General features: G+C 55.4%; 5 protein-coding genes across 13 annotated transcripts in view; 2 read left to right on the forward strand and 3 right to left on the reverse strand.

The window, feature by feature from the left end:
• The first annotated feature begins 5,941 nt into the window (after nucleotides 1–5,941).
• On the forward strand, nucleotides 5,942–43,472 carry ADAP1 (ArfGAP with dual PH domains 1). Of its 2 annotated transcripts, none has more exons than XM_066273574.1 (11): nucleotides 5,942–6,256; nucleotides 19,836–19,966; nucleotides 25,169–25,260; nucleotides 29,890–29,972; nucleotides 37,218–37,330; nucleotides 38,003–38,149; nucleotides 41,545–41,625; nucleotides 41,842–41,904; nucleotides 42,404–42,475; nucleotides 42,745–42,973; nucleotides 43,055–43,472. In XM_066273574.1, exons 1-11 carry the CDS (start codon nucleotides 6,175–6,177, stop codon nucleotides 43,081–43,083), a joined length of 1,122 nt encoding a protein of 373 aa, XP_066129671.1. In that variant the 5' UTR covers nucleotides 5,942–6,174; the 3' UTR covers nucleotides 43,084–43,472. The 2 variants fall into 2 exon arrangements, with proteins under 2 accessions (XP_066129671.1, XP_066129670.1); XM_066273573.1 differs by having other exon boundaries at nucleotides 5,944–6,256; nucleotides 41,542–41,625.
• Nucleotides 43,473–44,835: 1,363 nt separating this feature from the next.
• On the reverse strand, nucleotides 44,836–74,047 carry GET4 (guided entry of tail-anchored proteins factor 4). Of its 3 annotated transcripts, XM_066273576.1 has the most exons (10): nucleotides 73,109–73,639; nucleotides 70,904–70,971; nucleotides 53,131–53,209; nucleotides 52,853–52,934; nucleotides 52,406–52,555; nucleotides 49,295–49,433; nucleotides 48,100–48,240; nucleotides 46,940–47,015; nucleotides 46,748–46,820; nucleotides 44,836–45,581 (listed from the first exon to the last, which is right to left on the reverse strand). In XM_066273576.1, exons 1-10 carry the CDS (start codon nucleotides 73,142–73,144, stop codon nucleotides 45,496–45,498), a joined length of 930 nt encoding a protein of 309 aa, XP_066129673.1. In that variant the 5' UTR covers nucleotides 73,145–73,639; the 3' UTR covers nucleotides 44,836–45,495. The 3 variants fall into 3 exon arrangements, with proteins under 3 accessions (XP_066129673.1, XP_066129672.1, XP_066129674.1); XM_066273575.1 differs by lacking the exons at nucleotides 70,904–70,971; nucleotides 73,109–73,639 and adding an exon at nucleotides 73,795–74,047; XM_066273577.1 differs by lacking the exon at nucleotides 70,904–70,971 and having other exon boundaries at nucleotides 73,109–73,633.
• Nucleotides 74,048–75,065: 1,018 nt separating this feature from the next.
• Nucleotides 75,066–130,787, reverse strand: SUN1 (Sad1 and UNC84 domain containing 1). 6 transcript variants are annotated; one of them, XM_066273569.1, is made up of 23 exons: nucleotides 130,649–130,787; nucleotides 111,257–111,353; nucleotides 105,127–105,318; nucleotides 102,838–103,007; nucleotides 101,966–101,992; nucleotides 101,682–101,858; nucleotides 97,438–97,635; nucleotides 96,794–96,874; nucleotides 95,986–96,078; nucleotides 94,817–94,915; nucleotides 94,266–94,359; nucleotides 93,675–93,733; nucleotides 93,399–93,544; nucleotides 92,725–92,964; nucleotides 90,884–90,970; nucleotides 89,780–89,823; nucleotides 88,466–88,601; nucleotides 86,822–87,076; nucleotides 86,248–86,332; nucleotides 84,054–84,169; nucleotides 81,565–81,732; nucleotides 77,153–77,245; nucleotides 75,066–76,798 (listed from the first exon to the last, which is right to left on the reverse strand). In XM_066273569.1, exons 2-23 carry the CDS (start codon nucleotides 111,331–111,333, stop codon nucleotides 76,685–76,687), a joined length of 2,751 nt encoding a protein of 916 aa, XP_066129666.1. In that variant the 5' UTR covers nucleotides 111,334–111,353; nucleotides 130,649–130,787; the 3' UTR covers nucleotides 75,066–76,684. The 6 variants fall into 6 exon arrangements, with proteins under 6 accessions (XP_066129666.1, XP_066129665.1, XP_066129664.1 ...); XM_066273568.1 differs by lacking the exon at nucleotides 130,649–130,787 and adding an exon at nucleotides 130,316–130,389; XM_066273567.1 differs by lacking the exon at nucleotides 130,649–130,787 and adding an exon at nucleotides 130,312–130,388.
• Nucleotides 130,788–150,610: 19,823 nt separating this feature from the next.
• DNAAF5 (dynein axonemal assembly factor 5) lies at nucleotides 150,611–183,157 on the reverse strand. The gene is made up of 13 exons (XM_066273578.1): nucleotides 182,525–183,157; nucleotides 180,353–180,537; nucleotides 176,978–177,102; nucleotides 176,458–176,576; nucleotides 169,302–169,534; nucleotides 168,555–168,767; nucleotides 165,414–165,557; nucleotides 164,347–164,515; nucleotides 159,959–160,106; nucleotides 157,059–157,209; nucleotides 156,203–156,359; nucleotides 152,627–152,818; nucleotides 150,611–151,580 (listed from the first exon to the last, which is right to left on the reverse strand). The coding sequence occupies exons 1-13, from the start codon at nucleotides 183,135–183,137 to the stop codon at nucleotides 151,444–151,446; spliced, it is 2,586 nt and encodes an 861-aa protein (XP_066129675.1). The 5' UTR covers nucleotides 183,138–183,157; the 3' UTR covers nucleotides 150,611–151,443.
• A 7,498-nt stretch (nucleotides 183,158–190,655) lies between these two features.
• The window catches only part of PRKAR1B (protein kinase cAMP-dependent type I regulatory subunit beta), a 74,689-nt gene continuing 26,558 nt past the window's right edge, over nucleotides 190,656–238,786 (forward strand). Inside the window, exons 1-7 of the mRNA XM_066273584.1 lie at nucleotides 190,656–190,748; nucleotides 191,679–191,881; nucleotides 207,566–207,729; nucleotides 208,944–209,035; nucleotides 226,773–226,834; nucleotides 227,909–227,955; nucleotides 235,893–236,051. Coding sequence (XP_066129681.1) covers nucleotides 191,698–191,881; nucleotides 207,566–207,729; nucleotides 208,944–209,035; nucleotides 226,773–226,834; nucleotides 227,909–227,955; nucleotides 235,893–236,051 — 708 coding nt within the window. The 5' untranslated portion in view covers nucleotides 190,656–190,748; nucleotides 191,679–191,697. The remainder of the gene's footprint in view (nucleotides 190,749–191,678; nucleotides 191,882–207,565; nucleotides 207,730–208,943; nucleotides 209,036–226,772; nucleotides 226,835–227,908; nucleotides 227,956–235,892; nucleotides 236,052–238,786) is intronic.

The raw sequence follows: 238,786 nt of genomic DNA on the forward strand, positions 1-238,786 counted from the left end.
GCAGCTTCTAAGGGGCCCTGCTGTCCCCTCGTAAGCACGTGCTCATGCACACAGTTCATGGACCCAGTGGTGCTGTGTCCCCTGTTGTGCCTGGGTGTGAGCCCCTGGCCAGGGCTCCTTCCCCTGTGGACGCCCTGGAGAGGGGGCTGTGGGGACGCAGGACAGAAGAGCCCCGCTGTTCGCAAGTCCCACCGGAACCTCAGGCTCTCAGGGTTTGGGCCAGCAGCTCCTGTCCCAGGCTGGCGGTGATACGAGGACCCCTGTCCCTGGGTGGACTGGGGGTGGGCCGGGACACCCCCACGCCTGCTGCCCTCACATCCTGAGCGCGCTGGGCTGGGGGCCGCTGTTGGGATGGGGCTGTTCTGCCCAGAAATCGGGGAGGGGGGGCCGGGCACTCAGAAAACCCCTTTCGGTTCCCGTGTGCGCCTTGACCCCCTGCGCCTGGGGGTCAGAATGTGGTGGTGTGGCGGCCCCTGCTGGACAGCGGTGGCACCGCCGCTCCTGAGGAGGGTTACCCGGAGGGGGGTGTGTGTCACCAGGCACTCGGCCCTTGCACTCCGGGACCTGGGACCTGAAGATGGGACCAGGGCTGTGCATCCCTAAGACAACGGATCCTCCTGACACGCCAGGGGTTCCCCGGCTGAGGCTCGTCAACGCCTGCTGCTCCCTTCCCGTGGGCCAATACCGCGTTCACGTCAGCACGGGTCAGGGGGCCTGCTGCCGGGCGGTCAGGGGTTCACCGCCCACACCTGCAGACCGAGTGCCCCGGGGCAGAGGCTGCAAAGGGCAGAACTGCAGCTGGGGTCCCCAGGAGACTGCAGTGAGTGACGACAAGAGTCTACGGGGGAGTGGGAGGGGCTCACACTGAGCCGGGGCCTCCTAGTGCCTGGGGTCCAGACTTCCTTGCGACACGTGGTGACCGTGGGTCCGGGATTCCCGAGACCACCCTGTGCCGGTCTGCCCTCACTGGCCACAAGCCACCCCAAACTAACCTTATACAACAGCATGTTTCTGTGACCATTCTCAGCCGTGGGATTGGCTGCGCTCAGCCAGGTTCTTGCCAGGAGGGGGCTGAGCCTTCGTCACCTGAGCTGGGAGGATGCCAGCAGCTGGGGCTGACAGAGTGGCGCCAGGCTCCCTCCATGGGAGATCTGCAGTGCAGCAGCCTCAGGAGCGCAGGGCTCTGCACCCGGCCACCACGCTCAGGTTCCCACGGAGACGCAGGGAGACAGAGATGGAGACAGAAATACACACACACACACACACACACCCATACACCCGTACACACATACAGGCACATGTAGAGGGACGGAGACAGATCTGAGAGTGCGTGTACCAGGTCAGAGCTACTCCTGTTAGGACCCAGCCTCGGCAGTCACTTGGCACCTCACAGCCATCCTGCACTGGGCAGAGTGGTCCTAACCCCCCACCAGACTCAAGGTGGGGACACAGACCCCTCCTCCAGTGGGAAAGAGTGCCAGTCTGTTATAGAAGACCAGGTGGGAGAGAAGGACTGGGTGGTGGATGGAGAGAGGGATGGGGGATGGGCACAGGATGAGGGTGGGGGATGGAGAGAGGGATGGGGATGGGCACAGGATGAGGGTGGGGGTGGGAGGAGCGAGGGAGGGGCAGGTGGGTGGAGGAGGGGGGCATAGACAGAAGGACACTCTCTGGGAGATACAAGCCCTGTCCCACTGCGCCTGTCTGGGGCCCATCCTGCCCTGCTGGTTCAGGACTTGGTCACAGCAGGTCCCGCTCAGAGGCACTCACTTTGCCTGTGGAGAGCCTGGTGACTGTGAAAGCTTCCACACCTCCTTCCCTGTGCTCTGTGAGGCTGCAGGGCTTCTCAGCCCCTCTGTCCGAGTGTGTGTGTGTGTGGGTGGGGGGGTTCCTCTCACTGGTCTCTGGCCTCAGGTCTGATCCTGGAGACGTCCCCCTGTGAGATGGGTGACCCAACCCCTACCAGCCTCAGCCTCCCCATCCGCTATGGGACGTGAAACCCGCCTCTTGGGGGGCTGCTGGGGGAATCAAAGGCCCTCTTCACTGAGTGGAGGCTCTGTGGGCTCAGCACAGGGGTTGGGCCATCCTGTCAGGTTCAGAGCACTTGAGAAGCAGGAGAAGACACTCAGTGCTTGATGACACACATGCAGAACCCTGCAGATGAAGGGCTCGTGTGAACAGGACTCGGTGTCCTCTGTGACGGGGTCCTGCCCGTTGTGGGCTGTGTCGGTGCTCCCGTCCTGTGTGTGGCTGCTGACACTCTGGGGTGCAGACGGACCACTTGTGAGTGTCCATCATCCACTGGTGGACTCTGGGTTGTTTCCCCCTTTCAGTTATGATTTGTGCCACTGCGAACCTGAGTATACAGGTATACCTGTTTTCTCTCTTTAAGCATGTGTGAGAGACAGACACAGACAGGAAGGGCGAGAGATGAGAAACATCAACTCATAGTTGCATCACTTTACTGATTGTTTCTCATATGTGCCTTGATGGTGGGGGGCGCCAGCCAAGCCAGTGGCCCCTTGCTCAAGTCAGCAACCTTGGGCTCACGCCAGCAACCATGAGGTCACATCTATGATCCCATGCTCAAGGTAGGGACCTTGGGGTTTCAAACTTGGGGTTTCAGCATCCCAGGTCAACGCTCTATCCACGGCGCCCCCACTGCGCCCCAGGTCGGGCGGTGCACCTGTTTTCAATCCTTTGGGTCAGTGCCTAGGACTGCAGCTGCTGGGTCGTGTGGTTACTCTCTGTTTAACCATTTGGGGGACTGCAAGGCTGTTGGTCACAGAGGTCTGCTGTTCTCCACCCCACCCGTTCCTGGTCCCCCCACATCCGCGCCCATGCTGTCTTCTGTTTCTGAATCCCCGCCGTCCCAGGGCTGTGAGCTGGCATCTCCAAGTGTGCTCTGTGTTCCCCAGTGACCATGGTGTGGGGCGTCTTTTTAGGAGCTTCTTGGCCGTTTGTGTCTTCTGTGGAAAAACGTCCATGTAGATCCTTGTCCTACTGTTTAACTGGGTCACTTACCTTTTTATTATTGACTTGTAAGAGTTCTTTACAAGTGGTTTTTTTGTTTGTTTTCCTGATTTGCACCAATTTGCCTATGAACTTAACACCCCTAGCCCCACGGTCGTTGTTGCAAGGGGACAGGGCCAGGGTAAGAGCGCAAACCCGTGTCCTGTCTGCCTCTGGTCTCGCCATTCTCCCCAGACCACGTACAGGGAACAGCGGAAAATGTGTGGTTTCTACCCTGTCCCCAGGAGGGTGACTCCTGGGGTGCCTGCCATGCTCAGGGCCTCACTGGGGTGACTGCCTCGGCCATCCACATGGGCCCAGCAGCAGCTCCTCACCCCCCCCCCCCCAGCCTGAGAGAGCAGCCCTAGGGCCCTGAAGAGCCTTCCAGACCCAACTTCCTCTCCAGCTACACGCCCAGCTCCCCGGGGAAGGAGCCTTGTGGCCACAGCCCGCCTGCCCAAGAGCGGAAGGGAGTGGGGCCCCTGGAGGGCTCTGGGCCGGGTCCATCTTGCCCAGTGCCACTCCTAGACCTTGTGGTCGCTCAGCTCAAGAGCTCTGACACGTGTGTGTGTGGAGGGGGCTCAAGGGTGGGTCTGCTTCTGGAGGGCAGTGCCTGCACCTCCTCCCACCATGCCAAGGTCGGGGCCAACTTGGCCAGGTGACACCCTCTGCTGGGTGACCTCAGGCTCCATCAAGGGGTGGGATCATGAGACCTGAGTTTCCAACTCAGAGCATCCTGCCAGCCTCCGCCGTGGCCACCGAACCCCTCGCGTCTCTGAAGAGGAGTCCAGGTCATTCTCACGCCAAACAGCTGCTCATGCACAGAGGACTTGGAGGGCCAGACGGTTTCTTGGTGGTCACGTCCATTCTTGTTTGGAAGTCCCAGAAGTCCAGGTGGTGGGGTGTCCCCTTGTCAGGAACAAGGACACAAGGTGTCCAGGGCAGTTTCTCTTGGGTCCTCCTCAGGGAGGGGTTTGGGGCGGGGCACTGCGGGCTGGGAGCTGGGAGGTGTGGGGTCCTCGGCAAGTTGTGACACTTGGGAGGGGCTCCTCTTCTTCCTGCTCTGGGAGATTCTTCCTGCGCAGTCCAGCAGGTAAGCCCAGTAGGACCAGGTGGTCCATCAATCAATGGTGGTCTGCTCAGAAAGGCCTGGGGGGGGGAGACTGTAGTTTTTCAATCTGGCTCTGCTTCAATTTATGCTTTAAATTTTGTGTGTGTGTGTGTGTGTGTGTGTGTGTATTTTTCTGAAGCTGGAAACGGGGAGAGACAGACTCCCGCATGCGCCCGACCGGGATCCACCCGGCACGCACACCAGGGGCGACGCTCTGCCCACCAGGGGTTGATGCTCTGCCGCAACCAGAGCCACTCTAGCGCCTGGGGCAGAGGCCAAGGAGCCATCCCCAGCGCCCAGGCCATCTTTGCTCCAATGGAGCCTTGGCTGCGGGAGGGGAAGAGAGAGACAGAGAGGAAGGGGGGGGGTGGAGAAGCAAATGGGCGCTTCTCCTATGTGCCCTGGCCGGGAATCGAACCCGGGTCCCCCGCACGCCAGGCCGAACTCTACTCCTGAGCCAACCGGCCAGGGCAAAAAAATTTTTTTTAATTTAATTTATTGATTTTACTGAGAGAAGATGGGAGAGAGAGAGAGAGGCAGGAACATCAATCTGTTCCTGGATGTGCCCTGACCAGGGGTCGAACCAGCAACCTTCCGAATGACACTCTAACCAACCAAGCTATCCTGCCAGGGCTGTTCTGGTTTTTCCTTAACAGGATGTATCATTGCATTTATGATTAAATAGAAGGAATTTGGAAAATGCATGGTGTGCAGAGGAGCGAACACCTTTTTAAAATTAATTAATTAATTAATTTACAGAGACAGAGAGAGAGTCAGAGGGCTAGACAGGGACAGACAGACAGGAACGGAGAGATGAGAAGCATCAATCATTAGTTTTTCGTTGCACATTGCGACACCTTAGTTGTTCATTGATTGCTTTCTCATATGTGCCTTGACCATGGGCCTTCAGCAGACCGAGTAACTCCCTGCTGGAGCCAGCGACCTTGGGTCCAAGCTGGTGAGCTTTTTTTTTGCTGAAGCCAGATAAGCCCGTGCTCAAGCTGGCGACCTCGGGGTCTCGAACCTAGGTCCCAATCATTAGTTTTTCGTTGCACATTGCGACACCTTAGTTGTTCATTGATTGCTTTCTCATATGTGCCTTGACCATGGGCCTTCAGCAGACCGAGTAACTCCCTGCTGGAGCCAGCGACCTTGGGTCCAAGCTGGTGAGCTTTTTTTTTGCTGAAGCCAGATAAGCCCGTGCTCAAGCTGGTGACCTCGGGGTCTCGAACCTAGGTCCTTCCGCATCCCAGTCCGAAGCTCTATCCACTGCGCCACCGCCTGGTCAGGCCAAACACCTTTTTTGTTATCTGGCTCTTCCATGCTTGGGGTCCTGGTGCAGGAGGGCTTAGCCCAGTGCACGGTGACTCACCTTGCCCTGTCCCTGCTGTGCATGGAGGGTGGGCTTGAGCGCCCACCGCTGGCCTTGTCACCACGCAGGGCACGGCCTAATCCTAGAGCACGGATGGTGTGACCCCAGGCCCCGCACTGGGCAGCACCCCTTCCCTCACCAAGCGTTCAGCAGCGGTCTGGGTGTGCTGCACTGCTCCGAAAGGGCCCAGAAGGTGTCCGGTGCCGTCCTCAGCCCAAATGACTGCACGATGACCCACCCAAGCCAGCAGTTACTCTGTTCCCTCGAGCTCCCCACCAGTGTGGCTGGTGGCTTTGTGCAGAGCGAGTGGGGCGTTGGGCTCGGACAGGGGTGGGCATCGAGGTGGATCCCTGGGGCATGAGGGCTGGGGGCGCCTGGGCGGGCGCCCGAGGAGGCCGCCTGCCCGCGCCGCTGGGGGCCGCCCGCGGGCCGTGCCGGTCAGAGCGCGCCGTGCGCCCCGGGCCCCGCGCCGGCACACGCTTGGCGGCCGCGGCGGCGACACGAGCGGCGGCGGCGGAGACGGGCCGGGCGGCAGGAATGCGGAACCCGCGCACTGGCTGAGGCGGCCCAGGATGGCGCAGGGGCGGCGGCGGCTGGCGGCCTGCGTGGGGCCCTAGCGCGGCGGCGTAGACGCTCCCGACCGGCCCGGCCCCGGCTCGCGGCGGGCGGCATCGCTGCCATGGCCAGGGAGTGGCAGAGGGCCGTCTTGGAGCTGCTGCAGCGGCCCGGGAACGCGCACTGTGCCGACTGCGGCGACCCGGGTAGGTGCGGGCCGGCCGGGAGCGGGGCCGGGGGATGCTGCCCGGGATGGGTGCGGGCTCGGGGGATACTGCCGGCGTGGGTGGCGGTCTGGGTGGGGGCCGGCCTGGATGCCAGACCCGGACGGGGAGGGCGCTATGGCGCCGGCGTGGCTGGGGGCGCGGGCCGCGCAGCTTGGTCCCCGCTCGGCTGGGGCGCGGCCCCCGAGTGCACCTGCCGGCCCCGCGACGCCCCCGGCCTGTGGCTGTGTCGCCTCCTCCCCTCCTCCCCCTGGGCTCCGTGTCTTGCTGTCACTCGCGGACCACCGCCGCGTTGCGAAATCTCGGGCTCCGCAGAGAAAGAGGAAATCGCGGCCGGCGGCCGGCTGCAGGGAAAGATGGGGAGAGCTGGCCTACGGGCTCCTGTGCGTGGGTGTGGGAGTCCACCTGGCGCCGGGCCACCTGGAGGTGACGTCATGGGCCCTCCTCTGGAGTTACCCTTTGCACAGTGTCCCCAGCAGGGGGAGGAAGCCCCCTCCTACACGTGGAACAGATGGGAAAGGGTGCCCTTCCCCCAGCCGGAGCCTCTGCTCTGGAGCAGGTGGCCAGTGCAGGTGAGGCACCAGCGCAGGCGCGGGAACAGGCCCACCTGCACCCCATCCCCCGGCAGGCAGCTCCCGGACTTTGCTCCTGGGTGGCCTGGGTTACTTGTCCTGGGACTGGCAGGACTCTGCCCTGCCTCTGGGGTGGGGCAGGCACAGCCCCAGAGGGTCAGCTGCTCACACCCCCACACCCCCAGTGTGGAGGGTGGCCCTGCTCAGGGACTGCCCCCAGGCACTCCAGGGGGACAGTGGACACTTCACTGGGGGATCCTAGCCAGAACCCCTCAAACACACCTCACACATGGAGGGGTCCAGGCCCCCAGGGAGGGGAGTGGAAGACCCTGCACTTGTCCCCAGACACCTGGGCAGCCACTGGACAGTCTCCAAATAGGACTCAGTCTCCAGCTGTCCCTTGCTGCCCACCCACTGGGCCAGGAGGGGTCTCTGGCAGGCAGGCAACTGCAGTGTGCCAGGCGAGGCCACGCTAGGAGCTTGAGTGCTCCACAGGGGGCAGCGGCAGGCTTTCCCAGAGACCACGTGGGCTGGGGTGGCCTTTGCTCGGCCTGCTGAGCAGGGCAGTGTAGGACCCGCCGGACGGTGGATGGGACGGCATTGTCATTGCCCTGGGCTGCTCCGGCCAGCGGAGCTCCTCACCCTAGACTCTCCCCCGCCCTCTCCCCGACCTGTATTTCCACTGTTCAGGGCAGCTGATCATGCCAGGGAGGCGTCAGGGAGAAAGGGGTGGTCAGCACGGGCCTCCCTCAGGCTTGGGCTGGTGGAGGGGTCAGGAGAGGGGGCTGGCCCTGTCCGCCTCCCTCCTGGTCACACTGCCCATGAGCGGCCTCCCTCCGGCCACCCCTGGGGCTCCAGCCTGGTGGGAGGGGTCTTCCTTGGTGTGGTGCCACGCCTAGCCCACCCTCTCGGTCCAGGGGCCGCTGCCCTTGGTCAACTCCCACTGAGCCCCGCCCTCCCTGGCCCTGGGCCAACCCTCCAGTTTTCAGAGTTGGTACCTGACGTCCGCATCTTGCCCCATCTGATAGGTGGCCCGTGGAGCAGGCAAGACGTGAGCAGTCCCCATTATACAGCTGGGGAAACTGAGGCCCCGCAGACCTGAACGGCCTCAGGGGACACGCCTCACAGGCAGACCAGGGCTTCTGCTGCCGGCCACAGCGCCCCTGCTCTGCGTGCCCTCTTCCTGCCTTCTCCTCGCTGCCCTGTGGCCCCGGGGTCCCCGTGGGACGCTCGCCCTTACTCTGTGCTTCTCGGGATGAAGCCCTGCTGGTCAGCCTTGTTCAGTGCAGCTGGGGCCTCCTGTCCCTCCTGTCCCTCCTGTCCCTCCTGTCCCTCCTGTCCCCTAGCTCTTTCCAGCCACAACGAGCCAGGCGCTGGGCATCACCAGGTGGGGTCCCCGGGGCATTGGCTCTAGGCAGTAGGACACAGAGCAGGCCTGGAGTGTTTGGGTATAGACATGGGTAGTCCTGGCCAGCGGGCCCTGTGACGGCTGCTGGGAGAGAGACAGTCTGGGGGATCCCTGCAGCCCCCCAGCGTTTGCTTCCAGACCTTCCCCCACGCCCTTGAACCTGGGCCCCTGTCTCACAGCCGCCCAGAGAGGCACTTCTCGTCACAGGCCTGGGAGGGGGTCTCCGTTGGGACAGGGGAAGGTGTGACCACTGCACTGCCTGAGTCACTGACCCGTTGGGACAGTCTTCCCTTCGAGCTCCATATCTTGTGCTAGAAGGACGTGGGGCCTCAGCTCTTTAATTGAGTTGGGCTGTGGGTGATACTTTCATGGTGCTTTGATGCACTTCACCTGGGCTCAACGGCCCGTAGCACGCAGGCCTCCTTATATGAGAGGCCTGGGCTCAGCCAGACCTTTCTCTCTGGCAAGGTGGATGGCTTGGGACACCGTGCGTGACGACCCTGCTGCTCTGGGTGTGTCTGAGCGCGTCCCAGGCGTGTCTGCGTGATGTGGCCTTGCCGGCCTGTCCTTGCTGGCCAGGGACTGAAGCATGTGCCTGCCAGGCCCCGAAGGGGTGAATTCAAGTCAGGAGCTCTGCGCTCAACCCCAGAAATGGAGGTGACTTTTCAAAAGTAGCTGAGAGCTGGGGCAGGAGCCCCTTGGTGGGGGGAGGGGGTCTTTCCAGGAATCGGGCCTCATTTGGGAGCGGGTCCCCTGAGAGGGTGGCTGGTGGGGGGCTGCTGAGGAGTGGGCTGCACTGATAGTAGTCCCCCCACATCTTGACCGAGGCTGCAGTGCACCTGCTCTTGGGGTTTAAAAATACTTCTTCACTGTGGTCACACACACAGTAGGTGCTTGAGTAATGTCGCCATGTCACATTGACGAGAGAAATCGCTTCCCACTGGGGTCACTGTGTTCATGGGTTTTCTCAGGGACGCTAGGCTCCTCCTGCCTCCTGAGCTGTGCGCGTGGGAGGAACTAGGGAGTTTAAACTGCCCGGTCTGAGTGAGGGTGGGGTGTGGTGGCCCTGCCTGGAAGGGTGTCCTGGCTAATGGTCCCACCATGAGCCCGGAACTGCCAGGAACGGCTCCACCCCCCGTGACCCTGACCTGGAATCAGTGGGTTGCAGGACTTGTCTTTATTAATCTTAAGTCTGTGCTTAAGTCACATTTATTTTACCGTTTAACGTTAGGAGTGTTTGGGTCCTTATTTAGAAGTTGTGACTGGAGTATGCCGTAGAAACCGAATTGCTCATGTCAATGAGCTGCGGTGCAGTTTCCCTGAGAGTAGCAGTTTCTAAGAACCTGTTGACAACGTGAAGTGAGGACTAGACCAGCAAAAGTTACATGAGTTACTTTCTTAACCACTTTAAGGGGCAGTGAGCACATTCACCTGCCCACAGGTGCACCACCCGTGCACTTATCCACACACCCGTGAGTCGCTGCACGATCCCATTTCACTACGGAAAGTGCTGGAAGGGCTCTGTAGGGTCCTGCGTGGCGTGGGGTGGGGTGGGGTGGGAGGTCTGGTCTGGTCGCTGTGGCAGAGGCCCTGGGACTTTCTTGTTGACTCCTCTGTTGACTGCTTCCTGTCTCACTCTCTCAGGCCCACTGTGGTGGCCGGAACGTGTGTGTGTGTGTGTGTGTGTGTGTGTGTGTGTGTATTAAAATATACTTAACAGGCCCTGGCCGTTTAGCTCAGTCAGTTAAAAGCATCATCCCTAAATGACAAGGTTGAGGGTTCAATCCCTGGTCGGGGCACACACAGGAAGCAACCAATAAATGCATGACCGAATGGAACAACAAATGACTGCTTCCCTTCCCCCTCCCCTCTCTCTCCCTTCCTCTGTCTCTCTTAAAAAAAAAACCACAAAAAAACAAAAAAACCCTGTGGAATAGCTCGGTTGGTTGTTAGAGCATCATCCCAGAGCACAGAGGTTGCCCATTTGATCCTCCGGTCAGGACCTAGACAGGAACAGATTGATGTTCCTGTCTCTCTCTCCCTGCTTCTCAAAAAAAAAAAAAAAAATCTATCTATCTATCTATATATCTATACTGTACATATTCACACACACACATAATGTAAAATTTGCCCACTTCACTATTTTGACGTGTGCAGTGGTACCGAATACTCACATTGCTGCACAGCCGTTGTCACCATCCACCCCCATCACTCTGTTCCTCTTGCAAACCTGAGGATCTACCCATTAAACACTAGTTCCCCACCCCCAGCCCATGGCACCGCCCACTGTCACCTCCCTATGAATTAACTCATCTATGCGCACCTCATGTAAGTGGGATTTCAGTACGTGTCCTGGGTCTGGCTTATTTCACTGAGCACAATGTCCTCAAGGTTCATCCACGTGGTAGCATATTGTAGAATTTTCTTTTTTTAAAAATATTTGAGGCCCTGGCCGGTTGGCTCAGTCAGTTGGAGCATTGTCCCAAAACACCAAGGTTGTGGGTTTGATCCCCAGTCAGGGCACGTATGGGAAGCAACCTGTGTGAATGCTTCTCTCCCTTCCTCCTTCCTTCCTTCCTTCCTTCCTTCCTTCCTTCCTTCCTTCCTTCCTTCCTTCCTTCCTTCCCTCCTTTCCTTTCCTTTCCTTCCTTCCTTCCTTCCTTCCTTCCTTCCTTCCTTCCCTCCCTCCTTCCTTCCTTCCTTTCCTTTCCTTCCCTCCCTCCCTCCCTCCTTCCTTCCTTCCTTTCCTTTCCTTCCCTCCCTCCTTCCTTCCTCCCTCCCTCCTCCCTCCCTCCCTCCTTCCTTCCTTCCTTCCTTTCCTTTCCTTCCCTCCTTCCTTCCTTCCTTCCTTCCTTCCTTCCTTCCTTCCTTCCTTCCTTTCCTTTCCTTCCCTCCCTCCTTCCTTCCTCCCTCCCTCCTTCCTTCCTTCCTTTCCTTTCCTTCCCTCCCTCCTTCCTTCCTTCCTTCCTTTCCTTTCCTTCCCTCCCTCCTTCCTTCCTTCCTTCCCTCCTTTCCTTCCCTCCTTCCCTCCTTCCCTTCTTCCTTCCTTCCTTCCTTCCTCCCTCCCTCCCTCCCTCCCTCCTTCCTTCCTTCCTCCTTTCCTTTCGCTGTCTCTCTCTTAAAGAGAGATATAATTGACATATAACTTGTATTAGTCCAAGGTGTACAACGTGGTTCAATGTTTATCTATTGTGAAATGGGCACCACAGTAAGTGTAGCTAACATCCATCACCGCCCACAGCTACAATTCCTGTTTCTTGCAATGAGCACGTTGAAGGCCTACCCCCAGCAGCCTTTCAGACACACAGTACGGCCTTCGCTGTGGTCACCAGGCTGTGCACGGCATCCCGGACTTCTCTTACTACGGGAAGTTTTTCCTTTTAACCACCCTCCACCCATTTTGTCGGTGCCCCTCTGACCACCATCCCTCCGTTGTATGAGTTTGGGGGTTTCGGTTTGTTTTTCTTTTTTTTTTTTTTTCATTTTTCCGAAGCTGGAAACAGGGAGGCAGTCAGACAGACTCCCGCGTGCGCCCAACCGGGATCCACCCGGCATGCCCACCAGGGGGCGATGCTCTGTTGCGACCAGAGCCACTCCAGCGCCTGAGGCAGAGGCCACAGAGCCATCCCCAGCGCCCAGGCCATCTTTGCTCCAATGGAGCCTCGGCTGTGGGAGGGGAAGAGAGAGACAGAGAGGAAGGAGAGGGGGAGGGGTGGAGAAGCAGATGGGCGCCTCTCCTGTGTGCCCTGGCCGGGAATCGAACTCGGGACTTCTGCACGCCAGGCCCATGCTCTACCACTGAGCCAACCGGCCAGGGCTTTGGCTTGTTTTTCTTAAGCGCCACACGTGGTGTCCGTCTTTCCCTGGCTTGTTTCACTTAGTGTAACACCCGTTACGTCACATCCACCCACGTCGTCCCCTCCTGCTGAGGAGGCTTCCCCCGTGCCCACACTGCCACATCGTCCCCTCCCCCATGCCCGCACTGCCACACCGTCCCCTCCTCGTCCTCTACCCAGACCCTTGGCCCTGTCGCATCCTGGCTGCCGTAAATGGTGCCGCGTGAACACGGTGGCACACACCGTTTCACTGGTGTTCTCATTTCCTTTGGGTCAGCACGCAGAAGTGGACCTGCGGCGTGTCCTGGTGGTCCCCTTATTCCAGCCAACCGCGCACGCGGCTTCCCTTCCTCCGTGCCCTCCGCGCTGCACCACGGTGGCGTCCGGCCCTTCAGGACGGCCACTGCAGCAGGCGCGAGGGGACGTCTCACTGTGGTTTGGACCCGCATTTCCTGGCCGACTAGTGACATTGAGCATCTTCGCTGCCTGTGGGCATCATCTGTTCTTTTTCTTCTGGTTTTTGAGGTGTGGAGTCGGGTCAAGATTTTTTCTCCTTGATGAGAGCCTCTATCACCCATCATAAACCCCCCTCTTAGAATGGCCTTTGCTGCATTTATTAAATTATTGTATGTTTTTATTTTTGTGTGTTTCAGGCATTAAATATTTTTTTTTCCCTTTGACCCGTTGATTGTTCAATAGTGCGTTAATCCACAAATACCTGGGGATTTTCCCGTTTTTGTCTTATCATTTTTAGTTTTATAGTCAGAAAAGATGCTCGATCTGATTTCGGTCTTATTCAATGTATTAAGATTTGTTTTGTGGCCCTGGCCAGGTAGGTCGGTTGGTTAGAGCGTCGTCCGGAAGCACAGGTTGCTAGTTTGATCCCTGGTCAGGGCGCATACAGGAACAGCTTGGTCTTCTTGTCTCTCTCTCTCTCTCTCTCTCTCTCTCTCAAAAAAAACCCCAAACAGGCCTGACCTGTGGTGGCGCAGTGGATAAAGCGTCGACCTGGAATTGCTGAGGTCGCCGGTTCGAAACCCTGGGCTTGCCTGGTCAAGGCACATATGGGAGTTGATGCTTCCAGCTCCTCCCCCCCCTTCTCTCTCTCTGTCTCTCCTCTCTCTCTCTCTCCCTCTGTCTCTCCCTCTCCTCTCTAAAATGAATAAAAAAATATATCTATTCTGGCAAATATTCTGTGTGTGCTATAGAAAAATGTGTATTATGTTGATTTTGGGTGAGATGTTCTATAAATGTCTGTTAAGTCCACTGGCCTCACATGCCCTTTCAGGCCAACGTTTTCTGACTGATTTGGCCTGGGTGACCTATCCATCGATGAAGTGAGGTATCAAAGGCCCTTACTAGTATATAATCTTCTCCTGTTAGGTCCGTTAATAATGGACTTATATTATTCAGTTAATACAGTGAATTGAATTGCTTCCATGTTGGGTACATAGAGATCTAGAAACATTCCGTTCTCTTGTTTGGTTGACTTCTTTATCGTTATGCAGCAAGTCTCTGGTCTCTTTCACAGTTTGGTCCTGACGTCAGTCTTTGATGAATATTGTGGCAACGCCAGCTTTCTTTCGGTTTCTATTTCCTTCCTTTTATGAGACCGAGTGATACTCCCCTCTGTGGAAAAATCGTACTTTTTTTTTTTTTTTTGTATTTTTCTGAAGCTGGAAACAGGGAGAGACAGTCAGACAGACTCCCGCATACGCCCGACCGGGATCCACCCGGCACGCCCACCATGGGGCGATGCTCTGCCCACCAGGGGACGATGCTCTGCCCATCCTGGGCGTCGCCATGTTGCGACCAGAGCCACTCTAGCGCCTGAGGCAGAGGCCACAGAGCCATCCCCAGCACCCGGGCCATCTTTGCTCCAATGGAGCCTTGGCTGCGGGAGGGGAAGAGAGAGACAGAGAGGAAAGCGCGGCGGAGGGGTGGAGAAGCAAATGGGCGCTTCTCCTGTGTGCCCTGGCCGGGAATCGAACCCGGGTCCTCCGCACGCTAGGCCGACGCTCTACCGCTGAGCCAACCGGCCAGGGCCAAAATCGTACTTTCTTTATCCGTTCACCCGCCGATGGGCACTGGGCTCCTGCTGGCCTAGCCGTGTGCTGGTTGCCCTAGGAGCATGTCATAGCTGCCCACAGGGGCCGGTCAGGGATGGGCAGCGGCTCCTGTGCTAGGAGCTGCCACTGACCACCACTCACTACCACTTCCTCTCCACACTCCCCTGGACGTCCGCCCCCTGCAGGACTTGAGCAGGCTCCAGAGGGCCAGGGAGGGTGCCCAGGGGGGAGATGTTCCCCGTGCCTCCTGTGCCGACCTCCCAGCAGCCTCTCTGAGACGGGCAGTGAGTCCAGGTGGCCAGGGACAGTCTGGAGGCCTGAGATGGGTGGCCGTGAGTGAGAGCCAGGGCCTGGGGCTGGTGCAAACACTCTGCAGAGGTGGCGGCGTGCGGTGCTGCGCGCCCGTAGGAGGCAGGCGCCTGGAGGGCCCAGGAAACCGGGTGCAGAACACCAAGGGCGTATGGTTTCTCTTCTTATTTGACGTGAAATTCACATGGCATAAAATTGACCGTTGAGCCTGACCAGGCGGTGGCGCAGTGGATAGAGCGTCGGACTGGGATGCGGAGGACCCAGGTTCGAGACCCCGAGGTCGCCAGCTTGAGCGCGGGCTCATCTGGTTTGAGCAAAAGTTCACCAGCTTGAGCCCAAGGTCGCTGGCTCGAGCAAGGGGTTACTCGGTCTGCTGTAGCCCCTGGTCAAGGCACATATGAGGAAGCAATCAATGAACAACTAAGGTGTCACAGCGAAAAACTGATGATTGATGCTTCTCATCTCTCCGTTCCTGTCTGTCTCTCTCTCTCTGTCTCTGTAAAGAAAAAAAATTGACCATTGAAAGGGAACAAGTCAGTGGCGTTTGGAACATTCCCAACGTTGTTGTGTGACCCCACTGGGACACAGCCCTAAAATAATTCTTACAGCTGGGAGACCAGATGAGGTACAAGGGAGGACGTCCCGAGGGGGGATGAGCCTGGAGCCTGGATGGGGGGGCTGGTGGGAGGACCCCCAGGAGGAGGCACCAGGTTAGCACCGCAGAGGCCGAGGGACCTGCAGTGGGGGGGACGAGAAGGGACATGGAGGTGTACACGGGGGTTGGCTGAGAGGGAACTTGGGGTCTGAGATGGACTTTGAAACCTGGCCTCACGTGTAAGCTGGGCGAGTGGGGGACTGAATGAAGGTGCAGGAGAGAGCCAGAATGTGCCAGAAGGCCCCTGGATGGGGGGCGGGGGTCAGGGCACAGCTGGGGCCCTGTGCTATCAGTGGATTGGGAGCAGGGTTCCCCCCGCTAAGAGGAAGGCCAACGGGAGAAGAAGGTGCCCACCTCACTCAGCCAGGTGCCAGGAGCATCAAGCCTCCTGAGTGCGGCACCCGCCAGGCCTCTGGAGCTTAGACTCCAGCAGGGAGACAGGACAGAGAGGTGTCACCTGTGCAGCAGGGCGAGGGGACCTGGGCTGCCGCACCGATGGAGCTGTGTGTGGAGGGGCAGCTCCTGGCTCCTGGCGGTGAGCAACTGGGGCGTGGGGGGCACCAGGCCTGCCCTTCCCACCTGGGCTGGCCCAGCACCCGCTGAATGCTGTCACCAGCAGAACTTCACCCTCCCCTGCTGGGCCTCACTTTGGAACGAGCAGAGGTCTCTGGAGCTGGGCCCAGGGCCTGGCCAGCCCACCCTCCCCCTGCTGGGCCTTGGCCGAGGGGACACACGGGCTGGGCCTGGCTCAGGACCATCTGCCTCACCTGTCCAGGTGTGTCAGTCTACCTCCTGGAAGGGGTAAGGTGGCTGAGTCATCTCAGAGCGCCCTGGAGAAGACAGGGCAAGGGCAGGCACTGACGACCAGGGAGCAGGGGGGGCTGGTGGCCTCTGACAGTCTTCCTTGAGCCGCCGGGGGGGGGGTCTCCCCAGCTGAGAGGAAGGTGGGGCCCAGGGACACCTGCAGGAGTGTTCCCGGAGCCTCAGGCCCGACCCCCCCCCCCCCTTACTGCACAGCCCAGGGTGGACTGATGGGCCTCGTGGTCTGTCCTGGGTGAGCTCAGACCCTGAAGAAGGCCGACTGCAGCCCACTGGGCAGGGAATTCCTGAGTCCTGGGTGCCCACAGAGGACCAGAGAGGAGGAGCAGGCTCTGGACAGCTCCTCTGTTGGGCCCGGGCGGAGGGATGCCCTGGAGAGGAGCCTGGGACAAGGGTGTGGGGCTCCTGGCCGGACAAAGGGGTCCCGGTGCTGGGGTGCCCCAGCCAGCGCCGCCCACCACAGGCCCTCCTCCCACTAAGCTTAGGATGTGCAGCTTTGCGTCCATGTGGACACGCCTCCCTTCCCGTCTCTCCTGGCCCCGGCTGGGTGGGGAGGGCTGTGTGGAGGTGGACGTGATGCAGGGACTTTCTGTTGTGCAAAAGGCTTAGTGTCTCCGTTTCCTCATCTGAAACTTCCTTGAGCCCTCGTAGAAGCCGCTGCTCACGCTGGGTTTGCGGGCTGGCACACGCGTGAGCACATCCCCATGCACCAGGTGGGCGCGGGCCTGGGTCCCGCAGCCCTGAGTTGTACCCCGGTGGGTCCTCGTGCCAGCTGCAAGACGCCAGGCAGGCGTGTGACCTCTCCTGGGTCCTCAGGGCCGATTTTCCCAGAGAGAGGATGTTAGTGACAGCCGTGACCACCCATCTGAGCACAGCCCTCCTGGGTTCACTCCTGTGTGTCGCACCCGTTTGTCCCTCGGAAGCAGGGTGGGCACTGGTTCTCTTAAAGGGCCAGACAGTACATGTTTTCGACTGCGTGGAACCCGCGTTCCCTGCTGGGTCCCGCAGGTTGGCCTCTGGGCAGCAGGGCTGAGGACACCCCAGCTCCCCAGTCCGGCTGTGGGAACCGGGCCACCGCCCCGCCCTGCATGATTTTCCAGCTGAAACCTGCTTCTTGGGCCGTGGCCCCACCTCTGCCCTGGCTGCTCCGCCCTCCCCTGGGCAGCCCGTGCCAGTCACTGCGCCGCAGGCTGGCCCGTGGGCGCGGCTGTGGGCGGGGCGCAGAGACCCCTGGGCCCCGGTCCCTGCGCGCCCCTGCGCGCCCCGTGTCTCACCTGGGGTCCTGTGGTCAGAGCCGCTGCCCCACTGGGCTGGTCGGTGTGTGTGTGGCCCGCCCAGCCTCCCTGCTCATTTCCTCACTTCCTGCCGGAGCAGCGTTGTCGCAAAGAGGGAGCCGGCTCCCGGGGCCTGAGCAGGTGGCTGCCAGCCTGGTGCCCCGTGGTGTCCTGGCGTGGGCCGTGCCCAGGGAGCGCCCGGTGGGTGGGACCGTGGGGTGGACGCTGCATTGTCCTCTGCAGCGGTCAAATTGCGTGAGCGGCACCAGAACCAGTAAGACCTTGGCCATAGGCGGGCTCTCCTGTCAGGTTGTTTGAAGTGTCCCTGACACCACAGAGGCTCGAACTAGGGGACGTGGCCTTCTCCCCACCCCAGACCCCATTTCCCTCCCTCTGGGGCCTCTGTCCCACAAGCTCAGGCCCCACCAACCCTGCAGATCCTGGCTTCTGGTCCCTTCCCAGCCCTAGCCACCGCAGCAAGTTGTAGCCTGTCCCGTGGTGTCCCCAGGTGGTCACCCTGCAGGGCTGGAAGGGAGCTAGGAATACAGCTGGCCGGGCAGTCCAGGCGTCTGGTCAGGGCTGCTGGGCGGGGCCGAGACAGTGCATGGTCAACAGGCAAATGACCACAAATGCCCAGAGAGGCAAGTGCTGTGGAGACATGAGGGGCTCCTGACAGGACGCATGGGGGTGTCCCCCGCTGGTCAGGGGTGTGTGGTGACATAGGGCTGGGGCATGCAGGGGGCAAGGACCCGCTAGGTGTTGGGGGAGTAGCTTCTGGGCCGGACGAGGCGTGGTGAGAAGTCCCTGGAACCTTCCAAAGAGCGTTGGTGTGCTGTGCGCCTTCCAAGCATGGCTGAGGCTTCCAGGGCCAGGGGACAGATGTGCCTGCCTGTGGGATGGCCCCTGTTCCTCAGGCCCTCAATCACAGCTCTTCTGAGCTGGGGTCAGGCCCCCCCAGAACCAAGGCTCCAAGGCCACGGGGTCTCAGGGAAGCTGCCACCTTTGGAGGCCCTGGTGGGCACCTCCTCTGTCAACGAGCTCAGTGCAGGGAGGGGGTCGGGGCGGGACCTCCCCTCCCGGTGGCCTCAGAGCACCAGCCTCCGTGTCCCTGTGTGGGGGGACACGGTGTGGGGGGAAGTATCCCCACCCCACCCCAGATCTACCTGGAGCCCCTTCCCACACCGGCCACCCCTCCCACAGACCCCAGTGTGCCTGTCCTCCCGCCCATCCCCCCACTGTGGGTGGCGGGCTCCCTGCTCACAGCCCCCACGGAGAGCCTGGGGCTGGGCACCGGGCCCGCGGATGACGCAGCTGTTTTTCTCTGAAACTTCTCTGTTCCGAGTGTCACTCAGAAGCTGTGTGTCTCGGGCCAGCTGACCGCCTCCCTGGCCTCTCCTTCCTCCGCTCGGCTCGTCCCAGCCTTCAGAGTGGAGACTGGACAATGAGCTATGCGCTGGTGGACAGCAAGCACCAGCTGTACTGCCACTGACCCTTCAAGGAGGTGACCTGTGCCCAGCGTGGTGTGACCCTCCCAGGGCCTGGGGCTGGTGGTCCTTAGCCCAGGAACTAACGGTGCCCCCCACCAAACCCTCCACTTACAGGTGCATCCCCCCCCACTGTGCTGCATGGACATTCAGTGTCTGAGGGGCTCTCACTCCTGGTATCAGGCTGAGTTCTCTGAAGGTCCCTGAGGGAAGTGGCCTGTGGCGGCCTGTGTGTGGTCTGTATGTGGGCACAGCCCTGTGTCACAGAGAAAAGTGTCCAGACTTGGCAGCGTGCAGGTGGCCAACTCCATGACGCCCAGGCTCTTGGACTCCTGGGCCCTCCGGCTGTGGTCACTGCAGGGTGGGGTCAGCGCTGTGCTCTCGGGAGCGTGGCCTGGCCACGCCGGGGGCATGCGGGGGGCATGCAGGGGGCAAGGGCCCGCTGGGTGTTGGGGGAGTAGCCTCTAGGCTGGACGAGGCGTGGTGAGAAGTTTCCTGCGAACCCGCTCAAGCTGGTGGCCTCAGCGGGCGTCTTGATTTAAACCTGCTTGGTCAGAGGGTTCTGTGGGCTCCTGGCAACAAGGCCCACTTCCCTGGTGTCCTCCTCCACAGTGCCCCCTGTGCCATCAGTCAGTGTGAATATTTCAGCCGATGGAAGCCTGGGCCCCTCGCCTCTCCCTGTCTGGACGCGGGGGTTGTCAGCACACTGCTGGGTCTGCGTCATCCACACCCGCGTGTCTGTTCAACCTCTCCAGTAAAGTGGGCACACGGAGTCCCCCGGTGTGCCCGCAGGCACGAGCAAGCCAGGGTCCTCTGCACACCAGACACGTCCGCTCTAATCACGTGCTGTCGTCGCTGGGCGTGTGGTCCATTCTCGGATGTGCCATCATCAGTGTCCCCCACGTGATGGAGTGTCCACTCGGGGGTCTGGGCTGCTCTGGCCCCAGGGCAGCCGGGTGTTGAGTGGGCTGCTGCTCCTCGGGGGGGGGGGCCCTGAGCCCTGCCTGGGGTCCTCAGAGCCAGTGACCCTGGGGATCTCACCAGCCGCCTGTTGCTCAGATGGGGGACCGAGGCCACAGGAGGCCCTCGCGGGCCTGGGCTCCCTCTCACCCAGGCTCTGCCCTCTGCCTTCCAGATCCCGACTGGGCCTCGTACACCCTGGGGGTGTTCATCTGCTTGAGCTGCTCCGGCATCCACCGCAACATCCCCCAGGTCAGCAAGGTCAAGTCCGTTCGCCTGGACACCTGGGAGGAGGCCCAAGTGGAGGTACGGCCAAGGCTGGGGGGCGGACACTCAAGGCCACCCTGGGGACCTCGGCCTGGCCCTTGAAGGTCCCTTCATCCCTGGTTCTCCAGGCTCTAGGGCTCGGCCTGGTGGGGATCTGAGGCCGGGGGTCCCTCCTGTGCAGCTGCACCCCACCCTCACCCTCGTCGCTGGATGCAACTGGGCCGACTCTCCCCACCTCCCTGTGGGGCAGCTGCAGAGAGAGGGCCAAGGGTCCCCTCCACTGGCCGCTCCTGGGCCTCTGATCCCAACACCTCAAATCCCAACTCCTGGGGCTCTGGTGCTCAGCTGTGCAGGGACAGGCCCTGGTCATAGGGCATGTGGGTGCCATGCGGGTGACAGAGCCCGTCCACTCTGACCCATGTCTGCTGAGCTCTCACTGAACCCAGGGGCTGGGGCGGTGGCTGGCCCTGGGAGGACCTTGGGGAGGGCAAGGTGGTGACTCACACTGGGTGGCAGGAGGGCCCCCCAGCCCAGACCAAGTGGGGAGAGGCGTGGGCTGGGGAGACCACCAGGTGGGGTGTAGGAGAGCAGGAGAGGTGGAGCAGGTGGGGTCTGACCCATGGCGGCTGTGGGGAGAGGGGTGGGGGCTGAGGAGCAGAGCCAGTGGCTACTCGAGGTCCCGCTGCAGGACATAGAGTGGTTGTGCAGTGAGAGAAGCTGCTGGCTCGGGTGGGGCCGGCCATGGGCTCGGGGCATCCAGGGTTGGTAGCCCATGTGTGCCCGACCTGGGGGTCACTGGTGCCCTGCTGTCATTGTAACTCAGTGGCACTGGCTTCCCCTGGGAGCTTGTTACAAATGCACAGTTCTGCGTTGAGCAAGGTCACTGCATGGGACACTCGCCAAGTGTGGCTGGAAACATCCTGACCTCACCTGTTGTGCAGAACACGGGAAGGCACGCCCTGGTGCCACCCTGGGCTGGGCTCTGAGGCCCCGGCTAGAAACTACTTGGTGGTGTGGTGCCCTGTCAGGAAGGAGGGGAGAGGGACCCAGACTCCTGCTCTGCTGGGACGCCCCTGGTTCTGTCTGCAGATGCTCAGGAAGGGGTCTGCAGGGAGACGGGGGCAGGGCCGAGGGGCTTCACGTCCCCTGTGTTGTCCTCACAACAAGAGAGCTGGCCCCTCTGGATGGACACGGGTGTCCATCTCCTCCCACCAACCGGGGCCAGTGACCAGCCTGGGAGAGGCGTCACCTGGTGCAGGTGGGGGTTAGGGGAAGCCCAGCTCCTGGACGCGGAAGTGGCACCGTCAGGGGTGACGTGCTACAGCCCCCCTCCCCCTCTCCCAAGTCCACGCAAGGGCTCCCTGCTCCCCTTTGCTGAGGAAGAGGAGAGGCAGTGTCCCTCTGGGGTCTTCTTGTCTTATCTCGAGTGAAGCCCAGCATCTACTGGGACCTTCCGATCATCAGTGTCTCCGTGCCCTGACCCTGGGAGTCACTTCCCTTGTCTTGGGGTTCTCACGCATTCACGCATTTGAGGGAGGAGCTGACGCTTCTCTCCGTTGTCTCTTGACTTGGCTCGTGGGGGTTTTGCAGTGGAAACATTTCACTTTGGTGTTGTCAGGCTGATCAACCTCTTCTTTTGTGGTTTTAGGGTTTATAGCAAACATAGGCCTGCTCGAGCCCAGGATTATTTTTACTCACAACAGCTTTATTGAGGTGTAACTCACACACCATACAGTGCACCTTTCTAAAGCGTAGTGTTCACAGGGCTCTGCAACCACCAGGATCTAATTTCAGAATATTTTCATGTCCCGAAATAAGCCGGGCACCCACAGGCAGCCCCTGCTCCCCACCTGCCCCCATCCCAGCCCCTGGGAGCAGACAGACATCCCTCTGGGTCTGCTGTCCTGGGGGTCACACAGCTCAGCCTCTGTGCTCCCTCCCGCTCTGGGTGTCATGGGGCCGCCAGCCGCAGCCCCTGTGACACCCCATTCGTGGCCAGCCGCTTCCCACTGGGGGACAGGGACGGTGTCGTCCACTCTCCAGTGACGGGCTCTTGGGTCGTCTCTCCCTTCTGCTACCGTGAATAGCGCTGCTGTAACTGATCATGTGCCAGTTTCTGTGGGCATGGCTTTGCCTCTCTCAGACTGGAGAGGAGCTGCCGGGTCTCCTAGGGACGCTGCTGTCACAGTCGAGGGAGAACCTGCCAGACAGCCTGTCCAGAGCGGCCGCACTCTGGCCAGCAGTGCAGAAGCAGCCGGGTTTCCCCACAAGCACTTACCCCGTCTCCGATGGCAGCCACCCCAGGCAGAGAGAGCCCGTGGCTCGTGCCGGTGCTGACGCGTGTGTCCCGCTGGCCGGTGGCGCTGAGCCTCTTCCCACATGCCTCTCGACCACCTGTCTGTCTTCCTGGGGAAAGCGTCCATTCACATCCCTCACCCAGTTCAAAAACGGTTGTTCATCTTTATTGTTGAGTTAGGAGTTCCCGTTATGAAGAGCCCTTCATCACTGCCATCGCTGGTGGTGGTTGTAAACACGCGCTCTCATGTCGGTACTTGTAACATCTTTTTTCAAATAACTTTTAAATGCAAAAACTGCCTTTTTTTGTGTGTGTATTTTTCTGAAGCCGGAAGCGGGGAGAGAGTCAGACAGACTCCCGCATGCGCCCGATCGGGATCCACCCAGCATGCCCACCAGGGGGCGACACTCTGCCCCTCTGGGGAGTCGCTCTGTTGCGACCAGAGCCACTCTAGTACCTGGGGCAGAGGCTGAGGAGCCATCCCCAGCGCCCGGGCCATCTTTGCTCCAGTGGAGCCTCGGCTGCAGGAGGGGAAGAGAGAGACAGAGAGGAAGGAGAGGGGGAGGGGTGGAGAAGCAGATGGGCGCCTCTCCTGTGTGCCCTGGCCGGGAATCGAACCCGGGACTTCTGCACGCCAGGCCAACGCTCTACCACTGAGCCAACTGGCCAGGGCCGCAAAAACTGCCTTTTTAAAGTTTATCATTCTTAAGGAGTTACTTAAGTAATTCCTAAATTGTGGAGGTGAGACAGACAGTGTAGAAGTTACCTTTTTAACGTGCACAACTCCATGACGTCTAGCTCATTCCCGTGTTGTGTGGTCATCCCTTCTGTCCAGCTCCACAGTGCTCCCATTGACCGGGAGACCCCACCCCGCAACCCCTCAGCTTCCTGCCTCTGGGCGCACCTGCTCTGGACGCCCGGCACTGGTGGAGCAGCACAATTGGTGACCTTTGTCTGGCTTCTTGCACGCACCACCATGGTTCTGAGGGTCACCATACCTTCTTGATGGCATCCTTGGAAGCACAGGTGTTTTGTTGTTTTTTTTCTTTTTTAGGTGAGAGGAAGGGAGATAGTGAGGCAGAATCCCACAGGCGCCTGGTTGGTGGATCCAACTCCCACAGGATCCACCCAGCAACCCCATCTGGGGCCGATGCTCCAGTACCAAGCTATTTTTAGCACCTGAGGCTGATGCACTCTAATGGAGCTATCCTCAGTGCCTGGGGCCACACTCAAACCAATCTAAACACTGGCCGCAGGAGAGAAGGGGGAGAGGGAGGAGGAAAGACGCATGTGGCTGCTTCTCCTGTGCGCCCTGACTGGAAATCAAACCCAGAAGGTGCGTGTGCTGGGCCAGTCCTCATATCCACTGAGCCACCAGCCAGGGCCCAAAGCTCTTAATTTTGAAGAAGCTGTGTTTATTTTTCTTTTGTTGCTTGGTGTTCTTTTGTTTCTGTTGGTTTGGTGTCCTATCTAAGAAACCATTTCCTAATCCAGAGTCGCAAAGATTTCCTTATGTTCCTAAAATGACTTACGAAATTATCCCATGATTTCTATTTACCACTGCAGTTGTCTAGATCTGGACATTAAATCTTTAACGCAATTTGATTTCTTCTACGGGAAGATGCACCCAACCCTGCTTTTCTCCGCCAGCTTCCCCGTTTCCTAGCGCCCTCCCGATACCCCACGGATGGACGTCCCCCAGCGATTGGAGAGCCCCCATCACTGCACATCACCTGCTGTCTGATCCGCTCAGCACCGGACCTCAGCCCCTGCCGGGCCTTTTTCTGGGCCTCCTGGTCTGTCCCAGGAGCGTGGCTTCCTTCCCGGCGCCTGCCTTATTCTGCGTTATAACAGGCTTTAACACAGGGGTCCCCAAACTACGGCCCGCGGGCCACATGCGGCCCCCTGAAGCCATTTATCTGGCCCCCGCCGCACTTCTGGAAGGGGCACCTCTTTCACTGGTGGTCAGTGAGAGGAGCACTGTATGTGGCGGCACCGCAAAGCACGGCGTCACTCACGTACAGTACTACTTCCGGTGACGCAGGACGCATGCCTCACAGCTCTGAAAGTGCGTCATATCACTTGATATGGCTAGCAGTGACAAATATGGAACCAGACATTGACCATTTCATTAGCCAAAAGCAGGCCCATAGTTCCCAATGAAATACTGGTCAGTTTGTTGATTTAAATTTACTTGTTCTTTATTTTAAATACTGTATTTGTTCACATTTTTTTTTTTTACTTTAAAATAAGATATGTGCAGTGTGCATAGGGATTTGTTCATAGTTTTTTTTATAGTCCGGCCCTCCAATGGTCTGAGGGACAGTGAACTGGCCCCCTCTGTAAAAAGTTTGGGGACCCCTGCTTTAACATCTGCTAGGAGCAGTCCTCATGTTCAGAATTTCCTAGGGCATTTTTGCTTCTTAAATTTTAAAGTAAACTCTAGAATCATTGCTAGCTTTAAAAAAACCCACAAAAACGATTCCTGGGTTTAGGTGTTTTGTTTCTGAGAACTGTAAGAAGCACACAAGTTATCCCGGGAGACGGCGTGTTCACTCTCCCACCCACAGCACGGACCTCGTCCCGGGTCTCTGTCACCTCCGCAGGGAACGGTATTTCCCGTGGAGACGGAACATTCCTCATTGGGCTGATTCTTAGGTGCTTTGCCTAAGAATCGTGGAGGGGTCTTCCCTCTGTCACCCTGCGAGCGGATTGGTTGGTGTTCTGTGTGGAAAAGCAAGTGGTTTTAGAATTCTGATTTGGTGGCAGCCTTTGGTCGAATGTCTCGTTTGTGGGTTTTTTCCAGTGGTCCGTCTGGAGTCCCACCACATTCACACCTGCTGTTCCTCCTCGCTCCAGATGGTGCCCCCGGGACAGGGAGGGTGGGGGTCTGGGCCCAGCGAGGGCCAAGCCCTTGGGCGTGCTGACTGTTCTCTCTCTCACAGTTCATGGCCTCCCACGGGAACGCTGCTACCAGGGCCACATACGAGTCCCACGTGCCGTCCTTTTATTACCGGCCCACATCCTCCGACTGCCAGTGAGTAACAGAGGGCTTTGTCAGGGCCCCCGGTAAACAGTGCTAGGCCCAGACCCATGAGGACCACGGGGCAGGGAAGGGCGGGAACAGTGTCGCCCAGGGAGCTCACGGGAGCTGGGCCTCTGTCACAGGGGCGGCCCCCTTGGGCATCTCCACCTGGCCTGGTTCTTTTTTTTTTTTTCTGAAGCTGGAAACAGGGAGAGACAGACAGACTCCCGCATGCGCCCAACCGGGATCCACCCGGTACGCCCACCAGGGGCGACGCTCTGCCCACCAGGGGGCGATGCTCTGCCCCTCCGGGGTGTCGCTCTGTTGCGACCAGAGCCACTCTAGTGCCTGGGGCAGAGGCCAAGGAGCCATCCCCAGCGCCCGGGCCATCTTTGCTCCAATGGAGCCTTGGCTGCGGGAGGGGAAGAGAGAGACAGAGAGGAAGGAGGGGGTGGGGGGTGGAGAAGCAAATGGGCGCCTCTCCTATGTGCCCTGGCCGGGAATCGAACCCTGGTCCCCCGCACGCCAGGCCGACACTCCACCGCTGAGCCAACCGGCCAGGGCCTGGCCTGGTTCTTGGCAAGGTGGCCAGTGCCCGGGGGCCAGAGGACTGTCGGTAGCTCCAGCAACTGGGTCCTGGGTCCGAGAAGCAGTTGTTGTGTGCGACTTGGCCTGGCACAGAGAGCTTGTGTCGCTCATGGCCTCTGAGTCTCAGTGCCCCGTGTGCCCGCCCTGCGGGGCCTCGCGGGCTGTGTTCAGCCTGGGCTCCCAGCCTGGCTCTCTGAGCCCGTCCCCACCTGCCCTGGCTGCATGGCCCATCCCCGCCCTGCCCTGGCTGCATGGCCCGTCCCCGCCCTGCCCCTGCCTGTGTCCCCCCAGGGCTCTTTCTGTTTCTACTGAGGACCCCCCTCCTCTGGCCCCTCGGGTCTGGATGGGGAGCACTTAGCACTTTTTCTCTTGGGGCCTGGGGGCTGGGCACTCTCTGAGGGGAGGGTGGCCTCAGAGTCTCTCCGCCCAGCACAGGGTGGGCACACCTGTGGGTCCTGGAGGTCGGGGTAAGTGCAGGGCCCAGGGTCTCAGGCAGGGGGTTGGGGGTCTCAGCTGTCCTGACCCCTCTGTGAGGCCCTGGGAGGCTGTCCCCGTCCTGGAGCCACGGCTACGGCCTGGCCCTCCCCCTCCCCCTCCCCCTCCCCAGCGTGTCTAACCCTCTTAATCAGCAGCCCCCCCCCCCCCGATGCCCAGTCCTCTGTGTCCCCAGGATGGGATGTCATCTCTGCCTGGGAACCCCCTCCCAGCCCCCACCCAGGCCAGTGACACCAGGTTCCGGCCCTGACCTGGGCAGCACCTGCCTCCTGCTCCTGACGGTAAACTAGACGCCTGTGGGCCAGGCTGGTGCTGAGCTGTTTCCATCTCTGCCTTAAATGTGCACGGGGTGGGTTCCGGTGCCATCAGCTGGCTCCTGGCTCCGGGCAGCCGGAGGTGTGCCCAGACACGGGCGACTTACTTCGTTCCCTGCGTGTTTATGTGTCCTGGATGACGTGTCCCCCAGAGGGGCGCTGGGTGGCTATGTTGTCTGTGAGTGCCCGGCCACTACTGGGCAACCTGGGCCCCAGGCCAGCTGGGTGTCGGTATGAATCAGCGAGGCCGGGCAGCTATTTCTGAGACGTGATGTTATCACCCGGCCGCAGGCTGCTCTGTGGTTGGGTCATTTGCCTTCATACCTCACATCTCCTGCCTGTCTGCACCTGTGACAAGGAGCAGGTTGGCCCACAGGCTCGTGTTCTCGCTGGGATGCTTAGCAGGCCCCCGGGCACCCTGGTCCCTGCGGCAGGCCCCTTTGCAGGTGTGTGGTCAGGGCCTCCCTGGGGGGCTGGGCATCCCAAGGCAGTGTGCTGATGCCCAGGCGGGACCTGCCTTCCGGAAGCCTCCACCAGCTGAAGGCTCTTGGGAGCCTGGCTCTGTCCACACGCAGCAGATGCTCAGGTCTGCCCAGGCCTGGTCCTGGGGGGCACAGATGCCAGGAGGGGTGGGGTTTCAGAGAACCCCTTGCCGGGCTGGGATCAACGGGGAGGCCTGACCGGGAGGTGTGGGGGCTGCTGCCCGAGCTCTGGTGCCAGCCGTGCGGTGCTGGAGGTGGAGGTGGGTGTTGGTGCCGTGCCCATGAGACGGCCGGGGGCAGTAGGAGGTGTGGTCTGAACTGCTTTGTGTCCTGCCGGGCACATCCTGGCTTTGCACACTGAACGGGGCTTCTTGCAGGGCAGGTCTACATCCTCCTCCAGGAGGCAGAGGCCCTTTGGCCTCAGTCTCCCCAGCTGTAAAATGGGATGGGTGCCACCTCTCACCAAGGTGCCCCAGGAACAAAGCAAAGGATGTGAGGCCTGTGGCCAAGTGTGGCCCAGAGTGAGTTCTCTGGACATAGTGGTCCCCGCCCACCCATCTGAGGCTCAGAGCCCCCGTGGGCTGCAGTTAGGGAGAAGCATATGAGCTCAGAGCATCCAGTGACCTGGTCATTTTTAGCGGCTGGACAGTGACTCAGCGGCCCAGGCCCGGGCTCTTCCTGTGTTGCTGCCGGTGTCGGGGGTTTCGACACTGACAGTCATCGCTCTCCTCTCGGCCTCACTCTGCGGGCACCCCCTGCCCAGCTTCCTGTGTGCTGGGTGTGGGCAGGGCACTGGCGGAGCTTCCTGGCAGCTGTGGACCTGTGGGCGCCCCTCTCTCCCTGGGTCCCACAAGTTCTAGATCCCAAAGTCTGCCCAGGGCCCCAGCAGAAGAGGGTGCTGTGCTCGCTTCCTGGGGCCTTGGGGACAAAGCATGACTGGCCAGCAGCTTCAACGCCAGAGTCCGTCGTCTCACTGTCCAGAGGCTGGACAGGCGAGAGCAGGTGTGCAGGGTGCCCCCGAGGCCCCGATCCTGGGCGTGGAGGCGCGCCTGGTCTGCGTCCCCACGTGGCCACCTGTGTGCCTGTGTCCAAGCTCCCCTTTCTGTAAGGACATCCGTGTGCCTGTGTCCAAGCTCCCCTCTCTGTAAGGACACCTGTGTGCCTGTGTCCACGCTCCCCTCTCTGTAAGGACACCTGTGTGCCTGTGTCCAAGCTCCCCTTTCTGTAAGGACACCTGTGTGCCTGTGTCCACGCTCCCCTCTCTGTAAGGACACCTGTGTGCCTGTGTCCACGCTCCCCTCTCTGTAAGGACACTTGTGTGCCTGTGTCCAAGCTCCCCTTTCTGTAAGGGCCACCTGTGTGCCTGTGACCACGCTCCCCTTTCTGTAAGGACACCTGTGTGCCTGTGTCCAAGCTCCCCTTTCTGTAAGGACATCTGTGTGCCTGTGTCCACGCTCCCCTTTCTGTAAGGGCCACCTGTGTGCCTGTGTCCACGCTCCCCTTTCTGTAAGGACACCCGCCGGTCAGGGCTGTCCTGGTCCAGGTGCTCACCTTTTTTTTTTTTTTTTTTTGTGACAGAGAGAGAGGGACAGACAGGGACAGACAGGAAGGGAGAGAGATGAGAAGCATCAATTCTTTGTTGCAACACCTTAGTTGTTCATTGGTTGCTTTCTCTTATGTGTCTTGACTGGGGGGCTACAGCAGACCGAGTGACCCTTTGCTCAAGCAAGCGACCATAGGGTCATGTCTATGATCCCACGCTCAAGCTGGTGAACCTGCGCTCAAGCCAGTGACCTCAGGGTTTCGAACCGGGTCCTCTGTGTCCCAGTCTGTCACTCTATCCACTGCACCACCTCCTGGTCAAGTACATTTTAATCAATAATCTGCAGCCGCCCTGTTTCCAGGACCAGGGTTGGGGCCTCAACGCAAGATTTGGGGCAGGGAGTGGACGCAGTTCAACCCATAAGTGCCCCGTGAAGAGGCAGAGATGACATGCCCAGGGGTCACCTCCCAGGAAGCAAAGCCTGATGCTGACCTTGGGGAGGTGTCCTGATGCAGAGGACTCGGAGGCTGACCGAGCGGGGGTGGGGTGGGGGTGGAGAAGGGCATTTGGTAATGGCGGTCAGACACCATTGTGGGGAAGCCCGAGCAGATGAGCTGGGTGGGATCTGTGGGCACCACGGCCACACTTGTCCACAGGGTCATGTCAGCAGGTGTCCACACACTGGGCCGCCCTGCCCTCCAGCTCCACCCAGCTCCTGGCCTGCTCCGGATGGAGGGGACTTGTCTTGGCCACCAGGGCCTGGCCCAGCGGGGTACTGGGGGCTGTGAAGCAGCCGCCCTGGAACACAGGACAGGTGTGGGGAGCCCCGGCCACCATCAGCGGGCTGTGGGCACGCCCTGATGATCATTTACATAAGTAACCAGAGCCTGCAAGTCCAGACAAGACGTGGATTCGTGGTTCGGGGGCTGGGGGTGACTGCCCGTGGGCATGGGCTTGTACTCAGGGTGATGGAATATTCTGGAACTAGGTCATGGCGGCAGCTGCACACCTTGTGAACACACTGTGAGCCACTGAATGGAGGAGCGCTTTAAGGGGGTGAATCTGATGGTGTGTAACTCACATCTCAGTTTTTTAGAAAGGCGGGAGGTACTTGAGATAAAACTGCCCAATTAACCATTTTAAAAACCAAAGCGGGCGTCCCTCAGCCCTGTCCTTCGCGAGCCACGTGTCCAAGGCCCCCTCTGTGCTCTGTCTCCAGCCTCCTGCGGGAGCAGTGGATCCGGGCCAAGTACGAGCGGCAGGAGTTTTCCGACCCCGAGAAGCAAGAGCCCTACTCGGCAGGTAAGGCAGCCACGGCTCCGCATCCCCCGTCTCCACCTCCAGGTCCCCGAGTCTGTCCCTGCGTCCCCTGGGTCTCCACCTCCAGGTCCCCTAGTCTGTCCCTGCGTCCCCTGGGTCCCCACCCCTCTCCCAGAGCAGCACAGCCTAGGAACCTAGGGATGGGCTGATTGGTCTGGATGCATCTTGCCATCCTGGCTTTGACCCTGCAGCCGGCCGGGCCTGCGTGAGGTGCAGCCGGCTCTCCCGCCTGATGCAGGAGGCGCCTCTGCTCCAGGGGGGCTGCAGGGTCCTGGCAGAGAGGGGGCACTGCTCCCAGGGGGGCCTGCAGGGTCCTGGCAGAGAGGGGGCTCTGCTCCCGGGGGGGCTGCAGGGTCCTGGCAGAGAGGGGGCTCTGCTCCCAGGGGGGCTGCAGGGTCCTGGCAGAGAAGGGGGCTCTGCTCCCGGGGGGGCTGCAGGGTCCTGGCAGAGAAGGGGGCTCTGCTCCCGGGGGGGCTGCAGGGTCCTGGCAGAGAGGGGGCTCTGCTCCCGGGGGGGCTGCAGGGTCCTGGCAGAGAGGGGGCTCTGCTCCCGGGGGGGCTGCAGGGTCCTGGCAGAGAGGGGGCTCTGCTCCCGGGGGGGCTGCAGGGTCCTGGCAGAGAGGGGGCTCTGCTCCCGGGGGGGCTGCAGGGTCCTGGCAGAGAGGGGGCTCTGCTCCCGGGGGGGCTGCAGGGTCCTGGCAGAGAGGGGGCTCTGCTCCCGGGGGGGCTGCAGGGTCCTGGCAGAGAGGGGGCTCTGCTCCCGGGGGGGCTGCAGGGTCCTGGCAGAGAGGGGGCTCTGCTCCAGGGGGGGCTGCAGGGTCCTGGCAGAGAGGGGGCTCTGCTCCAGGGGGGCTGCAGGGGCTGCAGGGTCCTGGCAGAGAGGGGGCTCTGCTCCAGGGGGGCTGCAGGGGCTGCAGGGTCCTGGCAGAGAGGGGGCTCTGCTCCCGGGGGGGCTGCAGGGTCCTGGCAGAGAGGGGGCTCTGCTCCCGGGGGGGCTGCAGGGTCCTGGCAGAGAGGGGGCTCTGCGGAGGGGCCGGGCGCCAACAGCTGTCAGCGCCGTGGTTTCTGCTGCCAGGAACGGGTGACTTGTGAGCCCCTGGGAGTCCACAGTGTGAGAGGCTCCATCTGCCCGTCAGGGACCCCTCCACACAGGTTGCCCGAAGGTGCTAGCTGTTCCCACATCCAGTCCGTAGTCACAGGGCCGGGAGCAGCCAGCACTCCTGCGTGGCAGGCCACTCCGGTCCCCTCTCCTCCGATCTCCCACCCAACACACGGCTGCTGTGACTCCATGGTCCCCTCTCCTCCGATCTCCCACCCGACACACGGCTGCTGTGACTCCATGTCTGTCCACCCCACACAGCCATTCCTCCTCTGCTAGCGAGCCCTGGCCTGGGGCTGAGGGCTGGGCTCCTGGGCCTGGTTAGCACCTGGGACCCTCCCAGGCTCCGTCCCGCCTGAACCCCCGCCTGCTGCTCGGGACCCTCGGGCACACTCAGCTGCAGCTCCCTTGTCCCCGGTGCAAGCGTCTGAGCTGCCGATGACGAGGCAGCACGTGACCCCGTGTCAGGTGGCACTGGTGGGCGACACGGCTGCGGCACTGAACTTTGGTGTCCATCTCCACGTCAGGACACTCTGGTTCTAAGTGACAGAAGCCTGACTTGGGCATAAGGAGCGGCGTGGCTGACCCAGTCGGGCGGCTCTCAGGCACAGCTTGGTCCAGGGTCACCTGTGGTGTCAGGCTTGGCTGTGGCGTTTCCACCGCCGGGATCTGCCGCTGGGTTAGGACCAGCCCTCTGGGTGTGTCTGCGCCCCCACAGGCCTGGATCTCACAGCCCTCTTGTGGGTTTGCAGGACAAAGGCCCGTGTGGCTCACAGAAGTGCGAGGTGAAGTCTCGTTTCTGGTTCTGACTGGTCGGGTGGGCGTGGGACCGGTCGCGATGACGTGGCGTGCGCCCTGGGCCGCAGGGGCGGTCCTCACGAGGGAATATGGGGCGTGCATGCAGGCAGCTGACCCTCGGAGCTTGTCCCTCACGGGCGCTGGGAGGGGAGGGAGACTTTTCTGTGTGTCTGGGTGTCAGTTACCGGCACGGGGGGCCAGGTCTGTCCCTCTGCTTCCTGCTGCGGACGGGAGGTGGTGACAGTGAGGGAAGCCAGGACCCCAGACGGGCAGCGGTCACTCAGACCCAGATCCTGCCCAGCACCCTGCTGGGATGGAGGGACAGGCCCCCAGCACCTCCACGTCCCCTCTGCCCAGCCCCACCTCCTCCCCACCAGCCCTCCCCGCCACCAGTGCCTGTGTTCAGCCAGGAGGGGCAGGGGAGAGGCGGCCCCTGGCTGCGCCCCGGCCCGTGGGTCTCCTCCAGGGGCCCTTCCTGCCTCTGAGGAGCACGGGGGTTCCCGTGAGCACTTCCTGCTCTGCCCAGATTCGCCACAACACTTTCTCACCACTGAATGCAGAAGTCCCGGCAGAGGAGAAAGGGGAAACGGCTGGCTCTGGAATCAGGGTGAGGCCCGGCCCGGCCTGCTGCCCAGTGCCCAGGGCTGCCGTATCCCCGTGTGGTGACCTGCACGCTCAGTGCGGGCAGTGCCCCCAGGATGCTGGAGCAGGTGGGTCACCACCCACTGACACCGGCTGGGGCCTCCGACGAAACCAGACCTGCCCCCGGACGTCTGGGGGCTCCCGGTGACCAAAGCTGGACAGTTTGAACAATGAGAGGACGTGGTGGCATTTGTAGCCACAGGATGAAGTAAATGTCCAAGGCCCACACCGATGCAGAGAAGTGAACCAGCGAGGGGCACTGCTGTGGAAGAAACCAGCTGATGGGCCCAGAACACACACGGAGACCTGCGTGGAGCCGGGGTCTCTCGTAGACAAGACCTGCGTGGGCGTTGGCACCCGAGGAGTGGTCCCTAGACACTGACGAGAACAAAGGAGCATGTGCTGACTTCCTGGCCGACCCCCTTCCCAGGTGACAGGCTCGTCACCACCACAGACACGACAACACGTCACCTGGCTTCGGTCGTAAGGACGTCAGCGTCTGAGGGACCCTGGACAGATGCCAGTCCAGCGGACGTCAGCGTCTGAGGGACCCTGGACAGATGCCAGTCCAGCAGCCATCAAGGTCGTGAAACGCAGACTACGTGGAGAATCCGGGCATGCTGGGGACTCTGCTGCTGGCAGCCTGGGGCAAGGGGACCTTGGGGACACCTCTGTGACAAGGGCGGGGGCTTTATTAGCCGAGCTTTGCTGACAGGCCATGGGCGGGACAGGCACGGAGCCCCGTGGTCTCCCTCCTGTCACTGCGCGGGCGCTGACTGGCTGGGCAGGACCTGGTGGGAGGGAGCGAGGGTGTGGTGAAGGCCCTGGTTCCAGGTAGAGCCAGACGGGCAGGTGCCACCCTGGCAGGCCCCCCGTTGCCGCCGTGGCCAAGGTCACAGGCTCCCCGAGGCCCCTGCCAGCTGGTGTGACCCTGGGTGACAGCGGCTCCTGGCTCCCTCCCTGCCCGACCCCGCCTCGAGCCACAGCCTCAATGGCTGCCTTTCACCGGTGGACAATGCCCCCTGTTGTCCAGAGAGCCAGGCGCCCAGGCTGCCCCCAGTCACCGACAGACACAGCACTTCCTGCCGAGGCTGCGGACCCCGCTGCTCCCCACCTCCCTCCAGCCCCTGAACAGCCTGGTGTGCAGAGCAGGCCTGGGCTGCCAGCCCCCACACCCTGTCCTGAACGTCACAGAGCAGAGTCCTGGGGGCTTCCTGAGGGAGTGACAGAGCCTGCCCTCGGCCTCGGTGTCCCTGTGTGGTGGGGTGATGGTGCCCCCGTCTGGGGTTGTTGGCAGCATCGAGTGATGTCTGTGGAGCACACAGTGGGCCCGTGGCATCCCTGGGGATGCTGGTCGGGGGCCGACCAGATGGTGGGTTTGTGCGGCTCCCCCTGGAGGGTGGGCTGACTGCTCCGTCACCCGGGGGCTCGCCCTGGACTCAGCCCACGTGTCCCGTGTCCCGGCAGCGAGCTCCACGTGGGCGTCCAGATTGCTGTTCTCATGTGGGGGCCTGTGTGGGGGTCTTGGGGTTGGGGGCATGTGGATGGGGAGGGAGGATGATGTTGGGGCTCATGTGGCCCCCACGCCTGCTCTGCCAGGCGCCTGGACACCCAGGTGGGGCGTCCGCAGGTGGGGATCCTGTAGAAGCTGGCCAGCCCGTCCACGAGCAGGGGTGTCTTGTCCTCTGTGTGCCCTGTGCTGGTGCTCGGGGGGTCCCTAGGGAGCAATGGTGACCCTAGGGAGCCTCCAGGCCAGCCCCTGGCCTCATCATGAGCGGCCTGCCTCCTGGGGAACAGGATTTGGTCCCCAATACCCTGCTGGCTGCTCTGTGACCTTGCAGAGGTCAGGTAGTGTCTGTGCCCGGGGTTCTCTGTGCCAAAACCCTGCGGACCAACGGTCAGAGCCTGGTCCCTGGCCTGGCAGTGGGTCTGTTCCGTGTCCTCACCTGGGCCCTCTCCTGACGTCATCAGATGGAGCCACCATGTGGAGCCTGGTGTGTGGCTCGTTTGCTCAGCAGGACGCGTCTGAAACACTGCGTCATCCCTGCACTGCAGCTCATCCTGCGCGGTTAGCGCGTCTGGGCCCAGCTGCAGACACTGGCCGGGCCCGTTTCCCTCCGGCCATATCATACAGATGTGTTTCACTTTGCAGAACGCTGCCAGTGTCTTGAAGGGCGGCTTGCCATCCCCTTGTCTGCATAGAAGGTGCCAGGTGAGCTCGCCCACCTCGGGACAGGCAGTGCTGTGGCCTGGCCACTCTGGCAGGTGGGCAGTGGTCTCATCACTACTGATGTGCTGGACCTTCTCCTGTACAAGTCGGGGTCTGAGAAGAGGCCACTGCACAGGGCGTGGCCGTGGGCTGGCTCCCCCCCTTGGACCCAGCACACAGTAGGTGCACTGCAGGGAAGGCTCTGACACACAGTAGGGCCCAGCACAGAGTGGCCACGGGCACACGACAGGTGCTCAGTGAACGCTGAGTGAGCCGCCCGGCCCCTGCCCAGGACCGCCAGCCCTTTGGGAGATCTGTCACCCAGCCGGGCCCAGGCGTGGGCAGATGGCACCGCCAGGCACTCTCCCACTGTCTGCAGCCTGGCGAGGCCCCTCCCGGGGCTCCACCCACAGTTGTGGGGCTGAGCGGGCCCCTCCGGCTGGGCGGTGCCTCTGGGCACAGCACTGCGGCCGTACAAGGGGGGCCTGGGGCGCATGGGGTCCAGGTGCCTCGAGAGCCCGGGGAAGGTGGGCAGCAACCGTGCCTCACGTGCCGGCCCAGGGACTGGAGGCTGAGACGACGCTGACCCCACGCTAAAAGGCCAAAGCACTGTCCATCTGCTGGAGCCATGTCGGGGACCCCGGCCAGCGCCCATTTGAAAATACTCGGTGCTGTCATCGTGCTTGAAATTAGGCCTTCTGGCGGCTCGGTCGGGAAGCCGGCGGCCGGTGAGCCGGACAGGCTCAGGCCAGCCTCTCCCACCCTCCTGTCGTCTCTGGACTGGAGACGTGAGCAGAGCTGGTCAGTGAGTGCAGGGTCACAGGGCCTCCCCCCAGTTGCCGCCGGCCACTCTGCGTGTCCTGGGCTCTGCTGCCACCTGCTGGGTCTCGCGGGAAGGGCAGGCGGGAGAGGGCCCCCAGCCTCTGACTGCTGGTGAGGGGCCCTGGGGCTGGGCTTCCTCTCTGAGCCTCAGTTTCCCCTTCTGTACAATGGGGATGAGAACAGGTGTCTCGGAGATCCTTCTGGGACTGGGTGAGACGACTTGTGTCGGGCTGGGGGGGGGGGGCTTGTCCTGGGCGGTGGTCAGCGGGATCGCAGACACAGTCCTAATGGACACCGTCCAGGCTGTGCAAAGCAGCTGTCCCGCGGGCACTGGACCATTGACCCGCAGACTGCTCCCTGGCTTGTGTGCTTATTCAGTCAGTTAAGAAACACGTCAGGCGGGGCCCTGTTTGGGCGTGGGGACACAGTGGTGGCCCTGCTCATGGACCCTGAGTGACGAGGGCCTGGGCGTTGGGGGGAAGGCAAGCAGGCCGTCTGTCCTGAGAAGCCCAGCTGCCACCTTCCTGGGGGCACTCTCTAGGGTGCAGAAAAAACAGCGCCTTGTCTCCAGGGTCAGGAGGGGCTGCCAGGCAGTGGTGTGGGGTGGTGGTACCAGAAATGCCAGCACTGGCATCAGGGTCTGGGTGGTGCCCCCCGACACTAATAGCACTAGGCGGCCAACACCTGGCTCCCACCCCAGACTGGCCCTCAGGGCACGTGGGCAGCAGGCCCGTTCCCCAGAGCTGCTCTGAAGCCGCTGGCAGTTGCCACAGAGCCCACACGCCCTGCAATTCCCCCATGAACGTGTCCCTTGGAAAACATGGTCACACCAGGCAGAGCAGAGCTGCTCACGGTGTCCTCAGGCCTGGTCAGTGCAACAGCGTCCAGGGAGGAACCTCTGAGCAGGCAGCACAGCCTGTCCCTGCCTCCCTGGCACGGTGGTGAGGGCTGACAGGCACCCTAGGGGGTGCCCACCACAGGGAGCTGTGGTTAGAGTGGCACTCTGCCTTCCGAGGAATAAACTGGTTCCTGCAGTCCTGGCGGTGACATCAAAGTGTGGGCAGGGCAGGCTCCTCCATATATGCCCTCCAGCTCCGGGGCCGGGGCGTTCTTGGTCAAGGTCACATTGCACCAGTTTCTGTGGCCATGTCTCCCGCTGCCTCCCTCTTGCATGGACCACGTGATGACATCTAGGACACTCACCCATCCCGAACCCCTTCCTCACACCTGCAAGTCCTGTGGTGCCAGTTAAGGTGACCCTCCCAGGTGCCGGGCAGTCGGCAGTGGACACTTGGCTCTACTCTTCTGCCTCCCACAGGTGTTCACACAGGTGTGGGCTCATGGAACCGCTCGCAGGCCTGGGACGGGGCACTTGGCTCCCTATATGCCTGTTCCAGCTCCCAACAGGGGGCACTGCCGAGCAGTGTGGCCGGCAGCGGGCAGCCCGGGGTCCCAGCACCTGTGGGCAAGTCTGGCCCAGCCTCTGTGTGCTCTGGGCTTTGGGCAGATGGTCCCTTGGTCCAGTGTGGCTCAGACTTTCCCTGTGGGGGCCGCCGCAGACTGGGCTCAGCGCACTGGTGGCCACCAGCCTTGGTCCATTGTGACCGTCTGACCCCACGCCCCCTCTCCCCTCTGACCCCTGTCCCTGCTCTCCCCAGGATACCGAGAGGGCTTTCTCTGGAAGCGCGGCCGGGACAACGGGCAGTTTCTGAGCCGGAAGTTTGTGTTGACTGAACGAGAGGGAGCCCTCAAGTATTTCAACAGAAACGACGTGAGCTGCCTGGGGTGGGGGTGTCCATCCTGGCCTCCTCTTTGGAGGCCGTGGCAGCTGGACAGCAACACCACCATGTTCTCCGCTTCCCTCATGTAGTTCTCGGGAACCACGCTCCCCTGTTCCTCAGGGACACCCCACTCTGGTCCTAGGTCACCTGGCCTGGCTTGGGTGTGCTGGAGACAGGAGCACGACCCCCCCCCCCCAGGCAGCACTCCCGGGCATCAGAGGGACAAGCACAGGCGGGTGACCCTGGGTCCCCCAGGCCACAAATGGGAGGGGTCCCGAAGGCCCTGCCTCTGGCAGAGCTGCCCCAGACCGGCTCTAGGTCAGAACATCACTGTGGTCACTACAGCAGTTCATGACAGCCTCTGCACCCACCAGCCCCAGTCCCAGGACAGGAGGAGGCTGGCAGGCAGGGTGGGTGCAGATGAGAGAGGGTGTGGCACTGGGCGGGGCAGGGGCCAGTCTGCCCTGGTGGTGACTGCCCAGCATTGTCCCCTGCAAGGGGACACCATGACCACAGACTCAGACTGGGAAGCCCCGGCCTGGAGGGGTGACCTGCAGAAAGCCTGGCCCACGGCCAGCGCCCTCAGAGCCCCCCCCACCCCCCGCCCCCGTAAGCTCAGAGACACCCTGCGCACCTGGTGCTAAACCCAGCCTTGCCCCCAGGCCAGGGAGCCCAAGGCCGTCATGAAGATCGAGCACCTGAACGCCACCTTCCAGCCGGCCAAGATCGGCCACCCGCACGGCCTGCAGGTCACCTATCTGAAGGACAACAGCACACGCAACATCTTCATCTACCACGAGGACGGGAAGGTGGGCGCGCGGGCTGTGGTGGGGGGTGTTTCTCTCCTTACTCTGCCGAGCTGTTTCCTGGGTCGAAGCTGAGCTGAGCCGCCATCCGGAACTTGCCCAGGTGGCCTTGGCGTAGAATCCTAACCGTGCCGCGGGCCCTGGTGTGCCAGGACTTTGTTGAGGACTTTCACATCCGTGTGCGTCGGGGACGTTGGCCTGCGGTTTCTCGTGGTGTGTTTGTCCGGTTTTGGCATCTTGGTGTTGCTGGTCTCACAGGGGAGTTGGGAAGTCGTCCAGCTCTTTAAGGCCTAAGCAGCTTTGTAGTTGTTCCTCAGTGTTGGCTCAGTTTCCCCAGTGAAGAGGCCATGAGGCCCAGGGCTTCTCTTGGTTGGGGTTGGGGGTTTGCTTCACTGATTCAGCGTTTGTACCAGTTACGGGGCTAGTCAGAGTGTTTCTTCTAGGTTTAGTCTTGGTAGGCTGTGTGTTTCCAGGAGCTGGTACTTCATCAGGTGACCTCCTGCACGGTGAGCACAGTGCTTATCGTCCTTTTCACTTCTGTGGTTCGGCGGTAACGTCCCCACTCTCGTTTCTGGTCTCAGTGATTTGAGTCCTCCCTCCCTCCCTCCCTCCCTCCCTCCCTCCTGAGCTATCCAGCTGAAGACTGGTCAGTTTTGTGGGTTGTTTTGAGGAACCAACTCAAGGCATTTTATGTTTTCTCGACTGTTTTATTTATTTCTGCTCTGATCTTCACTATTTCCTTCCTTCTGCTAGCTTTGGGTTTAGGTGGTTCACTTTTTAAGTTCCTTGTAAGCTGGGCTGAGATCTTTCCTGCTGTTCAATCCCAGCGTTTGCAGCGACACTTCCTCATTGGCGCCCGTGCATCCCGGGGTCTGTGCTTTCGGTTTCGGTTTCGCTTGTCCCTAAGCGTTTTCTCCTTCCCCTTGTGATTTCTTCTTGGATCTGTTGATTCATTTCCACGATTTCCTAAATCTACCGGTTTCCTTTGTGCTGACAACGTCATCACTCCTTCCATGGTGGTTGCAGAAGACACTCTGTATCTCCTCCATCTTTTACAATCTCCTGAGACTTCCTCTGGGCCTCCCCCGAGGTCTGTCCTGGGAAAAGTCCCACGTGCACTCGGGCGGAGCGGACCCTGGGCTGCTGCTGCGCGGCGGCTCCGTCACGCCTGTCGGACCTACTTCCTGCGCTGTGTCGGGTCCTCGCTCCCCTGGGTCTCCTGTCCGGTTCTCCCGCCCACTGCGGAGCGTGGGGTACGGAAGTTTCCAGGCACTGTCGCAGAACTGTTTCTCATTTCTCCCTCTGCTCTCTCAGCTCACGCGGGTCTATCATTAGGTACAGAAATGTAATACTAGATTTCATATTAATAATTGAGTGTTTTTGTCTTTGGCGGGGGGGGGGGGCAGAGGGACGGACAAACAGGCTGGAAGGGAGATGAGAAGCATCAGTTCTTCGTAGCTGCACCTTTGTTGTTCATTACTTTTTCATATGTGCCTTGACTGGGGAGCTACAACAGAGCCAGTGACCCCTTGCTCTAGCCAGTGACCTTGGGCTCAAGCTATTGACCATGGGGTCATGTCTTTGATCCCACACTCAAGCCAGATGACCCTGCGCTCAAGCCAGCGACCTCCCGGTTTTGAACCTGGGTCCTCTGCTTCCCAGGCCAACACTCTATCCACTGGGCCACTAACTGGTCAGGCTAATAATTGTTTTCAATGTATCTGTCTCTTACATCATGTGGGAAACAAAAGCTCTAGTTATAAACATTGTTACAATAACAGCAGCTTTTGTAATTGGCCAGTTTACCTTGACTGAGTTCTTACTTCTGTGCTCATGTGCTGCCGTTGCCCGGCCGCTCAGGCAGGACCCCGTGTGACCGTTTTCCTGGAGGGCAGGTCTAGTGCTCAGACTCCCTCAGCTTTTATCTCAGAATGTCTCAATTTCTCCTTTCTTTAGTTCTCTGAGCATCTTTAAGACTGCTTTAAAAGCTTTGTCTTATGTATCTGCCAGGAAGTCTTTTTCAGGGACATATTCTGTTCATTTGTTTCCTTTGAACGGACCCTGCATTCCTGTTTTCTGCACGCCCATCTGAATCTACCGGTGTGGTAACTGAAGTCAGACTTGTCCCCTCCCCAGGCTCTGGGGCTTTGTTACTGTTTTGTGTGTGTTATAGGCTGTTCTGTGCAGAGTGACCTCAGGTGTAAATGTGTCTTCGCAGGTCTTTCCTGAGCCTTTCTCTGATCAGGTGTAGTCACTTGCAAATTTTCCTTGAATGCGCACTCTCCTGGTCTCTGATGTCTGGCTCCCAAAGGGAAAGTGAAACATGGAGGGAGGCGGAGGGGGCACTGGCCTTTGAAATCCTGGGCAGTGACTTCAGCAACAACAGGAGGTGTGGCAGGAGGTGTGGCACTGCCTGCCCCTGCCCACCTCACACCTGCACTGCAGTCTGCCACGTCTGTGTTCACGCTGTCATGACCACGTCAGTGCGCTCAGACCCGTGCAGGACGGCAAACTGCTCCTTTCCTTCCTGGTGCCGTTCTTTTCCCGGAGCCGACAGCTCTGTCCACCCCTCCTGTTACACGTGTGCGTGTCACTCCCCCAAGCTCTCCGCTGAGGCCCTGGGTGGAGTCAGGCACCCCGGTATCAGCCAATTCCAGCCATTGGGGGCCCCTGTCCTGCGCTGCATCTCACGCCACTGGGTTTACTGCCCCACCCACTGGGCCAGGCAAGGTGTGCCGGCAGCGGGTCCTTGAAGGGTGTGGCCAGTGGCCAGGAGGGGCCAGTGGAGAAGGCCAGGCTGGGGGTGACTGAGCAGGAGGTGTTTTGTCTGGGGCCTGGCGATCAGGGAGGAACAGTGACTCCTTGCTGGCTCTGCCAGGTGGTGCTGGCAGGGTGAGCAGATGGGTTCATCCAGGGTTGGGGGACAGGGGGGCAGGGGTCCCTGCAGCAGTGGAGCATAGCAGCCAGGAGGAGGGGCAGGGCCTCTAAGGAGCAGAGGGCAAAGGGGAGGCCGTGGAGTGCACAGACTCAGGATGGCCCGGGGAGGGGCAAGACTGCAGGTCACGAGACAGCCCCCCCTAAGAGGAGAGCCCAAAGGGCCCTGGGGGCTGGCTTGCTGTCCGCTCCACCTGCTACCCACTGCCAACAGCACGGTCTCCACCAGGCCAGGCCCTGCAATGGAGCCTCTGTCCTCCCAGGACACCTCAGGACCACCCCGAGCAGGCCTCACCCTAGCACAGGTGCACCTGGGGGTGGCTGAATTGGGTGCTGCAGCCTGTCCTTGACCTGACTCGGGGGCACCGCTGAGCTGAGGGTCCGAGGGCCACACAGCTCACTGGGCAGGCGCCCAGCCCCGGGGCCACAGCCCACAGCCCACAGCCAGCCTCTGCCCCTAGGAGATGGCGGACTGGTTCAACGCACTCCGCGCTGCCCGCTTCCACTACCTGCAGGTGGCCTTCCCGGGAGCCAGTGATGCAGATGTGAGTGGCTGCTGCTGTTTCCCCCTGGGGAGAGGCTGGGGGGCTAACCAAGGACCCACACGGGCCTCCAGAAGTCCCCACCACTGATACCTAAAGCCTCCTAAGTGATCACAGCAACCCTTTACTCTAGGGCATCTGGCCGGAGCTACGGGGGGAGGGGCAAGGGGCTGGGGCTCGTGGGGGCCGGCCGGGGAGCTGAGCCTGTTTCCTCCCCAGCTGGTGCCGAAACTGACCAGGAACTACCTGAAGGAAGGCTACATGGAGAAAACAGGGCCCAAGGTGCGTCTCCCGGGAGCCCTGGGGTCCCAGGCCCCACTCCGTGATCAGCGCCAGTCACCGGGGCGGGGGCACTCCCAGGCAGGGCCTCAGCTTGCCTGCAGGATGCTAGTCGGTCATCTTGGTGTGTATGGCCCTGGCCTCCAAAATGTTTTGTACGAACAGGCCCCACTGACCCACACAGGCGGACTCAGGACGGGCCCCACCCTTCATCATGTACCTGTGCCTCCGCTGGGCCCTGTCCCAGCCACAGGGGTGACTCACCCAGGTGGCCCCACAGCCCAGACCCACCTGGCCCACAGGGAGGACAGACACAGGCAGGTGGGAGGAGCCGGTCCAGGGCGCAGCAGAGGGAACAGCCTGATCCACAAAAGGCAGGAGGGGCTGAGCATGGCTGGGGGATGAATACGCAGCCCTGTCCCCCTGGTGTCAGCTGTGGTCATACGGGGGCAAGGGGCCAGCCTCAGGCCAACTGGCCAGTCAGTGCCCCTCTGCCTCACAGCAAACAGAAGGCTTCCGGAAGCGCTGGTTCACCATGGATGACCGGAGGCTCATGTACTTCAAGGATCCCCTGGTAAGGATCCAGGTCAGCGGGGCCCCTTGCAGGGTGGACGTGCCCGCTGCTCCCACCACCCTGAGAGAAGTCAGCGGTGGCCAGTTCTGCTGTGAGGGAGGAGGGGAGGGCTCTTGGGTCCTGTGCCCACAGGCCACCCAGCTCTGTGCAAAGCTGGGCCCCCACGGACAGGGGGCTGCCCACAAAATAGCCCTCCTGGCCCCCCACCACAAGTAGGGTGGGTCAAGGGGCTGGGGTCCCCACTCAGCTCAGCCAGTCCCCACCTGCAGGACGCCTTTGCCCGAGGGGAAGTCTTCATTGGCAGCAGGGAGAGCGGCTACACGGTGCTGGACAGGCTCCCACCGTCCACCCAGGGCCACCACTGGCCACATGGCATCACCATTGTCACGCCAGAGCGCAGGTTCCTGCTGGCCTGTGAGACAGAGTCGGAGCAGCGGGAGTGGCTGGAGGCCTTCAGGAAGGTGGTGGACAGGCCCATGCTGCCCCAGGAGTACGCAGGTGAGGGCCGGGCGGGCTGGCCAGGGGGTGGGCCCAACAACCCTGAGTGGTGTGACAAAGTCGAATGCCTGTCCTTTCCAGTGGAAGCCCACTTCAAGCACAAGCCCTAGCGAGGACGGTCCTGAGGCTGAGGAACGTGGACTCCATGTGGCTGGCGAGGCAGTGGGGGCTGGACCATGGGGCCTGCAGACAGAGCACGCCAGCCACCCACCCAGCCCTGGCCCTGAGGGGCAGTCTGGACATGGCTGGGGCCTGTGCTTTAGCCCCCAACCTGTTTCTCTGGAACCTCACTGTGGGCTGCTGACCTGGCCTGACCTCTGACCCCATCATGCTGCTGCCCTACCTCCCCACCCACCCTGATCACCCCTCAGGGCTGGGCCTCCCTGCGCAGGGCAGCCTGGTCCCCTGTTGACTCGCCCTGACCAGCAGGCTAGACTGGGGACAGTGGGTGGCCTGCATGTCCCCTTCTCCTTCCCCATCAACAAGTATTTATTGAGCACCTACTGTGTGTCAGTTGTGGGCTCCTTGGGGCTGGAGGGGGAGACACGGTCCTCGACCTCAAGTGACCTGGGGGTCAAGAGGCCTGCCACCTGTTGTGCCCCCCCCAGCCCAGGCCTCCAGGCTGTCTGACCCCTGTCCTTGGGGCACCTCACCAGTTTAGGGCTCGGTGCTACCAGTGCTCACCCTTTCCCCAGCTGACCTCGCCGTCTCCAAACCCCTGGAGGATGGAGGCAGGGTCCCAGGATGGCTGGGCTGGGGGTGAGGGCAACCCGGGGTGGGGACACTTCGTGCCCCAGACAGGTGCCCCTGCCCAGTGGAGGCTGCCGGTCTGCCCGTCCTCAGAGCCGAAGCCTGGCTGCAGTAGCTTCACCCAACACCGCCGTCCACTCACTGACCAAAAATGAGACGAGTCCCAAAGGCAGGAAGGAGGACTCGCCCCGCCTTTGGGGCCGCCCACAGCCTGGCCCTCCTGGACTAACCTGCTGCCCTTCCCTGAGCCCAGACGTGCGGCACCCGCTCTGCAAGTGCGTGAGTGTTTGAGCCTGTGTGTGCATGTCCCTGCGTGCACACGCGTGTGGTGCCCAGGAGACCGACACCCTTGACATGCTAACAAGATAGGAGGGAACAGCGTGAGGACAAACCAGGTGGGAGGCGTGCCCCCAGGGCTGGACCCCGTGTGGACGGGGCGCTCCCTCCCCTGGTCCTCGGGCGGCCAGCCAGCCATCCTGGTCCTGGACTCCTGCATACTGATCAAGTTTTGCCCACACCCCAAAATGGAGGAAATGCAGGGGCATTTGCAGCCAGTTCACAGGCCCCGTGTGCTGCGTGGTCAGAGCAGGCACTGAGTAAGCACACCCTCCCACAGTGAGGAGGGAGGAGGGTCGCTGGACTAAGGGAAGGTGTGGCCACGCATATGTTGCATGTGTCCTGCCCAGCTGTTCAGCTAGCTTGTTCTGCACTTGTCTAGAACTATCCTGGGCATAATCGCACATAAAACACTGACATCCTGTCCATCCCTCCCAGAACATATCCACCCTGTGAGATGCAATTCATGGTTTCAAACTAGGTAGAAATGGGAGTTGTGGGTTCTGACCCCACACCCCACCTTCCCCAATGCCACCCCTCCCCAGAGAACCCTGGGTGGCCAACAGTGGGGCTCCGGCCTCAGGGTGCAGGTCAGCGCCAGCCCATCCCGCGGCCACGGGCAGAAACTGCACACCTGAACCCACTGGCAAATTTGGCTTCTCCAAATTTAAATGAAACAAGACTCCCCGCACTGGCTCTGCATGGCCACCCACTCGGCCACCATGGCCACAGTGCCTGCCCCAGGAGCTCACTCAGAAAGGACCAGTGCTGCAAAGCCCAGTATAAAGATTTATTTAAACTCGACAATTAACACAGCCTCCTTTAGTTCTATTTACAGTAAATAGAATCGTGTACTTTGTTCCTTCCATGCATGATCATTGTGTATTAATCTACAATTCTTATTTTAATTGTGAAAAAATAAAGTGTGTCCCGCTTCAGTCATCCGGGAACACCTGAGAGCGTCAGTGAGGAAGGACCGCGCGGCTGTTCCTGGGGTTACGTGGTTAACCCTAGGACGTCAGGTCAGAGGATCGTCCCCCGTGAAATAAATATTGCATCACAAGGTGAAGTCCTGCAGCCTCCGAACGTCGCACGACGCCCCCGCGCAGGCCGTGGCGCAGGGATTTGGCATGGAGCGCCGCCCGGCCCTGCGGAACGTCCACTGGGGTCGCCCAACGGCAGCCACCCCCGCCCCGGGTGCCTGTGCCGGCCCTCGGCACCCAAAGGAAACCAGAAACAAAGGACCGGGAGAGGGTGGTGGCACACAGCTTGTGCTTTATTGTGGGTCATTCTGAGGCCGCGGCAGCCCTCGGCCAGTGCGCACAGCAGACGCCGACGCGCGACCACCGCAGTCCGGGACCCGGAGCTTGGTCCAGGGCTGGGCTCAGAACCGCGCCCGCAGGTGAGGGCCTCTTCATGCAGGCCGAGGGGCGGCGTCAGTCGAGCTCAATGGGGCTGCTGTCGTCCTGACTGTCGTCGCCCTCCTGCTCCGAGGAGCCCATGAGGCTGCTCAGAAGGTTCCCTGGAAGCAAACGCACAGTCAGGGGCCACGCCCACCCGCACGCCAGGCCCCGCCTTCCACGCGCTGCGCTCCGCTTGGAGCCCTCAAGTACCCCAGCAGGGTCTCTATGGGGACAGGGCACGAAGAGCCACTCAGGATGCTCGCTGCAGGACCTGAGGGCCGCGAGGCCGAGGCCGAGCCAGTCAGCGGGGACATGGCCAGCAGCCTTGTCCCTACACCACATCACGGAGCCCAAGGCCAGGCAGCGGGAGGATGTGACCACACGTGCGGAACGCACACTCCTCCAGGACCCGGGCAGACGTGTCCTCGTTTCAAGGCCACACGTAAGAACGGGTGCTGTCACCGCCAACACTTTTCCTTTTTACTTCTCTAATTTTTACTCAAAAACTATTATGTCAATATAAACTCAAAGTTTAACAAGTCCCCTTAAACAAACTGCAAGGGACCATGAGCGCAGAGACGTGCCCCATGCTCTCAGGATGTCATGGAGGTAAAGCCTCCCCGAGTCGCACACCAACCGGGAAGGCTGGTGCCCGGGCAGCAAGGCGGTGAGGGTGGTGTGGTGTGGGACCACGCCCGGCAGACGTGACTACTGTAAGCATGCAAGTCCACCTCCCACGCTGCAGCACGCCCTCGGTGGTGGAGGGCGCTGCCCACTGGGACCAGGGTTCAATAGCTACAGCGTATGTGGCACAGACCGGCTTGCCCGTTTAAAGGAAAACGGCTTTCAGTCTCGGAAGAGACAGGGAGGGCTTTCCGTGCAGCCCAAAAGACCAAGTGGGAGCTCCCCGCACTCTGGGACCCGCCTCAGCCTCGGAAAGGACCGGCAGCGAGGCCAGCACGTGAGTGACATGACCCTCCTTGTCTGCGTGGAGACAGAAAGGAGGGTGCCCAGGGCCAGGGAGGAAGATGAAGGTCTTGAGGGGACGTGGAGATACTGGGCAACAACGTGAATGTACTTACAGCCCCTGAACTGCACACGCAGATGGTGAAAATGGCACGTTTCACATCACGTGTATTTTACCACAATAAAAACCAGAAACAGAAGCCTGGTCTCTCTGTGGCCCATGGGGAGGGAGCCTTGTGTAGTGTGGAACGGGGAGAGCTGTGTGTGGGATCACGGGCGCCCCTAAAAGCAGGCCGAGACGGGGAGCATGCAGCCTCACCTAGCAAGCCTCCATAGGAAGACGTCTGCTTGGGGGGCACCCCGAAGAAGAGCTGTCCTATCCTGTCGAGGTACTGATGGAGGAGAAGGCAGCCGTGAGGAGCCCAGGAGACCCCACAAAACACATCCGTGGTCCTTGCCCACCCTCAGTGTGAGCCCCTCCATCAGCAGCCCCGCGTCTGCACGCCCTCACCTCGTTGTACATGGGGTCCCGCCGCAGGGACGGCTGGTACTGCTCACACAGCACCGTGAACACTGTCAGCTTGCCCCTGAAACAAGGCGGAGTGAGCACAGCTCTGCAGCCAGCCAGGCACCAGCACAGGTAGGACAAGACAGCCTCACATGCACACGCCTTTCCCCACTCCCTCACACACCCGCACTCTACCCCATCCACACCCGCACTCAACCCCATCCACACCCTCACACCCACTCAACCCCATCCACACCCTCACACCCACTCAACCCCATCCACATCCACACACCCACTCAACCCCATCCACACCCTCACACACCCACTCAACCCCATCCACATCCACACACCCGCACTCAACCCCACTCACACCCTCACACACCCGCACTCAACCCCATCCACACCCTCACACGCACTCAACCCCATCCACATCCACACCCGCACTCAACCCCACTCACACCCTCACACACCCGCACTCAACCCCATCCACACCCTCACTCAACCCCATCCACACCCTAACACCCACTCAACCCCATCCACATCCACACACCCGCACTCAACCCCATCCACACCCTCACACACCCGCACTCAACCCCATCCACATCCACACACCCACTCAACCCCATCCACATCCACACACCCACACTCAACCCCATCCACAACCCTCACACACCCACACTCAACCCCATCCACATCCAGCAGCACTCAACCCCATCCACATCCAGCAGCACTCAACCCCATCCACACCCTAACACCCACTCAACCCCATCCACATCCACACACCCGCACTCAACCCCATCCACACCCACACCCACTCAACCCCATCCACATCCACACACCCGCACTCAACCCCATCCACATCCACACACCCACTCAACCCCATCCACATCCACACACCCGCACTCAACCCCATCCACACCCTCACACACCCGCACTCGACCCCATCCACATCCACACACCCGCACTCAACCCCATCCACACCCTCACACACCCGCACTCGACCCCATCCACATCCACACACCCGCACTCAACCCCATCCACACCCTCACACACCCGCACTCGACCCCATCCACACTCACATCTTCCCAAACACACATACACACATGTTCTGCCCACATACCTCGCCACCTCTACACACACCCACCGCCCTCACAGAAACTCACCCGTCAACAGCCAGCAGCAGAAACCAGATGAAATTGAGCAGCGGCTGCACGAAGGGCGGGCCGTTCTCGATGGACGGGTGTTTCTGTGTGTACGTCGTGAACACCACAGACGCACTGCTCTTGTTTTTTAAACAGAGAAACCTGGAATCAAGAACACCCTCGTCAATGGGGATACAGCCATGCCAGCAGCCGGCACAGTGCGGAACGGGTACCTTGCCCAGGCCCGTGCCACATGGCACCACAGCCGGGACTCAGACTTGCTGGGCCTTGTGTGCACACCAGCTGCCTGTGAACATGGCAAGTCTGAATCTGAAGAGAACTAAGCTTGGGAGGGTGACAAGGTATGAATGGGGGGAAAGGGGCTGCTCTCTCCACACACTAGTCAGCACCTGTCAGGCACCTGCCTGCAGGACAGTCAGCCCAGGGGGTTGAAGCCCCAGGAAAGGTGCCTCCAAAGAAGACAGGCTGAGGTGCAGCCACGGACACACATGAAGACACGAAGAGGGACGGGGCTCATGACCTCTACACAGAGCCAGGGCCACTGAGCTCAGGAGCCCTAGTGCAGGCAGGTACCCCCTTCCAAAAAGCACACCCTGCCCCAGCGCCTGGCTGTGGGAGGATGAAAACTTGTCCCCATCCCGAGGGGACGGGCTCACACTGGGAAAAGGCAGAGTCCCAGGAGCCGGTGCCGGCTCCCACACAGCTGTCCCTCTGCTGTGCACACCAACACTGTCAAAACACCAGAAAAAAAACAAGGGACGAGAAGGCCGCACAGGACCCGGGTGAGAGAAGCTGGAGACAGAGCCCAGGCACAGAAATGCAGACAGGTGCAGACACCTGGGGAGCAAGGCCAGCCCTCATCACGTCACGTCACGTCACGTCACGTCTCGTCATGTCACAAGGTCCTGCCTGGTGCCTGCTAATCACATGTGTCCCACAAAGAGTGAGCTGCCTGACACAAAAAACAAAAGCATAAAAGAGAAGATGGGGGAGGGACACGACAAACATCTGGGTAACAGAAGGATGCTGAGGTCAAACACAACCGACTTCTCGTACCACCCAGCTGACCCTCTCCCGGGGGCCGTGGGGGTCCAGAGGGACATGGGCTGCAGCAGGGGCCACACTGGGTACATGGCATGTGTCTAGGTCAGGCAGTGGCTTAAGCAGATCCAACCCATGAGCCCAAGATACCTACTGTAGGACCGCCTGGGCCACGAACATGTCCACCTCGCTGCGGAACCCTCTGGAGGTGGAGTACTCCACCAGCATGTTCGCACACCCTTCTCCGTCGGTCGAGTGCAGGAAGTGATACCGAGACTCACAGTAATTCTGTTCTGCAGGGAGAGGGAGACCCATCAGTGCCGGCAGCACAGCCCCGGAGGGCGGGTCCAAGTCGTGTCTCCTACACCCGGCCCTCCCCGCCCATGCTGCACCCACCCCACCCCGGCAACCCCGGCGAACAGCAGTGGTGCCCGTCCCGCACCTCACAACTCCCTCAGGCTCTAAGGTCCAGTGCAGACGGATGCGAGGGCGGGTTGTAGTGACCTGGCCTGGGTGGGCTTCCTGGCCATTCCACATCAACACTTGTATTAGTTGAACCGTAAGATAAGCCCGCTGGGGACCCTCCCGACCTGCGCCAAGCAATTTCATGCAGATCGGGTGAAATGAGATGCTAAACCCACCAATCCCAACATGGGTACCTGGACCTGCAGCAGTCAAGCCCAGCCCGGGGCCGCCCAACAGACCACGCCCGGCAGAAACCTGCTGGACCAAGGATGGCACTCCCAGCAGGTACAGGACCCAAGTCCCCGTGAAGACAACAGAAGACGATGGGTCCATGTGCCACTGGAACAGCAGCGAGATCAACATGTCTCCACGTCATCGCCACACTGGACGCCCCTCTGCTGTGTCCCCAGGAGACCAGATGTCTGCCCTCAAAGTGCAGCCACGTGGGTGCCGATGAGGAACGCAGGTTCAAGCCCTGAACCGGAAGCTGCACCCTCACTGGGTCTGGTGTGCGTGAGCCAGCGGCCCTCAGCCACACCGCCGGGGCTACACGCATGACCACAGAGCTGTAGCACGTTCCAGCGAACACGCTTCCTCGGACGCTGCTGTGTGCTGGCCAGTTTCGCTCAGTGGGCTTGAGTGGTTTGAGTGTCAAGCACATGAGCCAGTCCCGCCCTCCCCCCACTAGTGACGACTCAGACACTAGTGACGACTGAGACTGCCACCGACCTGCTCTGCACCACCGCTCTCACCAGAGCACCCGACCGCACTCAGGACACGTGCAGTGTCTGCAGACACGCCTGGCTGCCATGTGGGGGGCAGAGAGGGGTGCTGCTCGGCAGCAAGGGACCCCGAGGCTCCTGCAGACACCCTGGCTCCTCGCCGGCCACCTCCCGGCCCCAGCCAGGCCCCGAGAACAGGCCAGTTACACCTGCCCTGCCTGGTCCCGGCCGGGCCCAGCTCCCCCGTCCTGGGCATGCTGCCCTCCCTATGACCTCAGCATCAACGCGTGTCCCAGAGCCAGCATGCTGTGCTCCTCTGTGGTCCCCACTCTCTCTCCACCCCAGAACCACCTCTGGTTTCAGGACCTCCATTGGAGACCGGGGGGACCGAGCTCAGAGGCTCCTCCCCAACAGGAGGCTCCCTTCCCCTCTGGCAGAGCCTGTGCAGTGACGGCCACACACACAGAGGACCCAGCACGTCCCTGGTTGGTCTGTCGCCAGCCTGGGCCCTGCAGACAGCGCTCAGCAGCCTTCTCATCAGCTGTGGGCAAGGCGGAAGGTGGGGGGGGGGGCTGACAGAACGCTGCGCTGTCTCATGTCTGGTCTGTGCCTACGTCCTGACTTCCACAGTCGTTACTGTTAGACACACGTGCTTCCCAGCTCCTACTGCACAGCTCTGTGCCTCGAGCAACTCTGGGTCCACCAAGCCCAGGCCGCACACACCGCTTCAGAGATGCAGACGCAGGGCCCACAGACACAGGCCAGGAAAAATGGCACTAAATAAATGCTGGCCAGCAACACAGGTGTGACCTCAGTGTCCCCAACTGGCCCTGGAGGCAACCCACCTCTTCTGAGGTCCAGGCAGGAGCCAGGGCTGGCAGGACAAACAGGACCGAGGGGCTCCAGGGTGTCTACAGTAACGAGACTGTGACAGGACTCTGGGTGGAGGGCGCACTGGTCAAGACCAGACAGACAGGACTAGATGGGCTACAAGTGAGGCTGCACCCCCAGACAACGCCTACAGGACAGGGACCCCAAGCTGGGATCTCAGGATGAGGAGGACCTGCCAGGAGCCCTGGGCCAGGCGCTCAGAGGGCTCAGCAGCTTTTCTCGTCACGTGTCTCTCTCGGGCTGGGGAAGGGACCAGCCACAGCCCCCAACGGCAGCTTCTGTAGCACTCAGCCCATTGCCCTCGTGACAGCCAGCCCTCTGGGGAGGCGCGGAGCCAGGACGCACAGCAGGGGGGATACAGCTCGGGGTGGGGAGGCGTGGAGCCAGGACACACAGCAGGGGGGGACACAGCTCGGGGTGCAGCGGCCCCCCCAGAGGCTGGCCTCTCAGGCACTTCTTGGGCTGGCACGTGGGCCGGTGCTGTTGGCAAACAAGCCGAGGGCAGGGAGGAAGCGCTGGGCCGCTGGCCGGTCGAGCAGACACTGACATCCAGCCCCACACCCGTCCGCAGGGCTGGCTCCAGAGCAGCTGCTGCTAGTGCAGGTCTGCTGCCCTGCACGCCTGCCAGGAGCCGCCCTGGACATCCTGAGGGCGGGAGCACCTGTCCCTGTGCACAGCCAGGGTACGTGGGCCCCAAAGGCTTGTGGGGTGATGGTGGGAAAGGACCCACTGCAGGGGATCACGGCTTTCTAATACCTACTGAAGAGCAGTCACGTGGGCTCCGGGCACATGAGCCCCAGACACTGAGCGAGCAGGGGAGATGGTGCTAAGAGCAGAAGAGCCGCCACATGCTGGTCTGGGGAAGCAGGAGGTTGCCTATGGGACCTGACATCTCTGCAGAGAGAATGGGCCCACCCCAGTGTGCCTCCCCCTCCCCCTCCGTGCCAGCCTGCAGGTGCCGTCACTGTCCCAGCACCACCATCAGCCCTGGCCTCTCTGCCTCAGGGGCCTGTTCTCTGCGAGGTGACGTAGGGAGGAGAGGAGACAGGTGGACGGAGAGATGCTTGCATGTAGCTGACAGGAGCCCTGGGCCCTGGTTTGTGGGCACAGCAGCTCAACGGTTAGATAGAGTGAACAGAAGACACGCCTGCGAGAGCCCTGTGTGCATGTGTGCACCCTGTGCCTACCTCTCCACAGGGTGAGGGCCAGCAGCTGGTGCAGCCGTGGGTGACCCAGTCTCCCAGACCCTCCACTGGACCACTTCAGGGCTCTGGACACAAAGGCCACTCGCTCCGGAGAATTCGGGTCCATCAGACTGAACAGCTTAGCCAGGTTTTCTGAAAACAGCACAAACACAGACCCTCATGCAGAAGAGCACACCAGGCCTCAGTTCTCCTGCAGTGCCCCCCACAGCCCCCTGCTGCCCAGGGCCACCCTGATGTCACCCAGAGGAGCCAGCCTAGTGACGGAGCACAGCCCGAGTGGCAGAGGCAGCAGCCTGCAGCCACGGGGCAGGTCCTGGAGAGAGGCTAGCACGGTGGCCTCCAGGTGCGTGTGTGAAGGGGCTGCCGTGTGCAACACTGGTCTTGCCACGCTCGTGAGAGAGGAGCTCACGCGCAGCAAGGAAGCCTCACCCAGCAGCTCGTCGGCCACCTCCACTTCCGCCTTCTCCAGAGACTCCAGGACCAGCATGGACAAGTCCGCCGCGCTGTTTTGCTACAAAACATGGAAACAAGAATCGCACGGTTAGAAAGAAAGCTCTGTGCTCAGGAGAGAGCAAAACAGCAAAATAACCAACCTGGCCTGGGCGTGCGGGTCCCAGGCCCACAGTGCCAAAGCCCCACACTGGAGTGCCGGAACGTTCCTGTCCACCCTCTGGCCAAGCCGAGGACCCGAGTGATGTGCCACTAACCTGGCCATGGCTGAAGAAGAGCAGTGCCCCCGAGCACATGAGCTCCCGGGCCTCCACGTGCTTGCTCTGTGACATGTACCTGCAGGGGACAGAGCAGAGGGTCAAGGCGCGTCACACGCCACGCCCAGTGGGCACGCGGTGGGAGGCTGGACGCAAACTGCACAGGGAGACTAACAGAGCAAGCTTGCAGCGCCCACCAGGACAAACACAGCTGTGTGCGGAGTCCTGAGGCTGGCCACCACCCTGCGTCACAGCACCCTGTCCCCAGGGCTCTGGGCTGGGACGTCCACAACCACAGCATCGCCGTCTGGCGCCGGCGTCAGTAGGACGCAGTGCAGGTGCGGGGTTTCCGCAGAAGGGACCAGTGGAGGCTGGGTGACGGCCCCCCTCAGTCACAGGCCTCGCTGTGGTGGCTGGCGCTGCGTTAGGGGCAGGGACAGGGGCAGGGACTCGGGAGCCCCAGGAGGGACTTTCACTGGGGACAGCACCCATGCTGACGGCTCTGCTGTCTCAGTGTGTCCTGCACTGTCCATGGAAGGCATAGGCCGGGTGGCACCGTCACCCCCTTAACCTGCATGGGGCCCACTCTCAACGCACTCGTCACAAAGGACAGAACCGGGGACAGCTGGGAGAGGGAGCAGGGCTGCCAGAGCCTGCAGGTGACCAAGCCCAGAGAGGGCAGAGGACAAGGTCTGTCTGCAACCAAGGTCCAGGGAAGCAGAGCCAGCCCGAGAGCAAGGGGAAGGGCAGAAAGTGGCAGCGGAAGGCAGACAGGGAGCCCACGCCAGCCTAGGAGGTGGAGCCAGCACACCTGGTCACTGGCTACATGTCTGCAAGGTTACAGGAAAGAGCAGGACCAGGGGTCATACGGGCCTCACGCCCATCAGGACAGGAACGGCAGGCGTCCCGTTTGCCACAGGAGAGCTCCCAGGTGGCGGGCCCTGCACACAGCAATCCCAGCCCTGCCCACCTCATGTGCACAGCACATCCCACTTCCCATCCAAAGAGAAAGAAACGCTCTGCAAGCAGACACGCCAGGAGCAGAGCCCACCCACCAAGGGCAAGGCCTCTGCCGGCTGGCACAGGGGCTGGGAGGAGACGGCACCCGCCGTGGTCCCCACGCGGCCTGCGTTCCTGCCCTGCCTGCCGATAGTGGTGTCCTCCGTCTCACACACGCGTGCACACATCTGCACACGTCCAAAGCCAGGTCCCTGCACTGCCACAAGAGCACCAGGAAGCACAGAGACAGCTCCCTCTGCAGGGACCCGCAGGACCGCAGTGTGTATCCTGCATGGCAATCTCACCGGTCCTCGCTTACTCATGGCTCAAGCTAAACTCCATCTCGGTAACGAAAATGTCTTAGGAAACAAGTGTCTGAAAGGCAGGTAAACCGAGTTCCTGGGACCGTGGAGCCCGCTTTCAGGGGGAGGTGGGAGTGCAGACAGCAGTACTAGGCATAGGCCTGGCCGCCCTAGCTGTGCTGGTCCAGCCGAAACTGCCTGTAAAAGGACCTCGAGACGCTGGAAAGGCAGGAAAGGGCAACAGGCAGCCACAGAGAAAAAGGAGCCAGTCTGCACTGAGTCTGGGTGCGGGGGATGTTTCTGGTGAGTGGGAAGGCTGAGAGCAGCAAGCCCCCTGCCTCCATGCTGAGGTGCCATCGGCCCAACACCAGGCTCCTGGCAGCAGCGTCACCCGCACGCCCTGTGTCTATGCACGCGGCACTTGATCTGCTCTCAAAAGAGCACCACGTGCAGTGAGAGGGCCCATGTCTCCCAGAAAATCTGTAACTTGTCTTTACCTACAACCCAACAGAGGTGCCCTGCCCAAAGCACAGGACACCTGAGAGACCCACACCCTGGTGCACAGGAAGGAGGGCATACTGGAACATGCAGGGGACAGAGCAGGGACGGCAGCAGCTCCATCCCCGGCTCAGTGGTGCTCACACTACCAGAGGGCCTGGTAGCCACAGCACAGTGACACCAGCAGCCACAGGGGCCTGGGAACAGCAGGCTTGCAAGCCCAGCTCCACCCACCTACCATCCCCTCCCTACAGACTCCTGCGACCAAAGTGCAGCAACCCACACACAGGGACCCCAGAGACGCAGGTAGCCCAAGGAGAACAGAAACTTGCCTATAGCACCATCTACTGGACAACAGAAGAATGACCTCTAAATTATTAAAATCAAACTGGTACCTAAGAAAAGGCATTTACTACTTGAAACGTGCCCACAGAAGTACAATCCAACAAGCAGTGTGAGCCACTACGGTGACACGGGGACGCAGACAGAAAATGACAGGTCTTCAGAAACCAAACTCAAAGGTCACAGAAGACAGTGATCTGAACGACAGAACTCACAAGTCATCATGATGAGACCCAACAGGACACAAGAACACACAGAACGGCAGCTCAGTGAGCCTGGACCAGAGCCTGAAACTACAAGAGAATGAACAGAACCCCCACGGACATAACAGTGAGGAGAACGCCGTGGCGAGCCCTGGACGTGGAGCAGACCACAGGGAAGACTCAGGTGGAAGAGGAGAACTGAGATTTTTAAAATTTATTTTAGAGAGAAGAGAGAGAGAGAGAAAGGCAGTGGGGGAGGAGTGGGAAACATCATCTCATAAAGTGCATGTCATACATGCCTTGACCAGGCCCAGGGTGTGGAACCAGCGACCTTCAGCGTACCAGGTCAATGCTCTATCCACTGCGCCACCACAGGTCAGGCTAAGATGTTTAATTTTATTTTTTAAATTGACCTTTATTTTTTTTTTTAAAAATTATTCAGTTTTAGAGAGGAGAGAGAAAAAGGGGGGAGGAGCAGGAAGCATCAACTCCCATATGTGCCTTGACCTGACAAGTGCAGGGTTTCGAACCAGCGACCTCAGCATTCCAGGTCGACGCTCTATCCACTGCGCCACCACAGACAGGTCAGGCCAGGCTAAGATGTTATAAATGCAGGAACTCTGGGAGGACTATCTGACTCCATTAGACAGGGCAACACCAGATAATGTGTATCCCAGGAGGAGAGAGGGAGGAGGGAACAAAGACCCTATTGAAAGAAATACTGAGAACTTCCCAAACCTGCAGAAGAAACTGGACATTCAAGTGGAGCAGGCTAACAGAACACTTAATTATCTCAATGCAAAAAGGCCTTCTCCATGACACATCCTATTAAAATTGTCAAGAAGTTAATGACAAAAAAAGAGTTCTAACAGCAGCCAGGGGACAAACAATAGTATCTGCACAGGAAAACCTTCAGGTTGTCATCGGGTGTCTCAGCAGAAACCCTACAGGCCAGGAGAGAGTGGAATGATACAAATGATTGAAATACAGAAACAACCAGCCAAGACGGCTATCCAGCAAAATTATCCTTTAGATATGAAGGAGAAATAAAGGTTTTCAAAGACAAAAGGTGAGAGAATTTGCCACCCCAAGACCTGCATTACAAGAAATGTTCAAAGGAGCTCTTCAGGCCCTGGCAGGTTAACCCAGCATGTGGATGTCCTGGGTTCGATCTCTGGGCAGGGCACAAATGAAAAGTGACCATCTGCTTCTCTCCCCCTTCTCTCCCTCTTCTCCCCCTGTAGCCAGTGGCTCGACTGGTTCCAGCATTATCCCTGGGCACTGAGGATAGCTCAGTTGGTCTGAGCATCTCAGCCTCAGGTGCTAAAAATAGCTTGGTTGATTCAAGCATCGGCCCCAGGCAGGGGTTGCCAGGCAGATCCTTGTCAGGGTGCATGCAGGAGTCTGTCTATCTCCCTTCCTCACACTTTAAACAAACAAACAAATAGAAAGGAGCTCTTCTGAATGAAGTAAAAAAAACACAAAACTACAGTATGTCCGTAAAGTCATGGTGCTCTTTTGACCAGTCACAGGAAAGCAACAAAAGACGATAGAAATGTGAAATCTGCACCAAATAAAAGGAAAACCCTCCCAGTGTCTGTAGGATGATGTGGCAGCATGTGCGCATGCGCAGATGATGACGTAACACCGTGTATACAGCGAAGCAGCCCACGGCCATGCCAGTCGAGATGTGGACAGAGGAAAGTTCAGTGTGTTCTGTGGCTCGCTAAATTCGAATCTGTGACCAAGTGCAACGTGAATATCGGTGCGTTTATTACGAAGTGCCATTACATAGGAATAACATTACTCGGTGGGATAAGCAGTTGAAGGAAACCGGCAGTTTGGTGGAGAAACCCCGTTCTAGTAGGCCATCAGTCAGTGACGAGTCTGTAGAGGCTATATGGGATAGCTAGCTAAGGAGCCCTAAAAAATCTGAGCCCACATCGAACTGCACTGAATAGGTATGAAACTGGGAGAGTTTTCCTTTTATTTGGTGCAGATTTGACATCTCTATCGTCTTTTGTTGCTTTTCCCAATTTAATTGGATGCATTTTATTTATTTTTCTTGCCTAATTACTGTGGGTACAACTTCTAGTACAAGTTAATAAGAGTGGAGAGAGTAGGCAGCCTTGTCTTGTTCCTGATCTTAGAGGAAGAGCTTTCAGTTTTCACCATTGAGTGTGATGTTAGCTGTGGGCTTGTTGTATATGGTCTTTATGATGTTGAGGTGTATTTCTTCTGTACCTCCATTTAATGGAGAGTTTTTATCTTAAGTAGATGTTGTGTTTTCTCAGATGCTTTTTGTGTATCTGTTGAAATGATGATGTGGTTTTTATCCTTCATGTGTTACGTGGTGAATCACATTAGTTGATTAGTGAATGTTGAACCATTCTTCCATCCCTGGAATGAGTCCCATTTGATTGTGCTGTTTGATCTTTTTAATGTAGTGTGTTCAATTTGCTAGCGTATTGTTAAGGATTTTTGTATCCATATTCATCAGAGATACAGGCCTGTAATTTTGTGTGTATTTGTTGTCCTGTTATTTTTTGAGGGTTTTTTTTTTTGGTATTTTTCCGAAGTTGGAAACAGGGAGGCAGTCAGACAAGACTCCCCACATGCGCCCGACCGGGATCCACCCAGCATGCCCACCAGGTGGCGATGCTCTGCCCATCTTGGGGCATCGCTCTGCCGCAATCAGAGCCATTCCAGCGCCTGAGGCAGAGGCCACAGAGCCATCCTCAGCACCTGGGCCAACTTTGTTCCAATGGAGCCTTGGCTGCAGGAGGGGAAGAGAGAGACAGAGAGGAAGGAGGGGGGAGGGGCGGAGAAGCAGATGGGCGCATCTCCTGTGTGCCCTGGCCAGGAATCGAACCCAGGACTCCTGCACGCCAGGCCGTGACACTCTACCACTGAGCCAACCGGCCAGGGCCGTTTTTTGATTTCTGTTTCATTTTCCTTACTTAGTGGTTGGTGTATTAAGGTTTTGTTTGCTTATTATTCAGTCTAGGAAGGTTGTATGATTCTAAGGATTTGTCCATTTCTTCTACATTGTCCAATTTGGTGGTATGTGTAACTTTCTATAGCAGTCTGTCCTGATCTTTTGTATTTCATTTCTGATTTTATATATTTGAGTCTTCTCTCTTTTCTCCTTAGTGAGTCTAGCTAAAGAATTGTCAGTTCTGTTTCTTTTCAAAAACCAGCTCTTCATTAATGTTTTCTATTTACTCTCTATTTGTATTATTTCCTTACTTCTACAGACTTTGGACTTATTTGTTCTTCTAGTTCCCTGAGATGTAATCTTAGACCATTTATTTGACATTTCTTCCTTTTTTTTTTTTTTTTTTTTTTGAGCAAGGCAGGGAGAGAGAGGAAGAGACATGGACCTGCTCCAGTACATATCCTGACCCGGGAATCAAACCAGCAGCCTTCATGCTCTGGGATGGCACTCCAGCCAAGCTCTCCAGCCAGGACTTAATTTCTTTTTTATTTTCAGAGAGACAGAGGGGAGGGGGAAGGGAAGCATTCATATGTTGTTTCATTCAGTCATGTGCTCACTGGCTGTTTCCCATGTGTGCCTTGACTGGGGATCGAACCTGCAACCTTGGGTTGTTTCAGGACAATGCTCTTAACCGACTGAGCTAACCGGCCAAGGCCTTCTTTTTCTCAGGATAGGCCGGTGTGCTATAAACTTGCCTCTTACTACTGCTTTTGCTGCATCCCAAAGGTGTTGCGCTGCACACTCTCATTTTCGTTTTTGTCTGTGACTTTTATTTTTTAATTTTTTATTTTTTTGATACAGATAGGGACAGGGACAGACAGACAGGAAGGGAGATGAGAAGCATCAATTCTTTGTTGCGGCACCTTAGTTTGTTCATTGATTGCTTTCTCATATGTGTCTTGATCGGGGGGCTACAGCGGACCAAGTGACCCTTTGCTCAAACCACATGAGCCTGTGCTCAAGCTGATGACCTCAGGGTTTCGAACCTGTATTCTCTGCATCCCAGTCCAACACTCTATCCACTGCACCACTGCCTAGTCAAGCTTCTTTTATTATTTTTTTTATTTATTCATTTTTTTTAAGAGAGGACAGGGAGAGACAGAGAGAGAGAGAGGAGAGAGACAGAGAGAGAAGGGGGGTTGGAGCTGGAAGCATCAACACCCATATGTGCCTTGACCAGGCAAGCCCAGGGTTCGAACCGGCAACCTCAGCATTTCCAGGTTGACACTTTATCCACTGCACCACCACAGGTCAGAAGCTTCTTTTATTTTTTAATTGACCCAATAGTTGTGCCATACTGTGTGATTTTTTTTCTCCAGCTTCTTTCTTGTAGTTGATTGCTAATTTCATCCTGTTGTGGTTGGAAACGGTGTTTGATATTATTTCAGTTTCCTTAAATTTATTGAGATGTGTTTTGTGTACCAGCATGTGGTCTATCTTTGAGCATGTTCCATGTACATTTGAGGAGACTATTCTGTTGCTTTGGGTTGGAGAGTTCTGGAAATACCTATTAAGTCTGTTTGATCTAATGCAGGGGTAGTCAATCTTTTTATACCTACTGGCCACTTTTGTATCTCTGTTAGTAAAATTTTCTAACTGCCCACCAGTTCCATATTACTGGTGATTTATAAAGTACGGAAGTAACTGTACTTTGTAAAATTTATAAAGCAGAGTTACAGCAAGTTAAAGCATACACTAATAATTACTTACCAAGTACTTTATGTCGGATTTTCGCTAAGTTTGGCAGAATAAATCTTTATAAAACAACTTACTATAGCAGAACAGGCAGAGTCCCATGACTGAATGTGGGCACACAGCCCCACCCGGGCCATGAAGCCAAGGCTTGCAGCCATCCTGCGAGCGGGCTCTTCCTGCAGGGGTGGGGCGAAAGCCCAGAATCAGGCAGAGACTACAGATGAGCAAAGGTGCTCAACCCTGCCCTCCAGGGGCAGAGCTAAGGCCGAGGCCACCGAGCCTTGTACACCTGAGCATGTGATTACAGCCGCTCCTGTAAAGGAGAGGCGGAAACCACAGCAACAGCCCCAGTGGGGTGGCACCAGCAACACCCACAACCCAACGCCCTAGGCAGCAGCAGCAGCGGGGGTGGTGGGCCTGCAGAGAGACCACACCTAGGGAACAGAGAGGCCACACCCAGTGGACCCAAGTGGTCAAAACCTTCTTTTACACAGACAAAATGAGAAGGCAGAGAAATGCAACACAAATGAATCAAGAGAAATCCCCAGAAAAAGACCTGAATGAGTCAGATATAACCAAATTACTAGATGCAGAGTTTAAAATAACGATTGTTAGGATGCTCAAAGATCTTAGAACAATAAATGGTCGTTACGAACACCTAAGTAAAGAGATAGCAAATATGAAAAAAGACATTGAAATAATAAAAAAGAATCAGTCAGAAATGACAAATACAATACCAGAAATGAAGAACACAATGGAAGGAATTAAAAGGATGGATGAAGCTGAGAATCAAATCAGCGAGTTAGAGGACAAGATAAATGAAGGCACAGAAGCAGAGCAGAAAAAAGAAAAGAGACTCAAAAAGTCTGAGGAAACTCTAAGAGAGCTTTGTGACAACATGAAGAGAAATAACATCTGCATCATAGGGGTTCCTGAAAAAGAAGAGAAAGAACAAGGGATAGAGACTTTGTTCAAACATATCATAACTAAATTAAGGCAGGAAAACGTCTCACAAGTTCAAGAAGCATAGAAAACTCCATTAAAGAGAAACCCAAAGAAATCTACACCAAGACACATCATAATTAAAATACTAAAGCTAAGTGATAAAGAGAAAATATTAAAAGCTGCTAGAGAAAAGACTATCACCTACAAAGGAACCCCCATAAGGATGACTTCTGACTTCTCAACAGAAACGCTTGAGGCCAGAAGGGAATAGCAAGAAATATTCAAAGTAACGCAGAACAAGAGCCTGCAACCAAGACTACTTTATCCAGCAAGGCTATCATTTAAAATTGAAGGAGAAATAAAAAGCTTTCCAGATAAAAAAAACAACAAAAAACAAAAAACAAAAAACCCTCAAGGAATTCACTACAACCAAACCAATGCTGCAAGAAATGCTAAGGGGCCTGTTGTAAACAGATCAAAGGGCAAAAAGAATATAGCAAAAGAGGAATACAGCTTTAAAGAATAAAATGGCAATAAACAACTACATATCAATAATAACCATAAATGTAAATGGATTAAATGATCCAATCAAAAGACACAGGGTAGCTGCGTGGATAAGAAAACAGGACCCGTACATATGCTGTGTACAAGAGACACACCTTAGAACAAAAGATACACATAGATTGAAGGTAAAAGGATGGAAAAAAAACATTTCACGCAAATGGAAATGAAAAAAAAGCTGGGGTAGCAATACTTATATCAGACAAATTGGACTTTAAAACAAAGGCCACTACATAATAATAAAGGGAGTAATCCAACAGGAAGATATAACTATTATAAATATCTATGCACCTAATATAGGAGCACCTAAATATATAAAGCAGACTTTGATGGATTTAAAGGGTGAGATCAACAGCAATACTATAATAGTAGGGGATTTCAATACCCCACTAACATCACTAGATAGATCCTCAAGAAAGAAAATTAACAAAGAAACAGCAGACTTAAAGGACACACTAGATCAATTCAATTTAACAGATATCTTCAGAACCTTTCACCCTAAAGCAGCAGAATATATAAGGTCTACCGGAAAGTTCTGTCCGTTTCTATCACAACAAGTTTCAACACGTAAGCACGTTTATTTGACACATGTGTGCCTCTCTATTTTTATCACTTAATGTATACATACTGACGTAGCAAATTAACTAAAACAAAGTTGATTTGTTAGTCTTTTGTGTGAAGCGATAGTGTACCCATGGCTACCGATAAAGTTCATTTACGCTACTGTAATTTTTACGAATCTCAACAAGGAAAAAATGCTACAGAAGCATGTCTGTCGCATCCACCATATTCCCTGGACTTAGCACCCTCCGACTATCACTTGCTTTTGTCCTTACAAATTTTTTTGAAGGGCAAAAAATTCAAAAATGAAGAAGATATCAAACAAGCACTGGTTCAATTTTTCACATCAAAAGATAAAACATTTTTCAAAAATGGGATATACAAATTGCCCTCACACTAGCAGGAAATCATTAATAATAATGACAATTATATTATTTAATAAAGTTTATTGATGGTAAGAAAAATTTGTATTTTGTTTTATTCCAAAAACGGGTAGAACTTTCCGGTAGACCTTATATATTCTTTTCAAGTGCCCACGGTACATTCTCTAGGAGAGACCACATGTTAGGGCACAAAAGCAATCTCAACAAATTTAATAAGATTGAAATCATATCAAGCACTTTCTCTGATCACAATGGCATGAAACTAGAAATCAACCACAACATAAAAACTAAAAAATACTTAAACACCTGGAAACTAAATAGCATGTTATTAAATAACGAATGGGTTAACAATGAGATCAAAGAAGAAATTAAAAAATTTCTAGAAATGAATGATAATGAGCATACATCAACTCAAAATTTATGGGACACAGCAAAAGCAGTACTGAGAGGGAAGTTCATAGCATTACATAGGCATACCTTAAGAACCTAGAAAAAGCTCAGATAAACAACTTGACCCTGCATCTAAAATAACTAGAAAAAGAACAGCAAGTAAAGCCCAGAGGTAGTAAAAGGAAGGAAATAATAAAGATCAGAGCGGAAATAAATGACATAGAGGCTAAAGAAACAATACAGAAGATCAATGAAACCAGGAGCTGGTTCTTTGAAAAGGTAAACAACATCGATGAACCTTTAACTAGACTCACCAAGAAAAAAAGAGAGGACTCAAATAAATAAAATTAGAAATGAGAGTGGAGAAATAACAACTGACACAACAGAAATACAAAATATTGTAAGAAAATACTATGAGGAATTGTATGCCAAAAAACTAGACAACCTGGATGAAGTGGATGAATTCCTTGAAACATATAATCTTCCAAAAATTAATCTGGAAGAATCAGAAAACCTAAACAGACCGATTTCAACAAATAGTTATCAAAAAACTCCCAACAAAGAAAAGTCCTGGGCCTGATGGCTTCATAAGTGAATTCTACCGAATATTCAAACAAGAACTCCTGTCCTTCTCAAGCTATTTCAAAAAATTCAAGAGGAAGGAAGACTTCCAAGCTCCTTTTATGAGGTGAGCATAATTCTGATTCCAAAACCAGACAAAGACAACACAAAGAAAGAAAATTATAGGCCAATATCCCTGATGAATTTAGATGCTAAAATCCTCAACAAAATTTTAGCAAACCGAATATATATATGAAAAAAACCACACATCATGATCAAGTGGGATTTATTCTTGGGAGGCAAGGCTGGTACAGTATTTGCAAATCAGTCAATGTGATTCATCACATAAAAGGAAGGACCAAAACCACATGATAATTTCAATAGATGCAGAAAAAGCATTTGATAAAATCCAGCACCCATTCATGATCAAAACTCTCAGCAAAGTGGGAATACAGGGAACATACCTCAACATGATAAAGGCCATCTATGACAAACCCACAGCCAACATCATACTCAATGGACAAAAATTAAAAGCAGTCCCCTTAAGATCAGGAACAAGGCCAGGGTGCCCCCTTTCACCACTTTTATTCAACATAGTTCTGGAAGTCCTAGCCACAGCAATCAGACAAGAAAAAGAAATAAAAGGCATCCAAATTGGAAAAGAAGAAGTAAAACTATCATTATTTGCAGAGGACATGATATTGTATATAGAAAACCCAAAGTCTCAGTCAAAAACTACTGGACCTGATAAATGAATTCAGCAAGGTGGCAGGATATAAAATTAATACTCAGAAATCAGAGGCAATTTTTTTATACACCAACAATGAACTGTCAGAAAGGGAAATTAAGGAAACAATCCCCTTCACCATTGCAACCAAAAAAAATAAAGTACCTAGGAATAAATTTAACTAGGGAGATTAAAGACTTGTACTCGGAAAATTATAAAACATAAAATAAATCAGGGAACTGACCAGTGGATAGAGCGTCGGACTGGGATGCTGAGGACCCAGGTTCGAGACCCCCGAGGTCACCAGCTTGAGCGCAAGCTCATCTGGTTTGAGCAAAAAGCTCGCCAGCTTGGACCCAAGGCCACTGGCTCGAGCAAGGGATTACTCAGTCTGCTGAAGGCCCGTGGTCAAGGCACATATGAGAAAGCAATCAATGAACAACTAAGGTGTCGCAATGAAAAACTGATGATTGATGCTTCTCATATCTTTCTCCGATCCTGTCTGTCTGTCCCTGTCTGTCCCTCTCTCTGACTCTCTCTCTGTCCCTGTAAAAATAAAAATAATATAAAGTTTAAAAGAAATCAAGGAAGATACAAACAAGTGGAAGCATATACCATGCTTATGGTTAGGAAGGATAAACATCATTAAAATGTCTATATTGGCCCTGGCCGGTTGGCTCAGCGGTAGAGCGTCGGCCTAGCGTGCGGAGGACCCGGGTTCGATTCCCGGCCAGGGCACATAGGAGAAGCGCCCGTTTGCTTCTCCACCCCTCCGCCGCGCTTTCCTCTCTGTCTCTCTCTTCCCCTCCCGCAGCCAAGGCTCCATTGGAGCAAAGATGGCCCGGGCGCTGGGCATGGCTCTGCGGCCTCTGCCTCAGGCGCTAGAGTGGCTCTGGTCGCAATATGGCGACGCCCAGGATGGGCAGAGCATCGCCCCCTGGGGGGCAGAGCACCGCCCCTGGTGGGCGTGCCGGGTGGATCCCGGTCGGGCGCATGCGGGAGTCTGTCTGACTGTCTCTCCCTGTTTCCAGCTTCAGAAAAAAGAAAAAAGAAAAAAAAAAAAAAAAAAAAAAAAAAAAGTCTATATTACCCAAAGCAATTTATAAATTCAATGCAGTACCAATTAAAATACCAATGACATACTTCAAAGATAGAACACATATTCCAAAAATTTATACGGAACCAAAAGAGAACACAAATTGCCTCAGCAATTTTGAAAGGAAAGAATAAAGTGGGAGGTATCACACTTCCGAATATCAAGTTATACTACAAGGCCATTGTACTCAAAACAGCCTGGTACTGGCATGAGAACAGGCATATAGATCAATGGAACAGAACAGAGAATCCAGAAATAAACCCACATCTTTATGGACAACTGATATTTAACAAAGGAGGTAAGAGCATACAATGGAGTAAAGACAGCCTCTTCAACAAATGGTGTTGGGAAAATTGGACAGCTACCTGCAAAAAAAATGAAACTAGACCACCAACTTACACCATTCACAAAAATAAACTCAAAATGGATATAAGACTTAAATGTAAGCCGTAAAACCATAAGCATCTTAGAAGAAAACATAGGCAGTAAGCTCTCTGACATCTCTCGCAGCAATATATTTGCTGATTTATCTCCACGGGCAAGTGAAATAAAAGACAGGATAAACAAATGGGACTATATCAAACTAAAAAGCTTTTGCGCAGCTAAAGACAATAAGAACAGAATAAAAAGACAAACTACACAATGGGAGAACATATTTGACAATACGTCTGGTAAGGGGTTAATAACCAAAATTTATAAAGAACTTGTAAAACTCAATACCAAGAAGACAAACAATCCAATCAGAAAATGGGCGAAAGAAATGAATATACACTTCTCCAGAGAGGACATACAGATGGCCAATAGGCAAATGAAAAAATGCTCAACATCACTAATCATTAGAGAAATGCAAATTAAAACCACAATGAGATATCACCTCACACCAGCCAGAATGGCGTTCATCAACAAATCAACACAGAATAAGTGATGGTGAGGATGTGGAGAAAAGGGAACCCTCCTGCACTGCTGGTGGGAATGCAGACTGGTGCAGCCACTGTGGAAAACAGTATGGAGATTCTTCAAAAAATTAAAAATCAAACTGCCTTTTGACCCAGCTATCCCACTTTTAGGAATATACCCCAAGAACACCATAGCACTGTTTCAAAAGAAGAAATGCACCCCCATGTTTATGGCAGCATTGTTCACAATAGCAAAGATCTGGAAACAGCCCAAGTGTCCGTCAGTGGACAAATGGATTAAAAAGCTTTGGTACCAGCTTGGACCCAAGATCGCTGGCTCGAGCAAGGGGTTACTTGGTCTGCTGTAGCCCCACAATCAAGGCACATATGAGAAAGCAATCAATGAACAACTAAGTTGATGCAATGAAAAACTGATGATTGATGCTTTTCATCTCTCTCCTGTCTGTCTGTCCCTGCCTATCCCTCTCTCTAACTCTGTCTCTAAAATAAATAAATAAATAAATAAAAGAATGAAATGCCTAAGAAATAATTTAACAAAGGAGATGAAAGACTTATACAACAAAAATTACTAATGAAAGAAAGAAATTGAAGATGACACCAAGAAATGGGAAGATATTCTGTGCTCATGGATTGGGAAAATTAACATAGTTAAAATGTCTAAATTCCCTAAAGTAATCTATAGATTCAATGTAACCCCTATCAAAATCTCTATGATATTTTTCACAGAAATAGAAAAATATCCTAAAAATTGTATGGAAGCACAAAAGACCCCAAATAGCCAAAGCAATACTGAGAAAAAAGAACAAAGCCAGAGGCATCACACGCCTAATTTCCAACTATACTACAAAGCTACAACAATCAAAACAGTGTGGTACTGGTAGGAAAAAACACACAGAGAACATTAGGACAGAATCAACAGCCCTGAAATAAGCCTGCACAGATAAGGGCAACTAAGTGACCACAAGAAAGCAAAGAATATACAATGGAGAAGAGACAGTCTCTTCTATAAATGGTGCTGGGGAAAACTGGACAGCCTCATGCAAAAGAATGGAACTAGTCTGTTAGCTGACACTATCCACAAAAATTAACTCAAAATGGATTAAAGGCCTGAAGGTGAAATGTGAAACAATAAAACACACAGAAGAAAATGCAGGCGCTAAGCTCCTTGACATCATCAGTCTTAGTGTCATTTTTGTGGACGGCAAAGGAAACAAAAGCAAACGTGTGGGATGTCAATCGAAAAAGCGTTAGCACAGCAAATGAACCAAACAAGAAAACGAAAAGGCAACCAACTGAATGGGAGAGAATAGTCTTAAAATTATATAGCCTATATAAGGGGTTACTACCCAAAAAACATAAAGAACTCATACAACAACTACAGCAACGTAACAATGTAAAAATGGGCACAAGTTCTGAATTTTTTTCAAGAATGATGTCAAGATGACCAAGAAACACATGAAAACATGTTCAACATTGCGGATGAGTAAACTGCAAATCAAAACCACCATGAGCTCTGGACGGATGACTCATTTGATTAGACTAGTGGTTCTCAAAGTGTGTGTCAGGGTGCACTGGTGCGCCCTAGATTTCCAGGTGCGCCCTATGTTATTCCAAAGAAATATGTGCCTGTTGGGGACCAAAAAACCAACAGGGTTTTTGGAGTTTAGATTTTTGGGGGACAGAGGTGCGGGGAATAGGCTGTAAGCTGACAGTCTGCCCAACCCCCACCTCACTTGCCTGATTAGATTGCAAAAGGCTGTTCAGCTGTGGTGCTGGATTGTTTACAGTACCCCCCATGTTCCCCAGAAAGACTGGAGGCAAGTTTCTTCTATCCTTTGTTTCAGTGGTCCCCAACCTTTTTTGGGCCATGGACCAGTTTAATGTCAGAAAATATTTTCATGGACTGGCCTTTAGGGTGGGATGAATAAATGTATCACGTGACCGAGACAAGCGTCAAGAGTGAGTCTTAGACGGATGTAACAGGGAATCTGGTCATTTTTTAAAAATAAAACATCGTTCAGACTTAACTATAAATAAAACGGAAATAATGTAAGTTATTTATTCTTTCTCTGCGGACCAGTACCAAATGGTCCACGGACCGGTACCGGTCCGCGGCCCGGGGTTTGGGGAGCACTGCTTTGGTGTAAAGTTATGATATGTATGGTGAAGGTTTTCTGCACTCAACACAATTAAGAGTAAAAGAGAGGAATTCTTCAATGTATTGATGAGGAAATGAGAGTCTGCCTTTCAAATATATGCCCAAACATTGAAGAAATTGCTAGGACACATCAGGCTCATGTTTCTCATAAACACAAGAATGAAAAAACTTAACACATTTGCACCGGAACCTGCAGAATTTACTAAATCCTACTAAGAATGTAACTATATATATAAAAACACAACTGTTTTTTTTTTTTAATTTTTTAACCCTTTTACAAATTCTAAAAAGCATAACAAAAAATATAAAAATGTTTTTTAATGTCAGAATTTAATTTTGTTGTATTTATTTCGTTTAATTACCATAAAAGCACGCTTGGACTTTATATTATTTCTTTAATGTTTGACTTAATTATTATAACATTTCTCAAAAATTTGTATATAGTGTGCCTATAATTATTTGTAGGATTTTTAAAAAATTTATTTATTTTTTGTATTTTCTGAAGTTGGAAACGAGGCAGTCAGACAGACTCCCGCGTGCGCCTGACTGGGATCCACCCGGCATGCCCACCAGGGGGCGATGCTCTGCCCATCCGGGGCGTCGCTCTGTTGCAACCAGAGCCATTCTAGCGCCTGAGGCAGAGGCCAAGGAGCCATCCTCAGTGCCTGGGCCATCTTTGCTCCAATGGAACCTTGGCTGCGGGAGGGGAAGAGAGAGACAGAGAGGAAGGAGAGGAGGAGGGGTGGAGAAGCAGATGGGCGCTTCTCCTGTGTGCCCTGGCCGGGAATCGAACCCAGGACTCCTCCTGCACACCAGGCCGACGCTCTACCACTGAGCCAAACGGCCAGGGTATTTGTAGGATTTTAAATGCGCCCCAACTTTAAAAAGTTTGAGAACTACAGGGTTAGAGCATCATCCCGATATGCTAAAGCTGTGAGTTCAATCCCTGAGAGGAACAGATCAATGTTTCTGTCTGTCTCTCCCTTTCTCTAAACTCAGTCACTAAATTAAAAAAAAACAAAAACCCACCATGAGATACCACCTCACACCTGTCACAATGGCTATCATCAAGACTAGATGCCTGAGAGGTGGTGGCACAGTGGATAAAGCATCAACCCAGGATGTTAAGGACCCAGGTTCAAAACCCTGAGGTCACCAGCTTGAGCACAGGATCATCAACATGATTTCAAGGTCATTGGATTGAGCCCAGAGGTCAGTGGCTTGAAGCCCAAGGTCACTGGCTTGAGCTTCCTAGTCAAGGCATCAATGAGTTGGAGCTTCTCATCTCTCTCCCTTCCTGTCTCTCTAAAACAAAAATAAAAAAAGGGCCCTGGCCGGCTGGCTCAGTGGTAGAGCGTCGGCCTGGCGTGCAGAGGTCCCAGGTTCAATTCTTGACCAGGGCACACAGGAGAAGCGCCCATCTGCTTCTCCACCCCTCCCCCTCTCCTTCCTCTCTGTCTCTCTCTTCCCCTCCCGCAGCCGAGGCTCCACTTGAGCAAAGATGGCCCGGGCGCTGGGGATGGCTCCTTGGCCTTTACCCCAGGCGCTAGAGTGGCTCTGGTCGCAACAGAGCGACGCCCCGAAGGGGCAGAGCATCGCCACCTGGTGGGCGTGCCGGGTGGATCCCGGTCGGGCACATGCGGGAGTCTGTCTGTCTCTCCCCGTTTCCAGCTTCAGAAAAATACAAAAGAAAAAAAAAAGATAAGAAATTAAGTATTGGCCAGGACATGAAGAAAGGAGCCATGCGCACTGTTGGTGGGAATGGAAATTGGTGCAGACTGGTACAGCCACGACAGATAGAGTATGGAGTGTCTTAAAAAAAAATAAAAAATAGGCCCTGGCTGGGTTGCTGGTGGACAGTGTGTTGTCCAGCAGGCTGAGATCACAGGTTCAATGCCTGGTCAGGGTGCATATGAGAAGCAATCAATGAGTAGTAGATGCTTCTCTATCTCTCCCTTCCCCCTTCCACCCTTTCTTCTTTCTCAAATAAATGGGAAAAAAATGTACAGTTTTTAAGATTTCTTATTCATTGATTTTTAGAGAGAAAAGAGAGAAAGAAAGAGAAGGAAGAAGCAGAAAGCATCAACTTATAGTAGTTGCTTCCCTTACGTACCTTGACTGGGCAAGCCCAGGGTTTTAAACAGGTGACCTCAGTGTTCCAGGTCACCACCACAGGTCAGGCAAATTTTTAAAAAATTAAAATAGAACTACCACATGACCCAGCAATCCCTCTTCTGGGTTTTTAGCTGAAGAATATGCAAACACTAACTCAAAAAGATACATGCACCCCCGTGTTCACTGCAGCCAAGTTTACACCATGTTTACAATAGCCAAGACAGGACTCAGAAGCAGCCAAGTGTCTACCAGCAGATGATGGATAAAGCTGTGGTGCTCGGATACAATGGAGTATTAGCAATAAAAATGAACGAAATCTTACCAGAGGGTCCTTATGTTAAGTGACATAGAGAATGATAAATATCCTATGATTTCACTCATTGGTAAAATCTAAAACGAAGTGAAAAAACAAACTCATAGGTACAGAGAACTAAACGGTGACTGCCCCAGGGTGTGAACAGGTGAAGGGTCACCTGTGCTAATTTAGGAAGCAGGCTAGACTGGGTAGAGAGCTCACTATAGAGTTCACAGATGTGAATTATAATAATGTACACCTAAAGTTCACACAATGTTTTAACCGTTACCTCAATAAATTTAATTTTTTAAAAACTGTGTCAAATGAAGAGTCACATCAAAAGACTCAGCTTAAACGATACCTCTGAAAGCTAGGGTCACCCCAAGTCACCCCAGAACACGGTCTGAACCGAAGAGGCATGGCTGCCCCGCCCCTACCATTCCCTTAGGAAAAGTTCCCATGCCCAGGGTTGCAGAGCATGTATTTTAAGGTTGTCTTCCTAAAATTTTCTTTGATTTATGAGGCAAAAACAGGAGCCACAACCAACCAACCACACCAACCTCAGAAGGCCGGGGAGGCCCCTCGGGGTGATGGTGCAGCAAAGGGCCACTCCGCAGGGCAGTCAAGGAAGCCAAGGTGGTGTGTGTGTGGTGTGTGTGATTTAACTAATCACCCGACAGGCCTGGAAAACCAACTCCATCCACAAAGGTCTGACCACCCACTGCCTCCAGCACCGAGGGTGCCACCCAGCCACACACCAACGGGATGTGCAGCCTCTGGTGGAACCTGCCGGACCAGCGACCACGCCCAATCCCGTGGACAAGCCCCCCGCCCCCCAACGATACCAATCTGCCGACTGCCGGATTCCTTCCCTCAAGCTGCTGCAGAATATAAGTGAATTAAAATAGCACAGTGTGGCCTGACCTGTGGTGGCGCAGTGGATAAAGTGTCAACCTGGAAACGCTGAGGTTGCAGGTTCAAAACCCTGGGCTTGCCTGGTCAAGGCACATATGGGAGTTGATGCTTCCTGCTCCTCCCCACCTTCTCTCTCTTTCTCTCTCTCTCTCCTCTCTATAATGAATAAACAAAAAAATCTTAAAAAAAAAAAAAAAAAAAAAAAATAGCACAGTGTGGTGAACAGAACCAGTGGGTGCATGGGCAAACTATGGTCCATCCACACACACAATGGGCTACCACTTAGCAATACACTCGTGAATGAGTTGATTATTAAGGCAGATGAGGAAACTTTCAGAGGTGATGAGTATTTTCAGTACATTCATGGGTGTGTATTAGTGAAAACTCGTAAGTTGTACATTTTATGTGCATACTTAAGTATAAGCACATGTATATATTTGTAGAAAGAAAGTAAAAATTAGTACAAGTTGGTGAAGCTGAGTTCTCCAAGAGCTACACACTGTAGAGAGCCCCAAACCAGGGCTGTACCCTCAAGGGACAAGGACAGCTCCCGCCCTTTTCGGTGGGGCCTCCTGGGTGGCAATCACAGGCACCAGGTCCCAGGTTGCAGGCTGCTCACTTCTCACGACCCCTGAAGGGGTGTAGGAGCATCTTCAACGACCAGACAGGGCTCAGAGGTTAACAAGATGTCCTGGGTCACAGGTCACAGAGCAGAGGCTGGAATGCAAACCCAGGTCATGGCTGGGCTGGTGAAGAGCCTGTATGCTCACCACCATCCCCCAAACCGGTCAGAAACACACCCTGGGCGAAGGGCTCGCTACTGTGAAGCTGATGACGTTCTTCACCCAAACAGCCTCAAAACAAGGAACACGTGTTTGTTGCAGGAAGACGGATTTTGCTGTAATCACTGGGACAAACGACCATATACAAATCCCCAAGGACAGCGAGCACGGCACAACCTTGAGTGCTCCCAAAGCTCCCCTCGCAGCCTTTCGATGCCAGGCAGGCGGCTGGGAGAGTGTCCTGCCGGCTCGCATCTCGCATCTCGGGCCGTCCTGGAAGGAAAATCCACTCCGCCTGCCGCCACGCAGCCCGGCACCGCTGGGGGCACCTGAGTCGATCACTAAAACCAAAGCAGAAAGTACCCCCAAAGTGCCCAAGACACTGACTCCACTGGCCCTTGAGAGAAAAACGCAAAACCTCAGCCTGTTCGAGTGGGAGCCAGACCGACTGCCCCTACGTGCCGCACACGGTGGCTGTCCTCCAGCGCGGACAGGGGGGGGCTCCCCGAGAACCGAGCACGTCCTCGGCGGTTACCTGTCTGGCTCCCCGCGTTCTTATCAACGGCCCCATTGTTTCCGCCCGGCCCCGCCAGGACCACAGGATGTGTCCCCTCCAGGAGCGCCGCACGCACGTGGAAAAGGCCTACGGGTCACCGCGGTCACTGTGACGGCAGAAAGGCCGGGACCCTGCAACCCGAGGCCGGGACCGCCAGCCGCGCAGAGCTCTCGGAGCCGCTCGCAGAGGCGCGTACCCCGACTCCTCGCAGCCCGGAGCCCTTCCCACGTGCGGCCGGTGCCCACCCCGCAGGCCGCGCCGGGTCAGTGTCCGCCCCGCCCCGCACGTGGCCAGAGGCCAGCGGCCAGCGCACGCGCAGCGCAGGTGAACAGCAGCACCGGGGGGCAAAAATAGCTGCCTCACGCACGATCCCGCGCGGGCGAGCACCGGCGACACCACGGAGAGGAGCGAGCGGGTCCCCAGTGGGAGGAACACCGCGTGGGAGCTCGCACCCCACGGTGCTCGGGGTGGGCGCAGCCGAGCGGCCACCGCGGACCGGGCAAACGAGCCCGGGTGGCGCGGCGGGGGTGGCTGGCTCCGGGGTCCACGGGTGCCGACCGCCCGGCGACAGGCAGCAGCGCGGGCCAATGGGCGGCGGGCGGGCGGGCGGGGCAGGCCAATGGGGGGCGGCGGCGGCGGCGGGCGGGGCGGGGCCCGGCGCCTACCTGAAGAAGAGGGTCCGGTACATCTGGTGCGCCTCGTAGTAGTCGCCCTTCTCGACGCTGGCGCGCAGCTTGCCCTCCACGCGCTGGACGCCGCCGCGGTTCCGGGCGCCGTTCCGGCCGCCCTCCTGCTCGGCCATCGCCGCCGCCATCGGGCCGGCGCTCCGCGCAGGGCTGACGCTGTCGCAGGCGCGGTCGGCAGCGCCTCTCGGCTTCCGTCCCGGCGGCCGCTCGACGTCCTCTACGGTGGCCGCGAGAAGCCGCAAAGCCGGGGGCGGGCACGCCGCCGCGAGGCCACGTGACCGAGGGCGGCCCGCGGGGGGGCACGTGACCGCGGCGAACGCTGCGTCCGGGGATTCCACGTGACGGCGGCGGCGCGCTGTCGCCACAAAGGCGGCCGTACGTGGGGCGGGGCGCTGGACGGCGGCGGCTTCGGCCGGAGCGTGGTTCCCAAGCTGGCCGCAGCGGTTTCAGCGATCGTTGACACAAAGATTTAAAAATAAAGTCTTTTCACCATTTCCGCGGCGTGTGAACAAGTCTTCAGGCCACGACTGGGGCACCGGCGGCGGTTGGCGTGTGTGGGGCCCACGGGTCCGACCATGCCCGCGGAGGTCGCGCTCACTGGCCGGGGGGCGCCGGCATCTTCCCGGGAATTGGAAGAAAGCGAAGTCCTGGGGGTGCGTCGGCTGCGCACGTGGGGCCGGGAGGCACCCCTGTCGCCGGAGTGAGAACAAGGTGCGGCCGGAGGGGGACCGTTGCAAACCGCTCGCAGGCCCACGGCCGCCTGTCCCTCCAGGGCCGCGCGAGACGGAGCCCGCGCCGCCGCCGCCGCCTGCCCCGCGCGGTCCCGGCGAGCGCGGGGCGTGGCGCGTGCGCACGGGGGGCGGCCGAGTGCGCTCCCAGGTGTCGGCGGTCAAGACGGCTCAGCTCCCGCGTCCCCGCACCTGCGCCCGCCCTGGACCTCCCCGAGGAGCACAGCCCGGCGGCTCCTGGCAGCGCCCGTCTGCAGTACGGGAGACCCGGGAGGGAAGCGCTGCTTTGAGGACGTCCGTGTCCTCTCCTGACTTTCTCCTTGTCACGCAACTCTCTCTGCAGCGCAGCCCGTCGTCCAAGTGGACGTCCCTACAGGAGAGGGTCCCGGAGGGTAGGGTCATGGGACCAGGGACACCTGGGCGAGCGCTGAGGACCGGTCCCCGTTCCATCCCCGCACTCGCTCATGAAAACCTGTCTGGTCGTCCCTCCCCCACAGCCACATGGGCAGAGACAGAGCAAGCTGACAAAAGAAATAGGCTGTTTATTATTCATTTGAAATATCACATGCACTTTTAAAAATTAAAACTCTTTATTTAAACATTTCAATAGCATCTTATCAGTTTGGTGGCAGCAAGAGGAGCACTACCAGAGACATATTTGGAAAAGCAGTTACAAAAATACACTGCACAAAGTCCTATCTTGCATCTTTAAAAATAAATATTCAAAATATTTCCACCCCAACTCCCAAATTTAGTTTTATATAGGAAATTTTGATTTATATATTTATCCTGTAATATATGAAACATCTGTGTACATTTTATCCAACTTAACTGCATAGGCATTAGTTCCAATTCTAAGAGTGAAAAAAAGCTGTGTAGTTTGTGTGTATTTGAGGACTGCTGTGCAATATACAGAAAACCAGTCAGCACCGTTATCTTTTTCTGAAAATATGTTTACGGAACACCAAAAAACTGTTTTAACCCAATAAAACTTAAATAATTTTAAAGTAAAATATCTGTAACACCTTAAGAGCTGTGTGGATATCCCATTTATAAAGTCTGCTCAGTTAAATAGTCTCAACATTAAATATTAATTACACCCAGAATGAGTCTCACGGGAATCGAGGAACGGCTGACAGTCTTAAGAAGAGGCAAACCCCAACTGGAACCAGTGGAAAGTGCTGCTGAGAAAAGTCACAAGATGTACGAGTTCCCGACTTTGCTGCACTGGACGGGCTCCTCTGATACCATCAGGGGAATGAACACGTAACCCTCTGAATGATTTGGAGTATGTTAGTGTTTGCTTTTCAGCGAAATCCAAAAGAAAACCTGAAAACACCCACACGATTTCTTGCTTCCTAGTCACACTGTGAAGTGAAACTCCAGGTGACCCCACAGACGAGCCCAGGGGAGCCCTGAGAATTGCATTTCTGCATGTTTGCAGGCAGACGGTCCCCTCCCAGTCAGACCCACTCCAGCCCACAGGAAGTGGGACGCCCCAAGCTCCTGAACAGGTATCACCAAACCGAGGTCTGACTGTGGAAATCTTTCTCACAGCAAACAAAGCAGGAAAACACATTTTCATCATCTCCCACCTGGGACGTAAAGTAGCCACTGGTGCTGAATAAAGGACAAGTCCCACCCTACAGGAAAGGAGTTCAAAACCGAAATTTGGTGACACTGATATTCCCTGAAAGAAATGTGTACTGGATTGAAAAGATAAACTACATATCCGCCCCAAAGTCGTTTAAAAGGGCCAGTGAATATAGCTCAGTGCAGAAGCGTTAAGAACAGGTCAGACCTTTTACCTTCATTTGATTTTCCTGATTTCAAGAAAATATGAATATAAACAACTTTCTGTTTAAAAACAAACCCCTAAAACAAAGTGTCTTTGTGAACCATACATTCAAATGAATTTCTGAGATCATCTGTTGCTAGCGGATCTCTGTAAACCCAAGCACTCAACACGCAGTTTCCTGGGGACCGCAGCATCTGTCGCTCCAATTCCCATGTCCTGCTGCTGGCAGTCACATTTACTGAGCAGGTGACATCATCTGGTTCCCTACGCTCTCCTTCATGAAGGTCCAGTGTCTCAGGCTGTCCCAGTATATACAAAATGTACAACAGCAGTGAGAGTATCTCTAGTTGACAGGTTGTCCGTGAACTCGGAACCGATAGAGGCATGTATATTCAGGATGGCCCCAGTTAGAAAAAATCCGAAGTTCCACTATTTGGAAAGCTCTTTCAGGCTTTTTCTGAAATCGAAGGGGAGAAAAAAACAGTCACACTTACTTCACAAGAACACTCCCAAGCCCAATCATTTTCCCAACGATGATATTTGAGAGGAAGTATCCAAGTTGGAAATGAAGTTTTTCAAATATGCACTAAGTCATCTAGCATGGGACACAGCTCAGGTGAAACCAAGAACTTATGAGGACACATTTGCAGGTGCAAAAGATACACCACAAAGGCTCACTCAGGAAAGAAGCTAGGAGCTCAGACTCGCTTCTCCCGAGGGTGACCCTCACGCACTTCCACTTCCGGCAGGTTTGTGAATGTCAGCAGCCCCTGCTGATGGGGCTGGGGGACCAGGCAGTGCAGGTGCTCACCGGGACAGGGAACATCTGGAGCGACTCCCCCTCTTGGTCGAACACAAACTGTCCCAGCAGCTGCCCTTCTTCTTGATACTCATTTTCTAGTCCCTGAAACCAAAAGCAGATGGTCACTGAATCATGGACGACACTGACTGAACTGCTTCCCATCAGCGTGAGCTGGGGACTCTGTCTCCATGACAGTGGTGATAGGGCTTCTCTAGAAGGCTGTCAGGTGTCGTTCAGGGTTTTCCACACTCACACTGGCCCATGAGGGAGGAGTTCCTCCCACTACTGAGATAAGGGAAACTGGCTGATGAGGAGCAGAGAAGTGACTGTCCCACTGCATGGCCCAGAGCTGTCTGCAACGCTCCAGAGGAGCTGAGATAGGACAAGAGCTAGGCCTCTTGCCCCAAACAGCCAAGCTGTAAATGCAAAGGAAACATTCTTGAAGTTAAAAGTGCTACTCTGGTAAACACATGAGTGATAAGAGGGAAACAGCCTTATTGCTAACGCAGAGATAGTTTTAGGGGTCTGGACAGAAGATTAAACAGCCACAATATTCCCTGAGGCCAAAGCCTAACCCAGAGCAAGTCCCTAACTCAATTCCATGAAGGCCGAGAGAGTGAGGAGGCTGCGGGAGAAGTGTCTGCGGCTGGCAGAGGGTGGCTCAGGAAGCTTAAGGAGAGAAGCCGTCTCCGTAACACACGTGCCGGTGAAGCTGCAGCAGATCGTCCAGAAGGCCTAGCTGAGAGGACCAAGGAAGGCGGCTCCACTACACAGCAGGTTTTCATCGTACACAGAGCAGCCTTATGATGCGCTCTCGGACTTGAGCGGCTCGAGAAGCCAGTCCCTGGCTTCACAGCCTCCGGGACGGCTACTCTTGCTGGGGTTCATGCAGTTGTGACTGTGAGGCGAGGCCAGTGGTCCTTTACCACCCAGCAATCCTAGACCCTTAGGAATGGTGCTCTCTGCTCCACACATGGAGAACAGGCTGGACAGCACACCTGTGGACAACATGGGTCACTCAATAGTCTAACCCCACTGTTGAGGCCTACTAGGTAGGAAAAAGGATTCTCTTCAAACCAGTACTGCTAATTGACAATGCTCTCAGTGACCCAAGAGCGGTGACAGAGATGGACATGAGATGAGGTTGCTTTCATGATGGCCAACACAACAGCCATTCTGCAGCCCACGGGTCAAGGAGTCATTTCAACTTCAAGTCCAATTTTTTTTTTATTTTTTTTACAGGGACAGAGAGAGTAGGAGAGAGGGATAGACAGGAACAGACAGACAGGAACGGAGAGATGAGAAGCATCAATCATTAGTTTTTCGTTGCGCATTGCGACACCTTAGTTGTTCATTGATTGCTTTCTCATATGTGCCTTGACCGTGGGCCTTCAGCAGACCAAGTGACCTCATGCTCGAGCCAGTGACGTCGGGTCCAAGCTAGTGAGCTTTTTGCTCAAACCAGATGAGCCCGCGCTCGAGCTGGCGACCTCGGGTCTCGAACCTGGGTCCTCGGCATCCCAGTCCGACGTTCAATCCACTGCGCCACCGCCTGGTCAGGCTCAAGTCTGATTATTTAAGAATAGATTTCACCCTGGCTGGTTGGCTCAGTGGTAGAGCATCGGCCTGGCGTGCAGAAGTCCCGGGTTCGATTCCCGGCCAGGGCACACAGGAGAAGCGCCCATCTGCTTCTCCACCCCTCCCCCTCTCCTTCCTCTCTGTCTCTCTCTTCCCCTCCCGCAGCCAAGGCTCCATCGGAGCAAAGATGGCCTGGGCGCTGGGGATGGCTCCTTGGCCTCTGCCCCAGGCGCTAGAGAGGCTCTGGTCGCAAGAGCGACGCCCTGGAGGGGCAGAGTATCGCCCCCTGGTGAGCGTCACCCCTGGTGGGCGTGCCGGGTGGATCCCGATCGGGCGCATGCGGGAGTCTGTCTGACTGTCTCTCCCCGTTTCCAGCTTCAGAAAAATACAAAAAAAAATAAAATAAAAGAACAAAAAAAAATAAAATAAAAGAATAGAAAAATACAAAAAAAAAATAAAAGAATAGATTTCTTTTATTTTTTTATTTTTTATTTTTTTGTATTTTTCTGAAGCTAGAAACGGGGAGAGACAGTCAGACAGACTCCCGCATGCGCCCGACCGGGATCCACCCGGCACGCCCACCAGGGGCGACGCTCTGCCCACCAGGGGGCGATGCTCTGCCCCTCCGGGGCGTCGCTCTGCCGCGACCAGAGCCACTCTAGCGCCTGGGGCAGAGGCCAAGGAGCCATCCCCAGCGCCTGGGCCATCTTTGCTCCGATGGAGCCTTGGCTGCGGGAGGGGAAGAGAGAGACAGAGAGGAAGGAGGGGGTGGGGGTGGAGAAGCAGATGGGCGCTTCTCCTGTGTGCCCTGGCCGGGAATCGAACCCGGGTCCCCTGCACGCCAGGCCGACGCTCTACCGCTGAGCCAACTGGCCAGGGCCAAGAATAGATTTCATAAAGCTATAGCTGCCACAGGCAGTGGTCCCTCTGGTGGAGCTGGGCAAAGTGAACTGAGAACCCCTGAAGGAGTCGCCACTTTTGATGCTATTGAGAATGTTCGTGCTTCATGGGAAGAGGTCCACATGTCCACAGGACTGGAGTTTGGAATTTATTTCAACCTTTATGGACGGCTTTGGGGGCTCAAGGCCTCTGTACAGGAAGTAAGGGCAGTGTAGTGGGAACAGTGAGAACCAGAATGAGAAGTGGGGCCTGGCGGTGGGCCTGAGCCGCTGTCCTCTCACGACGGGACTCGTGGGTGAGGAGGGGCTCCTGGTGAATGAGCACGGGACAGCTTCAGGACAAGGAGGCACCCTGGGGAGGGGGCTGCCACAACTGCTGAATGAGCAGCAGAGGGTCTGGAATGTCACAGAAACTGGTGATGAAGCAGGGGCAGGGTTTCCAACGTGGAGAGAAGTTGTGTGGTGGGGAGGATGCTGCAGAGAAGCCCCGCGTGAAAGGAAGAGTAACCAGTGCAGCAAACCTCACTCCTGTCTGAGTGAGAAACTGACCCAGTCACCCCAACCACCCCAATCACTGTCACTGAGGCAAAGACCTTGCACCAGCACAAAGGTTAGGGCTTGTTGAGGGCTCAGATGATGGCTAACAGTTTTTGGCAATAAAGTATTTTTGAATACGAAGTGTGTATTTTTTTAGACATAATGCTGCTGCATACTAATTAGACCACAGTAAGTGTGAACATAATTTTTATGTGCACTGGGAGACCAAAGAGTTCATGTGACTCACTTCACTGCAATACCTGCTCTGCTGCAGTGGTCTGGACCAGAACCACAAAGTCTCTGGTAAGCCTATGACCAACAGGGAGTACAGATGACTGTCTACATGTCTGTTTCAGATAGGAAACGACTTTTCTAGGTATAAACACCATGGAAGAAATTACAGGTAACGAGCAGATATAACTAAAGACAAAATTAAAACTGACACTGGGAAGTCACCCCACAACAGAATAACCCATGATTGGAAAGCTGAATTAGTCCTAAGAAAACTAAGCTTCCCAAAGATAGGTGAGTAAAGACAAAACCAGAATCTATAAAAAAGGAAACACACATGTGAAATACATGGAAAAATAGGTTAAAGGAAGATTCTTTACCTGTCAGGTTAGCAGAGACTAAGGACGCCACTGGAAAGGGAACTACGATGGACAGACGGCCCTGGTAGAAATGCTAACACCACGTGTGGGGCCGTGAGTCGGTGGCCCAAGACACGCTCATGCCCGCTCCACACGCGCAGGGCAGGGAGTGCCCTCCTGTGTGCCCATCTAAGGAAGTGGCGGGAGGGGTGATGCCACCCTTGTGCTGAAACATGGAAGCCGAGTTATGCAATGGGAGCTGGTGCGGCAGGCGCGGGTCAGCTGCACAGGGGGTTTTATGCTGCTATTCAAAGCTGTGTGTAAAGGGTTCACTGCCACGGGGAAACACGTTTTCTTAAGGCAGGAAACAAATTTTATGAAGTGTTGTCTCAACTATACTTTTTAAAAGGCAAAAGAAGAGAAAAAATGCCGCCATATGAATGGTGAGTTCTCTAGGACCTGGGATTCCAGGTCTTCCTCCAGTTTTCTTCATTCTGTTCTGGAAACTCAACATCACACAGTGTGAGAACTGCCTTTGCAGCCAAACAGACGAGAAAGGAAGTAAGTTCTCCAGGTCCTCCACCACTCACACTGGAGCCGCAGCTGACACACTCCTCCAGGCGCCCCCCCCTGGGAAGCATGAGGTGTTTCCCTCAACAAAGAGCCTGCCTGCTTGGAGGACTGACGGGAAGGACGAGGACAGCTGCAGCAGCACCCGCATGCGTGTCACCAGCCTTTGCAGGCACATGGCTGGGAAACACCCCGAATGGGATGGGAGGAGAGGCCCCCAGGGGCCCCCCAGCCTAAGCAAACTCACATAGACAGCGAAGTCCTTGGGCGCACTGGTGATGTTGCCCGTGGGCGACAGCGTCTTTGGGATGTGCTCCAGAGTGAAGCTGCTCGGGTGGATCTCCATCGACAGCCTCACCACCAGGTACCCCTGGGAGCCTTTGAATGCCCAGCAGTTACCAGGATATATGTCAGGCTGGGGAAAAGGCAAAATACTAAAACTTAATAGTTGAACAAGCTCTTAACCACTTAAAAAAAACAGAAAAAAACTGATAATATTGAAATAAAAGGGAAAGAATTTTTGCATGGTAAAAATCACCAAAAGCAAAACCAAAGACAAACTAGGTTAAAAGGGTGTGCAACTTGGCAACTACCTACAACACGCAGGGCATTTCATAGACCTTCAGACAACCAGACTCATGCCAGCGCAAGGTGTCTGCGGTCTCCGAGCATGTGAGCAGGCCCACCTGGCAAAGGAGCAGAGAGTCCCAGGTTTATGTGGCAGTGTCACTATGGCTCCCCTGACAGACTACTGTCGTCCTAGAGGTGGACAGCATGTTGCTGATGCCGGTCAGTGTGCAAACTACGAGCTCGGGAAGACTGGCCCTGGCAGCCTCGACCCTGACCCCACACTACCACTTCCATCCTGAGGTACTTGCAGGAGCAGGAACCGCCGTGGGCTCCGGACGCCGACAGCAAGGCTACTTACTCTTCACTGCCCAGGAGGAGCCCCTGCCCCCACTGCCGGCTGCTCTGTGGTGCTGACCACAACAGGCCTTCTGTGCAGCCAGCTGGGAGGGAAGGGGCAGGAGGGAACGATACAAAGAAAAGCTCTTCATTCTCGGTTTATCCTTTGTGCCCTAAGCTCCAAAGTCACCCCTTTCCCACCCTGTGAGAAGGGACTTGGGCCCTTAAATATTTCCCCTGCCACGCCCTGGCTGGTTGGCTCAGCGGTAGAGCCTCGGCCTAGCGTGCGGAGGACCCGGGTTCGATTCCCGGCCAGGGCACACAGGAGAAGCGTCCATTTGCTTCTCCACCCCTCCGCTGCGCCTTCCTCTCTGTCTCTCTCTTCCCCTCCCACAGCCAAGGCTCCATTGGAGCAAGATGGCCCGGGCGCTGGGGATGGCTCTGTGGCCTCTGCCTCAGGCACTAGAGTGGCTCTGGTCGCAACATTGCGACGCCCAGGATGGGCAGAGCATCGCCCCCTGGTGGGCAGAGCGCCGCCCCATGGTGGGCGTGCCAGGTGGATCCCGGTCGGGCGCATGCGGGAGTCTGTCTGACTGTCTCTCCCTGTTTCCAGCTTCAGAAAAATGCAAAAAAAAAAACAACACAAAAACTTTTCCCTGCCACCCCAAGGACCATGTGCCACCAGCAGAGGCACACGGGCTCCCCGCAGCCCCCTGGGGTGCTCTGTGCCTGGGGCCTCTGTGAAGAACCATGGAGGGTGGACTTCCGGCAGGCTGCACTGGTGTGGCAGCATTCAGCGAGCTGCCCGTGCCCTCTCCTGGGAGGGCTGGATTGGAGGGGGCCGCCCTGCCGAGGCGGAGGGTAAGAGCTCCTCCCCATTTGTTGCTCCTGGCGTCTGGCGCCCACTGCGCGCCCACTGCTCCCCCACTGCAGCCAACAGTCCTCACACTCCTTCCCACTGGGTGACTGGTGCTCTCGTGCTCACACAAACATGCCATGCAGGGGACGGCTGCTTCCTGACCACCGGGGGACGGCGTCTGTGCAGGACTGTGAGTGGCCCTATGGACCATGGGGACTGAGGGAAGCAGACCCCAGCGGGGCACCATGGACAGGGCAGCTGTTAGGACCACAGGGCCCAGAACTGCACGTTTACGGACACTAACTTAATGCTCACCTTATTCATGAATTCTTGTAGACCTGTGGTTTTTAAGTGAAAGGTAGCTACCACGTGAATGAGTCACACAAAAAACTATTTGAATTTTCTTTAAAAACATCACTAATGTAAGGCAGCAGTTGAGTCCTGAGGTCAAGTGAACATATCTGACAATTTAAATTCTTCACTCTTCAGTCCTTTAAATCTGAGACCAGTGCCTGAGGCGGCTGCGAGCCAGAGGCCCCGGGAAAGCGGTGCACCCGAGATCAGCAGGTGCGTGTGTGCGCCACTTGTGGGGTGCTCAGGCCCCCGTTCTGTCTAAGACATGAGTGGGCCCAGCAGTCAGGACATGCCTGCTCACACCTCGACAGGACTGGACAGTCAGCCTCCTGAAGGCGCTGCACGTCCCCTCGGGGCAGAGGGGACGGGCGGGGTGGGGGCTGCTGTCCTGCTGTGTCTGCTGCGTGGAAACGCAGAGCTGCACACGGAGGGTTTGCACACTCCTCTGCAGGCACCTCATACCTTAGTAAAAAGCTAAACCATACATCACGACGCTGGTGGAAACAGGCGCCCTCATTGTGGCCGTCCTGACACACACGCCCTCAGGCCGGGGCCTGGCCGGGGCTCTCACCTGGATCACCACGCGGGGGGACTGGGAGAAGTACCGGGGCTCTCACCTGGATCACCACGCGGGGGGACTGGGAGAAGTACCACAGCGGGATGCCAAACAGGCTGATCAGCGCCGTCTTGGTCTCGTAGGTTTCGGAACAGCGAGTACTCAAGATGCTGCCGCCTTAGAGCGAACGAGGTTAGTTAGCTTCAGCATCAGGTTCTGCTGCTTCGGGATGAATATCACTACCCGCCTTAGGGAGTTACTGGACATGTCTTAAAAATTCTCAAGTTTGTGACTTGTGTAAAGAAGCTTCTACTTCAGGCTCAGCCCAGTCTAACAGCTGTTCCAGACCAGTGTCAGGAGAGTGTGAGGCTCTGGGTGCCAGTCTGTGCCTGCCGACACCAGACCCTGCATCCTGCCTCCTTCCCACCGTCTGCCCTAGCGGGACAGCAGCTCTGCACCAACTTCTGCGCATGTTTTATTTATTTATTTATTTTGTATTTTTCTGAAGTTGGAAACGGGGAGGCAGGCAGTCAGACAGACTCCCGCATGCGCCCAACCGAGATCCACCCGGCACGCCCACCAGGGGGCGACGCTCTGCCCATCTGGGCTGTTGCCCTGTTGCAACCAGAGCCATTCTAGCACCTGAGGCAAAGGCCATGAAGCTGTCCTCAGCGCCCAGGCCAACTTTGCTCCAATGGAGCCTTGGCTGTGGGAGGGGAAGAGAGAGACAGAGAGGAAGAAGAGGGGGAGGGTGGAGAAGCAGATGGGCGCTTTTCCTGTGTGCCCTGGCTGGGAATCGAACCCAGGACTCCTGCACGCTAGGCTGATGCTCTACCACTGAGCCGACCGGCCAGGGCCTGCACATGTTTTTAACTAAAGGATAATGACTCGAATAGGGTGCTGCTGTCACCTAGCAAGTGAGGGTTAGGGTTTAGAGGGCTGAATTAATAGGCCAAAGTGGCAGGACATTAACACCAAGCCAGCTGCTGGCAGTGAGACATGTCTGCTAACGGGGACAGTTTCCACCTGGGAAACAAGGGTCACGGCACCGGGAGGTGACGACTGCTGCACAAACCGTGAGTGCACCAGGAACCACTCAGCTGCAGGGGCCAAGAGGGTCGAGCTCATGTCAGTGAGTTACATTTCAGTGATAACAGACAGGAAGCGCTAATCCACAGGAGACAGGCCACAGGGTGCTGGCTCCACAGCCGGCCAAGACGACCACTAAGAATGAAAACTCCCGAAAAGGAAGCCAAGGTCCCTGAACGTGCCGCACGTCACCACACCCACCTCCCAGCGGGAGGGCGGGACAGACAGGAGAGCAGAATGTGCCGCACGTCACCACACCCACCTCCCAACGGGAGGGCAGGACGGACAGGAGAACAGGTGGTTCTGCTCTCGCCGACCAACAGACTAAATTTCTGAACCTCTGAATTATCACCTTAAAACATCCTATTGTAGCCTGACCTGGCAGTGGCACAGTGGGTAGTGTCAACCCGGGATGTTGAGGACTCAGGTTCAAAACCCTGAGGTCTCTGGCTTGAGTGTGGGATCATGGTCACCGGCTTGAAGACCAAGGCTGCTGGCTTGAGCAAGGGGTCACTGACTCAGCTGGGGCCCCCCAGTCAAGGTATGTATGAGAAGCAATCAAAGAATAAAGTGCCACAACTGCGAGATGATTTTTCTCATCTCTGTTCCTACCCCTCTAAAAAGAAAAGAAGTCCCCACGTTTGATCCAAACGTCACAAAGGTCTACATGTGGCATATACGTGGACCACAAGACTTCACTAAACCACAATTCTGATTTTTCAAATAAATTTGGTCCTAAAATATCTGTTCTAGGGCCTGGAGACAGGCAGTATGCAGCACTTAACAGACCACAATTTTCTTTTTATTTCTTTGAAAAGCCAAATTAGCACGCCCACATCCATCCATTGAGTTTGCTATTTCTCTGATGGGTGTTATGACTGGCCCCCCGGGACTCTGTGGCCCTGTGGGAGGCAAGAATCCAGGATTTCTCAGACGAGCTGACACCCACACGTGCTGTGAGAACTGTCAGCACAGCCCCCGGCCTTTCCAGGGGAGACCCTGACCATACCCTAAAACCAGACATGAGTGGTTCGCCTAGAAGAGGCTCATTTCTGAGAGCTCAACCAAGGTCCTTACTGTGGGACGTGGGGCAGGTAGCAGCTTCTAAGTCTGCACCTATGAACAAGTGACTGTTCTGTTCAGTCATCAGAGGTCCCTCCACTCACCGCCAGACTCCAGAGCAAAGTCCACCATGCCGGTCTTGTCCTGGGAGTACAGCTTCAACGCGTTATTTACGATGACGTGAGCTTGCTGGATGGAGGCATGCGCAGGAGGGGACAGCGAACCCGGGGAGGAGAGACAAGGCTATGTGTTAATGCCGACGTTTTGGTGAGGACATGCTCTCAATTAGCTCTATTTTGGGAATAACAGGCAGCGGGGATGTTTCAGCAAACCCAAACTTCAGCCTGCACCACGGCAGGGCCACCGGAGCCTGTGCACAGGGTGCAAACCACCGCCCAGGCCCCGAGCAGAAAGCCGTCTGGCGCGTGAAGCGGGGACACAGTGCGGAGCAGGGACTGGGACTGGGCGCTGAGTCTGGAAGGTGCGCGGACACCAGGCAGATGGGAGCTCTGGGACAAGAAGGTTAATAAAGTATTCCCAAGAAGCACTACGGCTCCAGGCACGACTGCTTCACTGCACCCTGCCCTGCGCTGAGCGCCCTCCGTGGCACTGCCATGTGCTTCATGCTCGGCTATCCTCCCACTGGGGCGTGACTTCAACGGCCTCGTCTCCACCTACCGCTTCTGTGATCCCAGAAAGCCCCTCCTCGTGCACCGCAGACAGGACGGTCTCGGATGTGGGCCTCTGTTTTGTCACAGAGACCTGGTGGGTGATGTTCTGCAGTATGCGCAGCTCTAGCTGGCGCAGGAGAACCTGCAGGTCGTCCTTGCTGACAAACTGCGAGGACAGCTTCTGCAGCAGCCAGTCCAGGGAGCCGTCCTGCTGACCGTCGGAGAATAGGAGTCGGACTGCCTCTCTGACGTGAACATCGACCTAGCAAAGCCAAGAGGAAATAGAACAAATCACTTCTGCTGCCTGCTCCCACCCCTTCAGATGCCACAGAAGTACCCCCCAGCTCCTCAAACTCCACAATGCAAATGCCACGATTTTCCCTTCACAGTAAATTTAAGGATCCCTCCAGAAATGCTGGAGTGATTAGAGAGAATGGAAGTAAAAGACAGCACAGTATGAGTGGAGCGTGTGCCCAGAGCCAGGAGGGAGGCCTCTGCCAGCCCCAGGTGTGTGAGGCCCCTGGGGAACAGTGCAGAGATGAAGGAGCCCCTTGTCTTCCAGACATAGAGACACTTTAAACATGACCATGACTATGATCTATCTAGACATGTCCACGTCATTCCTACACACACTGCTCTGTACAGGACGGCACCCTGCGAGCAGCTCGGCCTCTAGGCTAATGCACCCATGCAGCACCCTCAGTCAGCCCACAGCACAGGTGCACACCTTTACGACCAACGCCCTGGACACGACACACCAGCATGGCAGTCCGGCAACCCCTGCCCACTGACGTCACGGCACTCGACACTCAGTGTGCCTCTGTACCACTGCCGCCACCTCTAGAGGACGAGTCGGTGCGGCTGCTCGTTTCAGACACTGTGTCTCTGTGACTGGTCAGCCCCCCAGGACTGCCTCCTACAAGGCTGCAGGCATTCACAACCCACTGGCCGCAAGGACCCCGCTTCCCAAGTCAGCACAGGACGCTCCTGTCATCACTCCCACTGAAGGGCTGAAGAACAGTCGTTCATCTGAATTTGCGACCTGAGTAAGATGGAACTCCGGGGTTGTGTGCCAACCTATGCTGGCACTGTGTGTCCCCTGTCACCTCCGGCTCTATGCACAGCGAGGATGTGCTCGTCCCCAACCTACTGACTGACTTAGATGACTTTTGCATGGCAAATGTTTTTTCCATTTTCATGCAGCTGGGAATGTCTAGATTTCCTCTTCTGCAGAAGGACATGTGGGCCTGAAGAAACACTGTGGTATGTTATGACCTGAGACAAAGCTTAAGGGGGCAATAAGCATCTGTTCGGGGCAGTAAGCGGCCGGTCGGGGTAATAAGCATCTGGTTGGAGCAGTAAGTGTCCAGTTGGGGCAATAAGCGTTCACTCAGGGCAGTCAGCATTTGCTTGGGGCAGTAAGTGTTTGCACAATGCTGCGTATGCACAAAGCCAGCCTGGGGTCACATGTAACTGGACAGGGCAGGAATGTACATTTTAATTATTTTATTTTAATGCTATTTTAAATCTTTAAAATCTTTAAATACAGGTAAAATAAAGGTTTTTAAAAAAGAAATTGATAAACATGAGACATCAGCTCAGGCATTCCTTCGCCTTCTAGGACCACACAGAACGTGGACAGGACACTCACTTTTTCGTGGATTGTGCGGACCTCCTCGCAGCTGGTCTTCAGGGGCTGCCACGCCGCCAGCTCCGCCTTCAGGCGGCCCAGCTCGCGCTCCAGCTGCGACACCACGGACCGCAGGTGCTGCTCCTGCTCAGCACCGCTGGCCGGCCACGGAAGGAAGGGGACAGGCTCAGCGAACTCTTGCAGGAGAAGCCAGTGCGGCCAGAGACGCCACGTGTGACTGCTCCCTGTCCTCCCACACAACGCTCCACACTGCCATGCCCCAGTCTGAGAGGCTTTCCCACGCCGTGAGGACACACCCTGCCCAGCATGAACAGCTCTCACGAAACTGTTCAGTACCTGCTCTCTCCCCTCACAATTGTAAGACAATTCAAAGATGAGACACTATTTACTAGTAACCTTCACAAAACTGAATATGAACTTTCTACGCTAATGGAAAAGACTAATGGACTAAAAATGTTGTAACAATTCTATTTTTGCATAGAAAGTGTATACTATAAAATACTGCAGTACCCTAGTAATACTTGTTTATGGGTAGGTGCAGTTGTTGCGACATCAACAATTCATACTCAAGAGCACAGCCCCAGGTCCACATCAAAGCATATCAGACACGTGTCTACAGACACAGGGTTGTGGGGCCTCACCACCCTCTCAGAGGACACACAAGGCCAGACCCCGGCAGCAGCCAGGAGAGAAAGGGGAGGCTCAAGCTCTCAGGCTGAGCCTCAGGATCCCTGAATGACAAAGGGTGACTAGGTCATACTTAGACAAACGGGGGGGGGGGGGGGAGAGGAGACTGTATGGGTAAAATTATGGCATGAAGAGGCAAGCAGCTGTCAGTGTGGAGGAGGGGACGTGACGTGTTAAAGGACTCGGAAGGGGGCATGCAGGAGGAAGCACCAGGCACAGTGGGAGCTGCTGAGGGACCAAGAGAGGCCTGGAGCCCCCGCCCCGGCTGTGACAGGCCGCAGCCTGGGTGTAGATGGCCTATCTCAGAAGACAAGAGTCTGCCCACATGACAGGGCTGAGCTCTGAAGCCCACAGTGCCAGCAGAGCTCCGGTCACAGTCCCCTGACCCACATGAGCCCAGCTCCTCTGCACCCTGAGGACGTCCCTCAACCGCTCCAGGTCAAAGCAAGTGCACGATGGCCCTGGGGCTGCTGCATGGAGAGCAGTGGAGGTAACAGCCCCTCTGTCCTCAGATGGCTCCAGAGGGCCTCCCAGAGAGACCACACTGTCCGTCCCTTCAGAGCTGCCTCTCTCCAGGCACGGCCACCCCCCGGCAAGACAGACACTGGCTTATTTCAGTTCTCCTACCTCTCCGTCCTTAGCTTGGTCTGTTCTAATTCCTTCTGGATGGCCTAAAAAGTATGAGAAATAATCTGTTTACATGGTTGTATGCTGAGTTTTCACAAAGCCATATACTCGATTAATTCTGTGTACACATATTTGGGGGTTTCCCCCATTATCCAAAGTCCAGACCTGCTGGCTGGCAGGAGAGTGTTGTTTCTTTCGAAGGCAAGTTTTAAAACATGGACGGCATACACAGAAAGGCGTATACATCACAGGAACACTTGACACGTGCAACAAGTGGCTCCTAGGCCAACACCAGGGCCTCTGGGCACGCTGACTTCAGTGGCAAGCACAGGGCAAGGCAATGACAAATTCCTGCAGGAAGACCTGCCTGACCAGAGGGTCTGCTCAAAGCACAGGGGCTGCCAGCACCATCCCATGCCAGGGGGCAGGGTACACCTGACCATTGGTCACTTCCTGCAGACTCAGGGCCGGCTGAACGCAAAGGACACCATGAGGTCCCCTATCCTCAGCACCTGAGAACATGTCATCACCAACTAATGAGCTGAAGGTGCCTGGTCTGACAGTCAGTAACATAGCAGCTGTCCCACATCCCCAAAGGACTGTGGCCTGCCTAGGGCCGCAGTCACCAACAGACAGCCCTCTCTGCTGGGCCCTGTGTGTGCCAAGTGCAAACACCCTGGCCTCTGGCCTCTGACTTCAGCAACAACTGGGAATAACTTTCCCATCACAAAACTGATATCCTCTGTCAAAAGATTTGGGTCCTTCTTTTCTGTCGAGAGCCAACGTGACTCTGGTGGAGGCTGAGTGGCATGTGGGAGGCACAGACCCCGGGCCCGCCCTGGCTTCACAGCCCTGTCTGCGGCCAGCAGACACCCACCGGGCGCAGGACCAGGGAGTGGGACACACTAGGAAGCTTCCGAGTGACGGGATGGAACCACCCCAGGGGAGGGCACAGGCAGAGACTTCCTCTGCAGTTCTGTATAGGACAGCAGCGAATAGCCTGAAAGGGGCACTTGAAAGCTTCAGGGTGTGAAAAGCTTGACCCTTGTGGACGTTTTATCGAGGAGAGCACTTTGTTGGGAGCCACAGGAAAGGAAGGAATACCTCAGATTTCTCCGTCAGCTTTTTAAGAATGTCCTCCAAGTAGGAGATGCGCGACTCATGCTCATGCTGGAAGGTCCCAGAGTCAGTCTTGAAGAGGAAAGAGAGAAACAAACATGGAGAAGGATAAGCAACACGTAAGCGAAACCTGGCGAGTAATTTCAACACAACATCCAAAAGCGAGAGCGTGCACTCACAACCTCGCCTGAGTGCCGACACTCTGACAAGGCCCTCGTCCTCACGCCCATGTCAGGGCCGGAGACCCTGCTGGAGCACACAGAGCTTTTATGGCTAATGAGCGCATTAATGAGGTTCTGTGATCACCAGGAAACACTGCAAGGCAAAAGCAAATCAACCACTATCCAGTGATCAAACAGTCACTTGGCACCCACTGCACTTAGTGATTTAAGTAAAACAATCATGGATTGTTTGACACTGCACGTTTATTCCCTCAATTGTTTCATGTTCACATGAACGTGGCACACAGATGTTTACTAGGAATAAACCAACTAGAACGGTTCCCCAGAACACAGGTAACACCCTTCGGAACAGGTGTTCTCAGGTGACTAAAGTCCTGAGTGGCCCGTCACGCTCCTGCTGGGCAGAGAAGGGAGTGGTGAGCAGTGATGAGGGAAGAACGAAGGCTCAGCACAGCTAACAGCTGGAAAATAGGATACACACCCTGGGAGGTCTAGAGAATCGATGCTAATCACATAAACAAAGGGCAGTGACACAATACAAGCAACAGGGCACAGAAAGGAATTGTCCATTCAGAACAACAAAAATCCAGGTCAGAAGACAGGAAAAGTGATCAACATTCTTGTATGGGGAGTTTCACTCAACTTATACCCCTCTCATTCCAAATCACAACCACACGTCTTACAAACATGCACATGAAAAACTGAAAATAGATCAGAGAGCACCCTGGCCACAGGGGTGGAAACAGGAGTCACTCATCAGTTGTCCACCGCCCAGAGCCTGTCCAGTGGAACAGCCCCACAGACCCTGGTACCTGAGAAGACACAGAAGGGCTCAGTTCACCCTTCAGCCGCCTACCCACATGTTGCTACAGCCAGCCGCACAGCCCTAACCGTGGAAAGTGGGTCTGGCAGAAACCACCAGCATGGACCACGCTGCAGGCAAACCAGTTAGGAAAGCATTCCTTCTTCACACGTAGCTCCCACCAGGCGGGAGAAGAAAGTGAATTAAACAAGCAGCAACGACCATGTGGTTGCTCTGGGTCCTTCCAGGTGAAGAACAGAGTGGTGGGAACGTGCCTGGAACTCCCACATGGCCAGGGCGCAAGCAGGGCGAGGCACAACCTCCCAGAGAGCCTGGCCTGGGGGCCGCTCCACCTCAGCGGACCTGGTTCTGGGCAGGGCCAAGGGAGCAGACCTGCAACCCTGTGAACTGGGGGGGAGGTCCTAGTGGCCCCTGGACTACGGTGTGGACAGTGGCATGGGCCCTTCTGAGACACCAGGGGTGGTGCATGTCTTAAAAGATTTCAATCCAAAATATCTGAATGAAACCACTCTGGAACTTAAGAAAACAAACATCAGTTTGGAGAGAAGGGGCAACGGGGCTTTCTTTCCTTGAGAACACAGAACAAATGAGACACGCTGAGGCCCATGGGTCCCTTCAGAACAGCAGCCCAGCCCCACACGCAGCACACACTGGTGGGTCCGACACACAGCACTCCCCGTGGGCGGGCCGGTGGCCAGCGCAGGAAGTGCATTGCCCCTCACCGTGAGCCCCCCCCTGAAAGCATGTCCACACCCACTGCCATGCCCCTCCCACTCTTGGTCCCCCAAGGAAACCAAACATTCAGGACCTCTCAGCCTCACCTGAAAGCTCAGCGGTCCGCCGGCACCAATGTCCTTCAAATGCTGCCCCACCACGCTCTTGATCAGAGACGCCATCCCGGCACGGCCCTCATCCAGCTGGTCCACCCGCACCTGCAGTGTCTGGAGCAGAGCTGACAGTTCTCGCAGCTTCTCGTCACGGCTCTGACACTGTCCAGACAGGAAGGTCATCTGCCTCTCTACCTCGCTCACCCAACGCCAGGAGGAAGCCTCAGCAGCGCCCTGCAAAGCAAGAAGATGTTCCCACAGCTATGAGACACCAACCGGCACCCAGCGACCTCCAGCACAAGGTCAGTCGGAGCCACAACCAGAGCCTCACGGCCCAGCGTCAGCGCTGTTCTCAGAGCGCACACGAGAACGTCCACCGTTAGTGACTGTCCTGCGGGCGGCTTGGGCTGTTCTCGTTTTCTCCCTTATACTTTCTGTAATTCCAAAGTAATGAGTACTGTTATTCTTGAAATTCAAACGAACTGAATAACAACACTACTTTAAAGGTGCGTTATTTGAACTGTTTTAGAGCATTTAGGAGCTTGATGTTTAAAAATATTTTCTAAAACAGGACACCCAACTGAACAATCCTGTGTCCCCCACAGTGTAGGACAAGTTACTCTCAGAGCAGACCTGTGACGCCAGGTAAGAGCTTCCTAACTGGGTACCTCTGGAGGCCGGTTCTGGTGAGACGCATCAGGGGTGAACACGTCCTTGGGGTCACCAACCCTCTGTGCTCGGAGCATGTGTGTCCAGTTGAACACAGGCAGGAGGGAGAAGAAGCTGCCCTGGCCCCGTGAGGAGAGGCCAGCACCTTGAAGGAGAAAAAAACCACCATGAAGTGTGCAAGGGCACACTTGCTGCCTGCCACAAAGTGCACGGACTTCGCTGATTTACGTACACATGTATCAATCATCAAAGGTGCTAAGTCAAATCATACTTACCTAGTAAAAGTAACAGTGGAATGAGCAAGACTAAAAACTTGCAAATATTTCGAAGGCACCTAAGAATTAACAAAACAAAACCAGGTAAGTGGGGAGACGTGGAGGCAGGGCCAGCACCCCACGCCCCTCCCGCTCCGCAGTGGAGGCCCAGTGGGAGGGGCATCACAGCCGCAGGACACGGTGCAGGACATGCACACAAGGCCACACTGGCGGCTACAGGAAGGCACAAAGGCCCTTCCTTGGTCACTAGCCCACTGAGGTAACCTGGTGTCATGGGCACTGCCCCCGAGCAGAGTCAAAGGGTCTGGCTCCTGGCTGTGTGCCCTGCACACGTCCCCTGCCCTCTGCCCTCTGCTGTTTCCTCAGGAATAGTACCAGCCTTTTCTTTCTCACAAGAGTGATTTGAAAAATTAAGTAAGAACATGGAAGCATTTTGTAAATATAAAATGACATAAATGCAGGTCATTAATATATCAAACTACAAAAACTATATAAATATAAGCTAAATCATTATAAAATAATAAATGATACCCTGCAGTTGGCACAAAGTCAGGTCTTTAAAGTACCAAGCTAACATGTCAGTTTTCTTACCTTGTAAGAAGAAACACATTCAGCCAAGAAATCAAAGTGACAAACTGGTACCATCCATTCCCTAGCCACCAGAATGTTCCAGAGGCTGCCTTCCCTAGGAAAGAACACACCAGTCAGTTTCAGGAGATGCTCTGAGGAAAAGCAGACACTCAGACATACTGTTTTGTGAACGCCAAGCAAGAAGCACCAGGAAGCTGACGAACAGACACTGAAAGCAGACAGAACTGCAGTTAGGGAGGAGGTGGTGTGAGATGCTAGTCAGCAGAGCGGGAGTCCACATGCTCCAACCCAGGAACACACACCGGAGCGACACGATGCTCATGAGCGCCCCAGGCAGGCTCAGGCGGGACACGCCACGCATGCACCACGTCCCCGCAGACCGAGCAGCTGGTCTTGCACAGACGTGAACACCAGGAACAAAGAGCCATGCAGGCCCAGCCGGGGCAGAGCCCGGAGACCTGACGTGGGTGCTGCTCTGGTCAGGTCACTGCTCACTGCAGCTGGGTGCGGCCAGAGCACGGAGAGTGCGAACACAAGGGCAGGACGAGCACCTGGAGCCGTCACCGCCAACCAGAGGACGGACAGCACGGCCTGCGACACGGCCCGGCCCGCAGCTCCGATCCTGCGCAGCGCCTGCATCGAGGCGTGACCTGTGACAGACGAGACGCGTGCAGGAGGCACTCAGCACCAGTTCCCACGGCAACCACACAACACCTGCTAGGATGATTTTACCAAAACGCTCTCCCATATCAGGAGGCTGATTCCCTTTGCAAGGAAAACGAAAAACAAACTGTACTACAGTCCGAGCAAAACACTGAAATTAACTCCTGAAAACCCTGCTCTCTGAACAGAGTCCTCCCTCCCCCTGTGGACATCCCCATGAAGCCCAGCGTGGTGGCCGGCAGCTGCCCGCAGGCCAGCAGTTGGTGCCAACAGGATTTATGTGGAGAGATAATGAGGTACTTGACAGCAAATAAAATCCCAGACACCAGAGTGAAACAATGATGACTTGGGACCAAAATGAAAACCAGCCTACAGGCTAACTAACGTCTTCCAGTGAAAAGACATTTGTGACATTTTGGAGTCACAAGTGGTACTCTGGATGAAAGGATACAACACAGTAACCCTGGCAACCACACATCACACACAACAGAAAACTGCTTATCGAGTCAGTTCTGTTCTGTTTTTAAGAGTAATGGCTCACGTTAGCTTTCGTGTGTTGGCTCCTGAAACTATTCAGTAATTCCAACAAGGCTGGTATGCAAAGAAATACAGTTTTGGAGGATGTTTTAAAAATCTATTATTGTATGTTTATTAACAGTTAAGAAAAAATTATTTTAGAAACTCAGCTTTAAAAAAAATGGCTGCCTATAAAAAGGTGCCCCTTTACCAAGAAATGTACAGGTACAAACTGGAAGACAGCTAACTTTTTACGTACATCTCCCTGCTGCAGAGGGCTGAGGTGCAGACAACGCTCACTGAGGACAGGAGGGAACCAGCCTTTTCTAAACCTTTAATTTCACCTCAAATAAGGTTTTTCATACATTTAGTTTATGCTAACTACAGTTACAAAGTTATTAAGAAAGACAAGCTCCACATTTTAAACCAAAGTCAACATGAATCTTGTCAGTTTTGAACCAGCACTCGAATGCCAAGAGTGAACCAGGAGCAACAGGTGAGTGTGGAGCAGCAGATGAGACAACGGACAGTGCGAGACGACCTGCACGGGAAAGGCTGGGCCACAGGGTCCCGGGAGACTGCAAGTGGGCGGCTGTGTGTGTCTCAAGGCGCTCCGTCCCCTGACCGTCATCACCTGTGGGTGGTGGTGACAAGCAGTTAATGCGACACATAACATGCAAACCCTGTTCATCAAAAACTGTGCACAGGCCCTGGCCGGTTGGCTCAGTGGTAGAGCGTCGGCCTGGCGTGCAGAAGTCCTGGGTTCGATTCCCGGCCAGGGCACACAGGAGAAGCACCCATCTGCTTCTCCACCCCTCCCCCTCCTTCCTCTCTGTCTCTCTCTTCCCCTCCCGCAGCCAAGGCTCCATTGGAGCAAAGATGGCCGGGGCGCTGGGAATGGCTCCTTGGCCTCTGCCCCAGGCGCTAGAGTGGCTCTGGTTGCGACAGAGCGACGCCCCCTGGTGGGCAGAGCGTCGCCCCCTGGTGGGCATGCCAGGTGGATCCCGGTCGGGCGCATGCGGGAATCTGTCTGTCTCTCCCCGTTTCCAGCTTCAGAAAAATACAAAAAACAAACAAACAAACAAACAAATAAACAAAAAAAACCTGTGCACAACAATGGCAGTTTGAAAAAATTAGGAAACTCGTTTATGAAAAACAGAAGACACTCAAAGCCTGTGCCCTCTGGTAGCTGCTGGCTTCTGTTACTACGGCTTAAGCAGCAGCCCTCCCAGCCTGCCCACTCAGTGCGGGCCACCGAGCTCATGGGAATGACGCATCCTCCGTACTGGTGGCCTGTGGGCACCAACGCCAAGAGCAGGGTGCCCCGTGTAAGACGAAGCCATACTTACACGACTCCCCATTCACACTGAGGTGACCGTCCTCTCTGGGCCACTCTTTTCCTGTCATCCTCCCACCGTGACCGGAATGAGCTGCAATACACGCAAAACAGGCTTAGAAAGCTCAGCAAGTTCATAGGCTCCTGAGACCCCCAGGGAGCCAGCAAGCCAGAGCACCCGCACGCTGGCCACCTGGGTGAGCACAGCCAGAGGTTCGCACAGGACAGGACAGGAGAGGGCAGGTGACAGGGCTTTGGTTAGGAAGAGATTTTCAAGTCCCACCTGGCTAAATTATACGCCCACGAATACAGGACCAAGATGGGCCTGCCCAGTGTTTAAAACATCATTCTAGATGCCATTCAGATAAACTGCTTTTGCTTTAAAAAAGTAGAATCAGAAGTTGAATACATTAAGTTTTTATTTAAAAAAGTGACTTAGAAGCATTTAAACACTGTTCGACTGTCAGGAAACGGAACACGTAAAGAGCATGTTAACCCTTCGCAGCTCCTTGAGAAAGAGCAAAGCAGGCACGCAGAAGTCCGTGTTAAGACCGTGACAGCAGAGGCGTGGACGCGCCATGCTGGAAAAAGGAGGGCTTTCTCCACCGTGAAAGCATTGTTTGGTGGAAAAAAGAGAAAAAATATATATTTAAATACCTTTTGACTCATGGCTTTTTGACTTATAGCTCTCTGATTCACCATCTTTTGATTCATAGCTTTTCAATTTGTAATTTTCTGATTCATAATTGAGCTTCATTAAAGCCACTCGAAAAAGTTGCACTAAGAATGATGAAAAAGATGACGAAGTGGACGTGGCCAGCCACAAAATCCTATCCACGAAGAAAGACGCACCGCCTATTAAAAAACCGTGGACACAGTTAATTCCCTCCCACAAAGCAGCAATCTCCTCCCGAGTCAGACAGCTGACCCACCCGCTCCAGGCAGAGCCGTGCCTGCTCTGAACAGACACCAGAGACAACACGGGAAGCGCCGTAAGGACAAGTGGCACACGGCCTGGCGTGACACACGTCATCCCGACAAGGCGGAGCTGTCGACACAAAGCTCTCTCACCAGCACATTATCACAAGACACCAATACCATTTACACACACTCTGCAGTAACCACCCCTTACCTGACCAGCCACCCACTTTCCTGCTTTCCTGCCATCTCCTGCCACCTTCTCTGCTAACCTAAACCGTGCGGGTGACATGCTACAAGTCACAGTTGCTGGAAGATTTTATTCTTGGAAGTTTCTTCACTGGCAGTTGAAACAGGCTTGCTTCTACACGGTCAAGTGCCCCGGGATCACCTGGAGACGTGCTCAGTCCCCCTGGTTGGCCCAGGAGGTGCTCTAAAGCTCAGCTTGTGCACCCCCCACCCTACCACCCAGCTCAGCAGAACCTCAGTGACTTCAGGATATATGGCATGAAGCCAGCTGGGATGAGTGACGTCAGAGTTGGAATGACTTTAAAGAAATACAATTAGAGCCTCCTCTTCAAACAGTTTCATCAAGTGGTGAGATACTGGGGACCTGGCACCCCACACAAGAGGGCACAGAGCCATGGGCACCGTCCCAGTCCCGTCACACTGCATCCCACACTGTGCAGAGCGCAACAGCAGAGGCCATGGGAGAGGTGATGCAGGGTCAGTCTCACTGAAAAGTGCCCAAATCCATGTTTCATCCATCAAACTGAAAAACTTTTCACATACAAAAATATGAAGACCTGTCAAGAGTCTATGGCAGGGGTCCCCAAACTTTTTACACAGGGGGCCAGTTCACTGTCCCTCAGACCATTGGAGGGCCGGACTATAAAAAAAAACTATGAACAAATCCCTATGCACACTGCACAGATCTTATTTTAAAGTAAGAAAACAAAACAGGAACAAATACAATAATTAAAATAAAGAACAAGTAAATTTAAATCAACAAACTGACCAGTATTTCAATGGGAACTATGGGCCTGCTTTTGGCTAATGAGATGGTCAATGTGCTCCTCTCACTGACCACCAATGAAAGAGGTGCCCCTTCCGGAAGTGCGGCGGGGGCTGGATAAATGGCCTCAAGGGGCCACATGCAGCCCGCGGGCCGTAGTTTGGGGACCCCTGGTCTATGGGCTGGGGACCCTCACAGCATCGTTGTGGGAGGGTGAATGGGGTGTTTAGGAAGTCAATGGGGAGAACTTACTTAAATTGAAATTGTACATAATCTCTCTTCTTCAGCAGTGGTATTTACTTAAAGGTTGCTGGTTGAAACAGGTTTTAAAAATCTATCTGAATGCTTCGATGGCTTCTTCAGGAGAGCGGCCCCAGTCCAAGGTGCTCTTCCTCTGGCTGACCGTGGACGCAGTGTGGCATCCTCTGCTGCAGCCCTGCAGGTCCTCTGCTGCTGTGTACCAGGGAGCAGAGGCCTCGTCCCTAGCTCTAGCAACAAAGGCTGCTCCCATACGCAAAATGCTGCTCTAAGCCACCGGGACAATTGACCATTTTTCAAAAGCATGACCCACCTAAGTTAATCTACACCTTTCCGGGGGGACATAAGCACTGCCCTACGTAACACAGATGAGTCTGTGTCAGACTCTCACTCCCCGTCACTTCTAGCCAACCCAGGAAGGGCTGAGTGCGGAGGGTGCTGGGTGCCCGCTGACACTGCCATGTGGCCATGACACACTGCTGAAGGGGACCTCACCCTCACGGGAGGGTTTCTCCACTCGTGTGCGCACACACACTCGTCAGCAGCCTGTGCTGTGGGGGACGGTTTGACGTTCCAAGGAAAAGACTGTGAAACCTTTTAAAACCTTTTTGATGTGAAGCAGAAAATCCCATTTTGTTGTTTGTACGGAAAACGAAGCAACAGTTAATATGCAATAACACAAGAATAAACTGTGCTGCCACCCCCAGCCTCATCCTGTAGAGACATATAACTTGTTTTCTCCTCATAGTCAAGAGCAGTCAAGCCAGGAAATTTAGGTGAGGGAGTCCAAAGCTACCCCTAAATGCACACCTGAAGACACAACTGATGGCGTCACTGAGCTCAGGACAAAGAGCGGCTGCTGTCGGTTTCACACGTCTCTGCTCTGATCCGAGCGACATGTCCCTACCGAGCTGAGGAACACGCTCTCACACTGAGGACACTGCTATGCAGGACAATGCTGTGCTCAGCGTAGTGATGGCATGCTTCAACCTGCAGCCTCAACAACCCCCAGCCCTGGCATCGTGTGAGCTCAGAGCCGTCAGGTCTGTGCCCTGGCTCCCTGCCTTGCACGAGCCCAGGGACAGCACTGCAGGCAAGGTGCAAGCTCCACCCCTCCCCGCAAGCTGCACACTCACTCAGCCTGTTTGGCAGCCTGCATGGTGGGGACAGCCATAGCCCCACATGGCTGCCGCGAGGGCCAGGCAGACACTGGGGCAGAGCCCGGAGCAGAGGGAGTGCTCGGCGATGCCAGGCTCCTCATGGCCAACCCAGGCCCGGTGCCAGAAGCACAGTGAACGCACAAACACAGCCCTGCCCTCTGGCTGCTGTCCGGCCCCCCATCCTGGGGCGTGTCCTCCAGCCCTGCCAGGCAGCCAGCACCTGGGCTGAGCACACTAGGAGCCCAGGGCTCAGAAACGAGGTGATGCACGCCTCCCGCGAAGGGTGCCCTCGCTTCTCCGTGCCACACTGACCATGACCACCGGGCAGAAAGTCAGCGACTGCATGGAGTGCCCAAGCCAGCAGGGGCATCTCAGCCACACAGTGAACCAGGAAGGGGCCTACAGCTCTGGGGGCCCAGGACGAAGCTCCACAGGCTGGTCTGCAAGGTCACGGCAGCCACAGCAGCTTCAACAGTCCTCCCTGAGGACCTCTGTGTTCCAGTGACAGCAGCCAGGACCTGACGTCCACCCTGCTTGCCGATGGCCATGGCTACACTCGAGGGTCCATGAAATGAGAGCTGCCACCCCAAAAGAGTCAGTGCTGAGCTGTCCCTGAACCTGACACTGCCTTGGTCACGAGCTCTGGAGACTGGGGAACCTGCAGGCTTACGCCCGTGGGCATGACCAGCTCGGCCACAGTGGTGAAAGCACCACACGGAGCTGCTCCTCCCGTGTGCGTGTGCGTGTGCGTGTGCAAGGGACCGCTCAGCTCCACTAGTTCCTCCAAAGCACCCGTTCACAGAGTCTCAGACACCCTTAGAGACAACACTGACCCACACAGAATCGAAGCTGAAAGAGTATCAGGAGGAACAAAGCTAATTTTTGGTGTGTTGCTTAAACTTTGATAATTTTGAGGTCAAATCTATGACATAAAAGAGTATAGATGCTAAGGCCTGTAACACCAGGTTTATAAAAGGAAGAACTATGGGGATATGAGAAATCTCCATAGAGAGAAATATTTTTCTCTTTTTTCGTGTGTATGTGACAGGGACAGAGAGAGTCAAAGAGAGAGAGCCAGAGAGAGGGACAGATAGGGACAGGTAAGGAGAGAGATGAGAAGCATAAGTTCTTCGTTGCAGCTCCTTAGTTGTTTATTGATTGATTTCTCATATGTGCCTTGACTGGGGGGCTACAGCAGACCGAATGAGCCCTTGCTCAAGCCAGCGACCTTGTGCTCAAGCTGGTGAGCTGTGCTCCAACCAGATGAGCCCACACTCAAACTGACAACCTCAGGGTCTCACACCTGGGTCCTCTGCATCCCAGTACGACGCTCTATTCACTGCGCCACCGGCTGGTCAGGCAATATTTTTCTCTTTTTTTAAAAACATTTACTTATTAATTTATTTCTAAGAGAAAAAAAGGAAGAGATATTCTCATATGTGCCCTGACTGGGGATGACCAGCAACCTTGGTGTGTCGGGACGATGCTCTAACCAACTGAGCACCCGGCCAGGGCTCTTTCTCTGAGTCTTCACCAGGAGAGGGACTCACGTTTCTGACTCCGGTCCCGCGAGTACACCCTGGAGGCAGTGGTGTGGGTAGCGGTGTGAGAGGAGAGCACGTCCTGGTGCTCCGACAGCAGGCTGCAGGCCCTGCAGGTGTAGCCATTGCTCCAGGCTGCGTCAGTGGCCACATCACCATTTCCCTGAATGACAGCTTTATTTCCACCTGCAAGTTTCAAAAAGTAGAGGGAGCCTGTTTACTAGGCTCTGTGGACACCTAACTAGAATTTCTATCATAAAAACCAGGGGGAAGAAAAGGATTGAGATCATTACCTTTAAGATCTCCATCATCGTCAAGACCTAAAACACACACATTTTTGCAGGTGAACTCAAATGATCAAGACAAAACAAAACCCACTCAAGAAAGTAAAGGTTACAATGGTTAATGAATCAGTATGGCGGCACTGGTCAAGATTTATTTTCTAATATGCCCAAATTTGACAAAGAGGTTCCCAGATATACATACACATGCCTCGGTCTGAGGGGAGAGGCTGTCTCTGAGGAACATGCACACACACACGTGCACACACACATGTGCACACACACTGCCTGGGGGAAAGGTGCAGACGCGGGGGGCCTCACAGGACAAGCCCAGTGTCTTAGACACGGCTTCCCTAGCACACGCGCCCTCCACTCGCTGCCCGGGAACTGCTCCTGCTGGCCGAGCAAAACAGCAGCAAACATGAAACCTAACGCTTCCCAAAAGCAGCACACGAAGTCCTGGCACAGATCGGGGTCCACGGTCTTCTCCAGAGAGCCCGCCAGAACACCAAGGGGACTGAGCAGCAGCAGCTCTGTGTCCCCATCAGAGCAGTCGCTCCTGAAGCATCTCATTTCTGACAGGACTGGGGTTGCACTGTAGCTGTTCCCTCTGCCGCTGTGTCTACACTGGGTGCCCACCGTGCAGCTGAGAGCTTCTGGAACCTGAGCCCACTCTGGTGTCTGTTCTCCGCTTACTCCTGGCAGCCCTGCTGTCCACACCCAGCAGACTGTGCCTGATCGGCACACGTGAGGCCGCACCGCGGCAGCTTCCTGCGCTGGCTCTGAGTGAGTCTAGAGAAAACCTCGCCCTCACTGGGCTCCACTGACCATGACCTCCTTCTTCCAAAAGAATCTGAGAAATAACCAAACTGAAGATAACTCACCCCAGAAGTGGTCCACTTTGGTCTGCTCTCGGATCAGAGACTCGTCCAGCACAGGCGGCCGCACACAGGCCGTGCCCTGCAGACCATCACTCTGGCCATCAGTGACCTGCCTCGAGGTGCGATTTACACTCAAAGCCAGTGTGCTGGCGTTTCTGCGCTGTTTTGCTGTTCTAAAAAGAAGAAAATAAGGAGTAAGTTCATAAACTATTTCTTGTAAATACAAAATACTATATTTTACCAACACAAGTTTTGAGAATAAACATAGCATTTTTTTTAAGGTGAGAGTGGGAGTAGATAGTGAGGCAGACTCCTGCAGGTGCCTGGACCAGGATTCACCCGGCAATCCCCATCTTGGGCTGATGCTCAAGCACCACGCTATTTTTAGCACCTGAGGCTGATGCACTTAGACCAGCGGTTCTCAACCTGTGGGTCGCGACCCCGGCGGGGGTCGAACGGCGACCCTCTGTTTTGGTCATTCAACCCCCACCGGGGTCGCAACCCACAGGTTGAGAACCGTTGACTTAGACCAACTTAGCCATCCTCAGAGCCTGGGGCCACAATCAAATCAACTGAGCCACTGGCTGTGGGAGGAGAAGAGAGAGAAAAGAGGGAGAAGAAGCAGGGGGAGAAGCAGATGGTCGCTTCTCCTGTGTATATTGACTGGAGAAATGAACCCAGGACGTCCAAACGCTGAGCTGACACTCTACCCACTGAAACCATTGGCCAGGGTCAAACACAGCATTTTTTTTACAGAGACAGAGAGAGAGAGAGGGATAGACAGGGACAGACAGACAGGAACGGAGAGATGAGAAGCATCAATCATTAGTTTTTCGTTGCGCACTGCGACACCTTAGTTGTTCATTGATTGCTTTCTCATTTGTGCCTTGACCGTGCGCCTTCAGCAGACTGAGTAACCCCTTGCTCGAGCCAGCAACCTTGGGTCCAAGCTGGTGAGCTTTGCTCAAACCAGATGAGCCGCTCAAGCTGGCGACCTCAGGGTCTCGAACCTGGGTCCTCCACATCCCAGTCTGACGCTCTATCCACTGCGCCACCGCCTGGTCAGGCTGTAATGAAACATCTCTTTAACTAGAAAAGGGAGTCCTAAGCTGGGGTCCAAGAGTTCCTTCTAAAAGTACATAAACAAAATAGTTTTCACATTAATTTTGCGCTCTATGACCCAAAAGTAGCTAACACTTAAGATAACGTAAGTATAAAAACTGCATAAGTATTATATAAAAATATACAACAGTATGATTCTAAGTTTAGCCGCTCCCCTCCTTTCTAACACAAGTAACCACCTGGTGCACGTCCGATTTTCTTCGCAGACACCAGCTGCGGGCAGACTGCGCAGGCCAAGGCCACGCTCTAACATGGCTTCCGCACCTCACTGAGCATGAACGATGCAGACGAAGGCCGTGAAAACGAATGCTTCTGGACAAGCACGTTGCCAGGACGGACAGCAGCCACTCCCCCGGAGGGGACAGTGGGGTGAGAACAGGTGGCAGGGACAGAGTGCCGGGCGAGCAGGGGTAGGAAGCTGGGTCAGGTGTCACCCGCACAGCCAGGTGTTCTCAGGTCGCGCACCAGCGGGAACTGCCCGTAGCTCCGGGTGCTCTTTCCTCGTCTCCAGGGGGGAAGAGTACAACCTCATTCTCCAAAGGAACCCGGGGTGACCGTGAGGTGCGTGTGGCACCCAGACACCCCTACGGGAGCAGGGCTGCAGACACCAGGCCAGCCGCGTGTGCCATCAGCACAGCCCTCCTAGCAGCCACTGTCCCCATCCCTGGAGAAAGAGGCCTTCGGGGGAAGCTCGTCGCTCTTCTCTCTCCAGCACGCATGACCTCACCTACCTGTGCTCCTTCTGGGTACAGAAATGGTGACAGGCACAGCAGAGACCACGAGCACAGGGAAGACGTCGTGTCTTGTGTGCATCTCTTAGTGCACACGGTTTACCACACACATCATCTGCCCCGGCCCCACCCCACACAGCCTCTGGCAGCACAGCTGGGGGCAGTCCTGCAGGGAAGGTGAGCCGCGGCCACAGGCCAGGTACCTGCGCCCCTCCAGGCTTGAGAGCTGGCAGACCTGACCTGCAGAGCACCAGCACCAGCAGCCACATATCCCAGAGCCATGTCAGCCCTCACGCACAGCAAGGCCACGACGCCACGTGCAGGTCTGTGTGCGCACTCGTGCCCCAACATTCAAGAGCGTGGTCTTACAGGGCCACACGCGTGAGTGGTCGGCTCTAACTGGTGTCAGCATGTGTGTGAGCACCAAGGAGGGGCTCACCTGGCTGCCCTGTCCTTCAGGGAGGCCGAGCTGCCGGGGCAGGAGTCCGCGTTCCCCGCGGGGCCGCCCTCGGTGCCGTAGGCAGTAGTGGTGGCCAGGCGCAAACTTCGGCGGGACATTCTTGGAGAATCAAACACGGGATCCAGTCTGTGTGCAGTCTCGAAATCCAGCGCATCCGACGAGTAACTTGAACTGGGGAGAAAAACGTGTGAGAGAGAGAAGGCTCACTGCACTTCTTCTGAAGAGACTGAACAAGCAGTGAACAGAATGTGTCACCCAGGGTGAATTTTTAAAACATACATATGTTTTGGGTTTTTTTTTTATTTTTATTTTTTATTTATTCATTTTAGAGAGGAGAGAGAGAGAGAGACAGAGAGAGAGAGAGAGAGAGAGAGAGAGGAGAGAGAGACGGGGGGAGGAGCTGGAAGCATCAACTCCCATATGTGCCTTGACCAGGCAAGCCCAGGGTTTCGAACCGGCGACCTCAGCATTTCCAGGTCGACGCTTTATCCACTGCGCCACCACAGGTCAGGCACCCAGGGTGAATTTTAACAACAGTCATCATAATGTGACACCTTTTCTACAGAGCAAAAGACGCTGGCACCAGATCAGCACCTGTGAGGTCAACCCCCGGGGCGAGGGTCTAAGCCTGGAGCTGACCTAAGACCCGCTCTACGACAGGTGAAACCATGAGGACCCCACCTATGGGCAGTCCTGTCAACCTATGCTTGACAAAGCAGGAGAGGCAGTGGCCACACCATGGCCAGGAGTCCCTTACAGTCATTGGATGAGGCCATGTATGCAGAAAAGGAGGAAGCAAGTGACAGGACCATCAATGCTACTTTGCCTCTGACTCACACAGAGCTGGAGACAAACCTGTGACAAAGAACACACCTCAATCTCCTTCCATAGAATTCCATAACTAGAAGCTGTATCTTTTTGTGTTCTTAGCAAGCTCTTCCAAATTAAGAAGCATTCATTGAGCACCTACTCTGTGCCACCTCGGGGCAGGGACCACACCTCCTGACCTGCCCAGCCAGTTGGGTGGCCCAAGCACCTCAGAGCAACTTTCACTCAGGACACACACCAGGAGGAGGAAGGTGAGCCCCAGGCAGCGTGAGGAGGGGGAGGGAGGGGACACCGCTAAGGCTTTCCTGAGACAGCCAGGGAGACAGAGCAGGCAAGTAGACAGACTTACAGCAGGAGGAGGGGTGTCACAGGTGGCACAGGCTTCCCCCCGGGGACTGGTGCCATGGGACACTGGGAGGCACCCCCTGTGGCAGTGGGAAGCAGCTCCTGCTCAGGAGGCAGCGTGGGAAGGATTTGGGGATCTGAGTGAAGGGAATGGGTTTAAGAACATTTCTGCATTATGTTTGATACTATAAAACTAGTTTCATAATCACATTCCTCCTAAACTCATTAGATCTGACACTAGAACATATTCAATCACAGCAACAGTAAGCCGACACAACCAGACGCATGTGATCACAGGCATGTGACACACCACACACGCCTTTGGAGGCTGCGTGTGCCGACCTCGAGGCTGGACGGGAGGTTGCGCAGAGCCATGCCAAGTGTGCAGCGAGGATGCCAAATCCATGATTTCAATATAAGGTAAAGCATCCTTCGTTTTCTTCCAAAAACATTTTATACAACTATGATTTTAGTTTAAGAAAAGCATGTTGTTTCAAGTTATAATGCATCATGTAGGTATGGCCCAGGCATGCCACCACTAGGCTTAAAGGACAGCCCTTAAGGAACAACTTGACATCAGAAGAGAACAGTGACGTCCAGGTCCGCCCACCTCTGTCCAAGGTCCAAATCAGGTGTGACTGAGCAGTGGAGCATGCACACGCAGGAAGCAGACACAGAACTCTTTTTCTGCTGCCCCCAGCACGCCCTGCAGACTGCAGCTTGGGCACACTGGTACTGCTGCCAGCTCAGAACCTGGGTGCCTTCGCCATCAAAAGGGTGTTCCAGCCCTGGCCGGTTGGCTCAGTGGTAGAGCGTCTGCCTAGCGTGCGGAGGACCCGGGTTCGATTCCCGGTCAGGGCACACAGGAGAAGCGCCCATTTGCTTCTCCACCCCTCCGCCGCGCTTTCCCTCTCTGTCTCTCTCTTCCCCTCCCGCAGCCAAGGCTCCATTGGAGCAAAGATGGCCCGGGCACTGGGGATGGCTCTGTGGCCTCTGCCCCAGGCGCTAGAGTGGCTCTGGTCGCAACATGGCGACACCCAGGATGGACAGAGCATCGCCCCCTGGTGGGCAGAGCATCGCCCCTGGTGGGAGTGCCGGGTGGATCCCGGTCGGGCGCATGCGGGAGTCTGTCTGACTGTCTCTCCCTGTTTCCAGCTTCAGAAAAAAAAAAAGAAAAAAAAAGGATGTTCCAAGCCTTTAGTCTGTCGAGAACACTGGGAAGAAGCCACTAGAGGAATGAGGTAAGAGCAGCTACACAAGGCATGTGCGTGTGTGTGTGTGTGTGTGTATGTGTGTGTGTGTGTGTATGTGTGCGTGTGTGTGTATGTGTGCGTGTGTGTATGTGTGCGTGTGTGTATGTGTGCGTGCGTGTGTGTGTTCGTGTGTGTGAGACAGAGAGAGATAAACAGGACACACCCATATTTCCTAAGCTGCGAGGCTGTCAGAAACAAAAGGTCTACACCTACTCTCACAGGAAGGCCTCCAGGACATACTGCTCAACAAAAAAGTCAAGTACTCTAGGCTCATCCTGTTTATACTAAAACAAACTGGAAAACGAAATCACATGTCCTTACACAGAAAGCACAGAGACCTGGAAGGTTCTGGTCAAACTGCTCACAGAGCTACCCACCTCACCACCCAGAGCTAAACAAGGCCTGGGCTCACAGCAGGGGGGCGGGGAGGGGAAGGGAAGAGAACTTTTGTCACCTGTCTCTCTGGCCCTTCCACCCAGTATCCTCCAGCCTCACAGACTTCCAATCCTGGTGGTCATCACAGCCGCAATGCCCAGCCCCACAGGCCTCCTGTCCCAGAGGCTCGGCCACACCCCCACCAAGTGAAGCCCACACCTCTCTGTTCAGTTCTAGATGCTGCAAGGGACCAGGAGACTGAGATATCCTCCCTCCATCCACACGCCCTCAGGTCCCCACTCCCGCCTGGCAATGTGTGTGGGGCCACCTGGTCCCTGGTGCTCACGGCCATTACTGACGCTGTCCCCTCCTCACTTCCAACATCACCACCTCCCTGTCTCCACCTCTGCTCTCGAGTCCTCAAGGCCCTGCTTCTTTTTCCCATCAGCGAATGTGCAGCAGGTCAGACGGGCTACGAAGGACCACAGTCATGCTGCCATGCCACAGCAGAGGAAACCTTCAAGACCACCCTGCGGGCTCTGCACGGACCTCCCCTTTCTGGACCTCACTGTCAGCACCTCTTCTCACTGTCTTCAATCTCTGTGGACTCCTCACCATCAGTGTCTAGATATACTCCCATCTCTCCCCTGGTAAAAAGAAACATATGTATGTGTATTTACATGTATACACACACGGAGAGAGAACGCCCTTTCTCTTCCCTTACCAGCCAGCTTGTGGAAAGCAGGGTGTACACTCACCCCTCACCCACTTCATCCTCACATGTGCCCAAGCACCGCAGCCCGTGGCGGCTGTCAGTGACTCCCGTGGGCAGAGCTCGGTGCCTGGCACCCAGAGTGGCCTTTTAGCAGTGTCTGGTTGGCTGATTACCCTCCCTCCTCGAAATATGCTCTCCCTTGTACAACCGACAGACACTTCCACACCTGTTTCTTTCCAGGTGAAAACCAATGTCCACCGAGACTGACAAGGCCAGAGCCCGACCCCCAGCCCGGCCTGCATCAGCGAGGTGCACAGCCTGACGGGAGGTCCCTGGGGGTCCTGGGCAGGGCCTCCTGACATGGCAGCGCTCCCCCGGGAGTGGGGCAGGTGGGCAACACTGACTAACCTCCACACTCAAGGGGACACAGTGGCCTGCATGCACCTCTTCTCAGAATGCAGCAGGAAGTGCCATCTGCCCTGCAGTCATGCCAGTACCCAAACGGAAACCTGGCCTGCCCAAATCTCGGTATCTAACCACAGTGCACAGAAGGACCAGATCAGACCGAAGACACATCTCCTAGACAGAATGTGAGGGTCCTGTCTGGGCCCATCTGGGAAGCTGGAGCACGGACTCAGTGTTATATCGAGGAGCTATTAGGAGTCCTTTTAATTCCTAAGAGCTCTTTGTAATAATACTGGTATTTTGGATAACTATTTTTAAAATATCATCTTTTAGAGATTTGCTCCAAAACCATCCACTGGCGAGGTGTGAGAGGTGAGAGCAAGGGCTGATGGCTGTAGCCAGGTGAGAAGCAGAGGGGCGTGTTCCTCCTTCCTGGTCTCCAAACTGTCAGGTAGCTTGACAGTTTCCATAGCAGGAAAACACTAATGAACCAGCACAATGACCGGGAGGCTGGAGGAGCCTCTGCAGTCCGCTGACCCAGCTCAGAGTGCGGATCGGGCTGCACACAGGGCGGTCACAGGAGCAGTCCCTGGCATGCGGGTGATCGGGGTGTGAGCCGGGAGAGGGGTCTGGAGGAGGGGGCAGGGAGGGCGACTTCTCAGAATGCTCCCCCACTCCCCATTCTCCACACTGCGGGTCCTGTCCTTCCCAGAACAGACCTGGTCACACCACTCCTTATTCAAACCCTTCACTGGTTTCCCGCTGCTCCCAACAAAGTCCCAGCAGAGCCTGCAAGACCACAGCTGCCTGCCTGCCTGCCTGCCCACTGCTCACGCCCTCATCTGCCCCCGTCGACACGAAGGAAGCGATCAGTGACTGGAAGCCACAGGCTGCTGTCCCAGTGCAGAGACCCAGACACTCACATCATTTAAAAATTGTATTCAAAGTACGTTGTAAAAGCTAAAAATAGATTAGCAAGAATAATTATTTTCATGATCCTTAGTACACAACAAGCACAGTTTACCTGAGCTGGCCCACTCAGTTTGTTCCAAAGCACTACAGGACTTAACACAGAAGGCTGTTACTATGGAAAGTCTGACACGACCTAGAATTGTGAATAAAACCTCTATCATGAAGTGTGAAATCCGACTAATGCTGTTAAAAAAATTATTCTCTTTAAAATAGCCTCCAATTTTCTTAAAGTTTTAGTTACACTTTTACCCTTTAGAACAGTAGTAGTCAACCTGGTCCCTACCGTCCACTAGTGGACGTTCCAGCTTTCATGGTGGGCAGTAGCAGAGCAACCAAAGTATAAATAAAAAGATAGATTTAACTATAGTAAGTTGTTTTATAAAGATTGATTCTGCCAAACTTAGCAAAATTACAACATAAAGTACTTGGTAAGTAATTATTATTATATGTTTTAACTTGCTGTAACTCTGCTTTATAAATTTTATAATGTAAAGTGACTTCCCTACTTTATAAATCACCATTACTGTGGAACCAGTGGGCGGTTAGAAACTTTTACTACTAACAGAGACACAAAAGTGGGCGGCAGGTATAAAAAGGTGACTACCCCTGCTTGAGAAGATGAGCCATTGAAAAACTACACAGCGTTTCCCTGTGTGCCTTAAACATCTGCCACAGTGCAAAGGTTTCTAAATGCCAATTGAATCCTAACCAATCTAGTACTTAATTTTCCTTTGGCACGAACCCATAAACTTACATTTTCATCTCAGTTATCCTCTGTTTGTCAGCCACTTCTAAGACTCACACTCGAGGCATCCATGCATTGTCAGAACACGCATGAAAACGGAGAACTGAGCTCCGTTCACAATGCCTCCTCTCAAGACCATCGTTCTGGGACAGTTCTGTTAACTAAAACATCCAGCCACCAGTACAAGTCACAAACCCTAGCCATAACCACAGAGATTTATTCTCGAGACCACAGCCCTCTGGGTGGAGTCTAATACAGCAATTCGTTTGCAATGAGTCATGACTGAGTCATCAGAAACGTACAGTTTTCAAAACAACCTCACGACTTGCATTTAAGTTCAGTAATTTCATAAAGCCATAGCATAATATAAAGTTTATACATATTTTCTTTCTAAATATAACGTTTGGTTGCAATCCCATCGTGGTCCTGTCAAGTCAACGGCATTTGAGAAGGGACAAAACATGTGCTCACCTGAGTGCATACGTGTAGCCAGTGTTCTCGGGCACACACTGGGGAGGCGTGTATATATGGAGCCGAGAAAAGTCCATGTTCACGATCTCAAATCATACTGCAGAAGGCGGGAAAAAGCAAGGAGGGGGTTAGGTCAGAGCACATGGAGACAACTGTCTGCGGAACCAGCACATACACACCCAGCCGACCGAAAGTCACCATCAAACTTGAATGAAGCAGAGCCCATAGAGCTGTGCTGTTTTTTATCTTTTAAACAAAGGAGAGAGGTTTTTGCATAGTTACAAGTCCAATGCAGGAACACTTACTATATTTAGTCCCTTAAAATGATATATCTACAACAGCACCTAGGGGAAATCTTAGGTCAACTGACTTATAATTACGAAAACTGACATACTTTCAAAAGAATAGTGGGAGTAACTAAGATCCTTTTCAAAAGAAATTTAATTTCCAAAGATGTCAAAATGGTCTCATTCTTTTGAAATAAGTTCTCTTTGCTGTTAATTAAAATAGAACGAATTCTTATTGCATGGTCAAGAAGCAGTCACATACTTTCCAAGACAGCCGAAGTTTTCAGAAAAAGCTCAGAGCATCATCCCGAAACACCGAGGTTGCGGGTTCAATGCCCGGTTAGGACACACACAGGAAGCAGCCAATGAATGTACAACTCACTGGAACAATAAATGAATGCTTCTCTCTCTCTCCCTTCCTCTGTTTCTCTTTATTTAGGAAAAAAAAGCCGGGTAGCACTGGGCCAGTAGCTCAGTTGGCTGGAGCGTCATGCTGATATGCGAACATTGCAGGCTCAACCCTGGTCAGGGCACAAACAAGAATTAACCAATGACTGCATAAATAAGCCTCTCAAAATTAGAAAGCAGGATGAATAACAAATAAGCTTAAGGTACTGCCTATACTTTAATCTTTCCCCAAAAGAAAACATTATTTTTAAAATTTAAAATAGTGGGCCCTAGCAGGCTGGCTCAGTGGATAGTGTGTCAGCCTGGCGTGTGGCTGTCCTGGGTTCATTCCCTATACAGAGCATACAGGAGGAGCAACCACCTGCTTCTCTCCTCCCCCTTCTCTCTCCCCCTTCCGCAGTCAGTGGCTCAGCTGGTCCAAGCACTGGCCTCTGGCACTGAGGACAGCCTGGCTGATTCAACCATCAGCCCCAGACGGGTTGCCAGGTAGATCCCAGTCGGGGTGCATGCAGGAGTCTGTCTCTCTGCCTCCCCTTCCATCACTTGAAAAAAATTAATTAATAAAATAAAAAAAATACTGTTGAGCACACTGTTTTTCAGGTTGTCATCTAGATTTCTTTGGAATGCCTCAAACTTCCCTCTGGCTTTTTAAAAATTCTCTCTCTCTCTCTCTCCCTCCCTCACCCCCCACACTCTAAATTATTTTAAAATGCATATAAGTAATAATGTGAATCATAATCTGTTGTTGAATAAAGATAAAACTAAAAATAAAGACCATCTTGGACAAAAATTATTTATGTAAAAATGACTGATTTCACCTGACCAGGCGGTGGCACAGTGGATAAAGCGTCAGACTGGGATGTGGAGGACCCAGGTTCGAGACCCCAAGGTCGCCAGCTTGAGCGCAAGCTCATCTGGGTTTTTTTGGGGGGGTTTTTTTGTATTTTTTTTTTCTGAAGCTGGAAACGGGGAGAGACAGTCAGACAGACTCCCACATGCGCCCGACCGGGATCCACCTGGCACGTCCACCAGGGGGCGTCGCTCTGCCGCGACCAGAGCCACTCTAGCGCCTGGGGCAGAGGCCAAGGAGCCATCCCCAGCGCCTGGGCCATCTTTGCTCCAATGGAGCCTTGGCTGCGGGAGGGGAAGAGAGAGACAGAGAGGAAGGAGGGGGGGGGTGGAGAAGCAAATGGGCACTTCTCCTTTGTGCCCTGGCCGGGAATCGAACCTGGGTCCCCCGCACGCCAGGCCGACGCTCTACCGCTGAGCCAACCGGCCAGGGCCAAGCTCATCTGGTTTAAGCAAGGCTCACCAGCTTGGACCCAAGGTCGCTGGCTCAAGCAAGGGGTCACTTGGTCTGCTGTAGCCCCCTGGTCAAGGCACATATGAGAAATCAATCAATGAACAACTAAGGAACTGCAACAAAGAATTGATGTTTCTCATCTCCCTTCCTGTCTGTCCCTATCTGTCCCTCTCTCTGACTCTGTCCCACAAGAAAAAAGAAAAAAGGACTGATTTCTACAAAAATAGAACAATCCTAAAATTTCTATGAAACCACAAAAGACCCCAAATAGCCAAAGTAATCTTGAGAAAGAACAAAGCTGGAGGCATTATGCTTCCTAATTTCAAACTATATAAAAAGCTACAGTAATTAAAACAGTATGGAACTGCCTGACCAGGTAGTGGCACAGTGATAGAGCATCGGATTGTGACGCAGAGGACCCAGGTTCAAAACTCCGAGGTTGCCGGCTTGAGCACGGGCTCGCCAGCTTGAGCACAGGGTCGCTGACTTGAACATGGGATCACAGACATGACCCCATGGTCACTGGCTTGAGCAAGGGGTCACTGGCTCTGCTGTAGCCCCTGGTCAAGGAACATATGAGAACGCAGTCAATAAACAAGTAAGGAGACCAAGGAACCACAACGAAGAATTGATACTTCTCATCTCTCTCCCTTTCTGTCTGTCTGTCCCTATCTGTCCCTCTCTCTGTCTCTGTTTCTGTCACAAAAAAGAAAAAAAACAGTATAGTATTGACATAAAAACAGATTCAGCCTGACCAGGCGGTGGCACAGTGGATAGAGCGTCAGACTGGGAATGCGGAGGACCCAGGTTCGAGACCTCGAGGTCGCCAGCTTGGGCGCGGGCTCATCTAGTTTGAGCAAAACTCACCAGCTTGGACCCAAGGTCGCTGGCTCGAGCAAGGGGTTACTTGGTCTGCTGAAGGCCCATGGTCAAGGCACATATGAGAAAGCAATCAATGAACAACTAAGGTGTCGCAACGAAAAACTGATGATTGATGCTTCTCATCTCTCTCTGTTCCTGTCTGTCTGTTCCTATCTATCGCTCTCTCTGACTCTCTCTCTGTCTCTGTAAAAACAAAACAAAACAGATTCATTAGTGGAATACAGAACCAAGAAATAAAACTCACACACACATGATCAATTAATTTATGACAAAGAAGTCAAGAATACACAAACAGGTGGTGGTGCAATGGATAAAGCATTGACCTAGGATGCTGAGGACCCAGGTTCAAAACTCCTAGGTTACGGCCTTGAGCATGGGATCATAGACATGACCCCATGGTCACTGGCTTGAAGCCCAAGATCACTGGCTTGAGCAACAGGTCACTGGGTCAGCTGGAGTCCCCCAGTCAAGGCATGTACGAAAAGAAATCAATGAACAACTAAAGTGCCACAACTACCAGTTAATGCTTCTCATCTCTCTCTCTTCCTATCTGTCTGTCCCTGTCTCTCTCACTAAAAAATAAAAATGACACAATGGGGAAAGGACACTCTTCAGTAAATGGTTAGAAAAAACTGGACAACTTCATGCAAAAGAATGAAACTAGACCACTATTTACACTGAGCACAAAAATCACCTCAAAATTGTTAAAGACTTGGAACGGTAAAAGAAAGCACAGGGGCCCTGGCCGGTTGGCTCAGTGGTAGAGCATCGGCCTGGCGTGTAGGAGCCCCGGGTTCGATTCCCGGCCAGGGCACACAGGAGAAGCGCCCATCTGCTTCTCCAGCCCTCCCCCTCTCCTTCCTCTCTGTCTCTCTCTTCCCCTCCCGCAGCCAAGGCTCCATTGGAGCAAAGTTGGCCCAGGTGCTGAGGATGGCTCTGTGGCCTCTGCCTCAGGCGCTAGAATGGCTCTGGCTGCAATAGAGTAACACCCCAGATGGGCAGAGCATCGCCCCCTGGTGGGCATGCCGGGTAGATCCCGGTCGGGCGCATGCGGGAGTCTGTCTCTCTGCCTCCCCGCTTCTCCCTTCAGAAAAGAAAAACACAACAACTAAAAAGCTTTCGTACAGCAAAGAAACAGACCAACAGAATGAAAATGCAACCAACCAAATGGGAGAAAACAGCCTGACCAGGTGGTGGCGCAGTGGATAGAGCATCAGACTAGGATGCAGAGGACCCAGAGGACCCGAGGTCACCAGCTTGAACCCAAGGTCACTGGCTCGAGCAAGGGGTTACTCAGTCTGCTGTAGCCCCACGGTCAAGGCACATATGAGAAAGCAATCAATGAACAACTAAGGTGTCGCAACGAAAAACTAATGATTGATGCTTCTCAACTCTCTCCATTCCTGTCTGTCTGTCCCTATCTATCCCTCTCTCTAACTCTCGCTGTCTCTGTAAAAAAAAAACAAAAAACAAAAAACAAATGGGATAAAATGTTTACAAATCATGTATCTGATAAGGGGTTGATAAGCAAAAAAGGTAAAGAACTTGCACAACTCAACAGCAAAACAACCAACACTCCAAATGAAAAATGAGCAGAGGATGTGAATAGACATTTTCCAAAGATACATGGATGGCCAACAAGTACGTCACTAATCATTAGAGAGATGCAAATCAAAACTGCTGCAAGGTATCGTCTCACACCTGTCAGAATGGCGATTATCAAAAAGACAAGAAATGACAAGTGTTGGCAAGGATGTGGAGCAAAGGAGCCCTCATGCATTTCTCGTGGGAATGTAAATTGACACAGCCACTGTGCAGTATGGTGATTCCTCAAATAATCAAAACTAGAGCTGCCATATGATCTAGTGATTCTGGGAATTTACCCACAGGAAACGAGAACACTAACTCAAAAAGATACACGCACCCTCATGTTCACTGCAGGGTTATATACAATAGCCAAGACATGGATGCGTCCAACAACAGATGAGTGGATAAAGAAGCTGGGCTGCAGCTATACAATGGAGTATCACACAGCAATGAAAATGAATGAAACCTGCCCTGGCCAGATAGTTGATTGGTTAGAGCAGTAGTCGTCAACCTGGTCCCTACCGCCCACTAGTGGGCACTCCAGCTTTCATGGTGGCAGGAGCAGAGCAACCAAAGTATAAATAAAAAGATAGATTTAACTATAGTAAGTTGTTTTATAAAGATTCATTCTGCCAAAAAGCGAAAATACGACAAAGTACTTGGTAAGTAATTATTATTATATGCTTTAACTTGCTGTAATTCTTCTTTATAAATTTTATAAAGTAATTTCCCTACTTTATAAATCACCATTACTGTGGAACTGGTGGGCGGTTAGAAAATTTTACTACTAACAGAGATATAAAAGTGGGCAGTAGGTATAAAAAGGTTGACTACCCCTGGGATAGAAGCATCATCCCGAAACACGGAGGTTGCCAGTTTGATCCCCAGGCAGGGCACATACAGGAACAGACTGATGTTCCTGTCTCTCTGTCTCGCTCCCTCCCTTGCTAAAATCTAGATAAATAAAAATGTAAATGCTCGTTTGTTCAAAATCTTAAATCTCTGAAAGTTCTTCACCAATTGCTTTGAAATTTTGACACAATGTTGCATTTGAAGATGCACGTGTTTTTATATACCTACTATTATATAGATGTCACACCCGTGACAGGTAAAAACATGCTTTTGAAAAACAGCACCATCTATTGGACATAAAAGCAACACACACTATACTAAATATTTTACAATTCCATTTCAATGTTATGGGAGAAATATAAATCGCACATGGCTGAAGATATTTTCCGTCGAATACGCGAGGAAAATTCAATATGAACATGGATTTCACAGCAGAAATCTACAATGAAGTGTTGATAATGATTGAAGATTTGTGCTTAGAAATCGTGAACAAAGTTCTCAATCACCTGGGAACGCCATCACCGAATCGATCTGCTGCTGCTTTATTCAATGTAGACTTGCATCGTGAACAAAATTACAACATGGGTAATCTTTTGTCGTATGTGCAATCAAATATTCCTAAGCTAGTGCTTGAGTAAAAAGGCATTTACGATCAAATAATGCAAACTGTTGGTAGTGGGGTTGGAGAAATCTTCTTAGATGTGCCAGGAGGAACTGGTAAAACCTTCCTAATTAGATTGATTCTGGCAGCAATTCGACCCCAAAATGACACAGCCCAGGGGTCGGGAATCTTTTTGGCTGAGAGAGCCATGAATGCCACATATTTTAAAATGTAATCCCATGAGAGCCATACAACGACCTGTGTACGTGAGGCATTATCCAATAAAAATTTGGTGTTGTCCCAGAGGACAGCTGTGATTGGCTCCAGCCATTCGCAACCATGAACATGAGTGGTAGGAAATGAATGGATTGTAATACATGAGAATGTTTTGTTTTTTTGTTTTTGTTTTTGTTTTTGTTTAATTTTTATTTATTTATTTATTTATTACAGAGACAGAGAGTGAGTCAGAGAGAGGGATTGACAGGGACAGACAGACAGGAACAGAGAGAGATGAGAAGCATCAATCATTAGTTTTTCATTGCGTGTTGCAACACCTTAGTTGTTCATTGATTGCTTTCTCACATGTGCCTTGACAGCGGGCCTTCAGCAGACTGAGTAACCCCATGCTGGAGCCAGCGACCTTGGGTTCAAGCTGGTGGGCTTTTTCCTCAAACCAGATGAGCCCGCACTCAAGCTGGCGACCTCGGGGTCTCGAACCCAGGTCCTCTGCATCCCAGTCCGACGCTCTATCCACTGCGCCACCGCCTGGTCAGGCGAGAATGTTTTATATTTTTAACATTATTATTTTTTATTAAAGATTTGTCTGCGAGCCAGATGCAGCCATGAAAAGAGCCACACTGGGCTCAGAAGCCATAGGTTCCCAACCCGACATAGCTTTAGCTCTTGCGTCGTCTGGAATAGCTGCGACATTGCTACCAGGTGGAAGAACTGCTCATTCCGCTTTGAAATTGCCATTGAACATGCAATTACTGAAACTCCCATCCGGCATGGGAAAAGTATTGCAGAAATGCAAACTTATTGTTTGGGATAAATGCACAATGGCGCACAAAAAATCACTCCAGGCTCTTGATGGATCATTGCAAGATTTGTGTGGAAACATCAGACCACTTGGGAATGCATTAATATTGCTTGCAGGAGATTTCAGGCAAACATTACCTGTAATGCCTTGATTGACACCAGCGGATGAAATGCTGGCCTGAAATACTCTACTTTGTGGGGACACGTAAAGACGTTAAAATTAACTACAAATATGCGTGTCCAGCTGCAAAACAATTGATCAGCTGAGATATTCTCACATCAATTGCTGGAAATTGGGAATGGAAAGGTGCTGGTTGATCTGATCTCAGGACGAATTTCATTGCCTCATAACTTCTGCAATTTAGTGACGTTAAAAGAAGAATTGGTTGAAAAAGTATTTCCCAATATTCAAACCAATTATAAGAATCACGATTGGCTGAGTGAATGAGCTATTCTTGCTGCCAACAAAGATGTCTACAAACTTAATATTATTCAGTCTAACATTCAAAGTGAGGCAGTCACATACAAGTCCATCGACACTTGTATGTGACATTGTGGAAGCAGATGAAATGGTTAATTATCCAACAGAATTTTTGAATTCACTTGATCTGCCAGGGATGCCACCGCATGTACTGCAATTGAAAATTGGAGTGCCAATTATCATGTTGCAAAATATCAACCAGCCAAAGCTTTGCAACGGCACGTGGCTTGCAGTAAATAAATTAATGAGCAACAATCTTGACAGGACCTTTCAAAGGTGAAGATGTCCTCATTCCTCGCATTCCTATGATTCAACGGATATGCCATTTCAATTTAAGACATTGCAGTTCCCAATTCGACTGGCGTTTGCCATCACCATCAACAAAGCTCAGGGCCAATCTTCAGAATTGTGCGGTTTAGATCTACACACGGATTGCTTCTCACATGGACAATTATATGTTGCGTGTTCTAGAGTCGGCAAACCAGACAATCTCTGTATCTGCACAGACAACGAAACAACCAAAAATATTGTATACCCACAAGCATTGTGGAATTAAACATATTAAAAACGTGCGCTTTCTCTCTTCTTTCTTTTCCATTTAACCAGACTCAGCCACAGCAACGCGTGGCTGGGTACAGCTAGTCAATAAATAAAATCTTTTTTTGCCTAATCTGAGGTTGTGCAGTAGATAAAGTGTTGGACCTGGAATGCCAAAGTCACCTGTTCAAAACCCTGGGCTTGCTCAGTCAAGGCACATACGAGAGAGAGGCAGCTATGAGTCGATGATGCTTCCCACTCCTCTCAGCCCCTCCTCTATCTCTCTCTCCCCTCTAAAATCAATAAATAAAATCTTACATAAATTAAAAAATTTTAAAAATAGATAAAAATCTTACAATTTGTGACACATGGATAGACCACTAGGGCATTATGCTAAGTGACATAAGTCAGACAGAGAAAGACAAGTACCATATGATCTCTCATAAAAAATAATTAAAAATTTTTTTTAAATAGCCTGACCTGTGATGGCGCAGTGGATAAAGCGTCAACCTGGAAACACTGAGGTTGCCAGTTTGAAACCCTGGGCTTGCCTGGTCAAGGTACATATGGGAGTTGATGCTTCCTGCTCCTCCCCCCTTCTCTCTATCTCTCTCTGTCTCTCTCCTTCTCTCTCTTCTCTCTAAAATGAATTTAAAAAAATTTTTAACAAAAAATATTAGAGACTGACTGGTGGTTGCTAGAGATGAGATGTGGGGGGTGGGAGGAATGGGTGAACTGTTTAGTCTTTTTAGTTTAAATACATTGAATTTTTAAACTGAAACAAAATGAATGACTGACTTCTATAAGCTGAGACAAATGTACTTCAATACATATCACTTTCTTTGAAACAGTCCAAACATTCTTTAAAAAATTAAGTGCCCACAAAAAACATTGTTTATATATAAAAATTTTGCCATGCCTATTAATTTCAACAAATACCACAAAACTGCATTTACAAAACTATTCTAACATTCTTTAGCTCCTCCCCAGGACCTAGCCCACTAACATGCATTCAACACGCATGATTCATTCTTACCTGGCGCTCCATCACACTTCACCTCTCTCTGCACATAACTTCACTGACTCAGGACTGGTTCGGTGGCCCTGCCCCTGTCTACTCTAGGCCACCTTCCGGGCTGATTCAGAGAACGGATCCCAGAAGGTGCGGCCACCCTGCAGCCAGACTGGCTCCTCCCTTACAGCAGGGCAGCAGCCCAGCCCCGAGGCTCAGCCAGGCCAGGTGGGAGTCTTCCTGGGGAACCAGAGCCACACCGAGGAGCAGTCAACCAGGCTTCTGCCTGCACTGCTTAGTAGTAACTCACTAAGCAACCACACATGCTACATGAAGCAACATCAGTGTCCTGTCGTGGGTCATCCTCTGGAGTGGATAACTGACCTATTTTTTAATTTTCTTTTGGTTACTCACTGACTAACAAAACCCAAACTCCTTAACTTTATTCCCAACATGATCTTTCACTTTAATATCTCAGAACACCTGCATCACTGACAATCATTAAACCCCAGTGAACGCCTAACAGCTCCGCCACAACTGCATGTAGTTATGTCCTCAGTGAACTGGGCGTTTCTGCGACTGGTTTACAGGCAAGTGATGGCATTTAGTTTAAAGACCATGACTGACAGAGGCATCAGCACATCCAGAGAACAGGGACAGAGCCCCACCACTGGGCTCCAATGCCAGCTCTGCCCCACCAGCCGCCCGTCGACTCCATCCTAACACTGGGACGCAGGGCGCTGAGAGGGAAGCAGGTCTGGCTGTGACTTAGGGCCTGGCCTGGGGAGGAGGACATACACGAGAGCGTGAACGGTGGCCTTTATTTTTAAAAGTCACATCAGTATGTTCCCGCGTTTCTAGCCACCCAAGAGAGAGACACTGGCTCATTTCTGATGCACAACAAACATCTTCCAAAGCTATCAGGGGGCAGGACCTGCTGTGAGACATTTTCAACCTGGTTCTTCCAGCCAGCGAGACGCAGACGAAGCTGTGCATCCCCACCAGCCAGGTCCAGTGTAGGCCTTACGCCACGGTTTAAAAAGAAATTTAACTTCTTGTCTGAGATAAAATTCTATCAAAGAACCGAGTACCACTACTGGGCCTGAGAGGTAACAGCAGCGACCAGCTAAACAACCCTACGGTGAAAGGGGGAGACACAGCTGGTGACAGACAGGTAAATTTCAGCACGAGCTTACAAGAGGAGCTACAAAGGGAGCAGCAGTGGAGACAGACAGACAGACAGACAGGAGGCTGGGGGAAAGGGAGATGAGAGAGCCCCGATCACCATGGTCACACACAGCAGCTACCACAGCACAGGGGTGTGGTCAGGTGGCCTCGCTTCTTCCCATGCTTGCTGGCTTTGCTCCCACAGTCCCAGGCATTTCAGGCCGTGCTCTCCAGTGAAACGTATCCAGTTCGCAGCGAGGCTTGCTCAGTGCTGTCCTGGCCGCTCTGCTCTGCACAGCCAGGAGAAGCCCTCTCCCAGACCCCTGCTGACAGCCCCGTGGAGGCAGGTGGGTACAGAGGACTCAGGGTTAGATACTGTGATCGCTACTGTTACTAGAATGTATTTTGCTACTTCTCTCCACACAGGGTCCTTCTCCTCCATCAACCCTGCTATCTCTGTTCTCCCTCCATTCTTCCACCTGATCAGATCAGGATATGGATTCAGAATACTTTCACCTTTAGTTCCCTCTTAAAATGTGATTAAATAAAATAAAATTATAGGATAACATAAAGTTTAAAAAAAAGGATCGCATGAAATAATGCATGGAAGGCCAGGCCTGATAAATGACAAACATACCCTTTGAAATCAGCTTTAATTTTGTGGAATAAAGTTATATAGACTATGATTTAAATTAAAATAAACAGGTATCTTTCCTCTGAGTTAGTGACCCCTGAGATAGCAGAGTCACTCACCACCGCCTAAACAAAAGACAGAGTCTGCCGGGCAGCTGGGCCAGCTGGACGCAGAGCCAGCAGGTCAGAAGGCCAGTCCAGCCTGCTCTCAGAAGCCTATCTGAGCTGGTTCTACTGAAAACTAAACATAAATGCAAAGCATTTTCAAAATGCTGGCTGCAGTCTCCCTTTACATAACTGCTAATTAAAGCCCATGTGTAACACTAGAGCCTTCCTATTTGTATCCTGGCCCAAAGGCTCTGGCCTCCACCCGCCTCAGCCTGAGGCTCAGGGGAGATCTGATTGCGTCCAACATCTGAACAGTACTGAAGCAGTAAGTGAAAGTGAACTGAGAACGTTTTCAACAGCATCAGAAAATCCTGGAAAGAATCCAAAGTTAGCATTTTGCAAATCGATGCGAGAAAGGGGGGCCCTGTCCAGACTCCCTGTCCTCCTTTTTCTGATCCCTTCCAGGCCACTCCCCCCTTCCCCCTAAAGTTTTGTCACTGGTATGACCTTGTCACAGGCCACGTTCCAGTGAGTGCCCAGGACTGCAGGGGGAAGAGGGTGAGTGCCACCAAACACCCTGCACCAGCTGCAGAAAGGAGGCGGGCACAGTCCGGCCCATGGCCCAGGGGCAGAGCCCCCGGGCAGGCCTCTCCCAGCCAGGCAGGTGAGCATATGGGGGGCATGGGGGGACCACAGAGAGCCTCCACTGCCCCCATGAGAGGACAGACAGCTTTCAATGTTGAGCTGCCAGATCTAAGAGAGAAAAAGCACCTCCCCGCTCCCCCCCCCCAGGAGATAGCAGGCCAAGAGTGCGGTACAAGCAGAGAAGAAAGCACCACCGTCTAGCTCATCCAGGGTCTCCTTACCTCGCTGTGACTAGCAGGGGACATGCAGGCCAGCAGCACAGGCCAAAGGACAGGTTCCATTTAGGTTGCAAACTGGTTACTAACTTAAGGAATTAACCATCCTTACAAACATGCACATCCTAGCAGGGCTTTAAAACTAGAGTTAACATTCTTCTTAAATTACACCAGTTTCCCCTTGACTATCCTCTAACCTTTGCAGTGCATTCTATAATCTCACATCATGTGGGAGAGAAGAAAACACAAAGCTCAGTTTCTGTTCTTGAATGCTTTTGTAAACACGGGCTTTAGTTCTACTACCACACATATTTTGAATCTTTACTACTTATTTACTTATTTTTAAGATTTTATTTATTGATTTTGGGGGGGGGGTAAGAAGCATTCATATGTGCCCTGACGCCAGGCAAGCAGGGGGCCTCAAACCGGCGACCTCAGCACTCCAGGTGGACACTACATCCACTGTGCCACCACAGGCCAGGCGGATCCTTACTATCTGGAATGTTGTACTGGCTAAAACACATTCCTGAAAGAGCGCAAACACCGCAAGTCACACAGCATTGAGAACAGAGCTACAAGCAAGCGGGAAAACCAAAGAACAGAAGACTGCACGGTTCTGACACACAACCAGCACCCCCTGCTCTCTCGGAAGACTGCACGGTTCTGACACGCAACCAGCACCCCCTGCTCTCTCGGAAGACTGCAGGGTTCTGACACGCAACCAGCACCCCCTGCTCTCTCGGAAGACTGCAGGGTTCTGACACGCAACCAGCACACCCTGCTCTCTCGGAAGACTGCACGGTTCTGACACGCAACCAGCACCCCCTGCTCTCTCGGAAGACTGCAGGGTTCTGACACGCAACCAGCACCCCCTGCTCTCTCGGAAGACTGCAGGGTTCTGACACACAACCAGCACCCCCTGCTCTCTCGGGAAACGCGCTCTGGAGGAGAGCTGGGGGTGTGGGCAGCATGTCCTCTCCTCACTGTGAACCACACACCGTCTCCAGCAGGTAGCTGACTTCACTCAACAGCACAGAAAGCACTTGGGACCTGCTCCACAGGCACTGTCTACACTGCAGACTCTGCAGAGATCAGCATGTTACACGTCAGGGGCAGGGTGGACTGAGACCAAATGCGAGCCCAGCTGAAACAGGGTGACAGACGCAGCTGTCCCATCAGACACCTCAGGTCAACCACCCCACCCCCATTCAAAGGGCATGCTACACCTGAACCCACCATCGGACCTGTGGCTCTTGTTTACCTGCAACCTGTGCAGAGAACAGCAATCCAAGGAGACAGTGACAGATAGGACCCTTCTCCCAGCTCTGGGCACAGCTCCAGGCACACCATCTGCCACAAGTGCCCAGGAGAGGGGAGGGGCGTCTGAGCTGACAGCACAGGGCCCCTCTGCTGGCTGGGCAGTCCCCTCAAGGGCCTTCCAGAGAGAAGGAGGGTGGGGTGGGGACACAACACAGACACATACACACAGACACAGACACACAGACACACACACACAGACAGACACACAGACACACACACACACACACACTTGCTCTCAAAGGGCAGCTGTGCCTGTTCAGGCATTTTATGACTACGTCCATTGTAAAGAAAACTAACTTTTAAAACTAAAATTAAAAGGTGCCCCTTTAAAAATTAGTACTAAATCTTAACATAATTTCTCTGCTCAGAATCTTAATTCTGTTAAAACCAAATAATGTAGAGACTAAAAAAACCCTAGTTACTTCTGCCTATAGATTTTAAAAATCACAAATTGGGTCAGACACAATTATTTCTCAAGGACCATGGTTCACGCAATTACTTCTACAACAAAAACAGGAGTTGGCCCGTATTTTAATTTTCAAGAAGCAAAACAATGTTTATTAAAAAAGAAACTATGACTTATACTAAGTGAGAATTTTAAAAAATGAACTGATTATTTAAAATAGCGAATCAGGAATCAATGTCTATAACTTGAAAACGTCTGAAAAAACTTCATAGGGTGCTATGATGCTGTACGTATACCTGAGTATGTTTTTTAAAAATCCAGAAAAATACTACACTAAATTTAATGGTAAATTACAGAGAATGGGACTTCTCCTTTTCACTTATCCCCTCTGGACTGTTTGAATTTTTTTTAAGAGTATTAGCTGTAGTTAAATAATTTACCCAATAAATATTACTCTCAAAAAGGAGAAAATGTTGGTGTCCAATGAGAGGCAGTGTGGGGCTGCCAGACGCACGGGCTGGGGTCCCACCCGGCTGCTCCTGCAGTATACAGGGCACCTCACCTCCAGCACTGGGGGTGCTATCAGCTGATGCACCTAACCTGCTCCTTGCAGCCCCGCACAGGGTGGAATGCTGTGACAACTATAACAGTAAAATTAATTCAAAATAAATAATAGAATAAAAAGATAGAAGTCAGTTATTTTCAGCAGCAACTCTGTACTGAAAGACAGTTTCTCGCTGAGATGTGACATTTCTTTTTTTGGAAATGATGAAACAGCAGGAAGAAGTGGAGGCTAGATACATTTGTTTACCTAACAAAAGAGCTCTGAGTTTCAGGGAAAATAATTAGTTCTACGTGAAGAGACATGATCACATGCTTATACCTCCCAATGAGAAGTGCTCCAGATCTTTTCAGTAAGAATCCAGTTCCTCTCAGTGATACTCATCACAGTGCTTCAGCAAAAGCCCAGAGTCAACGGTTTATTTTGTGCTTGCCACTGTGAAGGGCCTTTCAGGACACAGACACACACACAACAGTGTCCCCGCACCCTTCAGGCCCGCAGTGCCCTCCTCCAAGGCCTCGCCCTCTTCCCTGCTGCGCCCCTGGCCTCGCCATCTCTTGCGGACGTAGACCCTGGACTCTCCCAGGCCAAGCACTAACCCTGCTGGTCGCAGCACAAGGTCCGCTGCTCTGCACGTTGCTTCCGTTCCTCTTCAGTTGAAAGGACTGTTGAGTTCTCACCACTCTGCTCCCTGTCTGACCACACCCAGAAAACATGCCCAGAGTGCCAAATGGACTCATGAGGAGCAGCGAGGGCCACGCATATCTGGGTTCCCTCAGTCCTTCCAGAGCATTCTAAGCACTTCTCTTGCCTCACCTAAGCAGAGCAGCTGTGTCACCCCCGCTTCATTTCCAAGTATAACTGAGAATTGTAACTAGGCACGGTAGTTACAGGACTGTACTCAGACTATAAATGTAAGCAGTTAACCCACACCATTTCTCTAAAATCCCTGTAAAACCCTGTCCTCCTGAATGCAAAGTGCCAGGCCCAAAGTGGGTACATCTCAGGATAAAAGGGCTTGTAGTCTCAAGTAGTGAGTCAAGAAATCATTCAACTGACGTTTTTCATATTCTAAATGGAGCTCACATCTGCCAATTTATGTTAATTAAAAATCAAACAAAGAAACTAGAATGACTAAGACCAAGCAAGCAGGCCTCGGTCCACTGCCCATCACTGAGCCACTGTTGGTCACTTCCACACACTGAACCTACAGGGTTCCTGGCACAGACAGCAGAAAGCATCTGACCTGGCCCTGGCCAATTGGCTCAGTCGGATGGAGCGTTGTCTTCAAAAAACCAAGGATGGGCCCTGGATGGTTGGGTCAGTGGTCAAGAGTTGCCCCAGCGTGTGAATGTCCTGGGTTTGACTCACAGTCAGGGCACACAGGAGAAGTAGCCATATGCTTCTCTACCCCTTCCCCTCTATCCATCTCTCTCTCTCTTCTCCTCTCACAGCCATGGCTTGATTGGTTCCAGTGCATGGGCTCTGGGTGCTAAAGACGACTCCCTGGAGTCTCTGCCTCAGGTGCTAAAAATAGCTCCGTTGAAAGCATGGCCCCAGATGGGCAGAGCATCGGCCCTGTGGACCCCGGTCACGGTGCCTGTGGGAGTCTGTCTCTGTATCTCCCCTCCTCTCACTTGGGAAAAGAAGAAGAAGAAAAAGAAAAAAAAAAATCCAAGATTGTAGTTTTGATACCTGGTCAGGGAACATACTGGAAGTGACCAATGAATGCACAGCAAAGTGAAACAATAAATGAATACTTCTCTCTCTCTCTCTCTTGCTCTTGTTCTCCCTTCCTCTCTCTGTCTCTCTAAAATCAACAATTTAAAAAAACACATTTCTTTAAAGAAAAAAAGCATCTGTCGTCTGACCTGTGGTGGCGCAGTGGATAAAGCATTGACCTAGAATGCTGAGGTCGCCACTGCGAAAGCTCAGGCTTGCTTGCCCACTGAAGACACAGACAAGAAGGAACTACACTGAGTTGATGCTTCCCGCTCCTCCCATCCTTTTTTCTCTCTCCTCTCTCTAAAATAAATAAGATCTATTTTAAAAAAGTATCTGTCACATAGTCTCCCAAACTAAAATTTGAAGCCAGTGACCATTCACCAAGTGTCCCTGTGTGACTTAATGAAAAATAAAGCACCTAGCTAGTAATTGTGCTTAATGACAAATAGAATTCAAACTGCAAAACTAATGAGTTAGTTCCTTAATAGAGTCAATTATAGTGTACGGTTATAGTAAATAGCATTTGATAAGTATCAATCATCTCCTGTATTTTTCCACTGTCAATCCTAAGTTTATTTTGGCCCAACGGAAATAAACAGTTTCAAACACAGACCCAACAGGTCTGGTCTAGTCTCCTTTATCTGAAAATCAAATCCAGTAAGCAGTCAAAATAGCAGTGAGTTCCAAGTATACAAAATGAGGGGAAGAAGAAAATGAAAGCGTACTTCCAATCAACAAAATACTACTACAGCCCTCCTGCAGGTGGCAGGGGGCACAGCTGCCCCTCCAACACTCACAGTGGCAAATCGGGTCAGACATCACTTGTGCTTGGCCATCACCACTGTCCTGTCCCCACCTGCCCTGTGAGCCCAGGCGTGGGCATCCCCTTCTGTCATGTGTACCAGACCACTTGGCCTGAGTTAGCAGTGCTGATGAAATCAATGTACTGCACTCCCTGGGCCCTCCCTAACCTGAGAGGTTTAGGTAATAAGGGAGGAGCTGTGATGCTAACACATGGCTTCACCCTGTATCCTTCTTCTACCAAAAGTGTTGCCTGGCATTTCCTGCAAGCAAATTCAAACTGGCTGTTTGCAGACTCCGAAGACCATTTGATCATCCTAAGTTCAGGACCAGGGAACAATGGTTATGAGCAGACACTCCATCAAATACAAACATTCTCTGAAAATAGGTCACTAAGGATTTCCAGTTAAAAAACGGTGCATTCAACATAGAGCTAGCTTCCCCTCTCTCCCAAACTTTTTAAAATTAAATTTAATGGGGTTACACTGATCAATAGAGTACGTAGGTTTCAGGTGAACATCTCTATACCATTTGAACTGTTGATTGTGTTGTGTGCCCATCACCCAAAGTCGAATCATTTTCTATCACCGTATATTTGTCCCTCTTTTCTCCCATCCTCCCTCCCATATAGGGCTTCTTCAAAGGCATATATAAATATATATATATATATAAATTAGGGGATATTTCAAAATGAATTTGAAGCGATAAAATACCCCCTAATTTTTGTGAGCAGTGTCCAGTATATACTCTTAAGAGGAGAAAATCAATAGTAAGACACTTGGAAGCTATAAAACAAAAAGTAAGTCAATTAAAACTGACTTAGGTCAGAAAAAAAATTGAATCATAAACCTGCAAAGAGGCATACTGAGAAATAATTCAATTTTCAGCATGGAATCTCCAAAGACGAGATAAGGGCACCTACATACATTTGAACGTGAGGATGCAGGATGGAACCGAGCCACACCAGGAACTGAAGAAGCAGTTAGGCAAAAACCACGTGATCATCTCAACCAGTGCAAGAAAAAACCACTTGTCAAAATCCCACACTTTCATGACAAAAACATTGAACAAACTAAAAATACAAGAGAACTTCCTCCACCTGACAAAGGGCATTTACTAAACCCACAGCTGACCTCATATTTCCAGAGAGAGAGAGAGAGAGAGAGAGAGAGAAAGGGTCGGGAGAGAGACCGAGGGCTCCCCCTAAGTAGGCAACCCAAAGAATGGAAGCACGCGTGTGAAAATCACATATCTGGTAAGGGGCTGGCAGCAAGAAGGTACAAAGAACTCTTAAAACTCAACAAAAAGACAGCCTGTTTAAACAGGGCAGAGGACGTGCATGGACATTTCTGCAAAGAACGTGCACCCACCACGCACAAGCCAAGTCGCTCACCATCATTCGCTGAGAGGCAAGCACAAATGGAAATTGGAAACGAGTCCTACTCCACACGCACTGGGAGAGCCCGTAAAGCAAAACAACGATGAACAAAGTGCTGGTGAGGATGCGCGAGACCGGAGCCCCCGCACGGCGGGTGGGACGCGCACAGTCCACGGCCGCGGTCAGCCCCGAATGACCCGCCACGCAACCGCGCTCCCAGGACGCGCCTGAGGCACACAGGTGCCCAGACAGACTCTTCGTGCGCCGGGCGTCCGCGCGCGGTCCCAGCAGCCCAGGCTGGAGACAGCCAGACCATCCGCCGAGAGGCGGGGACGAGAAGCGGGTGGTCGCACTCCTACAACGGAGCAGCATCCGCCATCAAGAGATGCGAGGCAGACCCACGCGCGGTGTGCACTTCTGCACAAACCCAAACGTGCAGGTGCGCGGGCAGGACGCGCGGCCTGGGCGCCGCGGGGTCTCCTGCGCGCGGGGACAGTGTGCGTCCGGCCGGGCGCTCCCCGCAGCGGACCGAGGGGCCCCCACCTGCACCCCGGGTCGGCGCCCGGGATGGGGCCGCGCTGACCCACGCACGAGGGGAATCGGGCGGCTCCCGCAGCCGTGACACCGGAACGCGCTGCTAAGTTTCCCGGGGCGCAAGGCCAGAAAGGCGCGGGGAGTGGGGAGAGCAACCGGGACCCACGCGGATGACAGCGACGCGGCCTCCCGGACGGCGGTGGCGGGGGACGGACCACGCGGGAGGCCGGACACGGACACGGACTGTGGAGCAGGTTCGCGCGCAGGGCAAGGGCAAGGGTGGCGGGCGCACGGCCGGCGCGGCCACAGCAGGCCGCGGGGCGGAGGGGCGGACAGACCGACGGACGGAGGACCGAGTGGGGCGTCCGGCGGAGCAGCCACGCGCGGGCCGCGACCCCGCGGGCGCTGAGGTGGGGGCGGCGGCCGTTGACGGCCCAGGCGGGGCCCGCAGCGCGGCGCCTCCCCGCAGCCCCGCACAGCCGTGGGCCGCACCCCGGCCCACCCCACCACCTGACCCCCCGACCCGGCCGCACCCGAACCCGGAACGGGCCCGACCCCCGCCCAGGACTTCACCTGCCTCGCGCGGTCGCCTCCGCCGCCGTAGCCGCCGCTGCTCGAGGCCTACTCCGCACCGCCCAGGCCCGGCCCCGGGAGCAAGACCGTTCGGGCGCCAGCCAATTGCGCGCCGCGCCCGGGGCGGAGGGCGGGAGCAATGCTGATATTCATCAATCCCAACCGCGCCACCTGAAGTCCTTAGCCAATGCGGAGGCGGTCTACTTAGAACCCCGGCCAATCACGAGCGGAGACTGACTGGCGGGGCGGGAAAACGTGCGGGGTCAGAGCCAGAGAAACCAGCGGGCCGGAGGGCGGGGCGAGGGGACGGGCAGTGTCCCCCGAGGACCCGACTTACCCGCGGGTATCAGCCAGTCCGCCTCTCGTCCAGTCCCCTGACTATCGTCGCCCTCGTCCCCGCTGCCCGCCCAGGCCCCCTTGCTCCCCGGGAGCCCGCGCCGCGCCGCGCAGAGCCGTACCCGCCCCACCCCAGGTGTGCGCTGCCCGGCGGGGTGCCCCTCCCTGGCAGCCGGCTGGCTCCAGCTGACCTCACCGCCCCAGAGGTATGGCTGACCCACACCTACGCCTCCCTTCCCATTCCTGACTGCGTTGGGAGGTCGATAGGAAAATACTGTTTATCCACACTTTGCAAAGGAGGAAACAGGCTCGCGTAGGTCAGGGAGCTGATCAGGCCGGAGAACAGTACTTTCTTTAAGCCGGAGTCCCGTCCCACCGGCCAGCCAGCTCAGTGGGTTAGAGCGTCCTCCCGAAACGCTACGGGATGCAGTTCCATCCCTGGTCAGGGCACATCAGGGAAGCAACCAAGAATGCACGACTAAGTAGAGCAACAAATGAATCTCTCTCTCTCTGGAATAAGGCAATTAAAAACAAAAACAAAACAAAACAAAAAAAACAGCCTGCCCATCGTGTCGCTGAGGTCCCAGGTTCAAAATCCCTAGGTTGCCCGCTTGAGTGTGGACTCATCTGGCTTGAACACGGCGTGGTGTCCCTGCTTGAGTCCAAAGGTTGCTGGTTTGAGCAAGGGGATCTCATCTCTCTCCCTTCCTGTCTGTGTCTCTCTCAAAAAAAAAAAAATTATATATCCTGAGTCTGTCTGCCTCTGTCCTGGAGAAGGACATCTGCCCCAGAGGACATCTGCACAGCCACTTTAATGAGGACACTTTTATTCACAGCAATGGCAGTGGTTACACAAGGTTCATAACCATACATCTCTGTACTTCCGGGAGCACACAGAACTATCTCCTCCTGGGTATGTTTTACATACGCCTTTGCATAGGCGCCAGGTGTTGAACAGGACGTATAGGACAACTCTCCAGCAGACACCGTATTCAATGGGCAGAAGCTAAAAGTGTGTCCCTTAAATCAGGAGCAAGACAGAGATGTCTGCTTTCACCACTCTTATTCGACATAGTACAGGAAGTCCGAGCCACAGAAATCAGACAAGAAGAAGAATTAAAAGGCATCCAAATTGGAGAGAAAGAAATAAAACTGTCACTATTTGTAGATGACATGATACTGCATATAGAGAACCCTAAAGTGTGATAAGGTGCCAAAGAACTGTAAAACTTAGTATTGGCAATGCCATTTTAAAGAGGAAAGGTCAGGCTTCTTGCCCCTTCCTTTCTGTGGAGAATGGAGGGAGAAGAATGCAGGAGCTTCCTGGCTTGCAAGGACAACTGGGACAGATAAGTCATAATTTAACTACAGAGCAAGGAAGATATAACTTATCTAAGAATCTCTTTTCACTTCTCTTTTCTTAAAAGCCTTTATAAAAGAATATTTATGTACCTTAATTAAGATTTCCTACACTCTGACTCACTCTCCCATCCTAAAGTCATGAGAGTAAGGTATACCTCTAGAGTCCGGAATGTGATTTGGTCTATAAAATCAGCCACAGAATGGTAGGGACTTTCTACATGATTAGGGATTGTGCCCCGTGTAGCTAGCCGGCTAATTAATAAACTCAAAATTCATTTAGACTTGGTGTCTCTATGTAACCCGTGGATTGCAGTACTTTATAACAAAAGATTCTACTAAAAAACTGCTAGATCTAGCCCTGGCCGGTTGGCTCAGCGGTAGAGTGTCGGCCTAGCGTGCGGAGGACCCGGGTTCGATTCCCGGCCAGGGCACACAGGAGAAGCGCCCATTTGCTTCTCCACCCCTCCGCCGCGCTTTCCTCTCTGTCTCTCTCTTCCCCTCCCGCAGCCAAGGCTCCATTGGAGCAAAGATGGCCCGGGCGCTGGGGATGGCTCTGTGGCCTCTGCCCCAGGCGCTAGAGTGGCTCTGGTCACAACATGGCGACGCCCAGGATGGGCAGAGCATCGCCCCCTGGTGGGCAGAGCGTCGCCCCTGGTAGGCGTGCCGGGTGGATCCCGGTTGGGCGCATGCGGGAGTCTGTCTGACTGTCTCTCCCTGTTTCCAGCTTCAGAAAAAAAATGAAAAAAAAAAAAAAAAAAAACAACCTGCTAGATCTAGTACATGAATTCTGCAGAGCAGCAGGATACAAAATTAATATCTAGAAGTCAGTGGCATTTTTGCATACTGATAATGAGATATCAGAAAGAGAAATTAAGCCCTGGCCAGTGGTGCAATGGATAGAGTGTCATCCTGCAGTGCCTGGATCTCAGGGTTGCTTGCTCTATCTCAAGGGTGCAGACTTGACCCCAAGGTCCCCAGTTCAAACCGCAGTTGGCACATTGAGAAGCAACCAATGGCACAACTAAGTGAAACAATGAATTGATGCTTCTTTCTCTCTCCCACTCTCCCTGTCTCCTTTCCTCTCTCTTAAAAAAAAAAAGAAAGAATAAAGAAAACATTCATGTCTTTATCTTTTTCTTACAGAGAGAGAGTCAGAGAGAGGGATAGATAGGGACAGACAGGAACAGAGAGAGATGAGAAGCATCAATCATCAGTTTTTCGTTGCGACACCTTAGTTGTTCATTGATTGCCTTCTCATATGTGCCTTGACCGTGGGCCTTCGGCAGACCAAGTAACCCCTTGCTTGAGCCAGCAACCTTAGGTCCAAGCTGGTGAGCTTTGCTCAAACCAGTTGAGCCCACACTCAAGCTGGTGACCTTGGGGTCTCGAACCTGGGTCCTCCACATCCCAGTCTGACACTCTATCCACTGTGCCACCGCCCGATCAGGACAAAACATTCATGTCTTTAAAAAAATGAGAGAGAAAAAAATTAAGAAAACAATCCTGTTTACTATTGCAACAGCAAAAAAAATAAGGTACCTATGAATAAATTTAGCCAAAGTTTGAACAGGAGGTAAAAGACCTGTACTTGGAAAATTATAAGACACCAAAGAAAGAAATTGAGGAAGATACAAATAAGTGGAAGCATATATCATGTTCATGGATTGGAAGAATCAACAACAGTGCAATGTCCATACTACCTAAAACAACCTATAGATTCAATGCAATTCCTACTAAAATGCCAATGGCATATTTTACAGATCTAGAACAGATACTCCAAAAATATATACTGAACCAAAAAAGACCCCGAATAGCCTCAGCAATCTTGAGAAAGAACAAAGTTGGAGATATCACACTACTGATATCAAACTATACTACAAGGCCATTGTACTCAAAACAGCTTGGTACTGACATAGAACGGGCATATAGATAAATGGAACATAACAGAGAACCCAGAAATAAACCCATGCCTTTATCGTCAATTAATATTTGACAAAGGAGGAAAGAGCATACAATGGAGTAAAGATTGTCTCTTTGATAAATGGTGTTGAGAAAACTGGACAGGTACACACCTGACCAGGCGGTGGCGCAGTGGATAGAGCATCGGACTGGGATGCAGAAGACCCAGGTTCGAGACCCCGAGGTCGCCAGCTTGAGCGTGGGTTCATCTGGTTTGAGCAAGGCTCACCAGCTTGGACCCAAGGTTGCTGGCTCGAGCAAGGGGTCATTCACTCTGCTGTAGCCCCCTGGTCAAGACACATATGAGAAAGCAATCAATGAACAACTAAGGTGTCCCAACGAAAAACTAATGATTGATGCTTCTCATCTCTCTCCATTCCTGTCTGTCCCTATCTATCCCTCTCTCTGACTCTCTCTCTGTCCTGTTAAAAAAAAAAGAAAAGAAAAAAGAAAAAGAGAAAACTGGACAGGTACATGCTAAAACAAAACCACCAACTTACACCATACACAAGAATAGACTCAAAATGGATAAAAGTCACGAAACCAGCCCTGGCCGATTGGCTCAGTGGTAGAGTGTCGGCCTGGCGTGTGGAAGTCCCGGGTTCGATTACCGGCCTGGGCACACAGGAGAGGCGCCCATCTGCTTCTCCACCCCTCCCCTTCTCCTTCCTCTCTGTCTCTCTTCCCCTCCCGCAGCTGAGGCTCCATTGGAGCAAAGATGGCCCGGGCGCTGGGGATGGCTCCTTGGCCTCTGCCTCAGGCGCTAGAGTGGCTCTGGTCGCCACAGAGTGACACCTCAAGATGGGCAGAGCATCGCCCCCTGGTGGGCGTGCTGGGTGGATCCCGGTCAGGCACATGCGGGAGTCTGTCTGACTGCCTCCCCGTTTCCAGCTTCAGAAAAATACAAAAAAAAAAAAAGTCACGAAACCATAAAAATCCTAGAAGAGCCTGACCTGTGGTGGCGCAGTGGATAAAGCATCAACCTGGAAATGCTGAGGTCACCGGTTCGAAACCCTGGGCTTGCCTGGTCAAGGCACATATGGGAGTTGATGCTTCCAGCTCCTCCCCTTTCTCTGTCTCTCTCTCCTCTCTCTCCCTCTCTGTCTCTCTCTCTCCCTCTCTAAAAATGAATAAATAAAATATATATATATATATATATAAAAAATCCTAGAAGAAAACATAGGCAGTAAAGTCTCAACCATCTCTCATAGCCATATCTTTGTTGCTATATTTCCTGGGCAAGCAAAACAAAGAAAAAAGTAAACAAATGGAACTACATCAAACTAAAAAGCTTTTTGCACAGCAAAAGAAACCATCAACAAATGAAAAAAATCCTGAATGGGAGAATATATCTGACAATACATCCGAGAAGGGGCAAATATCCAAAATTTATAAAGAACTCATATATCTCAACAACAGGAAGACAAACAATTCAGTTAAGAAATGGGCAAAGGACCTGAATAGACACTTCTCCAAAGAGGACATACAGATGGCCAAGAGATATGAAAAAATGCTTAATGTCACTAATCATCAGAGAGATGCAAATTAAAACCACAAAGAAATAGCACCTCACACCTGCCTGAATGAAATGGCTTTCTTCAATAAATTAAAAAAAAAACAAACAAGTGTTGGTGAGGGTGTGGAGAAAAGGGAACCCTCCTGCACTGCTGGTGGGAATGCCGACTGGTGCAGCCACTGTGGAAAACAACAGTATGGTGTCTCCTCAAAAAATTAAAAACGAAACTGCTTTTTGATCCAGTGATTCCACTCCTGGGTTAGTCAGTGTGAACTGAGTGCAGTAGGGAAAATTACCCAGAACCTAGTGGCTTACAGAGTTAAATACAGGAGGGGAGAGACAGCTCCAAGGGCAAAGCCAGTTCTCCTTGAAGAAGCAAGCAACACCTAGAGTGTCACAGCGGCCAGGGCATGAAGTACACACAGGAAATGACTAGCTATTAACTGAAAAACATATGTGCTGTGTGATTCCATGTGTGTACACACACGCACACACATGCGAAAACACACACACAGCCTGACCAGGCGGTAGTGCAGCGGATAGAGCCTCGGACTGGGATGCGGCAGACCCAGGTTCAAGACCCTGAGGTCGCCAGCTTGAGCACGGGCTCATCTGGTTTGAGCACAGCTCACCAGCTTGGACCCAAGGTCGCTGGCTTGAACAAGGGGTTACTCCTTCTGCTGTAGCCCTTCAGTCAAGGCACATATGAGAAAGCAATCAATGAACAACTAAGGAGCTGCAACGAAGAATTGATGCTTCTTATCACTCTCCCTTTCTGTCTGTCTGTCCCTCTGACTCTCTCTGTCACACACAAACACACACACACACACACACACACACACGGCAAAGAAAAATCTTGCTAGTGGTTCTCTCCAAGCAGGGACTTCACGGGTTGTTTTTCCTATTTGACATTATCTGTATTTTGCACAACAAACTCAATAGTCTCGGAGACGTTGAAAGTTTAGAAATGCTGAACCACAGAAAGTTGTTGTAATACGCATCTCGATTCCACTCTCTCAAATTGACATATCAATATTTTGCCATGTTTTCTTGTTGAGGTTTTATTTGTAAAGAAACGAAACTACTCCTGGTGAATGAAAACCTAAATGAAAAGGAACACTACCATGTGTAAAGAAGACATTGAAGGGGGCGTTGTCCCAGGGGCAGGGGAGGAGGACGTTTTGAACAAAACCTCAAAGGCACAGTCCTTATGGCGAAACATCAAGGGCTCTGATTACCTCTCAGTGAAAGATGTCTGTTCGATAAAAGATACCATGAACAAGCCAGCAGCCAGGTGACAGAGCAGAAGGTATTTGCGATGTTTAAAGCAGGCCAGGGGCTGCCATTCAGAATAGATGAGACGCTCCTGCAAATAGACCAGAAAAGGACAGGAATGCAACAGACGACTGGGCAAAGGAGGTCAACAGGCAGTGCACAGAAATGAAACTTAAATGCACACCAGGAGTATAAGAGATGCTGACGCTCCTTAGTGACCAGAGAAATGTAAGTTAGAGCAACCCCACCCGTCTCTACCCCTTTAGAGTGGCAGCAATCAGAAGGGAGATCACGCTGAGCGTTGGCCGGCGTGTGGAGGGCACAGGGATACTTGTGCCCCGTGACCTCGCAAACCAGCCCTGAAGCCCATGGGAAGGGGATACGACAGGCCCTTCCCGCCGAGGTGCCCATCCCAACACTGTGAAGTGAACAGGGCTGATGTGTGCCTGAGTGGAGCAGCGAGGACATATAATTCATCTTCCACACCTGGACAACAGCTGGATGGCCCCAGGCAAACTGGGACAGGCGGTGAGCTGGTTAGTTTTACGGGTCAACTGGCCCAGGCCGTATGGTGCCCAGATAGTTGTCCAGACATTATTTTGGGGGGAGTCCTCGAGGGTGTTTCTGGATGAGAGGAATATTGGATGCAGTGTCAGCAGACAGTCCCCTCTCCCCCCCCCCAGTGTGGAAGGGCCTCACCCAGACCACTGAAGCCGCAGGGGAATGGAGGGCCCAGAGGAAAGACCTCTCTTTCCGCCTGACTGTCCTTGACCCAGGACATCCGTCTTCTCCTGCCGCTGAGCTCAGACTCAGATGGGGGAGGACACCAGTCGGCTCTCTTGGGTCTCCCACTCGCGGAGACTTATAGCCTCCAAACTTGTGCAAGCCGATTCCTATTCTATGTTGTTATAAATTATAAACACAAATTATGTTTATAATAAATGTTTGACTTAATGTGATTATATTATTATTTTATAACATATGTAAAACATTTCTTAATAAAACATAACTAAAGATATATCACGCATACAAACAATATACGAATATGCCCTAGAGATATCTATATGTATCATTTAGATAAGTAAGTTGGGTTCCAGTTATTTATATTTCATCTGAAGGAACAGAGCTGTAACCTGGCTTCCAAAGAGTTCATGAAGAGCACAGCAGATTTAAGTCAAGGCAGAGAAGCCACACATTCAAACTTCCTCTACAAAGAGATTCTCTTTCACACTTTAACCCACAGGGGTGGACTAAAATAATGGGTATTAAGAATAAAAGATTATACGTTGTATTCTTTTCCCCAAAGGGTTAATGTGAAGAGGTGGGTTGAGGAGGCAGACAGCTGGAGCTGTGTGACCTAGACCAAAGTCTCAGCCTCTCTGAACCCCAACTGCCACCCTTGTAAAACAGGAATAATAATGTCTGTCTGGCAGGGTCCCTGTGAGAACTGGTGGAGGAGAATGTGTTTTGCAGGGCCTGGCCCTCTGGGAGCACTCCGTGAACAATGTCCTTTGTTATATAATGATGACAATAAGAAATCCAGCCTTCAACTACACGCCCGGAATTTAGGAATTTTCAGAGGGCGGCAGGCTCAGCTCTGGGAGTAGAGACCACAATCCTGGAACAAAGCCCACCGAAGTTTGGGGCTGGGCAGGGGCTCAGGCCCCGTGTGGGCTGGCTGGCTAGGGGCAGGGGAGGCGGGCTAGTGCTGGGCAGAGTCCATAAAGCACCTGTGTAAACCAGCGGCCCAGGCTCCTGAGGTGGGTGGTACCTGGCTAGTCTCTTTTTTGGAACAATGTGGAAATCAACCCTAAATTCAAGCAGATACCGGGGCATGTGAGTAGGCTTTCGTCAGAGCTATTAATAGGTTGTCAGTTTGGAACAACTCAGAACTTTTTTTTTCTTTCATGATCTATTGTTTAAACCGCCAGATCGCTGTGTTGGGGGAAGACTTGGACAGATGGCTGAACCAACTCTGCACCCAGAGCCCACTGCCCGGGTTTCGCTTGAGAAGACGGACCCTGGGCCTGTGCTCCCCTGCCCTGGGGCACACACACCGCCTGGCCGGGCGCTGGGTGACACGCTGCAGTTCCTGGGTTTGTCCCCCAGGTTCCCGTCTTCTCATTGTAGCATAATTTATTTTTTTTTAAGTATTTTTTTTATTTATTTTTTATTTACAAGGACAGAGAGAGAGATAGATAGGGACAGACAGACAGGAATGGAGAGAGATGAGAAGCATCAATCATCAATTTTTCATTGCGACACCTTAGTTGTTCATTGCTTGTTTTCTCACATGTGCCTTGACCGCAGGCCTTCAGCAGACCGAGTAACCCCTTGCTTGAGCCAGCAACCTTGGGTCTAAGCTGGTGAGCATTTTTTATTTTGCTCAAGCCAGATGAGCCCGCGCTCAAGCTGGTGAGCTCGGGGTCTCGAACCTGGGTCCTTGGCATCCCAGTCCAACGCTCTATCTACTGCGCCACCGCCTGGTCAGGCTGCAGCGTAGTTTCATAGCGAGGGAAACTGAGGCAGGAGTCACCAGCAGCCCGGTAGAAGTGGAGACTCGGGGACAGAGGGTGGTGGGTCAGCGCTCCCCGGCTCAAGGCCTCATGCAGACCCGGGAAGCATCCCTCTTGCTGAGCTCCCAGGAGGCAGCAGCCCTGTGTTCAGGGTGAGCTCACACCTCCCACTGGGCGGCAGCTTCAGCCTTTCAGCTGTAAACCGAGAGGGGAAGGAAGACGGCTCAGCAACCCGAACCCAGGCTTTGTGCCTCTAGATCAAGTGTCAGTGAAGACAGCAGGGCAGGGCTGGCACAGCCCCTGGAGGAAAGTTACCCAGAGCCACACCTCAGAGGCTCAGGAGAGGGCCTGACTTCTGCATGGGCTGAGTCTCACCTACCTGGGGGAGGGGCGGGGGAGGGCGGGGTGGGTGGGTGGGGCATCCACAAGGAAACATCGTTTTCTGTACCCGTGGTTGTGCCCTGCGGCCAGGGGCGAGGCTCCTGGGTCCTGCTGGGGCTGCAGACGTGTGTCCGGAGGTAGTGGTACAAGGACCATGACAGAGAGCCAGACGGGCCCACTCTGGACAACGTGACACAACCAGGCGTCTGTGGAGGGTGCTCACTGCTGGCTGTGTTCTCTCTCTGTTGTGGGGCCTCGCAAAGTGGAAGCTTACAGATGGCTGGCACGAGGTGGTGGGACCCAGATGGGCTCGGGCGGAGGGTCCGCCCCCATCTCTCCTGGATTCTGGTGGCTCCTGAGCCTCTTGCTTGTGGCCACACCCTCCACGTGTGTGGCTACTTTGCCTGGTTCCCCGTGTCTGTCTCCCTTTCCCTCTTCCTCCTCCTGTAAGGTCACTTGTCAGTGGATGTAGGGCCCACCCTGCCCCGGGGTGACCTCACCTCGAGATCCTTATCTTGGTCAGATCTGCAAAGACTCTTCTACCAAATGAGATCACACTTAAGGTTCCCAGGGACACACATTTTGAGGGTCATTCTTCAACGTGCTATAGTTGTTTTAGTAAAACTGCTGAGGGACACCCCACACCCTGATTCTTTGCTAAGCAAATTAGTTTTCACTCCAGAAAACATATAACCCTTCCTCTCTCCTCCCAGGCCTCCCTCTACCTTCTCCCTCGGTCCTCTGCTGGGAAGTCCTGCCTGTGCTCTGGCCCTCCCCTCGAGCCCCCACACCTCCCAAAGATCTCCTCCTGCAGTTGCCAGAGAACCTGGCTTACGAAAGCAGCAGTCCCTTAAGCCTTGTCGTGACCTGTCAGAAAGGGTTCTGGCGACACGCTGTCCCTTTCAGCGCTGGGCCTCGTCACTCAGGGTCCCTGCCGCCCTGAGGCTTCTCCTTGGCCCCTTCGAGGTTCTTCCTCTGATGCTGGGGAGTCTGGGGCTGTCCCTGGATGTCTCACTTCTGTCCACACATCACCCCCCCCCTTTCAACACCAGCCGGGGCTGATGATGCCCAAATTCACGTCCCTGGGTGGGAACTATCCCTGAACTGGACGCAGATGTCCTGCCTGCTGCCTCCGCCCGGCCTCTTCTGGGAAGCTCACAGGCAGAGCCAGCCTCACCACCCCAAGTGGCTGTCACCACGGTAGCCAATGTGGTTTCACAGCAATACAGACGCGTTGCAGAAAAATGTTGGGAAATAATAGTATGAAGGGAGGAAACCTGAATACTACTTTAAAACAACGCCAGAGACCCATAAACAACAACCACCCACTTTAGAATACTGTCTGATATATAAAAAAAAAGAAAAAAAAAAGGAGGCCCTGGCCAGATGGCTCAATGGATAAAGCCTTGTACTGGCACACGGAGATCGAGGGTTTGATCCCCGGTTAGGGCACGTAAGAAGAAGTAATCAGTGAGGGCACAACTGAATGGAGCAGCTCAGTGGAACAACAACAACAAAAATGATGCTGATGCCTCTCCCTCTCTCTCTCTCTCTCTCTCTCTCTCTCCTCCCCCCCCCCCTATTCAGTGGGGGGAAATTAAAAAAAAAAAGGAAAACAGAATTCCAGCATACATGTACTTTGTGGCCTTGCCTTTCTTACTGTCTGAATGCGTCTCCCCATCCTGTACCAATATGGCTGGAGATGTCTGCACGTGAAGGAGCCCCAGCTCACCCGTTTCCAGCCTCCATGGTGAACAGACACTCCCCTGAACAGAGCCCTTGTCCCTGACCTCCTGCTTCCCTCACATAAATCCCTGGAGGTGGAACCGCTGGGTCAGAGGGAAGGAACCTTTTGCCAAGATTGCTCCAGACGGTTGAGGAGGACACGCCCGCTCTTGGGGACACTGGGCGGCTAGTGGCTCAGGCTGCCGGGCCAAGACTCTAAGGGTGGTGCCGTTTGATGCCATGAAATTAAACACTTTTATACTTAACTTCAAGGATCATCTTGAAGGATGTCATGGGTCGCTGGCTAAGCGGCTCCTGTGTGTGGTGACCTGGTGTCCCAGGAAACGGGTCTCGTTCAAATAATTGCTGTGAGCCAAAGGTGACAGAACAGAAGCCAAAACGGGCCATAAAAACGAGCCCAGACCATTGCACAAGGACCCCAGTGACTCTAGCAGGGCAGAGGTGGTGCCGCCTAGTGCCACATGGTGGTATTGCCCGGCGCTGTGGGGCCCACCTGCTGCGGTAACAGTTACTAAGTAGATGTGATTGGAGACTGGGTTATAACTGAGCACACAATGTTTACATTGTAACACATAAGAAACTTTAACATGGTTTATGTACTGGGGTGGGGAGGAGTTGGTCTGTGAAGATGATTTTTCATTTGAGAGGGGCCAGGGAACACTAACTAGAAGGAAACGGCCTGGGGGTCCCTGCAGAAAGTCCCAAGCAGCTTGTTTTCCGTCTCTGGCCCCTCTGACATCCCTGGTCCTTCCACCTTTCGGCCCGTCTACTTAAAATAAAGGCCATATGAGTGTTCACCTTTTTCCACCTCGCTCTGGCCAGCTGCCCACCTGAGTCAGCTCGGTGGCCTTCTGGGCTGGGCAGGTTGGTGGTGTGGCCTCTCCTCACAGAGACAGCCCCCAAACCCCCACATGAGCCCTGTGCCCACTTCGTGTGGCTACAGTGCACCTGAGCACCTGGAATTATAGCGTGCCAGCCGGGACATAGCTAAACCTGGCCACCCCAGGAACACTGATAAAACACAACTATCCACGTATGTGCTATCTAGCACTTTAACATAAAACACAATTATCCATGTGTGTGCTATCTAGCACTTTAACATAAAAAAATAAAAATAGCTGTTTCTTTGAACCTGTGGAGTATTCTGTGCTTTACATTTGTTTCAAACACGCTATTGTTTAAACAAAACAAGCATAAGACTAGTTAACAGTGTAATGAGTAGTGATGAATTAGGAGAACCATCCCAGCGGACTGCATTGCAGTCTGATGCCTCAAACCTTTGGATGTTAGAAGGCAAAATAAGCCCTGGCCAGATAGCTCGGTTGGTTAGAGCAGTGGTCCCCAACCCCCGGGCCGCGGACCGGTACCGGTCCGTGGGCCATTTGGTACTGGTCCACAGAGGAAGAATAAATAACTTACATTATTTCCATTTTATTTATATTTAAGTCTGAATGATGTTTTATCTTTAAAAAATGACCAGATTCCCTGTTACATCCATCTGAGACTCACTCTTGATGCTTGTCTCAGTCACGTGATACATTTATCCGTCCCACCCTAAAGGCTGGCCCGTAAAAATATTTTCTGACATTAAACTGGTCCGTGGCCCAAAAAAGGTTGGGGACCACTGGGTTAGAGCATCGCCCAGAGGCACTGAGGTTGCTGGTTTGATCCTGGTCGAGGTACATACAGGTAGATCGATATTCCCGTTCCTCTCTCTTTCCCTTCCTCTCTCACTAAAATCAAGAACTAAAAAAAAAAATTTTAAGCATGTAAAAGTACATGTATATTTTTTTTAAAAAAAGGCGAAACAAGCTTTGAAGCAACACTTGTGTCCCAAAGAACTGTTTGCAAAGATTCAAGAAAGCAGGTATGAGGACTGTCCCACTGAAACTAAAACAGTTTAGAATACCGTCAGTATGTTGCATTAATTGCACCAATAGGGATGCCTTCCTGTTGTGGATAGAACTGTTCCCCTTCCCTTTCTCATAAACACCCCTGTCTGTGTCTGCCCATCCGTCCGCTGCCCCCAGGGGTCCCCAGGGGCTCACACGGGCCTGGCCCATAGCAGGTACTCAGTAGGTCCTACAGAACGGAGGACTCTAGATCCCTTCCTGCACGGACACCTTTGAAAACGTCATGTCAAGAAATATTTTTTAAAAACCTAAGACATACTCTTTTATGGATTCTTGCTATATTGGCCAAGAGTTTGCTTAAAGGCTTTTAATCACTGTAAAAAAAAAATAGAAGACTGGATAAAGAAGATGGGGCACATATACACCATGGTATACTATTCAGCTAGAAGAAATGATGACATCGGATCACTTACAGCAGAATGGTGGAATCTTGATAACATTATGCGGAGTGAAATAAGTGAATCAGAAAAAAACAAGAACTGCAGGATTCTATACATTGGTGGGACATAAAAACGAGACTAAGAGACATGGACAGGAGTAGGGTGGTTATGGAGGGTGGGGGAGGGGAGTAGGGAGAGGGGGAGGGGGAGGGGTACAAAGAAAACTGGATAGAGGGTGATGGAGGACGATCTCTCTTTGGGTGATGGGTATGCAACAGAACTAAATGACAAGATAACCTGGAAATGTTTTCTTTGAATATATGTACCCTGATTTATTGATGTCACCCCATTAAAATAAAAATTTATTAAAAATAAATAAATAAATAAAATAATGGGATAAAAAAACCCCAAAAAACAAAAAAAAACACCTAATACAAAGTTCAACGTTGGCTTCTGTCCCAACAAATGCCAGGATTGTTTCTCAGCCCAGTGCTGACAGGGACACTGCAGGCCCCCCGCACCCCACCTTGCTTCCTCAGTCACACTCCCCCCTGCCAGAGAAGTCTGCCAATAATTACTTACGACGGTTTAGTTAAGCTTTTAGCAGCTCTTTATACATACGGTAAATGGTCACAGAGCAAGTCACGTGACATACAAAGAAACTGCTGAGGCTTGGGACCGGCAGGATGGGCTGTTGAGGGGTCAGGTACAACCTCTGGCTCTGACCATGTCTGTCATGTTCTCTCACTCATGTACTTCAATAAAGTGGCTGCATGTCCCTGGCGTACAGAATTGATGGGTCACTTTGTAATGGCCTCAAGCAGCAGCACCTGGTCAGGTGGACAAGCGATGCTGGTAAAATGTTCAGTGCTAACTCTTCTCCAGCTGAGGTCCTTGTCTTCGGCGGACGTCGTTCAGAATCTCTAGCAGCTCACTGGTCCTGTTATCCGGCAGTGCCTTTAGGGTGACTCACCTTGGAGGGTGCCCAGGAAAGCCATGAGCTCAAAGCCTCTTTGTTTTTTATCTTCAAATTGACAGAATTGTCTGACCAGTGGTGGTGCAGTGGCCAGCGTATAGACCTGGGATGCTGAGGTCCCCAGTTCAAAACCCTGAGGTCACCGGCTAGAGTGCGGGATCATTGACATGATCCCAAGGTCACTGGCTTGAACAAGGGGTCACTGGCTCGGCTTAAGCCCTGGGTCAAGGCACATATAAGAAGCCATCAGTTTACAACTAAGGCAATGCAACTCTGAGTTTATGTTTCTCATCTCTCTCCTCCCTCTCTCTCTCTCTTTCCGTCTCTCTCTCTCAAATCAATCAAACAAAAACCTAACAGAACAATGACCAACACTTAGGAGCACTGCCCGCTGTGGGCCCGGCTCTGTGCTGGCTCTGCACGTGTGATCTGTAGGACTCACAGCAGCTCCGACGAGCGAGGGTGTGAGGCTGCGGACAAGGTGTCCTCTCTGCTCGGAAGTGGCAGGTTAACACTGGAAATCCAGACCTGCTGGGCTCTAGCCACAGCCGGAGGCTCCAGCCACCGTGAGAGCTGCCACCCTCCTAACCAAGGTCTGGAGAAGACAGGAGAGTCTTAACAAATTAACAAACCTATAGATCGCTTTAATCTCATCATTCAGAGGTAAATTTTTTTTTTGTGTGTGTGTATTTTTCTGAAGCTAGAAACGGGGAGAGACAGTCAGACAGACTCCCGCATGCGCCCGACCGGGATCCACCCGGCACGCCCACCAGGGGGCGATGCTCTGCCCACCAGGGGGCGATGCTCTGCCCCTCCGGGGCGTCGCTCTGTCGCGACCAGAGCCACTCCAGCGCCCGGGGCAGAGGCCAAGGAGCCATCCCCAGCGCCCGGGCCAACTTTGCTCCAATGGAGCCTTGGCTGTGGGAGGGGAAGAGAGAGAGACAGAGAGGAAGGAGAGGGGGAGGGGTGGAGAAGCAGATGGGTGCTTCTCCTGTGTGCCCTGGCCGGAATCGAACCCGGGACCTCTGCACGCCAGGCCGATGCTCTACCACTGAGCCAACTGGCCAGGGCTTTTTTTTTTTTTAATTGCTGGATTTTAGAGAGAGAGGAAGGGAGAGAGGGAAAGAGAAACAGAAAAGTCAATCTGTTCCTGGGTGAGCCCTGACTGGGGATCGAACCAGCAGCCTTTGCACTTTGGGACAATGCTCTAAGTAAACCGACCATCCAGCCAGGGGTCAGAGGTCAATTCTGTGAACACTTTCATGCCTGTCGCTTTGCTATGTACACTGTGTATATTTTTGTAAACGTGGATCCTATGTTGGTTATTTATAACCTGTTTTCTCCACTGAACAGCATACACACAGTCTTCCAGCGCAAGGACAGACCCCCCCCCCCTTCCAGGAGTAAGCTCACCATTTCTTCCCTCTCCCCTAAGGCCTGCTGGAATGACGAGTGGAGAAGCACCAGGAGGTAGGTGGGGAGTGGGAAGAGAGGCATCAGGAGATGAGGTTCCAACAACACCGGGAAGGAGGGACGAGGTGGGAGGTGTGGGGAGGAAGCAATCCCAGAATAGGATGGGGTGGGGGTGGAGGGTGGGCAGGGGATTAACTAAAGTGGGGCAGGAACAACTGCTCTCTCCGGAGCCCTGGCCACAGCAGCTGGCAGCTGGCCCCGCTCCCTGTCCAAAGCCAGACATAGCTCTTCTCCAGGGTTAATGGAGCAAACGGCTCGGAAGCACTCCTAGAGTGGGCTTGGGTTTCCGAGTAAGTCCTTCCTCGGCCTGGCTTCTGGGAAGGTCTCCAGCCCCCCCCTTCCTTCCAGGTCTCAGGAAACAAAGCCGACACCTGCCCCAGGAAGCTGCCGCCCACCTCTCCAGGTAGGACAGGGGCCCGTCCAGGAAACCGAGTTCCGGAATAATCTCAGGAGGTTCTGACCACACCACACGATGGGAGCAAGGCTCAGGCCACACCAGCCCTCGCTCACACGTCTCTGCTGGGCGTGCCACACGGCGCCACTGCTTTGGGAAACACATCGGTGGCTTGTCACGCAGCTAAATGCACGCTTACTGTGCAATCCAGCCACTTTCGGGTATCTGCCCAAGCGAAACGGAAACTTATGTGCACACGGAGACTTGTACACGGATGTTACACAAAAACGAACTGGGAAACCCGTGTCCCTCAGCAGGTGCACAGATAATGCTGGGTCATGTCCACCCAGTGGAATATGACTCAGCAGCAGAAAAGGAAGGATCCACTGACAGACGCCAGGAACGTGGGTGGGTCGCACAGATGTCTGCTGAGCTAACAGTCTGGAAAAGACGGTGTGACCTTCAGGGACAGAGAGCGGAGCACTGGCCACCCAGGGCCTTTGGGGAGAAATGGACACATTCTCTATCCTGACTGTGGTGGTGATTATAGAATGCAGGACATTGTCAAAACTCATCACAATAGACACTTAAAATGAGACTATGTCATTGTATTGTAAATGAAATCTCAATAAAGTTCATTCAAAGAGACTTTTAAAAAGTAAATGGTGGAAATAAAACGGTTAATAGAAAGGTCAGAGGGTAAAGCTAAACTATCCTAGGACATAGAAAAAATGACCAAAAAAGAAAAAGAGGGAGGAGAGAAGACCGGTAAGAAATGGGGGACGTGGCCGAGGGCCCGTTTGGGATGCACAATGTCCCAGAATTCCCAGAAGGACAGAGAAAACAGATCCTTAAAAACAAACAGGAAACCATAACAGGTGAAAGGCCCCTCACGCACAGAACAAGGTGAATGAAAAAGAGACCGCCAGCTAGACTTGTCCTTGTGACGTTTCATAATATTAAAGTGAAGATTTAAAAGCACCAGGAGATAAAACATGTGACTCCTATGAAGGAATAACCATCAAACTGTCAACAGGGGGAGGACAACAGAGCTGAGGGGCGACTGAAATCCCGGGGGGGCAGGAGGTGGGTTGTTCTGCAAATTGTTCCCAGTCAGGAGGGAGAACTGAAGGGCCTGGCTGGAGATGCAGACACCCCTTCCTAGACAGCGCGTGATGGGCTTCAGCAAAGGACAAGAGGAGCCGGGAGAGCGGGGACCAGTGGGCCGTGCGGTCCGGCAGGCGGCCGACGGCTCTGAGACAGACAACTCCGGGGACGAGGGGGCATTCCCGGGGCAGGATTCAGCAGGAGAGGCTGAGTCAAAGCGAGAACAGGGGGGAAGACACTCTCTTGTTTCGCCAATAAGGAAAAAATAAAGGCAATGAGAAGCTCAGTCCATGGGGAAAAAAAGCTTGTAACTAAAAGGCCGTGAACAGATAGGAAGCAAAACACACTTGGCGTTATTTTGAGCAATTTGTGGAGTACATCATTTTCTTTAGGGACATGGGGCACAAAGAGGGGATAATGCTGGCTGGTCCATAAATAAAACCCAGCCTTTATCAGGAAATACTGCCAGTGGATCTAGCCCCGGGAATCAGCCCCCCAAGAAGGCATGACAAGGTAAATGTTTTGGCCTGTTCTAACTAGAAACAGTGACCGTGGTGAGGCTGACCTGAGTGGGGAGGCGGGCGAGACAGGGAGGTTTACGTCCTCCACCTCGTCTGATGCCGCACAAGTCCTCGAGGAAAACCTAAAATAGTAACATTGTAGTTAAGTGAAGGGCGGGCGAGAACGCCTCCTCTCACCTCACCTGCGGCAGCCCTCACGACCTGACCCCTGCCACCTGCCCCAGCTCACCCGCCCCCGGCCAGCCTCCTTTCACTCATCTTTATGCTGCCTGACCCGGCATCCTTGCTGTCCTCCAACTAGTCATTATTTGGAGATGGCATGATACTCTTTGTAGGAAACTGTTAAGGCTCCATCAAAAAAAAAAAAAAGTTTATTAGAATAAATGACCTCAGGGAAGTTTGCAGGAGACAGAATCCATGTGAGAAACCTGTGGCGTTTCTACGCACCAATAACAAGCGATCTGAAGGGGAAACTAAGGAAACACTCCCATTTACAGTTGCATCAAAAAGCACAAAATAGCGAGAAATAAATTTAACCAAAGAGATGCAAGACCTGCTCTCTAAAAACTGTTAAAGACACCAAAGACAGAAATGGAAGAAGCCACAAGTAAATGGAAGAATATACCTTTCCTTCCTACCTTCAGCAATGTGCAGATTCAATGCAATCCCCACCAAACGCCAAAGGCATTCTCAGAGCAACGAATCCTAACATGTATATGAAACCACCCAAATAGCCAAAGACATACGGAGAAAAAAACAAAGTTGCAGGTATCATACTTCCTGGTGTCAAACTATACTACAAAGCTACATAATCGTAATCAGACAGCACGGTACTGCCATAAAAACATATAGATCAATGGAATAGAGCAGTGGTGGTCAATCTGGTTGGTCCCTACCACCCACTAGGGGGCGCTCCAACTTTCATGGTGGGTGGGGGCGGAGCAACCAAAGTATAAATAAAAAGATAGATTTAACTATAGTAAGTTGTTTTATAAAGATTTATTCTGCCAAACAGCGAAAATATGACATAAAGTACTTGGTAAGTAATTATTATTATATGCTTTAACGTGCTGTAACTCTGCTTTATAAATTTTATAAAGTTATTTCCCTACTTTATAAATCACCATTACTGTGGAACTGGTGGGCGGTTAGAAAATTTTACTACTAACAGAGATACAAAAGTGGGCGGTAGGTATAAAAAGGTTGCCTACCCCTGGAATAGAGTATAGAGCCAGAAATAAATCCTCGCTTATACGGTCAATTGATCTACAATAAAAGAGGTAAAAAAATGAAATTGGACCCCTTTCTTACACCATATACAAGAACAAATTTAACGTGGGTTAGAGACTTCCATATTGGACCTGAAACTTATAAAACTCCTAGAAGAAAACGCAGGCAGTCAACTCCTGACATCACTCTTAGCGACCTCTTCTTGGGTCTGTCCCCTCAGGCAGGGACCGCAAGAGAAAAAGTACAGAAGCGATAGATACTACATCAAACTTAAGGTTTCTTGCACGCGAAGGAAACCATGAACAAAACAGCATCGAGGAGTTCAGTGTGTTGTCCCATCAGACAAGCCACCATGTATTTTGGCCCCTGTGACCCCTCATAGCTGACCAGGGACAGAGGATGGGGCTTTGGGCTGGGCACAGAGACCTGTGTGCTCAGGGCACGGGCCCCACTTTGGGGCACAGAACCCTCCGGAGGGCCAACCCCTGGGCCCCACCCGTCTGATGCAGGAGGTCAGGGCTGAGGCCTGAAAACTGGCATTTCTAACAGGTGTCCTGGTGATGCTGAGGAGGAAGGGCATTCAGGAACTAATCTCTGGGCGAGACCACAGCTGAGGGCTTCCCGAATCCCTGTAGCCATCAGTGCGTGTGGTCGGGGAGCACATCCTCATGGGGCCTGTTGCAGACTCATCCCAGCTGGTCCCGGGCCTGCTGTGACCCCCTCCCAACACCCGGGTCTCTCCCTCCCACAGTGGGCCCTGGGCAGGCCGGCTGCTGCTCTGCAACCGGCTCGCGGGTCTGTCCCTCCCACGGTGGGCCCTGGGCAGGCTGGCTGCTGCCCTGCAACCGGCTCGAGGGTCTGTCCCTCCCACGGTGGGCCCTGGGCAGGCTGGCTGCTGCCCTGCGACCGGCTCGAGGGTCTGTCCCTCCCACGGTGGGCCCTGGGCAGGCTGGCTGCTGCCCTGCAACCGGCTCGCGGGTCTGTCCCTCCCACGGTGGGCCCTGGGCAGGCTGGCTGCTGCCCTGCGACCGGCTCGCGGGGCACTCCTGCCACCTGGTGTCCAGAGAGGGCATTTACTGCGAGCTGAGGCCTGGGGTTCTCCAGGCTGGCTTCCCCAGAGGTGAAATCCAAGGAAAAATGAGTGATTTCTAAAAATGTCAGTTAATGATCAAAACAGACAGACAGGCATACAAGATAATTACAATAAATATTTTTAATTAAGTTTCAAACACTTAAGCGTAAACGTTAACATTTGATTTCTGCAAAAGGCAGCATTTCCCCCTTGAATTAACATGTATTTGGCTCATGGAAATAAAAACCACTGAACATGAAATCTTTTAGGCACTTGGGCGTAGAAGGTGCTAAAGAATAAAATATAATTTTACTTTACTGCTACTTCCAAGAGAGCAACCAAAATCTGATTAAATATTCTATTTTTAACAGTGTTAGCATTACTGGCCTAAGAAGGACACTTGACTGAATAGAGCCACAACCATTTTACCTTCCAGTAAATTCTAAATGGGAAAAATCTCATTGATAATAGTTCTTAAGACGTCATATTCCTTTCAGCCTGTTTTCTGAGATAGTAAGTTCCAGTAGACAGAATCCAAAGGAAGAATTAAAAATTTTAAAAAATTCCTTTGGCTTTAAAAATAAGTGGTCAAGCACTGCCTTGGGCGCTTGACGCCAGACAGAACCGCTAAGCCCTGAGCCAGCAGCCTGGGCTGGTGTGGCCACCAGGAGGCACAGTGGACATTTGCTGTAGTTGGACTTTCGATGAATGGCATAAACAGGACATGAAAGCACAGCCACTCTGTGAAGGTCATTTCAGAAGCTGCTGGGTCTGAGAAACTGTCCCAGCAGAGAACTGCGCCTCTTTCTTAGGAAATACATTCTTCTCACTGTCAGTCCTCCATCCTCGGCTGCTGATGAAAGGTGCCCTGTGGTGAGGTGTGAAGGCCATGAGCCACATGCAGGTGCGGCCGGGGGTTTCCTGTTCACGCCCACCTCCAGCGGAGGCACGGGCAGCTCCGGCCTGGAGCTCCGGTCACTGAGCGGGCAGCCTGGCCTGCACGTGCTGCAGGAGCTGCTCACAGCGGGTGGGGGAGCGGTGTTTGTGGATGACGGCCTCCGTCTCTCTTGCCAGCAGGTCAGGGAATAGGACGCTGCCTGCTTTGAGGACCTCTGTAAAACAGCAAACACCCTTAGCATGCCAGAGATAAGTATCAAACCAACACAAGTCCACAGAAATCAAAGCAGCACACTGCGGCTGTGCCGACAGACACGTGGACCAACGGAACAGAAGGGAGCCTAGAAATAAACCCACGTCTCTGTGGTCAATTTATGACAAAGGAGGATGACCACACAACAGGGCAAAGACGGTCTATTCAATGAATGGTGTTGGGGCGCTGGCCAGGGGCTCCGTTGGTTAGACCATCCTCCCGATATGCCAAAGTTGCAGGTTCGATCCACAGTCAGGGTGCACACGAGAATCAACCAACGCACAGATGATACATTGTAGAGGGAAAAAAAACAACCGATGAATGCATAAATAAGTCGAACAGCAAATCAATGTTTCTCTCTCTCAAGTCAGTTAAACATATTTTTAAAAAGTGGTGCTGGCTGGGAAAACTGGACAGATACATGCAAAAAACATGAACTTAAGACTACCCTTTCATACCACACACAAGAACAGACTCCAAATGGATTACAGACGTCAATGTTAGACCTGAAACCATGAAACTTCTAGAAGAAAATGTGGGCAGTAGACTCCTACATCACTCTTAGCGATGTCTTTTTGGATATGTCCCATCAGGCGGGGGCAGCAAAAACAAACAAACAAATGGGACTACATCAAATTAAGGATTTTTGCACAGCGAAGAAAACATAAAACAATGACACCCTTCTTGTCAGTATTTTGTTTTGGGAAATCTTTCAAATACATATTATTTATGTTTTAACATGAAACGGGCTTCTTGTTATTTTAAACGAATTAATAAATTTCTCAAAATTTGCTCAATTTTATTTCTAGTATAGTAACTACCACCGGCCTCACACAATACCAACACCCTTCAGGATGCCCAGTGACCCTGAGGACACGGGGATGTCCCGAGGGACCCGGCCTGCCCCCTGCCCCCGTGTGGCTCCCCCGACGCTCAGCCACGGGGAACGGGCAAATGTGCCCGGAACAGGCCCAAAGGCCACTCCGAGTGAGTCGCCAGGACACTCACCCAAGACTGCGTCCTGGACGGTGCTCTCGGGGTCATCCAGGTACACGAGGAGCTCCTTGTACAGGAACTGAATGTGGCTCTGGTAGGAGGACTTCCTGGTGTCCTCTCTGACACACTCCAGCCAGGTGACCAAGGCGGAGGCTGCCGCCAGCCTCACTTCATTGGAGACGTCATCCAGGCGTTTCAGGAGCTCTGGAGGAGGACGGAGGAAGACGAGCAGGCTGAGGGCCGCAGCGCCTGCACGGTGCTCACCCGGGTACTCACCCGGGTCTCTGGGAGCAGCACCCAGAGCTCACATGCCAGGTGCTGCAGGCAGAAGGGTGGGTGCCCTGGACACAGGGCAGGAGTGGCCCGAGGGCCTTTGCATGGGCCTCCTCACCCGCCAGGTGGTCTGGGCCCACTTAGACACCATGGTGCTCAGATTCAAAGCCTGCCACTCACGGGTATCAGGCAGGGAGGCCCCGCCTGGCAAGCAGATCGCACAGGAGGGAAGTCTGCTGACCTTACCCTCCGCAGCTCTGGGGACAGAGCCGAGGGCCCAGGACCTGACAGCCGCTCACTGTGCCCGTGTTGTGTCGCTGAGACTCCAGGACAGGCCGTTCTGCTGAGCAGAGTCAGTCTTCCCCTGCGGATGCTCTGACTAGTCACGGGTCAGACTTCTTATTAGATGCGTGTGTTTCTCACACAATCTACCAGCAACCTTTGGCCTCCATGACTGCTGTCTTTAGAGGCTCAGCAGACGATCAGCACGCAGTACCCGTGCAGGGGAGGTAAGCGAGGGCGGGAGCAGCAGCCCGTGTGGTGAGAGGCCCGTTCTCACTACCTCACAGGCCACGACTCTGTCTCAGCCAGGTTCGCCTACTGCTCATCCAGTGCACCGAGGTTTTTTTTTTTTTTTTGTATTTTTGTATTTTTCTGAAGTTGGAAATGGGGAGGCAGTCAGACAGACTCCCGCATGCGCCCGACCGGGATCCACTCGGCACGCCCACCAGGGGGTGATGCTCTGCCCATCTAGGGCGTTGCTGTTGTGACCAGAGCCATTCTAGTGCCTGAGGCAGAGGCTACAGAGCCATCCTCAGCGCCCGGGCCATCTTTGCTCCAATGGAGCCTTGGCTGCGGGAGGGGAAGAGAGAGACAGAGAGGAAGGAGAGGGGGAGGGGTGGAGAAGCAGATGGGCGCTTCTCCTGTGTGCCCTGGCCGGGAATAGAACCCGGGACTCCTGCACTCCAGGCCGACACTCTACCACTGAGCCAACAAGCCAGGGCCAGTGCACCGAGTTTTGACTTCAGTAACTAGTTCTCATTTCCAGGAATTCTCAAAACCATCTTTTAAAAGTCACTAACTATTTGTGGCACACAGCAAACACTAGGTGATTACACGTCGTTATCTAATGAGGACACCTGGCTTAAGACACAGAGTCAGACACCATGCACCCCCCCACCCCCTGGAACCGTCCTGGAATCAGGTGCCTGGTTCCCACAGGTCCACCTACAGCTTCTCCGGGTTCTCGGCCTCACGCTTGCCCCTCACCTGTTCCCACAGGTTCACCTACGGCTTCTCCGGGTTCTCGGCCTCACGCTTGCCCCTCACCTGTTCCCACAGGTTCACCTACGGCTTCTCCGGGTTCTCGGCCTCACGCTTGCCCCTCACCTGTTCCCACAGGTCCACCTACGGCTTCTCCGGGTTCTCGGCCTCACGCTTGCCCTTCACCTGTTCCCACAGGTTCACCTACGGCTTCTCTGGGTTCTCGGCCTCACGCTTGCCCCTCACTGGTTCCCACAGGTTCACCTACGGCTTCTCCGGGTTCTCGGCCTCACGCTTGCACCTCACTGGTTCCCACAGGTTCACCTACGGCTTCTCCGGGTTCTCGGCCTCACGCTTGCACCTCACTGGTTCCCACAGGTTCACCTACGGCTTCTCCGGGTTCTCGGCCTCACGCTTGCCCCTCACTGGTTCCCACAGGTTCACCTACGGCTTCTCCGGGTTCTCGGCCTCACGCTTGCACCTCACTGGTTCCCACAGGTTCACCTACGGCTTCTCCGGGTTCTCGGCCTCACGCTTGCCCCTCACTGGTTCCCACAGGTCCACCTACAGCTTCTCCGGGTTCTCGGCCTCACGCTTGCCCTTCACTGGTTCCCACAGGTTCACCTACGGCTTCTCCGGGTTCTCGGCCTCACGCTTGCCCTTCACTGGTTCCCACAGGTCCACCTACAGCTTCTCCGGGTTCTCGGCCTCACGCTTGCCCTTCACTGGTTCCCACAGGTTCACCTACGGCTTCTCCGGGTTCTCGGCCTCACGCTTGCCCCTCACTGGTTCCCACAGGTCCACCTACAGCTTCTCCGGGTTCTCGGCCTCACGCTTGCCCTTCACTGGTTCCCACAGGTTCACCTACGGCTTCTCCGGGTTCTCGGCCTCACGCTTGCCCTTCACTGGTTCCCACAGGTCCACCTACAGCTTCTCTGGGTTCTCGGCCTCACGCTTGCCCTTCACTGGTTCCCACAGGTTCACCTACGGCTTCTCTGGGTTCTCGGCCTCACGCTTGCCCCTCACTGGTTCCCACAGGTTCACCTACGGCTTCTCCGGGTTCTCGGCCTCACGCTTGCACCTCACTGGTTCCCACAGGTTCACCTACGGCTTCTCCGGGGTCTCGGCCTCACGCTTGCCCCTCACTGGTTCCCAAAGGTCCACCTACAGCTTCTCCGGGTTCTCGGCCTCACGCTTGCACTTCACCTGTTCCCACAGGTTCACCTACGGCTTCTCCGGGTTCTCGGCCTCACGCTTGCCCCTCACTGGTTCCCACAGGTCCACCTACGGCTTCTCCGGGTTCTCGGCATCACGCTTGCCCCTCACTGGTTCCCACAGGTCCACCTACGGCTTCTCCGGGTTCTCGGCCTCACGCTTGCCCCTCACTGGTTCCCACAGGTTCACCTACGGCTTCTCCGGGTTCTCGGCCTCACGCTTGCCCCTCACTGGTTCCCACTCACCGTCTGAGTCTCAACCTGTCCTTTCCTGGGGGCAGCGTGTGCACCTTCCTGAGATCTCAGACGTGGTTTAGAGAGGTAACTCCGAGGCGGTGCACATGCTCTGTCTGCGCTCGGGGTCGGGCCGGGGGAGACACCAGCCCCCCTGTGATCAGGAACCTGGCTGCAGACCCCTGAGCTCAAGTTCTGCTCGGTGGGGTGGGGTCTGGCTTCTGCATCTGGGGTCTGCCCGGTGTTTTGGCTCCAAGGAGGCAGTGACGTTGGGGGTTCAGGCCACGGGCAGCACACGCATTGCCCTGGCCTGTGTCACCCTGGGGCCTGGCCACTGTTCCCGCTCTGAGGGCCCCTGCCGCCCTAGAGCCACTCCCTGACCACGGTGGGAACCTGCGTGTCCCCCTGCGCTGTTGGGCCTCCGCCCCCAGCTGGTCCAGCTGTCCCGTTCCTGTGTCAGTCAGTGTGATGTTCTAATCTGTCATTGCCAGGTTTGTACTCTCAGAACCAACTGACCATAAATCAAAATAACATTTCCTAATTTCCCTATAGAAGAAACAACTGTCAAACCAACATAGACACATGGGAAAGAGAAACGTCCTACCTGGGTAAATCTTGATGAACATATCAGGGCGAATCGCACCACCAGAAGACACTAACAGCGTGTTCATGATTCGGCATGAAACCAACCGAGCCGTCTGGGAATCCTCCTCCAGGGTGGTCAGAATCTGGGGCACCAGCCTCTCCCGCACGTCCTGGACCTGCAGCCGTCGCAGAAACGGGAGTGACCACAATGGCGCACGCCGGCCCAGAGACAGGTGGCTTTCACACAGATACAATGAGACGGCGACATGGGAGACCCGAAGCTGGATCTTACGCTTTAGATGATTTGAACAATTTTTGCTTCATTTGATCAATGGAAAATCCATTATCCACAGAGTCTTACTGAGACACAAATCCCAATAGCCTGGTCCTTACCAGCGTGACTGTGTCCAAGAAAACGTGGGAGGCATTTAACTGAAACCACAGTGCGCTGTGGGCCAGGTGGAGCCCACACACACAGCGAGTACCTGGTGAGACGTTTTCACAAGCACAGTAAAGCACAACACTGACACTCTTTCTACTGCTGCCTTAATTCCTGTGTCAGCTGGAGACAGGAACGGAAACAGCGCAGAAAGCCCACGGCTGACCCGGTTCAGTTAGGCTCCCCAATGAAAACCTTTGTCTTGTAAAAAGTGACATTCAATATGGGAAGCTGAGAGCCCCCGAGATGAGCACAGCAAACACAACGCTTGTCCACGCTCTGCATCCTACCAGCTCGTGCCACGGGACTCCGCCCACGTCCCCGGGAGGACACTCAGCACTGGTGTGGGCACCTTTGTGCTGTGGCCAAGGAGACCCAGGGGGACCGCGGGGCAGCACCCCCACCTTGCGCGGGCCCAGGACGCCCTGCGCCCCACCTGTGTGGCTGACAGGACCTCGCTGCTGAGGAGTGCCCAGAGGCAGGACACGGCGGCTGTGCGGATGGCTGCGGCCGTCCTCCCTGCGTGCCACTGCAGGTTGGGGACCAGGATGTCCTTGATCATGGTGTCCAGGTGGCTGTGAAACTGCCTGAGGAGGAAGCACAGGAGAGCAGGCGAGAAGGGTCGACAGCTGCTCCCTGGAGGAGGCATTTGTTTTGGGAAGTGGGCTGAGGGGAAAGGACCAGACAGCAGAGACGACGCCAGCAGCAGTGGACACTGAGCATGAGAGCCCTCCGTTCCCGGCAGCAGTGGACAGCTGAGCACGAGCGCCCTTCGTGCCCTGGGGAGATGGCCATCCTGGCCAGCCTGCCATCCCGGGGGCTCCTGCTGGCCTGGCCTGGGAGCAGCTATGGGGCCTGAGCCGAGAGACCTGGGGCCCTGGGACCACCTTGCTGCTGAGGGGCTTCATCTGTCACTCCCCTTGCTCCGAGGAGGAGGCTGAGCTACACCTGAGACGTCACAGGAGCACCAGCGGGCCAGCGGTCACTCCCACGCACGACAGGCCGAGCAGGTCCCAACCACGCTCCCCCACCTCCACGAGGACGCTGCAGGTCTGTGCCAGAGACCGAGTCCCCATCCACTCAGCAGGGGACTTCTCACTGGTGCCCACCCACACTGCCGTGCCACCAAGACGAACGGGCTCTGGAACCCCAGCTGCCACCTGGTAGCTCAGCACTGCAGGGGCCAGCGCCCCACTCAGCACCTCCCAGAGACCAGCCTTGGCACTGCAGGGGCCAGCGCCCCACTCAGCGCCTCCCAGGGACCAGCCTCGGCACTGCAGGGGCCAGCGCCCCACTCAGCGCCTCCCAGGGACCAGCCTCGGCACTGCAGGGGCCAGCGCCCCACTCAGCGCCTCCCAGGGACCAGCCTCGGCACTGCAGGGGCCAGCGCCCCACTCAGCGCCTCCCAGGGACCAGCCTCGGCACTGCAGGGGCCAGCGCCCCACTCAGCACCTCCCAGGGACCAGCCTCAGCACTGCAGGGGCCAGCATCCCACTCAGCCCCTCCCAGGGACCAGCCTCGGCACTGCCCCCGGAGGTCCCCTGCGCTCACAGCCTCTGCTCACAGACCAGAGCGTGATTTGCTGAACGAGTGATTCCTCGACTTGTTTCCCAGCATCACTGTAAAGGGCACTCGGAACGTGGCTCACAGCTCAAACCCTGGCTGAGAACACCTCGCAGGGGCAGGCCGGAGGTAAGGGGCCACGGCCGCCAGCAGGGGGCACCCCAGAGCCAACGCCAAGGCGAGCTGCGGGCCAGCAGAGTGCATGGGGGTCAGGAGGCCATCTAGTCTTCAGTGAGCGTCAGTGTTGCAGCAGAGCTGCTGCTCCCGACGGGTGGTCTGCAGGAGCCCTGACTCGGGCGGGTACCCAACGTGGCTGACGAGCTGTGGCCATGAGCTGCGCCCGCTGTCTGAGCTGCCCTCCGGGGAGATGATGTGATGGGGAGAGAAAGCACCTGACTTTCAAACACTGACGCCCCTGCGCACAGAAGACACAGGTCAGGTGGGAGCTCGCGGGCGGCTCCTGCACGGTTGGTGCCTGGGGAAGAGGTCCAGACGGGGACTGTCTTTGCAGAGCGATCACAGAAACGGGGCCCAAGGGGACACGGCTTGGGACTCTGCTCAGAGAACCCCTTCAGCACAAAGGAGACCATCCACTTGGGAGAAACAGCTCATCCTCGTCCTGAGACCCCGACGTCCTCGCTGCTTCCTCGACGCTCCTGCCGACTTCACCCGAGTCTGGTGGAAACGCCTGATGCCAGGAGCCAGCCCCCCTCAGAGCAGGATCCGCAGGCCGGGTGGAGGGCCGGAACGGCCGACCCAACCAATGGACACTGACCGACGAGGGCCAGCGAGGGATTATTCCCTCTTGACGGTCTCCACCTCTGCGCGCGGACGGCAGGTTTCACAGCCGCTGTTGCTTCCATTCCTCCCCCTGCCCGTGAAAGCAGCTCATGCTCCCCCCACAGCCACCCGACGGTGTCTTCCCAGTACTGGCTTCTTCCATGAGGCTCAGCGCAGTGTCTGCTGGGAGCTCTGTCTAGACTCAGCGGCTGACCTGCAGGGCTCACTGTCCTCGGGGACACGGCGGAGCACAGGCCCCGAGCGGACGGCCTGGCCGGCGTTCCCACGGCCTTGCGAGCTCTCCAGGTGGAGGTCGGCCTCGTGCCGGGACGGCAGCCAGGGCGGCACTCAGCATGTTTTATGGTCCCTCCTCAGCGCCACGTTTTTGCAGACAAGCAGGAAATCAAAGTTCCTGCAATGTGATGTCTGGCTAGAGGCCCAGCAGCAATCAGCGTGAATCCAGAGAAGAGAAGTCGGCACGAGCCAGTCACCTCTGACCCCATCAGCCTCCACAACGAAGCAGGACTCTGCTCTGTGCTGATCGGCTCCCTCGGGGACAGGTCCCCCGACAGCTCCCAGCCCCACCTGGGCAGACCCGGCCGCCCCTCCTCACAGCAGGACGGTGTGTCCACAGGCCGCCCGGCAGCCCACACAGCTGCAACACAACCAAAAGTCCTTTCAAAGGCTTCACCATCAGTGGCAACTCAATCAATGCTTTGTTAGGTTTGAAAGGTACCAAAAGGCTTTTAAAACTGAGAACAGCTAATATATAAACCATTAATAGTTAATGTTCCCTAAAGCTTTTTCGCTCAATGGAATTTTAATGACCACACTAAAGGGACTTTGATTTAGGGCCTCCCTTTGTGGTGCACTCACTGCCCTGACCTTGCTGCTGACCCGCGGGCATGGGCAGCAGGCCCACCCGGGACCCCTGTGTGTGGGGGCACCCCTCCCCGGGACAGCGTGGGGCGAGCTGTGGCAGTGCAGACCTACCCCTGGGAGTCCACGGTGTCCTGTGCCCGCAGCAGCACCCGGGACAGCGTGGAGAAGAGCTTCAGGCGCATCTGCGGGTCTCTGTCCGGCTGCAGGCAGCTCCGCAGGACGGGGACCAGGTGGGGCAGCGCCTCCCCGAGGGCGGGGCCTGGAACACAAGAGCTCCCTGTCTGCCTGTGGGGTGTGGGGGCCCTGGTCCCAGACAGATGAGCCCCTCAGCTGCAGAAAGGGCGCCCCTTCTTGGTCGTGGACTCATGTGATTAGCAAAGAAAAGTAACGAGAACATTTATCAACCCCCAGTCACTCTGTTCAATTTGTACACTTCCTGTTTTCTGACATTTCCCCAAACTCTTAAAAAATTAAAGTCAAGCAACATGTTAAACATCAACCGAAATTAGTTATTTAACATCTTCCCGGGAAGGTGGTGGGCGTCCGCTGACTCCTCGCTGAGAACACACCGTCCCCTGAGCCCGGGGGGGGGGGGGGTCTCAGCCAGGTGCAGGCAGGGGAGGCTGCACACTCACGGAGCTGTGGCTGGTGTCACTCGAGCTTCGTGTCACAGGACCCCCACCCCACACGCAGCAGGCCCTGGGCACAGAGGATGCGCTTTCTAGACTAAGGTCACTGAACCCCAGGTCACGGCGCTCTGCTGATGCGACGAGGACTTCAAGGGCAGCAGGCAAAGCGGCCTGACCCTCGTGCGATAGGCCGTTACCAACCCAGAGACAAACCTGCGAGCCGGGAAAGCAGCTGGGGGCTCAGGGCACCAGCCTGGAGCCGTGCAGCCAGCACAACTGACCGGCCCGCGAGCAGGACACATCCACATGGGGAGGGCCTGTCCGCTTCCTTCACAGAGGGGACACGGCAGGAGGGTCAGTGAGTGGCCACTGCCCGTGGGGAGGCCACCTTGACTCCCACCCGAGCCGGCGCCCCACAAATGGGCAGCACACATCGTTCCCAACACTTAACGTCTGTGTCTATTGAATAAGGGGGAAGAGCAACGCAGAGGCGCTGGTCATGGTACGAGGCCCCCAGCACAAGGAAAGGACAACGGTCCCCCAGGGCCCCACACTCCCAGTGGAAGGGCAGCTCAGCGTCCTGGGAACAACTTCGAGGAGCAGGCCAGCAGCGTGACAGAGAACACATCAATGGACAGTGTCCACGCACAGTCGTCACTGAGAACGAAGACCCTGGGAGACGTCTGAGTTGCCCAGAGCTGCCCCTCCCTTCTCATGACCTGCCTGGCCACCGAGAAGCAGTGGCTTCTGAAGGGGAGATGGCAGCTGACGCCTGGGGTCTGAAAATTACCTTTGTGGGGTCTTTTGTATTTTTTTTTCTGAAGCTGGAAACGGGGAGGCAGTCAGACAGACTCCCCCATGCGCCCGACCAGGATCCACCTGGCACGCCCACCAGGGGGCGATGCTCTGCCCAGCTGGGGTGTCGCTCTGTTGCACCCAGAGCCATTCTAGCGCCTGAGGCAGAGGCCACAGAGCCATCCCCAGCGCCCGGGCCATCTTTGCTCCAATGGAGCCTTGGCTGCGGGAGGGGAAGAGAGAGACAGAGAGGAAGGGGGGGGGTGGAGAAGCAGATGGGCGCTTCTCCTGTGTGCCCTGGCCGGGAATCGAACCCGGGTCCCCTGCATGCCAGGCCGACACTCTACCACTGAGCTAACCGGCCAGGGCACCTTTGTTTTTTAAAAAAGAATTATCTTTTAAAAATGAAGCGTGTCCAGTGAAGTCTTCTCAGACAGGTTAGGGTGAGGGTCTAAAGGGCAGCGTGTGGGTGTGGAAAGGAGCCCACTCACAGGGCACCCCGGGGATGGGACAGCCTGGAGGGAGAGGACTGAGGAGCAAGTGGCCGCCATCCCACAGACCTCACTGACCACAGGGCAGGCCAGAGCGCTGCCTGCCAGTGTTGCCTGCACACCCTCCACTTCCAGGCCCGGGGCCAGGTGCAGCCCGTCCTGCAGCTGGGGCTCTTGACAGTGACCGGACGCCCACCACACGCACTGAGGGTGGGAGAGGAGGGAGACGCAGACTCTTCTCACGACCCAGGCGCCCGAGCACGGCCCAGCGGTGGTCCTCACAGAGCAGACCTTGTGTCGAGGTGCAGTCCCCAGGGGGACACCCGTCCCTGCCCTCCCCACCACCGTCTGTGCTGGCCTCTTCGTCCACGCCCATCTGGTGTCCTACCTCAGGGCCGGTCCCCCCAGGGGACTTTCTGTGGGCCCGATGCCCACGTCGGCCGCTGCCCTGCCTTTCGCGCACACACGAACACACATATTAACAGGCTGGGAAAGGGCATCTCTGGCTTCAACAGAGGAGGCTACATGACACCCACGGTCAAGGTCGCTGCTGAAGACAGAGGGGATGTGCCACCTGCCTACGGCGGGCAGAGGGGTGTACTGGGATGTGCACTGTGCCACTGGTGCTCAGGGAGTTAAGAAAACAAATCCCCAAACCAGGCCTGGCCTGCCAGCCCCTTCTCTGTGCCCTCCGAGCACGGACCCTGCAGGGGTGCGCATGCGGCTTGCTTTCTGCAGCGTGTCGCGGCATGCGTGTTCCTGTGTCGCTCTGGGGCTGACGGCGGCGTCCAGGCTGCCAAGCACTTCTCTACGATATGTCATCACACAGGGAACTAACTTCCTGTTGGGTATTTGGGCCACTGCCAACTTCTGTGACTAAATACGCCCCCCCCCTCCCGCTGAGTATTTCTGGGCACCTGGCTTTCTCCACAATCAGCATTATTTCCCCAGGACAGGTTCTCATGAGTGTGATTGCTGGAAAAGGCCGGAACACACACAGACATGCACACACACGCTGTCGGAACCCACTGGTAACTGCAGAAGCATAAACTCAGGCTCCTCACAACCCACCAGCCCTGTCAGCCAAGGCTTCCGCTCAACCCAAGGGTGCTTTTTACATTTTGACTAAATTCATAGATGAAAAAGGGCATCCTACTTCAGACCTGTGATGAGAGAGCTAGACAGGAAGGGAGAGAGATGAGAACAATCAACCTGTGGTTGCAGCACTTTAGCTGTTCATGAATTGCTTCTCATATATATGTGTCTTGACCGGAGGGCTTGAACCAAGCCAGTGGACTCGGGGTCTCAAACCGGGGACCTCAGTGTCCCAGGTCGATGTTCTATCATCCACTGCGTCCCCACTGGTCAGGCAAACCCACACCTCTTTATTAAAGGCTGCGTTTTCCTCCTCTGCTCACCAGGGGTGGTGACTCTTCAGGCAGCTCAGACACGGTGCCCAGCCCCACGCGGGGCCTGCTGTGAGCCTCCCTGTCTCCTCCTCCACGCTGGCCTCAATCCTCCCTCTCTCCTTTGTAGCCCCTTTCCATCTTTCCAGACTCTACAAAGTTATGTTTCTCTATGTTTTACAATTAAAGTAGTCATCTTTTCACAGAACTTTTCTAAGTAAGGAATTGGAGGAATTTACCTAGCAGAAAGTATTTAAACCCTCTTTCCTGTTAGTAGTACACGCTCCTTACACAACACTTGGAAAATACTAAAGAATAAAGAAAAGAAGAAAGCAAACCTCTTCCACACTCCCAGAGCAGAGGAAAACGGTTCCACCTTTCAGATTTTACACGCACACATGCAGGCACACACACACACACACACACATGCTCACGCACACACACGCATGCACGCACACACAGGGAGTCAGAGCAAACACAGGTGGGGCTACTGAACTGGTAGTTCTAGAACCAGCGCCTGTCACCTAACATATTATACTGTCAATGTTTTCCTGGGCAAGACATAAAATGAGGACCCAAAAACGTTTTTTTCCAAGTGGCTGTCAGTTTTGGCACCACCGTAAGAAATATCTTTTTTAAACTGCAAATAGAAACAGATTCTAGGAGACCACCTCAGGTGCAGCAAACCTGGACCCGCTTTCCTGCTGAGAAAGCACGCTGGTCCCCAGTGTGCACACCTGTGCCGTGAGCGCGGGAGCCGCCTGGTTCCTGCACTCGTTTGGGAAACACTCGAACCCTCAAAAGTGAACACCCTGGGCTGTGCACAGACAGCTGTAAACCTCCGTGCCCCCCTGAAAACCTCGCTGGAACCCACCGTGGAGACTCAGGGGTGACACTTCGCTCCAGGAGAGGCCTGGCGGTGAGGCTGGGGATGACCCGGGAAAGGCGGAGGGTCCCGGCCCCTGCAGCCACCCACCTACCGACCCGCATGGCCAAGTGCACCTGAGGGACAGGCTATAGGGGGGCAGGGGAGCAGGTGCGGGTCTGACCCAGAGCCCCATTCCAGCCTCCAGGATAATGTCCTCAGCATTTCAAAAGTCCAGGTTTTGTTTGTCACCCCTTCTCCAGAGGTGACACTCTGAGTAACTTACTCAGCTCTGTTCACCGTGGAGGCTCACCTGCGTGGGTGACCAGCACACAGAACTGCAGGAGTTCCGGGGAGTGCACGGTCCAGTCCCGCTGCGACTTGGCCAGCCGCTCCAGGAGGGGGCCCACGTGCTCGCGGTACAGGTCCTGGCTGTCACCACCACTGTCCACCGCGGCCAGCATGTCCATGGTCTCCCGGACCTGGGAAGTGTAAGCCACAGGCTGGGACAGTCTTGACTTGGCTCAGAGCCCCCTCAGGCCACAGCCTGCTGGGATGGCCAGGTTAACTGCAGCCACGTCCCCGTGAGGACGGCAGAGCACCCTTGGAAGCAGGGGCCAGGACCTGGGGCTGTGGACACTGGCTGACCACCTGCGTTTCTGCTCACGTGATGGCAAGGTTGGCACACAACCAGTGAACAGACCAGCGTGTTTACTGAGATGCTGGTCCCGGGCCCTGGTCTATGAGCGTGACAGCTGTGCCCCCACATCCCTGCACTACTGCAGAGCAGAGCTGGGGTGTGATGGGCTTCAGGGAGCTCATCCAAACAGGCCGATTGTCTGCAAAGTCCAGCGAAGTCCTCTCTGCCCGGCTCCCAGCCGACAGACGCTGGGGTGGCAGTCACTGCTGCCCTGGACGGAGGGTGAGGGAAGACAGGCGCCACCACGCAGCCCCTGCCCGCTCCTCCTCGGGCTGCAAATGCCAGGAGGGCCTGGGACTCCCCGGGCCGGCTGGGATGGGTCTGTCTGCAGGGTCTGGGAGCGCCAGCTGTAACTAGTGACAAGCTGCCCGCAGGACTCGGCCCTCGGACACAGAGTCCAAAGGGGCCCCAAGGAAGAAGAGGGAGGGCTGGCCTCCCGCCCCGAAGGTCAGCGCCTGGAGTCTCCGTTCTTGCAATCACACAGGAAGACCCCGCCGTTCTCCCTCTGTAGACCTGCGCTCGCCCCACCGCGTGCTGGGTGGGGATGCCCTCCCTACGTGTCTATGCACCGGACGCTGGGCCAAGCTGTCCGCAGGCAGAGACACGGAAATGCACAGGCGCTGTGGCCCGGGCCAGCTTGTCCCTCGTCTCTGTGCCACCGACCCCGCAGCAGAGCTCACCTTGTGGCCCAGGCCCGGGGCGTCCGCAAGTGCCATCACGGTCACCAGCACCTCCATGAGCTGCAGGCCGCACCCTCGGCAGTCCTCATGGCACACGCACACTACGGCCTGCACGCACAGCAGCAGGCGCTCCCCGTAACGGTGCTGCCAAAGGAGGAGGGAGCCCGTCAGTCCTGGCCGCTGCCCTCCTCCCACGCCTGGCCCATCAGATGCTGCACCCGGGTCTCAGATGCTGTGACAACGGAAGAAACTGCGTCTCGGAAGAAACAGCATGGACTGCTCTGTGCACAGCGTCTGCGCAGAGTGGAAGGGACAGAAGGCACAGTGGTCAGCGCTCCCGAAACAAAGCGCAGTCTGTAGGCAGCAACACAGCACAGGGCTGCCCGCCCTGCTCTTCAGCGGAGTGGGGACCGGGGAGTGACCCGATGTTATCAGTTTCTGCCCTTCAGGCCTGTCCCTGAGCAGACATTTCCAAGGCGAGAAGGAGCTCTGTGTGCTGAGCCCCGGGCGGGTGCCGGCAGGACACCTGGGGCTGCCGCCCACCAAGCCCAGACCTGCAGCAGCTCCGTACCCCCTGGACACTTTGTTTCACACAGGAGCTTTCAAATTTCAACCTGTTCTTGAAAGACATTCATGGCCTGTTCTCACAGCTACGGGAAATAACCGTAGGAAACACAAGCTACTTCCTGAGGATGTGTGCACACACGCACTCGCACGCCCTCACAGGTTTACAGGCACACGTGCACACACCCAGGTCAGAGCAGGTGCCTCCGCTCACACCGGAGACGACGAGGTTTTTGTCTGTCCGGAAGCAGCAGACTGCCAAGTCTGGGTTCCGTCACGCTGGCGTCCCAGCCTGGGCAGGCCTGGAACTCGTCTAGGGACGCCCATGCAATGGGACTTTGTGAGACGCTGTCTCTCGTTCTTCAAATGCTCATGAAAACCGCCTGGAAAACCCTGGCAGACAAGGAGCCAAACACGAACCTGAAATCGAGGTTCAGGGATCCAGCTCTCCTGCACTCGACACTAAGGTACGAAATTGTATTTTCTTGGCTGCAGAGCACGTAAGCTACATGTCTAAACACCAGTACAAGTTCTCAACGTACACCCTCTGGCAGCAAATGCCCCTAGCTTGCAAAGTGACCCACAGGGTCAAAATCATTATCAGAACCACTTGTGAGCAAAAACGCAGAAGGTATGTGGACTGACCATTATGTTAGAAACGGCTTTGGAAGAAGCAGAAACAGCTAAAACCTCCTGGAGGAGACGAGACGGCCTCCAGCCTCCCTTTCCGAGACACCATCTGGATTCCCTTTCTCCGTAGCTTACAAACTGCCTCACAGGTTCATTCAAATAGTGCATAATGTGGCTGTGGGCAGTGTCCTTCTCATTGGGAGGTCAGAGAAAGGCTGTGACCGATGACCAGACGAGCCCACCGCCAAGTGCACCAGTGCTGGCCTGTGCCCTCCCCAGGCCCAGCTCTGTGGCTGCAGCACGGTCATGTCCGGTGTTGGCCTGTGCCCTCCCCGGGCCCAGCTCTGTGGCTGCAGCACGGTCACGTCCGGTGCTGGCCTGTGCCCTCCCCACGCCCAGCTCTGTGGCTGCAGCACGGTCACGTCTGGTGCTGGCCTGTGCCCTCCCCACACCCAGCTCTGTGGCTGCAGCACGGTCACGTCCGGTGCTGGCCTGTGCCCTCCCCACGCCCAGCTCTGTGGCTGCAGCACGGTCACGTCCGGTGCTGGCCTGTGCCCTCCCCGGGGCCAGCTCTGTGGCTGCAGCACGGTCACGTCCGGTGCTGGCCTGTGCCCTCCCTGGGCCCAGCTCTGTGGCTGCAGCACGGCCACGTCCGGCGCTGGCCTGTGCCCTCCCCGGGCCCAGCTCTGTGGCTGCAGCACGGTCACGTCCGGCACTGGCCTGTGCCCTCCTGGGGGCCCAGCTCTGTGGCTGCAGCACGGTCACGTCTGGTGCTGGCCTGTGCCCTCCCCACGCCCAGCTCTGTGGCGGCAGCACGGTCATGTCCGGCGCTGGCCTGTGCCCTCCCCGGGCCCAGCTCTGTGGTGGCAGCACGGTCACATCCGGTGCTGGCCTGTGCCCTCCCCGGGGCCAGCTCTGTGGCTGCAGCACGGTCACGTCCGGTGCTGGCCTGTGCCCTCCCTGGGCCCAGCTCTGTGGCTGCAGCACGGCCACGTCCGGCGCTGGCCTGTGCCCTCCCCGGGCCCAGCTCTGTGGCTGCAGCACGGCCACATCTGGCGCTGGCGCTGCCCGGACAGACCACTCGAGGCAGCCTGCTGGCCCCACAGAAAGATCTGGGGCCACGTCCAGCAAGCCCAACAAAAACAGCGTTATTTTTCTTCAGTAGCAAACGATGAAAAATTATTCCGAACTGCTAACCCTAACTGTCCAGGCTGCGTCAGACGGAATGGGTGCTGCTCCGTTTCAAAGGAAACACACCTATCACAGCCACACAGCCGGCCCTGGGCGCCACACCCTCAGGCGGCTCGCCGGAGGCTCATGACTGAAGCCCCCAACATGGACGAAGTCCAGAGTGCTGGGGTGGGGCGTTACTGCAGGGGACACTGTGTGGAGCCACAGAGGAGCCTGCACCCCCTCGCAGGGAGTAGGAGGGGGCTCATTAGAGCTGCCCACCGGGTGACCCTCACTGGGAGCACGTGACCACGGCAGCACTGGCCACATGTGGCTCTTGGATACTTGGAATGTGGCCAGGGTGACTGAGGAATACATTTAAAAATGTAGTTTAAATGGCTGCTGTGCCAGGTGGAGCTGATGAGATAGGAAGCATGTGCGGTCTCAGCAGGACGGGGACACGGCCGCACCCTGGCCACCGTGATCGGTCTGACAGATCCCGGTAGACGCACAGCAGTGACCGACCAGCAAGTCATGCAGATGGTAACTGGCGGCAACATGGCCACCAGAGAGGCAGTGATTTCAATCAGGGTGCTGCAAGAATTTTAAAAACCTGCACGACCTCCTGATGAGTGAGGGGCACTGCCCTCTTCTCTCTGACCATCAAACAGAAATGAGAGCAGCTGGCACAACAGCCGTCTGGTCGGGACAAAGGAACAAGTTTGTGCCACAAGATGAGAAAGGCTGGAAGTCGCTGCCTCCTGTCCCCACACTTACATTCTCAGACCCTTGACGGATGCGAGGCCCGGCCAGCTCCGTGGCAATGGCTTTCAGGTGTGGCTGGAGGGCCTCCCGTGGGCAGCCCCGAATGAGTGAGGCGAGGACCAGGAGGCCAGAGGCGCAGGGCGACTTTTTCAGCATCGGCCAGATCAGCTTCAGAAACACTTCCGGGCTGACGAACGTCCCGATCAGCTCTGCGGACCGCGTGCACTGTGGAGAAAACGCACGGGCTGGGGGCGGCCACCCCGGCACCTCTGCTGCTGACCGCTGTGTGCTCAGGACACGGTGTGAAACAGAGGCCCTTGCTGCTCTGAACCTCCGAGGCTGCTGGCTTTTAGGGCAGCGTGTCTGGCTGGCGGAGGGTTGTCCTGGAGGGCCCCTGATGTGGGACAAACGCACAGGGCCCCCGGTTGTGGAACCCCGGCTGAGGAGGAGGGACAGAGGTGCCCAGCTCGGTGACCTCAGGGCAGCCGGATGTGTGGACGCCCATCCCCAATGCCCGGCGGGGCGACTGCCTCTGCACACCTCCCTCAAGGGCGTCACAGGATGGAGCAGATTGGGAGCAGGGCTGGGCCAGGGTGCGGGGCAGACTCGAGGCCGTCCTGGGGAGAGGGGCACCCTAACCTCAGCGTGGTGCTGGGTCCTCGGCCACCAGGCTGCATAGCTCACAGACCCACAAACCCGAGTGCGAATGGACAGCCGTCTGCCAGAGCGCACTAAGTGTGACCGGACGCAGCCACTCACACTGCTGATCACAGCCGACTCCTCGTCGGCGCAGGCCAGGAGCAGGGTCCGGAGCAGGACCTCGAGGTGCTGCGTGACATGGTCCTCGGCATGCAGCAGCAGCACCGTCAACAGCTGGGCCGCCTTCACGCGGGTCCCCACCACCCAGTCGGTGACGTCGTGGCAGATGGCCGGAAGGATCTTGCAGAGGTTTCTGAAGACGAGCTCCCGACAGCCCAGCCCAGGGCGAGTCTCTAGGGAAAAAAGTCAGAAAGAAACCGTCGTCCTCACAGACTCTCAAGAGTTCGTGTGAAAAGTCCCATACCGTACCCTCCTCCTTACGGTATGCCTAGAGATTTTATCCTGAACTCCTAAAAATTCAAACCAACTCGCAAGACAGCAACAAAGGACAAAGTGTCATAATTCAGACTTTCACAGTGAGGTCGAGGTGTGAGTGACAGGGCAGTCTGCACACCTGGCCAGGTCTGACCTCCAGGCACACCTGCAAAACACTCGCACCAAGAAAACGGCTACACCCGGCTACACCCACTGCCCGTTTCCTGTGCCCCCTGGAAGGCCCTGTGCCTGGCACTCCTACCTTGCCCCAGGCGACCACGCCCCCCCACACAGATGGACTGCTCGTTCCAGAACGCTCCACAGGTGGACTGCCCAGTCCAGAATGCTCCACAGGTGGGACCGTGCCGCATGCACTTCTCCACCTGCTTCTTGCCCGCCCCATCCTGGAACCGCTCCCCTTCCTGTGCCCAGAGTTCTGTCTGTTCTAGAGAGTTCATATAAACGAGTGTCTTTCACTAAGCAAGATGTTTGCAAGACACATCCACGTCCTGGTGTGCACAGAACTTCCTTCGTGGCTAAACTGTTCCCTTGCATGGAGGGACCCCCATGGTGCATCCACACTGGCTGATGGACAGCTGCGTCACTTCCAGTGGGGCTGCCGTGTGTGCCCTGTGGGACCTCCACACGACTGTGAGTCTGAGCAGGGGGGGCTCCGGACTGACTGCACAGGGCGACCCGCAGGCTCTGGCTCCAGTCGATGGCGTTCGACAACGCACTGTGAGCTCTCCCCTCAGCAGTAACAGTGACGGCTGGGACGCGCCCTGGGGCCCAAGGACAGTCACCCTCCCTCCAGGGCGCTCACTGCCCTCGGGTGCCCAGAGAGGCTGTGTCACTGAGTCTTCTCTGCAGACATAACTGCAGGAGCTCACGACTGAGAAGCTCGGAGAGGAAACATCGGCAAACAGACGCTCGCTGGCTCCGCGCTGAGGGAGCACCATGCACACCAGCACTCGGGGGCGAGCGGAATGTCTGTCAAGTTTGTTTGTGACTGAAACAAAGTCAAACATGGCCGTGCAGACGTGTTGGGAGGAAGGACGTGTGAGAGGACAGCACGGGGGAGTGAGGGCAGGGAGGACAAACGAGTCTCAGCAAGGTGCCGCAGCTCAGACGGAGAACAGGGGAGACAGAACAGAAGATGCTCTTTCTGCCGTGACCACTCTTCACCCTCGGGTCTGAGGGTCAAAGTTAAATCCTCGCTCAAGCACAGGTGGGAGGGGCTGTCTTTTCCTCTGTCCCTGTGGGTTCTCACCCCTAAGTCTGCGGCGTGCGCAAAGTGCCCACACGGGGTGCTGAGGAAGGCCCCATGAGCACCTGCACACTGCCGGGTACTCACACGACCATGCTCGGTTGTTAGCATCTGCGGCACTGAGAGCCGGCACGTGTGGGACGGGCGTGGGGCTCCTTGCTTGACCTCTGCTTTGCAGCTGGTTCCTGGCGTGGGGGCCTGAGGATCCTGCTATGTGTTTATGGTGACACTCCAACTTGTATCTTTCTACCTCCCTTTTCCTGCTACCAAGCAATTTCCTTCTGATCTTCCAGTCCTTTTTCTGACGAGCTACTGGGGGCTTTACTGCAGATCTGTGTGGGCACCCAGTAGGTCAGCCAAGCTCCCAGTGCACCCGCACTGTGCCTGCTGCAGTCAGGAGCAAAGGCCTCCCTTGGAGAACCATCCGACGTGTGGGCAGATGTCAGGCCTCAGGTACAACGTGGGCTGAGCACGGTGGCCTCGGGGCTCCTGGGGAGGACGAGGGCCCTTCCTCCTCACTTTGTTTTTTCAGCACGTCTCCCTGTCTCTCAGATCAGGGAGAGGCCAGCAGAAAGTCCAGATAAGCAGGTCAGAATGCACGAACACGGATCCAGCTTACTGTTTGCACAGTTAGACTAAGCGTGATTTAACTGCAGTCAGAAACACAGAGCATCGATTTTTAAATGTGTTTACCCACGTCCGATAGCAGGTCCGCTGGGACTGGACTCACAAACTCTCAGGGTAGGTGGGCCAATGAGGTGGTCAGCGGGGGTCGGGTGGGGGTGTGTGTGCCGTGTACAGAGCAGAGTGACCTGGAAAGGGTTTAGCGGTCGACTTTCCTCCATGCAGGGGCTGAGGGGTCGACTGAAAAGGGGTCCAGGGAACTGACAGGGACCCCTGCTGGGGCCTGGGGCTGGCCCCTCGTGTGCAGGCCCTGACTTGCCCGCTGAGGACCAGCCCCTGCCCCTGTGGCCACGGCGCTCCTGGTAGAAGACTCAGCACGGGGCCTGAGAGCATGAACCAGGCGCCACTATGGCTGCTGGACGGCAGGCGCCTGCCCCACAGCGGGCAGCTGCCGTCTCCCTCACACTTGGGGCTCAGACGCTGCAGGCCCCACGGAGCACGCCTGCCTTCCCTGCCTTCCCGGCACAGTCCCCGCACCGGGACAGTACGCATGGCAGAGCGGACCAGAGTGAGCTCGGTGAACATGAGAACACAGGGCCTCATGCGGGAAGCCGTCCACACCACAGCGGCATTCCCTCAACGGGACTCCTCTCGTTTCTAAAGTGGGTTAAAAAAAAGCAAGCTCTGGGCCCTGGCCGGTTGGCTCAGCGGTAGAGTGTTGGCCTGGCGTGCGGGGGACCCAGGTTTGATTCCCGGCCAGGGCACATAGGAGAAGCGCCCATTTGCTTTTCCACCCCCTCCCCCTCCTTCCTCTCTGTCTCTCTCTTCCCCTCCCGCAGCCAAGGCTCCATTGGAGCAAAGATGGCCCGGGCGCTGGGGATGGCTCCTTAGCCTCTGCCCCAGGCGCTAGAGTGGCTCTGGTCGCAGCAGAGCGACGCCCCGGAGGGGCAGAGCATCGCCCCCTGGTGGGCAGATTATCGCCCCTGGTGGGCGTGCTGGGTGGATCCCGGTCGGGCGCATGCGGGAGTCTGTCTGTCTCTCCCCGTTTCCAGCTTCAGAAAAATACAAAAAAAAAAAAAAAAAAAAAAAGCAAACTCTGTCCTCCGTGTTGAAGGTTTCGGAAGCCAGTCACCACTAGGAAGAGGGGCTTCCTGTCACTCAAGCGTCACCAAGAAAAACGGCTCCAACGGAAGGACCGCCCCAAAGAAGAAGGGCCTCCGGGACCGCAGTGCCCAGGACCTGCTGCAGGTGTGGTCCCGGCCCCCGTCCGGGGAGCTGGTGCTGAGCTTCGGGGAGTGCTGTCAATCTCCCCCGTGCACGGCTCTGCCTCGGTGTCGCAACAGGAAACGTACACCTTGTTTTCTCCAGGGAGGGAGAGCCAGCCCCGGCTGGACCTGGTCCAGGTGCGGCCTGTCTGACAGGCACGGTGCCCGAGCCCAGTGTCTACCAGCAGCGAACGGTCACCTTGTCAAAGCCCGTCTGTTCACCGCTCAGGTCTGCACCTGAGCCACACAATCGGGCTGTCTGTCTCGCAGGCAGAGAGGACACAGCACCCACTCATCCGACAGCTGCGGAGCCGACCCTGCCCCGGGCACAGCTGTTCCAGGTGCTGGGACGCAGGCACAGACAAGCCTGCCCTCAGAGCGAGATGACAAACACACGTCTCACTAGAAGCAGCACAGTGTCGGCTAGAGGAGTCCGGGGGGGAGGTAGGTGGGGGGGAGCAGGGGAGACACGGGGCGGGGGGTAGGTGGGGGGGAGCAGGGGAGACACGGGGCGGGGGGGTAGGTGGGGGGAGCAGGGGAGACACGGGGCGGGGGGGATAGGTGGGGGGAGCAGGGGAGACACGGGGCGGGGGGGTAGGTGGGGGGAGCAGGGGAGACACGGGGCGGGGGGGATAGGTGGGGAGGAGCAGGGGAGACACGGGGCGGGGGGGTAGGTGGGGGGGGCAGGGGAGACACGGGGCAGGGGGGGAATAGGTGGGGGGAGCACGAGAGACACGGGGCGGGGGGAGCCCAGTGCCTGCCGGCTGCCAGGTGAGGAGACACTGGGATAGGAGAGCCACACAACATGGGTCTGATGAAGGCCCGCGTCTGTGACGTGCAAAGAATTCCTGCAACTTCTTAATTGGAGAACAGACCACCCGACAGAGACCGTGGACAGATAATGGAGCAGCGCTGTGCCAAAGCCGTGTGCAAAGCCCAGGGAGCAAGCGGGCCTGCGAGAAGACGCTCAGTGTCACGTGACAGGGGAATGCGGAGTGGAGCCCACACACCAGCGAGGTGACCACCTCATACATCCCGGCCGCGGGGAACTGCAGTGCCCGGGATGGCCCGCAGGTCCCTGCGGTCACACACACAGTGTGGCCAGCACCCGGCCCCCGGACCTCTGCTCAGCATGCATCCCACAGGACGGCCACACAAAGCCTGTGTCCTGTGAAGTCAACACACCCTGGAAATGACCCACGTGCCCTTCAAGAGGTGATGGACACCCAGACTCGAACTCCAAGGATGGAACACAACCCGGAAGCTACAACACCAGGAAACCCAGACAAGAGGGCATCCTGGGAAAGGCAGAGCCACCAGGAGGACATGTGGAGCGGCAGCTGGGGCGGGGGGACCGCACAAGAGGCCACGTGGCTGGCGGAAGGCTCACACAGCTCCACCAGGACAGGGTGGACTCGTGTAAACTGTGTCACAATTAAAAACGCAGCTTGTCCAAAGGGGACACCACAGGACCACGATGAGACAGCTGGCGGGCCCAGGGCACCAAGAGGGCTGGGTGCTCTACCAAGCGATGGCCCGCAGAGACTTGGAGGACAAGTCTGACATAAGTGTTTAGAAAAATCTGAAAACTTAAATTTAAAATTCAGATTTTTAAAGAAAAAGAAACAATTTTAGGGAAAAATTCTAAAAATCTTAATGAAATCTGGTGCTTATGCACTAACTTTGTGATTCAATTCTATGTAAATTTATTCTGCTCCAGGTGACACAGATCTGAGCACAGCCATTCCCCAGCCTCAGTGGGCCCTCCGCTCTCCCTGCCGAGCTCCTCCAGGTCAGACCTCTGCAGTGCGTCTCCCACGCCCTGTCCCTCTGCGGCGTGACCTGCTAAGGACACAGTGCCAGTATCAAGCACTGGCAAGCACACTGCCATGGGGCACGAGGACATGGGAGGGTTTAACAGGAGCCTCAGGCCTGCACCGAGTCAGTGAGGCAGCTGGGGCTCCTGTGTCCTAGTCAGTGATGAAGGGAAGGGGGAAGGGAATGAAAGGGAATGGAAGGGAATGGAAGGGAATGGAAGGGAATGGAAGGGAATGGAAGGGAAGGGAAGGGAAGGGAAGAAGGGAAGGGAGGAAGGGAGGAAGGGAGAAAGGGAGGGAGGAAGGGAGAAAGGGAGGGAGGGAGAAAGGGAGGGAGGGAGAAAGAGAGGGAGGAAGGGAGGAAGGGAGGGAGGGAGGGAGGGAGGGAGAAGGGAGGGAGGGAGAAGGGAGGAAGGGAAGGGAAGGGAGGAAGGGGGGAAGGGAGGAAGGGAGGAAGGAAGGGACGAAGAAGGCAGGGAGGGAGGAGGGAGGAAGGGAGGAAGGGAGAAAGGGAGGGAGGGAGGGAGAAAGGGAGGGAGGGAGAAAGGGAGGGAGGAAGGGAGGAAGGGAGGGAGGGAGGGACGGAGGGAGGGAGGGAGGAAGGGAGAGAGGGTGGGAGGGAGGGAGGAAGGGAGGAAAGGAGGGAGGGAGGGAGGGAGGGAGGGAGAGAGGGTGGGAGGCAGGGAGGGAGAGAGGGAGGGAGGGAGGGAGGAAGGGAGAGAGGGAGAGAGGGTGGGAGGGAGGGAAGGAGGGAGAGAGGGTGGGAGGGAGGGCAGCCGGGGTGGCCCTCCCCGAGCAGGCAGCTTCCCTCACGGGCAGGAGCAGCCCTCACGCCCGAGGTCCACATGACGCTAGGTGTGTGCTCAGGCTTCCCCATAGGGAAGAGCCCTGCTAGAACCTAGGCTTGTCTCCTCCAAACAGGCGACTGCCTCTCACACCAACTGCCGAGGGCGCAGGAGCTGCAGGCGCAACACCGTGCATCTCCTGTCTGAGGAGGGAGGCGCCATACTGGCCCTCACACGGCAGGGTGGGGTGGTCAGAGTTGGCATCAGTCCGCTGTCCTTGCCGGTGTGCTCTCACCATTCTTTCACTTTGAGAAACAGCTGTACAAACTGTGGGACTGGAGGCATCTAGAGCGACCACAGCTGGAGGACACCGGGCCCCACACAGGACACAGAGGGCTGCGGCCAGGCTCAGACTGACCGGCACTGAAGAACGCGGCCCAGAACAGGATGCTGGTGCTGTGAGGAGTGGGGGACGAAGCCTCTGTTCCGAGTGCAGAAATCACCCCAATGTGAGGCCTACATCCTACCTGTGACCTGCGTGTGCTGCTCTATGTCAAGTTGACAGCAGCAGATTTTTTGGTAAATGACGAAATGCCACCTGTTTCCATAAACGTCTCCACCAGCAGCAGCAGGGGCGAGTGCTTCACAGTGGACCATGTCCGCAAGCTTGGGGTCCACCCGGTGGGGTTCCCGTGGGAGCCAGGGGAGCCCCTGCTGTGGACACCAGACCCCCGAGGAGGCCTCTTCCCAGCAGAGCTGGCCCCGGGGAGACACCACAAGCCACCTGGGGGCTCCTGGCTGCCACGTCTCGGCGAGGCCCTTCCTGCTCTGGGCTGTCCCCACGCCGCAGTCCCGGGAAGCTGCACGTGGCCCTTCCTGCTCTGGGCTGTCCCCACGCCGCAGTCCCGGGAAGCTGCACATGGCCCTTCCTGCTCTGGGCTGTCCCCACGCCGCAGTCCCGGGAAGCTGCACGTGGCCCTTCCTGCCCTGGGCTGTCCCTCACCCCGCAGTCCCGGGAGGCTGCACGTGGCCCTTCCTGCTCTGGGCTGTCCCCACGCTGCAGCCCCGGGAAGCTGCACGCACCTGGTGAGGGGTGATGGGCGGGAGGGGGCGTGGCGAAGTCCAGCTTGTCCTTGAGGTCCTCCTCGTTCTCCTTCTGCCACTGCAGGCCGACCTGCTCCCAGAGGCCGGCGGCCTCCTGCCTGCAGACACACAGAGATGCAGTCAGGGAGGGGCCACATCTGGTGCCCAGGGTCTCCCGAGAGCCGAGCAGAGGCTGCTGGGTGTTTGATCAGTCTGCCGACAGAACCGGGCGCTGACGGAGGGCTGGGTGTGAGCCCCGAGGATTAAAGAGGCAACATTATATTTAAAACCCCAAGATTCTCTTTCACGCCATGTGGCCTCAGCTCAGACCAGGGCCCAGGGCGGCTCCCTAACGACCCAGAGCAGTGGACATGACCTGGTCATCAGTGATGGTTCAGGGCAGGCAGGTCCCTGACGACCAGCAAACAAGGGGCCCACGCCCGCAGCCACAGAAGGGGGGACGGGCAGTCGGCCTCCGCCCAGCCGCGGGACAGGGGGCCCGGCAGCCACACCCACTCACACGATGTGCGGCATCTCGTCGTCCAGGCTGCTGAGCAGCAGCGGGATGAGCTTGTGGAAGAAGGAGTAGCGGTCCCGCAGGCCCAGCAGCCAGCCCCCCACCACGCGGGTCACCGCTTGGCGGACCTGCACAAGGAAGACAGAGGGTCACGCTGGGCAGAGACAGCGCTCAGGCCAAGGGTGGGCGTTGTCCTGTGCACCTGCTGGGCGGGGGTTGGAGGCCAGGCCTGGGTCCCAGACCTCTCCAGGCGCGCTCGGCTCGCTGTACACATGGTCGGTGCTCGTGGGGCCACGGTCGGGGCCCCAGCCCACGTCCTCCAGGTTCCGGCCTCATCCTCACTGTGAGATCTAAACCTCACACGGCCAAACAGAGGGGTGTTTGTAAAGCCTTCTGTGGGGGGACCTGCTGGGCGCCGTCTGGCCCTGGGCATTTAAGCCAGCTGCTGGGTCTCCTGGGCAAGCCAGAGGGGCACCCAGTTCTGCTGCTGGCTCTCTGAACAGGTGACATCACAGGGTCCTCCGCGGACCCTCTGGTCGAGGTCCAGCCCTGAGAGCAGTGCCTGAGTATCCCATCCGTGCGGGGCAGCAGGAGGGACCACGGTGGGGCCTCGCCTGTCCCGCGGAGTTCTGGGGGTGCGGGCACCACAGCGCTGTGCCTTTGAGGAAGGGCCGTCTGTCATGTGGGTCACTGCCTCGGTCTGCCAATGGGAGGTGGTACATTCCTAGGCACTTCAGGCAAAGTGGCTCAAGCTGGCCATGGGCCCTCACAGGACAGAGGACTGGGCCCAGCAGCACCCACATGAATTTGGGGTGGCTGCTCGGTGCAGCTCCAGCAGGGCCCAAGACCCAGCAGAGCCACCGCGCCCCACCCCTGCAGCTCTGGGACCTGTGGCCAGAGGCCCGGCCTCTCTGAAGCTCATTTCCCCATCTGGCAGCAGTGACAGGCTTCCGTTTGATGACTTTCTGTCTGGACCCAAGGGCCCTTGTCACTCGGGCAGGGTTCCCGTTGGTCTGGGGTTCACCATGCCAGCCTCCCAGGACTCTAAAGCAGCTGCTATGACAAGGAACATCCTCCTTCCCCCAGGGTCCCCACTGTCACTTAAACTGCTATAGAGAAGAAGATTCCTTCTCTCAACCCACCCACCATCCACCTTCCTGAGCACAACCTGACGTGACGTCCAGTCCACTCCCTATAGTGCCCTGCCTCCCTAAGGGTGGAAACAGGGAAAGGTCCTTATAGTTGGGACAGACATTGTCACCCCATTCAGTCCGTCCGCACACACGCTAACAGCAGAGCTGCGTCTTGACATGCCAGTTGAATGTCATGGGTGTAAAATACATAGTATGGCAATAAGCTCATGAAAAGATGCTTGAATCACTAGTCGTGAGGGAAATGCAAATCAAAGCCAAGAGACACCACTGCACAGCCACCAGGATGGCTACAAACAAGACCCGGAAAATGACCCGCGTGGGAGGCGGCAGAGGAACGCAGGGCTGCAAGGTGCCGCGGCCGCGGAGGAGACAGTTTGGTGGCCTTGCCACCAGCTGAACCTTCCCACAGCCCAGGAGGGCCACTCCAGTGAGACCAGGAAGGGAGGCAGGGACTCCACTAGACACCACACACATGCTTACGGCGGCACCGTCCACAACAGCCTAAAGCCCTGGCTGGCAAATTGCGGCTTGCTAGCCGCATGTGGCTCTTTGGCCCCTTGAGTGTGGCTCTTTCACATAATACCACGTGCGGGCGCTACCTCGATAAGGAATGTACCTACCTATATAGTTTAAGTTTAAAAACTTTGGGTCTCAAAAGAAATTTCAATTGTTGTACTGTTGATATTTGGCCCTGTTGACTAAAGAGTTTGCCAACCACTGACCTAAAGGTAGAAACAAGCCACGCCCATCCACGGGCAAGGGGCAGACAAGCCTGCATCTGCACCCCGGACACTACTCAGCCTCACGAGGGAACAAAGCACTGGCTTGCGCCACAACACAGATGAACCCCGAAAACAGGGCGCTCAGTGAGAAAGGCCAGCCACACAGATGACACTCAGCCCACGTGCGTGAAACACTGAGAACACACTATAACACAGAGACACAAGGACGACAGACTGTCAGAGGCTGAGGGGCAGGGGTCAGGGCGCTACCACCAACAGCTAGTTTCCGTTTGGGACAATAAAAAAGGTTTGGATGGTGGGGATGAATGCACAACGCTGTGAAGATACTTAACACCACTGAACTGTATACTTAAAAATGGTTAATATGGAAAATTTTATGTCCCATGTTTCACCAAAAACTTCAAAATTAACGTAATGTACCAAAAACACTGAATACTTTGAATGACTGAGTTGTATGGTATGTGAGTTATAGCTTAACAGTGCTTTCAAAAAAAGAAAAAAGAGATAACTGGGAAGAACACCCAGAGCTCCTGTGGTCGGAGGCGGGCCGGGCCCAGTGAGCAGTCAGTCCAGTGTCCCCAGGTCTGGCCCAAAGCTGGCTCTGGCTGAGGGACGCCGAGTGTGTCACTCAAGCTCCACACCTCAGGGCAGTGAAAGCGGCAGACATGACAGACGTCCGTGAGGGGTACGGGACCCAGTGGCTGAGGAGCCGCAGAAGAGGCTGGGACACGGTGCTCTGTGCATGTGGCTAACTCTTCCCCCACCGGGGGCAGGGGCCACACCACCGCTCAGGCATGGCAGCCAGCAGCAGGGCACTTTGTACCCACTCGAGGACTCCTGCCTGAGACCACAGCTCCTCCCACCCAGGTGGCTGGGAGCACGTGGTCCCCTGAGACCACAGCTCCTCCCACCCAGGTGGCTGGGAGCACGTGGTCCCCTGAGACCACAGCTCCTCCCACCCATGTGACTGAGAGCACGTGGTCCCCTGAGACCACAGCTCCTCCCACCCAGGCGACTGGGAGCACGTGGTCCCCTTCAGGTTTCCTCTGCCGCAGCTCCGGGTAGTTCTGTAAGCCAGTTCTCTGATCTGGGTCTGCCTGTTGCTCAATGGACAAGTTACGCCCAACACACCCGCCTGCCCCCGCCCTCCTCCTCCCAGGCCTAGTTTGCCAACCATGGTGACTTTTCTACCACGTCCGCTTTGGTGGGAGATGCTTCTTCTGAACTGGAAGCACACAGCTGAGACTGTTCGCCTCGGAGGACAGTGCCCCGCCACAGGCCTTGGGATTAATAACAACAAATGTATCAAGACAATTCAGCTCTCCTCAGTTTCTCAAAGTGAAACAGGAGCACCAGGGGCTGGTGCAAGGACGTGTGACATCTTAGCAGAGAAAAGGGAAGTGAGTTACAGCAGCACAGAAGCCTGCTCACTTCCCGGGGAGGAAAGAGACTGCCCAGAGAACCTTCTGTTACGCTGTTACCTGGGGGACATCATCAAAGAGCCGCTGAGCAAAGTGAGGAAGCACATCGTCCACTGACTTCCCGCTGCTGAACTGGATCACTGTGCCCGTGGCTTCGATGACAGCCACCCGGACCTTCCAGTGCTGGTGGGAGATGCTCTGCATCAGGGGGCCGATCAGAGACTCAGACTGCATGTGGAAGTGGTCTGTGGACAGGAAAGGCCACCCGTTCACAGGGCTACCCCCTGGGAGCCCCAGCCCCGGCCCAGCTCTGTGGACACCCAGGATAGGCCGCTGCCCCTGGGGTCTTCCTGCCTCCCCCACCAAGGTCCCTGCTGCAGGCACGGCACCTGGAAAGGCATAGGGACAGGGGTGTGACTCAAACAGCACCTCTCTGACTCAGGCTTGGGGGGACCACAGAGAAGAGGCTGGAGGCTTGAGCCCACCTCAGGTGAATACGGTGGTGGTGAGGGGAAAGCCCGCGAGGGATGCTGACCAGGAGAAGACACCAAGCCAAGAGGACACTGTCTAATCTCTCACTCAGCTGTGCCCCAGGCCAGACACCCAGCACGCTGAGGGAGGCTGGACCAGCCCCACTCGCTTCAGGCAAAGCCAGTCCACTTCCTACTTGTAAGGTCCTCACAGGAAGTCAGAACTGGAAGGGTCTTCAAGACACCCAGCTGACCCTCTGGTTTTGGGGCTCTAGTCTCAGTTCTGCCATTTCTTGGGACATCTCGACTACTGCTGCCTAGTGTGACAGGGATCCAAAGAGGTCCCCTCACCCAGGTGGATGGGGCAAAGGGGATGGAGCAGAGTTGGGGTGATGCTTCAAGCAGAAGAGTCCTTTACTCAACAATCAATGAGCACCTCCTGATAAGCAAGGTGCCATGTGTTGGGGGCACAGCAAGGCACGGTCCCGCCCTTCTGGAACTTACACTCTATTGAGGGAACACACACAAAGGCTGGAAAGCATGGGCAGCAGTCCATTTGGCTGCTGCAGACAGGGGAGAAGTGGTTGGGGTCGATGAGAAATGCATTAACAGCCGGAACCCCCAGGGGCCGTCTCCAACCCGAGCCTCTTCCCCAGCTCCACCAGAATCTGCACTTCCTGGATCCCAACCTGAAACAATCTTACAGGAAAGCCCAATTCCTCCCTCGTCTCCTGTCCACCCAAATCTCCTTCTCTCTCGTCCCTCACCAAGTTCAGCAGGAGATCCTGCCAGCTCTACCTTTAAGACGTCCGGTCCATTTTCCTCCATCTATCCCTATTAGCAGACTGCCCCGCCCAAGTCCGAGTCCAAGGCAGCGTCATCGAAATCGGGATTAGTTATGGCCCCCAACTGACTTCATTTCCTCTCTCGCCATCCCTGTAATCCACTCTTCACCAGCACCGCAGTGATATCTTAAATGCCAGACCCTGAGCCTGTCAGGCCCCTTCTCCGCACCCATGGTGCCACTTAACACTAAATCGCCCCCCGCCTGCCCCTCTTCCTCGCCACTCCTTCCCTGCCTCCTTGTTGCTCTTATCGGCCAAGCTTCTTCATGACGGCTGGGCGCCTCCTGACCACCCATCACCTAGCTTTCCCTAAATGTTCTCTCCTCCAGGAAGCCTTCCCAACAGGACTAAGCAGGTGGTCCCCCCCCCCCACACACACACACCGTTTCACACCTCCCAGCCTGATACCGCAAGGAGAGCTAACTCAGGGTAAGATGCTGTGGAAACGGCTGCTTAAGAAAAGGGAATGTCCAGGCCGGAGGAGCATTTCAAAAATTATGGAGAATGGACTGGTGGGAAGCGGCCTCTCAATTTGGGAGGACAGCGGTCCAAGGCAGAGAGAGACACACACAGGTGGACGCCGCTGGAGAGACCAGCAGCTGGAAAAAATGAGAGCCCGGAGCGGGGTTTCTCCCAGCGTGTCCCTTCAACCACCTGGGTTAGTCCTCCCGGCGAGGGGCGCGCCCATCTCAGGCACCATTTGAACTTCAGCGGTGCGTTCTGCATTTGAGAACCACGGGATGGAAAAGCGTCCAGGAGGAAAGAAAGAAAGAGCCCAGGAGGGGACCGCGGCTGGGGACCGCGCAAGGGCGGCCGGGCACACGTGGGGGGCGCGCGCCGCCCTCCCTCCCTCCCTCTCCCCCCACGCACGCTCTTCCCCCGCGCCCCCCGGCCCCCACGGCGCGCGAGGCGGGCACCTGGCGTGGCGCGCGCCAGGGCCGCGGCGCAGTGGCAGCTCTCGCGGCGCACGGCGGCGAAGTGGTCGAGCAGCGTGCCGCGCAGCACGCGCACCGCGTCGTCCAGGTGGGGCGCGAGCGCGGCGCCGCCCAGGTCCACGGCCAGGCGCAGCAGCTGCACGAGCGCCAGGCGCAGCTCCTCGCAGGCTTCGGGCGGCGCGCGCCGCGCGGGCTCGGGGCTGGCCAGGCGCGCGGCCAGCGCGGGCAGCAGGCGCGGCAGGGCGTCGCGGGGCCGCGCGGCGCGGCGCAGGCCCAGGCCCAGCAGGTGAGCGGCCAGCGCGCGGCAGCCCTCGGCCGGGTCGGCCAGGCAGCGCAGCAGGCGCGGCAGCAGCAGGCACGCCCAGGGGCCCTGGAAGGCGGCGGCGTCGGCGTCGGCGTCGGGCGCCTCGGGCCGCGGCGTCTCCAGGGCGCGCTGCAGGGCCTCGAGCGCGCGCCGCCGGCCCAGCTTGCTGTCGGCCTCCAGCCCGGGGAGCAGGCGGCTCAGCGCGCGGCTCAGCTCCGCCGCCTCGGCCGGCTCAGCAGTCTCCGCCCGGCCCGGGGCCGCCGCGGCCTCCGCCGCCGCCAGCGCTGCCATCTTCCCGCGTTGCCCGTCGCCCGGGGAGACCGGCGCGTTTACGACGCGCGGCGCGGATTACGGCCGACTTCCGGTCGGCTCGGGACGCAACTTTATTGGCGGCGCGGAGCGCGGACAGGACACGGCGCCCCGCGCGGATGGGGACGCGCGGTCGGGCCGCCGGCACGCGGGAATCTCGTTCCTCCCCGCACGGCTGCGCGCTCCCGCGCCCGGGCTCCCGGTTCAGACTGGCCTCCTGGGACCCAGCCTGGAATAGTCAGTGCGGGGTGCGGTGGGACCCCCAGCAGTGCCAGCTCCCGCCTGTGACACTGGGTGCCACGGGTTTTCAGAAAAGCAGTGTCCTTCATTCTAAGGACCAAACTTGGTTTTGAACTTGGGCACTCTTTTTTGGGGGTGACGTTTGTCTGGTGAGTCGTGGTACTGATACACGGTCGTTGTATATCTTAAATGTCTTTGGGTCGCAGTCCATAACCCGCTTTCAGGCTTTCCTCCCCCGGGCTGTGGGGTCGCTCTGTCTGAGGCACGTGGGACGCCATGGTGTGGGCACACCCCAGGTGCCTTAAGGTCACAGTCTCACAGGGTAGGTAAGAGTTAACCAACTAGGAGAAGGGGGTTGGTGAAGAACACCCCCTCCCACGCTGGAAGTGTTAGGAGCTGAATTGCATCCCCAGGAGTTTTTATCTTGGAATCCTAACTCCCAGGACCTCAAAGGTGACCACTTTTAGAGATAGAGCTTTTACAGAGATAACAAAGTTCAAACTAGGTCGTTAGGATGGGCCCTAATCCAATAGGACTGGTGTCCTTATCGAAGGGGACACTGGGGGTAGACACGGGCTGAGCACTTGGTAAACATGAGGACAGCCAGCTACAAACCGAGAACTGAAGCCTGGGATGGACTCTCTGCCTCAGGAGTAACCAGCCCGGCCGACACCTCCGTCTTGTACTTCAGGTTTCCAGAGCAGTGAGAGAAGACATTCCTGGAAATGCTACCAGAGCTGTTCTAATGTGGGCGAGGTCAGGTCCTGGTTGGCAAGTTTGGGGACAGCAGATGGGCCTCTTCCCCATCCCTGGCAGTACCCAGTCCTCACTGCCTAAATCAAGTTTTCTCAGGTTTTTAATTTTTATTTTCAAGTTTGTAGTTTCAATCATTTCACAGGACTGGACACTCATAATAACTGAGCTGACACTGGTTTTACATCTTAATAATAATTAGTGTAGCACTTGGAAATCTCGGCGTTTGAGCCAGTAGCCGGTGGATCTGTCCGAAGGTTTATCAGGGGCCGAGAGCTCCCTTCTCTGAGCGAGCGAGAGGTAAGGACAGGCAGGCGACTTCCCATTCCAGGTCCATTGTGCAGTGTCCAGGTTCCGTGTAGTAGAAAGCGTGCCGTTTAAACAAGTGCAATAAACTCATCTGAGCAAATAACACTCGCTTGACTCATTATTTCACCCGGCGAGTATCTGTGGGAGGTGTGATGTTTCTGGACATGGCGTGCGGCTCTGGGACACAGCCGTGAATCAGAGCAGACACCATCCCTTCTTCTGGAGCTGGTGGCCAGGAGGGGAGATAGCTAATCAAGTGACAGTACAAATAGATGTATCGTGACCTAAGTGACCCTGATGGGGAAGGCCCTACTCAGGGAGACCCTGGAGGTGGGACCTGAGGAATGAGGTTCTGGGGGGTGGGATCACGGCCCTATGTGTGGGAGAAGCAAAGGGAGGTGTGGAGCAGTCACGAGACCCTGGGCTGGCCTGAGGATGTCCCTGGACTTGCTTTTTGAAAAGATGTGTGCCAAAGGGATGGTGAGGAGCTCTGAGCAGAAGAAGGGTGACAAGTCAGGAGGCTGCAGCATCTCCCGGTTTGGATGGAAGGGGTAGGAGAGGGGGGTGTGGCAGGTTCACAGTGACTGTAGATAACGCTGGGCAAGGTTTCGGGGCTGCAGGGGGGGGTGGTGTTGAGGAGGACTCCGGTTTCTGGCTTGGATAACTGGACTGACAGTGATGCTTTTCACAGAGACAAGATGCAGAAGCTGGCCAGCTCTGCAGGGAGCACATGTCTGGTTGAGGCAGGTCTCTGCGAGCTAACAGGAACCACTGGCCCAGCTCAGTGGCATCTACTAAACTGAGCTCTGTGGGTCATGACCTTCACCAGGCTGGATGATGGATGGGCCTGGCTGAAGGCTGGGGCTGGACACATCTTGATGCCGGTCACTCCGGTGCCCAGTCATCCGTGCTGGCTGTGGCTGGGAGCTGTAGCTCCTTTCCACGTGCTCCTGTGGGTGTTCCAAGAATAAGAAAGACAGGCCACGTGGTGCTGCTGTTTGTCCTCTGAGAAGGCATGTGGCATCCCTCCCTCCAGCATTGTCACAGGCCTGCTAGGGAAACAGGTGTGAGAGGCTCTGACGTGGGAAGGACATTAGACTATGAATTTTGCCGGGTGAGCCAGCTGGCTGCAGGCTGTCCAGAGAGGACTGCTGTGGCCAGGGCCGGGGAGGGTGGAGACGGCCCCAAGTGGGACAAAGGGCTTGGGCCAGCATCTGGTGTGTTCACTTGTCAACTCGTGTCCCGTGTGGCTCCATCCCTGCCGTGTCCCCGTTTGGAGAATGGTCACCAGTACTCCTGGGAAGAGGGGGACACTCATACCGAGGCATAAAGCTGCTCCCCTGTTTGCTCCCCCTTTCAGGTACCTGGAGGGTTCTGGGGTGGGGATTGGACGTTGCCTCTGCCGGCTTGCAGCTCAGCCTTCTTGCTTTCAATAAGTCCACGACAACTCGTTGTCGTCCAGGTTCCACAATTTGGTTATAGTCCCCTTCTCTGGGTCTCCCAGTACTCAAGAGTCGGTGCCTTTAAAAATAAAGTCCTGGCCCTGGCTGGTTGGCTCAGTGGTAGAGCATTGGCCTGGCGTGCAGGAGTCCTGGGTTCGATTCCCGGCCAGGGCACACAGGAGAAGCACCCATCTGCTTCTCCACCCCTCCCCCTCTCCTTCCTCTCTCTTCCCCTCCCGCAGCCGAGGTTCCATTGGATCAAAGTTGGCCCGGGCACTGGGGATGGCTCCATGGCCTCTGCCTCAGGCGCTAGAGTGGCTCTGGTTGCGACAGAGCGATGCCCCGGATGGGCAGAGCATCTCCCCCTGGTGGGCGTGCCGGGTGGATCCCGGTCAGGTGCATGTGGGAGTCTGTCTGACTGCCTCCCCGTTTCCAGCTTCGTAAAAATAAAAATAAATAAATAAATAAAGTCCTGGCCCTGACCAGTTTCCTCCGTGACAGAGAGCTGGCACGGCATATGGACCTCCTGGGTCCGATCCCTGGTCAGGGCACATACAAGAATCAACCAATGACAGCATGAATAAGTGGGACAATAAATCGATGTTTCTCTCTCTCTCCCTGCCTCTCTCCCTCTCTCTTTTAAAATCAATAAGTAAAAAGCTTTAAAAAGAACAAAAAACAAAAGTCCTGGCTCTGGGCAACTAGCTTAGTTGGGGCATCATCCTGACATGCCAACGTTGCGAGTTCCATTCCGGGTCAGGGCACATACAAGGAGCAACCAACGAATGCATGAATCCGTGGGACAGCAAACTGGTGTTTCTCTCTCTCTAAAATCAATCAGTAAATTTTAAAAATAAAGTTATCTTTTTGTGGTTTTACTGTGCTTTGGGGAGTGAGAATAATAAGTGTTTTGAATTCCCTGTCTTTTCTAGGAAGATGACAAAATTATCAAGTAATTACTGATTTTTGAATAGATGACATATGGTAAAAGATTTAAAAAGTGTCCAAGCCCTTTTAGTACATAGTAGACAAAATTCCAGTAAATATTAGGGTTTACTTTTGGACTCTTTGTTCTGATCCCCTGTTCATTCATATTTTAATTAATTCTCTTATCTTTATGTTTCCATATATGGCATTGTCCTAATCAGCATGTTTCTTTCTTAGTCTGCTCAGGCCACTTAGGAACAATGGACGTTCATGCCCCACAGATTGGGAGCTGGAAGTCAGAGATCAAGGTGCCGGCAGACCCGGTGTCTGGTGATGCCCCTTCCTGGTTCGTGGATGGAGCCCCCCCCTGTGTCCTCACGGGACAGAAGGGACAAGGGAGCTCCATGGGGTCTCCTCTGTAAGGACACCGATCTCACGAGGGCCTCACCCCAGGACCTACTCACTACAAAGGCCCACCTGCCAACACCACGCTGGGGGCTAGGACTTCACACGGGAATTCGAGGGGACGTGAACATTCTGTCTGCGGGACCCCTGCAGCTGTCTTCTTGGCTTGCACTAGCCCTGACATAGAGCTGGGCCTCCTCCGTTCCTTGATTCCGCGTGAATTATCAGTTGCTGCCTAGTCAATTACCATAGGCGTAGTGACTTAAAACAATGCAACCTGGCCTGATCAGGCGGTGGCGCAGTGGATAGAGCGTCGGACTGGGATGCGGAGGACCCAGGTTCGAGACCCCGAGGTCGCCAGCTTGAGCGGGGCTCACCAGCTTGGACCCAGGGTCGCTGGCTTGAGCAGGGGTTACTTGGTCTGCTGAAGGCCCGCGGTCAAGGCACATATGAGAAAGCAATCAATGAACAACTAAGGTGTCGCAACAAAAAACTGATGATTGATGCTTCTCATCTCTCTCTGTTCCTGTCCCTATCTGTCCCTCTCTCTGACTCTCTCTCTGTCTCTGTAAAACAAAAACAAAAACAAGAAACAATGCACTCTGGTCCTCTCGCTGAGTCTGTGGGTCAGGGGTCCAGGACGGCCAGTCTGTGAAGGCTGGCCGTCCCCCACAGCTGGGCTGGAGCCCCTGCTCCCGAGTACACGTGGGTGCCCCGATTTTCTTGGTGGGTGGCATGGGGTGGGGACTAGACACTCCTCTGACCCTCCCCAGGCTAATGCGTAAATCAGACTTTGACATTTGTGGCAAAATACATGGCATTTTGCATCCCAGACCCACAGTGAACAACTCTGAAGCTGAACCGTAGAGAACACTGTCCTCACAAAGTCCTGGGGGGGACTTCTCACGGATGACATCTCCTCAGGGGCCCCGCCAGTCACCACACGCTCAGAGGCCTCCCCTGTCCCCACCCTACCCTCTCCATCCTCAGCGACCTCCCTGGATCCCTCTGTGCCCTACTGTTGCTCAGGTCACCCCCGAGCCGGCTGGGCTGTAAGAGTAACAATTATCCGTGTTCGTGCTCACGGCCCATTCTCAGCCTGTCCCCTCCCTTCCTCACCTGTAGGTTGCGGTTGAGAGTGATGTCACCTTGACTGAAGACTCAAGGGCCTCCGCCCAGTAAAGTGTCCACCAGGTTGTTGTCCCTCTGGTCTCAGGTGAGGCCACGGTGCGGAAGCGAGCCATGTGTTCCCGTGCTTCATCCAAGGTCCACCCCAGGCCCGTCGTAGGTCACATGCCCCTCCGCCCCTCCACAGTCTAGGCGCACACACGCAGGGTTTTCCTGTCTGCGTCCCAGAAATACATATGTGTATTTTTACCCTTGCCCTGCAGAGTAATAAAGAACAAGGAAAACACCACCCCTGCCTTTGAGATAGAAATAAACCAACAGCCTCTGCAGCAACATGTGATGAGAGTACGGGGAGCCCCAGGGGCCCCCAGAGGCGCCCAACCTCTCCGGAAGGTGGGGGTGCACAGGGGGCGTCTCTGCAGCAACATGTGATGAGAGTACGGGGAGCCCCAGGGGCCCCCAGAGGCGCCCAACCTCTCCGGAAGGTGGGGGTGCACAGGGGGCGTCTCTGCAGCAACATGTGATGAGAGTACGGGGAGCCCCAGGGGCCCCCAGAGGCGCCCAACCTCTCCGGAAGGTGGGGGTGCACAGAGGGCGTCTCTGCAGCAACATGTGATGAGAGTACGGGGAGCCCCAAGGGCCCCCAGAGGCGCCCATCCTCTCCGGAAGGTGGGGGTGCACAGGGAGCGTCTCTGCGGCAACTGCAGTCACGTTCCGTCTTGGCGGGTGACTGGAGTTGGGAGACGGATGTGGCTTTGAAGTTGGATATTTGCAAGGCTTGGTCACCTAGGTTCTAGGACTGAAGTATGAACACCCAGACGAGGGAGAGGGGATGTGAATACATTCTGCTGGGGAAGGTAATACGGTGGAGCACAGAGGGTGAGCCCTTCCCTATGGGGGGCAGGGACACTCTTAGACAACCACAATTTACAGGACTCTAGAATGAATAACACCATCACTGACTGCATGTTTCAATTTCAATAGGAGGGCTGCATATAAAAACCAGGATTCGTCACTGTCCAGCAGGGTGCCAACCTTGACCTAGCTGTGTATGCCAGCCTTGTGGTCCACATGGTGTCCCATCCAACCCCATGAGGGACAGTTCCTACCACCTGCATGGAAGGGCACCGGCCACCGCTTGTCCAATCAGCTTCCTGACTGACCCTGTGCCCACCAAACACGACCCACCCCCTTTATTGGGGACCATTTTATAGGCGTGTCTGTGGTGAGGGGACTATGGATGTTTCTCAGCTGCAAAAAGCAAAAAAACCCAACTGTGTAAACAATGAAGGTATTTGCTGGTTAACACAATTGGAAAGTCCAGGCCCAGGGTGAGTGAGCTTCAGGCATGGTTTGATACTGACCCTGGCTCCGTTCCCCGGGAATGCCCTGTCTCTGCCCACCTCTGGGTATTGGTTTGATCCTCAGGATGAAGCAGAGAGTAGTAAGCAGGACGTGGTGGAAGCAGCTGCCCTTCCATTTAAGCCATGGAGGGGCCACAAGAGAAATGGGAGGCTTGTTGGCAGGTAGGGGCACCTGGGCCCTGCCCTGAGGGCTCCTGGGGTGAGCTGGGGGGGCAGTTCTCAGGGGGAACCACTGAAATAGGTACCTGAGTGGCCTGAAGAGTCTGAAGGTCAGAAAAGTGGCAGGAGTTGCCACCTTGGGGATGTGAAGACAGGGGCTCAGTGCAAGCCACAGCTGAGAGAGGCTGATGGCCCAAGTCTCTGGTGGGCTGGGTGCACCCAGCTGACCGCAGCCCCCTGGACTTGGGCAGCACCTGCCGTGTAGACAGGTAGATGTGAGACAGGGTGTGAGCGGTACCTGCCCTGGCCATCACATCCAGGGCCCCTGGGCTGCAACCAGCCAGGTGGCACTCACAGGGTCCACATTGGAGGGCGATGAGGAGGTGTGTGGAGGAGAGAATGGGGTGGTGGTCCGGGCCTGGCTGCACATAGATCTGGGGGCCCGTCTGTCCAACACGAAGCCTGTCCAGCCTCCATGCAATGTGCCCCCTGAAGGCCAAGGGGGGAAAGTGGGGGGATGGGGACAAAGAGAAGGTGGCAAGCGGGAATGGGGGGTGAATGGGAGAGGGAGCACGGGTAGGCTAAGGGTGGGCGAAACCTGGGGGAGGAGGGAGAGGTTGGTTCTTGGGGAGATAAGAGGGGGAACCCAAGCGTGGAAAACAGACCAGGGTGGGAGTGGGGAGGAGGTGGGGGTGGTGGCGCGAGTCGGGTGCTGGGAGTGGGGGGGGGGGCCGGCGCTGCGCGGGGGCGGGCGGAAGGCGGTGCCGCTGCAGTGCGGGGACCCGCTAGCTCTCCCCGCGTCCCTGCGTCCCCGCGTCCCCGGGTCCCCGCGCAGCCGCCTCCAGCCTCCGGCGCCGCGCATCCAGGTACGCGGGTCTGGGGTGGGGTCTGCGCCAGAACCCCGGCTTGTCTGGAGCTGGGCCTCGGCTGGCCAAGAGACCCTGGGGAATGTGGGTCTTTGGGGAGCCCCCCACCCCCGTGGCTGGACCTGGGCCCGCGGTGCCACCGTGATCGGGTCGCAGAGGCCCGGGAAGCTGGGCCTGCGGAGGCCTGGAGGGGTTGTGGGCCTGGAGAGGGGGCGGGGGATTGGAAGATCGGGGAGGGGTCGCGGTGGGGTGCGGGCCTGGGGACGGGGTGCGGGCCTGGGGAGGGGGCGCGGAGACGCTGGGGAGGGAGCGCGAGCGTTGGTCCTTACGCCTGGATGCAGCCCCTGAGGCCCCGGCTCCTGGCTGGTCATTGTGACCAAGTCCAAAGCGCAGGGCTGAGAACGCAGGGCCATTGTTCTTTGGGCTCCATCCTCCCAGAGACCCCCAGCGGGGTTTCAGTTGTTTTCCTTTTCTCTTTCGTTTTTTGATAAGCAGCCCCCTCCCCCAGCCCTCTGACAGGACTCCTCCGTCTCCCAGGCCGCTGACAGACCCTTACTTACCTTTCACACAGTTGTCATTAAAAATGGGGAGGGATGGGCCCTGGCCGGCAGCTCAATTGGTTACAGTGGATTCCATCCCAGATCAGGGCACATACAAGAATCAACCACCAACAATTGCATAAATAAGTGGAACAATGAATCAATATTTCTCTCTTTTCCCTTCTCCCTTCCTTCATCTCTCTCTAAAAAATCAATCGGTTAGAAACAATTTAAGGGGGAGGGATGAACACAAGTGGGACCACCTCGCTGTGGCCGGACACTCAGGGGTCGCCTCAGCCCTGCGCACCATGGGTGGGCCCCCTTGGATGGGATCTGCTGAGAGGTGAGGTGAGGTCCCGTGCTGAGGCCCGCGGTGTGCTTCCCTTGGCAGGAGGCCGGACACAGGCACCATGGCCACACCGCCGCCGCCCCACGCCCTGGAGGAGGACGAGAGTCTGAGGGGCTGTGAGCTGTACGTGCAGAAGCACGGGGTGCAGCAGGTGCTCAAGGACTGCATCGTGCACCTATGCATCTCCAAGCCCGAGCGCCCCATGAAGTTCCTCCGTGAGCACTTCGAAAAGCTGGAGAAGGTCAGTGGAGCGGTCACCTGCTCTTCCCTCTGCAGGTGCCCAGGCAGAGCTCCGGTCACCCCTCTCCCCACCCTGCCGTTCTCAGGAGACTGCCGACTGCCCACGAGAACGTCGTCCGTCCTGTGACTTTCTCCAGCGGGAAGCCCGGTGGGCTGATCCTAGAGTGTCCCTACCTCAGAGCCCCCTTCTTCTCCTGGGTCGTTCAGGGGAAGGTGTCTCACATTTTAGGAGCAGCTGGCTGTGGTGATCGCTTATGGGGCTCACTGACAGGTTCACCTCAAGGGACAGAGGTGGGGACCAGGTCAGGTGCGGAGGGTGTTGGCATTTAGGAAAGAAAAAAAATGGCTCTGAGTGAATGTGTGTGTGTGTGTGTGGGGGGGCGTCTGAGTCTGTCTGGGCTCCATGTTAATCTGCGTTCCTAGGTCACACCTGACACAAGGGCGGGGAATGCCTCTCAGACACATGCCTGAGGAGAGAGATCCCCTGCTGGGTCCATCACGGGAGGGGGCAGGGGCCGCTGGGACACAAATTCATCACGTGGTTCTGCTTCCCCTGACAGCGTCTCCCTTCTGCACTCAGCTCGCCTCCCTGACTCTCTGGGTGCCACCCAAGGTTCCTCCTCTTGGCCCTTTAGTCGCCACTTAGCTGTCCCCGTCCCGGTATTGTGGGGTCGGAATGGAACCCAGTTCAGGCTCAGTTCTGTTTTAAACACCTCCCACCCCTGGGCCCCACCCAGCACTGTGATCCTTTTGACAGGGTTGTCCTGTGGACACGGAGCCTGGACCCAGATGAAGGAGTTTATTTCTTCCCTTTAAAGCAACCTTTTTAAAAAAAGGAAGGAAGGAAAGAAGAAAAGAAGGGAAAATTCTTTTTAGAGAAATGCATGCTCTTTAAAGAAAGTTGGAAAAGGTCAGATGTAGAAAGGAGAAATAAAATTCGTTGGCCGTCCTCTACACCGGCCTCCCTCACGCATTGTTTTTGAAACACGGTGGTTGGTCATTCATCATGTTATAGGGGCTGTTGATGTTTCGTGTTTTATGTTTTTTACGACGCTTCACAGACCTCGCTCTAAGTGATTGCGCAATGTGGTGTTGAGAAGATACACTGGACTTCTCTGAATCTTTCCCTCATGATCAGATAATTGGGTTGTTTCTAATTCTTTTAAGATAAAAAAATACACCACACTAACATCTGTAGGTACGTTTTTTTTTTTTTTTTGTATTTTCTGAAGCTGGAAACGGGGAGAGACAGTCAGACAGACTCCCGCATGCACTCGACCAGGATCCACCTGGCACGCCCACCAGGGGGCGATGCTCTGCCCATCTGGGGCGTTACTCTATTGCAGCCAGAGCCATTCTAGCGCCTGAGGCAGAGGCTACAGAGCCATCCCCAGCACCCGGGCCAACTTTGATCCAATGGAGCCTCAGCTGCGGGAGGGGAAGAGAGAGACAGAGAGGAAGGAGAGGGGAAGAGGTGGAGAAGCAGATGGGCGCTTCTCCTGTGTGCCCTGGCTGGGAATCGAACCCGGGACTTCCACACGCCAGGCCGATGCTCTACCACTGAGCCAACCAGCCAGGGCCTGTAGGTACATTTTGTTTTTTTTTCTGTACATGGTTTTGCTTGCTGTGTGTGGCTTTTCAGACATGAAATCCTGGGGTTCCCATAGAGACTCCTGGTCTGAGGGGCCCAGTTGGTGCTGCTGACATTTTTGCCCACACGGTGCCCTGGCTTCCACGCCTGCTGGACAACCCCCGCTGTGACTGTTTTAATTAAAAAGTCTGTTTTCCAATAGTTAGATGAAAATGGTCATGTGGCTTTAGTCCACTAGGAGGTCACTTTGGGAGGGGTTTCAGTCCCCAAGCACCGGGATAAAGGATGAGGGGAGCAGGGTCACCAATTCCTGCAGGGAGAATCAGCGAGGTGACATCCTTAACCCCCTCAAAACAGAGCTTGGTTAGATCGGGAGCTACTTAACTTGGCCGGTTCACCTGTGAACCCCAGTCAGGGACTAGTCTCGCAGGATGGGGCTTACTGGCCATCCAGGGCACGGACCTGACGTGACAGGATGCTGAGGCCAGACCTGAGCTGAGGTGCTCACCAGGGTGCACTTTGCACCTGTGGGTCATTTCCGTGGCTGAGGCATTTTGGTGGTTCCATGTGGTGGGTGGGTTGCTGTTGCCATCTCCGGGGTGTGTGGAGGTAGAGGACAGAGATATACAGGGTCAGGCGGGCTCCTTGTTCTTGTGGGAATGCTCCAGGTCTTGCTGGTGGGCTGGGCATGTGGTGAGGAGAGAGGCCTGGGGCACAACTCCTGGGGTTTGGTCTGGGCCCTCGAGTGAATGGGGGGTGCCACGTGCCAGGGAGGGAACAGTGAGAGAAGGCAAGGTTGGACGGAAGAATTAAAGAGCTGAGCTTTGGAGATGTAGGTGTGAATCATCAGGGAGGCTGTGAGTATGGAGGTCAGGGAAGAGGCTGGGGCAGCTAATTGATCCTACTTGCTCTGGCAGGTGGCTTGTCACCTCATTGGACAGGTCAGAATCGAGGCCCTGAAGAGGTAGGGCGACCTGTGCACAGGCCGGTGATGAGGAAGGCCCTCGTTCCTGGGCCTTCCTGCTCAGTGGTAGAGCTGGTTGGCCCACGTTCTAAGCTGAGCGTGTCCTACTGTTCCACAATAAGGAAATTGTGTGGGTCCTTATTTTCTAAGTCATGGTCACCATGGCAACCACATCAGTTTGCTGGGGCAGCTGTAACAAGTCCCACAAACTGGGGGTTTAAACCACAGCCATGTCCTCAGTTCTGGAGGCTGGAGGCGGAGCTCACAGCGTCACGGCTGTTATTCCGGTGGGCTCAGGAGGGCCTGCTCCTGGCTGGTCCCCTGGCGGCTGGCGGTGTGCGGGAATCCTGGGTGTTCCCGGGCTTGTGGGTGCATCACCCGTCTCTGCTTTCCTCACATGTCCCTTCTGTAAGGACACAGTCACACTGGATGGGCCCCCTGATGACCTCATGTTACCTTGATCACATCTGTAAAGACCCTATCTCCAAATATAGTCATGTGCTGAGTCGCTGGGGCTGAGACTTCCACAGGTCTGTTTTGAGGAACACAGTTCAACCCAAACAGCTGCTTCCCCAGTGTGGGCAGGGGGTGCAGGAGGCCTACACTGGCCGTGGCCACCGCTGATAAAAACGCCTCTGCCACAGGTGACAGAGCTGTCACATCCGAGCGCAGAGAAAATGTCTGACGTTATCCTGTGTCGAGGGCAAAACCACAGGCTATTTTTATTTCTTTTTCCTGTAAGAGCTGATAGGCACTGGCTTCGGGCTGGTTTTGTGAATTTGCTGGAATTGAACGCATGCTTTTATCGGTGGGTGCATCTTGTGGGGAGAAAATTGGTGGTTTGCAGTGGGTCCTCAATGATCTGCGACCCTTCAGACACGAGGTCTCGAGTCCTGCCCTCGCCAGGAGGCTGCGGTGTCATGATAAGGGCCAGGAAATGCTCTTTCCTCTCGCTGGGAGCCGGGAGCCAGGGCCACGGGGGGTGGGGGGGCAGGCCGGAAGCATGTCACGGGCAGGAAGGCGTGTGGAGGCCTGAAGCCGGGGTGTGGAGCTGCCTGGCACAGACCAGCGGGATGGCCCAGCTAGAGGGGTGCTGCCCCCCCGGCTGGCCGGGCACGGCTCCTGCTGCTCAGGTCTCGGTGAGTGTGTGCGTAATCTCGGGGGCCAGCTCTGCTGAGGTGGAGACTTAAGGGGGTGAGCCTCACGGGACATGGTCGTTGGGAGGTCATGTCATGAGCAGGCTGTCATCCTTTAACAGTGAATTTTAAATGCCATAGGAAACGATCACGCCATAAAAATGCACCTGTCACCCTCTCCTGTGTCCAACTCTATGTTTTCCTGAGGACTTCCCATGCTTTGCAACGTGTGTGTGCGTGTGTGCACGTGCGCACACACACACACACACATACACACACACAGATGTGGATCGTTTTAGCATGTGTGCACTTTTAAAAAATTTTCTTCTTAGTGCCATTTTTATTGTGGTAAAATATACACGACACAAAATTCACCATTTTTTTTTTCTTTTTGTATTTTTCTGAAGTTGGAAACGGGGAGGCAGTCAGACAGACTCCCACATGTGCCTGACCGGGATCCACCCGGCATGCCCACCAGGGGGCAATGCTCTGCCCATCTGGGGCGTCGCTCTGTTACATCTAGAGCCATTCTAGCGCCTGAGACAGAGGCCACAGAGCCATCCCTAGTGCCCGGGCCAACTTTGCTCCAATGGAGCCTCGGCTGCGGGAAGGGAAGAGAGAGACAGAAAGGAAGGAGAGGGGGAAGGGTGGAGAAGCAGATGGGCGCTTCTCCTGTGTGCCCTGGCCGGGAATCGAACCTGGGACTCCTGCATGCCAGGCTGACGCTCTACCACTGAGCCAACCGGCCAGGGCCAATTTTGACCATTTTTAAGTGTCCATTTCAGTGGCATTAAGTGTGTTCAGGTTGCTCTGCATCCTCTTGGTAGCATTTTTATGACGTCTTGTGGCCATAAAACACTCTATCTCATGTAAATGTCATAGTTTGCCCCTTCCTTCTGTTGCTTTGCATTTTATGGCTTCTGGGTGTTTTTCTCTTTCGAAGACACCTTTGTGTGAAGGGGACGGTTGGGAAGAGAAAAAGAGGCTCCCGGCGTATGTCTTGGGGCGGGGGGAGCCTGGCAGAAGGTATCCGCACACTTGATACGGCTCTCGAACCATCTCACCAGCTCCCCCCAAAAGAGCGATGAGCTCACCGTTTCCTGGCGTGGGTGACTCGCGCGGCCTTCCCAAATTCTCACCGACAGTGGCTTCTGTGACCATTGTTTCTGGCCCTTCCTGCTGGCATGGCGCCTTCTCCCGAATATTGGTTCCGCGGTGGGTTTCCCCTTTGTCTGTTGGTCACATAATCCGATGATCTGGGCCAGCTCTTTGGTCTTTAATAAAACTAACAGATTACATTGTTCTCACTTTTGGAAAGAGCAGTGGACACACCTAAAAAGGGAGAACCCAGGCTAGCCTTTTGAGGGCCTTTTATGGAAGTGAATCCCGCACCCCTCGGATGACCACTTCCGAAGGCCGTGTGATCTGTACGAGGCTTTATACGAGGAGCCTGGTGGCTCTGTTCTAGAGTTCAGGGTTGGCCAGTGGGTGGCAGACAGGCATAAATTGGGTGGACTGATGTGTCAAACTCCCGGGGGTCTGGAGAGAAACTCGAGTGGAAGCATGCGCTCCGTCCACCTGTCTGTCTGTTGGTCCCACCACTATTGTAGAGCATGCCCGGGCCTCCGGGGTCCAAGGGGACTGCCGGGACGCCCAGGTGGCAGTGATGGGGTCGTGGGTGGGCGGTGGGCAGTGTCTGTGTGGCCTAAGTAGAAAAACAAACAGAACATTACGTCTTGCTTCTTGTTATTGTTGTTTTTTCTTTCTTTTTTTTTTTTTTTGTATTTTTCTGAAGCTGGAAACGGGGAGAGACAGTCAGACAGATTCCCACATGCGCCCGACCAGGATCCACCCGGCATGCCCACCAGGGGGCGATGTTCTGCCCACCAGGGGGCGATGCTCTGCCCCTCCGGGGCGTCGCTCAGCCGCGACCAGAGCCACTCTAGCGCCTGGGGCAGAGGCCAAGGAGCCATCCCCAGCGCCCGGGCCAACTTTGCTCCAATGGAGCCTTGGCTGCGGGAGGGGAAGAGAGAGACAGAGAGGAAGGAGGGGAGAGGGGTGGAGAAGCAGATGGGCGCCTCTCCTGTGTGCCCTGGCCAGGAATCGAACCTGGGACCTCTGCATGCCAGGCCGACGCTTTACCACTGAGCCAACCGGCCAGGGCTTTATTGTTGTTTTTTAACTGGAAAGAGTGACGTGTCACGTGGGAACAGTTCAGGGACTCCTGACGAGAAGAGGGTGTGAACCGCTCTCGCCCCTGCCTGCCCTCCTTGGAGACCACCTCTGTGCTTACTCGCTGGGATTTTTTGGAAGTCTTACGCATGTGCGTGTGTGGATGTGGCTCCCCTTTGACGGGGTCGCACACCGAATCTGTGTGAAGGTGGCTTCCTTCCCTCTGCCCCCCGGGAAGCCACAGGGGCCGCCATGTTGGCACAGGGGACTCACTGCGCACCTTCGGACTCATCGTCGAATCGAAACGCAGCCACCTTTTCTGTCTTTGGCGTGTAACTTCATGAATTAAAAAGAAATTATTGAGTTTACGGGGGTGACATTGGTTAATACAATTACACAGGTGTCAGGCGTACAGTTCTATAACACATCTAACACATCGTCTGTACGGTGGGTCACATGTTCCAGTCTGCCTCCCTCCCCATTTCTCCCCCTCTGCCCTCTCTACCTCCCCCATCACCAAACCTGACTGTGTCTATGAGGGTTTTCTTTTTTGCTTAATCCCTTCACCCTTTCCACCCAGACCCCCCGCCCCCTAACTCCGTGCATGTTGACAGATGTGTGCAGTCCTGTAGCTGTTACCACGGTCAAGGTACAGAAGAGTTTCCTCGCCCGCTTTTGCCCTCCTCAGTGCCCTCTGCCCTGCTGGTTCAATGGTTTGACCCTAATTCCTCTGCAACCACCGATGCGTCCCCCCACTATGGTTCTGCACACTCCTGAGCAGGCTGTACCTGGAGCTCTGCAGCATGTGGCTTTTTAAAAAATTTTTTTATTTATTTACTTTTTTAGATTTTATTTATTCATTTTTATTAGAGAGAGAGGGGAGAGAGAGAGAGAGGGAGAGAGAGAGAGGGAGAGAGAGAGAGAGAACAGGGGGAGGAGCAGGAAGCATCAACTCCCGTATGTGCCTTGACCAGGCAAGCCCAGGGTTTTGAACCGGCGACCTCAGCATTCCAGGTTGATGCTTCATCCGCTGCACCACCACAGGCCAGTATGTGGCTTTTGACACAGCACATTGGAGAGTCACCCTGGTGTTGTGCACACCAGGACACCATCGAATAGACGGATCGCAGTTTGTTCACACTTTGCCCAGTGGAAGGGACACTTGGGTCATTTCCGGATTTTGGCACTCGCAGGCAAAGCCGCTGCAAACATCCACTGTGTGGACTTCTGTGTGGACATGGCCTTTCGGTAACCGTCCAGCCCATGGGGTTGCGGGGCTGGATGGCAGCGTGGGTCACTCTGGAAGAAGCTGCCAGACTGTTTCCCAGAGTGTCTGTACTATCCTGTGTCTGATTGCACTAGTGCTTGTCTCTCCATATCATCAGCGCCTCGTGTGGTCAGCTTTTAGCCTTTCTTATAGATATACGGACACTCCGCACGGTGAGAGTTTGGGTCAACGACAGAGCACGTAGGCAACGATGGTTCTGTACTGTTATAATGGAGCCGGAAGATGCCTATCACCCCGTGACATTGTAGCAAGGCACGTGGTGCACGAGCTGGCCACGACGCTGGCCTGTGGTGCTTACTAGTCTGCGAGGTATTCCATCAGCACATCACTCGGCCTCACCCCCGCTGCCCAGGGCAGCATCCAGCCCTGGGGGCTCCACCCACGGTGAGTGTCCGAGGCGGGCGTTCCATCTTTATCACCCACACCATTGTCTTGTTGATGGAGGCTGTGTCTGTTCTGTGTTTATGTGCTCGAACCCTTGGTGTTACAGTTGCCTATGGCGGTATTCGGCACAGTGACAGGCCTGCACAGACTTACAGCCCAGGTGCGTACCCGAGGGTCCAGGTGTGCAGTAGGCATGCCAGCCAGGTGTGTCTGAGCGACTTGGTGTCACGACAGACTCGCCCGACGATGCATTTCTCAGGACGGGTCGTCTCCGCAATGACTGTGGTAGAGTGTCTTAGTGGGTTGTTTTTTTTTTGTATTTTTCTGAAGCTGGAAACGGGGAGAGACAGACAGACTCCCGCATGCGCCCGACCGGGATCCACCCGGCACGCCCACGAGGGGCGACGCTCTGCCCACCAGGGGGCGATGCTCTGCCCCTCCGGGGCGTCGCTCTGCCGTGACCAGAGCCACTCTAGCGCCTGGGGCAGAGGCCAAGGAGCCATCCCCAGCGCCCGGGCCATCTTTGCTCCAATGGAGCCTTGGCTGCGGGAGGAGGAGAGACAGAGAGGAAGGAGGGGGGGGTGGAGAAGCAGATGGGCGCTTCTCCTATGTGCCCTGGCTGGGAATCGAACCCGGGTCCCCCGCACACCAGGCCAACGCTCTACCGCTGAGCCAACCGGCCAGGGCCTTTTTTGCATTTTCTGATGACTTACTGGGGTTGAACATCTTTTCAGATAGTTATCTGCCATCGGCATACCTTCTCTGCCCAAGTGTCTGTTCATGTCTTCTGTCCATTTTTATTAAGCTATTTTCTTACTATTGTGCATAAAGATTTTTTTTACTATGTCTTAAACTTGTGCCCTTATATTATATATACGATCCCTGTTCTGTGCCTGACGTGATCTGTAAACGTCTTCTTCTGTCCTTAGCTTGTCTTTTCGTTCTCTTGACCAAGTTCTTCATGGAGCAAATGTTTTTATTTTTGAGGTCCAGTTTATCAATATGTTTTAATTTTTAAAAAATTTTATTATTATAATTTTTTTCATTTTTCCGAAGCTGGAAACGGGGAGGCAGTCAGACAGACTCCCGCATGCGCCCGACCAGGATCCACCCGGCATGCCCACCAGGGGGCGATGCTTTGCCCCTCTGGGGCATCGCTCTGTTGCGACCAGAGCCACTCTAGCGCCTGGGGCAGAGACCACAGAGCCATCCGCAGCGCCCGGGCCATCTTTGCTCCGATGGAACCTCGGCTGTGGGAGGGGAAGAGAGAGACAGAGAGGAAGGAGAGGGGGAGGGGTGGAGAAGCAGATGGGCGCCTTTCCTGTGTGCCCTGGCCGGGAATCGAACCCGAGACTCCTGAACGCCAGGCCGATGCTCTACCGCTGAGCCAACTGGCCAGGGCCTCAATATGTTTTAAATGGCTTGTGCTTTATTTTTATTTATTGTTTGTTTTTTCAGAAAAGAGGAGAGGAGAGAAAGAGAGAGAGAAACATTAATTGTTGTTCCATATAATGATGCATTCATTGGTTGGCTTTTGTACGTGGCATGATTGGGGATTGAACCTACAATGTGCTGGTGAATGGAGACAGTGCTCTAATCGACTGAGCTGCTGTGCTGGGGCTGGCTAGCGGTTTTGTATTTAAGATTGCATCTAAGGACTCCCCTGAGAGAGGCGCACCTTTGCTGACAGTTCACTGGCCGTGTGTATGTGGGTCTCGCCGGTCTGCTTGGGGGTGGCTCCTCTTGGTGACGCCACGCTGTCTGGTTACTCTGTCCTTCGGTCAGTATTGACCACAGGTGGTGCGTCTTTCAACTTTGTTCTCTTTCAAAAATGGTTTTGTCTATTGTAGTTACTTTGCCTTTCCAGGTGTGTGTTAGAAAGATCCTGGTGATAGGAACCAAAAAAATACCCTCATGGGACTTTGATTGGGATCACGTTATGTACATATATGTGCATCCATTTGGGGAGAGCAGGGAGCATAGCAATCGAATCTTCCAGTCCATGGACTCAGGCTCTTTCTCCATCTTTGCTTTCTTTCCTCAGTAAAACAAACAACAGTTATCATTTTCAATTTACAGGTCCTTCACGTACGTTGTTAGTTTACTCCTATTTCATTTAAAAAATTTTTATTTTTCAATTACTATTTACAGTCAATATTATTCTGTGTTAGTTGCAGGTGCAGAGCATAGTGGTTAGATAATCATACACATTACAAAGTATTTCCCCCTGATATTTCTATCTGGCACCATGCATAGTACATTATTGACTACGTTCCCTTTGCTGTGATATATTTCATTTTTTATTCTAAGTGATACTTTAAAAAAAATGAACAGTCTTTACTATTTAAAGCAGTTCCAGGCTTACAGAAAAACTGAGTCTAGAGCTCGGAGAGTTCCCATAACCCTCCTCCTCCACGATTTCCCAGTTGTTAACATTTCAGCATTAATGTCGTACCAGTTGCTACAAATGATGACGCATCACTGTTAACTGAAGTCTATAGTTACAGCAAGGTTCACCTTCTGTGTCTTACAGTCCTGTGGGTTTTGACAGATACTTAGTGTCACAGAGCTGTCTTTAAAGTATCACACACACTAGTTCTCCTGCCCCGAAGTCCAGTACTTCCTCAATTCATCCCCTTCTGCTCTGCCCCAGGTCTCTGGAGACCACGGATCTTCTTCTTGTCGCTGAAATTTTGTCTTTTCCAGAATGTCACACAGCTGGAATCACACAGGACTTAGTCATTTGCATTTCAGGTCCCTCCATGTCTTTTTGTGGCTGTTAGCTCATTTATTTTTTATCACTTCATAATATTCCTCTGTCTGCTGGGACCACGGTTTGCTCACCCAGCATCTCCCGAAGGATGTCTGGGTTGCTTCCAAGTTTAGATGATTATGAACACAGTTCCTATAAACATCCCCGTGCAGGATGTGAGCACTCCCCCAGTGGTCCCAGGGCTCCTGTCGGGGGACAGGCCACCACATGGTGCACCCTGGGCACTGTGAAAAGAAGGAACCACAATGCTCAAAGCCACAGCCTTGCAGCCCTGGCACTGTGGGAACTACTTTCTGGTGGGGGCTGTCTGCCCATGTGTCTGTCCCCTCGATGCTGGGACCTGGTGCTGCCCTGCTGTGTGGCTGCTCCTCTTCCCTGTCCCCAGGGGTCCATCTCCAGGCCCACTGGCCCGATGCTGGCCTGCTGCAGGGACCTGCTTCTCCCAAGGCCTCCTGGTCCTCCGCAGGCCCGCAGTGCCACCAGATCAGAGACGGCCGGACACTTCCAAAATGGGTATTTGTTCATGTTCCCATGTCGGTGTATATTTCCAGAATGATTTTTTTTTTCTCTTTCTTTTTTAAATCTTTTTTTTTTTTTTTTTTTTTTTTTTTTGTATTTTTCCGAAGCTGGAAATGGGGAGAGACAGTTAGACTCCCGCATGCGGCCGACCGGGATCCACCCGGCACGCCCACCAGGGGGCGATGCTCTGCCCCTCCGGGGCGTTGCTCTATTGCGACCAGAGCCATTCTAGCACCTGGGGCAGAGGCCAAGGAGCCATCCCCAGCGCCCGGGCCATCTTTGCTCCAATGGAGCCTCGGCTGTGGGAGGAGAAGAGAGAGACAGAGAGGAAGGAGAGGGGGAGGGGTGGAGAAGCAGATGGGTGCTTCTCCTGTGTGCCCTGGCCAGGAATCGAACCCGGGACCCCTTGCACGCCAGGCCGACGCTCTACCACTGAGCCAACCGGCCAGGGCCTATTTCCAGAATGATCTTATAAGTCACATCAACAACGGGAAAGTCAGTTTAGAAATCCGTGCCCACAGGACTGTACTCCAGACACACACTCCCCCCTTTCTTTCCACATTCCCAGCCATCTCACTCTCTACATACTTGTGAGTTAAGTGTGATGCGGTTTGGTGTCCCCCTCTCCCCCCACCCCCAGCCTCACACATGAGGGGACAGGGCTGTGGACCGTGGCAGCTGCGGCCGTGCTGGTCACCGCGTCTCCAGGTTCAGCGCCCAGCGTGGGCCCTGCTCGTTCGGGACACAGCGGGTATCGTCACGCTGAATGGCTCAGCTGCGAACATCTGTCCAGATCCGTGTCTCACACTTGGAGCTGAAGCAGCAGCAGCTGTTCCTCCCCTCGCGGAAGCGTTTTAATGTAAAGAGATACGGCCGCCCCCCGAAGGGACAGTGGGGGCGCTCAAAGCATTTTTTTTTCCCCCAAAGAACGTTCAAAGCTCTCAGAAAATTACTGAATAATTATTCTGAAGAGGGGTTGGTTCCATCGAATCTTCGGAAAAGGGGAAAGACACGGGCATCTCGCCGGCTCTCTCGGGAGGCCGAGTGCGTCTCCCTGGAGTTGTGTTTTCCTGGGTTTGTCCCTCTCTGTTCTCTCTCTCCATCCCGCACACGGGATCAAGTTGGAAAGCGACTGTATGTGCTTTTTAAAATAATAGGTTATTTTTGGAGGAATTTTAGGTCTATAGAAAAATTGAGCAGAAAGTACCGAGTCTCACATGCCTCCCACGCTCCCCTCCTTCCCCTGTTTTGGACATTCTGTGTCCCTGTGGTTTATTGTTGGGACCCATGGGCCCACTGGATACACACAGGTGTTGTTACCCGAAGTCCACGGTGAATGTCGGAGTCCCTCTTGGTGTTGTGCGTTCCCATGGGTCAGGACAGACGTGTGATGATGTGTGTGCATCTATAAGTATCATCGTGTCACTGCCCCCAACAGTCCTCTGTGCCCCGCCTGTTCACACCCTACCCCTGGACTCACCGATCTGTCACTGTCCCCATAGATTTGCTTGTTCCAGAAGGTCACATACCTGCAGTCACAGTACGTGCACCGCTGTCACTTAACAATGTGCATTTCAGGTTTTCCCGCGTCTTTTCATGGCTGGACAGGCCTTTGTTTTTAGTGCTGCGTCCTGTCCCATCGTCTGGGGGGACCACTGTTTGTTCTGCAGCCTGTTGAAGGATGTTTTGGTGTTTTCCAAGTTTGGGCAGTGATGAATAAAGTTGCTCTAAATATCCTTGTGGAGGTTTTGTGTAGACGTAGGTTTTCAGCGCCGTCGGGTCAATACCAGGGAGTGTGACTGCTGGACCAGATGGGAAGAGTATGTTTAGTTTTGTAAGAAATGGCCAAACTGTGTTCTTTTTGATTTATTGATTTTTAGAGAGAGGGAGAGAGAGAGAGTGGGGGGGGGGGACAAGCAGGAAATATCAACTCATAGCAGTTGCTTCCTGTATGTGCCTTGACTCGGTGAGCCCTGGGGTTTCGAACTGGCAACCTCAGCATTCCAGGTTGACTATCCACTGCGCCACCACAGGTCAGGCTGTTTTCTCTCTTAGCTGATTTGTTTTAGAGAGAGAAAGAGAGAAGCATTAATTTGTTGCTCTGTTTGTGCATGCATTGGCTGCTTCCCGAATGTGCCCCGACTGGGGATCAAACCCACAACCTTGGCATTCCGGGATGACACTCTAACACAGTGGTCCCCAAACCCCGGGCCGCGGACTGGTAACTGTCTGTGGGCCATTTGGTACTACTGGTCCTCAGAGAAAGAATAAATAACTTACATTATTTCCGTTTTATTTATATTTAAGTCTGAACGACGTTTTATTTTTAAAAAATGACCAGATTCCCTCTGTTACATCCGTCTAAGACTCACTCTTGATGCTTGTCTCGGTCACGTGATACATTTATCCGTCCCACCCTAAAGGCCGGTCCGTGAAAATATTTTCTGACATTAAACCGGTCCATGGCCCAAAAAAGGTTGGGGACCACTGCTCTAACAGACGGAGCTAACCGGCCGGGGCTGAAATGGCCAGACTGTTTTCCAAAGTGGCTCATCGCCTGCACCTCCACCAGCGGTGACCAGAGCTCCTGCTGCTCCGCGTCCTCGTCAGCACCTGGTGTGGTCAGCGCTCTGGATTCTGGCCCCTCTGACAGGTGTGCCGCGGGGCCGTGCCTGTTTTAATTTGCATTTCCCCATGTCGGCCGATGAGGAGCACCTCTTCATCCGCTTACACGCCATCCCGAGGTCCTCCTCCACCAGCTGTCTGTTCCGAGCTTCTGCCTATTTTCCAGTTGGTTGTTTGTTTTCTTTTTATTGAGTTTTAAGGGTCTTGTACATTTTGCAAACAAGTCCTTTCTCAGACATGTTTTGCTAACATTTCCTCCCAGTCTGCCGCTGAACGGCTGTGTGTGTGAAGGACAGGCCTGTGTGTCCAGGCCTGTCCTTTGTCCTGTCCGGGTCTTGGTTTCCCCACCTCGGCCGGGCCTGCTTCCTCTCTGAGACCTACGGCCGGCCGGCCGCGAGAGGGAGGCTGTGGCTTCTGGGCGGGGCCGCTGACCCTCGGCCCACAGAGTCCCAGGTCCTCGGTGGTGCGGACACCCCCTCCTGGGAAGTGCAGACACCCCTCTTGGGAAGGCACGCCCTGTGGGCACGGCCCTCCTCTGACGGATGCGAGGCTGCATGATGAAGGGCCCTAGAAATCCCCCGAAGAGGGACAGGACGGCTGTGTCCTTCCCTTGTCCCAGGGTCTTCCGGGGGCCACTCAGTTCCAGCGTCCCCCCAGCTCCCGCCCTCCTCACTCAGTATTTGTCTTCTCAGCTGGACGTCTGCATGCCCCCTCTCCCCTGGTGAAGGAAAAACACAGTCAGAAGGAGACAGTGACCATCCCCTATGGCCCAGGGAGCGCTTGGCCCTGGGGACCCACAGGGACAGTCCCTGGAGCCGTGCCACCCGGTTCAGAGGCAGACGCTGGCCTCGGAGCTTTCTGGAAATGCCGTTCCCACACTGTCGTCATGACGATTCCTGTGGCTGGAGAGCCTGTCCTGAACCCGGGCCCTGACCTTCCTGCTGCACAGACAGCTCATCAGCGTGACAACAGGAGACAGGAAGGGGCTGCAGAGAACGGGAGGTTTTCCTGGCATCCTGAGAGGGGGTGGGGCAGGGATGCCAACCAGAAATCACAGTCCCCCGCGGCGCCCGGGCCTTGTGTGTGGAACCACCTGTATCCTGCTGGCTTGACTCTGTGCCGCCCAACATGGAAAGTCGTCCCTGTGCCAGGACAGGGACGCTCCCTGGTCCAAGGCGAGGTCTGGACAGGGGGCTGTAGGGAAGGCACTGCAGTGGGGACCCTGGGCCAGCCCTCCATCTGTGCGGGACCCCTGCCTGCACGAGGGACCGCTGCGTTTGTCAGTGGCCTTGTCTGTGGACTTCCGAGCTGCTCGTTGGACCTCCTGGGTTCCGGGAGCCGCTGACGGGCGGCTTTGTCCGATCACGGTCCCTTCAGCTGCGGACCCTCTCAGGGCGTCCTGCCTGTCCCGCTGGAAACCTCTGGCTGCACCCACGCCTTCCGCCGTGAGCACGTGTCACAGCGCATGCTCTGTAGCGGCTGCGGTGCGTGGGGTCAGCCCGCTGTCCCCCTGCCCGGTGGCCCCTGCAGCGTCAGCCTGAGCTCTGACACCCAGTAGCTGAGTGTGGTCCGTGCTCATGGCATTTATACAATGGGGGATGGATTCCAGCCCGCCGTGACTCCGTTAGTTCATCTATTTCTTCGTCTGTGCATTCCTTCATTGTTTTTGTTTTTTAATTTTTTTTTAATTTATTTATTCATTTTTAGAGAGGACAGAGAGAGGGAGAGAGAGAGACAGAGAGAGAGAGAAGGGGGGAGGAGCTGGAAGCATCAATTCCCATATGTGACTTGACCAGGCAAGCCCAGGGTTTCGAACCGGCGACCTCAGCATTTCCAGGTCGACGTTTTATCCACTGTGCCACCACAGGTCAGGCCCTTCATTGTTTTCATCCGTGCTTGGGGTACTGCTGCCCCTTGCGTGGGGGAGCAACTCCCAACAAATGTGAACAGAAATGCTTTGCAGGTGGTAGGAGCGGAAGGGGGAGCTGATAGGAAGGCTTTCTGCTGGAGGCGACATTGAAATGGGCCTTGAAGCACGTGTAGGAGTTCAACAGGGACCTGCTTGGTGGATGGGCAGTGAGGTGGAGGCAACCCTGCGTTCTCCTTTCCGCTCTCTGCCTCCCACCCCGCCCTCCACTCCTCTGGCTCCTGGCTCACCTGGGCAGATAGTTCCAGAGGTTTGGCCGAGGCTGCCCCGTGTCTCACGTCCTCTCCCTGTCTCCCCCGGCAGGAAGAAGAGAACAGACAGATCTTGGCTCAGAAGTCAGCCTCCCAGTCTGACTCGCACGACGAGGAGGTGTCCCCGACGCTGCCGAACCCCGTGGTGACAGCCCGCTGCCGCCGTGGGGGCGTGAGCGCCGAGGTGTACACGGAGGAGGATGCCGTGTCCTATGTCCGGAAGGTGGGTGCTGGGGCCTGGGTGGGCAGCCTGTTGTCATGGTCACTGCCGCTGGCAGCCGAGCCGGCAACCGTGTGCCCTGGGCTCTCGTATGGGGTCTCCGCACACCTGTGGTGGCTCTGTGGTCCCGCCAGGCTCAGGGAAGGGACGGGAGGGACATGGGGTCGTGGGTTGTGGGTGGAGGGGGCCGCAATTTGAGATGCAAGATCCTGTCATCACTCAGTGAGTGGCCCTTTGGACGCTGGGCTGGGCGCATCCACCGGGCAGGGGCTGTGAGGAGCCTGGCCTTTCCCTCATCTCGGTGCTTGACGGTTTGGCAAGCATCAGAGACCCAGATCCCTCCCTGGCTGTACACAGCCCAACACCCACCCTCCATCCCCTTCTCCTCCTCCAGAAGGGTGTGGTCAGCGTGGCCCCAAGCACGGCTCAGGTTGTCTCTTTTTACAGTTTTCAAATCTTTTTTTTTTTGTATTTTTCTGAAGTTGGAAATGGGGAGGCAGTCAGACAGACTCCCGCATGCGCCCGACTGGGATCCACCCGGCACGCCCACCAGGGGGTGATGCTCTGCCCATCTGGGGTGTTGCTCTGTTGCATCCAGAGCCACTCTAGTGCCTGGGGCAGAGGCCATGGAGCCATCCTCAGCGCCCGGGCCATCTTTGCTCCAATGGAGCCTCGGCTGCGGGAGGGGAAGAGAGAGACAGAGAGGAAGGAGGGGGGGAGGGGTGGGGAAGCAAATGGGTGCTTCTCCTGTGTGCCCTGGCCGGGAATCGAACCCGGGACTCCTGCATGCCAGGCTGAAGCTCTACCACTGAGCCAACTGGCCAGGGCCATTTTCAAATCTTTAAATAAGTGTTTGTTGCCTTAAAAAACAGCAAAATAAAGAACTCAGCACAGATGTAGCAGTAGCACCAGGGACTGGAGCTCCTCTGCCATCTCCTGGGAGGCTTAGAGCCCACTGGAGCTGGTCCACCAAGACCAGGCTTCTCGATGGCGCTGAAGCCACCTCGGGTCGCCCCAGGTTTTTTCTATTCTTTCTCTTTTATCTTTTAAGTTAAAAAAATATTGTGACGCCCATCATACTGCAAGTTGTTGGTCTTTACCATCACCCGATAACAACCGCTTGAAGGTGGAACAGTGTGATTTGTGACCACGTCAGAATTCCTCAGGGACAAGCAGGGGCCCTGGTGCCCACAGCCTGACTGTGTGGCTTCCCGCAGGTCATCCCCAAGGACTACAAGACCATGACGGCGCTGGCCAAAGCCATCTCCAAGAACGTGCTGTTTGCTCACCTGGACGACAACGAGAGGAGGTAGGACCCAGGAAGGGGGCGGGGGGCGGGGGGCAGGTCCGACAGCCCTTCCCGGGGCCGTGCTGGTCATGGGCTGTCAACCACGGTCACCCCTGTCTGGAGGGGAGGGGACGTGTGTCAGAGTCGAGGCGGCTTCCAAAAATGACATACTGTGAGCACCTGGGCTGCCCTCCTCAAATTCTGGGTTGTTACCTGAAGTTTCCACTCACAAACTTGTCTTGGGAGGTCCGGATCCCTGTGGGCTAATTGTCCAGAGTCCTCCCCTTGCGGGGACCCCAAGTCTGCCCTGAGTCCCTGCCCATCGGAAGACGGGGCCGGAATGCTTGTCCAGCTGCTCCCACCTGTCTGAGGAGACAGGGGCCCTAAGGAAGGGTGACAGCCCAGAGGTGACAGTCACACGGCCTGGGGGGGCCTCGGGAGTGGGTGGGGCCTCGGGAGTGGGTGGGTGGGCCTCGGGAGTGGGTGGGGCTTGGGGAGTGGGTGGGGGGCCTGGGGAGTGGGTGGGGGGCCTCGGGAGTGGGTGGGGGGCCTGGGGAGTGGGTGGGGGGCCTCGGGAGTGGGTGGGGGGCCTCAGGAGTGGCTGGGGGGCCAGTGAGCCGCCGGGCGGCTTGGAGGTGACAGTCACACGGCCTGGGGGGGCCTCGGGAGTGGGTGGGGGGCCTCGGGAGTGGGTGGGGGGCCAGTGAGCTGTGGAGCAGCTCGGAGGCTCTGCTGGGGGACTGTGACCATGTCAGTAACTAGAAAAACTGGAAAGTTTTGGTAAAACAGAAAGCAAAAATGTCCCCCATCACCTGACTCGCAGAGAGAGCGCCATTGGGAATATTTCAGGGAAACCGCTAAGGGCTTGTTTTACTCACTAACTCTGTTGTCGCAAATGGAATTACGTTGTACGTGGTTCCGTCGCACCTGCCGGGTGTGGATGTCTCTGTTAGTGACGCTGTTGCGGAGGCTGTCGATGTCATTTCTCTGGAGGTGCTGAGTCACTGGGCGTAGTTTACGATGAACAGCGAGGTGACGACCTGACCATCCCTGTCCACTCCTCTCTGAGTGCCTGTGGTTTTAAGGTAAATTCCTCGGTGTGGACCTAGGGCTGTATGACATTTCAAAAGTTCTTTCTCTTTTTTATTTTTGGCAAATTCTAATTCTTCATTAGATTAACTGAGCACATTTTGATATTGGTCCTATGCAATATTGAACAATATACAGATATATGAAAAAAAAAGAGTGTTTTCACGTGCCCTCCTGTGTGATCGGCAGAGGTCTGAGATGACCTAGGAGGTCTGTCCGAGTTGTGTGGGGATGATGGTTGCTCCCAGGTGGAGCCGGGTCGAGCCCTTGTGCTCCAGGCTGTGTCTGAAGTGTCCACCGTGTGGGAGCATATGGGCAGGACAGGTGGGGTGGCCAGTTTCCCATCTGGGCCCACCCTGCATTGCCCGCCTGCGGGTCAGCCTGCCTCGCTTCTCTCCCGTGGCTGGCTGGTGCTCCCTGTGCGCCTGGATCTGTGTGCCCACACTGTGTCACTATGCCCGCACTCACCTGAGGGTTCCCCGCACCCCCAGCACCCTGCGTGTTACCATGTTAGGCTTGAGAGAAGATGGTGTCATTTCTTACATTACTGATAAGACCTCACACTTTCCTAGTTGAGCAGGTTTTCTGAAGTTTCTGAGCAGCCCAGTGGCCTGGACGCTTCTGCTCAGAGGGAAAGGTTTGGGCTTAGAATTAAAAATACTTGTCATCCAGGACCACCCAGGGGTCCCACGGGGACAGCTAGTGAGCACCCATCGTGGACAGGGTCCTGACCCCTAGCGATGACCATGACCTAACCTTAGGAACTGGGAGTGTCACCTTACACGGCACAGAGGGCCGTGCAGGTGTGGACTTGTGAGGAGCAGGCGGGGGCATCGGACAGGACAGGAGCCGTGTGGCCAGAGGCAGAGCGGGAGCGATGTGGCCACGGGCAAGGCCCCCGGGCCCCTCCACAGCTCGGTCTCCACCTGCTGGTCCTGCCAGGACTGTGGGCCAGTGAACTTCCTTTGCTTCTGTTCTCATAACTAGGTGTTCACCTGGCAGGTGTCCTTGGTTGCCAGGGGGACCCAGATGATGCCAGGTTGTGTCTATTCCAACCTGACTGTAACCAGCAGTCTAAAATGTCATTTACATCTGGTTTTTGAATAGTTGCTGCATTCACATGGTTCAAAACACACCAGGTGGCCGGGGCCCAGACTCAGGGGCCAGCGGTCTGGAGACTGTCCTGGGCTTGCTTACCCTGCGGTGAGCTCACTCCCTCGACCTTCAGGCTGAGGCCAGCTGCTCCACATCCAGTCTTCACCCAGAGTCTAGCCCTCGGGGACGGGGCAGGGACTGCCCTCGGCTGGGTTTAGCCAGACCCATAGCCTCACCCTGCGGTGCCAGCTCTTGGGAGGAGGTGCCCTCGGCGTGGACTGTCACCCGTTTCTGTTTCCCTGGGCTTGCCTGCTCTGGCTTCTTCATGTAAGTGGCACCGTGTAATGTATGATCTGGTGTCTCTCAGTGTAACAGTTTCAAGGTCCATCCAGGCACGTGTCAGAATTCCCTTCCTTTTGTAAGGGTGAGCAATGCTCCGTGACGTGGCCGGACCCAGTGTGTCCATCTGTTCATCGGTTGGTGGACACCAGGGCTGTTAGCACCTTCTGGTCACTTGAATCTGCAGCTGTGGGCGTGTGAGTCTTGTGGGTGCAGTAGGGCGCTGCTGGGCCCGATGGTCACTCCATGCGTAACTTTGAGGAGACGCCAGGCCCAGCTCCTTGTTTGGCCCCTCTGAACTTCGAGCCTTCCTTCTCCATGAAGCCCGCTGTCCCCTTCCAGGTGTTTCAGGCAAACTCCCCGCACCCTCTGTGGCCTCTTCCCAGCCCCAAGCACTAGCTGATTCGGTAAAATTCTTCGTTCAGGGCCAGCCTGGCCCAAGTGCAATTTGATTTAAATCGTGTTTCCGGGCATCCCAGCTGCGTGTGCAGGAAGGTCTGTGCTGGGGTCCTGGACCCTTGGCCCCAAGTTTCCAGAACCGCAGGCCCTCATTGGCTCAGAGATCCAGGTGGATGAAAAGTAGAGGAAGCAGATGGTTGGGTAAACCCCTCTCTCTGAGGCTGGCTTGGAAAGAAAGATCTCCTGCGTGTGACTGTGTTAGAGGTCTTTTGTTTTCCCTGGAGGAAAATCCACTTTCCATCGGGACATCTGACAGGCTTTTTTTTTCTTTTTTTTTTGGCCACAGGCCCCAAAGGAGCAGGCTGACCGTTCAGGAAACGGGCTCCAGAGGGAGTGGGCAGGGGACTGTCTCTCGACCTTTTGTATGACGTTTCCCTGGGGCGGCCTCTAAATGGGTTGCTTTTTCCCAGCGTTCTAGACGCTGGGCTTAGCGGCGTGGTCCGTGGTCGGGCATGGCCGCAGGTGGGGGGGGGGGGAGGCAGCACCATTCTCTCCAAGTTCGCAGGGCGTCTGGCCCGCTGTGAAGGAGAGGCCACCGGCTGCCCCTTCCGTGTCCACACCGGGACGTTCCTGAGCAAATAAACCCATGTGTGGGGTGATGACCTCTACTGCTCAGTGACCCTTCCTTCCGAATTCAGGTTTAAGACGAAGTGACCTGCTGTCGCCGGCTGGTGGTCTTGCTCTTACCAGTTTGTGACAGCACCGTCCCTTCACGCTGCTTTTATTTTGTGGAGAGCTACCTGAGCATAGAGAGAACGTGAGGATTGCGTTCCAGCCCCTTCTGTTAAGAGAAGGCAATGCCGCCCTCCGGGGAGGCACCAGTCCCCCAGCAGCCGTGCGTCCGCCTGGAGGGCAGCCACCCTCTGGTTGGCATTTATCACAGGCTTTCTCTGGGTCTGTGATGGGGGTGCAGAGCCTTTGTTTCCCCTTGTAAATAAAAAAAGGTTGTCCCTGGTTCAAAGTGACACCGGTTTGTCATAGCAAAGCCAGGGTTCCAACAGGAGTCTCCAACCCAGCCTTCCGTCCCCGTGACGGTGGACTGTGTGCACCTGGGAGAGGAGGGGGCCAGGGAGTGTGTAAGGCAGGCTTTGTTCTGGGTGTGCAGGGTCCCTGGTGTCTCGGGCAACCTGAGCCTGCAGGTACCTGGCGCTGGGCCGTGGAGGGAGAGGGCCAGGAGAACCCTGCACGCAGAGGGTCGGGCCGGGCCAGCCTTAGACAGACAGAGGCATGTGCACACTCACGCACACTCACACCGCAGAGTTCAAGGTGTGTTACAATGTCTTGTGGAAGGAGCCAGTTTTGTGATGTAACTTACAAGCTGTGTAACGGTATTCTCTGGGCCTTTATTCCTTCACGTGTCAAATGAGAGTAATGGAATCTACTTTGAGGGTTGCTCTGAGGATGGGAGGCAGTAATGTCCATAGGTATATCGTCACCATCATCACCACCATTATTGTCATCACCATCACCACCATCATCACCTTCATCACCATCACCACCATCATCACCTTCATCACCATCATCACCATCATCACCTTCATCACCATCACCACCATCATCATCTTCATCACCATCATCATCTTCATCACCATCACCACCATCATCATCTTCATCACCATCACCACCATCATCACCTTCATCACCTTCATCACCATCATCATCTTCATCACCATCACCACCATCATCATCACCATCTCCATCGTAGTCATCATCATCATCTTTCTGGAGGCCCTCTGGCTGTGTTGAGTGGTCACTAGCAGTGGGCTTCGCCCCTCAATGCTGGCCCAGACCCTCACATGCACCCAGCAGCCAAGCCTCAGGGCTTAGTCTGAGGAAGGGTCTTGTGTGGTCCGGAGGCCACTTCGCAGTGTCATTCTCTGCTTCATCCTGGACCTGTGGGGGGGTAAACGGGCTGCTCTGGGGTCAGGGCACAGCGGGAGGGACTCTGGGAGGCCAGCTGGTCCCCCCGCCTCAGGGTATTGAAGAGGGTGTCTAGGGCAGGGGAGGCCCCTCGCCCCTTCTTCCCAACCAGGCAGCACGTGTCCCAGTGGGGGCTGGAGCGAGTGTCCTCACATCAGCTTTCCAGCCCCTCTGCTGAGCTGAGTTACTCCAGGTGAGAGTCTGGAGGGAGGGGGCTCAGTAGCAGGTGCAGCCCCCTTGCTAGGTCAGCTACGGAACAAGGCAGATCTGTGTCCTTCCTGGGGGTGCTGGGGCAGTCACTCTCTGGTCAGGGGCCACAAGAGGTGGCCCACGGGTGCTCCAGAGCCCTGAGAGGTGCTGTGAATCTGACCTGGTCCCGAGGGTGCATTCTAGGCCTGGTGGAGGAAGACGGGAGCCCTGGGGTTCACTGAGGTCCCTTCCGGGCTTGCTCCGACCACGGCCCTGGGGATGAGCACCACGTGCCCCTGGGAGCTGGGGAGTGTGGTGATTAGGGGGTGCTGTGTGTGGTGTGGGCGGTCCGGGCGGCGGCACTGTGCGTTGGGCCCTCCTTGGGGCCCTCATTACCTGGGCCGCCAGACGGCAGGCGGGCAGGCGGGGCGGGCATCTCACCCTGCGGCGGCCTGCCTGGCAGCCTCGCCCGCTCCCTGCAGCTCTAATTAAAACGGGCCTCTGGCTGGAGCTGTCTCCTGTTATCTGTCGCTCACTCTTCCTCCCACCCGCAGATCTCTGCGGTCTATTTTTCCACAAACCGGCTTGAGTTCGCAGGTGATGGGAAAAACACGCCAGCCTGCAGCACTCGCACGCAGCCCGAGGGCCCGGGGCATCTCCGCTTCCCCGTGGCCCTGCCCCCCCCCCTCGCTCGGCTGTGGCTTTGGGACCCTCTGCTTCCCTTTCAGGCAGGACTAGAAAACAAAAGGAGCATTTTGGAAAATGCGTGGCCTCCTCCGAAGAGATCCTTCATGGCTTGAACATGCAAAGAATTTGATTTTCATTTTGCACACAGCCAGGCTTCCTCTGGGCAGAGGCCGTGAGGTCAGCGAACCGTGGGCCACATGAGCCCAGCAGATCAGACGCCGCTTTCGGTGGAAGGCTGGGGTCGCGGTCTGCGGCTTGTAGCGTGCAGGTGGCGTGTTCTGAGCCGGTCTCCGCCTCCTGTACACCACCTTGTGAGAACAGTGCAGGCCGGTGACGGCCAGGTGCCCTCGGGCAGCTGAGGCCGAGCAAGTGAAGCGGGCTGCCCAAGGCCACCCGGCTGGGCCTGGAAGAAGCTGGGACTGAACCCCGTTGGGACGAGGCTGCGCTGGGCTGAGCTCCCTCCCCGCGGCGATGCATGACCTTGCTCATCCCTGGGCGAGGGGAAGGCCACACCTCTTAAAGAGAAGAATAAGTTTCTACCTGCCCAGAGTTTCCCAGTTAATCAAAAGTTCTGTGGTTCTTACAGGCGTCCCCAAACTACGGCCCGCGGGCCGCATGCAGCCCCCTAAGGCCATTTATCCAGCCCTCTGCCGCACTTCTGGAAGGGGCACCTCTTTCACTGGTGGTCAGTGAGAGGAGCACTGTATGTGGCGGCCCTCCAGCGGTCTGAGGGACAGTGAACTGGCCCCCTGTGTAAAAAGTTTGGGGACCCCTGTATCTACGAGAAGGACTGAGCTGCAGTTTGCTTCTCGGTGGAGTCTTTGTTTGAGAGGGAGGCCGGGACTTGCCTCGCTGAGGTGCACAGCATGGGCCCAGCCCCTCTGACCGTGGAAGCAGGAGGAGAGAGAGCCCTGGGCTCCCCACCGTGGGGCTGGCACCTGCAGGGGATCGTGCCCGAGGCCGTGGTTTAGCTGTAGCGTTTGGTGGGGTGCAGTCTCCAGGGTGCTAGACCTCAGCACCCCCCACGTCTCACACACAACCTGTTCCTCTCTTCACATCACCTGAGATGCTCAAAGGTTCCCTGCTTCCAACACTCACCATCTAGATGGGAACACCGAGGCCCAGAGAAGGGGTGTGTGGTCCAACTGCCCTGTTGCTTAGGGGCGGGAAGTGGGGCCATTTCTTTAGAAAGGAGAATATCTCCAGGGACCAGGGTCCTGGAGGGACGCTAGGCAAGGTGCCCCCTGGCATCGGGTGAGCTGGCCTCTTGCACCTCCTCTTCCCACGGTGGTGACGGGTCCCGGGAAGGAAGGACCCCTTGGCTTTCAGACCTGACGGACGCCTCGAGTCCTGGCTTGGCTCCATTCTGGAGCCTTGGTCACTAAAAATAGCCCACTTGCCTCCCAGCTGGGATATGAGGAATTCACCAGTTGGCTGGGGGTCAGGGAGACTGTCAGAAGAGACCAGGGGGAAAGGGAGGTGGCCCTGGAGGAGGCTCATTATCACCGAAACTCATCCCCATCTCCATGGTCCACCCGGCGTCTTGTCAGAGACGGGGAGAGGCCGAGGCTCGGAGAAGGCAGGCGACTGGCCCACGGTCACACAGCTCCTTGGGGCAGAGGCCAGTCTTGCTGAGACGAGGTCCTGTGTGCCTCACGCTCCCTGGGAGTGAGACAGCTGTTGCGCTCTGCTGCACGCCAGCCACGTGGCTGAGCTGTGGGTCTCTCTCGACACTCATGGCCACCGCGTGGGGTCAGTGATAAGGTCACCCACGTTCCAGGGGAAGGCTGAAGTCACTTGCCCTGGGTCCCACAGGTAGTGACCAAACCAGAATGTGAACCTTGGTTGAAGCTCTGTGCTGTGAGTGTCTGTGTAGCCCCCCGGGACACAGCTGTTCCCTCCTGTTCCAGGGTCCTTCCCAGTGGTGACCAGTATTTAAGAAATAAACTGTCCTTTCCTGGGGCACGGGTTGTCCCCTAGGTGTCTGTTAGATGCTGTGAGATCACAGGGAAAGAAAGGGCCCATTCTCCCTCAGGATTGGGGGCTCCCTTACCAGAACCAGTGACCTCCGAGCCAGGTCGTCAGGATGGGCAGAAGAGGGGGAAGAGCATTCAAGCAGAGGGAACAACATGGGGAGTGGAGGGAACAACATGGACAAGTGGAGGGAACAGCATGGAGAAGTGAAAGGAACAGCATGGTCAAGCGGAGGGAACAGCATGGAGAAGTGAAAGGAACAGCATGGACAAGTGGAGGGAACAGCATGGAGAAGTGAAAGGAACAGTATGGTCAAGTGGAGGGAACAGCATGGAGAAGTGAAAGGAACAGCATGAACAAGTGGAGGGAACAGCATGGAGAAGTGAAAGGAACAGCATGGACAAGTGGAGGGAACAGCATGGAGAAGTGAAAGGAACAGCATGGTCAAGCAGAGGGAACAGCATGGATAAGCAGAGGGAACAGCATGGGGAGGAAACAGGTGCGAGAAGACCTGCTGACGTGTGCTGGAAGCTGAGGTGTGGTTGGTAGAGCAAACGGATGATGGTGAGCTGAATTTGTGCCAGGGTCAAAATCTCAGTGGGGAGTCTTTTTTTTTTTTTTTTTTTTTTTTTTTTTAACATGAAGGCACAGGGAAGAAATGAGAAGGGTCCCTGGTGTGTTCTCCATGTGGACAGTTTCTGGTGCATTCTTCCTGGACAGTTTCAAGTCCAGAGCCCTGCCTTACTCCTTTCACAGATGTCTGCGCACTGGGGTCACAGGGACTGGCCTCATGTTTTGAAAGATGTGTTGGAAAGGTGGCTCTGCCTGCCGCCGGCTCCGCAGTGTGGGCTGTGCCGCGTCTGCCCCTCGCCCTCCCCGCCCCCTCGCTCGGCCATTTCATGGGGAAGTTGCACCTCTGGGTCAGGGCAGCTGCAGGGCTGCCTCCGAACCGGGTCCTGCCTGTCCGTTCGCATTTCCTTCTGCACAGCCCCTTTGTGGTGCTACGGCTAGCGTGTGGGCGTGGGGTGGGCGTGGTTCTGTCCAGGCAGCGTGAGGAGGCCCAGATGCGGGAACAGAGACCTTCCCAGCTGGACAGTTTGTGTTTTCTCCCTGTTCTGGATCTGGCTGAAGGTCCGGCCTCCCCTGGGCTGCATCTTGTGAGGGGGGACAGCTGGTGCACGCTTGTCCTGCAGAAAAAGCAACAGTTGCTAAGAGTCAGAAACAAAGATGCGCTTTGACACCCAGGAACAGCTGTGGAGGGGTGGGGGGTGGGGGGGAGGCCAGCCTAGGCCTGCAGCTGCCAATCCCGAATTCGCAGGCCTCCCGGATGGAGCTCTTTAACCCTTTGACGCCACGGGGCACTCCTCCCCTCCCTGTCCACCCGCCCCAGTAACTTACCACTTATCTTTATGGTAAGAAAATGCTTTCTTCTTCTTGACTGGAGACACGTAGTCCTTGGTCTGATTGGGCGGAGCATGCGTCCTCTGTTCTCACCTCCGGGGAAGCATGTGGTTCCGTGCGCTGTGATGTTCTGTGCATGTCCTGTGGGACACACTCCCCTTTCCCTTGGGGTCGATTCTTAACGGTGGGACTTCTGGGTCGTCAGCTAACTTTATGTCTAACAGGAGCTGGGTGCCTTTGACCCTGATCTTTGTCTGGATGTGGCTTTGATTTACAGTTCCCTTCTGACTCGCGACAGCAGACATCGCTTCCTGGGCTTTCTTAGCCGTTTGGACGACTTTTCCCCGCAAACTGTGTGCTCAGACATTTTGCTTGCTGTTTTTTTTTTAATATGTAGCTTTTCTTTTTAATTTTTATTTTATTTATTCATTTTAGAGAGGAGAGAGAGAGAGAGAGAGAGAAGGGGGGAGGAGCAGGAAGCATCAACTCCCACATGTGCCTTGACCAGGCAAGCCCAGGGTTTTGAACTGGCGACCTCAGCATTTCCAGGTCGACGCTTTATCCACTGCGCCACCACAGGTCAGGCTTGCTTGCTGTTTTTGAGTTCTTGGTCTTCTGCGCGTGGGGTTTGGAGAGCTCTTTGTATATTCTGGATATTTATCTGATAGATAAGGTTTGCAGATGGTTGTCTGAGCCAGTGTTCGGCCTTTCCGATTTGTTAGTGGTGTCTTTCAAAGTCCTAATATTAAAGTTAGACGAAGGCCCGATGTATCAATGCTTTGGGTTTGTGCCTTGGTTGTTATATATCTAAGAACATTTTGCCTAACCCACATTGATGAACTGTCTCCTGCATGTCTTTTAAAAATTCTTGTAGTTGAAGCGTTTCCATTGAATTCTGCGATCCGTTTTGAGTCACATTTTGTATATGTTGTGAGGTAAGGCTCCAAGTTTATTTTCCTTATGTGCGTGGCCAGTTGCCCTAACACCGGTTATGGAAAGACAGTTCTTCCCCATCGAATAGCTCTGGCCCTGCGTTGACGGTCCATGACCCTACATGGAGGGTGTGCCTGGTTTCCCAGGGCTGCGCCCTTGCTGCGTACGCCTGTCACCGCACCAAAGCACACTGTCACCGTGACTGCGGCTTTACGGTTAGTTTTGAAATCACTTTGCTCTTCTTTTAAAAAATTGTCTTAGCTACTGAGAGGGGTCTCTCTGTGTCTCTATGAATTTTAGATCATTTTCTGCTTGAAAAGCCTGCAATGAGCTTATGGCTCAACTCGATCTAGAACGGGCATCTTGTCACTACGAAGTCATGAACTGGAAGGTCTCCCCGTTTATGTAGGGCCTTTGTTTCTCTTAGTGGTGCCTTGCGGTTCTCAGAGGACAAAGCTTGTCTTTCTTTGGGTAAAATGTATCTTCTAGTGTTTCTGGGGCAGGGGTTCCAGCAGCGAATGCGGCAATGTTCCCGGCCCTCGGACCAAACGTGTGCATTCTCAGCCCTCACAGCAACGTCGGGAGTGGAGTCGCAGCTTCAGTTTGCAGGTGGAGCTGACCAGGGGAGGGGTGGGCAGCTGGGCTGAGGCCGCACAGCCTGTGGGCAACAGAGCTGAGTGTGACCACAAGTGTCCTAGTTCCGGATCCACCTGCTCCACCCGAGTTATTCCGACCTGTCCTGCTGCCTGACCCCAGCCCCCTCAAAGGACACAGGACCTGCCCTGTCCCTCCAGTGACAAGCTCAAGATTTGGCAGGAGGATGCAGGGCCTGTCTGCCCCCACACTCTGCCCATGTCTTCCCATGGTGGACCCGGCTGTCGGCCGGAGTTGCTCCAGACAGGAGGGAGCGAGGTGTGGTGGTGCCTGCCCTGTGCCAGGAGGAGAGGGACCGAGACAGAGAGAGAGGGGCTCCCCCCCGCACCCCCAGAGCTGTGCTGCCCAGTGAACTGTGGTGGTGGAACGTCCTGAGTCTCTGCTGTCCTTACGATAGCCACTGGTCGGGACATGCTGGCCACCTGGTGTCACTGTGGTCCAGCAGTTGGAGAGGGAGGGAGTTGGCTGGGATGAAGGACCATTCTGGGTGGGGGTGAAGGGGACCCAGGACCAGTGAGGGTTGGCCCCTGATCACCACCCCCATTGGAGGAGTGTGGGCTTTGGGTGAGGGCAGTCCCAGGGGTCATAGCTGTTGGTGGAGCACATGCCATGTGGTAGCCACGGTGCTGGTGCTGCTGCAGCCCCTGGTGGACTTCCCTGGCCACAGCCCCTTTCACAGAGTCTCAGCCACTGGCCTGCTGGTGCGTGACTGGGTTGTGACTTAGACCCTCCTCCTGGCTCTGCAGCCCATGGGCCTCAGGCTTCATTGTGTTGAGCCCCAGAAAACTAAGGGTCCCATCCTCTGTCCTTGTTCCTGTCTCCTCCTGCTGCCGTCACGGGGTTGGGAGTGAGGCCTCGGTGCTGCTGGTTTTGGGCTTGCGATGCCCTCTCTGGGCCTCGGACTCTGTAACCACAAGCAGAGGTGGTGGCCGCCTGTGTCTGGCCACAGCCACGTTCTGTGTGACCAGCAGGGGCTCTTATATCGGAACCAGCCATCACTGTCTCATGAAAACCAGAAGGGGGCATAAAACAGTGCATTTCCGTCTTCCCTAGTAGGGAGGACTAGCCTTCCTGGACCCACAATCCACGGGGGTCAGGGTGCAGGGGGGCGCCCTCCAGCCCCCACCCGGCCTAGGCTTGTGGGTGGCTGAGTTTGGGGTTGGTGATCCCCGTCTGTCTCCGTAGACCTACAGGCACCTCCAGCCCTGAGAGCGGCGGCCTTCGACGGTGTGTGCACACCCAGTGGCCTTGGCATGCTCCTGCCCCCACCCTGTGCCTGTAACATCAAGTCCCGGCAGTGAGGGAGGGAGAAGCGTCTGAGCTTGGGTGGGTGGAAGGGCTTTTGTCTCAGGAGAAAGGTCCAGAGCAAATTAATAACAAAACCAAATGCATCTGAGCACATCCCAGCTCCTCCCTGTGCAGGAGCCGCGGGCCTCAGTGGCATCCGCAGAGACCCCCCACGGGGTGTGCACGCACCCCAAGTGTGTACAACCTGGACGTCCCTGCCAGGACCCTCAGCAGGTCAGGGAGCCCCAGCCCAGGGCGGTTTGTGTTCTCAGCTTTCACAGGAAGATCACGCCCTGTGTCCCCTGGCACCGCCCCCCCCCCCGCCCCGAAGGGGTCCTGCCTAAGTGTACACCTGCCCCCATGACCAGGGCAGTGCCTAGCCCCGTGAAAAGCTCAGGAGACGCCGATCCACCCAGCAGCTGTGGAGAGAAAACACAGGCGTTCCTGGGGCCCTGGAGGCTCTCCAGTGCTCCCCTGCCCACGTGCTGGAGCGGTACTGGTGGCTAGGACACACCAGCTGCCTGGATCTTGTGATTGCTTCGTGGGCCCACTGCATTTAAAATAAGCAAGGTGCCTTTTAGCCAGAAAACATTCCATCCTGGGAAGCGATGGGAGAAAGGGTTGGAGCACCTCCAGGACCTGCTGTCCTCCACGCCTGGCCCTGGACGTGCCTGCTGAGGGGCTGCAGGAGGGGCTGGGGTCACGCCTGGCCCTGGATGTGCCCGCCGAGGGGCCGTGGGAGGGGTCTGGGGTCACGCCTGGCCCTGGACGTGCCCGCCGAGGGGCTGCAGGAGGGGCCGGGGTCATGCCTGGCCCTGGACGTGTCCGCCGAGGGGCCGCAGGAGGGGGCCAGGTTCACGCCTGGCCCTGGACGTGCCCTCCAAGGGGCCATGGGAGGGGGCCGGGGTCATACCTGGCCCTGGACGTGCCCTCCAAGGGGCCGCGGGAGGGGTTGGGGTCACTCCTGACCCTGGACGTGCCCGCCGAGGGGCCACGGGAGGAGGCCGGGGTCACACCTGGCCCTGGACGTGCCTGCCGAGGGGCTGTGGGAGGGGGCCGGGGTCACGCCTGGCCCTGGACGTGCCTGCCGAGGGGCTGCGGGAGGGGGCCGGGGTCACGCCTGCCTCTTGGGCTCGGTGGCCTGGAGGTCGGTGGGGGGGTTTCCCAGATGTCTCATCCATCTGAGATTAGCATGGGTCACACTGCAGAACGATCCTGCTCTCGGGGGTCCAGACTTAGGAGGGGCACATGGGGCAAACTCAAGCGTTTCACAAACAAGTGGGGTGCCAAGGCGCCCTGACTGGTGGTGATGGGGGAGAAATCCTGGAGGACTTCTCGGAGAAGGTGAGGACAAGGTTGTTCAGGTGGGAAGGATGGATGAGGATGTGGCACTCTGCAGACCTCTGTGCTGCTCAGGCGAGGCTGCCTTGTTTTGTACCCATGGAGTTGAAGCCCAGAGAGTGGACATGCTGGCCACTGTGTCTAGCTGGCCAGTGGGCAGGCCTGAATGGCAGGCAGGTCTGCAGCGGGCTGGATTTCTCAGGCCCCTGGCATATGTCCTGGTTTTGCTTCTCCAGCTCGAACTCGGAGCCGACCGCCCAGCCCTGGCTGCCGAAACGCCTCCTCCCGGGCAGCCCACTGTGACCACAGGCGGTTGGTCCCTTCCCTCCGGGAATGGAGTTTTTGGAGAAAGACTCAGAACTCAAGTCTCGGAAGAGAGGTCCTTGGAGGTGACGCCCCCGACCTCTGCTGAACCCAGGGCGTTTGCCTCCCCCCCCAGTGCGGGGGTTTTTCTCCTGGGCTCCCAGGCCCCATTCCGAGCCTTCAGTGCAGAGGCTGTGATGAGGTTTCCAGCCCCGTGCTCGGTTACAGCGTGGGAGGCAGGGGCCTAACCGGGCGTGTCCAGTGCCCATCCTCAGTCTCTGCTTGACCATCTGTGAAAACCATTCGCTGCTTCTGGGGTCTCCTGACTGCCCGAGCCAGGCTGAGGAAGCCGTGTCACGGCAGACGGCTGTCCACAAAGCGGCATCGGTCCCTTCCTCATGGTCTCTCCAGGTGGTGAGGACGGAGATGGCTGCTTGCTGGGAGCACAGCTGTTGCCTCTGGTGGGGCGCGGCCAGACGCTCAGGTGGAGCGGTGCTCCCGTCCTGGGCTGTGCGGTGCTCCCCACCCAGAGTCCCGGCGCGTGGGCTTGTGTCAAACAGAGGGGCACCAGGGCCCATGGCAGAGGCTCCCCGGGGACTGTAAACATTGTGCGGAATGCTCCGGAGGGTGGGCAGGGGCTGACGTCTTGCTTTGTGAGAATGTGGGCCCCTTGTGAGATCTTTTTTTTTTTTCAAATAAAAGCCCCAAATTTGCATTTTTATGATTCTTAATTTTTAAATGCTGCTAAATTTATCAATGGTGCCAGCGTCGGTGTGTGAAGAAGCAGACGAGCGGAGAAGACCCCTGGGCACTAAGAAGGTGAAACAGGACCGAGGACCCTCACTCCCTGAGAAGCCCTGGTCCCGATGGTTTTACGAGTGAAGTTGTGGCCAAACTTCAACAAACTGTCCATTCTCAGTCTCACAAGTTGCTCTGGGAAATAGGAAATAAGAGAATGTTGCTTTGGGGGGGGGGTGTGGTCACACACAGTCCAGACCGTATCAAACCCTTGGAGTGTGACAGATGTTGTGAGGACGTTGGCTGGCTGGGGAAAGATGAAGCCAAGTACCCTCCCTCGTGGCCCGGATACAGACATGGAGACTATGTGTTTAGCAGAAGGTAGTTGCTTTGTGAAAAAGTTCACGTGTTGAAACCTTACCCCCAATGGGATGGTATTTGGTTGGGAGAGTGGGCTTTGGGCTGAGATTAGGGGTCAGTGGAGGTCACCAGGGCGGGGCCCCCTTGAGGAGATCGGTTTCCTTACAGATGTCCCCTGGCCACGTGTGACACTGAGAAGGTGGCCGTCTGCTAGCAGCCCCCTGGCTGGACGTCCAGCCTCCGGACGGAGAGAAGTGAGCGTCTGTGGTTTCAGACCTCAGAGCGACCTGGGGGACCGTCTGCTGACTGGCCTGTGGGGCAGGGAAGCGCCTTCCCCACATAAACCCCACTCGGCACAAACAGGAAGAGCACAGAGGAGGCTCCATTACAGATGCCAGCTTGCGGACGGGCATCATGGAGAAGTGAACCCACAGGTGCAGGAAGATTGTTCACCACCAGTAAAACCCACGAGGCAGACCGCACACCGGCAAGAAAGAGGTTCCGGCCGCCCTGTCCAGATGGGCGAAGGGCGTGGGCAGGTTGCTGAACGCGAGGTTGTTGTGAAGGAGTGAAGGGCCTGGGGGCTCCGCGTCCTGGTGAGGGGGGGGGTCTGAGCTGGGATGTCCCAGGGGAGGGGCCTCCAGGGCTGTCCCGACCTCGTCCAGACACGTGTCCTCTCCCACCTTGTCACCCCTGGAGCCCTGGGACCACAGGCTGTGACACAGACCACAGGTGCAGCCTCCCCTCTCTCCTCCCCTCTCCTCGCCGCTGACATCGGGCACAGTCACTGAGCGTGTCTGATGTGGAGGCAGCGGCAGCGCGGCCCTCACAGGTGTGGGGTCCTGGCAGCACCCGCCCTCGGTCCCGCGGGCCTGGAGGCGGCAGCGACTCCCTGTTTGTCCCTTGCCAGCTCCGGGCGCTGGAGGTTGGGCGTGCCTTCTGTGTGCCCAGCGCCCAGCACAGTTCCCTGTGCTCAGCGGTTGTCTGTAGACCCGGGAGGCGGGGGCGGGGCAGAGCGCACGTGAGACCACAAGCAGCACCCTCAGAAGGGCCTCCCAGAGGTCACTGCACGAGGAGAGCAGAGCTGTTTTCCTTTTCATGGGGAGAGGCAGCCAGTGCGTTTTAATGGCATTAAGTGCTAAGAGGGAGGAAGGGGTTTTTGTTTGAGAGGGTGTAGAGGTCGGAGAGAAGAGCAGCCACTCAGAGAGGGGTGGGCTGAGCCGACCAAGCACTTGCGGCCGCCGCCTGGACACAGCCTGGTCCAGACCTTGGTCAGTCGTGAGCCGAAAGGCAGGAGTGAACGGGCTTTTCCGGGAAACAGAGATACAGCCTCCAGCACACAGAGTGAGGCTCTCCCTGCTCCCCTCTCCCCAGGGGCTGGGCAGGCACCCCAGAGACACTGTGTGGGAGTGGGGAGCATGGTGAGGGCCCGAGAGGGGCTGGGTGGGGGTCCAGGCAGGGCAGACATGCTTTTTTTTTTTTTGTATTTTTCTGAAGCTGGAAATGGGGAGAGACAGACAGACTCCCGCATGCGCCTGACCGGGATCCACCCGGCATGCCCACCATAGGCGATGCTCTGCCCACCAGGGGGCGATGCTCTGCCCCTCCGGGGGGTCGCTCTGCCGCGACCAGAGCCACTCTAGCGCCTGGGGCAGAGGCCAAGGAGCCATCCCTAGCGCCCGGGCCATCTTTGCTCCAGTGGAGCCTTGGCTGCGGGAGGGGAAGAGAGAGACAGAGAGGAAGGAGGGGAGGGGGTAGAGAAGCAAATGGACGCTTCTCCTATGTGCCCTGGCCGGGAATCGAACCCGGGTCCCCCGCACGCCAGGCCGACGCTCTACCGCTGAGCCAACCAGCCAGGGCCCAGACATGCTTTTCTTAAGTCGAGAGAAAATGGCTGCCGTTTGAAGAATGACTTATTTGTGTTTTCTGGGTCTGGTTTGCCTTTTGGGGGCTCAGGCTGACCAGCACATAGAGGCTTTCCAGGGGCCCCCCTTCATTAACCAGGTGGGCAGAAGGTTAGGCCCCCCAGGCTGGCTGGCTTCACATTTCCTTCTGGGGAACCGCACACTGTGGGTGGGCGCAGCCTCCGAGGGTCACTGCATTTTGGGATCCAGACGCTGACCTCTGATGCCGAGTTCTGGCTGCAGTCCGTGGACAGAAAGGGTCCTGCCCTGCCCACCTCTCCCGTGTGCCGGCCTGGGGACGCGGGTCTCCTGCTCCGTCAGCTTCGCAGCTGAATTTAGGAAATTCAACGTCCGGGCTGCCCAGCTGGCACAGCCCCGTGCGCCGCCTCGCCAGGTTGGCGGCTGGCGGAGCAGCAGGCTCGGACTCTGCTTCCTGCTGCCGAGGTGTGACAGGGCAGCTCATCCCCGCATCCAGCCTCTCAGGACACCTTTGAGCAGGGTCCCCAAACTTTTTACACAGGGGGCTAGTTCCCTGTCTCTCAGACCGTTGGAGGGCCGGACTATAAAACAAAACAAAACTATGAACAAATCCCTATGCACACTGCACATATCTTATTTTAAAGTAAAAACCAAAACGGGAACAAATACAATATTTAAAATAAAGAACAAGTAAATTTAAATCAACAAACTGACCAGTATTTCAATGGGAACTATGCTCCTCTCACTGACCACCAATGAAAGAGGTGCCCCTTCCGGAAGTGTGGCGAGGGCCGGATAAATAGCCTCAGGGGGCCGCATGTGGCCTGCGGGCCGTAGTTTGGGGACCCCTGGTGTACAGTGTGGTCCCATTTCTGTAAAGGCCCGGGCAGCAAACCCTGTCCGGGCGCAGAAGCAGACCCACAGGGCTGCCCGGGGCTGGGGTGCTGTTCTCTGGAGAGCGGGGTCTCCGAGGATTGTGTCTCCTCCTTGAACTTAGGTGCGTGGGCTTGTTCCCCGGTGGGCCTGACCGTCTTTCAACAAGACCGCGTCTCCAGGGGAGGCGAGGGACGCGGGCAAGTGTCACACTCTCTGTGTCTTCTTTTCAGTGACATATTCGACGCCATGTTCCCCGTCACTCACATCGCCGGGGAGACCGTCATACAGCAAGGTACGTTCCCCTCCTCCCTCCACTGAGCCGGAAGCGCCTGGAGAAAATCGGGCTGTTCCCTTAAAGAACTATTAATACAGAAACCTCACTGTGTATCTTTCGGGAAAGTCACTCGTGAAACTTAAGACCAACGTACTTAACAAGCTAACTCAACATATCGCGATCACCTTGCCCTTTAAAAAGCCGATGACCTGCACCAGACCCGGATTTGCCAGGACCGTGGGATTCAGGCCCCGTCTGTACCAGACCCGGGATTTGCCAGGGCAGTGGGATTCAGGCCCCGTCTGCACCAGTCCTGGGATTTGCCAGGGCAGTGGGATTCAGGCCCCGTCTGTACCAGTCCTGGGATTTGCCAGGGCAGTGGGATTCAGGCCCCGTCTGCACCAGATCCGGGATTTGCCAGGACCATGGGATTCAGGCCCCGTCTGCACCAGACCCGGGATTTGCCAGGAGAGTGGGATTCAGGCCCCGTCTGCACCAGACCCGGGATTTGCCAGGGCAGTGGGATTTAGGCCCCGTCTGTACCAGTCCCGGGATTTGCCAGGAGAGTGGGATTCAGGCCCCGTCTGCACCAGACCCGGGATTTGCCCGGAGAGTGGGATTCAGGCTCATGTTGGTGACCGTGTGGGTGAAGACATGCTCATTAGCTGACGGAAGTGATTTCCCGGTGAATAGGCACACAAGATCATCGTGTTGTATACCTTAACTTGATAGAATTTTTACCTGGAGAATTTATTTTTAATTAAAAAGCTTTATTTATTGACTTCAGTGAGAGCGGAAGGGGGAAAGAGGGAGAGAGAGAGAGAGAGAGAGAGAGAGAGAGAGACAGGAACATCAATCTGTTCCCGTATGTGCCCTGATCAGGGATCAAACCAGCAACCTCTGTGCTTTGGGACGATGCTCTAACCAATTGAGCTCTCTGGCCAGGGCTTTCCTTAAAGAAATTTTAAAAAGTAGAGGAGACCCAGTATCGCTCGACGATGTGATTTAAGTATCAGCGCAGAGGTGGCTAAGAGAGCATGTTGCAACTGTGTTCTTCGCATTAAGCACATGGCATCTCTTTTGTTGTTGCAGGGGATGAAGGTGACAACTTCTACGTCATCGACCAAGGAGAAGTCGACGTAAGTATCTCTTCACTGGTTTTAGAAAGTAGCGCCTTGGTCCACGTCCAGGTTTGAAGACTTATCGCACTTTGTATAACTCCGGGTCCCATACGAGCTCAGGTCTTGACAGCCTTCTTTCTGAGAGGCGTGTTTCTAGTATTTTGATTCATTTCACTGAAAAGATCACAGAGACTATCGACGCGCAGTCTTAAGTAAGGGTTTGCTGGCGGTACCCAGGCACCAGCTCGCACGCCGTCCCAGGTGCTGGCTTGTTTGAGCAGACCCGGCCGCAGTGAGCGGCCACGACATGTCAGGCCTCCCTGGTGCACCGTCTGTCAGCCTGGGTGTTTGGTGGGCACCTCTCCGGCCACGGTTTCTCTGGCCCTGAGCCGTCCTTCGCAGAACGCCGTTTCTGATCCTGCACTTTGGTGGCTGTGTACGGCTGGCCCCATGCAGACTGGAAGCTTGAGGAACAGGGACTGAGCCTTCTTGTATTTTCGGGGTCCGCGGTCCTGGTGCACTGTCAGGATACATCTGAGAGACCCCACAGGCCGCTGCATCCGAGGCTGGCCCCTGAGTCAGCCCTGGACCTCAGACACCAGCACTGGGCACAACGTTTGACGGCCTCCACACCCTCCCCTTTCATTGCAAACTGTGGGCCCTCCGAGCGGCCCCCCTGGCTCCCCCTGCTGCCCGGTGATGCTGCCCTGGCCGAGGTATTTCAGGACTTGGCCCCCGGTTCAGCTGAACTATTCTGGGGGATGTGGACTTATTTATCTTTCTGGCAGCCCATCCGTGCCCACCATTGCTGTGTTCTGGGAACCGGCAGGCGGCCCTCGGCTTCCGGAGGTGGTGGCAGAGGAAATGAGTCACCAGGAGGATGGCACAGTGAGGTCACACACTTCCCCCGAGGGCCGAGGCCCCTCGGATGGGAGCCAGCCAGGGTTTCTGTTCACCCTGAGCTCAGGCCCCGGACCAGGCAGGCCGTAGTGTCTGGGGCAGGGGCCGGCCTCCGTCTCCCACCAGAGAGAAAGGGGAGGCGGGCACCGAAGACCGCGGAGGAGGGAAATCAGAAGGCAAGCGAGGCTCCCAGCCTGGGCTCAGACCGCCCGCCCGCAGGGCCGGGTCCTGCTGGCTTCGCCGTGGGTTAAAAACAACATCAGCCCAGGAAATGGAGAAGGCAGACACGGATGCAGCCAGCGGCCGGGCTGGGCATCGACCTGGGCCCTGCTGCTGGAGCTGGCCCTGCTTCAGAAACTCCGAAGGGCAGGGCTGGTCCGGGTCCTGGTCCAGGTCCAGGTCCTTCCACTGCCCTCTCTGCCCTCGTGTCCCCCATGTGCCCCTGCCCTTGTTTTCTGCTCAGAGGTTTATGGAGTGGCTGCTATGTGCAGGGTCCTCGCGTGGCCCCGAGGTGCACGGGGGCACAGTGTCGGTTGGGGTGGGGGGAGATGGCCAGTAGGCAGGAAGTTCACTGGTGAAGCTCTTGCTCCGGGATCTCTACCTGTCCTGCTCCTTTCTGAACCCCGCTGTGACCTCCCTCAGGCCCTGCCCAGCAGGCGGCTCCTCCGGGTCCAGGTGGCTCCTCCGGGTCCAGGCGGAGCTCTGCCCGCTCCCCCTCTGGCCATCCTGACGTCAGAGGGCCCGACCACCCTCGTCTGACAGGAGCCTGCATGGGTCCCGATCTCGGTGCCTGCTCCTCCTCCCCGGAAATGACCTTCCCTTTTGCATTTTCACAAAGTCGCAGGAATCTTCCAATAAAATCCCAAAAGCATCTTCAGAGCGCCGCCTTGTATCTGAAAACTCAGGGTGGTTCTGAGCATGGAAACCACCCCGATTGAACCCGAGTGCCCGATGTGATGGGGGTCGTCGTCCAAAGTTCTCTGCCATTTCTTTCAAGGGGCCCAAGGGCCCAATATCGGGGCTCAGAGATGTTCCCCTCGGCCCGTGTGGGCAGACTGCAGGAGGGTCAGTTACCCTCACCTTGGACCTCAGAGCTCAGGCCTTGTCACCTCTGCCTGGTGCTCTGTACCTTGGTGTTTCTGTAGTCCACACGGAGCTCAGCTTGACTTGTGCTCACCGTGCCGGGCACAGGGCTGGTGGGCCTCTGTGGACACGGCCCGTGTGGCCCTCCCTCCCTCTGAACTCACTCTTTATTTCCTCCTGTCTGTCCCCTCCCACCACGCGGCCCGGCAGACCCCACACCGGTCTTGTCCCGGCATGTGCACCACGAAGACGCCCTTCTGATGCACAGGGGGAGGCCCCAGGCTGGCCCTCCGTACTGGTTGCCTGTGGGTATGAGAGGCAGGGTGCTCGCTCCATCGCCCTTGGCCCATGGGGACCCCTCCCCTGCCCACGGGGATTCCCACAGACCGGCCTCAGGGCTGAGGTGCAAGGAGGTGTGCAGTTCTGGGCCGTTCACCTGAAATGGGCCCCTTGCCCCTGACGCTTGGCGTCTCAGCACGACCACGCTTCCCCAGGCTCGGGCACTGTCCTCGGTGTGCTTGTTTCTGTCAGCTGCCTTCCAGGGAGCAGGGGGTGCCCTGGCCAGGGTGCAGGGCCGTGGGGACAGAGGAGGACGAGTGCTCAGGGTGGCTGTGAGGCTAGAGTGACCCTGGTCTCCTTAGGCTGGGGGTGCAGAGGGGAGAGCCTGCATCTGCATTGTGGCCCCCTGTGCCCAAAGACCCCCTCTACGGACCCCACCCTCGCCTGGAAACGGGCAGAGTTTGGGCATTCTGAGCGCCCCTCCCTTCTGCAGAGTGGACGCTGCCCTCTGAGCAGTCAGCGGTGCCCTAGGGGTCAGCCAGGTGATGAAAAATGCCCAAAGCACCAGGTTAGGTTTTAATTATGGTTTTCCAGAGACGGCGAGAGTGGCTGCCGTGGTGTGAGTGTTGCCAAGACCTATAATCCATTTTTCTAAGTATAAAAATATCTTCCAATTTGTCTTATTCATGGAACATAGCATTTCTACTTAAAAGGACACTCAGCTGCCAACCCTTCGGACCCAGGAAGTAGTTTTGTTTGAGGCCCGTTTCCTCCCTTGTCCTTTGTGGGGGAGGGGGCCTCACCCACTCCCAGACTCATTCCCGCTGCAGAGGTGGGAGTGGGGTCTCTGTGTAGTGTCGAGGACAGGACACCCCAGGACGTGGCCGCCTGGCTCCACGGGTCACGGTGTTTGCTGTACAGCGCTTGCCTGGTGCCCTGCTTTGCTCTTTCATTGGTAAATTTAACACACGCTGTAAATTTACTGTGTTAATGAGTTTAAGTGGCCAGCTCAGGGGGATGAAGCACATACACACTGTTGTGCAGTCGTCACCACTGTCATCTCCAGAACTGTCTGTCTTCTCAAACGGAGGCTCTGTCCCCGTTAAACGCGTACCCCTCCTCCCTGTGCCCCAGGCCCCTGGCGCCCACCCTCCACTTCCTGTCTGTGAGGCTGAGGACTCCAGGGACCTCGTGGAGCTGGAATCAGACCGTGTTTGTCCTTGACTGGTTCGTGCCACTGAGCACAGTGTCCTCAAGGCTTATCTGCATTGTCGTGTGTGTCAGAGTTGCCTTCCTTTTGAAGGCTGAGCCATTGTGCGCTGGACGGACCGCAGTATGCTTACCCACTCATCCGCTGATGGACCACGGGGCTGCGTCCACCTGTCGGTGACCGTGGGCAGTGCTGCTGCTCTGAGCGTGGTGTGCGGACCTGTCTTGCACCTTCCCGGCTCTCAGGGCACCTCTGTTAATTAGCCCTTCAGTTAACCGAGTGGCTGTGGCCCGGAGCTGGCTGTCAAGTTTTCCTGTAGCATCTCAGTGCCTTCAGGCCTGTCTTACCCACAGACCTCGAGGGGGCCAGGAATGTATGCGTGGGGTTGATGGGGAGGGCAGGTGCGGGACCCTGAGCTGCAGTGGATTTGGGGTTCCCTCAGAGGGAGGCTGCCCAGCTGCCTGCCACCTCGAGTTGTGGAGACAGAACCCATGTGGCTGTCCCACGTGGCCCAGGTGTGCAGACAGGACTGTCGGGGGGGACGTCTTGTTGGCTAGAGGTGGCCCCTCAAGCCCTCAAGCAGTATCCAAACAGATCAGCCCCCCCCCCCCACTGGGTGTTCTGGACTAAAGACCATCGAGGGGAGGCTCTGGGTTTGCCTGGTGGGAAGAGCAGCATGAAAGGCGGGGTTTCCCAGACGGGCTTGACTGGTGCTTGCCCAGGGGACACCCTCCCGGGTGGACACCGGGAAGCCAGCGTTCCTGGACCAGGGGCCGACTCACCTGTGCAGACACTCTGGTAGCAGGAGCCTGGGGCGGCAGCAGGAATGGGCCGTTAGCCTTTTCTTGCCACTGAGGAAGTGCACACGGCTCTTGTGAGGGACGTCTTCGCCCAGTCCGACAGTCACAGCAGGAGCTGGGGCGCGACGGAGGCCACGGCTGTGTCTGCCCCGGTTACGTGGATGGCTCAGGGGACTGGTTTCTTGTGTCCAGCCCCATTTTCTTTCCTGTGGAGCCCGATGTTGGGAGCAGGTGACGGAGTGAACAGCGGGTCCGGCCCCCACCTGGGGCACCTGGCCTGTCCTGGCAGCTTCCCCAGCTGCCGGTCCAGCTGGGCAGGGGCCAGGCGGGTGATGCTCTCCTCTGCCCTGCGTCTGAAGTCCCGTGCGACCTGTGTCCTGACTTCTGGGGTTTTATGAAGCAGGTTGATGTGGTTTCAATCAATCGCTGTCTCCGCTTCCATCCTAAGTCCAGTCCGAGCTGGTCCGTCCTGAGCCTTCGTCAGAATGACCTGCCACAGGGCCGGTCGCTGGGCCGCGTCACCAGCGTCTGACCTCCATGGGTTCTGCTGGCCCAGATGGCCTGCGGAGTCACCTGGAGCTCTTTTTTCCACCTGCACAGGGGCCGCCAGGCTGTCCTCACACAGCACCGGGGCGGGAGGGGGCGGCACGGACATGAACTCATCACAAGGGGCCGTCTAGAAGAGCATCACACCCTTGCAGTCTGCCGGCATCTCCCCGCCGTGGGGTGGGGCTCCCGGGACCCCCCCCCCAATTCGGTCCCGTCCCTGGGCCTTTGCCTGCGACTCTCTCCTCCCAGCTCCGTGCGTGGCCGTCTCTCCTGTGGACCTCCCAAGCCCCTGCCTCCGTCCTCCACGGCTCCTGGCGCCTGTACGATGAGTGTGTTCGTAGCATTTGCCTTCAGCCTCTCGGGTGGTCAGCACGTCCCGTGAACTGGAATCGCCTGCCTTTCACTGCTGACCCCAAGCTGGGCTCCCAGGGGAGTGCGGCAGGCGTGGGATGGCTGCACGAAGGAAGGAGTGACCGCGTGGACACAGCGTGGCCGGGTGGGGCTCTGGGTTCAGCCAGAGAAACCACACTCAATGCTGAGAGCGTAAATGTAGCCCAGTGGGGCCTCCCACCATTTTTCCTTTAAAAGAAGAGAAAACAAAAAAACAAAGCAAGAAGGAGCCCTGTGCGTGCCAGCAGGGGTGGACCCGGCGCTGTGCACTGGCTGCAGTGACAGAGGCCAGTGTCCAGAGAGAGACGGCCCTTTGTGCTCTGTGGGCTCCCCGGGCACACGCACAATGCTTCTCTCTGACGCCCCAGAGGGCACCGGGAGCCCTTGGACTTTGGGGAGGAAGGCGTCCTCGCAGCCGTGTTGACACCCAGGCATCAGGTCCCCTCGCCCGGCCCCGCGACACCAGCCGCCCCGTCTGGGGGGCAAGTTGGGGCGCAGTCACCATGGGCGGCTCTGCTGAGATGCCTTCTCTGTTCCGTGGGGCCTGTGCTCTCTGGCAGGTGATGGGGGTCCTGTCCCCACCTGGCTGCTGCTTGGGGTGGTAGCTTCTGGATCCCTGGGTACGAGGGGGAGAAGCCCCCGCCCCAGGCCTCCTGGTCAGTCTCAGACTTATGTCCCCTGAGCTGCATCTCTGTCACGACTCGGCCAGGTCTCCGTGGGAACAGTGCGATGGGTGCTGGCAGGGGCCCCTTTGGGACAACCACGGGGAAACGAGGGAGACCGTGACGTCCCCTGTGATGCAGCCAAAGCCACCCCAGGCATTTCCCCACGAGAGAGGGTGGCGTGTGAGTCCCATAAGGAGCATTCACCCCAGCATTCTGTGTTGCAGCCCAAGGCCAGACACAGTCCGTCACCCCAGGACAGGTTGCCACTGCAGAGCCGTGAGGATGAGTGGGCTGGACCTGTGGCTCACAGATGCACGCTGGCAGCGGAAGGATGTGCCATGTGATCCTTCTTTAACACATGTGATACCTTAGAGGGCCTGTCCCCTGGCAGGGACACCAGGGGTTCCTGGAGACCCCACACCTTGATCTGAGCGGCAGAAAAACTTGCCAAACTGCACACTCAGGATCTGTGCACCTCGATACAATATTTGCACATTACTGCTCCATGATATTGAGATCGGACAGAAATGTAAACATCCTCAGCCTGACCTGTGGTGGCGCAGTGGATAAAGCGTCGACCTGGAATGCTGAGGTCGCCGGTTCGAAAGGCACATATGGGAGTTGATGCTTCCAGCTCCTCCCCACCTTCTCTCTCTGTCTCTCTCTCCTCTCTCCCTCCCTTTCTGTCTCTCTCTCTCCTCTCTAAAATGAATTAAAAAAAAAAAGGAAATGTAAACATCCTCACCACCCACTCCCCTGTGAGAAAAGGAGGCAGCGGGTCTGGAGCACGCCCTCTGCCATCCCTTCGCCCCGAGACCCCAGGACGGCTGGTTCTCTCTCCACATGCCCCTCCTCCATGGAAGAGCTGGACCAGGTGGGCACACTGCTGCTTATGGGGAGGACAGGACAGTGGGTTCTGACTCCTTGTGGGCCTTGTTGAGTGGATGCTGGCATTTCTTCCCCCTGTGCGCCCGACTCCCCTCCTGGGGCAAAGGGCACCATGGGGGTGACGGTGAGGCGGGGACCAGGGGTGGGGATCCCTATGCTCAGCCCGGGTGGTGGGGTTCCAGAGCTCCTTCAGCTGGCGGGGGGCTCTCAGAAAAGATGCACGCATGCCGCTGGGAAGCCCCTTCTTGCACAGCTGTCTCCATTTCCCTCGAAACTCTGAGGTTGACCAGTTCTCTCCGACCCTCCTGCACGGGTGACAGGGTCATCACCTGCATGGCGTTTTCCTCAGCTAGCCAATTCTGGGCACCAGTTATGACCGAGATAATGAGTCATTGATTTCGACAAGAATGGGTTCCATGACTCATCGCAATCCATGCTCCCCCGACGTGCGCCCGTCTCTCCGATGGGAACAGTTCTTTACGCTCATTGACACGCGAAGGGGATAAAGCATGCCTTGTGCCAGTTTGTAGTAACAAGCTCTGCATAATTGACAATCTGCACTGTCCTCGCACGGATGCAGAACCTGCGCGGCTAGTGCATAGTGGGCACCCTGTGCAGGCACCAGCCATGAGGCTGAAAGGGAATCTTGTCTGGGGGCCCTCTGGGCAGGGCCCGGCCGGTCCCATTGACCGCAGGCCCGGGAGCTTGGCTGCCGTCGTAGGGAGGATGGCCTGAGAGGCACAGGCTGGGGGTGGCTGGAGGCGCTCAGGGCAGGAGTGTGCCGCTTTGATGTCCTCGGGTGTAGCTCATACGTGTGCAGCCAGGAAAACTGAGGCCCAGAGAGACCCCCCCTCTAGAGTCCGTGGGGAATTGGGTGGAAGACCCACCGGGGAGGAGGCAGGTCTTGTTTTTCACCAGGGCCCCAGGTGGGCGGCTTCCATTTCCAGCCCTGGCCTGTCCCATTGGCATTGACCACTGAGGGCCGCTTGCCTTAGGGGTTTTGAAGTCAGAACTCAGTGATGGGTTGAGCAGGGCTGGGGGAGGTGGGCGCCTTGGCCAGGCCTGGGCAGGGGAGTACGGTGCTCTGCCCACTGGCCGTGGGCCTCAGATGGTGGCCACATTGTCCCCAACTCCAGGGCCCCTTGTGGTGTGACCCCAAGCATCACATGATGTTTCTCGTCTGTCCCCCAGGTGTATGTGAACGGAGAGTGGGTGACCAACATCGGCGAGGGCGGCAGCTTTGGGGAGCTGGCGCTCATCTATGGCACCCCCAGGGCGGCGACTGTGAAAGCCAAGACGGACCTCAAGCTCTGGGGCATCGACCGCGACAGCTACCGCCGCATCCTCATGGTAAGTGGTGCCGGCGAGAGGCAGTTCCGGGCCCAGGACCAGAGCCGGCTGGGAGGCCCGGCTTTTCCAGCAGCTTGGTGGGCAGAGCTGGGAGCTGGGTGTGTGTGGGGGGGGGATTCTGGGAAGTTTCTTTAAAGGCAGCAGGTGTCTGGGGAAGCCTTTTTGCCTCCCTTACTTGGTCCTAGCTCTCGGGAACGTGTCACAATGGCTAGAGCTCTCGCAGCCATCCTGGACCATGAGGTGACTTTGAGAACGAACGCCATCACCAAGCAGGTGGAGAGAGGCGTGGGGAGCCCGGTCTCAGGGGCACAGAGGGCACTGTGTGGCTGGACTGCTGGCCTCAGACGTCCTCACGTGGGACTGACCCCCAGGTGTTTCAGCCCCTGTCAGCTCAGGCTCCCTCTCGGGTACAGGCCACCGTGGTCTGTCGAGGGCAGTGGGGTTGGTTTGGGTGCTCACAGGAGACCGGCTCATGACCCTCCCCAAGGGAGAGGGCAGGGTCTTCCTCTGCCTGCCCAGTGCGTGTCCTGCACACGATGGTTTCCAGGCACCGTCTGCAGGACGGGGGGCCACAGGGGCCGTCACAGATGTGACACCGCCCTTGTGAAGCTGGCACACCCCCTGGATGGTGACGGTTCCCGGGGGGGGAATAAAGCAGAGAAGGGTAAAGCTGAGTGTGTGTGTGTGGGGGGGGACGCTGCTTCACACACTGGCCAGAGCCCCCCCCCCCCCGTGACAAGGTGGCATTCCAGCACAGGTCTTGAGTGCAAGTGTTGGGTGGTGGGAACACTGCTCCCTGGGAGCCAGCGTGCTGTCTTCATGGGCCAGCAAGAGTCCAGTGTCAGTGGGCACGTGGGGTCCTGCGGTGAGAGACGCAGCCGGGAGCCCCCGAGGGGGTCTCTGCAGAAGGGTGGCCGGAACCCGCCTGTGCCCGGCTGTGTCTGAACTGGCGTGGGGCCATCTTAGTGAGGACAGGGAGCCCGCTGACTCAGGGAGGAGAGAAGGGTCTACGGCCATACCACCCTGAACGCGCCCGATCTCGTCTGATCTCGGAAGCTAAGCAGGGTTGGGCCTGGTTAGTACTTGGATGGGAGGGGGAAGGAATGGGAAGGACCTGGGTGTCTGTGCTGCTGGGGTCCCTGTGGTCCCAGAGCTCCTGTTCCCTCCTTCCCATCATGTCCTTCCCATCATGGGGCAGAGGCTGCTGAGGGCCAATCACTCTTCCCTGGGGAAGCTGCACCCCTCGGCTGCCTGGGCTCACCCAGGTGACCAGGAGCAGGTCGGGTGGTCCAGGAGAGCCTGGCAGGGAGGGGGTGCTGCTCAGGGAAGCCCCCGGGCCAGCCCTCCTGATGTCCTTGCTCAGAGCCAGCTTCTCTGGGGCCTGGGATCCAGGTGTCCCTGCCCACAAGGAGGGAGGTGACCAGGTGAGCATGTTGCCAGGAGACCGAGGCCTCTTCCCCACTAGCCCTCCCAGGGGCTGGACCTGTTTGTGCTTGCTCCCACCTGCCTTCTGGGGCTCGGTTGTCTCCTGAAGACCAGCCTGGGTGGTGCATTTCCAGGGAACAGCTGTGGTTTGGGGGGCGGTGTCTCAGGGAAAGTCCGGGAACCGGCCTGGTGAGCTCAGTCAGGTGTGAACCTGGAAGAGGCGTCCTGTCCCGGGCTGCCGGTCTCGGAAGCATCGTGACAGGAAGGAGGGACAAGGTGTCAGCCTGTGGCCTCTCCTGGTCCCACCGGAGTGGCTGGTCTGTCACGACGCAGGCATGTTTATCCTGGTGTCCCTGCACATGAGGAGCCCCTCTTGGCCAGTGTCTCTGAGCACCCACCGTGGACACACCAGGAACGGCCCGGCTCCCGGGGTGGTGCCAGTAGACATCGTGTTCTCTCTCTCCTCTGTCTGCTCACCTGTTCTGTCTCTGTCTTTCCCTGTGGTCTGGGTGCCCTGAGGCGTCCTTCCTCTGAAAGAGACGGTGACTTCAGAAGAAGAGGCACACAGTTCCTGCCTTCTGGATGCACCTGGCTGGGGGCGTGGGAGGGTGCGGAAGTCATTGTTTCCCGGCACCGTCCACACTGAACTCTTCTTGGCTGTGAGATTCTTGTGGCTGGAACGTTATATTCAGGGAAGTTCCCAAACCACTGAGGCAGCCGGCGCTTCCTCTGTGTTAATTCTGGGTCCCTGTGTGCTAAGAATAGCCACAGCTGTGCCGGGAGTCTGTACAGCCTCTCGCGTGCTTGGATACAAAATGACAGTGTGCCGACCCACAGGGCGTGTCCTGCCGGACCTGCTGCTTCTGCCTCAGGCCTTCATCTGGGCAATTTGATGCTGTGAATGAGTGGGTCCCTGTGCATCCACTTAGCACTAAGCTGAGATGCCGTGGGGCACAAGGACGGGGAGGGGACCTCAGTGGTGTCTTCAGGGAGAGTGCTACCTCCTGAAATGGAAGGACCTGCCCGAGGTCACGGGGCCCAGGGCTCAGCGCTCCTGCAAGCTCCCTGCTGGTGCCTAGCCCAGGCTGGCGTTCCTCCACCACCCCCTTCTTTCTTCTAAACTTCAGGACCCTTTGTTCATGTGAATCTTACATGGGACCCAGGTGTTTAGAGCTCAGAGTTCTGTGGGAGAGGCTGGGCAGAGGAGTCCAGATCCCCACGTGCCTGGGACCTGTGGAACCTGAGTCTTGAGCCACGGCACCAAGACCCCACCTGCCTGCCGGGACCCCTGGCCCCTTGTCTGTGAAGTG

The sequence above is a fragment of the Saccopteryx bilineata genome, chromosome 4 (genome assembly GCF_036850765.1).
Source record: "Saccopteryx bilineata isolate mSacBil1 chromosome 4, mSacBil1_pri_phased_curated, whole genome shotgun sequence".
NCBI classification, from domain to species: domain Eukaryota; kingdom Metazoa; phylum Chordata; class Mammalia; order Chiroptera; family Emballonuridae; genus Saccopteryx; species Saccopteryx bilineata.

Coding starts and splice junctions, on each gene's coding strand:
- ADAP1 (XM_066273573.1), top strand. CDS start 6,175: ATGGCCAGGGAGTGGCAGAGGGCCGTCTTGGAGCTGCTGCAGCGGCCC. Junction 25,261..29,889: donor CCCACATCCTCCGACTGCCA/GTGAGTAACAGA, acceptor CTCTGTCTCCAG/CCTCCTGCGGGAGCAGTGGA. Junction 42,476..42,744: donor TGTACTTCAAGGATCCCCTG/GTAAGGATCCAG, acceptor CCCCACCTGCAG/GACGCCTTTGCCCGAGGGGA.
- GET4 (XM_066273575.1), bottom strand. CDS start 73,943: ATGGCGGCGGCGATGGCCGAGCAGGAGGGCGGCCGGAACGGCGCCCGG. Junction 53,210..73,794: donor TACCGGACCCTCTTCTTCAG/GTAGGCGCCGGG, acceptor TGTCCCCTGCAG/GTACATGTCACAGAGCAAGC. Junction 48,241..49,294: donor GTGGCCCAGGCGGTCCTACA/GTAGGTATCTTG, acceptor TCTTGATTCCAG/GTTTCTCTGTTTAAAAAACA.
- SUN1 (XM_066273569.1), bottom strand. CDS start 111,333: ATGGACTTTTCTCGGCTCCATATATACACGCCTCCCCAGTGTGTGCCC. Junction 105,319..111,256: donor GGCTACACGTATGCACTCAG/GTGAGCACATGT, acceptor TTTTCTCCCCAG/TTCAAGTTACTCGTCGGATG. Junction 93,545..93,674: donor TCCACTGTTACTTTTACTAG/GTAAGTATGATT, acceptor TTCTCCTTCAAG/GTGCTGGCCTCTCCTCACGG.
- DNAAF5 (XM_066273578.1), bottom strand. CDS start 183,137: ATGGCAGCGCTGGCGGCGGCGGAGGCCGCGGCGGCCCCGGGCCGGGCG. Junction 165,558..168,554: donor TCCGTCAAGGGTCTGAGAAT/GTAAGTGTGGGG, acceptor CTCCTTTGGCAG/CACCGTTACGGGGAGCGCCT. Junction 160,107..164,346: donor TGTGCTGGTCACCCACGCAG/GTGAGCCTCCAC, acceptor CTTGTGTTCCAG/GCCCCGCCCTCGGGGAGGCG.